At 41.7% G+C, this 287,293-nt stretch overlaps 8 protein-coding genes and 1 long non-coding RNA gene across 22 annotated transcripts in view; 4 read left to right on the top strand and 5 right to left on the bottom strand.

Annotated features, from left to right (window-relative positions):
• SOS2 (SOS Ras/Rho guanine nucleotide exchange factor 2) overlaps nucleotides 1–37,125 on the bottom strand; it is a 39,042-nt gene extending 1,917 nt beyond the window's left edge. Inside the window, exons 1-23 of the mRNA XM_072116026.1 lie at nucleotides 36,770–37,125; nucleotides 22,323–22,448; nucleotides 20,918–21,049; nucleotides 20,299–20,463; nucleotides 19,411–19,617; nucleotides 14,636–14,779; nucleotides 13,553–13,663; nucleotides 12,936–13,034; nucleotides 11,844–11,971; nucleotides 10,241–10,896; nucleotides 10,075–10,156; nucleotides 9,841–9,963; nucleotides 9,005–9,108; nucleotides 8,683–8,905; nucleotides 8,072–8,191; nucleotides 6,590–6,752; nucleotides 6,384–6,501; nucleotides 5,779–5,951; nucleotides 5,373–5,489; nucleotides 4,276–4,537; nucleotides 3,663–3,704; nucleotides 2,126–2,235; nucleotides 1–1,607 (exon numbers count right to left, since the gene is read on the bottom strand). The exon at nucleotides 1–1,607 is cut by the window's left edge and continues 1,917 nt beyond it. Of these exons, the coding sequence (XP_071972127.1) occupies nucleotides 1,098–1,607; nucleotides 2,126–2,235; nucleotides 3,663–3,704; nucleotides 4,276–4,537; nucleotides 5,373–5,489; nucleotides 5,779–5,951; nucleotides 6,384–6,501; nucleotides 6,590–6,752; nucleotides 8,072–8,191; nucleotides 8,683–8,905; nucleotides 9,005–9,108; nucleotides 9,841–9,963; nucleotides 10,075–10,156; nucleotides 10,241–10,896; nucleotides 11,844–11,971; nucleotides 12,936–13,034; nucleotides 13,553–13,663; nucleotides 14,636–14,779; nucleotides 19,411–19,617; nucleotides 20,299–20,463; nucleotides 20,918–21,049; nucleotides 22,323–22,448; nucleotides 36,770–36,856 (4,002 nt within the window). The 5' untranslated portion in view covers nucleotides 36,857–37,125 and the 3' untranslated portion in view covers nucleotides 1–1,097. The remainder of the gene's footprint in view (nucleotides 1,608–2,125; nucleotides 2,236–3,662; nucleotides 3,705–4,275; nucleotides 4,538–5,372; nucleotides 5,490–5,778; nucleotides 5,952–6,383; nucleotides 6,502–6,589; nucleotides 6,753–8,071; nucleotides 8,192–8,682; nucleotides 8,906–9,004; nucleotides 9,109–9,840; nucleotides 9,964–10,074; nucleotides 10,157–10,240; nucleotides 10,897–11,843; nucleotides 11,972–12,935; nucleotides 13,035–13,552; nucleotides 13,664–14,635; nucleotides 14,780–19,410; nucleotides 19,618–20,298; nucleotides 20,464–20,917; nucleotides 21,050–22,322; nucleotides 22,449–36,769) is intronic.
• Nucleotides 4,382–10,462, top strand: LOC140069847 (uncharacterized). Of its 2 annotated transcripts, none has more exons than XR_011848863.1 (4): nucleotides 4,382–4,519; nucleotides 6,244–6,401; nucleotides 8,159–8,220; nucleotides 10,326–10,462. It is a non-coding gene; the product is annotated as an uncharacterized lncRNA (long non-coding RNA). The 2 variants fall into 2 exon arrangements; XR_011848864.1 differs by lacking the exon at nucleotides 10,326–10,462 and adding an exon at nucleotides 8,656–9,492.
• A 23,432-nt stretch (nucleotides 37,126–60,557) lies between the features above and the next one.
• On the bottom strand, nucleotides 60,558–73,170 carry L2HGDH (L-2-hydroxyglutarate dehydrogenase). Of its 2 annotated transcripts, none has more exons than XM_072116021.1 (10): nucleotides 72,989–73,170; nucleotides 68,611–68,726; nucleotides 68,233–68,384; nucleotides 68,018–68,149; nucleotides 66,689–66,851; nucleotides 66,004–66,038; nucleotides 64,825–64,992; nucleotides 64,520–64,677; nucleotides 64,064–64,195; nucleotides 60,558–63,463 (listed from the first exon to the last, which is right to left on the bottom strand). In XM_072116021.1, the coding sequence occupies exons 1-10, from the start codon at nucleotides 73,072–73,074 to the stop codon at nucleotides 63,268–63,270; spliced, it is 1,338 nt and encodes a 445-aa protein (XP_071972122.1). In that variant the 5' UTR covers nucleotides 73,075–73,170; the 3' UTR covers nucleotides 60,558–63,267. The 2 variants fall into 2 exon arrangements, with proteins under 2 accessions (XP_071972122.1, XP_071972124.1); XM_072116023.1 differs by having other exon boundaries at nucleotides 73,003–73,080.
• Nucleotides 73,171–73,216: 46 nt separating this feature from the next.
• On the top strand, nucleotides 73,217–84,949 carry DMAC2L (distal membrane arm assembly component 2 like). 2 transcript variants are annotated; one of them, XM_072116025.1, is made up of 6 exons: nucleotides 74,865–75,000; nucleotides 75,100–75,344; nucleotides 76,006–76,122; nucleotides 80,298–80,506; nucleotides 82,035–82,206; nucleotides 83,193–84,949. In XM_072116025.1, exons 3-6 carry the CDS (start codon nucleotides 76,016–76,018, stop codon nucleotides 83,305–83,307), a joined length of 603 nt encoding a protein of 200 aa, XP_071972126.1. In that variant the 5' UTR covers nucleotides 74,865–75,000; nucleotides 75,100–75,344; nucleotides 76,006–76,015; the 3' UTR covers nucleotides 83,308–84,949. The 2 variants fall into 2 exon arrangements, with proteins under 2 accessions (XP_071972125.1, XP_071972126.1); XM_072116024.1 differs by lacking the exons at nucleotides 74,865–75,000; nucleotides 75,100–75,344 and adding an exon at nucleotides 73,217–73,360.
• A 1,481-nt stretch (nucleotides 84,950–86,430) lies between these two features.
• Nucleotides 86,431–127,741, bottom strand: CDKL1 (cyclin dependent kinase like 1). Of its 2 annotated transcripts, none has more exons than XM_072116019.1 (10): nucleotides 127,615–127,741; nucleotides 111,477–111,769; nucleotides 106,622–106,743; nucleotides 95,618–95,690; nucleotides 94,408–94,498; nucleotides 94,091–94,291; nucleotides 93,919–94,001; nucleotides 91,436–91,492; nucleotides 89,963–90,118; nucleotides 86,431–89,006 (listed from the first exon to the last, which is right to left on the bottom strand). In XM_072116019.1, exons 2-10 carry the CDS (start codon nucleotides 111,642–111,644, stop codon nucleotides 88,902–88,904), a joined length of 1,056 nt encoding a protein of 351 aa, XP_071972120.1. In that variant the 5' UTR covers nucleotides 111,645–111,769; nucleotides 127,615–127,741; the 3' UTR covers nucleotides 86,431–88,901. The 2 variants fall into 2 exon arrangements, with proteins under 2 accessions (XP_071972120.1, XP_071972121.1); XM_072116020.1 differs by lacking the exon at nucleotides 127,615–127,741 and adding an exon at nucleotides 123,899–123,918.
• Nucleotides 127,742–138,415: 10,674 nt separating this feature from the next.
• Nucleotides 138,416–203,322, bottom strand: MAP4K5 (mitogen-activated protein kinase kinase kinase kinase 5). The gene is made up of 32 exons (XM_072116018.1): nucleotides 202,909–203,322; nucleotides 181,212–181,269; nucleotides 167,883–167,973; nucleotides 166,126–166,190; nucleotides 165,152–165,207; nucleotides 163,497–163,544; nucleotides 163,371–163,413; nucleotides 163,212–163,284; nucleotides 163,001–163,132; nucleotides 162,616–162,678; nucleotides 161,670–161,751; nucleotides 160,997–161,113; nucleotides 160,777–160,849; nucleotides 159,956–160,011; nucleotides 155,383–155,423; nucleotides 155,142–155,184; nucleotides 154,539–154,749; nucleotides 152,453–152,544; nucleotides 152,201–152,242; nucleotides 151,755–151,839; nucleotides 151,559–151,638; nucleotides 151,408–151,468; nucleotides 147,504–147,506; nucleotides 146,758–146,872; nucleotides 146,502–146,560; nucleotides 144,383–144,486; nucleotides 143,532–143,709; nucleotides 143,231–143,302; nucleotides 143,054–143,146; nucleotides 142,899–142,969; nucleotides 142,264–142,319; nucleotides 138,416–141,537 (listed from the first exon to the last, which is right to left on the bottom strand). Exons 1-32 carry the CDS (start codon nucleotides 203,017–203,019, stop codon nucleotides 141,450–141,452), a joined length of 2,562 nt encoding a protein of 853 aa, XP_071972119.1. The 5' UTR covers nucleotides 203,020–203,322; the 3' UTR covers nucleotides 138,416–141,449.
• Nucleotides 203,323–206,499: 3,177 nt separating this feature from the next.
• Nucleotides 206,500–238,586, top strand: ATL1 (atlastin GTPase 1). 7 transcript variants are annotated; one of them, XM_072116010.1, is made up of 16 exons: nucleotides 206,500–206,624; nucleotides 212,810–212,882; nucleotides 213,471–213,641; nucleotides 219,505–219,752; nucleotides 220,166–220,300; nucleotides 223,688–223,792; nucleotides 226,093–226,143; nucleotides 226,281–226,337; nucleotides 229,321–229,413; nucleotides 230,866–231,004; nucleotides 233,234–233,361; nucleotides 234,576–234,632; nucleotides 235,493–235,564; nucleotides 235,642–236,073; nucleotides 237,031–237,045; nucleotides 237,893–238,586. In XM_072116010.1, the coding sequence occupies exons 3-16, from the start codon at nucleotides 213,608–213,610 to the stop codon at nucleotides 237,998–238,000; spliced, it is 1,674 nt and encodes a 557-aa protein (XP_071972111.1). In that variant the 5' UTR covers nucleotides 206,500–206,624; nucleotides 212,810–212,882; nucleotides 213,471–213,607; the 3' UTR covers nucleotides 238,001–238,586. The 7 variants fall into 7 exon arrangements, with proteins under 7 accessions (XP_071972111.1, XP_071972112.1, XP_071972113.1 ...); XM_072116011.1 differs by having other exon boundaries at nucleotides 206,500–206,651; XM_072116012.1 differs by lacking the exon at nucleotides 212,810–212,882.
• Nucleotides 238,587–241,773: 3,187 nt separating this feature from the next.
• Nucleotides 241,774–250,409, bottom strand: SAV1 (salvador family WW domain containing protein 1). The gene is made up of 5 exons (XM_072116009.1): nucleotides 250,049–250,409; nucleotides 247,918–248,364; nucleotides 246,601–246,871; nucleotides 246,241–246,396; nucleotides 241,774–243,403 (listed from the first exon to the last, which is right to left on the bottom strand). The coding sequence occupies exons 1-5, from the start codon at nucleotides 250,140–250,142 to the stop codon at nucleotides 243,202–243,204; spliced, it is 1,170 nt and encodes a 389-aa protein (XP_071972110.1). The 5' UTR covers nucleotides 250,143–250,409; the 3' UTR covers nucleotides 241,774–243,201.
• Nucleotides 250,410–256,456: 6,047 nt separating this feature from the next.
• On the top strand, nucleotides 256,457–286,477 carry NEMF (nuclear export mediator factor). Of its 4 annotated transcripts, none has more exons than XM_072116007.1 (33): nucleotides 256,457–256,551; nucleotides 260,516–260,584; nucleotides 261,806–261,908; nucleotides 263,603–263,728; nucleotides 264,706–264,854; nucleotides 265,530–265,597; nucleotides 265,675–265,761; nucleotides 267,576–267,649; nucleotides 267,858–267,928; nucleotides 268,162–268,237; nucleotides 268,642–268,704; nucleotides 268,797–268,874; nucleotides 270,409–270,617; nucleotides 272,177–272,359; nucleotides 272,447–272,510; nucleotides 272,583–272,671; nucleotides 272,833–272,936; nucleotides 276,393–276,455; nucleotides 276,886–276,998; nucleotides 277,086–277,143; nucleotides 277,668–277,726; nucleotides 278,219–278,336; nucleotides 278,760–279,039; nucleotides 279,156–279,201; nucleotides 279,283–279,329; nucleotides 280,235–280,373; nucleotides 280,488–280,565; nucleotides 280,642–280,839; nucleotides 281,071–281,103; nucleotides 281,269–281,375; nucleotides 283,316–283,359; nucleotides 283,692–283,771; nucleotides 285,029–286,477. In XM_072116007.1, the coding sequence occupies exons 1-33, from the start codon at nucleotides 256,493–256,495 to the stop codon at nucleotides 285,104–285,106; spliced, it is 3,213 nt and encodes a 1,070-aa protein (XP_071972108.1). In that variant the 5' UTR covers nucleotides 256,457–256,492; the 3' UTR covers nucleotides 285,107–286,477. The 4 variants fall into 4 exon arrangements, 3 of the variants coding, with proteins under 3 accessions (XP_071972108.1, XP_071972109.1, XP_071972107.1); XM_072116008.1 differs by lacking the exon at nucleotides 256,457–256,551 and adding an exon at nucleotides 260,183–260,426 and having other exon boundaries at nucleotides 278,763–279,039; XM_072116006.1 differs by lacking the exon at nucleotides 256,457–256,551 and adding an exon at nucleotides 260,185–260,426.
• Nucleotides 286,478–287,293: the final 816 nt, after the last annotated feature.

The following is a 287,293-nucleotide window of genomic DNA, read 5'->3' as shown; positions in this document are numbered from 1 at the left end:
AGTTCAAAAGCCTCTATCTTACATTTATAGCACCTAGAAATATAACTTTAGCGTCATATTAAAAGATAAGGATCTCATCTTTTAGATCACATCATGTTTATAGCTTTGTCTACAGAACTGGAGATACAGGCAGTCATAATTGACTAACTTTGGGGGGAGATTTTAATTGCCAAATGGGTGATATTTCACATAAAAGAGAGAATTCTAGAAAGGACATTTCATACCCTACCCGAGGGGGCTGGTAGGGGGATAAAACCTGGTGACACATCAAGTAGCTATAAAACATGTACTTCTGCAGCCCGGAGCTTGGTGTTGCTCATGTAAGAGAATATTCCAATTTGCTGATAGAGAGATTGAAGTGGTAGTTAAACTATATTTATATCAGAATACTGGAATATCCCTTTAAAATGTCAACTTCATCCCTGCTCCACCTTAATGACAAAAAAAATTTGTTCCCATACAAAATGCTGTATGCATACAAGAAACTACCTGTCAAAAAACAAAACTGAAAGACAGCATGGAATCTGCATGTACAATGTAGACAAACAGGACAAGCAGGGTGGGAGGCATCACAGGAACCTTGTAGAGGCTTCACTGATATAATGTCCCATTAACAATTCGGAAAGAAAAAGGCCACTTAGTGCATTTGATAAACATGACATCATATACCTCCAAATAATACCCTTGGGCTAAATGTATACACCTGGAGGGCAACTGGGTTGGTTTGTTAAGATGGTGAAATAAAATAATAATAAAAAAAAAAGTTGCATTACAAAATGTGTAATGGGGGTAGAGAGAAGGACAGCACTGTGCCCCTGAAACAAGGCAAGGTCGCGTGGCATTCCCCTGAGACACGCTGTTTTAGTGTTTGAAGGCCGTAGTATGGAGATTCTTCCTGCACTTGCCGTTTTGATCAGTAGCACTTTAGTGTAAGAGCGTTGTTGTTAACCCTTGTGTAGCATAGAAGGAGTTAACCATGGAATTACAGTGCCTTATCAAAATAAATTACAAAAAAAAAAAAATAGAGAAAAGAAAGAAAGCTAGTTAAAGTACATTGCTGATCCCTATCCAGTGTCAAGGACTTCTGTCTGCTGTAGTCATTGCGGCGTTTCTGCATTTTCCAATAAGGTCAGTCTGTGCAAAGGTGGATGGGAAAATTCCCTTTTGTAAGTCTTTGGTGGCAGTTTTGGTAGCAGAGGGCTGGAATTCTGCCTCGGAGGAACTGGTGGAGCCGCACATTGAGAAAGATTGTTGTGACTGGTGCTGAGCCCGCAGCAGCGACGCAGTACTCTTGGAGATGGGGTGCTTGGAGGAGTGTTAGGAGAATTTGGAACAGTGCTAGCCTCACGGAACCAGTCTTGTTCTCGATGGAGGCGTCCTAGTGGGGGAGGCTGAAGATTTAGGGGGCAGTTTATAAAATGTTCAGGAGGCCGTTGTGGCACAGGAGGTGGAGTGTCAGGAAGAGGATCTCTTGGAGGAGGAGGAGGTGGACTGTGAAGAGGTCCGTCAAACGGTCCGGTATAAGCAGGGACTCTGGGTTGGATCTTTGGAGGTGGAGGCAGTCTGGGTGGCACAGCAGGTGGGTCCTCATCTGATCTGGAATTTCCCTTATGACACAAAGAAGTAAAGTCAGTATAAAGAGGGCATATATGAAAAAACAGCATAAACATGTACTCATGTATTGTGTTTGAATACAATGTATTCTTTCCTGGTTTAAAAGAGTTGAACCAACTTTACAAAGGATATGGTGATATGAAGTGGATTGGTAAGGGTCCAACTGCTGGGACTCTCAGCAATACAAATCAAGTGGGGTCCAAATCTTATTATAAGGTGTCACTGCAGGTCAAGCATGCAACCAGTCGCTCCATTCAATATAATAGGAGTGTCAGAAATTACAAAGCACAACGCTTAGCAATCTCTGGCACTCACATAGACAGTGGATGGGAGTGCTGTGCACAACTATTTTCCGACACTCCCGTTAGTGAATGGGATTACCGTTCTTCAGATTGTGAAGGGTCGCGTTCTTATTATCTTTGGGGTTCCCAGCAATCGGACCCTCACTGGTAAGCTTATTTCCATATGTGGTATACTGTTCTATCACCACATGGCAGATGAGTAAACATACCAAGAGGCTACAGGCATCCGGGTCAACTTTCTTACGTGGAGGCAATGGAGGTGGAAGAAGAGGTTCTTCACTTAACCTGTGCAGACTTTGACAAGAACTGAAGAAGGACTCTGTAAAAAAAGGAAAAGTATAAACCATAAAGTATACAGTATATACTTGAGTATAAGCAGACCCATGTATTAGCCAAGGTACCCAGTTTTGCCACCAATAACTGGAAAAACCTATTGACTCGAGTATAAGCCGAGGGTGGGAAATGCATTGGTCACAGCCCCCTTTAGCTATATAGCCTGCCAGCCCCTTTAGCTATATAGCCTGCCAGCCCCTTTAGCTATATAGCCTGCCAGCCCCTTTAGCTATATAGCCTGCCAGCCCCTTTAGCTATATAGCCTGCCAGCCCCTTTAGCTATATAGCCTGCCAGCCCCTTTAGCTATATAGCCTGCCAGCCCCTTTAGCTATATAGCCTGCCAGCCCCTTTAGCTATATAGCCTGCCAGCCCCTTTAGCTATATAGCCTGCCAGCCCCTTTAGCTATATAGCCTGCCAGCCCCTTTAGCTATATAGCCTGCCAGCCCCTTTAGCTATATAGCCTGCCAGCCCCTTTAGCTATATAGCCTGCCAGCCCCTTTAGCTATATAGCCTGCCAGCCCCTTTAGCTATATAGCCTGCCAGCCCCTTTAGCTATATAGCCTGCCAGCCCCTTTAGCTATATAGCCTGCCAGCCCCTTTAGCTATATAGCCTGCCAGCCCCTTTAGCTATATAGCCTGCCAGCCCCTTTAGCTATATAGCCTGCCAGCTCCTTTAGCTATATAGCCTGCCAGCCCCTTTAGCTATATAGCCTGCCAGCCCCTTTAGCTATATAGCCTGCCAGCCCTCTGAGGCAGGGCCACAGAGCTGCCGCGGACCTGCGGCATGAAAATAAAGAGGAGCTGTCCGGGCCGTCGGAATGGCGAGTAGTAAGTTTATTATTTTTGTATACCCGAGTTTAAGCCGAGTGTTGAATTTTTAGCACAAAAGTTGTGCTAAAAAACTCGGCTTATACTCGGGCATATACGGCAAATATAAAGAATGTAAAAATTGCATTTGATAACGGCTTCTCTATGGTAAGTTGCTTATCACTGCATTTATCAGATGCAGACAAATATTCATCTTTATTTATATGCCATAGACTGTTCAGTGTTGTTGTTGGTATTCAGGTGGGGCAGCAAGGTCAAATGCACCCACTCTCTTGCCTGATTCTACAAGGGAAGCCAATCAGGCATTGAAGGCGACACAACTGGGCAGAAGAAAGTGGCACAAAGTTCCTGACCATACCAATGCTGCACCATAATGTGAATAAAAATAGAGAATAATATATATGTTTACTTTAGAGATTAGCTTCTAGGTCTTATATAAAGAAACTATATACACATTTTAAATTACAATCCTTTTGATATAGGCATTGTAGACACATATGCGTTTGGGGTGTTGCACCTGTAATGCAGAAGTATTTATTTTACTACTCTCTGACTAAAGGTTAGCTAATAATGATCTACTTACTGGAGCTTGGCAGAAATACAGGAGCAAAGATGCTGTTACTACCTGTTAAAGATAAAAATGCAAGAATACTTATTATAATGGAGAAATGCCTATAGTTTTACACAGACATTTAGTTTCTCAACAAACTTTAGATGATTCAAAAGTGAATATAAGAAACTCTCCTTTAGCTACAGCAAGAAAGACTAGAATTACACAGATATCACATTTCTGCTGTAGCTAAATAGTACGTTTCTAGAACGCCCAAAGGGCTTTATTCACAACAGTCAGTGCTACTCTATAATTGTATATATAATCCTGTTGGTTTATTCTGCCAGACCTGCTGCGTGTGTCAGTGGGATTTCCAGCCTGAATAGAGAACTGCTGAACCGAACACTCAGCATGTTAGTTCAGCAGTTTTATATTTGGGAGGGTAAATCCTGCAGACACAGGGAGCAAGAAACCTAAACAAGAAGATTTAGAAATGAGGAGACTCCGCTTTACTTTCTGTGTGCAGTGTAGGTGAGACATTATGGTAGATAATGTCTCTGCCCACCAGCACCCAATATCTGAAAAATGATATGGAGTCCTAAGTAACATTTGCAGAGCAGCAGAAGTCACAGTGCTACTGACTTACCATAAGAACTGTTAATGTCACCATCTATAAACACGCTGAGCTCAGATGAGGCAGAAACAGGAGGCGTAGATGGAGTGTTTGGTGAAATGGGAGGAGAAGTTGTAGATTCGTGCTCAGATTCAGTGATTCTGCTGAAGCTAATCTTATACGGCTCCCTTTCTAGCGGAGTAGGATGTCCACGGAGAGTGCCAGAAGACGAAAGGTGTCTCCCACTATTTGGTCTTATTCCAGGAGACTTCAATGGGTATGTTGTTTTTCGTGGCTGTAAGGGAAAGTAGTTGCATAGCTAAAATCCATAACTGATAAGATAATGTAATAGTGCAAAGCTTAAGGCTGGATTCACACATTTGGAGCCCAATGTGTGCTTGAACGGAATTCATGTATTAAATAGACTATTATATTTACTTTTACAAAGAGTTTTAAAACAGAATGCAAAAGCATTGTGCTAACCCGCCCTATGATGGCGATTGACTCAATACAGGGGTCGCTGCAGGGGGCAATAAAGTTAGTTCAGTTGCAAAATCATAGTAACCATTCGGCTGTTGCATTTCAGCAGGAAAATGTATACATTTACTGTACTAATTGCAGAACCTTTGGGGGTTTTGCTTAATCATACTGACTGGAAGGTTCTTTAAAAAGTAATCCATCATGATAAACCAAAGACACTTCCTTATAGAACCATGCACTGCGGTAATGGATATTTGTTATGCATGGCCCACTCCCAACTTAGAAAATTATGCAAATTAGCCAGAAAGGTTCTAAGTTGCCATTACCAGTGCCTCTCTGTACTGTAGCTACACAGGCTTACACTGCCATACTATCCCCTTTGGCACTACAAGTGCTTCTAACTGCGCAATGTAATGGCTTGTGAAGCTACAGAAAAGAGGGGCTCTGGTAACTCCCCCAAGAACCCTTTTGGCTAAAAGTTGATTTTAGAAAGGAGGCGGCCATGAATAACAAACCAGACACAGTGCCTGGATCTATGAGTAAGTGTTCCTGGTTTATCATGCTTGATTTTGATGGCAGATTGCCTTCCACATGCTCATATAACATAGCTATACCTGCTGCAGAACAGATAAGCTGTAAGCAATACTTACAAATCTGGGGGGCTGTTTGCAGCCTCGTGGCTCAATCTCTAGAGATTTATTAAACAAATGGTCCGTAAAATCTTTCTCTGAGGCGTTTCCCATAGGGTTTAGATTTTCAAAAAATCTCTGAAATTAGACAAAAATTAAAGAAATGTTCAAGACAATGAAATTTTAAATGCAAAAGGTCATAATTTTATCTTATATAGGGGTTGTCATTGATGGTCTATCAGCATGACAAACCACAAATATCTGTTCAGTGGGGTGGGGGAATCTTCTGATCTCAGATGCCCTGTGTTTGTGCCAGGTCAAGAGCCCGATCAGCGCAGTGGATGCGGATAGACCATTAATGTAAATTCCTGGATAACCCCCTTAAAGGGTTTCTGCACCAGTTAGACCATAAACTATATATTCATACCCGGATGTCTGCCTCAACCCGTAAACAATAAGGCTGGTTTTGGTACTGCTGAATCTCTCCTGTGATTTCAGCCACTTTCCGTCTTTTGCTGAAATTGATCAGTTCTTTGCCATGTCTCTTCAGGAAGTCTGGATTACCTTCTTCGGTTTTTAGTATATTTGTTAAATATATTCCTACATAAATAATTTAGAAGACAAAAGAAACGTGTTGTTACACAATCAGATACGCATGTTACTAAGGTATAATTATACAGATCTTCTGTATAACCCCCAACCCCTTCATGTTCATGTGTTGGCCAAACTTATCACTGCACTGCATATTGGGAATATTACAACTATGAATTGTGCTGTCCTCATCATTAGGTTGTCTTCCAAACTAATTTACTGCATCAGCCTTTGCAGACACACATCCTATTAACACAGGGGATTATATGTTACATTTGTCAGTATATTCATTCATTCCCAGGTGAAACAACAAAGGAAAAAACTCTCCACTATAACCTGGAATAAAAGATCTTAAAATGAGATGGAAAAAGCAACAAGTCTGCAGTTAGGAAATCAACACTGCATTCTACAATTAACAGGCGATATGTAGGAAAGGCATACCAAAAAAAGGCACACAAGGTGGGTTGATTGACTTCAGTTTTGCCAAATACTTTTTAAAGTGATCCTGACTAAGCTCCACGGCTTCATCTAGTATTTTCTTCTTCCTTTCCTGTAATGCCTGCAGATAAACAAATACAATTTTTTAACCATTTTCATAGTCACAAGCAACTCAATAACTTTCAGTTGATGTTAACTCCATAACTTACCTCAAAAGTGTGATCCAGGCGATATACAGGGACAGAGTTTACCGCACTTACAATCTCCAAAACGCCATTAAAATTGTTCAAATCTTGAAAAACCTGAAGAATTTCGATAATTCGACTAAAAACTGCCACCCGCTCCTCAAAATTTTCAGTCTCAACAAGACACCTAGTCATCAAGAAATGATGAAACAAAGACAGAAAATGTTAAAACATTGAGACTAAAGGCAAAGTTTATAAAATGTGTTTGTGCAACATGTCACACAGCCAAAAATCTGTGTTCAGCTCTCTGCATTTCTAGTAATGGCTGTTAATGTGCTCGCATTGCCACGGATGTGCTGCCTCAACAATGACACCGCAGCTGCCAGACATCCAAGCCTGCTGGACTTCTGACAATGTCACAGTGTGATGATCTCCACAAGCACTTTTATTACTCATGTAGCCAAATATGCATTGCAGAGACCACTTAAAGAGGACCTGTCACCCATAAAAAAGCCACTAGGAGCTGCTTACTAAAGTAAGCAGCTCCTAGCGCTATCTCCGATGTAGCAGTGTTACACTTCTAGCTTTTTTTTTTTTTTTTTTTTTTAGAACCCTCCGATAAAGCTAGAAGACGCTGCTGCCAAGTACAATAGGAGCTGCTCAAAGTGGTCTGGAGTATTCATGAGGGGGCGGGACTAGTAGGCGATGACTGCCGCATGAAGCTCGGCAGTCACCATCGGCCTATGGAGTGACCGGGGCGGTCCGGGGAAGAGGCAGCACCTCAGACCCCCTCTTGAATACATCGTACTACTATGAGGGAGTTCCGGCGTTTCCTTTGTACTTCGCAGCTGTGTCCTCTAGCTTTATCAGAGGGTTCCGATAACGCTAGCAGTGTAACGCTGCTGCATCTGATATTGTGCTAGGAGCTGCTTACTTAAGTAGTGCTTTTATGGGTGACAGGTCCTCTTTAAATACAGAAACCGCAAAGGTTTAGGGCGAGTGCCATCCGCACCAGTCACTGTCAACAGGGTTCAATCCCATTTCCCAAACATACACTATGAGCCTAAAGCAACCATGTGAATTTAGTCTTGAGACAAAACTAAAAGTCATTTACCTGCGATGTGCTGTTAAAGATGCACAACCATTTTGTGGTATGATTTCCTTTAATCAGAGATGAGCTGCACTTTACAGCAGCAGCCACTAAACAGGGAACAGAGCTGGACTAGACCACACTTTTAGGCTGAAAACTACTGATCAGTGGGAGAGTCAGACCCTCACCTATCTGATATTGATCATCATCAATATAATTTTACTGGAAAACCCCTTTGCCAGTCCACAGGTATCTGTCTAACTGTGTAAAGGGATTTGCCATGAAGACCCACAGAAAGCAACAATCCTAGGCACCGATGACTCCATTTATCCTGCAGGCACTGATTGCACATGTAACATAGATCTTGTAAAAAGTCAGATGAAAATAAAAAGAAAATGAAAATAAGCACAACCTACTTTTCAAACCAAAGTGTGAGGTTCGTAGTGTGACGAATCATCTTTAGCAAGTTTGGAGAATTAATTTCTTTGTCTTCCTTTGTCCAGACACTGCCTACAAGTTCTGACGGCTGCACAGCCCTGAAGAGGAGAAGTCACAGTTTAAGAAGGTATATGCAAAATGTATCAGCAATAACAATTGTCATAAAGTACAACTTATGATGACCATCACTGTGAGGAGAAGAAGGATGATCCCTCCATAGCAGACCAACCAGTGTCTAATGTATTTCTGTATATATTGGGATTATGTGAATATTGTTCATCCTGCAGATGTACGGAGATACTTGGATAACGGGATGTTACAACCTCCCGTGTTCCATAGTGTTAATGGGCCACCCCAATAGGAAACACCTGGCTGTCAATTTCAAAGGGTAATGCAAGTATGTAATAAAACAGGTATCAGGAGAATGGAGGGGTCCACATTACATAAACACTTTCATAGCTGGTACCTGGTACTGCAAAGATGATTCCAATTTATCTATCATTGTATTCAGCTGTGGGGGACTCACAAAAATATATATGTATTTCTGTTTCACCTCCTTCAGATACTGGAATACACTGACATTACTTACCTGTATAGATCAGACTCTATAAGAGTCAGCTGACGAGCGATCTCTATAGGATGCAAAGTCATCAGATCAAATGTCTCACACTGACCCGTACGGCTTATGTGCCACTCAATAGGAGGAGGGGGGCTTTCAAACGTGATGTTGTGGCTGACACCATTTGCCTGAGCTTGTTTCTTGCGTCTGATGATTTTGGCAATGGACTCAACCCATTTCTTCATTGATTTTCCTAAATGACAAAAAAAAATAAATAAATTAAAAAATGCCTGAATCTGAGGAGTATAGAAAGCTTCGTAGGTTAATCTCCATGTCTCCTGTGAGAAGTTACCTTTTACACTGGAAATAAAAGTTTCTAATCGCTCAAGTAGCTCTGTGTCTCTCTCAAAATCATAGAAATGATGTTCAACCCAGTGCCGAAATACATTTAATACCCTGCAAGAGACAATGTAGTCAGTACAGAGTGTATGGTAAAAGATAATAAGGAAGAATATATAATCAAGGTCTATTCTCCTTAGAAAGTTTTCTTCTGCAAGCTGGACAGTTCTACTGCACTAGCTGGGGCGCTCGTACACTCCTACAAGAAGCCTGACTAACTTCTTGTAAACATAAAAGTCTACTGCTATTGTAGCTCCCCCATTAAGTAATATGGTGAGATAGGGTGCTTGGTCCATAAGTTACACCAAGTTGAAAATACTGGGTCCTTCTCCCCATGTACCCAACTTCATGTCTCTCTTTGGAACCAAGATATGGACAGATGAATGTTTCTTGGACAGCATCTTTCAGGGGATGGGGAATTTCCGGCCCATCCTGTGCTCAGAGAACATTTTGAATTTATAATATAATATATATATATTCTACTTTCTGTATTACTGGAATTCATTTCTTGAAAATGTTATAAATAAAGGATATTTATCAGAGTTGTCAGAAGTAAAACTGCTCTAGTTGCCCCAGTTCTGTTCTCAGAGACTTGTGATAAATCTCCCGGCACTGTGCTCTGCTGTCGCAGGCTTTCAGCAGAGCAGCAGGGGCACACTCCATAACCAAAGAGGTACTGAGGTCCCATGTTCTGATGTAGAGCAAGGATACATGAGGTTTTTGATGACAATATCCATTTTCAAATCATTAGCCTCAAATATAAATGACCATGTTAAAAGTGAAACCCACCTGAGTTGCACCGGCTGAACATATTCTTTCCGAAATCTTTTGAGGTTGGCGCTGATTGGCTGTTCTCCTTTTTCTATCGCAATTCTGTCAGCTTCCGTGGGTTCTGGATCCGGTATTTCAAATCTATTGTAGAGTAGACATCCATTTTAATATACCTGACAGACCCCTCTTAGGGGTAAAGTGTTTTTACATTTGTATCATACATCTAAGAGAGTTACATTGATATTTACTTGCCTTTCAATGAGCAGACTAAGTAACTCCTGCGGCTTACAAAATGAGCGGTACGTGGTCAAAAAAGTGCGAACAAAGTTAGGATCTAGAAGAAAGAAGGAAATAAAACATTGAAAAAATGATCACAGAAATCTGTCAACCTGGTTTATGAAGATCAAAGGAAACGTACCTGCATACATGTGATATGTCAATCTCTCAATGAGTTTCACAACTGTCCCTCCCTTAATAATTGGAATTCCTCCTCTGCTTTGTAGATTGTCCTCAAAAACAATATTCTCATCCGAATTCTCCTCTACAAAGCGATAAACATCAGGACTAGGAAGGCGCAGGGGTTGCCCATTCTCTTCCTCAATGAGCACAGAGTCCAGCATCCGGTCCAGTGTGCTGCGGTACTGCAAGGAAATGAGAGCGGCCATCCAGTTGTTCTTCTCTTCAGCCGTCTTGGCTGCAAAAGCAACGCTGTTCTCGTCTTTAGAGAGTAACTCAAAGGCATGTTTACAATCGCAAGTGTCCTCCCGATCGATCACTTGCACCTTTCTCATGATAAATTTCTCCTTCAGGCGATACTCCGCCGTGTTGTATCCCGGGATCCGAGACTGCCCGTGATTCATTTTACAGCTGATCATAAGGCCATCAAAAAGGAAGATGTGGCGTTCGTGTTTGGCGCCCACCCTAGTCAGAGAGCCTTCCATAATAAATTCATTGCAACACTGCCCAATGTCTTTGCCTTCCCAACCATCAATATTTTTCTGGATTTCGTTCATTTTCTTAATAGCCAGGTGTTTGCTACGCATTTGACCGTTGTAGAGGCGCCAAATTGTTTCTCTGAAGATTGAAGAAATACAAAAGGTCAGCGATCTATACACATTTTTAATTATACATGACCAGATTTATCATAAGTTTTTGATGCCTTTTGTACCTCATTAAAAAATCTTAGCAAAAGCCAATGCGGCTTAAAAAGTGGAAAAGTAAAAACACAATATTCTGTCATTAAAGGACGTCTACCACCAGGATAAAGGATATTAAATCAAGCACACTGACATACTGGTGTGTGCCCCTCTAGCAAGATGTGCTCTTCTTTTAGCTTCTCAGGCCCTGGCTTTAAAAAAAAAAAAAAAAAAAAAAAAATTAAAAAAAAAATGTTTTGAAATTATGCAAAATGAACCTGAGTGGCTCCGGGCTCCATAGATGTTAATGGAACCTGGAGCCCCTCAGGCTCATTTGCATTATTTTTAAAGCCTTTTTCCTTAAAAAATAAAAAGGGAATTGGAAGCTTAAAAAAAAAAAAAAAAAAAAAAAAAAAAAAAGAGTGCTCTTGCCAGATCTTGCCAGAAGGGGCAGTAAAGGGGTCTGGCAGTAATTGTTCTTTAAAGTCAGTCACTGCTGGCACAAGGAAGACAGAAGTGTGTTTATTTTAGTCTGAAAGAAACATCCAGCTCAAGGATACTTGAATCTTGATTTTTAAAAACAAATGCATTCTACGCATTTCAGAAAGGCTTCCTTATTCATGACTGTTCATGAGCCATGAATAAGGAAGCATTTCCGAAACGCGTAGGCTGGTGTTCACATCCTTTATGTAACGAAGGAATTTTTTTTTTTTTTTTAAGAGATGACTGAATAAAATTCACAGTTTTATCAAGATTCAAGTATCCTTGTATTTGCTTGTTAACCGATGACGATCGTACTCAGATTTCCTTGGACTAAGTATGCTACGAGGGTAGGTAAGCCGATTTATTTTAGTCTCTGCCACAAAGCTTTTGCATTTTTCTTACCCTGGCCTGCGTCGAGGCGAGTGTTTATTGTATATACGTTCCATACTACAGCGCAGGTTGAGTAGAGCGGTGATGGCTTGTTTCAGGCATTCTCTGTCCTCTTGGTCTTCACTACGTTCTTGTAACAGCTATGTTGGGAGAAATGACAGAATTTTAGTGAAACATTAAGAAATCAAAATAATCACAATAACCATTAAAAATATAAACATTTGGGAGAATTTATTCCGCCACAATGCGACAGACTTAATAAAGGCAGAACCTTCAAGGTAGATTTTAGCTATACCCTGTGCCAGTATTCCAGGTCCATGGTGTCCCCAACCAGGTCTACACCCTATGCCCCACCTTGCCAGGAATTGCCACTTTCCTATTGTGTAGTAATTTTTTTTTCTTTTTATTGTGAGCCAACTTTTTAAGTGCTCCATCCTGTCAAATAGCTAGTAGCTATGGGCCGAAATCTGCCGGAATGGCTGTTCGGCCCCAATACTGCAAATGTCTGGGTCACACAGCCGGAACCCAAACTAAAGCATCTGGTCTGTTCATCTCTAATCCTGATTTTTCCATGACATTTTGATCAATTTGCGTGCATAATGGAAATTAATATCCTCATACACGATACCCAGTAGGAAAACCTTTGGGCACATAACCCAGGGAAAGGCAAAGTGTAGGCTGAGCTCACTGTGTATGACCGCACCATGAGTGGGTGGCCACAAAATATTGAGCTGTTCCTATTTTTGCCTGATTTGTTAAAGGTTAGAAGCGTTCACCCACCCGTGTGCTTTGCCCAGGTTCTGGCACAGGTAAAGCACAAGGTTGTGTGGCCTTAAAATGTTCCACTTCTGAATTGTCAGCTTCAAATTTCTACTCTCAGAAGGGTGGTCCCAGGTTATCTGCTCCAGTTAAAGACCATGCCTCACTTGGGATGAAAATATTATTTAACCTTTCTACAGGGCGGATGCAGATGCCCTTGGCATAATTAATCCGACTGTAGATAGCGAGAAAGTAAGGGGGCTAGAGCAATGTTAGAGAACTTTTGGCATTATGCAAAGATCCATGATCATTTCATGTAGATGTATAAGAAATATTCCCACTTACCTCTAATAATTCAAAATAGTGCAAACAATGGTAAACAGGAACCAGCATCAGACGAGGGAGGACATATCTCACCGCTTCTTTAAAACCTTCTGAAATTGACTGCAAGGGAAATATTTACAAGATGTTTGAGAATGAAAAAAAAAATGGCTAATGACCAAATCTATTTCAAATCTCACAGAAATTATTGAATCTCAGGAAGGAGCCAAGTCAATGAAGCTCATGGACATTGATGGCCTAAACATAAGACGGATCATCAATGTCAAGTCAAGGTAATCAACAGAGAATGGAGTTGAAGGAACAGTAGTTCCAATCTCTATAGTGGCTGGGCTGGTAACTGCAAGCCAAGCTTCTATTCATGTGAATAACACAACTCACCCACTACAGATAACCTATTCATAGGGCAGCTGTTATCAATAAAAATAAGAGTGAAAACGCCTTACAAGGTTCTGAACAATTAAGGAATACTGATTGCTTTACTGCGACTAAAAAAAAAAAAAAAAAACACAAGTAACTTTATTAAGTAAAGTGACTGCAGGGATCAGTATACCTAAGGCATTGCTTGATTATGGGGATTTTTTTTAACTAACTGTAATGTGCAAACAGAAGAAATGGGTCACCTGAAAATGGAGAGCAACAGTCGGCTTAGACATGAGGTTGTTAAAATGTTCTTGGAACTGGGTAGCGAGGATATCCTGGGACAAGGTTTCATAAGGGTCAAATGCCTGCTCCTGAGGGAAGAAGCAGGGAAGATGGTCAGTGATTGGGATCAAACAGATTATTACACCATAGATTAAGAGAAATGCATTAAACAAAGAGGGCATAAGATACAATGCACTGGTGCAACCCACAACACGGGCACGTAGCCCAGTCACTTAACCTCAAAAGAATCTATAAAAGTCAATCTCCACTGTTCTCTTACCAGCGATCAGCAGTGACCAGTGGGGAAAACTAGGAACTGTTCTATATCCCTGCAGCGCCACCACAGGGAAAAGTAAGCATTACACAATGCCCACTAAAATCAATGAATAATATGTGTAAACTAAAGAAACAACTACAAAGTAACAGACAACTTTAGTAACTGCTGTGTGGTCTACAGATAGGGATCCTAAATAGGCAACTATGATCCCCAGTAGTGTATGAGAGGAAAAGTGTCCAGACATCAATTTAATCAATGGATAAGCTACTTTTGGGAGCTTTTCTTCAGTTAAGGACACAACTGTGGTCAGTCCGTGAATATTATAGAGTGTGTGCTGGATAGCCTGGACAGAGTGCTATAGACAAGACTGTGAGCATCAAAGTGATATATGATACAAGGAGTCCCTGCACAACTGTATACATGGATCACTGTTATTGCTCCTGTTTTGCGAGGAAGCAGGGGCTATATATCATTATGATGCTTGGAGTCCTATCCTCTGCGCTGTGGCCGGTCTGTAAAATCTGGTCAGCAATTCACAGACCAAACATGGTCATGTGCTTCTAGTCTTAGTCCTCAACTAAAGCAAAATGCTATAATTTGAGACATGTAAAATTGTACGGCATAAGAGGCACTGATCAGCACAGAGAAGAAATGACAAAAGCACAGGAATGAATATAGCGTAATTAAATAAATAACACATTCCACAGCGTTACACAAAGTTTGCCAAAGGAGATAAAATATGATAAAATCCGATAAATGATTGTGGACAGTATCTAGTCTTTACCTCAGCTAAATCTTCAAAGCAGCTTCCAACCAATGGATGTGGACTACTTTCATCTGTCATCTCCACTGTATCTTCTATGAGACCCAGAAGTTTCACTGTTAATTCATGAATGTCCAGAATGTTACTGAAGATGATATCTATGTCCTGAAAGAGACAGTCACTAAATCAGTTCCACAACTCTTAGTTCTCATAATTCTGCAAACTTAAAAGCTGCAATCTTCCAGCATTTATTTCTTGCTTAATAACATCTTCACAGTATTTGCACTGGTTAAAATCATAACGGGGTGTGTATCAATACATTTTTTGACAATTTCCAATGACAACTATCTCTGGACTATAATATAAAATCTAAATTAAGATCAGTACAGGATAAATAATGGAATGTATGTACAAAGTGACTCCATCAGCAGAATAGTGAGTGCAGCTTTGGTGTATAATACATGATATAACTCAGGATAAGTAATGTCATGTATGTACACAGTGACTCCACTGCCAGCAGAATAGTGAGTGCAGCTACAGTATAATACATGTATAATAGGAATATAAATAGATGATGCAACTAAGGATAAGTAGTGTAATAAGTAAAATTCTTCAAAGAAGTAGGGGAGGAGATTGCAAGAAGGACTTGTTAATGTGTGATGCATTAGCAGATTTTTATCCTAGGTACCCAACATTTGGGGGGAATTAAATCTCAAGAATGATTTTGCATAAATGTATTAAGAGACAGAATTGCATTACTATGCATTTGCAACATATACATCATATCTAAAGATGGATTACTAGCAACTTTTGTAAGCATTTTTGTGTTTATGATTAGCTTTTTGTGAAAAATTAATTGTTATGCAGGATGTGATGTAAGTGTCTTTTCAGGTGCAATGCTAAAGGCCATTTGTCTTTTAAATGCTGGCACTTGGCATTTAGAATCTAGCCATGAGTAAGGAATGTTTATTTCCAAAGCGCCTAGGCCGATTCTATGCCTATATCTTACCTTTTTTAATGCATCATGAGTTTTTAACAGATGTAAAATAAAGCCTTTCTACTATTTTAAATGGATGTGCCGTGGAATCCTTTCCGGAGCACTCGGAATACAAGTTCCTTCTAAGTAATGTATGTACACAGTGACGCCACCAGTAGAATAGTGAGTGGAGGTATGGAGTATAATACAGGATGTAATTCAGGATCACTACAGAATAAGTAATGTAATGTATGGACACGGTGACTCCACCAGTAAAGTATGAGATGCAACTCAGGATCGGAACAGGATACATAACGGAATCACAAAGTACAAAATTATATATGAAAACTGGAGAATATTTTTTGTCAGAAAGCCTATACCTAAAAACCTGCTGCTTTAGAGGGATACATGCAGTTCTCAGTACAAGGCTTTTTCTGAGCCTTGAAAAACGCTGATGTCATTCGGTGACATTGAATTCCACATCAAACAGTTTAAGCAAACACTTCACAGCTTATCCTACAGTCCCTTAGAGAAGACTTGAAGATATGAAGTGTTGTAAATGACTAGAAGAATAAACACTGGAGACAGCGAGTGTGATTTAGCCAGCAGCGCTCACTGATCATATGGCGACTATACTAAACTAGGAGCCGCCATATTATGTAATGAGCCTATTAAATGTTCCCAAGGACAACTCCACACCATTATCTTTCATTAAAAGTTATTTTGCGAAATTAAAACAATTAAATTACACCTTAATAGACTTTACTTGTAAGAGTGATTTGGGACACCAAACCACCCACGGATCCTTATGTACCGGTGGTTTCGTGTCCCAAATCGCCCTTTACCAACTCCCTCATTTAGCGCTATTTAAAAAAAAAAAAAAAAACTTTATATGTCACTATACAGTCCAGTATAAGGTGCATCAGACCCCTCTTGTGCTACATGCACCTGCACAGTTCTTAAATGAAGCCGAAGCAGTACACCCCGGCTTTACTGCGCAACTGTGCGGGGTACACTGAAACAAGGCATGTATAAATGTTTTTGTTTGTTTTTTTTTAATATATTTTAATAGTGCCCACATAGGGACTTGTTAAAGGGCGATTTAGGACACTAAACCAACAGCTAATAAGGACTTGTGGGTGGTTTAGTGTCCCAAATTGCACCGTCAGCTACTCTTTAAAGGGAAACTGACATCAGGATTTCACATTTTGACCCAACCACAGATTCCTTAGGCTTTTTAATAATAATTGTGTCCTGTGTCTTAAAGCGACACTGGTACAAAGGATCCTTGGACCACGGTAAATGCCCGGGTAAGCCGGGTGCTGGCGTCTAGCCTGTCCTGAACAGCACTTCTCCCTCTCTACTGCTGATCTAATACTGTAGCAGAGGAAGTTTTAGCAGACAGTGAGACGGGAAAGTGCTACGGCACAGTGTAACAGCAGCACAGAGGGGCTCTGTGGACAGCCCAGTAGCTTTTCAGGCTAATATTCATCATTTTAAACGTCGCCACAGATTACGACAATCTTGGTGCCTGGACCTAGGAGTAAGTGTTCCTGGCTCACACTTGATGTTAATGGTTTTAAAAAGCCGATGGGAACTTGTCATTAGTTCAAAATGTTAAATGCTAATGACCGGTTTGCTTTAACAACAATGCTAACTGTTTAACATCAACTCAACTTGACCCCAAGAGAGTCGAACAAGACCCCCCCCCCCATTTTGGTTAATAAAGGGGATATTCTAATGGGGTGGGGTGGGCTCCCATTGCCTTCTTTACAGGAATGTAGAAATCTATGCTCTAAAAGCTTTTGTTATTTAGGCCTATATATTTTTAAATTTGATACTTATACAGTATACACAGGTAGTTCTAGTGTACTGATGTATGACCCAACAACAAGGTCAGCCAGAGGCTCCTGGGCCCCCTGTCATACTAGGTATGGCTTCATATTTAGAAAGGTTGAACAAGGGAAATCAGAAGGTTCACAGAAAGCTGTGAATTGTTTGCAGTGTTGCTATCCTGCTACTGATTGTAGAATTGGCAAGACAAGTATGGTCCTCCGGATTAATTTTCACAAACGTGTTTCAAAGAAATATGAAGATATGAAAATCTGACAGAACTAGGATGACACTAGGACTACAAAAAGGGATGATCGCATAGCACTAGGATCAAAATTGTACTTTTTTCATTGCCCTAAACTGTAACACTCCTGGGCATCTGGCCTAAATCCACAACCAGTGTAGGGCTTGTGAGCAAAATCTACCAGCTGCTTTTTCTAGGGAAAAAAAGAAAAAAACTTGCAAGACCAAAAGCCCCAAGGGTCAAATTTAGTCCTAAAGTTGCTATAAAATTGTACCCTTCGAGCTCTAGTAACTGATACCTTTTTTTTAGATAAAAACAGCCAAAGCTAAAGAGAGTTGGGGGAGGGGGGTGGATCTCCTCAGGCTTAATCCACGGACCAGGTTGACATCTAAGGTCCTTTAGCCTCCTAACATTAGCAGACTGTACCCCATGCATGTAACTGATGACATTAAATCTCCTACTCCTCCCCATCCATTACCCCCAATCTCGCTCTAGAATTGGCTATATGAAAAATGGATTTATGGGGATCAAAAGGAAACAAATTTTAGCAAAAAAGGGGCGTCAGTTAGTTACTAGAGTTGCGTAGGAACCCATCACTGGATGTATTTCTGAAAAAATGTGGTGACAGGTTCCCTTTCAAGAGCATTAAAAATAAAAAAAATAAAAAAACACGCAAAAATATGCATGTCCAGTTCTTTATAATTGTCCCTAAAATAAGTTGGCAAAAAATGAAATTGCTTTGGATTTGTTTTATATGGCAGTCATGGATAGGACCATAAAGACCCATAGATGGTTTAGTTTCCCAAACCTCCCTGCAACTTTTACTGTATCTGGAGCATTCACATGTGCAAAGTAATCTGCATTCATGAGAGCTGATCTAGGTTTGCTTCCCCAGTCCTGGGGCGTCTAGTAGAGGCAGTGATAACACATCCTCCCCTTCACAACTATAAAGCACTTGGTGTACTCTATATAGGTTGAAGAAGAAAACTAATATTGTTATAAACGAGCAGAATATTTTATGTTCCCCTCTGAGTCCATGTCTGAACTTTAATTCCATCCCATACATTTACAATATGCAAGTTTTACTAAACGCTGTGCAATTCATCATTCTAAACCGCTTAACTTCACACAAATATTTCAGCTAAACACATTAAAGCAGAATAATTCACTTTACAGCTGACTCTGGATTTCCAAAACTGTGTATACAGCAACGCGGTAACCAAAGCATTAACACCATGGAGACCATTCCATACACAATGCTAGTTATACAATTGTATCTCGGCTGTCCGCAGCAGGTACACACAGCGCTTATCAGGGAATGGCCGTCTGCCACTTCTCTACACCAAGAAAAGAAGTGCATCTGTAAAGTTTTACAACTCTCCTACACATAGTACTGGGGAGTGGGGGGGATTATATAAGAGTCACAGACAGGACAGAAGTGCAAGCTCTGCACTTATCTACTGCATTGTAAAATGCATGTCACATCTCCAAAGTTTATAAAAGCAAAAGATCTAGCATTAAACAGTGAAATTCTGCTTGCTGAGGAAACCTTATAATACTCTTTTTCTGGGGAATCAGCTGCAGGAGTCTCAAAGTTACTTTGCAAACTTGATTGTCTATTGTGGATAGCAACTCATGGCTGGAGATGCAGAGAAATGCACAGGTAGCAAGTGCACTGTGACTCTTACTTATTAACCTTTTCACACACTCAAATTTTCAGCCCCTGGGAAATACAGGACTTACATTGGGTGTAAAGAGCTTTTTGTTATCCAAGAAAGCCTCACGGAAAACCTTAATAATCAGGTTTAGCTCCCGTAGATATTGTCTTTCTCCGGCTATTTCAGTCCTAACCAGCTCGTAATAGTTAAGTTCACCAGTTGAAGAAGGTTCCTCGTCACAGAGCGCCACTACACCAATGTCATCATCCTGATCAAACATGTCCATTAATACCTGGTGAAAGGGAGAAAAGGAGGTTTAGGCTTTATAATACAAACGTACTGTAGACAATCCCATTAATGCTGCTTTGCTGTAGGTAATCTGTACATTTCAGCCATATAAACTACGAAATTGGAAATATTTATCAATTGATATTATTAGCATATATAAATTGGCCTGCAGGATATATTTACAAAGTCAGGCACTTTACCCTAACTATTAGAGGGACATGTAACCAGAATACACTTTATAAGCTGGCCTTTACAGGCAGTCCCTGGGTTAAGTACAAGATAGGGACTGTAGGTTTGTAATTATGTCAAATTTGTGTGCAAGTCGGTTCTGGTATATTTTATAAATTTACAGCAACTGGAGACACTCAGCCTCCTGTGCAAGACTATGGTGATTTAATCTAACACTATTCCATTTGTATATGCCTCGAATATATAAAGATGAAATGAGTATCAATTTTTTCATAGTGGATTTTGCCATCATGTGGACACGTATTAAAGAGAAATCTGCACATTTCTGGGATATTTTAAATTTTATAAAAAACTTTCAAAAACCCACCAACAATTCATTTTCCTTCAAGTTTAATACCAAATGTATAAATCTGTCAGAAGTCTTAACATAAAAGTGGACAAAACACTCATATCAATGCATATAAAAGGCCAAGCCATTTATTTACTTGGATCTCACCTTATCAGCACACATAGACACTTTGATGTCCTGCTGAGAGATCTCATAGTGTCGGATGTTGAAAACATAGTTGCCTGCTAACTTTAAGATGTCAGCGGAGATGTATTCCAGGACGGCCACAATGTAGAGGGACACATGATAATCTACTTTGTAGCCAAGAACTTCCTGATATAAAAAAGGGAAGACAATCACTCTTCATGCTGTAATATTGATTGTAAAGCTGTCTTATCAATATAATAAAATGCGTATGGCATAATAAAAGACTGCAAAATATTTGATTTGGATTTGTCATATTTGTGGTTGTGTTTCTAGGAAAGCTGGGTGACCTATTTACATATTGTAAGTTGTACCAATATAACCACCACCCAAATAAATCAGGGGCCATCACATTTCAATTTCAATAGAGAGGGATGGTACCACATTCATATTGAAATAAAGAATTGTAATATATCCTGAGCTTGGATAGAGTATATGGTATGTTACCACAAAGTGCCAATATTTATTTATTAAGTCTGGAAAAGCTAGTCTGGAGTGACTGCCCCTGGGAGCTATAACAAGCTTTCCAAGAATCCAATATCTCTAACAAACAAAACAAATCTAAGACAAAAGAAAACCTTACCTTCAGTGAGGGGTGTATTTTATCTACAGGAAGAAGCAGGGGATTCCTTCGCTTCCGCTTTTCTATGGCAGATTGAGCATCGGCAATGGCCCACTTGTCTATGGGATGAGGAAAGGTCTTCTGCACTCGCTCCTACAAAAGATTGCATTTGGGAAAGTGTGAGGAAAGGGACAATGCAATGAACCAACAAGTTGTATCTTGTACGTCTTCTGTGTAATACATATTATTAATGTATTAATTGTACAATTATTACACAGTCTCATTTTAGGTACAAAACTTTTATACGGCACCAATAGAAATGCCTTTAAAAAGTAGCGGCACCCTCCTGCTACAGTCTTTAACCCATCTCCCCATTGAATCAGATGCGGTTTTAGAAAGTGTAGATACTCCATGATAACATCTTAGTGCAAGGAAGAAGGGACTGTGAGGTCCACTGCATGATCTCTCACTAGGTTTTACAGTCCTCCATCCCCGTGCCCAAAAATCTAGGCAAGATAGGTGGACCCTGTGCCATTCTCATGTTGCAGCAAAATGCTAATATACATATACGGAATTTATGCATTCAGGTCACAGATTTGATCAAGAGCTTTATGTCATAGGTTTAGATTTTATGAGTTAATTGGCTCCATTTGAACTCCCTGGCATATTTATTACAGTTTTAGTTTTGACCACTTTCTGAATATTGTCACATTTGCCATGCACCAGACAGACCAGGCAGGCAGAGAGTTTACAGCATAGACCATCAATACGCGCCCCTTTACACTTTTGTGCAGCTTCATATGGGTGGTAGGTGCTATGCCAATCTGACTGGTTGACTAATGCAACACTAAAAAAAAAAAACACAAACTATTCCTAGAAAAGAAATGAAAAGTTATCTATGAATAATAACTAAGAGGAAGCACTTGCCAACGTTCAAACACAAGTCTTTGCTAGCATTCACTAAACTGTGCCAGTCTGATGTATATATATTGGCAGACGCTGCCACCTTACTCCACAAATGTGATTTATACAATGACACCAATTCTCTTGAACTCCATTTAAAGGGATTGTAAAGTTATAAGACCGGTATGAATAGAACAATAATGGCAGAACCATTACTAACCACAGTACAACAAATGATCGCTTAAAGCCCAGAGACTTTCCAAACCAGTCAAGACTTTTAAATGGACCATCTGTGTTTAGAAAGTAAGGATACATTTTTTTCCTAAAAATATTTCCACCTATTGCGGCAGGTTATGTCCTTTATTTTGGCATATCTTCATTAAAGTTAATAGGATAAACTGCAATTGTAGACATTGCCATGAAAAAGTGTCACCAATTCTGGCCTAAATAGCAAATCATTTGTTTGAATGTTATCCATTCCCTGTGGTCACAGTATAAGAATCATATGCGCCTTCTTCTTTACCTCCACATCCTGGACAGTCCTGGGCTGAGCAATGCATAATTTACTAAGAAGCTGAAGGATGAGCTCCTCTATGTAATACAACGAGTCTTCTTTTGCCGAGAGGGTGGGGTGCACTTGTTGCTGGACCTGAGGGGAGAAAATAAATGAATTGTTAGTGCATTCAGGCTTGTATCACTGAGCAAACAACAATACATCTACAATAACTGGATTTCATTATTAGGTTTCCCACCAAAATCTTATCATCAGGACCCTAAAAACTCTTGTGTTTGATGATGAATAATATGGCTTGCTTAATGTTCTGTATGGCAGAAATACCTGGTTAGGTGGCGATACATTCCCTTCTCCGGGGCATCTAGAAAACCAGCAGGACAGTGGGAAGCCACATTAGGAATCCCATATAATCACTGTTCTTTACCAATTTGTAGTTGGAGCTCATAAGCCTTTCAATAGCCCGGAGTACACCTCTATCTGTAACCACAGGAAATTACGCTGCATTTACTCGACGCCTGAGGCTTTGATAATGCTAAAAAAAGGAAATATCCATGAAGGGAGGACTTGATTAACAGGCAAAACCAGTATCTGGGTACAGGGCTGCCAGAACAGGGTGTGTGCACCACACAATGTCAAATCTTACCCATTCAACCAAGACAAAAAAATCCTCTACATTCTTGTACTATAAGGTGAGAATCACTGACTGTAGGACAAGATAAGGAAAGCGCTGGGATTCAGGTGACACCGGCAGGTGATATCATCTAACTTTTCAAGGCTCCTGAACTGCAGCCTCATAGGAATGCCTAAGCCCTTTCAGTAACTCCTGGCATGTAATTATTAAGTATCCATTACACTACTACGTCTCCCATTATTATTAACCTCCCACTACAGTTTTTGTCAAACACTTTCAGAACAGAAAATGCCATAACTTTGGAAAGAAAAGGATGCGTAGCACAAAGCAGGCATCGTTCGGTTTGTTTTCAAAGAGGGAATGACATCTAATAATTTGGTAAAGTCCCTATAGCTTTACAGTTACGCTTACAGTTTACGCTTTACAGTTTACATCCAGCACCGACCACAGGTGTTACCGGTGGGTGATTGCTGCAATATGTAGCAAACACCTACCTTGTATGGAGAGTGCTCAGCCCGTGAGCCCTGTCCATACACCTGCACCCGGCATGTGACGTAGTAGTAAATCACATGTCAGTAAGGGGTTAAAGGAAATCAACCACATGGATTTAGTGGTCTTTACACAAGCATATTAAGCATTGAATGGATTTCGTTTTTGTTCTAAAAATGCAAAATGTGTTTCCATTGAAATACATGAAATCAGTAAAGAGCACCCAATGTTTTGCATGTACACCATGCTCATTTGCATATTTTTAAAAGGTGCTCACCACCAAGAAATAAGCCATTAACAGCTAAATGAAGAATAGATCCCGTTTCAGGTGCACACACCAGCATGTAAGTATACTTGGATTCAAACCACTAAATGCATGTGCTTGATTTCCTTTAAAGGGGTTTAAAGGAAACCTAACACTGCTCGCATGATGAAATCATGCGAGCAAATCACCCGGTAGGCTACTTAATGCTGATGCCGGCACATAGTTTTGTTAGGCTCGGCGAACTTTAGTTTAGCTAAAAAAAACTATTTTCTTACATATTTAAATGAGCCCTCCGGTGACGTCACCAAGCTCTCGGCACCTATCGCCGGCCGGCTGTGCGAGACTTCGTGTCTGTGCATGCGCGATAGGTGCCGAGAGCTTGGCGACGTCACGGCTCTCGGCACCTGAAGGAGGAATAATTAAACATCGGAAGCCACCGCCAGCCCGAAGATGGCGCAGGGTAGCACCGGAGGGCTCATTTAAATATGTAAGAAAATAGTTTTTTTAGCTAAACTAAAGTTCGCCGAGCCTAACAAAACTATGTGCCGGCATCAGCATTAAGTAGCCTACTGGGTGGTCTGCAGTGGCAGGTTTCCTTTAATAGGAATAAAAGAATGAATCCATTAAATCCAAATGTCAATCATATTAACATCTCTAAAATTGACTGTTACAACCCACCCAAATAAAAAAGGTAATAATCCAGAACAATACCCCTGATCTGTTTGGTGTAATAAATAGATTTAAAATCTCCAGACCCGAGAACCTCTCTTCCCACATCACAGCAGATGGGACCTGGTCCTGGATAGCGCTTGTTCCAATTCTGCGAGAGACAAGAATAGTCTGTAACCTGAGCTCCATTTAATGACTGCAGCTCATTTTCCAAGCACTTTGGGGGTATTAATGGATTCTTGTTTGCCTTAGAGAGAACAGCTCTCTCTGATGTCTGGATTGCTGCACATGCAGCTCGGCAAACGTTTGCAGGGTTCATATATTTGTCGAGCTGAAGTCTAGTATTAAAATCTAATCGCCGCACACGGCTTTTATAGAGATCAGACACATACTGTATACTAGGCAAGTTTTCCACGATGCAAAAAAAGTAAACTATGCCTCCAGTGCGGCCTTAAATATATTCACCATTTGCCTTTCAAGAAGCCTGGTGACGTGATGTGGGATAATGGCCAAACCAGAAAATCTTTTCCTAGAGCAGTGATGGCGAACCTTTTAGAGACCGTGTGCCCAAAGTATAACCAAACCCACTTTAAATGCAAAGCACCGATATGGCAATTTAAACAGTAACTGTTGCTACCCGTTTCATCAGGCTTTTAATTGCATCTGTGTCCTGGGGACACCAATGCAGTATAAAGAAAGAGGAGACATTCAGATTATCATTGTAGCTTCCTTCCCTGAACAGGAAGAATTGCGGGGCCCAGAGCAGGAGCCCCAATAATAACGCAGCCTTGTTTCCATCTCCTTGCTCCTCCTGTAGTCCCAGGAAGCTGAGGATGTGTAGCTTTAAAATAGCACATCCTATGTGGCCATGGACTGCAGGAGGAGGTTTCCAGAGTCCTGTCTGAAAACTCTGTGCTGGGGTGATGCCTGGGTGCCCACAGAGAGTACTCCCAGTGCCACCTCCGGCACCTGTGCCATAGGTTCGCCACCACTGTCCTAGAGGAATAGACTCCAAACTAAGGTCCTTTACTTAAAATTTCTTCCAAAAGTGTGCATATAAAATCCACAAGGACAGCAGTCATCACTGCGCAACCCTGGGTTCTCGCTTCTACGGCTTCTTCTTCGGCATCCAGGCAAGGTGTTTATTTATGATATTTTAAGGTTGGATGATTTTTTTGGATCATCTGGGAAGATGCAGCACTAGAAATATTTATAGTTGGTCCCAACTATGGTCATTGCATATCATAGGCACAGTGTAGGGAATTGGTTTGGCCAGGTCAGAGTCCATAGACCTAGGTCAGGACGGGATACATTTACTACATGGAGACTGCTGAAAGGCTTTTTCCTACTAAACAATTAAGGCCCTATTTCAGCAATTTTGCAGACTAAAGCCCGATGTGGTGAAAAATCGTAGAGGTATAACACTTTTGATTGAGGGCTTATTTTTTGCGGGACATGCTGTAATTTACACCAGTACAATCTCTTTTTTTTACATTTTTTGTGAAACAAAATAAGTAAAAATCAAATATTTTTGCCTTTTGTTTATGGCGTTTGTTTATAGCAGATTCAATAAAGATAAAGTTTTATAGTATGGTCAATACAGATGGCACAAAACCATATATGTAGGGATGCTGTCGATTTTCTCTTTTTTCCATTATATGTAATGAGGGCAATTTTTATTTATTATTTTATTGATTTTTATTTAAAAAAAAAAAAAAAAAAAGGAACTTTTTCCCTTTAACTGTCCTACTATGGGACATGAACAAGCAATCATCAGATTGCTTGTTTATTATAATTTGCATAGGCTGACAGAGACTGCAAGATCCTGTGCAACACATGAGACCCCCACAGCTCAAGAGGGGGATCCGACTGGGTCCAAGGTAACTGTCGGACCCCCTTGTTGCTCTGCAAGATGAATGGAAAAGACGGCTGGGCATGTTTGTTCTGCTCTATTCATCTCTATGGAGCTGATGGAGGTTGCTGAGCACAGCGTCCCAGCAGTGGTACACTGCTGGGATCAGCTCAGTGGCAGCTATATGCATCTCTGAGCGGGAAGGTGCAGATTGTGAAGGAATTAAAATTCAGCAGTTAAACACATTAAATCAGGGGTGTTACTTTACCCGCATAAGCTTAGCAACAGCTATACGAGTCTCAGAGTGTGAAGAAAGATCGCGGGAAGGGGTTAAAGAACCCCTAATTGAGCGCCACAGTACAGAATCTCCCTGCACTCACTCATTTTCTCTTGTTATTGGTGGAGCAGCGATCAAGTGCTGTATCGAATTGCAAGGAATTCAAATATTGAATCGTTTTTCCTTTTTAAAAAGATGAAAAGGTATCGAAATTTTAATGCATCGTGCATCTCTAGCTGCATGAGTGTAGAGAGGAGACTGACACGGGCACACACAGGTTGCTGTAGAATTTTTTAATTTCTTTTTTATTTTAAAGGTTGATACAGTGTCTTGCGAAAATATACGCCCTCTTGAACTTTTCTACCTGAAAATTTTTTTTTTTTTTGGTGAAAAATCGACAAGTGGGACACAATTGTGAAGCGTTTAACGAAATTTTTGGATATTTTAAACTTTTGTAAAAAAAATTATAAACTGAAAAGTGGGGCGTGCAATATTATTCGGCCCCTTAAGTTAATTCTATGAAGCGGCACCTATTGCTGCGTTTACAGCTGCAAGTCACTTGGGGTATGCCCATTCTTCCTTGTAAAACAGCTGGAGCTCAGTGAGGTTGGATGGAGAGCGTTAGTGAACAGCAGTTTTCTGCTCTTTCCACAGATTCTCGATTGGATTCAGGTCTGGACTGTGACTTGGCCGTTCTAACTCCTGAATACGTTTCTTTTTGAACCTTCCATTGTAGATTTTGCTTTATATTTGGGATCAGTCTCCCTGTTCCTGTTGAAAAAAAGTCCAAACCATGATGCTGCCACCACCATGTGTGGGGATGGTGTGTTCAGAGTACAGGCAGTCCCCGGGTTACATACAAGATAGGGTCTGTAGGTTTGTTCTTAAGTTGAATTTGTATGTAAGTCGGAACTGTATATTTTATCATTGTAATCCCAGCCAGAACTTTTTTGGTCTCTGTGACAATTGGATTTTTAAAATGTTGGGTTTTCATTAGAACCAGGATTAGCAATAAAGCTTCATTACAGACACCTGTGATAACTGTTATAGCTGATTATTGTAGTCTAGGACTGAAGTACAATAAATTACCAATATCCAGAGGTCCATTTATAACTAGGGGTCGTATGGAAGTCGAGTGTTCTTAAGTAGGGGACCGCCTGTAATGAGCTGTTTTGCTCATCATATCATTTGGCATTGAGGCCAAAAAGTTTGAGTTTGGTTTCACCTGACCAGAGCACCTTCTTCCACATTTTTGGTCTCCTAGGTGGTTTTTAGCAAACTTTAAACAAGACTTTTTTTGGATATCTTTGAGAAATGGCATTCTTCTTGCCACTCTTCCATATAGGCCAGACTTGTGCAGTGTACGACTGATTGTTGTCCTATGGACAGACTCCCACCTCAGCTGTAGATCACAACATTATCACGGACCTGCCTGGTGTGTTCCTTGGTCTTCATGATGCAGAACCCTGAGACCATCACACAGCAGGGGTATTTATATGGAGACTTGATAACACACAGGTGGATTATATTTATCATCAACAGTCATTTAGGACAACACTGGATCATTCTGAGATCCTCACTGAACTTCTGGAGTGAGTTTGCTGCACTGAAAGAAAAGGGGCCGAATATTGCACGCCCCACTTTCCAGTTTAAAATTTTTTACAAAAGTTCCAACCAATAAATATTGTTCCATTTCACATTTGTGTCCCACTAGTTGTTTCTTCACCAAAAAAATTTGGTGAGGACTTGGTGAGGCTGTGTCGCTTTATATGGTTATATTTTGAACACTGTTACTTATCACAGCGATTATGAAATAGTTGTACTTCATTTGAGTTGTAAATTTTGGCTGATAAGTTAAAAGAAATAATGATACATTTTTCGAAAATTTTTCCATTTTCGAAATTCAAAATCATTGTGCTTTCAGGCAGATAGATTTACCACCTAAATAACTTGCCGAATAACATTTCCCATATGTCTACTTTACATTTTCATACTTTTTGAAATGTCTGGATAATTTATTCTGATGTCATGTGGCTTACAAATGGAACATTGGTTTTCCACATTTCAGAACTGACTATTTTGGGGATAACTACAGTTTTGAATGAAATTTTAAATTTTTAACATTTAAAAAACCTCTACATAATCAACCCAATTTTTAAATCTGCGCCCCTCAAACTATCAGAAATAGCTTTTAGGAAGATTGTTAACCCCTTGAGATAAATCAAAATGGAGGTGAAATTTAGAATTTTGTCCGTTATACGTTCATTTAGCCCTACAACTTACACATTTCCAAAAGATAAAAAGAGAAAATTCACCTTACAATTTGTTATGTAATTTCTCCCAAGTACAGAGACCCCCCACATGTGGCAGTGACTTGTGTTATGGGGGCACAGCGAGGCACAGAAGGGAAGGAGCGCCCTGCAGCTGACAGCTGACAGGATTTTAGTTTCCGTTATTGGGGCCATGTGATGGCACTTTTTTTGCGGGATGAAATAATTTTTCCAGTGTTACTATTTTGGGGTTGGTATCACCTATTGTTGAAAATTAATAAACTTTTTTTTGAGGGCAGGAGTAGAAAAGCTTCAATTCTATACTGGATTGTTTCCTCTTTTTTTTTTTTTTGGTGTTCACTGTATAGCCTAATAATCCTGTTATCTTTATTCTATGGGTCGATACGATTATGAGGATACCAGACATGAATATTTTTTCTTACATTTTACTAAATTTGCCTAATAAAACCCTAATGTGGGAAAAATCGATTCCAAGTAGCATAACATTGTTACTTTTTTGGCTACAGAGCTGGTTGATGGCTTGTTTTTTGCGGTACATGTTGTACTTTGCAACAGTATAATTCTGGAGTACATATGTTTTTTTTATCACTTTTATTGTATTTTTTTTTAGCCTTATATGTCTCTTTATATGTTTTGGGGCTTATGGGCATTTTAAGTGATTTATTAATTTATTTTTTATTGAAAAACATTTTTTTTTACTACTTCCACCATGGGACATGAACAAGCAATCATCTGATTGCTTGTTCATGATAATACCCTGCAATACTGATGTAGAGACAAGTTGGAATTATTAACAAAAATACGGCATTTCACAGATATAACAGTGAATTAGAAAATGTGTTATTTTGTTATCCTGAGTATATTTAAGAATCTTATCTTCATGGGAATACCCCTTTAAGAAGACAGTTTCTCAAATTTCAATAAAATAGTGTAATTCTAAAATTCCTTCTAGAAAAGTTGTAGATTTACATTTGATGTACGAGCGAGGCTACAACCCCATACTATATACAGCAAAATTCTAGACACCTGTGAATTATGGGTGAAAGCGCCTTCCGACATCCAATAAAATTTCAGGCAGATTTATTTGGCAGCATAACTGAATTTCATATTAGGTCAAAGAGTTCTTGTGATGGCTTCATCTTTATACGATAATTATGAATAGTACAACTTTAAACTCTGAGGACATAGCCGTGAAGAGAACAGAGAGAGAAGCTTGTTCTCCTAGGAAGGATTTCACACTCCTCATCACCACAAAAGTCAGAAATTCTTGGAAGTGAAGGACATTTCATGGAAAGGAACTCCAAGCTGCGCAACATGAAAACGCATTTCATTCGACATACAAAAAACATTAAAAGGCTCATTCTCCTCTGGACAATCTCCACCTATAACAAGGGTCCCTGGACAAACTGCTGTAGCTCCAAGGTTGCTGGTAGTAGTTCTTCCTTTCAGCGCTCCCCACTGGGGAAATTAAGCATTACACAGCGCACAATCAAATCAATGGGGCAGATTTACTTACCCGGTCCATTCGCGATCCAGCGGCGCATTCTCTGCGCTGGATTCGGGTCCGGCCGGGATTTATTAAGGCAGTTCCTCCGACGCCAACCAGGTGGCGCCGCTGCGCTGAAAAGCATCGGAACGCGCTCAAGTTCACCGGCCTATTCCTAGTGAAGGTAAGTGCAAGCTCCGCGACACATTTTTTGTTTTAAATGCGGCGGTTTTTCCGAATCCGTCGGGTTTACGTTCGGCCATGCCCCCGATTTCCTTTGCATGCACGCTAGCGCCAATGCGCCACAATCCGATCGCGCGCGCCAAAATCCCGGGGCAATTCAGGGGAAATCGGCGCAAATCAGAACTATTTGGGTAACACGTCGGGAAACGCGAATCGGGCCCTTATTAAATGACCCCCATTGAGTTGTCTTTGTGTGAAATAGAACAGGGTGGGTCCTCCAAAGACAGAAAATCTTTGTAAACGCATCCTAAACATTTTCTGGAAAGATGCTCACTTAAAGGCAGAGAATGACTGAAAAGACATTTCATACCCTACCTGAGATTGCTAAGAGTTTAATGGGGTAAAATCTGGTTATAAGTTCCCTTTAAACAGTCATCTGATTGCCCCACTGGCAAAAAGCACATTCCCATAAAATGCTCAAATTAGATTTTGCTATTTTTTTTCTCTAAGTTTCATGTGAATCAATCACTTGAATTTCATAGATGACTAAAGCTATATTTAGAGCAGGGACAAATGACTGCAATAAAACTGCGTAATACAGCTGCAAGGCATAAAAGTATAAATAACTGCGACTGCTTTCCTGTTTCTACCTGATAACCGTAGGCAGAAGTGGTCAGAACAAGGGCAGAGACATCCATGTCTACACAATTTATTGCCCAAATCAGGTCACCATAAACCACAGCCAATCTATGTCCCTGCACCTTCATTTTTTGGGCTTTTTTTCTAGTGATGTGTATATTATTACTGGGTCTAGAAGTAACAGACCTTAGATCTGCAGGTCTATGGTGGTCTCTCCCCCAACACAGAACATCTGACCTATAGTAACAAACCTCCATCCAAAAATGTATAGTGAATGGTACAGGAAGCCTTTCATTCCAATTGGTTTGTACAATGAGATTATAGGAGGCAGATGATGAAATATAATATTCGCACATGTCGCATATTTTGTGTTTATGTATTTAGTGTTGTTGTCTTCTAAAGGGATCAGATTTTACCCCATAAAACTACCAGACCCTCAAATCTCCAGCATCCAAAAAAAAAAAAAAAATCCTCCAAACCCTTTTAAAAAGAGGAATAGTTTAGTCATATGTTACCTGAGATGAGTCTAGTTTAGAAACTGCAGAGGGAGTTTCATCTCAGACGTCCAATCACTTCTATAGCAATTAAAAAACACACTTTGGTGTTATTTTAAAGCTAAGAATCACATCTTACAGATTGCATCAGCTCTTTGAGCTACAAAACCAGAGATACAAGCATTTTAAAAAAAGGCAGAATATGATTTATCACCAGTTAACATTTCTAACTACATATTTAACTGCAATTATCTCAGTTTCTGTAGTGCACAAAGCCACAAGCCGGATTCATATTAAGAAGGTAGTATGTTTCTAGGCACTACAGAACTGAAGATAGATACATGTGAAGTGACTCTCCCCCTGAAGCCGCCAAACTTGACACATCTCTGGCAAAATATAACTCTTCTCTGCTCATTTTTACATGACTTTGAAGGAAAATATTTATTGGTAAACGGGGAAATCTCACATAAAATAGGGAATTCTAGAAAAGAGATTTCATACCTGAACTGACGGGGCTAGTATTTTAATGGTGTAAAAACATGCTTTTAATGAGAATTTGCAAGTTTTTAATGTGAATGTTTAATTTGGCTGCAGTGCAATAATTTCCCTTTGGGATTATTAAATATTTGATCTTTATCTAAACTTTAAAGGAGTTGTACAATTATCTGATCATTGGCAGGACTACTATTGGTACTCCCACAAGTATGAGAACAGATCACCACCAATCACAAGATGGGGGTCCATTCTCATTAACTGAATGAAGCCGCAGGTCAAGATGCACCTTGCCACTCCATTCAATACTATGGGAGCGTCAGAAATTGGGGAGGTTGTAAATTCACCAATAAACTATGGATCGAGCAATACAGTGCCCTAGGGAATCTGCCACTGGAACTACTGGTACTTGGGTAAGTGGTTTCCAGATGGTAGATTTCCTGTAATGATCCATCTTTAATACATTGGTGTTGGACAACCCCTTTAAAATTTAGAGAAAAAAAATGTGTGTCCTAAAGGCGCCACAGACATAAATTTTTCAACAGTAATGGTCCATAGATATCTGGTTGTAGTCACATATTATCATATATTCAGGAAAATATCCAGAAATCTGATCTCCAAGTCTTTACATTATTTGGGTGCTGATATCAGAAGCTTCCAGCCTCGGCCCGGTCATGAACTTGGAGCACTTGGAGGACATCCATATTTCAAGATAAACTCAGACAGAGACCTGGTGTCCTACAATAGTTCTTCAGAAAGTCAGAGAAAAAAAGGAATTTATGACATGTAGGTGAAATGTTCCCTTTCCCATAAAAGTCTCATCATATGGACCCTAAGCGTCATAGCACATCTCTGCAAAACAACCGGATCGGGAAGTCTCACAATTCAAAGGCGGCTTTGTCCTCAAGCCCCCCAAAGGTCACACAACCCGGATAATGAGAACTTATATACTTAGGGATATTGCTGCCCTCCGAATATCACCAGGAAAGGACCCCTATCTTACATGCCTATTAATAACTAGAGACATGTAACCTGCTTAAACTTGTGCTCTATAGCATCTTGAATTTCCCTTAAAGGGGTTTCTTGACACATACTTTAATAGGAGTTAAGTCGCTTCTTGTTCTCATGTAGTCCAGTGTCAAGTCCATATACAGAAATGATAACCGGGGACATCTTCGACCAACAAAGTGGGAAAACCTGCAAGCTGTCGGTAAATCGTCCAAGCATAAAAATGAGGTGATGGAAAGATGATGATCTGCACATCTATGAATAAAGTTCAGGCCAGTCACAATATGGGGAATTCCAGCTGAAAAATTCTACAAATAAAAATTAATGGAATAATGTAAAACAAAGGAATTTTTTTTGCAGCAGCAGCTCACATCTGGCACTTGGCCACCAAAAAATACCAAGGTCATGAGGTGTAAACAAGAAAGCGAAACATGTCTCCCAACTAGTCTATATCCCACAAAAATAGGGAAGAGAAGAAAGTCATCCATTACTTTGTAATGAACCCAAATAGCATAAGAGTCACACCATTCATGAATCAGGAGGCCCAGGATGAACAATGCTATAGCACTACTTTAAATAAAGGAACAAGATACCTTCTCTCTGATCATGAGCATCATTAAAGGGGTTGTCCAACAATTGAAAAACATGGCTGCTTTCTTCCATAACAGGCACCACGGCTGACTATGGTTTGTGATGGTATTGCACTTTAACTACCGCATATAGAAATGAATGCAGTTACCGGCAATATCATGCCCTAGCCATGGTTAGAGTGGAGCTGTGTTTCATCCCAGGGCAGCCACTTTAAAGACTATAATAGGGGGGTGCCTAGTTTCTATGCCAAATAGCCAAAGGCTTAGTGCATGCTGGGTCATGTAGTCCATCTAGTGATCAGCAGAAGTGAATTCTGATACGGTGAACTTGTGCAGCAGATTATAGAAGACTGAACCAGTAATTTTATGGTTTCTATAAATGGACGCCAGCCTTGAAAGCAGCAGACAGAGAATCACTACCATAAATGAACATGCAGGATCCTTGTAAATAACCAGCATCAACAAACCAGCGCTCCTCCACCTGCCAAGAGTCCCGCAGCTCCTCCTGGAGACGTCTCAAGGTTGACTGCCAGAATATACAAATCTGCGGGTGACTGATCAATACATCATCCATCCAGGTCACCTCCGCAAAGGTCTATAACAAAGCTATAGGTTATCGAAACATCATAAACCACCAGTCACACTATAGAAAATGGCAGCATAGGAGCAAAAAAGGGAAGTTTTATGGAAACCTACACTAAGTAACACCAGATTCTAACTGCATTAACACAAGGAAAAATTTTATTTTACATACCTTTAAAGATTGAAGCATCACAAAGACTGACATGGAAAGGGGATTATAAGGAGTGACGGGCACACAGACAGCTCAATTCAATGGAGGGACCTGGGAAACCCAGCTCTGGTTGCTAAATGTGCCAGCAACTTGTCCCTCATCTTTCAGACACACAGGGGGAGATGTATTGCCGGCATATGATAGCGCCACGCCATCACCTCCTCCACCCCTGCGTCCGGCCATATACATCAAGAGGCTTAAGCCCTTTGATTTATGTATGTGGCGGGTTGTGGCGTGGCCACTAGGAAAAAAACTACACCAGGTCCGACCTGGCATAGCTTTGTGTGAAAGAACGTTTCGTGCCCACACCCTCCACCAGCTGCCGTGCCCTCTCCATGCCCACATGGCGTAGTAGCAGTGATACATCTCCCCCACAATCCCAATTCTGTGTATCACGCTTGTATTCACGCTTCCTCTTGAACGATATAGGGATGAGAGGTTTTCCAGCTATGTTGATTAGAGTGAATTCAACTTAAAGTGGTTGTCTGGAGGTTGCAAAATATCAGTGTTTTCTTCCAATAACAGCTCCTGTCCTCACCATGCGTAGTGCACAGTACTGCAACTAAGCACCATTCATTTCTGTACAGCTGTGCTGCAATACCATCAGCAACCATGGTGAGGTGTGGTGCTGCTTTTTTGTAAGAAATAAGCCTTGTTCATCCCCCAGACAACCCCTTTAAATGTGAACTGATCCACAAATTCCCAGGGGATCAGCTGGGCTTTGGACCCTTCTCATACAGAAACTCACGATCTATTCAATTAAAGGAAATCTATTATCACAATCAAGCATGAGAAACCAGGGACACTTACTAATAGATTCAGGCGCAGGGACTGTGGTCTTCTTCTTATATTTTGTTTATTTTAATGATTCTCTCATAAAAACAAACAGAAAATAGTATGACATGATAGTAATGCATAATATTTTGACCATTATATTCCATTGACTGTGGTAATCTTCTTATATTTGTTCAGCATGGCCTCCTTCCTTCTGAAATCAACTTTTAAAATTATGCTAATGAGACAGAAGGACTCCTGGGGGTGTTACCAGTGTCCCACCTTTCGGCAGATTTGAAGGTTGTTACCCTGTGCAAATTAATCTGCTGCGTTGAGATAACATCAGGCAGAAGGAATGGTGAAGTGCTGAGGGAGCAGGGGGAGGGTGAGATGTGCTCCCACACAGTGTGACAGTCTGTGAAGCTACAGCACATATGGCTGTAAGGGAAAGTTGATTTGAGAAGGAAGGGGACCATAGATAACAAATATAAAAAGATTACCACAATCACGGTGCCTGGATCTCTGGTTAAGTGTCCCTGGTTTATCATAATGGTAGATTTCCTTTAAGGGTATTCCTACCACCAAAAATTTCAGAAGGTTCGATGGTCACAAAACCCTGTACACCCAATCACGGGACATCACATGTGACAAAGGAAGTGGAATCCTGGAAAACCCCTTTAAGAATTAGTGTCCAATAATAGATTATATGATAACTTGTCACCAGTGACATGAAATATGAGCCATCCCTCAGTATGGATACGGATGCGCACAATGAACATTTCACCAGCAGGGCCAAGATGCCAACCTCACACCCCAGAACGTTCCACAGGACCACCAGGAATTGGTACAAACAGCGCATTACTAGAATGTGACTCCTCAAGCAGAGGCAGAAGAAAAATGATTCAAGGTCTGCAGAGCGACCTCATGTCTATACCAGGTACAAGTGATAGAGAGGAGCCCCTACCAGTCACATACATGAGTTTATTTCCACAAGACCATCCTGTCCGTAACCATTATAATAAGAACATGCTAGCAGTCAGTGAATGAAAACCTCCGATGTGGAAAGCCTGCACGGATTGGAGCTCTCCTTGTCAAAACCAGAGCAACCAAATGTTTCCATTCAATGACAGCAAGTGCATATAATAAAAGGATGTTTCCGCTCAATTCCTTATATAAAAAGCTGGGACTTGTAGTTCACCTGCAGACTTCTCACACCTTGAAAGTGCTCTCATGTCCATAATGACAGGGCCCGCTGGGATGTGTAGTCCTCCAGTACATCTCACCAACCCATGAATGACAAGATTGTGGAAGTAGTAGAACCACAAGTCTCAGTGTGTCCTGTCACTATTTGGGCCCACAGGTGGCAAGGCATGCTGGTACTTGTGGTCCTGTAGCTCTCTACACACTACAAGCATGTGAGCGCAGCATTGCATGTGTAGAACTACATTTCCCAGCATGCCCCGTCCTTCCATACATGGTGGGACGTGTAGTTCCCATGTGTCATGGATCCCCCTTCCTCTCACCTTCCTCAGGGCAGGCACGAAGAGCCCCCGCCACTTGAGGCCGTTCTCCTCGCTGAAGAAGTCGTAGGTCTGCGGGGAGGGCTGCATGGTCGCCGCCTCATGGGACTCCCCTCAGCCTGTAGCCAGCACAGACCGCGCTCAGTCAGGTCTGGGGTCCCGGCCTGCCCCCATCATGCTGGGCCTCAGGATGCCGCGGCCGCTGCTGCTTGTTGTTGTGATGGGATCCGGCTTCCTCTGGGAGTCTCAGCCCCTGCCGCCCTCCCCCTGGCCCGCAGAGACTGCACGGCGCATGCGCCGGACGGGAGGGAGGAGGCCGGGGCGGAGGGAGCAGAGAGCACGGAGACCGGCCCTGGGCGTAAGAGAGGGGCGGAGCTGGGAGAGGACACCCCGGGGCTGCGGGAGGAGTTACCAGGACTAAGTGTCATGTATGGGCTCCTGCCTATACATACTTTATATAAAACGCTTAGTATGTATGGGCTCCTACCTTCTGGCAGTAGCACGTCCATATATTGTGGTAATGTCAATAGGGAGCGTTTATTCATCACAATCTGCCAAAGGTTTTCACTATTTACTATTACATATACACAAAAAGTGTTTTACACCTTTTTGAGTCAACAGAAATGATAACTATATAGAGGCGGTCCCCGACTTAAGGACACCCAACTTACAGACCACCCTTAGTTACAGACAGACCCTTCTGCCCAATGTGACCTCCGGTGAAGCTCTCTGGATGCTATTACTTTAGTCCCAGACTGCAATCATCAGTTGTACAGTGTCTGTATTGAGGTTTTATTGATAATCCTTGTTCCCATAAAAAAAATTGTCTTGAGCATTAAATATAAAATATGCCTGTTCTGATTATATTCAAATTCAATCGTCACCAGGGACCTCATTTTCACTAGAGACAGTTTGCAGAAGCCCATCATAGCTGCAGTGCAAATATGTTTCTCTGCTTTCTCTAGGCATTTGTGTTACAATATTATTGTGTGTTATAAATCACCTTGCACCCTGACGGAATCCTCTGTGTAGTCGCAGGGGTTGGGCTTTGGTTTGTATCGATTTAAAAGAAAAACAAAAACACATGACTTGTTTGTGCTGCAGACTGCTCAGCTCTCAGCACCCACCTTTGTGCTCCTGTACAGCTCCTCCCTCTCCCACTGATGTCAACTCACCAGGCTTTGAGCTCTGTGAATGAGCAGGAGGGAGGAGCTGTACAGGAGCACAAAGGTGGGGGCCAAGAGCAGAGGAGCCTGCAGCACAGACAAGTAACATGTTGTTTTTTAAAATGCATCCAAACCAAAGCCCAACCCCTAGGACTACACAGAGGATTCTGTCAGGGTGCAAGGTAAGTTATAACACACAATTATATTGTAATGCAAATGCGTAGGAAAGGCAAAAATACATATTTGCTAACTTTTTGTGGTATAGGGTGTACATGAATGTCTTTTAACATGTACATCTTCATCCAGTTCCCTTCATGTAAAATCCATCACTCTCCTACAACATACAGTCCTATGAAAAATCGGCACTCTCCACTATTAAAGGGATTGTCTGGCAGTTGAAAAACATGGCTTCTTTCTTGCAAACAGCACTGCACCTGGCCATGGTTTGGGCTGTTAGTTTAGCTCAGCTGTATAGATATTAATGGAGCTGAGCTACAATACCATGGATTATCATGGTCAAGTGTGGTGCTGGTAATTGAAGGCAGCAGCCATGTTTTTCAAATCATAGACAACCCCTTTAACCCACAAACATCCAATGCAAAAAGAAGACAAAATCTCCTCTGACTTCACCCTCCCCACGTCAAAGTACAGTCTTCTGTAAAAGGCATCACTCCGGAGTCCATTCAAAATACACTCCTCAAAGATATTTATTACTATTACAAACATACATTATATGGAAAAACACCTTTCCACTGCAGATATTTAACTTGTTACTTATTTCTGTGGATCTCCTTTGACTGGCAGCGTCAAATTCGCAGCTTAAAGGACATCTACCATCAGGATGAACGACTGTATGCAAATGAACCTGAGAGGTAATTTGCATACAGTTCATCATCCTGGTGGAAGAAGCCCTTTAACTCCTTAAGGATGCAGCCTGTTTGTAGGTTAATGTTTGGTCCTTTTTTTTAGAAATTTGACGGGTTTAACTTTTCAACGCTTTAAGATATCTCTGTGATTTTGAGAGTGTTTTCTCGTGAGACTTTGTAGTTTATGTTAGTAGTATCATTTTGGTGATCCATTCCTTTTTTGGGGGAAAAAATTCTAACATTTTGGAACAATTTGAAACAAATTACAATTTTAAAATTTTCAAATGTTATACTTTTTAGACAAAAAGTCACACAACAAATTTTTTTTGGTAGAAACCTTTTGCCATTGGTCTTTTATTTACATTATTTGTTTTATGTTTTCATTTTTTTTTTACGGATTTGCGAAGGTTTGAAGTCTTAGAAGCAAATTCTCAGATATTTTTGAAATTTGAAAAATGCAACATTTTTGGTGACCAATTCAGTTTGGAAGTGCCCTATAAAGGCTTATGTACTATATACCCCCACAAGTAACATCTCAACCTATTCAAATCAGCATTTGAGAAGTCTATTAACCCTTTAAATATTTTTCCGGAAGCAAATAAAAATGGATTGGAAATTTTAAATTTTCCATTTTTGATTAAGATTTTTCTCATTTAACCCTGAAATGGACACATTCAGAAGGAAGCTGTGGCAAATATGCATCCCAAAATTTTTGCCCTGCTTCTTCCGAGTACGGCAATACCAGACATGTGGATGTCAATTGCTGATTCATCGCACAGCGATGTCCAGAATTGAGTTGGTTCTATATAGTTTTTGGAAGCCCAATTTGGCTTCAAATGTTTTGTGGTGCCACAGTGTACTTGAAGTGCCCCTGAAGAAACAGTACAGTAAAAAAGAAAACAAAGACGTCACCATTTGAGAAACTAGATCCCTCAAAGAATTAATCTGGGGTTGTGGTGAGAATTTTAACCCCCAACATGCAGGTCAAAATTGAATGCAAACTAAATGGTGCATAGTAAAAATTGTGTCTTTATTGCAAAAATGTCATTTTAGTGCCTAATATATTGTGCCCAACCCATGGCAATTTACACAAACACCCCAAAAATCATTCTGCGGGTTGTCCCAGAGTATGGAAATATCACACATGTGCCAATAATTGACAGGCTGGGAAGGGAAGGAATGCCACAGAGGCACTAGTCCAAAAAGGCATCAGCCCACAGAGGCACTAGCCCAAAGAGGCATCAGCCCACAAAGACACTAGCCCACAGAGGCACATGCCACAGAGGCACTAGCCCATAGAGGCTTCAGCCCACAGAGGCACTAGCCCATAGAGGCATCAGCCCACAGAGGCACTGGCCTACAGAGGCATCAGCCTTCAGAGACATCAGCCCAAAGAGGCACTAGCCCACAGAGGCATCAGCCCACAGAGACACTAGCCCAAAGCGGCATCAGCCCACAGAGACACTAACCCAAAGAGACATCAGCCCACAGAGGCACTAGCCCAAAGAGGCATCAGCCTACAGAGGCATCAGCCTTCAGATACATCAGCCCAAAGAGGCACTAGCCCACAGAGGCACAGGTCCAAAAAGGCACCAGCCCACATAGGCATCAGCCTGTAGAGGCATCAGCCCACAGAGGCACTAGCCCAAAGAGGCATCAGCTTACAGAGGCACTAGCCCACAGAGGCAGTAGCTTACAGAGCAATAGTCCACAGAGGCATTAGCCCACAAAGGCACAGGCCAACAGAGGCACTAGCCCACAGAAGCATCAGCCCACAGAGGCACTAGCCTACAGAGGCATCGGCCCTCAGAGGCATTAACCCAAAGAGGCACAGGCCCAAAAAGAAACAAGCCCAGAGAGGTGACACCCTAAAATGGCAAAGCCATTTAAGTATGAGTTGTTGTTTTTTTTTTAAATTGAGTTTTCTGAAAATTATATATATAAGGCATCATTGCATACAAGTTTTTTTTACATGAGCGTACATATGTCATTACAACACTAATCATGAACATGCAATACAGTTAAACGCTGCATGGTTGGGATAGGGAGGGGGTGGGCAGGGTTGGGATATTGGTAGGAAAAGTCCTTCAAGTTCTTCTTGGCACATCTTTACTTTAGTCTGTAGGAAGCTGGGGAGTAGGTTTGAGTTTGGGGTAGGGTGGAGGAAGGGTAGGTATGAAGTATAAGAGTTCTAATAATTGTATTGGTTGTGCTTTTATTCTAGTTTAAAGTATTTGTATGCATTATAAAGATTATATTGGTTGTGCTTTTATTTTAGTTTAGTGTATTTTTTGTGTACTGTAATATCTTTAATAACTGTTGAGCCTTATAGATAATGAAGCATTTCTCCGTGGTATGGCCTAGCTGTCGAAGTAGTGGGACACAAGGTGTCAAAGCCTCCTTTTATAACAGAATCCTTTTATAACAGCCTGAGAGCACAGAAAGTATCTGACACAGACCAAGGGTAGAGGTGAGAGGTTCAGAGAATGATCCCGTGTCTCATCCAAGGAGTAAGAAAGACCTCTAGAAGCAGGGATCTGGAGACCGGGTGAGTGTATATCCCAAGATGACACCCGCAACAGTTACAGCAGCTGGGCTTCAACAAGTCCGAGGATGGACACAGCTGCTAATCTGGGAAATTTTGGAAGAGGAGTCCCTGGACAACTCACAGGGAAGAAGATTTTTCTAAACCACATCAGATTGTGGATTCTTCTGGGGCACTGGAGGAATAGAGCCCTGGGTAGAGTGTTCCTGCAATCACTAACCTTGCCGGTCTAATGTAGTTTTGCTTTGCCAGCTTAAGTAAGTATTGACGTGCAGAGTCTAACAAGCCCCTGGCATTCACCACAGCCTGCTGCGAGGCAGAATAGATTTGGTTGCCAGAGACTTAAAGATCACATACTTTCCACCAAAAGGAATTTCAACATGCGCCCTGCACTCTGGCCACCAGAATGCCAGAGAAATAAGTGAAATGCCAGAGAAATAAGTAATCATAAAAGTGACCCCCTTTTTAGTGGTAGACCTCAAATACCTCAAATTCGCCTTTTTTTAAAAACAGGACCTTTTTTAGAAGCTTAAAGAGCATGACATTACCCCCTCTTCACCCAAGAGTGCTCCTCTGCTCCTTTCAGTTGACAAGAAGGTAGAAAGGTAGACTTTTTGATGTTTAGAATTTCATCTACTTTGTAGTTTTTTTGGTGTTTGGTTTGGGAGGCATGGCAGATGAGAAGAACTTATTGAGGACCACTGCTTCAGGATGTAATTTTTGTGGGAAGTGTCCAGATAGATGTGTTCTCCCATAGGTCAGTTGTTGAGAGGGCACAGCAAAAGATGCTGCCAGTTCAAGGAATAGAGGGTTTTTTCGAAAAGACATACTGTATTTCTCATTTGCAGAAGAACCAATTTTCCCTTAGACAGACCCTGGCGACCATGACTGCAATACTTGGGAAGTTCAAAATGTCATCTAGAGAAATGACCACAATAGAGTAGAGTACATCCTGAAAGATTGCATTTTTAAAACTGTAGACAACTACAGGTGCATTACTGAGACCGAATAACATAACAAAGTACTGGTAATGTGGCAATGTTAAATCTGTAGATTTAATTATAATTAACTTGTAAATGCAGTTTATTTCAAAGACTGGCACCACAGATTCTATCAAAAAGTTCAGAAATCAGGAGTAACGGGCACTTAATCATTATTGCAATTTAATTAATCTCGCTATAGTCTATGAGGCAGTGGTGGTGAACCTATGGCACGGGTGCCAGAGGGGACACTCAGAGCCATTTCTGTGGGTACTCACGACAGAGTTCACCAAATAGGCCCAAATCTTCCTGCAGTCCCAGGCAACTTAAGCAACACTTCATTGGTGTTTGGAACTCCGGGAAAAGTGAGAAGGTGTTGACAGACCCGCATTGTCTGTGAAGCTCATCCTGCTGGACCCACCACTCTTTCTCTACAGAGAGACCCTGGAGAGAAGCTATAATGAGAGTCTGATTTGCCCTCCTTCTTTCAACTGTATTGGTGGCCTCAGGGGCCTATATGATTTAAAGATGTGGAAGAATAGGTAGCAATAAGTTACTGCTTAAAATGCCATGTTGGCACTTCACAGTAAATAAGTGGATTTTGGTTGTAGTTTAGGCACTCTGTCTCCAAAAGGTTTGCCATCACTGCTATAAGGGATTGGAGACCCCCATCCATCTTTTCCCCAAAGAAGAATCCTGCACCTGCTTGGGAGTAAGACACATGAAACCCCATCGAAGATTGTCCTTAATTGCCCTTAATGTCCTTAATGTACTCCAACATGGCAGAGTTTTTCCCCGGCTAGTTTTCACAATTCCCGGGACCCTGGTGACATTTTTTCCCATTATGGCCCATGCTAGAGCCTGACTCCTCAGCAGGAAAATAATAAAAGTCACCTTAGCCTTAACTGAATCAAAATTTCCCAGAAGTAGCTCAAATTGAATGGTGAATGGTCACAGTTCGTGAGGGACGAACCATCTGAGAGTCACTTTGGTAAGAGTCTGTGGACCCTCTGGGCCACCGTGGGGGTTGGTATGAGACCCTTGGTGGCAGCCATGGTAACAAATGCAGGAAACAGTCACAACCTGAGATGACAGCAGGAACGCAGAGGAACACTGGTAATGCTGGTACGGAGTGAAGACACCCTGGAAAGCACAGTAGAAGAACAGGATGGCAGGAGGTCACCACTGTGCTGGAACCCTGTACGGCACAGCAGGAGCACAGTCGTACGGGAACGGACCACAGGATACGGACCACCGGACACGGACCACAGGACACAGACCACAGGATATGGACCACCGGACACGGACCACCGGAGGCGTCTGGAAATGCTCCCGTGACAAATGGAACACTGGTTCTGGAACCCATGACAGTTCTGAGATTCACTGCTCTACTTCAATGGGAGTGGAACTTGTAGTTGGTGGGTAGTGACCACCATACTTATGATGGTGAGGGAACTTGTACCACTGGGGGAAATTGAAGTACAATTTGGTTCAACACCTGCTTATCCACTCGTTCCACCATTTGCTGCAGGAGGTCAGAAGTCAGTGGCACACAGTCAGTAGCAGATTTGCAGTGAGGTTCATTGCCAACGTCAGGGTTACTAGCAAGTTTGCAGAGTTAAGGTTACAATAGCTGAGGTCTAAGACAGTCTCTGGGGTCAAGACAGAAGAAAGCAGGAATGCTGGAGTACATGGAAAAAACCTAATACTCTGGCACCAGTGGATTTTTCCCGAAAGTGGAATATAAGAGTACATGATGTAAACTCAGTGGAAAGTTCCAGAAATTGCCAGCATTGTCATGAACTGGCTACCAGAAGGTGTATAACCCGCTTTCTTGCCACCAGAGGGAGTTACAATGTGCCCCCACCATTGTGATCAATAGAGGGATCAGTGCAGAATTGTGACACAGATGTACAGTTGGAGGAGAGGATGCGAGAGGAGGACACACGGCTAGAGGCAGAGGACATTGAGCCTACTCTTGCTGATGTATTTCAGAACACTCAATCCTTGAATTGCCCACTTGGCAGGCCAGGGAAGATGATCTTGAGAATCAACTGAAAATACAGTATTTTAGTATTTGTGCCACAAAAATTAGAGGGACAACGTTCTTTTGAAAGGTGGCTGCTAGACACGTTCAGCAGAGATCGCTTGACAACGCTGTTTGCTGTGGAGGAGAATCATAGGGTGCCTATCCAACCTGGTGCACCAGGCCACCCACCACATCCAATACTAATACAATTCTTGCCATATAAAGATCGAGATATGATCCTGTTACAGGCCCAGGAAAGGCAAGATGTTACTACAAATGGAGTGAGTATTGGAAACACATTCTTGTGAAGAAGTCTCCTGACTCAGTATTTCAATAATACTCTGCCTAGAGCAGTGATGGCTAACCTATGGCACTGGTGCCAGAGGTGGCACTCAGAGCCCTTTCTGTGGGCACTCAGGCCATCACCAGAGATGACTCCAGGTATCTTCCTGCAGTCCCAGACAGCCCAGGACTTGCTGTGCACAGAGGTATTTTAAAGTGACAGCTGTACCTGGGACTATTTTCTGCATTATTGGTGTCCTCAGGTGCTGATATCAATGAAATCTGTGACAGAGAAGGGAGTATAAATCACAAATTAAATTTCTGTATTGGCACTTTGCGATAAATAAGCGGGTCTTTGTTGTAGTTTGGTCACTCGGTCTCTAAAAGGTTTGCCATCACTGGCCTAGAGTATTAGCAGTATGCCTTCACCTTTGTGTCGCCCAAGGGTGCGGTACCCCGGCAGGTAGGCAGGCATAAGATTGGTTCTGGACTCTTTAGTTTAGCTTAGATTCTTTTTTTATTTTGGGGTAGTTAGTGTAGGGACTCGCAAGCTGATGAGGACCCGTGACGTGGGTTGCGAGCTTACACTTTTTAGGGTCTAATTTCATTTTACAAAATTTCATTTTATCCTGAAAAGTAAACTAATACCTCATTGAAGATTGATCACTGTGAAGAAATGCTGCAAGCCAAGTGGAATCAAGCTTCATCCTTCCTTGCCCTTTTATTTTATCTATGTGTCATATATTTTGTCATTAGTAAACTTTTTTTTTAATTAGCCTTTTTTTTTTCTTTTATACATTTTCCTTTTTTTAACTCACTGTGCACAACCTTATAACCCAGCGTCAGCATGGGTTTATGAGAGATCGCTCCTGTCAGACTAACAGTGGAGTATCTCACTGTGCACAACCTTATAACCCAGCGTCAGCATGGGTTTATGAGAGATCGCTCCTGTCAGACTAATCTGATTGGTTTCTACGAGGAGGTAAGTTCAAGACTGGATCTGGGGGACGCTGTGGATGTTGTATATCTGGACTTTTCAAAGGCATTTGACACCGTGCCACATAAAAGGTTGGTATATAAAATGAGACTGCTGGGAATAGGAGAAAATCTGTGTATTTGGGTAAGTAATTGGCTTAGTGATAGAAAACAGAGGGTGGTCATTAATGGCACATTCTCAGATTGGGTTGATGTTACCAGTGGAGTGCCACAGGGGTCAGTATTGGGGCCACTTCTTTTTAATATTTTTATTAATGACCTTGTAGTGGGTTTACACAGTCAAGTTTCAATATTTGCAGATGATACTAAGCTGTGTAAAGTAATAAATACTGAGGTCGATAGTTTAGCATTACAGAGGGATTTGTGGAAGCTTGAGGGATGGGCAGAGAAATGGTTGATGAGGTTTAATGTAGATAAATGTAAAGTTATGCACTTGGGCCATGGAAACAAAAAGTATAATTATGTTCTAAACGGTCAATTACTTAGTAAAACTGAAGCTGAAAAGGACTTGGGGGTATTGGTGGATGGTAAACTTAATTTTAGTGACCAGAGCCAGGCGGCTGCTGCTAAAGCAAATAAAATAATGGGATGTATCAAGAGAGGAATAGATTCTCATGATAAAGACATAGTTTTGCCCTTATACAAATCCCTGGTCAGACCACACATGGAATATTGTGCACAGTTTTGGGCACCAGTGTATAAAAAGGATATAGTAGAGCTGGAACGGGTGCAGAGGAGAGCAACCAGGATTATTAGGGGAATGGGGGAACTAGAATACACTGACAGATTAAAAAATTTGGGATTATTCAGTTTAGAAAAAAGACGACTGAGGGGAGACCTCATTACAATGTACAAATACCTGAACGGACAGTACAAGGATCTCTCCAAAGATCTTTTTATACCTAGGCCTGTGACCAGGACAAGGGGGCATCCTCTACGCTCAGAGGAGAGGCGATTTTACCATCAACATAGACAAAGGTTCTTTACTGTAAGAGCAGTGAGACTATGGAACTCTCTGCCGCAGGAGGTTGTTATGGCGGACTCTATGTACATGTTCAAGAGAGGCCTGGATGACTTTCTGGAGAGAAAAAATATCACGGGTTATGGGGATAAAAGATTTATTTAATTCTTAAAGGTTGGACTTGATGGACTTGCGTCTCCTTCCAGCCTTATATACTATGATACTATGATACTATGAACTCCTTAATGACCTGGGCCTTTTTCATTTTTGCTGTTCTGTTTGACATTTTCACAAAGGAAACTTGATTCTCAGGCACCTCCCATAGAGCTGATGTAATTTTATAATGATAATGCATTATTTATATAGCACAAGTGTATTCCACAGCACTGTACAGATTGTAAAGGTTGCCCCTTGATTGTCAGGGAACAGATTAGGATTGAGCACACTAGCCCTATAAATCTTTAAACCTGATGGCCTTGTGAACAGGATGTCAGTAGCTATCAGCTATGAGGGACAAAGGAACCGGGCAGAGGAACATCAGTAGCTGAGGAGGGTGCTGACCATCCCCAAACTACCCAATTCATAGGTAAGACAGTTGGGTAACACGGCTAGGGAAGTGCTGCTGTTACAGGTATTAAGGACACAATGGGGGTCATTTACTAAGGGCCCGATTCGCTTTTTCCCGACGTGTTACCCGAATATTTCCGATTTGCGCCAATTTCCCCTGAATTGCCCTGAAATTTTGGCGCACGCGATCGGATTGTGGCGCATCGGTGCTGGCATGCATGCGACGGAAATCGGGGGGCGTGGCTGAACGAAAACCTGACGGATTCGGAAAAACTGCCGCATTTAAAACAAAAATCTGTCGCGGAGCTTGCACTCACCTTCACTCAGCCCGAGCCGGTGAACTCCAGCGCGTTCCGATGCTTTTCAGCGCAGCAGCGCCACCTGGTGGACGGCGGAGGAACTACCTTAATAAATCCCGGCCGGACCCGAATCCAGCGCAGAGAACGCGCCGCTGGATCGCGAATGGACCGGGTAAGTAAATCTGCCCCAATGGGGCTCATTTACTTACCCGGTCCAGTCGCGATCCCGCGGTGCGTTGTCCGTTGTGGATTCGGGTTCTGCCGGGATTCACTAAGGTTGTGCGTCCAATATCCAGTAGGTGTCGCTGTTGCGTTGAGGTCCGCCGGAGTTCACCTGCTTCTTCTCTGTGCATGTAAGTGTTGGATCTTGCGACACATTTAGTTTTTTAAATTATGCTTTTTTCCGAATCCGTCGGTTCCCCCGATTTCTGTTGCGTGAAAGCTGGCGCGATTGCCACAAAATCCAATCGTGTGCGCCAAAATACCAGCAAAATTCGGCGCAAAACGGAAACATTCAGGAAACCCGACGAAAGTACGGCCACGGAGCCCTTTAGTAAATGAGCCCCAATGAGGGTCCCTTTGACCAATGGAGCACTCTGTAGGAGTGTTACTACTTTGAGGATACAATCACTATTGGAGACACTATGGAGAAGAAGGAAAAAGGATGTTGGTTGATGATGAAGAGTGGGTAACTATGTTTACAATTTACTTTACCACTGCAATACTATCATTGCATTACTTTGGTTTGTGATAAATGCAGCAGTCAACATTCACAATGTTACTTGTGCCACTGGTGTCAATTTTGGTATGTTTCTATAGGTGAAATTTATTGTGCACTAGCATATGATGGAAGCATCATCCCTCCTGATGCATCTAAAGGGTGACTGTGCTGGGTGCCAAAACTACAGCAGCTACTAGCTGGGAAAATCGATCAAGGTGAACATTCACGTAGTGCACCGCAAGAAAGCCCCACGCTGCCGCACTCTTATGCTGGCTAAGCCCCATTCACCCCCACTTGGTGTGGAGATGGCTTGAAGAGGAAGACAATTGCAATTACAGGCGGCCCCCTACTTAAGGACATCAGACTTACAGACAACCCCTAGTTACAGATGGACCCCACTGCCCACTGTGACCTCTGGTGAAGCTCTCTAGATACTTTATTTTAGTCCCAGGCTGCAATGATCAGCAGTAAGGTGCCTTTAATGAAGTTTTATTGATAATCCTTGTTCCCATTACAGCACAAAATTTTGAAAATCCAATTGTACATGTACAAAAAGAAAATTTGTCAATGATAAAATATACCAGTTCTGACTTACATACAAATTCAATTTAAGAACAAACCTAAAGAACCTCTCTTGTACGTAACCCTATTTATTTATTTTTTGTATTACTTTGTCCTATAAGGGGACTCTTACATGAGATTGATTGATCTATTGTACAACTTATGTAGTTCTGTGCATTATACTATAGTGACAGGTATCTATTAGGCTTCCAGGCTGGCCTGATAGAAAGTTAACACAAGTAGCCCTGGTGTCCTTCATGTTTGATTGAGGTGACTAAGGGCTTAAATAGCAGGATGTGATACCCTCCAATCTTCAAGTAGTTGACATACTGTAGTCAACACACTGCCCTATGACTCTACAGAAGTTCACAGGACACAGAACGGCATAACAAGAGCAGCTGTCAGTGAATCATGTGACCTGTGGCTTCTCCTGGACGAAGGGGGAAATTAGGATATTGTTCTTACCCGTGTTCTTATATGTTGGCAGCTCTATAATTTCTCCCATTGTGTAGATCTCTACTCTAGATTACAAATATACCTAGGAGATACCATAGCTATGTTTAAGCATTTTGATTTTTGGAACTAATTTTTGCAGCAGAAAGGACTATATTGGATTGGATAAGTACCTAGTCCCTTGGAGTCTTTTTTCACATTGTTTTGGGTATAATCATATGTTTCCTGCTATCACTGCAGCCTCAACAGGATGTCCTCAACATATCAAGCAGCCACTTATGTCGTCACTTAGAAGGACTCCTCATACATGGCACCCAATGTATGTCTATCAATGTGCCATGTGTATAAATAAGTAATATATCCATGTCTGTCAATCTGTATACCTTCTGGCAATAAGGAGTATCTGAGCCCCTCAAACTGGAGGGTGCAATTTGATGGTGTAAGTGCAGATGTCTACTAGTTTGAGGACCAGTAATGATGTTGTTCTCCAGGTCCTGGGAGAAATGTAATTCAAATTGGTGAAGGCGCCCAGGTGGCGGTGAAGACACAAACAGGAATGGGTATGGAAGCTCACCCAAATCTTGTGTAGTCCCTCGCTACCTCTGTTGCTCAATTTAGCCTGAAGCTCAGCACATATAGAAGAAGTAAGAGGTTCCTCCGGCACTCATGGAGATGCAATGAATATACATAATAAACATTTTATTCAGTCCATTAAAACTCATGCTAACAACCCCCCCCCCCCCCCAATCAAACCAACCCACCTAAAATAAAGACACCCGATACACACCAACTAGTCGGTCTATGGTCTGTAAGTTGAAAATGTTCAACAGGGGATGTGATTTGTATGGCCGGCATCCCCTTTCCTTCGATCCAGCATCATCTTCCCTCCCCACTCTCTGACATCACAGGGGTAAAAGCTTCAGTGTTTATCTATATGCCCCCTGGACTGGGTATTCCATGGGCTTGATTGTTTTGTTCCTCTCTGAGGAACGGGGAATTCTGCTGTCTGCTAATGTTATGTTGAGGTTGCGTCTGGCTTCTCTATTAGGAGGGATCAGGGGGATGTGGAGGCAGCCAGTTGGTTGCCTCACAGCATCACACACCTAGCGAGGATGTTTTACTCAAGACTTCACTTAGTGGCAGGCACATACCACCAGTATCAGTGTAGGCATGGCAGGTTAGAAGTGTCTGCCAAAAACTATTCGGAAATACAGTGTACAGGCGGTCCCCTACTTAAGGACAACTGACTTACAGACGACCCCTAGCTACAGACTGACCTCTCTGCCCACTGTGACCTCTGGTGAAGCTCTTTGGATGTTACTATAATCTCAGACTGCAATGATCAGCTGTAAGGCATCTGTAATGAAGCTTTACTGATAATCCTTGGTCTAATTACAGCACAAAATTTTGAAACTACAATTGTCAGTGGGGGAAACTACAATTTTTTTTTGTCTGGAACTACAATTATAAAACATACAGTTTGGACTTGCATACAAATTCAACTAAAGAACAAAATCTATGAAACCCATCTTGTATATAACCTGGGGACTGTATGTCTGTAAAAAATCATAGGGACAATATCACTTTTACTGACACTATTAAAATTATAGATTTGCTAGTTAGTCAGGTATTCCCATAAAGACAAGTTTCTAAAATAAACTCAGGATAATAAAATAACACATTCTCTAATTCAATGTTTAAAAAACAAAACAAAAACATTTCACAGATATAATTCCAACCTGTCTCTATCAGTCCTGGTGTACACAATTTCAGCTGCCTCTGGTTTCCGACCTTGTGTGTTCCATGTTTAGGGTCGGTAGACATCTTGTCTGAGCTCTTCTCTGCTCACTGCTGCGGCCCCTCCCCTATGCGGACAAGCTCACACACACACACACTGACTTCCTGCAGGCCAGAGGTAGTGCTACCATTTTTCCTGAAGGGTAATAATACTCCTTTTACCATATTTGAGGAGCATTTTTAGCTGACGAGGAGTATTACATTTTTTGTAATACAACATAAATAAAATTTAACATTTTTGTAATTCAACATAAAATAAAGTGTAAATAATGTTAAAAGATAAATATTTATGCAAGAAAATAATCACAGCCAGTTTTTTCTACATCCCCAATTCCTGTCCAGACTATGCCCATTGCCCCATACCCTACCCTTCCAGACTATGGCCATCTTCCCATACCCCACCCATCCAGTCTATGGCTGTCACCCCAGTCCCTTCCCTGACTGAACTGTGATGAGTGAACCCAAAGTCTGTCTTCTGGTTTGGCTGCACAACCCAGAAATAACAATGGATCGGCTATTCAGCCGCCATTCACTCATCTTTAGCCCCCAATTTGAAATGTTTTATTTTAATTATTTGTTTTATTTACTTTTGGGAGTGAGGGGATTTTTCAAAACTTTTAATTGAAATTTTTTATTTGTATAAATGTGTCCCCTATAGAGATGAGCGAGCACTAAAATGCTCGGGTACTCGTTATTCGAGACGAACTTTTCCCGATGCTCGAGTGCTCGTCTCGAATAACGAGCCCCATTGAAGTCAATGGGAGACTCGAGCATTTTTCAAGGGGACCAAGGCTCTGCACAGGGAAGCTTGGCCAAACACCTGGGAACCTCAGAAAAGAATGGAAACACCACGGAAATGGACAGGAAACAGCAGGGGCAGCATGCATGGATGCCTCTGAGGCTGCTTAATCGCACCATTATGCCAAAATTATGGGCAACAGCATGGCCATGACAGAGTGACAGAATGAAGCTAGATAGCATCTAAAACATCCAATAATTGACCCTGACACTATAGGGGACGGCATGCAGAGGCAGCGGCAGCAGCGGCAGGCTAGAGAGTGGCATGGCGACATACCCTAAATGGACTCAGGCTTCAAACCAATGGGTGGCAGAGAGGAACCAAAGGAGGTGAGCAAGAAGCGCTCAAATAATATCGGTACATGATAAAAGTTTGCCAGTATATTTTGTGGATTACACAGCAGGGTGGCGACAAAGTTAACATGGAAGCCATGAAAACAACCCAAAATTCTGCCTGACACAGCTCGTTTGATAAGGGGACCATGTATGGAGGCAGTGAACTAGTAGTAGATTAAAGGTGCTGCAGTTAAAACTATGTTAGTTGGATCTTGGCATGGAGCTGGCGCTCCGCTGCCAGGCGAGCTTTCGCCAATCCAAGCCCCTGTCTCTAGGCTACTCCCCAAACAGCACTTCTAAGAACCTTTTGTATAAGATCAAGTGTAGTAGCGTTCTTATAAGTTTAGGATATGGCGGGTGAGGGGAATGTAAACAGATGCGCAAGAAGCGCTGAAATAATATCGGTAAATGATAAAAGTTTGCCAGTATTTTTTGTGGATTACACAGCAGGGTGGCGACAAAGTTAACAAGTTTGTTGTGGAAGCCATGAAAACAACCCAAAATTCTGCCTGACACAGCTCGTTTGATAAGGGGACCATGTATGCTTACAGTTCATGCCAGTCGCTGCACTGGCTGCCAGTCTCCTTTCGAATACAGTTTAAAATAATAACCCTCATCCATAAAGCTCTGTATAATGCTGCACCCCCCTACCTCTCCTCTCTTATCTCAGTCTATCGCCCAACCCGTGCTCTTAGATCCGCCAGTGATCTTAGATTAACCTCTACCCTAGTGCGGACCTCCCACTCGCGTCTCCAAGACTTCTCTAGAGCTGCACCAATTCTATGGAATGCTCTGCCCTGGACTATCAGACTAATACCTAACCTCCAAAGTTTCAAACGTGCTCTTAAAACCCATTTCTTTAGGCAAGCCTATAACACTCATTAACTGCATGAAGTTTTAACTCTTCTACTAACCCGTCCTGTGTCGTCCTCCCATCTGTTATCCAGCAACCAACAGGCACCAGACTTCTCTACAGTCCCATTCACCCTGGACCTGGTATATAAGATGACGGCTGAGTGGTTCAAGCGACAGCAATTCCATTTATTATATTTTGTTCTATTCCCTAAGAAGAATGGCTTGACCATTAAATATTCTTTTACCTCGTGTTACCCCATCATCTTCATAAACCGTAAGCTCTGGCGAGCAGGGACCTCACCCCTGTTGTTCCATACAAATGTTGTGCTCTGTTACATTACATTTGTATTTGTTTCCTATGATTTGTAAAGCGCTACGGAATATGATGGCGCTATATAAATAAAGATTATTATTATTATTATGGAGGCAGTGAACTAATAGTAGATTAAAGGTGCTGCAGTTAAAACTATGTTAGTTGGATCTTGGGATGGAGCTGGCGCTCCGCAGCCAGGCGAGCTTTCGCCAATCCAAGCCCCTATCTCTAGGCTACTCCCCAAACAGCACTTCTAAGAACCTTTTGTATAAGATCAAGTGTAGTAGCGTTCTTATAAGTTTGGGATATGGCGGGTGAGGGGAATGTAAACAGATGCGCAAGAAGCGCTGAAATAATATTGGTAAATGATAAAAGTTTATTAGTATATTTTGTGGATAACACAGCTGGGTGGCGACAAAGTTAACAACTTTGATGTGGAATCCATGAAAACAACCCAAATTTCTGCCTGACACACCTCGTTTGATAAAGGGACGATGTATGGAGGCAGCTATATGGACGACTTTTGGAGGTAGCAATGGAGACGTGTGGAGGCTGCTATGGAGACAATTTAATTTGGATAGTGCCTGTATGTGGCAGTCCCAAAAAATTTTCAAACCAGAGGAGCAGGTAGGTGGCCCTCCAGAAAAATTGAATAGATTGAGTGCCTGTATGTGGCAGTCCCAAAAAGTTTTCAAACCAGAGGAGCAGGTAGGTGGCCCTCCAGAAAAATAGAATAGATTGAGTGCCTGTATGTGGCAGTCCCAAAAAGTTTTCAAACCAGAGGAGCAGGTAGGTGGCCCTCCAGAAAAATGGAATCGATTGAGTGCCTGTATGTGGCAGTCCCAAAAAGTTTTCAAACCAGAGGAGCAGGTAGGTGGCCCTCCAGAAAAATTGAATAGATTGAGTGCCTGTATGTGGCAGTCCCAAAAAGTTTTCAAACCAGAGGAGCAGGTAGGTGGCCCTCCAGAAAAATTGAATAGATTGAGTGCCTGTATGTGGCACTCCCAAAAATTGTTTAAAGCAGAGGACCGGGTCGGTGGCCCTCCAGAAAAATTAAATGCATAAAGTACTATAGCTAGAGCCAGTGGGCCCTGTCAAAAAATAGCCAGTTTCCTCTGCTTTACTGTACAAAGAGGAGGAGAAGGAGGAGTGGATCAATTATTCAGGTTGAGCTTCCTTCACCTGGTGGAGATTGGAAATTATGAGAAATCCAGGCTTTATTCATCTTAATAAGCGTCAGCCTGTCAGCGCTGTCAGTCGACAGGCGTGTACGCTTATCGGTGATGATGCCACCAGCTGCACTGAAAACCCGCTTGGACAAGACGCTAGCGGCAGGGCAGGCAAGAACCTCCAAGGCGTACAGCGCCAGTTCGTGCCACATGTCCAGCTTTGAAACCCAGTAGTTGTAGGGAGCTGTGTGATCATTTAGGACGATGGTATGGTCAGCTACGTACTCCCTCACCATCTTTCTGTAAAGATCAGCCCTACTCTGCCGAGACTGGGGACAGGTGACAGTGTCTTGCTGGGGTGACATAAAGCTGGCAAAAGCCTTGTAAAGCGTACCCTTGCCAGTGCTGGACAAGCTGCCTGCTCGCCTACTCTCCCTCGCTACTTGTCCCGCAGAACTACGCACTCTGCCGCTAGCGCTGTCAGAAGGGAAATACTGTTTCAGCTTGTGCACCAGGGCCTGCTGGTATTCATGCATTCTCACACTCCTTTCCTCTGCAGGGATGAGAGTGGAAAGATTTTGCTTGTACCGTGGGTCCAGGAGAGTGAACACCCAGTAATCGGTGCTGGAATAAATTCTTTGAACGCGAGGGTCACGGGATAGGCAGCCTAGCATGAAATCTGCCATATGCGCCAGAGTACCAACGCGTAAGAATTCACTCCCCTCACTGGCCTGACTGTCCATTTCCTCCTCCTCCAACTCCTCTTCTTCTGCCCATACACGCTGAACAGTGAAGGACTCAACAATGGTCCCCTCTTGTGTCTCGCCAACATTCTCCTCCTCTTCCTCCTCATCCTCCTCCACCTCCACCTCCTCCGATATGCGCTGAGAAACAGACCTAAGGGTGCTTTGGCTATCAACAAGGGAATCTTCTTCCCCCGTCTCTTGTGACGAGCGCAAAGCTTCCGACTTCATGCTGATCAGAGAGTTTTTCAACAGGCCAAGCAGCGGGATGGTGAGGCTGATGATGGCGGCATCGCCACTGACCATCTGTGTTGACTCCTCAAAGTTACTCAGCACCTGACAGATATCAGACATCCACGTCCACTCCTCATTGTAGACTTGAGGAAGCTGACTGACCTGACTACCAGTTCTGGTGGAAGTTGACATCTGGCAGTCTACAATCGCTCGGCGCTGCTGGTAAACTCTGGATAACATGGTCAGTGTTGAATTCCACCTCGTGGGCACGTCGCACAACAGTCGGTGAGCGGGCAGTTGGAGGCGGCGCTGCGCTGCCCTGAGAGTGGCAGCATCTGTGCTGGACTTCCTGAAATGCGCACAGATGCGGCGCACCTTCGTGAGCAAATCTGACAGATTGGGGTATGTCTTGAGGAACGCTAAACTATCAGATTTAACACATGGGCCAGGCATGGCACATGTGTCAGTCTGCCGAGTTGCAGAGCCGCCACCAGGTTACGGCCGTTGTCACACACAACCATGCCTGGCTTCAGGTTCAGCGGTGCCAGCCACAGATCAGTCTGCGCCGTGATGCCCTGTAATAGCTCTTGGGCGGTGTGCCTTTTATCGCCTAGGCTCAGCAGTTTGAGCACCGCCTGCTGTCGCTTAGCGACGGCACTGCTGCTGTGCCTAGAGCTACCGACTGATGGCGCCGTGCCCACGGATGGTAGTTCGGAGGAGGAGGTGGAGGAGGGGTGGGAGGAGGAGGAGGCATAGTAGGCCTGAAACACCTGGACCGAGGTAGGCCCCGCAATCCTCAGCGTCGGCAGTATATGACCAGCCCCAGGGTCAGACTCGGTCCCAGCCTCCACCAAGTTAACCCAATGTGCCGTCAGCGATATATAGTGGCCCTGCCCGGCAGCACTCGTCCACGTGTCCGTGGTCAGGTGGACCTTGTCAGAAACGGCGTTGGTCAGGGCATGGGTGATGTTGTCTGACACGTGCTGGTGCAGGGCTGGGACGGCACACCGGGAAAAGTAGTGGCGGCTGGGGACCGAATACCGAGGGGCGGCCGCCGCCATGAGGTTGCGAAAGGCCTCGGTCTCTACTAGCCTATAGGGCAGCATCTCCAGGCTAAGCAATCTGGAGATGTGGACATTAAGGGCTTGGGCAGGCGGGTGGGTTGCACTATATTTGCGTTTCCGCTCCAGCGTCTGGGGTATGGAGAGCTGAACGCTGGTGGATGCTGTGGAGGCGACGATGGGGTTTTTGTGGCAGGGTCCTGGGCAGGGGGCTGACTATCAGCTGACACAGGGGAAGGAGCAGTGGTGTGCACGGCCGGAGGTGAACGGGCTTGTTGCCACTGAGTGGGGTGTTTAGCATTCATATGCCTGCGCATACTGGTGGTAGTTAAGCTAGTAGTGGTGGAACCCCTGCTGATCCTGGTTTGGCAAATGTTGCACACCACAGTCCGTCGGTCATCCGGTGTTTCCTTAAAGAACCTCCAGACTTCTGAAAATCTAGCCCTCGCCGCAAGAGCCCTCGCCACGGGAGCTTCACTAGTTGACACATTTGGGGCTGATGCACCAGCTCTGGCCCTGCCTCTCCGTCTGGCCCCACCACTGCCTCTTCCAACCTGTTCTGGTCGAGGACTCTCCTCCGTCTCAGAAGCACTGTGTTCACCCGGCCTATCAACCCAGCTTGGGTCTGTCACCTCATCATCCTCCGATCCCTCAGTCTGCTCCCCCCTCGGACTTCCTGCCCTGACAACAACTTCCCCACTGTCTGACAACCGTGTCTCCTCATCGTCGGACACCTCTTTACACACTTCCACTACGTCAAGAAGGTCATCATCACCCACAGACTGTGACTGGTGGAAAACCTGGGCATCGGAAAATTGCTCAGCAGCAACCGGACAAGTGGTTTGTGACTGTGGGAAGGGTCCAGAAAACAGTTCCTCAGAGTATGCCGGTTCAAATGCCAAATTTTCCTGGGAGGGGGCAGACTGGGGGGGAGGAGGCTGAGGTGCAGGAGCTGGAGGAGTGGCGATTTCGGTGACATGGGTGGACTGCGTGGAAGACTGACTGGTGGACAAATTGCTCGAAGCATTGTCGGCAATCCACGACATCACCTGTTCGCACTGTTCTGGCCTCAACAGTGCTCTACCACGAGTCCCAGTAACTTCAGACATGAACCTAGGGAGTGTAGCTCTGCGGCGTTCCCCTGCTCCCTCATAAGCAGGTGGTGTCTCACCCCGGCCAGGACCACGGCCTCTGACCCCTGCAGTAGTTGGACGGCCACGTCCCCGCCCTCGTCCTCTACCCCTAGCCCTCGGGTTAAACATTTTAAAAATGAGAGTTAAAACTTTAATTTTTTTTTAACTTTTTTTTTGTGTTTTTTGTTTTTTTTTGTGTTTTTGAGTTTTTAAAACCAAACGATGCTATCCTATTGCTATAGCTATTTTCTAGCCAAGTATGAAAGCACACTACTATGCCAGATGAGATGACGCAGAGTTATGAAACAAAATAAACGTAAAATAAAAAAGGAAAAATGGCAGACTGTGCCTAATTGAAATCCAACCCCTACTAAATTTTCCCACTTCGGTCTTTGCAATGGATATGTGCGTCACTAAGCGCAAAACACAGCGGTCGCAAGTCTCACTACAAATTGCTCACAATTTGCTAGTAGATGCACTGCAGCAAGTACAGCCACCAGCAGATCAACCAGAAATTGTCAGGTTCGCTAGGGAGATTGCTGGGACTTCCGGTTCTTCTGGTGGTACCAGAAGCGTTCTCCGAACCCCGGCGCGTATCCGCGCAAACTCCACCTCTCGTCCTGGGCAGCGGCTGCTAAGATCTCGCGCTGTCTAGGAGTGGCTGGGACTTTGAACCTCTGCTTGGTGCCTGGTTGTTCTGCACCATGAGGGGTTAATTCCCAGATGCTGTCCAGCTCCTATCAGGTTCTGGAGGTGGAGTTCTGGCTGCATAAATTGCAGCTTCACTGGTCACCTGTGCCAGTGTTTGAAATCTCTTTCTCCACTTGCTTGCTGCACTAGGTTGTATTGCTCTGTATCTGTATTGTTGTTACCTCGGCTAGTTTTTGACATTGACTATTTGCTTACTGACTTTGCTATTGACGTACCCTCCCGTTGTGACTCCGGCTAGTTTACTATTCTTTTGTGTTTTATGTTTGTCAGTCTGTTTGTGATTCCCTTCCCACACTTAAACCAGTGTATTCTGAGTCTTCAAGTAGTCGCCCCACGGTTTAGCGTGGGGGGGCTATAGGAAGGGACAGAGGCTGGGGCAAGCTCAGGGCACACTATCCCCTGTCTTTTGTGTACCCAATCCTAACAGAAATCAAATATATATAACGCTACTGTAGGCGTAAGTAAGCCGTTTAGATTCTCCTACGGCTATTTTCTAGCCAAGTATGAAAGCACACTACTATGCCAGATGAGATGACGCAGAGTTATGAAACAAAATAAACGTAAAATAAAAAAGGAAAAATGGCAGACTGTGCCTAATTGAAATCCAACCCCTACTAAATTTTCCCACTTCGGTCTTTGCAATGGATATGTGCGTCACTAAGCGCAAAACACACCGGTCGCAAGTCTCACTACAAATTGCTCACAATTGGCTAGTAGATGCACTGCAGCAAGTACAGCCACCAGCAGATCAACCAGAAATCAAATACATATAACGCTACTGTAGGCGTAAGTAAGCTGTTTGGATTCTCCTATGGCTATTTTCTAGCCAAGTATGAAAGCACACTACTATGCCAGATGAGATGACACTGAGTTATTAAAAAAATAAACGTAAAATAAAAAGTAAATGGCAGACTGTGCCTAATTGAAATCAAACCCCTAATAAATTTTCCCACTTTGGTGTTTGAGGTGGATATGTGTGTCACTAAGAGCTAAACACAATGGTAGCAAGTCCCCCTGCAAATTCCTCACAATATGGTACTAGCTGCAAATAAAAAAAAAAAAAAAGTAGAACGTTATTGTAGCCCTAAGAAGGGCTGTTGGGTTCTTGGAGAATCACTCCTGCCTAACAGTAAGCTAATAGAACACCCTAACGCTTTCCCTGACCAGCAGCAGCTCTCTCCCTAGCGGCATCCAGACACAGAATGATCCGAGCAGCGCGGGCAGCGGCTAGTCTATCCCAGGGTCACCTGATCTGGCCAGCCAACCACTGCTATCGACGTGTAAGGGTACCACGTCATGCTGGGTGGAGTGCAGAGTCTCCTGGCTTGTGATTGGCTCTGTTTCTGGCCGCCAAAAAGCAAAACGGCGGGAGCTGCCATTTTCTCGAGCGGGCGAAGTATTCGTCCGAGCAACGAGCAGTTTCGAGTACGCTAATGCTCGACCGAGCATCAAGCTCGGACGAGCATGTTCGCTCATCTCTAGTCCCCTACTATTATATACAGATCACAGTGATCTTATGGCAACATCCCATAGGATCACTGATATCAGGGATATGTATATACAGATCACTGTACAGGAACGGGCTGTCACACAGACAGCTTGATCCTGCCAATGGCTCTGTGTGCAGAAGTACACACTGCTTGAGGGACGAGTAGTGCTCGCTCCCCGCCAAATTGCGCTACTGACCTTGCGCTACTGCACCAAATAGACTGCAACTAGTGGGCAGTCAGAGGGAGAGTGGAGAATAGTCCGGAGCAGATTTATCCACATCTGACTATTTTTGAAGATAATAGATGCTTGAACAGGTGTTATTGTGATCTCTGCTGTAGGCAAACAACAGAAGCAGCGAGAGGAGAGCTATAAGCTATAGCTAGATATGTTCTTTACCCGGGGAGGAAGGCACAACAGATCTGATAGTGTGAGAGGAGATGTAGCAGAGCTGACTATCATTGTGTGTAATATGCATCTCATGGATCTCAAATCTGATCTGTCTCATCACTTTCTATGTGTCAGATACAACTACAACGTTCAGAAGGTAAATGAAAGTGTATATAATCCTGGTACCCTGATAATCGAAGCACATTGTCAGCACTCAGCATCTCACAGTACTGGAGGAATCATGAAGTGTCTGCTTAGAGAGTCCCTGCCTACACTGGGATTTTACACTGACCATTACTAAGTGATAGGAGCTAAAACAATTGAGTAAAATTGTAAAGCAAGGGGGTTAAAAATGATCTTTATTGTGTAAACGTCAACAGGGGATTGACATTTGAGAATTTTCTCTAGTGGGCAAACCTCTATATTGGATCTGCAAAAAACAGCCAGCACACTGATGACATTTGTGCAGTCTTTTTTTCTCAGATGATGTTGAGGGACACTCTCGTCTGAATGAGACCTCAGAGGACTTCATATGCTGCCGTTACCCCACCCATTTGTATAAGTACAAAGTGTAATACACAGTGATCATTTGTACCACAAAGTTGTAGTGTTGTACACAAAAAGCAAAGTAATACTATTAAAAAACACACAAAACTTGCTGAAGCAGTCAAACTGAGGTTCACTCACATCTCATGATACCTTGTGCGTTCTGATTCAGTAATTTAGGAGAAAATCCACTGAACACTGCCTAGTGTATATACAGGATCTAGGTGATCACATCACATGGAGAAGTTTGGAGCATTTACTAGTCGAAACCAGCAGTAAAACAGTTAATGTGTATAGTCAGTGCTGTATGAGCACTTAGGGTTAATAGTTTCCCTGCATTGTGCAGAAAGTGGCGGGACGGTGCATAGACAGAATGGGGGAGATTTATCAGAAGAAGTGTTAGAGGTAAAATTGTTCTAGTTGCGCTTTACTATAGTCATATCGTACCTGGTTAGGCCCAGTTCACATTTATGTTGGGGCTTTCTATTATACTCTCCATACTAAGAGAGCGAATGGAAATGGTAAACGGAAGCGGAGAGAGGGGGGGGGGGGGGGGGGAGTAGCGGTATGCTGTGCTCTACTTTCCACTATTAATAATGGAAAGTAGAAAGGAACCTGTGGAACAAAGTGTGAACTAAGCCCTAGCTGTGTGAAATTTATAACAAACCATAGGGGAATTTCATTTTCTTTTACAATGTTTCCCGAAGAGGAGAGCTCCCAATAGGCTATGTACGGTAGTTGGAAATAGATAGATATACAAAAGGTTACAGCTATCGGAAGTAAACATCCAATTAGAAAACAGGTTAATAGCAACAATAAATCTGACACAGCCCAACATATGAGATCGAGCCTGCTTCTTAAAGGAAACCTACCATTTCAAAATGGTCATTTTGACCTAAACATACCTTTACCTTGGGGTATGTAATCTGATGATGGAGGTGGTCTTGTTAAGGCAGATAAATCCGCAGTTTCGGGGAAAAAAACGAAACAATTTTTCCACTAATCAAATATCCCCATTCGGCGCATGTGTGCCCATGACACATGGCGCTCAGTCACGATCATAAGAATGCGAGCTCTCGGAAAGCACTGGAGCATGCGCATGGCCGCAATACAAAGCGGGGAATTAAGATACAGTGCGCATGCGCCAGTGCTTTCCAAGAGCTCGGTGACGTTACCGGCTCTCGGGAGCAAGCGACGGAGGGAGGGTTTCGCACACGCAAAGCGCGGGCATTATTATGATTGTGACCAAGCGCCGAGAATCCTGTGCCAGGGGTCATTTGATTAGTGTGAAAATGACTTTTTTTTGCAGAAACTGCAGATTTATCTGCCCTAACAAGACCAGCATCAGCTTACATACCCAAAGGTAAAGGTACGTTTAGGTCAAAATGACCATTTTGAAACGGTAGGTTTCCTTAAGGGCTTATTCATGCATTCAATGGGTTGGCCACTTTACTTCATGTGTTGTTAAGTTCTGCTCCGCTTTCATGATATGTAAAGTGAAGCCTCCTGTCTTTTACCTCATCAGCCAGACCTTCCTGTTCATAAAATGGCCACATATGAAGGGTCATGTGATCTCTAACAGTCCATGAACAATCTGCCAGGACCTTCACGGCCATAAGGTCATGGCAAGGCAATTGTTAGAGATCACATGACCCTCACCAGACATTTTATGGACATGAATGTCTGGCTGATGAGGTAAAAGGAAAGAATAACCTTCCCCACACATAAAAAACATGAGGTAAAGTGTTCAACCCCTTTAATTTGCTTTCGTAGAATGCCAAATGTGATTTTCACAGATGGATAGTAAGCCATGTTATTTTCTAACAAATCCATGGACTGCGGAAAACATTTTAAAGCGTGTCCTATTTTTTTCATGTTTGCAGATCATAGAAAATAGAAGTCTATAGGACAGCCAGAAAAACCCACCTCTGTTGTGCATTTAATTTTTTTCACTGATGATGCTGAGGAACCAAGTGTTTTGCTTTTTAACTAATGTGAAAACACAATTTTTTTTGAGGATGTAAAAAAAAAAAAAAAAAGATGCATTTTTAATAGACAAGACACACTTGTGTGAATAAGCCCTAAGAGATGAATATCACTAGAAGGTGCGTGGTAGCTCCTTATCTTTCCTGACCCTATTAAAACAAGGTGTAAGCTAAGATAAGCCATTTACTGTAGGGTAAATTGGGAATAAAATGCCACCAGACCCAACAATTGTTAATCTATGTTGTCCATCACCCATCTTGTCTATAAGCTACATAATACACAATGATTTCAGATGTAATTGTTCAGGAATAACACAGGCCTCTCTTGCTTGCGTTTTTCCCAAAGAGAACTCGATAGTAATGTTACTGCAGTTTAGTGAAACTTATACAGGTTTTAGGTACCATCTGGATTCCTGGTATCTGGCCCACATGTTTTCTTGCCACAATCCTGTGCATATAAAAGTTTTTTTGTTGACTCCTAAACAGTAGGCACATTCAGTAGCCTATGATCAGCATTCAAAGACTAAACCGTTCTTCCACTTCAGAGGCAATCATTTCCGCTATTGCAAGTGATGAGGTAGCAGCTGGGGATGGAGCGTTCCTTACATGCAGAACACGACTTGCAAGATCTCCAGAACCTCCATCAAAAACAAAATCGTCTACTAGGTTGCCATCTCTATCCAGGGCTTGTGCTCGGACTCCAGAAGGACCCCTAAATAAGAAAGGGTTACAAACTGTAAGCGGAGACTGAAAAAAAAATAAAATAAATAAATAATGATGACCCAACCTTAGATGTTAGGGGGAAAACCCATGGCCTCCTGGTAATGAGGCGATTTAATAAGTGCTGTAGCTTGTGTGTAGTTTTAACGTAATAACTTTCTATTCTTGCCTTCTTCTTTGGAACTACAGCTTGTAAAGTTGGATCATAGTCAAATATGTCAGAACCCCCCTTACTAGTGAGGTCTACTAAAATTATACCCCCTTTGGTTACACCTACCAAAAGTTATTGGCAAAACTTCAATTGACACTTCTGTTTTCCCTACAGTGCCACCTAGTGTTATTTAGAGTAATGACAGCACACAACCATAAAATAAAGAAGCACTCCATATGGCTGCTATGGGGCCCTGTTAGGAGACCGCGGCTAGCTCCATAACCCAAGGTTTTGCAAATAATGCTTTTGTTTGCGTAGCAGTGCAATTCTGAATCTGTGAACTACATCCAATACACACAATCACAGTCATTTTTTTAATTATTTTTTTTTTATTTTTACAGGAGTCAGATTTCCCAGTATATCAAGAAATATGTATCTCACCTGAGAATATCGTTAATAGACAGCTCTGGAATAAACTTCTGCAATTCCTTCAGCTGCGCTCGTAGAAACAACGCTCGATACATCTCCCCCATGCCATACACTAGATTCTTTGAAACCAATTTACGAAGCCCGCTGAAATATATTTACAAAAAACTCGACTTGACTATCACTGAAATTATTTATTAACACTTATACACCAGTTTTGATGTAGCAGCACTGATCTAATCGTAAATTCTTGTGCACTGCAAGAATGTGCCATTATAATAGCGACTACATCAAATCCATACCATGTAACAGGATGCGGCCACCAGTCAAATACATGTAGGAGCCAACATCTACCGCATGTCCAAACATAACATTTGCGTACAGACACTGTATTAACCATTTCTATAGGTAAATAGGTGATGCAATACACATAAATTGTATACACACAATAGAAAGAAATATGGATTCTACCTGTATGTGACGGCTTCACCAAAATCCCTGGCATTGAAATCACAAAGTCTGTAGCCTTCTCTTTTAAATGCTAACACAGCATTTGGGCCAAGCCACACATTCCCATCCATGCGTGGAGTAAAATGGACTCCAAGAAACGGAAACCTTGGATCTGGAACCTACAGCCCAAATTGGAGAAAGCTGTGAATATTCTACTAGCACCAAGTACTATAAAAACCTTGACGTGAAAATGAGGATCTGAAATCAGAAATCATCTTATTAACGATTTTATATGAATGGTGAAGTGGTGTAAAGATGATACCTACTGGGTAAATGTTCCCTTTAACCAGATAACACTTTTCTGGCTTCAGCACCAAGTAGTCTCCTCTGAAGGGAACAATGCGAGGTTCGGAGCTACATCCACTGATCTGGGACAAGCGGTCTGAGAAAAGACCAGCACAGGTCAGCACATACTTACAATAAATGTCTTCTCCCTGCAATAAGGAGACAGGATTATTAAGTGATCACTAAATCCTTTGTTACTTACATTTACTTATTCTTTAGCATTCTTTAATCTAGTCTTTCTATTGTATGGTGTTGACCATATGGGATAATGTTTTTAAGAAGATAAGGTTTTTAGATGAAGGGACATATCTGGTGCTTTAGTGTCACAAATCACCCTATAGGTCTGTGATCAAATAAAAAAAAAAACCCTGAAGTTTTGTTTAGTGTCCCAAATCGCCCTAATAGGTTCTCTTTAACATGGTATGATTGTACTTAGTTTTGTTTGTGAATTTTATACGAATACAGGTATTCATAGGAGTCTCCAAGATTTTAATTAGCAATACGAGGTATGAAGAACCTCCTGATACCTACATGCATTTCCATAAACTAAAATGCTCACATGTAGGTAGCACACAAAATAATAACACACATGGTAGATACTCTCTGCTTGAATAATGCTAAATGACAGCAGGTACAAATGACCACTATTCAGTACAACACTGTTGCTTACATGCTATTTTAACCGAATTATGGACATGTATGTGTTATTAACATGTTTGCCTGTTAACGCTGTGTGAGCAACAGTAATTTTACTATAGCTCGTTGTGCAATTTTAAATCTGTACCTGGGACCAGCAAGAATATCAGTTTGTGACCTTTTTAATCACACATACCCTACATTCACCACATGTTAAGACTGCGCTGGATAATGCGCTGACAGTTTTATTTAATGGTTGCAGTACTGGGATTAATATTATTATAAAAAAAAAAATCATAGTATGATTATATAGTATATTATATAGGAAAGTATAAGATTTTACATTGTAAAATAAATGTAACTTTCTTATAGGTGCAGTTTTAATGTGATTTGGTGTGTACATCTGGTAAGCCAGTGGCCTAGTAGACACTATTTATGCTTGGAAAACAAAGCTAAAGAAAAAACCTGACGGATTGTCTAGATTTCTACTGCAGAATTTAGCTATAACTAGACTGTCACATTACCTTTGAATTTCTGATTACAACTGGATATTTCAAGCCTAAAGAGAAAAAGAGGAAATATTTCCATATGTTAAAATGATACTTTATTCTTCAATATTTGCCTTATTCATAAGAGTCCAGTGGTATAGACCAGTAGTCCCGAATCTTTTCATAAAAAGGGACCAGATGCACGGCAATTCAATTCAGTGGTGCGCCCCCAAGTGGTCCCATTATTTCCCATACCCTTTATATAACACCAACTCACATAATGCTATCCTTTACTCTAGCAGGCCCCCGAATAATGCCCCCTTTCATGAAGCCCACCTTATAATTCCTTCTCTCCTGCATCCTTCTCCTTATAATGCCTACTTTTCTGTGGTTTGTCTTTATAAGAAAGGGGGCTGCCGAAAAGAGGGGTGATTATAACCCCCCCTTTTCTCTAAACTTGAAAAGAATGAAAAAAGGGCCAGGTCTTTAAAGGGTTAACTGATGGGATGATAAAATATTAATTGACCGAGATCAACTACTGGGTCCTTTTTCACCTTTTTAAATAGTGTCAAGGGAAGCCTTTCCTCTATGCCAGCGCTGACTGATAAGCAATATACTATAGTGTACCAAGCTCATACATTGTATTGCATTGAATAGAAATGACCGGCAAGATAAGTTACATTTCCCCTACACCAGCCTCGGACACTATTGAATAACTTACATTGCTCTGATCCTGCTGGGCTTTCATTCACCATATTTATATCTGATACTTCAAAACCTGTTAGGACACTTCCTCCAGCATCACGGAAATCATCACTGTAGGACTGAGCTACCTGTCTGTAATTTACAATCCCTGTGTGCGGAGAGTCCAGTGCCATCACCCCCTGCAAAAAAAAAAAAATCACACAAATGTTACTCCAGTTTACAAAACGTCAGTCACTTTATGAAGTTTGGGAAGCAAACATGTGAAATCAAGAGAAAAATAAGCACTACTTGCATTAGATAGGAAGGGTCACTCTTTTAAACCAGACTCCGCATAAGATAGGAACCTTATATACCGTAAAACTGAATATTATTACTCAAGACGAGCAGACCAGACTTCCCATTTGGCTGTGCAACTTGAAAATATTGCTGAGCTGGTGGCTGAACAGCCAATCCAGCAAACCGACACCCCAAGCTAATTATTACCCGTATATACTCGAGTATAAGCCGACCCGAGTATAAGCCGAGATCCCTAATTTTACCAACGAAAACTGGGAAAACCTATTGACTCGAGTATAAGCCGAGGGTGTAGTATACAGCCAACCAGCCCCCTTGCAGCATACAGCATTGCCCCCCTTGCAGCATACAGCATTGCCCCCCTTGCAGCATACAGCATTGCCCCCCTTGCAGCATACAGCATTGCCCCCCTTGCAGCATACAGCATTGCCCCCCTTGCAGCATACAGCATTGCCCCCCTTGCAGCATACAGCATTGCCCCCCTTGCAGCATACAGCATTGCCCCCCTTGCAGCATACAGCATTGCCCCCTTGCAGTATACAGCATTGCCCCCTTGCAGTATACAGCATTGCCCCCAGTAGTATACAGCCTGCCCCCAGTAGTATACAGCCGCCCCTATTAGTATACAGATAAAGAAATAAACTTAATACTCACACTCCGTTGTCCCCGATGTTCGTCGCGGCTCCCGGCGGCTTCTTCACTCTTCTCTGGCCGGGAGATCACGCCGGCCGTCGCACACTGTGATGCAGCGCTGTCGCCGCTGATGACGTCATCCGCGGCGACAGCGTCGCATCACACTGTGCGACGGCCGGCTGATCGCATGGACGCGACTCTGCCGGATAGAGAAGACAGAAGAGAAGACACGGGGAGCCGTGACGAACATCGGGGACACCGGAGGGTGAGTATTTTTTTTTTTTTTAATCATTGACTCGTGTATAAGCCGAGGCGAGGTTTTTCAGCACATTTTTTTGTGCTGAAAAACTCGGCTTATACACGCGTATATACGGTACTTTTCCTAGATCCAAGGGCAATACACGATCCCCCTCTTTACCTTACAGTAGGGCTCCTTTTCCCTTATTTCTTTGGCATTTATAATTCTGAGCTCTGGTACATTGTTCTGGAGCCCTCTCTCATACAAGGCTTGCAGTCTTGGTACCTCATGGTGATGTACAGCTACTATCAGCTGCAAAAAAAAACAAAACACAATGTCAATACAGACACAAGGATCTAGTATACCAAAGTGTCCACTGAAGCATAACCATCTACCTTGCCACACTTCTTGTAAGGAATTCTTTTGCTATCACAGTATTCATAGAGAAGAGAGGACCCCCGAACACATAGCCTGGCCTTCAGAGATCCCGGAGTGTAATATATTCCGCTGTGAATCACACCGCTGTTATGGCCACTTTGATGAGTAGCTGTGATAAAACACACAATCTTACAAGCCAAGTTGAGAAGTCCAAACGGTTGTTGACTTGCGAGTTGATAAGTCATGTTAGAGTCTTGTCTGGTATTGCAGCTCAGCATGTAGATGAGATGCAATACCAGACACAGCCCGTGGACAGGTTCGACACTGATATTGCTTCTAATCCTGGGCTATTACTTAAACCTGATCATATTTTTTCCCCATGTATATTTACTTACATATCTCATTTTCTTTTTCCAGAATGGCAAATCTGAGGTTTGGATGTTTCAGGATAAGCTGCCGGGCAGATGCAAGACCTACAAGTCCTGCTCCAACAATGACAACATCATAGGTGCTGCAAGAAGAAATTTTTTACATTTTTTTTTTAAAAAAACTACAGTTTAATATCACCTTACATACTGTGTATAGGAAACTGAGATGTAGGGGAGATGTGTGAAGACCTGGGAGTGATTTTTGTATCCCTGATAAAATCTTTTAATAAGAAGTCGTGTTATTATAATTCTCTGGAGCCTCTGTGGTTATTTACTAATGATCAATTCAGGGCCCAACAACACAATATCTCAGGTTCCTACAAAGTGTCTCACATTGGTCTAAAGCCAGCTGCATATGAGCAAGTTAGAACTGGCAAACTCACTCCATTTGTGTGCAGGCTTTACTAAGCCCACCCCAGCTTCACTGAATTGAATGAATGTGCCAATTGAGAAGTTCTGGGTTAGAGCCAGTAAATCCTGAATATCCAAGGTGAGAGTTTGTCAGAACCGGCTTTAGTGTGATCTTTTTTTGAAAGGTGGTGCAATCACTGTTTGACCCTAGGGAGTGTTCTGTACAAGGTAACACAACCCAATTCATATGTAGTAAATGTACCTTCTTTAAAAACTACAATTCTAGGAATTAAAATTCATGCCCTATTCTGAGGGCAGGTTTATGTTCATTCCATAAAAAAAAAGCTACAGATTCAGTACTGTATACCAAGCAAAGGATGGACTCTTCATTTATCTTCAAATGGCTTAGTGTTTGAGCAAATAATCTTTTAAAATGATGCAAATGAACTTCAGGGGCTCTTTTCTATGTCACAGGAGCCCCCATTTGAACCCGTTTTTAGGCCGGTTTTAAGCAGTCTGTTAAAAAACGGATGCGTTTTTAAACCACATGAGTTTTTGGAAACGCATGCGTTGTTTTGCCCGTTTTAATTAAGATAATTGGAAAAAAACGGTCAAAAAGGCCACGTATGTCACCACCCTGAGGCCAGCGGCAAACACATCTGGTTTTGACCGGTTTTCCCAATTATCTTAATTAAAACCGGTCAAAAAGATGCATGTGTTTTTTTACTTTTTTCAATTAAGATAATTGGGAAAACCGGTCAAAAACTGATGCATTTTTCAAAAGGGGCTTCAGCGATAGGTGCTCCAAAGGCTCATTTGCATAATTTTAAAAGGCTATTTTCTCAAAAATAGTCAGTGACAATATAAAGGAAGAATGGATCCTGTTTCAGGGGAAACACACCAGTGCGTTAGGGTGCATTCACATGTAGCGATGAATTAATGCGTTTCAAACGCACAGGATCAGATAAAGAGAGATTTGTTTGATGAACTCTTCTCGGACCGCCTGCTGACTTTAGACATCAGCGGACGCATGTCTGGAGTCTGCAGCGACGTCTTTAGACCCGGAACAGGACCCGGTGGTCTCCAGGTGTTAAGAGACCCTAGGGAGATGCAGTTCATTACTGCTTCTCCGCTCCTTACAGCATTACACTGAAGGAGCATGATGCACAGAGGGGCAGAGGTGGCGTTTTGAACCCGTTTTTGGGCCGTTTTTAAGCAGTCCGTTAAAAACCGCATGCATTTTTGAATGGTTTTACCAATCACCTTAATTCAAACTGGTCAAAAACGGATGTGTTTTCTAAAAAAGCTCCGCTTAAAAACGGCCCAAAAACAGGTTCAAAACGCCACGTGTGCCGCCGGCCTTATAGATGCCTCAGTTACAAAGGAAAACTTGTAAAGTAAAATTAGACAATAAAAAAAAAGTCAAGGGGGACACATGGGGGACATATAAAGTAAAAATAACACGTACACAAAAATTATTCATAAAAGTACAATGACATTTCCCTATATAATTTAAAAAAAAAAAATCCCACGCTACACTACAAAAATCACCGCCATCGTCGCCCCGTTTGCCAGAGACTTTACATATTGGGGCTTATTTACTAAGGGGGGACCTGAGCGAGGAAGCGACACATGCAGGATATCGGGTGCACGATCTTCTTCGTGTACAATCCACTTTCGGGATCTCCTCTGGACCGGGTAAGTAAATGTGCCCCCTTATATATATCAAAATAGGGAATTCAGAGAATTTCAGTTAATTTTAAAAAAATGTACTATAAATTACAAAAAGAAAAAAAAAAAAAAAAAACTTTTTCCACTTTTAACCCCGAGAGTTATGGCCCTTAAACCGCCACTTCCGAATATTCGCCAAAAATCCCTGGTCATTAGAGATTTTCAGGACGCGTCACTAAGGGGCTAAATGGCTGTTAACAATTGCATTTACAAAACGAAACATCGTGTTAATAGTTGCGTCAGTGAACTTGGTGTACAATACTGCTTCCACGTGGTAAATTTCTTTTAAAGATTCGGCCCAGTTAGGTTTATTTTAAGTGTTAATATGTGAAGAGAAAAATCTACATTCCAAACAATGTTTTCCAATCTATTTTGTAAGGTGAACAGTAATTTGATTTATCAATGTCTAACTACTTCAACTTAATCATCTTCTAAGGGTCAAAATCCAAGGTTTCCTAATCAACATCTTGGTAAAGTTAGGTCTTCACTGAGCATGAGAATGCAGGCCCTATCTTCTCCATGCCAATAGAGCTGTGATGGTGCATGAGTAGTGTCACTACATTCACTGCATATGGGGGACTGAAACACACACGGCTATATCCTTCAGCCAAAGCACCACTAAGAAGTGCTCTCACTACTGGAGCAGATTTCTAGACAAAGAAGTTACAAATAATGTTATTGTACAGTAATTTCCAGTAGACTCCCAGAAAAAAAGGACACCCCTAACTCTTTGTATCCTTAAAAAAAAAAAAAAAAAATCAACATCATACATAATAATGCAGTGTCACTTGTGTGTCCCTTACGGTGGTGACACACATGGTGTTTTGAACCTGTTTTTAGGTCATTTTTAAGCAGCCGGTTAAAAAATGCATGCGTTTTTGACAGTTTTTCCCAATTATCTTAAGATAATTGCAAAACAGACAAAAACAGTCAAAAATCGGGTGCGGTTTTTAACGGTTTGCACCCTGACGTGAAATGCAACGCTAGTGTGGAAGGGGCCTTACAGAGGGAGAGGAGACCTTCTCTGCTCCTTGTAACAGCCTGTGAATCCACAGCAACTTAGGGGGTCCGTAAACACCCAACACTCATTGGAATAATTATAAAAGATGTTTTTAGAAGGAAGGAGGCCATGGATAACAAATTAATTGGTGTCACTCCACAAATTCTGGTACAGCTTGAATTATTCCTGCTATACCAAACAGTCGTAAGCAAAGTCAGTATTTTTATCTTTCTATTGTAGGTTGGCCAGAAGCGGACTGTTAAGCTGGGTTCACATCACCTTTTTTGTATACGCTAAGCGTATACGCGTATAAGTAATGAAAGAAGCCCATGTATACGCTTAGCATATACATTGACAGATGGAAATAGTTGTTGCCTTGGTCTGTCCACTACACCTCCTGTATGCCAAAAAGAGCAGCATGGAAAAACAAAGCACAAAAATGTTGTGTGAACCCAGCCTACCCCATCTGGGGGCAGAATCTAATTAGAATAGTTTTCATTAAGCTAATTGGGCTGAAATGCCAGATGGGTGGACCTGTCTCCTCCCATCTGACAGTAGAGATCCGAAAAGAATGATAATTATACGTAAACAATGGAGGCTGCAGAGAAGGTCCTCTTTAAGGGGAGGTTGTTCTTCGGTCTGTTTTAAAGGGTGCACTTACACGTAGGGTTGTGGGTATGCGTTAAGATGTATGCATCCTTCGCGTTACTAGGCGTTTGCCTGCTTTGAAAGTATTTTCTTTCATAGCTAGCTTTTAAAGTGTTAACACCGCTGCCTTTCAATGCCGCCAAGCGCATTGTCACATGAAAAACGTATGCATTCTGATGCACGCGTCTAATGCCCAAAACGTCACATGTGAACCCATCCAAAGGATAGCCTGCTCCAGGGTCTTTTAATATATATTCCTTATTTATTAATGGGGACTGTAATCTGTAGTGATATTGGGGTGTATTTAAAGGGTCAGTTGCACTATTGGGACGTGCTCGGACTGTGATAGATCATGCTATAGTTTTAGTTGCCTTTTATAATTTTCCTAATGTCACTCCTCAAACATTTCCAGTTATGTAGTGACAATATGGGCAGCGATAATGGATGGTCTGTGCAGCTTATAGTAAATGAGAATACAGTGGAGAAGGCAGCAGACACTGCGGATCAGCTGTCATGTGCAGCATCACTATATGGCTGCGGTGTATATCGCCTCCCTGTAGTTCTATATTCCTGTGTGTAGCTGCGACAGCAGTACAGAGCAAGACGCAGCGTTACCTGTGACCGCGCACCCCATGTGAACACAGCCTGGAGCTCCCCAGCTGTACAGCCCTGGTGACCCTCACACTGCACAGCCCGGCCATTCCCCCTCCGTATCTCCGGAGCCAGTGAGTGCTCGCTGGAAGTACCGGGGCTCTTGTCAGCCAATCACAGGTCACAGGAGCTTCACAGCCAATGGGAATTGTTCATTCTTAGCCAATCACAGGATTCTTAAGAAATAAACACAGGCTACACGTTCTCTGCCAATAGGAAGAGGACTAGGAACTTTCCGGCCAATAGAATAAGACCAGGAAGACAACAAATGGCTATAGGGAAGGTTATAGAGCAGTGGGCGTGGCTTATTGCTGAGCACGTGACGTACCGCTGGAGGTGAGGTTGTCATTGTGACTGTGCTGGGGTCTGGTGATGGCCATCTGTGTTATCTTGTCTATGGTATACTGATTCTCTAGGCAGGGTGTTAGACTCTATGGTAGCCATAGTCCGCTATCCTTCCAATGTGGATTCGACTACACTAATGCACGTGGGAGGAGCTTCATAAAAAAAGCGACCTCGAAAATGAACCAATCATAAAGCTGTTCTAATTCCAAAAGCAGTTCTTGAAAAATAGAGCTGGATTCTGATTAGTTGCTTGCACTCATCAAGCTCCTGCCCAGGGCTGCGCTGTACCATCCACGTGTGTAGCCACGTGCAGTGATTACAACTTGTAGTGACACTTCCTTACCCCCTGGAGGTTATTTGTGTGACATTTTCTCCTCTCCCACAGGGACGGATCTTATAATACATGTGGCTGATTATTGTCATGTCCAATGTATCTATAATAGTGTCATCTACAGTCATTCTCTACATCCCTTCTGTGCACATCCTGACTGTCACCATTAGGGAGAGTAGTAGAATCTGGACAGCAATGAGCAATCATGAAGTAGAAGCCGCTCCACCACTGATTCCTGTTAGGGCGCATTCACACGTTGCGTTGTGTCGTGTGTTGCGTTTTTGACGCATTCCACTGGCTTCAGCCTTGATCACATGCTAAGGTTACATTGCGTTTCCACTGCATCTGCTAAAAATCAATGTAACCTTGGCATGTAATCAAGGCTGAAGCCAGTGGAATGCGTCAGAAACGCGACACAACGCATTGTGTGAATGCGCCCTAAGGGTGATGGCACACGTTCAGTTTTTCAGATGCAGTTTTTGAAGCCTAAAGCAGGTGTGGATCATAATGGCTGAGGGCGCGTTCACACGTTGCGCTTTCGTCGCGTTCATAACGCGACGCTAGCGCACAGGGGGCGGAGTTTGGGGCGATCGCATATGCGTTTCCAGAGAAACGCATGCGATCGGGTTATCAATTGCATGCGTTTCCCGGGAAACGCATATGCGATCGGCCCGAGCCCCGCCCCCTGTGCGCTAGCGTCGCGTTATGAACGCGACGAAAGCGCAACGTGTGAACGCGCCCTGAGACAAATAATTGGAAGGTTCTGCTCCTCCTCCTCCTTTTACTCCATTCCTGGTTTGGGCATCAAAAACTGCATCTGAAAAACCGGATGTGTGACATCACCCTTAGGAATTAGTTGTGGACAAGGTGCAGACGCTGTGTGTGTATGTGCATGTACCTATAGATTCACAGCATGTATATGTCACGTATATTGGGGCACATTTACTAAGGGCTTTGCGCCGCACTTTTGGGGGACTATTCACGTTCTTATAGGCTAGAACGGCTTGCACAGGTATTTAAGAAGTGTCTGCGCTGGGATTGTGGCGCACGCGACCCCTTTATGGCGCAGCTGTGCTGGCTTCCGTTTGACACAATTTAGGGACTGATTCGGACTGGGCGCCGTATTTAACATGCAAATTATGTCGCACGCCCTGTGTTAAAGGTGCACCACAAAAAAGATGGACTCTGTTGGACCAGTGCGGGGAAGCGATTCATTCATGATTTCTGGCGCACAATCTTAAGAGTCGTCGCACCCAGCGTTATACATGGAAAGAGAACTTTTAGTGAAGTTTCCGACTTTGTAAGTAAACGTGCCCCATTTTCTGTGGAGCGTTTCCTCATCAAAGATCTGCTAGGTGTTTTGTTTTGTTTTTTTATGCAGATCTGTATCTTCCATTAGGGCAGTGGTGGTGAACCTGTGGCATGGGTGCCAGTGGTAACACTCAGAGCCCACCCAGTCTGTCACACCTCAGCACAGAGTTTGCCAGACAGGAATCAGGGCATCCACCCGCAGTCCAAAGCAGCCAAGGATGAGGCCAGCACACACGGACCTGTCTCTGCCGGCACATACACTATGATGTCAACAAGCAGCTGACATCATAGTCTGTGTGCGCTGCCGGCTGGCGGGAACCAGGAAAAGGAAAGGTGAGTACATAGTTTAAATTTTTTATAAGCCGAATGTTGGTTTTTCAAAAACCACAAAAAATGTACTGAAAACGTGTCTTATACTTGAGGATTTCTTTATATCAACTACTTTTGCATTATTAGTAGTATAAATCTGCATAATGTTTCCATCTTATGCTTTGTTGGCCATTAGATGGCGCTGTAGTTTCATATATCTATAGCTGTAAATTGTGTTTCGATTATACTAATGGTTTAGAGTAGGGGCACTATCTTAGAATATTCACATATGAGAAGATACCGCATATCATCTAGGATTCGGCTAGGGTTATCAGTATATTCAGGCTTGAGTGATGCTCTTACTTTAAAGCTTATACAGTCTAAAAGCGTTCCTTTATTTCATGCCTTTAAAATACAGGTATTTTTTATTGTATTTTAAAGGCATGAAATAAAGGAACGCTTTTAGACCGTCTGGATGTTGAGTGCCTATTCTTTTTCTCTTTCTCTTACAACATGTGTTTGGATTAGTGTGTATGCAACGCTTAGGAAGTGGCAATTGCTTATTTAGAGGGTTTTTAGCTATATAAAAAATATTTTATATAAAATATGGCATAACAAAACCAATCCCTGAGGTGTCTGGTCAGCTCTTAAGATTCCTTATCATATGTTGTTTTGTCCATTCCAGGATATTCACTATGATGTTCACTCAGTTGGTTCGTCCATCTCTCAATATTAAAAGACGTCTTCCTTCTTCCCTTGGCTGCAGATACTTCTGGGGGTGGCTGAATGCTGTATTTAACAGGTAAGCCAAATGATCACTGTCTTACATTATACCATAATAAAATAAGATTTGTAGAATCTAAATGGCAGATTTAGTCACAAGATATTTACATTTCTTATTACTATAAGCCAGTGGTGGCAAACCTATGGCTTTGTATACTTGTAGTCTGCTCTGTGAGCACACAGTCCTCCGCCTCAGCACAAGTTCACCAGGCAGGAGGCTACCCGCAGTCCCAGGCAGACATAGATGGAATATTATTGGAGCTTCTCCTCTGGGCCCTGTGATTCCTCTTGTTCAGGGGTGAAGAGCAGTAATAAGTTACCAATAAGTTAGTCTCAATGGCCATGCTTGCACTTTGCAATGAATAAGTTGGTTTTGGGTTTCAGTTTATGCACTCAGTCTTTAAAAGGTTCTCCATCACTACTATAATGATCTACTATAAGTGATCTAAATGCAAAACTTCTGTAGTGCCTCATGGTGGTGCTCATGTTCTCTCTATTATCAGAGGTCCCTCACATTTGGCTCTCCTTTAACAATAGTCTTGAAGACATATTCGTTAGTGACAAGTATGTCATTTTGTCATTAATGTAACCAATCCAACAAATATGAAGCTTATTCTCTCACTCTGTTGTATATTTCATGAAAATGATGGGTTGGCTTATGTATACTGCTCACCTTACCCACAAAAGCACTTAGTGTGAACCTAAAACAGAAAACGTATAAATCTTTTTATCGACAATTCTGTAGATAAATAAGAACAAGTAGTCACATGGCATGAATTGCAGCAAAACACAAGAGGTAAGAAATACACATACTTAGCTTATTCTGATAAATTGTGGAAATCCACTTTTCTCCCTTTGAGGCGGCAGTGGAATTTAGCTAGAATATGGAAAGTTGGGTGCACACATCTATTGTCAGCAGGCAGGTGTAGACTCATTGGATAAACCACAAATGCTTTATAAGGCTACAGCCATTTAAGTCATTGGCCCATTGTTGTGTTTCTCTGATTGTCCTCGTAGTGTGAAAGCAAGCCACACAAGTCCAGAATAAAGGAAACAGTACTTCCTGGATGAACACTAGACAAAACTGCCAAAAAAATAGGAATACAGACCATCTCACATGTTTTGGTGTTTTCGGTCAAACTGCAGATATTGGGGGGAAAGGAGGGTCAGCAATTTTGGACTTTAAAAAGGTTGGCCACTAATAAAAAGTTTACCAGGGTAAGTACAAGACCCTAATAGGGTCATTACATATCATACTTACCCTGACAAACACCTGCTGGCAGATGGAATGGGTCGTGTAGTCATTACTGTCTGCACTTCCCATCTATGCTGGTCCTTGGTACCCCTCCGCACAACCACCGACACAGAAGGACACAGATTCCCACAACAATAATGTCATGTGCCACACTCTCTTGCCACATTACGTAGTGTATCAGATTATTCTCTTAAAGGAGTTGTACAGTATTATAAGGTGTCTTTTATATATGGCTGGGGGGGGCTCTAAAAAAATAAAAAAAGAACTTATACTTACCTGGCTTCTATGTGTGTTCAATGTGCGGCAAAGTGCGCCTACAGCCTCTGTTTAAATTCAGAGGCGGCAGTGATGCAGTGCTCCTACTACCGCACAGAGACTCATACAGACTCCCTGTATAACCCCTTTAAGTTGCTGATAAGGCTGTTTATTGTTTGTTTTGCATAATGTATTGCAGTCCTATCACAACATTTCTGTAATGTGAAGAGCTAGGATATTCTTAAAAGATTTTATTGATTAGAAGCAGGGAGCTCTCCCTTACTGAAGACCTTTGTCTGATCCCTGTGAAGCATGGAGGCAGATGGCAGCTTGTCATCACTGTAATAACACAAGACCTAGATGATTTGTGTGATAAACCCTCAGTAACCACACTCCATTCCATTGCTGTCTTCCATACATGATATGAAACACACAGCAAGATACAATACAATTATTGTGGCTCAGACATAGGTCACGCCTGCTATCTTTTATCTGGAGTCACTCAGCTCTAGAGACAGCTGTACCTGGTCTGTTTCTTCAGAGCAATAAGACACCGGGGGCCTCTTATCTGGAGAGCACAGGTAATCAAATCTGAGTCTTATTCAGACTTTGTCTATAATCACTAAACTTAATCCGGGATACAGAGCAACAGCAGATAAACACAGTTACAGCTGAGAGCACACTGGGTAATTAGAAATATAGAAGATTAAAAATCTGATATCCATGGGTGTGGATCCCAAGAGCTCGCAACACCTATTCCTTAAGGGCAGGTCACGGGATATCTAGCAGCCAGCAGCTGTCCATACACCTAGCAAATGTCTGAAATGCTTATTTGACTGACTGGTATTCCATCAAACCCCCCATGTACTTGTACATTGGACACAGGTAACCATGCATGCATCCTCAAACGGCATAAGCTACTACCAGGCTCCACGGAAACATTTGGGATGGTAAAATTCAGCAAAATACTTGGCTATCTTCCTTAGACACCCTGGACCTAAACTGTATTAAGGGAATATATGATGCAAGCCACAGTCCCCCGGTCACGGCAGAAACATCAAGAGACTTCCAGATGCATTGGCAGGCGAAACTAGGCCACGGCAGGCCTGGCCACATGTGCACCACCAACTTGGATCCAGCTGGCATCCTCACTGACGGCATCAGTGGGCGTTCACTGGTTGCTATGACACCCGGGACCCTAATGGAGGGATCCATGGCTGTTATGGCAGGATGTGTAAAGTAGCCTTCCGTCAGCAGGCTCTTTTACAGATCCACTGAATTTACAACATACTGCTGTACTGTACACTCCTCATCCTTAAAAGTAAAATGTAATCAGTGTACATAACTGTCATAGATACAAATAGATATAGATACAGTTTTGTTCATCTGTAGTATTGCAGTATATTGTATAAGTAAAAAAATTTTTTAAAAATACAGGTAAAAATAAAGTGCAAAACACCCCGCTTTCTTTAGAACACAAATAAAAATAAACAAACATGAACATATTAGGTATTGCCACATCCCAAATTGGTGAACCTTGTAATGGAATATAGTGCCCAAATGTCTGAATCAGCACTTTTTCACCATTTATGAATTTGATTAAAAAGTCAGTCCCACAAAAAGACACCTTACACAGGTCCATACACAGAAGTATAAAAAAGTTATTGAAATCAGAATAGGGTGAAGCAGAAAAAAATGTTTTGGTACAAAAGGATTAATTTTTTTCAAATGTAGTAAAACCTTATAAAACCTATGTACGGTAAATGGGGCATCTCTATGATTGTAGCGACCCAAAGAATAAAGGAGAGATGTTACTTGGAGCGCACAATGAAAGCCCTAAAAACCAAACCCACAAATGAAGCAAACACGTTTCTATGCCAATTTCACCGCATTTGGAAAAAATGTTTCAGCTTTCCAGTGCATGGCAAGGAATATAACATATTGCAACTAGGAAGTACAATGTGTTATGCAGAAAAGAAGCCCTTATACAGCTCCGTACATGGGAGAATCAGCAAAAAATAGTCACACTTTTTGTTCAGAGACCGTTTGTTTAATATTTGGGGGCTATGTGGGTCACCCCCAGGTAGGTACTAGCAAAGTTAAGTAATTACTATCCTGTACCATTCAATCTATGTGTATTATACTGATTATATATATAAAAAAGGAACAATTAAGGAATATGTTATATGCAGTAGTAAAGAAAATGCCCCTCCAAGGTGTACATAGCCTTTAGATTTAGTGGTCATGCTCACTTTGCATAAACAGGGTTTTTTTTTAGCAATAAAAAGGTTACACCTTATTCCCATGTAAATCCCCAAATCTATCCATAGGCTGTGTCTGTTCCAGTTTACCTTCATAAATTGGAGCTTAGCGGCAGTGCCATAGTGCTGCTATTCGGGAATAACAGCGCTTTTCCAGTTTGCTGCAGCATCATCAGTGCAGGGAAACTGCAGACTGAATAGCTGAAAGGATTTGCCATATGTCTGTAGCAAACTTACAGCAGGAAGATATTCAGTATATATGGGTTATCAGTCCTTGGAGCTGTGCAAAGATGCTGAAAATGATGAGAAATTGGAAAACAAGGTTTCAGAGCTATCAGGTTTATGGTATGTGGCAATCCATAATCCATGAAATTGCAATTCCTTTAGGTTAAATCTTTAATTCCTACTTTTGCTCCCCAACAGAGTTGATTATGAACGTATAAAGGAAGTTGGACCGGACCGCGCTGCTTCGGAATGGCTTCTGCGTTGTGGCGCTAAAGTACGGTATAAGGGGTTTGAGAAGTGGCAGCACGATTATAATGGACTTCCTACTGGTCCCCTTGGAAAATATAAAATTCAGGGCATAGATGCCACCGAGTCCTGCATCATGTACAGAGGGTTTGACTATTTGGGTAAGGAAATATTATTTTCAAATAATTATATAAATTGTAGGTTTTACAATACATTGTCATTTGTCAAATGTCTGCCATCTCAGTCCGAATCGGCTGACTGTCTTATGCAAGATTGCTCAACCCTTTTTTGGTCTGAGACCTACATTGTTATACTGTTCAACTTTAAGGGGGCCGCACAACTAGCACAATTACCACAAAATACCTCTGAAGCATGAAATATCACCCCAGAAGCACCAACTACCCTACAAGAAATAATGGATGCCATACCAGGACCCCAAAGCAAACTATCAATAGTAACAGATGCTTCAAGCCATAATAATTCTACTGCAGACCCCAGACAAAACAATAAATAATGATGCAAACACCAGAACAGACAATACAGGCAGTCCCCAGGTTACATACAAGATAGGGTCTGTAGGTTTGTTCTTAAGTTGAATTTGTATGTAAGTCGGAACTGTATATTTTATCATTGTAATCCCAGACAGAACTTTTTTGGTCTCTGTGACAACTGGATTTTAAAAATGTTGGGTTGTCATAAGAATCAGGATTAACAATAAAGCTTCATTACAGAGTCCTGTGATAACTGTTACAGCTGTTTATTGTATCCTAGAACTAAAGTACAATAAATTACCAATATTCAGAGGTCCGTTTGTAACTAGGGGTCGTATGTAAGTCGAGTGTTCTTAAGTAGGGGACCGCCTGTAATATTGTTGATCTTTAACCTGGAAATTGACCTTGGGTTTTTTAATAAAAATGTAGTGAATTATTATAAAATAAGAGACCCCAAAGCAAACATGTATATATAAAGCACCCCCCATAAGCCCCTAATAAAAAATACTGACCTCTCCTTGTTTGTGTTGTAAGAGGTAACACCATACAAGGAGAGTGGATACAGAGAGTGGATAGGACCTGCCGGATGTACTCGCCCTAATCAGGGCTCCTACACCAATGAGTGCAGCCATCACTGATGGATGTGATTATTGGTTAGTAATAGAAATGAAGCAGTGGGTAGCTGATTGTGCCCTATTGATCTAATGGGTATGGTGATGTGCCCCATTTTACTAATTGGGGATAGGAAATGATGAATTTCACCAGTCTGTAAGCCACCAGTAAAGGTATCTGGAAGCTGTCTGACAGCCATTCTTTCCAAATCCCCCAAACACATGCACACTTGTTTTAGATGACCATAACTGAGGTCTCTATAGGAACAAACGAATAAGCATTTGCCAGAATCTTGGCAGCAGCTAATCTACTATGATAACAAAGGATCTGAGTCGTTACATTTTTATATAGCGCCTACAGATTACACAGCGCTGCACAGAGCTTTCCAAATCAGTCCCTGTCCCCAATGGGGATCACAATCTAATCACCCTACCAGTATGCTTTGGAGTGTGGAAGGAAACCTATATGGAGAGAGTTTGCAAACCACTGTACAGAAAGTTGGCTTGTCCTATAATAATTGGGAGGTTTGGCTGATTTGGGGATATTCTGTAAAGTTTGGTGTCATCCTGGGAATTGTTCCTTTCAGATGGTCTGGAGCATCTTGAGGAGGTGAAACTCTGCAAGTGTATGTACATCGAGGACGCATGTCTAGAGAGGATAAGTAAGATCGAGAACCTACAGAAGAGCCTGCAGAGACTGGAGATCATCACCTGTGGAAATGTGAGCGACAAAGGTGTCATATCGCTCAACTCCTTGAGGTAGGTCACTGACTGTCTGCAGGATTTGTTATTTGTTTTTTTGCGCCGCATTGAAATGGGGTTTTTGGCGCACGCGCTCGGATTTTGTCGCAATCGCGACGACTTGCATGCGAAACAAATCGGGGGGGGCGTGATCGACGGAAAACCCGACTGATTCGGACTAAGCGCAGGATTTACAATTCAAATTGTGTCGCAGGACAATGCACTTACATACACTGGGAAGAAGAAGGTGAACTCCGGCGGACCTGAGCGGGGAAGCGACACATGCAGGAAAATGGACGCACGATCTTGAAGAATCGCGCCGGACTTCATCCTCGTCAGAGAACACACCTCAGGGATCACGACAGGACCGGGTAAGTAAATCTGCCCGGTAGGGTCCATGAAGTTGCCACTGAGTCATCCTCTTTGCAGTAGTTAATGGTGTTTTAGAGGAAACATCCATCCATTTTATTCACTTCTATGGAACTAATGGGATAAAAGTGTGCACTGTTATGTTCATATAGGGGGCTTTACTGTGTATCGTAGTTGTTGGACCCATGGTCCTGTGATAATGATTGCTGTTTGCTGAGAAAACCCCTTTGATAAAGTAGTTGCCGTTTAAAGAAAATCTACTGTCAAAATCCATCATGATAAATTAGGGGCATGCTTGATTTTGAGGGTAGATTTCCTTTAAATTCGACCCACTTACATTGTACTTGCTGGTATGTCTTCTCATAGCCTGGTGATGTTACTTTCACTGCCAATGTACCAGACAAATGGGGGGAATCTATGAAGTCCTGCACACTACAAATCCTTCACCAAAACATTGTAATATAATGGAAAAACCTCTCATGATAAATCTGCCCCCAAATCATATAATGCCATTTAGTCTTTATTAAACCCAGGCCTTGTAATTATGTAAGCACCAATGACTTCACAACAGATTATTTATAATCCATTGTATTATTTCTATACCTAATTCATTGTATTGTCTCCCTGATTCCCAGGAACTTGCAGTATTTATTTCTGAGTGATCTACCAGCCATCAAACAGAGAGCTGTCACCATCGATCTCCTTCAGAAATCCAACCCTTCCCTGCAAATTGAATTGGATCTGGATTGAGTTATGTGGACTTGCTTGCCTTTTCCATTGCCAACAAATTCGAGTTTTGTTCTGGAAACATTGTTGTCAAGGGATCACATGGAAAGCTCCATGAATATATTCATATTTGCAAAAGCTTATGGGGAGAGGAAGCTGCACTTATTGTTCTTTTTATTCAATATCTTATTCAATATAGGGGATGGTTGTAGACATGTAGCACATAAGTCATAATGCCCCATCATATACTTTGTCAGCCATAACTTTAGGTTTCCCTTGTGACCCCAGAGCAGTTCTTGTACATCATCATGGTCTCCTGAAACCTTCTGGAGGTGCCCAGAATTGATCTTTTTTTTCCAGTAGCTTCACTGAGGGATCACATCAGATGGGATATCCTTGGCTCCACAACCATTAGTAAGCCCAGCACTAAGCCAGGGCACTGTTTGCCATTCAGAGGCTCCCATTTATTATAATATGTCCTGCGTTAGTATATGCATTTTGTATATGCTCAGCGGGAAAGCTCTAGGCGTATATATACGGTGCATATACATTAACATGTACTGGCAGAAGGGGGAGGAGGAGGAGACACAGAGCAACTTATCCTCATGATGGAGGGACACAACATGAAGTGAATCCAGCCTTAAATTTGCACTATTTTTACAATTAACTTTAACAAACAATAACAATCCTATTGCTAAATCTCTGTACTCTAATAAATGTATCACAGTCCTTGTCAGATGCCAGTGTCACACAATAATCAATGTTATTGACTTTACCTTTGGTGGTTTTAATGTTATGATGGGTGTTTATAAGTAACCTATCGAAAGGATTTCACATATCATGTTAAAGGAAACCTACCATTTCATTTGATGCATTATAAAGAAAACATACCTTGAGAATGCTGTAGCTACACTGAAACAGAAACATATCTTGTTTAAGCCCTGAGCTGAGTGGTTTTGCTAAAAAAATAATTGTAAAATTATGATAATGAAGCGCTCTTGCTTCTGTGTCTGGTCTCGGTGCTTTTCCTTTTTTGTATTAGTTATGCACTGCTCTAGAGGATAATGTAATCACTGTTCTCCCTGCCAGGCAGAATAATGGATTGCTGCACCATCCCCCAGCTGCTTTGCATGAGTAAACCAGCTTAGGTTAATTAGTCCTGTCTTGGCTGTTCAGAAGCTCTGTATGTAATGTGGATCCAACTTTCCCAAGGTCCTGAATATTATAATTGTTTTTTTCAGCAAAACCACTCGGCACAGGGATTAAACAAAATATGTTTCTGTATCAGTATAGCTACAGCATTTTTTAATTAACCCATAGTGACATTTATGGCAACCCAATATGCAGGGAACTGCATTCTTGTGGTCATTGGAGGTCCAAGTGTAAAGTCCCCAGGTTAAGCTTTTTTTAAAGGGAACCTGTCAGTATATTTTACCCCATTAAACTACTAGCATCCTCAGGTAGGGTATGGGATGTCCTCTAGAACTGGCCCATTTATTTCATCTCTCACCCCCTTACCTATATTTAACAAAAAGAAATCTCCTCCAAAGTTATGTTAAACAAACCAAGGAGAGTCATGTTTTGCCTGGAATGAGTCAAGTTTTGAGACTACTGGTTGAGTGTCAACACAGATGCCCCTATCTTTGTTTCTTTGATTACTTAGAAACATTGTTTTGGTGCTATATTAGAAAGGAAAAAAAGCTTGTTTAACTCTTTATCTGTGTCCCTAACTACCTGTATCTCCAATAACTAGATAGCTGGTACTATATATCAAGATAATTAGACCTAGAAACATAGGGGTGTCTGAAGTGAGACTCCCCTTGCAACCTCCAAATTCGACTTATCTCAGGTAAAACATGACTCTTCTCTGATCATTTGAACATAAATTAGAAGATTTTTTTTTTATAGGAAATTCTACATAAAATTTTTAAAAAGGACCTACTTGATGGGGCTAGTAGTTTAATCCGGTGACCGGATCCATTTAATCAGCAGGATATTCCCTCTATACTGTGCATTCTGCTTGTATTTTACTAGAAGAACAAGCCGTTGTCTGTATGTATTTTCATAACTTTGATGCTCGGGAGATCTTATTTGTACCTAATTACAGATCCCAAGTGTCTTATTGTTGTTGGCTTACCATTGTCTGGGGTGCTTTCCTCATAGGAGACAGTCTTCTGATGCTTTTCTAACATAAATCCATGCAGAATTAGAGTAACTTCTTAGGCTTTAAAGGGAACCTACCACCCCGATTCTACCTATAAAGGTAGAAGGGGTGGTAGGTGGATGAATGGGACGTGAGGATAGCCCTTTTTGGGCTAATCCTCACGTCCCGGCTATCTTTTTATAAAGTTTATTGCGGGCATATGCAAATTTATTTATGCGGCTACTGGGGCGTGGAGTAGCCGGACATGAGGCTACTAGTCGCGGCTACTCCACGCCCCAGTAGCCACATTACTCCGCCTACCATTTAATCTTCGGCGCGCAGCTCCTCGTAGCTGCGTGCCCTCGTCCGAGTCCCCCGGCATCTGCGGCCTACTGCGCATGCGCAGTAGCTCCGGCCCCGGAGCCGCGGCTGCGCAGCCAAAGGCCGGGGTTCTGCGCATGCGCAGAACGCAGGGGACTCAGACGAGGGCGCGCAGCTATGAAGAGCTGCGCGCTGAAGATTAAATGGTAGGCGGAGTAATGTGGCTACTGGGGCGTGGAGTAGCCGCGACTAGTAGCCTCATGTCCGGCTACTCCACGCCCCAGTAGCCGCATAAATAAATTTGCATATGCCCGCAATAAACTTTATATAAAGATAGCCGGGATGTGAGGATTAGCCCAAAAAGGGCTATCCTCACGTCCCATTCATCCACCTACCACCCCTTCTACCTTTATAGGTAGAATCGGGGTGGTAGGTTCCCTTTAAGGACCCCTGTGTGACCCAGGAAGGTGTCTTTCATGTTCCCACAGACCAGAAAATTTCTCATGTTGAACGTTTCCTTATTGTTCCCCAGTAATAGAGGATGTCCCATTACATGTAACCCTGCAGTCGGCTTATGGAAGAAACCGCCAGCAATGTGCAAACACCCAGATAGAGAGACACAAGATGTCCTGTTACGTTTCATGTCAAATGTTGGTTGAAAGAATAAATTGAAATTTTCAGCGTTTATGGATCAAGTACAGTTTATTAACACAACCATCAATACAGTAATGAGTAAAAATATATTTGGTTTGTGTATACAATTTATTACATTTAAGTATATATCACTGCTGTCCCTAATGTATGGACCTGTCGTTGTTATCCTGGTCATTAACATAAACGCTGGAGGTTTTTTTTTTTTTCGTTACTATACAAAGTCAATGGTAATATTATCACAGACATATGTGATTCCAGAAGTGGTTTAATGGATGATCAAAAATCTTCTCTGGATAACGTAATGGCCATAAAATGGCGGATTAAACCACCTTGTCAGACACTGGCAACCTTCATTAGGTTATCTGCCCGGGGAAGCTGACCATCACAAATTCCCGATTAACCCAGTAGTTACAATCTTTGATGGAAGGTGAAGAGGTTGGTAGCATGAAGCCTCTGGCACCATCTCCACTACTGGAGCGCTGTACAAGCATCACTGACTGTCCTGTGTATATAGGAAGGATACCCCATAAATGTATTCAGCACTGACAATACTACGCTCTGTCATGGAGACTTACACTATCATGCATGGAAGTTTATCCTTCCACTTGTTATCTGTAAACACACTGGTCAGACTGCACATCTGATACCAGGAAGTTTTTCTCTAATAGTGACTGCACAAATAGGTGCAATGTGCTATTCAGCAGGGACTCTTAATAAAGAAATCTGTATGTAGGTTTACCAATTTAACATGGTTTTCAATGAAATATTTACTTAACCTGTCCAAGCAGCATCCCAGACACCCCTGACCTATCATCTCTCCTGACACGTTTGTTTTTTAAAAAAATTATCTTTTTAGCATCACAAAAAGAAAAAAAAGATACAGATGAGACAACAGAACCTCAACTGCCCCGGCCCAATTCCACATTGTGAAATATCCTTACTGGACAGCTTTTTCTTCAAGCACGTTACAGTAAAGGGACAAACTAAATTTGCTGTTCTTCTTTTATATCACCTTTAAAGAGATATCAAGGCCAAAAACTCCGTGTCCCTGTTTTTGAGGTCTCTGAACAGCTGATTGTTGTGGGATTCCACCAAGAGACAACTATTGATGGGCCACCCCAAGGATAGGCCATCAATAGTGAGCATCACCGAATCCCTATAACAATTTTAAATAAAGTGCCTAATGTGTGCTACTTCTGTCTTAAAGGTGCTTTTCCATTTGTCCTATGGCATTTATTTAATTATACAAGTGTTTCTATATAGACAATGCAATTTCTTTTAGCAACAGGGTGCTGGATGGTACGAAAATTTTAAAGATTGGAGCAAGGAACACAGAGAGAGATTTTGCACGTCTAGCAGGGTTGTGCTAATGCATCTCGTATAGGTTTGGTTCATGACTTTGAATGGATTGGGGGGTTCATTATCCCTTCTTCACCAGTTCCCTGCTGTAGACTATGGCAAATAATGCCTCCAGATCAGACCTGGTCTCCAGTTCCAAACTGGTGGAGTTTGTGTCATGTTTACCAAGGGCCGACTTCCTCTTAGTAGTTACAGGCACCGGAGCTCCAGCAGGGAGAACTTTAAGAATGATGTTCAATACACCAGTCTTAATTAATTTACCCAAATTAATCAGTGACAAGAAAAATAAGAGATAAAGAACAACTTAAAAAGGCTCCAGGTTCGGGGAATGCATATAATGCCATTTTACTTTTCAGCAGCTGATGTGAATGGCCTCATATTTGCAGACATCAGCGGTTAAAATCTCCTGTTTTCTTCTCTCCAACATATTGAACAAAAGTCTTTGTTGACAGAGTAAATAAAAGCCAGATGAACAGTGTATTCTATGTAGACCTATAAAAGTGCAGCATGCCCCACATTGTGGACATGGGGTTTTACGTAACACTCGCATCACTACAATATATGGCTGCTCTGCAGTAAATTGGAGCAGCCGCCAGAACACCCTCTAGGGGGGACATGTTACGGAACTGTACTTTAAATGTAGAAAGATTATTATATATCATTGCAGATTAAGGCATCAGGACGTCTGCTCAGCTGCCTCATGAAACTTCAGGTGACTGGTGCCCTTTCAGAGTGCATAGAGGTCGCTGGGCAATGCTTTGGGGGTAGATAGAAAGGTTAGGTTGGCTATATTAAATCTGACCCAACTCCAGTTCAGGGAAGGTTGTTCATTGTTTATGGGCTGTTTACTGCTGTGACTAAAGAAATAGCTGCCAAGTTGTTGATTTGGTGTATGAGTAACATGGAATAGAGCTGTATAACGTCTATGCCCTGCAGTACGGTGAGATACATGCCCTCTGCTTCAGCGCATATTCTGCCAATGTGCGGTTTATTGGCATTTATATGACCGGATCCTATAAATAACTTTCAAAGGCCATGCCTGCTGTTTACCGGAATATGTGCCGCATCTCGTTTTCCCCCTGAAATTCCTGATGTTTTGTTCCAGGAATAATAAATATTTAACTAGTCTCTTTCTTGTGATTTATATGTTAGGGAAACGGTAGTTGAATTTTCTGGTATTGTAATATTTTTTGCTCTCCAGCGCTGGTAAGAGATTGCTGTTGGTTAGTTGCGGCAGGTGCTGGAGCTGTGAAGAAAGAAAGTGCTAGTTATCTACAAGACATACTGTGCAAAAGAGAACACACTGAATATCAGTTTTTAAAGGGGATTGCACATGAAAGAAAGTTCTCACATTTTTACACAATAAAGATAATTTTTAACCCCTTACAATAAGAGTGTGGGCGGGGACAATCTAAGCAGACACTTCATGATTCCGTTGTGCTATGAGATGCTGTGTGTGGACAATGTGCTTAGATTATCAGGGTACAGGGTTTAGCTACACTTTCATTTAGCTTCTGAACAGTCTACTAGTATCTGACACATAGAAAAAGCGAGATGAGGCAGATCAGAGTCATGAGATGGATATAAGACACAATAACACACTCAGCTCTGCTGCCTCACCTAATCAATAAAACATAGTCAGCACTGCTATGCTCCCCTGCCCTTGGATCCAGAGCTTATCTTGTTTGTAGAGCAGCTGCCTATGTGTCCTCTCCACGCTGCTAGATATGCGGCTGAACCAGAATGTGCCCCTGTCTGTGGTGCAGGATTTTGAGGTGCACTTTATATTTTCCTCTGTAGACATAAAATGGATGGTAGCTATCTATCCCTGTCTGCTCTGATTTAATGGAAATCTATCAAAATTATGATATACCAGTGACACTTAGTTATAGACCGAGGCACTGTGATTGTGGTAATCATCTTCTATTTGGTATACAAGGTTTCTTTTCTTCTGAACTTTTAGAAACATTATGCCAATGAGCCAGAAGGGCTCTGGGGGTTGTTAGCAGAGCCCCAACGGAATGCAGATTCACAGGCTGCTGCAGGAGTTCTACTTCTCTCCCGCTATGTGAGATATAGTAGGCAGAGAGGAGGGAATCTGTCCCCATTGTTACTTCTATTTTTCTTTTACATTTATTTATGCAATGGGCTGCTATGAAAGAACTTACAATCTAATGAGATACATACAAAGTAAATACATACCCCTGGGAAGTACTTCCGGTGAAGTCTGGTCTGTTTTCTGCTGACTCTCTCTGGATCTCTTGCAGCATCTGCCTCCTCTCGTATGCTGTCAAAATAGGGGTGTGCTAGAAGCTGCTGACATGTGAGCCTCTCGAATGGGTCCATGTGCAGGCAGCCCTGTGTGTGCAGAAGTGTTGCGTTTGTGGGTTATGTGTGCTTTCAACGATGTTCCTAAATACAGTAATTATATAACCACAGTCTACCAACTATTTAGAGCCCTGTCACACAGTGTTTCACATAGTTTTCATAGTGGGATTGAACATAGGGCAGGGACATGAATTTTAGTTAGCCCCGTTCAGATGCATGGAACAGTTGCAGCAACAAATCTTCAGTGTGAACATAACCTCTCTGTTAAAATAAATGCTAAAAGTACCAATACCATATTTTTCAGACTATTAACAAATGTCTTGCTAAAAACTCATGTAAGAGTCCTAAGCCAGGAGGATCCAGCAGTTCCAGACCCTCTTGACCGCTGTCCAGGAGATAGACATAAGTACAATATTACCTAAAGCAGTGACGGCAAACCTTTTAGACACTGAGTGCCCAAACTACAACCAAAACCCACATATTTTACGCAAAGTGCCAAAACCACAATTTAATCAGTACCTTATTACTCCCTGCTCTGTCACAGGTTTAAATTGTATAGGCACCTGAGGACACTAATACAGTAGAAAGAAGGAGAAGAAGTTTGGATCATCATTGTAGCTTCCTTCTAGGGTCCTGGGCTGCCTGGGACTGCAAGAATCCTTGAGTCCTGTCTAGCAAACTCTGCCCTGGGGTGATGGCATGGGTGCCCATATAGAGGGCTCTGAGTGCCACCTCTGGCACCCGTGCCTTAGGTACGCCACCATTGACCTAAAGTATGAAGGAGGCTCCAAGTTGTACTTGTTGGGTGTGTTGTTATTAAAAAATAAAAATATCTGATTTAAAAAAAAAAAAAAAGTATGGAGGAGGTTAAGGAGCTTAGAGCGGTGCAAGAAGCATGAGACTGATCATGTTGCTGGTAATGGTCAGGAGTGAGCCAGGGGTTGGAAGAAGATTTCCTCATACCACCGCTGTGACAATGTGTGTGAGTGTGTTTGTGTGTGTCATAGCTGTGAAAAACCCTGCAGAGAACACAGGTTAATATTTTGCTCCTCCATCTAAGGCTACCTAAACACAAAAGGTGTGCAATTGTTGGCCGCAAATAATAGGCTTCAAAGTAGAGTCACACGTCTGTGTTTTGTCAACTTGTGAGGTCTGCCCATGCACAGATGACAACAGAAAAAATACGTGGAAATATGGGCCGTGAGAAGGAGTGGGACATAGCTAAGTTGCTTAAACATTAACATTAGATGTAGGAAGTACTGGGATTTTAGTTTTGGGACTTTCTGTGTTTAGCATTCTTTTAATATAATGCTGTAATATAAAATGTAATTCAAATTGCTCCTTTACCTTCATAAGCCCTAAAGCCTGAGATGAGATATTGGGAAATCTCTGTTCCAGCGGCTCCTGCAAAAAAATATCCGATATTCATAAGTTTAGAGCATCATCCAGTACAGGCAGAGTATATAGTAAGTTGTACACTGTTGGTAGGGCTGATGGATTGACAAAGTAAAGACCTAGTACAGAAATTCACAGGCATCCAAGTGAGAGCAAAAGGGAGAGGTCTGCTGTAGTAATTACAGAATAGAATAACTACTGTGGTGAATCTTGTCTTGGAACTGGTCATGTATAATTAGCACTGACTGAATAGATATTTGCCCTTTTAATTGGATGGCAATTATTCCTAGATTTCAATTGTAAATGCTTTTTGCTTTTTTGAAGTTTAAGAACTTTCTCAGAATAAGCAAAATGTAATTTTATAGGTGACATGTCAGTGTTTTTGCAGTGTTTAAATTGCATGCATCCAGCAAACAGCAAAAAAAAACTACAGAGTATGATTCACATTAGAATCTGCACTTGCAAAGCAGCAGGTTTGATCTTTTCCATGTTACAATGCATCTCAATCATTACTTAAAATGTTGCAATGCGACCTTTTGATCTTTAGTGTCATGTGACCAAATTTTCTGTGTAGCCCTAGATAAAAACAATGGTGTAAATTGTTCTATTCTATTATGTTTTTTTTTTATGTTATTTTCTCCGATATGGGTTTCTATTGGATATCCCCAATTCGATCAAAGAAAGTTTGGCGCGGTCCGTTCCGTTAGTATTTTTTATCATATATAAAAACCAGAATATAATAAAAACATAAAAATGAAAAGCAAAACGCGTTTCAAACCCGTAACGGGTTATTCGTCAGTTTCATTACATGGTGTATTGGTAGCTCATATATAAAGCAATGGTGTTTGGTGGGTTGATGACCCGGTAACCAGGTGACCTAGCAGTATTAACAATAGATTGCCGAACAATTAATGAGGAACTCCTCTAAAACAATCTAAAAACCACTAAAATTAACATTTGTTCTGAATGTCATGGACATAAAATGCTGAACTATAGGTGAAAGAACCTTTATAGTGTATTGCTGTACTTAAATTGTATTGATAGAGTGAATACCTTGCTACATGATTACCCACTAGTGACTATGCGGTCTGGATCCATAAAAAAACTACTAAAATGTCTTCCCTCTGTGAGAACTACAAGTACGGAGGCTCATAGGGACCAAAATTTCTCCTACGGAGGCTTTGGGAGACCAAACTAGTTCCATGGTTTTCACTTCAGAGTTTACTGGATAAGGTAAGTGGACTACTTGATATTGAATGCGCTGCAAAGAGCCTATATACTTGTGTATGTCAGTTCTTGTGTTATAAACTCCAGGGTAAAGCAGTTTAATAGAATGGGACAAAAAGTGTGTGTTTGGAATTTCAAACTAAAATCGTTTCTGTGACCTCATTTAGTCCATCGGGTTTTAAGGTTTTTAATCTGTAGGTCCAGTATATTTCCCTTCTTTTTAAAACTTCGAATCTACTGGATACGTCTTCAGTTATGTGGTCTATTGGTATGATATTAAACTTTCCTTCATTTTTATGTTTTATCTCCATGTGTCTCGACAGGCTGTGTTTTTTTATTTCAATGACTGATGTTAAAACGATGTTGGTTTAGCCTGCAATGTAGGGGATGAGTTGTTCTGCCAACATATTGTATTCCGCACTGGCATTCAATGAGGTATACGACAAAGCTTGTCTGGCAATTCATGTTCATATTAATACTGAATATTTCTCCCGTTGATTTTGAGTGGAACATGTCTGAATCATGTCTGATAGTTTTGCAGCATAGGCATCTTTTTTTGTTACATCTTGAGAATTTTGTGTTGCTCATTATGGTCTCTGTATGATTAGTTTTCCTATGCTGTTTAGGAAGCTAGCCGTTGTTTTAAAGTTTTGGCCCTTCTGTAAGTAAACTGTGGATTTTTTGAAATATCTTTTTCTAAATAAGGGTCATTCAAAAGAATATGCCAATGTTTTCTAATTATGGTTTCTATCTCTTTATGGTTGGTGGTATATGTTGTGATGTATTACTGTTATCCTTTTTTACTTTTTCCTTTACAGATTGTAGGCACTCCTATTGACTTTTTTGGCTTGCTTTTTGTTTAGCGTTGGTGACAATTTCTTTTGGATATTTTTTCTCCAGGCGTCTGTCCTCAATTATTTTTGCTTGTTTCACATATGTGTCCATATATGTGTCAGAGAAACTCACTGTTCCCACACCGGACGGGTAAACCCACCGGAACCCCAAGAGGCTGCAGACCGCTCCAATTTTAACAATACCTGCTATATGTGTTGTGCCATTTTGCGCAACTCAACAAGGTGAGTGTACACCTATACAAATTATTGATATCCAGCTATCCTGAGTTAACCTACACATCCAGTGCCCTTTTTTCTTGTCTCCTGTCCCCATTTTATTTTTTATGTTATTTTGCTTTTATTAGGCTTTCTTACCATATTTTCAGGATCTGGTATGCTGACCCCACTGAAGAATTGATTTGTGCTAAAAACCTGTTGATGTCGGGGGATCAAATCACCTATATGGATGAAAATAGAAGTGATGTGTGTTACTACAACATTATCTTGTAGCTGGTCTGGGCCCTTTCCCTGAGAGCATGTCACTTACCTAAACTTTTCCTAATGAGGTATAACTGATCGACATCAGACTTGCCAGGCCAAAGTGGAATTCCAGATAGAAGCTCAGCAAAGACACAACCTATGGCCCAGACATCCACAGGAGGCCCATACTGTGTGTCTCCTACCAGAAGCTCAGGGGCACGGTACCATCTAGTAGCCACATAGTCTGTGTAGTAGTCAGAGGGCCCAGCTGTTTATAGATAGATAGTATATAGGTAGGATTCATGCATATGAAACTACATTATAATGCTTGCTAAAAATTGTAATGAAAATTAAATGCAGATCAACTAGAATATGTGAACTTACTTAATATTCTTGCAAATCCAAAATCACAGAGCTTGATGACTGAGTGCTTGGTAATGAGGATATTCTCTGGCTTGACATCACGATGAATACACTGGGTGACAGAAGAATTATCAATTTAATGTCAATCTTATAGTTTTAATTCAATTAAAACCTCCATAATGTTTTATTTTTTAATCACCCATCCTCAGGATAGATCATCCATATTATAATGGTGAGGGTCTGACACTTTAACAAGGTTAAGTTCTATGAATTGCAATGACACAATATAGAGCAATATATGATATATGCGCTGCACGTCCCGGTAGTTACATCCTCACTATATAATGTTATACATTACTGGCATCCAAGGGGTTAACCAAGAACAAGACCAATTAGCTAAAAACGTGATGCTACCAATTTGAATGATCAGACAGGGAGGCCGGGTGTCACTGGAGAGATTAGTGCAAGATGAGACACAAAAGTGCAGTGTAATCTAGCTAGAAATGCTAATTGCTTCTATATTTGGCCATGTAATGGTTTCGGGAGGGAGATGCTGAGGAGATCACAGGGAGATACAAGCAACCGGGCCTGTGGGTGTGTAAAGTGCAGGACAACCATGACATTATACCTGCCCTGGAGGGGCTGTGAAAGCCTGGCTGGAGAACAGGATTAGAAGGGAAGATAATAGAGGTTAATTACTTAAAACATGAAAGACAATGCCGCCAATGTTCCAGCTCTCAAATGAAAAGTACAGGTGCAACCCAGTAAGCTACACGTCAACATAGTCCCCTGTATTAGGAGTCTTCTCAGATATACTGCCACATAAATTGTAAGGGTTCTGCTCCCTCGTTGACAAACAGTGGTAAAAGCTTTTCTAACAAATGCTTGTTATTGTTAAGAGGACAGCTATGAGGAGTAAGGTTACCGGGAGAGTGACTGAGCATGTGTGTCCACCAGCTTTATTAGGTGGACATGAACACTGCTATACAATTTACAGCAGGTCTTGCCATGCTATGTGAGAAAATTTCCTAACTAGGTACATTTTTACCACCAAACATGGTTCACCTGTTATTCTGCCTTACAGCAATTATCATATATAATGGTTGTACAACTCTGTTTTATAGTCATATTAATGTGGTCTAAGACCAGCGGCACACGACCATGGTCGTTATGGGACCATGGTCGTGTGCCGCTGGCCTTACACATAGGAAATATAAATTTTTATGCTCACATTGTGCTTGTGGCAGAAATTGACTGCGTGTAATGTCTGCCAGGTGATGCTTTTCACAAGATGCTCAGGAACCCTGCAACAACAAAAAAAGTTACAAAAGTTTATTCATACATGAGAAAGTGGTAACTCTATGGACCAGAAAAAAAATTATCTTTTTTTCTTTTGATCCTACAGAAACTGAACAGTAGCACAACAATATAGAAAAACACAGAACAATCTTTATTATCATATATAGAATTTGGGGGACAAGGCATGACTATGGTAGCATTACATTCCACCACACAAGGCAATGTTGCCTTGGTTGCAAATTAACACATTCAAACCTGTTAAGTTCTAAAGGAGGTAAACGTATAGATGAACATATACAAGGAATATTGGCCACCAAACAATCTAATGAGTATGTTCCAACTCCCTCAGGGGAAAGAAGAGGAAAGTTTTAATTTAAAGGGGTTGTCCAAGAGTTTATAAAAAGTTATACGTGGTCTGGAGAGGGAGACTGTAAAAATATGCTTACCTCCTCCAGCACTCCCGTTATCCCGTGCAGCCGCTTGATTACAGAGGCAGGCTTGCTCGGCTCCGACAACTTCTGTCCACCTTGCAGGCCCACCTGATACTCATTGAAACTAATGCTGTATCAGGCATGAAGACAGGGGGCAGATGGGTGTGCCAGGCGGGCAGCAGTTGTCAGAGCAGAGTGCCCGCCTCTGTAAATAAGCTGGGGCAGGCACCGACGGCCAGCGGCGCAGGACAACAGGAGAGGCAGAGGAGGTAAGTATAAGTTTGTTTTGTTTTTTTTACAGCCCTCTTAATCCCCCTATAAATTTTTATAAACGCTTTAAGATTTACAACTCCTTTTAACATTGCACTCAATAAAAAATAAGTCACATAAACACATAGCAATAGATAGCAAAACATGTTGTGGATGCCATGTAAGCAGTACATCAACAGCATATCCGAGAAATAATAGTATAACCACAGATCAAAGGGTTTTCTATCTACAGACAGTTGCAAAAGTATTCATTCCCCTTGAACTTTCACAAATTTTTTTTAACTTAACAGCCACAAACCTACATATTTTCATGATATTTTATGTGCAAAAAAAATTGAAAGTGACCTGCATGTGTATCTAGTCCCCTGTACTCTGATATCCCTATAAAGGATTTGGTGCATCAAACTGCCTTTATAAGACACCTAATTGGTGAATAGAGAACGCCTGTCATCTCTTCTTTGTATCACTATAGCTGTTTTGTTAAGGCCTCAGAGATTCACTAGAGAACATTCGTGAACAAACAGCATTATGAAAAACAAAAATATAGCAGACAGCTCAGGAATAAAATTGTGGCAAAGTGTATTACATGGATATGTCTGTATAAAATAGCCCAAGCTCTGGACATCTCACAGACCACGGTTTAATCCATCATCCATAAAGGACATCTCCCACCAGGATGAAGGATTGTAAAATAAGCACACTGACATGCTGATGTGTGCCCCCTCTGGCAGGATTCCATCTTTGTTTCCAGCTTCATGTGCCCTTGTTTTTAAGAAAAAAAAGGCTTTCAAGCTATGCAAATGAGTCTGAGGGGCTCCAGGCTCCATTAACACCTATAGAGCCCAGAGCCCCTCAGGCTCATTTGCATCAGTTTAAATGTTTAAAAAAAAACAGGGCATAAAAGAATCTAAAAGAAGAGCAGATGCATTGAGAGGGGCAAGCACCAGTATGTAAGTGTGCTTGGCTTACAATCCACCATGATGGTGGTAGATGTCATTTAACTGGCATCAGTTTGCCATGACTGCTACCCTACCAGGACATGGCTGTCCACCTAAATTGACAAAGAAAAGCAGCCAAGAGCCTAAGGGTCCTGGAGGAGCTGGAGAGATTCAGAGCTCTGGTGGGAGAATATGTCCACAGGACAATTATAAGTCATGTACTCCCAAAAGCTGATGTTATATGGAGGAGTGGCAAGAAGGCAGACATTTTTTAAAACAAGCCATGAGTGGTCTTGTTTGGTTTGCAAAAAGCCAGGGAAGAAAGCAACGTATGGAAGAAAGTGTTCTGTTAGATGGCCAAAATATAGATGTTTTTGGTCTAAATGCCGAACTATGGGTCACATTTACTAAGGGTCCGTTGGACGCATCTCCGTAGGGTTTCCCTAATATTTCCGATTTGCCATGAATTGCACAGGGGCTTTTGGCGCACGCGATCGGATTTGGGCGCATCGGGTCCTGCTTTCATGCGACAGAAATGGGGGGGAGTGCCGTTGGACAACCCAACTGATTCGGACAAACCACAGAATTTAAAATTCAAATTGTGTCGCACTCACATACACCGGGAAGAAGAAGGTGAACTCCAGCAGACCTCAGCGGGGAAGCGTCACACTGAAGAAATCGGGCGCACACTGTAAGTGAATCGTGGCAGCTCCGAATCCTTTCGGACATTCCGGATCAGGGGCGTCAACAGGACGGGTAAGTAAATGTGCCCCTATGTGTTGAGGAAGGACCAGGGGCGGATTAAGACTGCTATGGGCCCAGGGCTATATGAATTTTATAGCGCCTACAATTCTGGATTCATAAACATAAACCATCAAAACTACAATGCAATGGTTTACATAAAAGCATATTCATGTGTTAAAATGTCCAAAGCCCTGAATTAGACTGAAATTCTGTGGCTTGATTTGATAATTGCAGTTCACAAACAAACATTCTCCAACCAGAGCTATGCTGAAAAGAAGAATGGGAATAGATGTGCTGCGGGTGAAGACATACAGCAACAGACCTGAAGTGGTTATTGAACATGGTCCTACAGAGTATTGGCTCAGGGGACTGAATACATATGCACATCTACCAAACTTTTCAGTTTTTTGTTTCATTTTTTAAAAAATGTACAAAAGTAAATATATTTGTTTATACAACCCTATATATATACTTGATACTTTTTGTTGCTCAATCATATCAAATATCATTAAAACACATTTAAGTTTATAGCTGTAATGTTTCAAAACTAGGAAAAGTTCAAGGGGTATAAATACTTTTACAACTAACTGTATATGAGATTTGGTTACAAGCCCCAAAATAAAAATTCATCATGAAGACAAAAGAATATTTAATAGACTATTAAATGATATATTGGACCCCAACAGCGGGGAGATACAATAGCCATTCTGGTACAGACTGTATTAACCCATTCCTGACCCTCAACCACTTGATGAATTGTGCTGCCACAGAAACAGAGAAAAGGATGCGCTGAAATGAATTCCTTTCCCATCATAAAACTGAGGATCTACACACAGGATGTGTTGTAAAGCGGCTGTCAATTCAGGCCTGTCACATAAAGGCTCGGCCACACTGGGCTCTTTTCAGTATTGCTAATACCAAAGGCCCCCAGTACAGGTTTAACCACTCATATCCTGGGTGCAAACACTGAGGGGAAGAAAAGACAGTCTTGTGAAGTTGTGCTTTCTTATAAACATCTTGAATGCAGCCATTACTTACCACTTTAGCTACCAAAAGCCTCTCACAACAAGAAAATATCCAGACCAAATGCAGAGGCCACAATGTGTGCTGCGGACTGAATGCGTCCCTCATCCCCAATGGACCCTGGTATATACTACTCACTACTCTCTATATTTGTAAATTACATATTTTTATGGCTCACTTGACCCTGTGTTATAGCAATGCATAAAATGGAAAAGGTCATCAATATAATTGAAATAGGAATATCACCCTCCAGTAACTTTAATAGGACCCAAAGCTTAGGGAATAAAAATACTTCCATATTAGAGAACTAATTTAGAAGCATCTCCCATAGTGTCAAATCTTTTGTGGTACCAATACAGCTGTAGGGCTCCTGGGAGTGTTACCTGAGCCCCTCCCTGCTGCAGCTTCCCAGGCTGCTACACTGTCTCAGCCTCCCCTCTGCCCCCTTTAACAATTCCCCCCTCCCTCTGCCTGCCGTAATATCACTGCAACAGAGGAAGTTTTAGCACACAGTGGGAGAGGGAAGTGCTCTAGCACAGTGAACACCCCCCGAGCCCTTCTGGCTTATTAGCATATTTTTTCCAAGTTGATTGTAGGAAGGAAGGATGCATAAATAACAAATATAGGAAGATGACCACGGTCACGGTGCCTGGATCTACAGGAAAGTGTCCCTGGTTTATCATGCTTGATTATGGTGCATGGAAGGGAAACTACAAGGACAAGGGCTACCGGATCTTATGCCCTACCAAACTATCACATTTTTAGATGTTGATCAGTAGAATAAAAATAGTGGGAAAATGTTTTGTCTCTTTTGATCCTTCATAAAAAATTTTAAAATACACAATATCAAGTTAAAAATATGTTCTTAATTCTTAATAATATTCTTAGTAATTTTATAAATAAAAAAAATAACTATAGAAAATACATATGACACATATTTGTAATCCATACAAAGAAAAAAAATATATAACATTATGCATCGTGAACAACAAACCACAAAATGCCGTTTTCCATCACATAGACACCCTATACAAAAAAATGGAAATAATGTTGGAATTAATAAATATGTTCTGGCACTGTAACCTCGATTTCAACATATCGTCCGACGGCCCACCCCCCTGATTTCTGTTGCATGAAAGCCAGCGCAGCTGCGCTACAATCCAATCGTGTGCATCACAATCCATATGTAAACATTTCTACTATTGGATGTTATTAAAAAAATGTTCCCGTGTGAAGATAAATTCGCATAAATGTAGCAATGTTGTCCCTTAGAAACGAGACGGCTTCCTTGGATACGACCACCTCACATTTTGGCAGTAGTGGCCAGACATGCGCTATTGAGCCCTGCCGGACCACCAGGATTCAGCAATCATCTGCACAGGACGGCTGTGGGACCTGCAGTAACTCCCAGACATTTTATATACAAAAGCCTTTTGTTTCTTTGTGTAATCATTCGAGCAGAGGTGGCCGTATCCAGGGGCACAGTCTCCTTTCTAAGGGACAATATGACTACATTTATGAGAAATTATCTTCACACATGAACATTTTTAATAACATCTAATTGAAGAAATGTTTATATATGGCAGATTAATGAAACTGAATGTGAACGCCCCTTTAAAGTTGACTCAACCTCTGTCCTGTGTCCTTGTGTGTACCACATTGAGCATGGAGAAAAGAAAGAAGACCAAAGAACTGTCTGAGGACTTGAGAATCTAAATTGTGAGGAAACATGAGCAATCTCAAGGCTACATGTCCATCCCCAAAGAACTGAATGTTCCTGTGTCTACTGTGCGCGGTGTCATCAAGAAGTGTAAAGCCCATGGCACTGTGGCACCTCCCTAGATGTGGACGGAAAAGAAAAATTGACGAGAGATTTCAACGCAAGATTGTGCGGATGGTGGATAAAGAACCTTGACTAACATCCAAACAAGTTCAAGCTACCCTGCAGTCCGAGGGTACAACAGTGTCAACCCGTACTATCAGTCGGCCTCTGAATGAAAAGGGACTGTGCGGTAGGATACCCAGGAAGACCCCATTTCTTACACAGAAACATAAAAAAGCCAGGCTGGAGTTTACCAAAACTTACCTAAGCCTAAAATGTTTTGGGAGAATGTTCTCCAGCAAAATGAGACAAAAGTAGAGCTTTTTGCGAAAAGGCATCAACATAGAGTTTACAGGGAAAAAAAGAGGGCTTCAAAGAAAAGAACACGATCCCTACAGTCAAACATGGCGGAGGTTCCCTGATGTTTTGGGGTTGCTTTGCTGCCTCTGGCACTGGACTGCTTGACTGTGCATGGCATTATGAAGTCTGAAGAATACCAACAAATTTTGCAGCATAATGTAGGGCCCAGTGTGAGAAAGCTGGGTGTCCCTCAGAGGTCATAGGTCTTCCAGCAGGACAATGACCCAAAACACAGTACAAAAAGCACTAGAAAATGGTTTGAGAGAAAGCGCTGGAGACTTGTATAGTGGCAGCAATGAGTCCAGACCTGAACCCCATAGAACACCTGTGGAGAGATCTCACAATGGCAGTTTGGAGAAGGCACCTTCACATCTCAGGGACCTGGAGCAGTTTGCCAAAAAAGAATGTTCTAAAATTCCAGTAGAGCAATGTAAGAAACTCATTGATGGTTACCCGAAGCGGTTGTTTGCAGTTATTTTCTCTAAAGGTTGTGCTACCATGTATTAGGCTGAGGGTGCTAATACTTTTGTCTCGCCCATTTTTGGAGTTTTGTGTAAAATGATCAATGATTTGACTTTTTTTTTAAATTCTCTTTTGTGTTTTTTCATTGCAAGCAAAATAAATGAAGATATTAATACCAAAGAATTTGTGTTGCAATCCTTTTCTGGAAGAAAACGAGTATTAATTGACAGAATTGCAGGGGTGCCAATACTTTTGGCCATCACTGTAAAAATGAGAAAAAAAAATGCTGCGTCTTTGACAGGTTTTCTGGAGGTCTTGCTGCAAATGGTCATAACTATTTTGATGGAACAAGAGGGGAAGGGGTTCAAGATATTATGCAGGTGGTTTTAAGTTATGGCTGCTCAGTGTATAGGCAGGGCATCACCAAGACATTTTCTCAGACCCTTATAAGAGAACAGCAAGGCTCAGATCTCCAGTATGCACAGCAGAGCTGCCATATGGAGAGATCAATAATGGTAGACATGCTTCATGAATATGCACAAAGAGGGGGGCAAGTGTTGCAATTGTTTGGTGTGACCCGAGCAACAATGCTTCAGCAGTATATTTCCCTACTTATCAAACTTTTGTTTGTTTTGGCGACTGTTTCCTCACATATAAGATTAGCGCAGCTTGCTTAGCAAAGTAACAAGCACTTAACCTGCACTTAGGTGTGCGGTGTCTACTTACTACAAAGGCTTTCTGGCTTTCTGCTTTTTATAAGCAGTCTGCAAGCCTTACATGTGAGGGAGGCAGATAATCTTATAAGAATAGCATCAGATGACGTTAAACTGGTACTTGTAAAACAGAGCATGTCTTATGGGAAAACATATAATTAATGTGCTGGAAGTCGTTGTTTGCATTGTATCTACTGTAGGTAGATGCTCCTCATTGAACTCGATGTTACAATCATCTTTGCACATGCAAAGCGGATGTCCCATTTGGGTTCCTATGACATTGATGTTGAAGTATGGAGGACCTGCAGCGACTTACTGTTTCAATCATGAATTCACATTACGTACACATGTCATGCAATAAGATCAGAGGTGACACCAGTTTAGGTCGTTGAGCTCACAGCGAGGTCACAGCTTCTCCTGTTCCTTCGTGCATGGAGGAGGTATCGGTCCTACTGCAGGGTAATCTCCCATACCTCCCAAACATCCTAGATCCAACTGGACAGATTTCAGGTTCTGTCCCACTGTCCCGCCCGGCAGAAGGCATGTCCCAGAACATTGACTCTGTCAGCTCTCTGCTTTATCTCTGTGCTTTTGCTACTTCTGTGCGTAGCAGAGGCCGGCAGGCACAATGTGATACTATTTTCCTGACTGAGGTACACACTACACACAGCAGAAGGAGAGAGGATGAGAGATGCTGCAAGGTAACGAGAAGAGGCGAGTATCTGTGTTTATTATTTTTTAAAATTAAGCAGCAACAAGGAAAAAAGACAGTGATGGGGATATATGGGGAGCAGCAGAAGGATATAATATCAGGGGGAGCAGCTGGGGAAAGATAATATAAGGGGAAGCTATTTAGTGGGGGGTACAATAAGAGGAGGGACCGCATCTTTTTGGCTGCTTGGGAGGTGTTTTGTTTTAAATGGCTTATCTCCTGCAACTTCTGTGGTTTGTAGACACCGCCTCACCTACCTCTAGGGATGAGATCAATAATAAAGTGACCAAAACATCAGCCAAAAAGGATGGGAATAGAGAAATGGTCTGTGGTCACCCCCTTCAGAACTGCTCTTTATAGCAAAAGGAGAAATTGAATCACAATCATTGCTGATTCATAACTGGACAGGCTGTTCACAGTGAATGACTTGGAGTTACATTGTGTTGTTTAAGTATTCCTTTTATTTTTTTTAGCAGTGTATACGCAGGGCGGTTCAATAAGTACCCGTGTGTGACAACAGATGACGTTCCTGAGCAAAGTTGGTGTTATCATCGTGTGCTGCCCTCTATCAAACGACGGCATCACAAATTGCAGACTGATTGATAGGTTAGTTTGGATTTGGCAGCCATTTGAGACATGTTTCGTGATTTTCGCTAAGATGGAAAAAGAGCAGTTTTTTGGTTTTTAGATGGGAAAAATGCGAGGAGAAAAAAGCAAAGTTGGATGCTGTTTATGGGGACACTTCACCATCTATGACCACAGTTAGATATTGGTTCAACGTGGGCGAGCATTCGTTTTTGATGAGGAGCGAGACCAGGACGCCCAGCAGACGTGATCACCGAGGAAATCATTCAAAAAGTTGCTGATCGTCGAACGAAAGTGCGCGAAGTAGTAGAGGCCGTAGGTGTGTCGACCTGAACGGCAATTAATATTTTACATGATAAGTTGGTGATGAGAAAATTGTCAGCCCGATGGGTGCTGCGGTTGCTCACGGTGGACCACAAGCAGATGCGGCTGTTAACTTCGAAGCATTGTTTGGAGCAATTTAAGCGAGATCCGAAGGAGCTTTTGCGTCGAGTTGTCACTGTTGATGAAACCTGGATTCATCATTACACACCAGAAACTAAACAACAACCAAAACAATCGATTTTTTCCGGTGAATCTGCTCCAAAGAAGGCGAAGAAAAAATATATATATATATATTCTTTGTATTAGCAGTTAAATGACCATCCTAAGTTTGATGTACCCAAAAACATTTTTAAAAAAGCCCTCAATCTCATACAGTGATCAAAAAAAAAAGTTACGGGCCATAGAATTTTAAATAATTTCTCAGTGTAAAAATGTGATACAAACGTGTTATTGTACAAAAGATAACAAATAATAATAACTATACACATCTGGTATCATTCTGTGTAGCATAATGCTAAAATGGTATTTTAAAATCCTCCCGATGTACAATCCTTACAACAGATTAGAAAAATGAGATGGGAATCTAGCCCAAGTGCTATTTTCCCTCAAATTGTGTCGCAAGATCAGTACTTACATGCACCAGGAAGAAGAAGGTGAAATCCGGCGGACCTCAGTAGGGGAAGCGACACATGCAGGAAACTGGACGCACGATCTTAGAGAATCGCGGCAGCTCCGAATCCTCGTCGGACATTCCGGATCGGCGCCGTCAACGGGACGGGTAAGTAAATGTGCCCAAAATTTCCCATCTGTACATAGAGATTTATATGCCTGAAGTTGAATATTAGCAGATGGTCCCTAAGTACAAGGAGGCAGAGCAGGTAGTTGAAGGGACACAGAGCTGTCAGTCAGAATATTGGGGCGTGGCTCATTGCCAGCCTGAGAAAGAGAAGAGTCAGAGTCAGGAGACAAGAGTCAGAAAAGCTAATTTGCATATCAGAAAAACGTCTGTGATTAAGGTACAGTGCCCCACTGGCAGCTAATTTTAGGTGATATGGGGAGGACTTGTAAGTAGAAAAGGGCAAATTTATTGGCTTCGAAAAAAAATGACGTCATCGGGGAGCGGCGATCCGTCGCCATGACAGCCTCGGGTGACCCCCATACAGTGAGGAACACTACCTCCATACAGTGAAGAATACAGCCATAAAGTGAGGAACACTACCCCCGTACAGTGAGGAACACTACCCCCGCACAGTGAGGAACACTACCCCCGCACAGTGAGGAACACTACCCCCATACAGTGAGGAACAGTACCGCCATGTTCCTTTCTTCTTTTTAGAGTTCTCTGCCCCATGTAACGCGTTGTGCTAGCGGCCATTTTGCTAATAAAGGGGAAAAATAAATTAATTTTAAAAATCGAAATTCGTTCCCACGTTTCACCGTAAACTTCAGGTTTGTGACGAATCAAAGTTTTCCTGAAATTATAAACGAATTAAGAGTTAGAAACGATTCGCCCATCTCTACTTGTAACCCTTTATCAGCAGGCATTGTTAGTAAGGGGGTACAAAATCTGGTGACAGATATTCCTCCTTAAAAGAGGAAACAAACAAAGATTTCCTGTACAGTTTGTGCTGTAATCCTGGTACAAGCAGCTAGTGAACAAAGTAGATTAAGTGTCCCTCCCCATCTCCTTATCATAGCCATCAATTCCCTTGTACTGTAAGTCAACACTGCGATGAGCGGCTGTTTACATGAGGCCTCAATGAATCAGGCTAATGTGAGCCCTTCATCCAATACATGACCTGCTCAGGAGATTTATCAAATATTACCATAGCACCAAGTCACTGTGCCCGACTCTGGCCAATAAATTAAAATGAAGTATCGTTTGCACAATGCTAAAAGCAAACAGAACAGTGAGCAGTGACTGCCGGACTACTGATACATTTTTACATAACCAGGGGAGTGTCACTGGGTGTCGGGTAGGAATCCAAGCTCTGTAAGACAACCACATTACACTGGCTTCTCTATGTAGAGGTTTTTATTATTTCACAGTTTCCTATGAGCACAACCTAGACCTTTAAGGAAGCCATAATAATAACAGTCACCGTCCTAGTAAGGAGCACACATTAATACATACAGAAAAAGAAGATGCTGTCTAGAATCCAAGAGGATGAGCAAACTTTATTGGGGGTTTTACCAAATTACCAAGATCAGTGAGAATACTATTGGCGGTGGTCTCATTCTGACCCCTATTCACTGATGAAGTGAGTACCAACGGTAGCTGAGCGCTGTGCTCAGCAATTTCCAACACTCCCATACATGTTTGTCCTGCCGCTGCACCCAAAAATGTGAGCAGGAGATGTGTAGTGTATGACTAATGAACATCTAAAAGTGTTTCAATGTTTGTCTAAGGTGTGAGTATTGTGCATGTGACACATACCGGTAGTAGTGTGCTAATGATATGTATGTGGCATAACATATATGTGTGATTGGCTTTGTTTCCATAGAATAGAGAACCTATTTGACAGTGGCTGATTTGGTCACTTTTCACTTACCCTCGTGGATGTCTATCCAGTTCATGCAGAACGGTGTGGTCACAATATTCAAAGACTAAATGTAACTTCCTCTTCCGTCTAAAAACCTCCAGGAGATTCACAAGGTTGGGGTGTTTTAATTGCTGGAAAAGTAAAAGAAAAAACAACTGTTCAGCTGGGACCCACAAGATAAGAGGAAAACTATGGAAGTCATCAGGCTCCTGAAGCAAAAAGAGAAAGAAAAAAAGACTTTGGGCTAATATAATGTTGTATTAAAGGGATCTGTGGATGAGATTAGTTAAAGGAAATCTACAATTAAAATTGGGAATGATAAACCACTTACTCATAGATTCTGGTGCAGTGACTGTGACAATCTTCTTAAATTTGTTATCCATGGCCTCCGTAAAACCATACTTTAAAATGTTGCTAATGGAGGGCTCCTGGGAGTGTTACCAGTACCCCTCTTTGCTGTAGCTTCACAGGCTGTTACAGTGTGGAGGAGCACTTCCCCCTCCCACTGTCTGCGGTAACTGTGCCACTGTAAGATTACATCAGGCAGAGGGAGGGGAAGTGCTTAAGGAACAGAGGGGGACAGGGAGACAGTGTAACACTTTGTACAGCTGCAACGGGGAGGGGCTCTTGTAACACCTTGAGGAGCCCTACAGGCTTATTAGCATAGTTATAAGAGTAGATTTTTAAAGGAAGGGGGTCGTGAATAACAAAAATAAGAAGCTTACCCCAGGAACAGTATCTGGATCTACAAGTGAGTGCCCCGGTTTATCAAGCTTGATTCTGATGGTAGATTTCCTTTAACATCTAATCCACACTGCTGCTACTATAATAGACTGCGTTTTGCTTACCACAAATTTCATAGTATCATAGTTTATACGGTTGAAAAAAGACACTTGTCCATCAAGTTCAACCAAGGAAGGGAAGGGATTCAAGGGAGCTTAGATGGAAAAACCACAAGGAATCTGCCTTTGAACATCTTTCTGAAATCATGTCTCTGACTAATTCCCATTTTCATGGGTGAGCAAGGACACGCAACTTTTTAGTAAAGCTCTACAGCTTCCTTGTTTGCTCTTGTATAAAATTGTTACGTGAAATGTCAGAGAGGACGTTATCATGAGATACTATGCTTGGAGAGGTTTACGTGTCCCATGTCCCAGAGACAATGTCAAAGCATTAGTTAATACCTCTAAGATCAAAACACAAACATGGCTATTGAAACCTTGGCTCTGCTGGTTGCTCACAGGACACACACAAATAGGATTCCTATCCTTCTCTTGCACACAGCACCCGGCAGGTATTGTTGGTTACAACTCAGCGTTCACTAAATATTTGCTTTTAGGCCGGTCTGTATAGGGAGGATCAGAGCAGCTTAACTACACAAACACGTTGCCAGATAGTGACTGGCATTCCAATGATCAATAAACAGAGGTTGTTACTATTTACTAAGAGCAGGAAAACACTCCCCAAGCAGGTCTCCACATGTTATACTGATAACACGGCACCGGGCATTTCGGCCCAACGCTCTCTGGAGTGGGATGAAGAAAGAAATCTCGTGAAAAAAATTTATGGGCACTACCAAAGCCTTTAAATTCCAATAGATGGGACGTCCTACAGTGACAGTTTCATAGTCTAAATGACCTTGTTATTGTCTAACAAGGATTGAGAGGCTAATGGACATAATATGAGAGTTTGCCAAAAATCTTGAAGGTAATAGATGAATTTTCCCATATATATATATATATATATATATATATAAAATCTAGGCATATGGACTTCTCTGTGTTCATTGTATTTGTTTTTTGTATCTGTTTTAATATGGAAATACAAGATGGTAAGTTGATGGACAGATATTGTAAGAATGTAAGTGAAGAAATGGATGGCCTGGGGGTGGGTTTCTGTTGGGCAGAGATGAGCCCATGAGCAACCATTTTAATAAGCACATAGGACTCTTCTTTCTTAGACAGCCGCTTTAGAGGACAACCGCTTTAGAGACCTACCTTATAAGGTATATTGGCAGGCTAGTACATTAGAAAAATGGAGGTAAAGCTTAGGTTAGAAGTGCTGCAGGGGGCTCCAGTAATGCGCCACAAAGCATTATCAAAAATTGGTCAAATACTCCGGCTGCCTCCTCCCTACTGATATCATTCCATCCCCCAAACCTTCCTTCCCCTACCCCCCCTCTTCTTTCTTTACTCCTCAGGTGCCCTGAGTTATTTATAAGACTATGTAACTTAATGTTATGATCTGTTATATTCTTGTTCCATGCCTTCAATACAAATGATTGGCTTTAATCCCATAATGCCTTACAAGGCGCTACGCTGTTATTACTTATCTGTCATGCCATCAATGTTGTATCTTTATCTGAGACTTAATAAAGTTTTTCATGAATGGGGGAAAAAAAAATCTTATCAAGCAGCTTCTAGATCATGTTTCTTTCATGTCCTGGTGTAGTGACATCACCAAGAAAATCAACTTTGAAGTGAGGTGTAAATTGCTTTGATGAAGTCAAGGAGGCGGAGAGTTTAACACTGAAGTCAAGCTCTCCCTGCTCCAGAACGCCCGCTTCACTGAAATTGATGGGCGTATGTCCAAGGATATTGTTGACCTGGTCTCCTGAAGTCCGGCACATGATCAATCGCAGGGGAGGAGATGTTCAGAGGCAGGGAGAGTTTGACTTCAGTGTTAAATTCTCCACCTCCCTGACTTTATACAACCCGCTAACACCTGACTTCAAAGTTGAATTTCTTGATGATGTGACCAAGCTGGGCCATAAAAGAAACATGATTGAGAAGCTTATCAGCTGATTGACAACACACTGATAATAGTTTATTAGGTTCCCTTTAATTAACATAAAGTGAAAAGTAATTTTTAAAATGAATGTGACGGCTATTATCCATAGCATAGATATGCTGGTATTAAGCATTTCACCTCTACAAAGCACTGGTGGTGCTCCATTAATGTAGCATTCCTATGATGTTTTAGAGCATTTACCATGATACAATTGCACCCAGAGTACTTGGCAGTAAATAATTAGATATTCTAGCTCCAGCGCTAAGAAGCAACAGCCCTGGCCAGATAATATCCAGGTCATTACAGTACTATAAATGAAAATCATGACGGTAAACTGCAGTAAAGAATGGCAGTGTTCATATTTCTTCACTGCCAGGTTAGATGTACACGGCAGTGATAATTGGCCATCTGTTTTTTTAAATGACTGCTGTACTAAATGCTACAAAGGACTGGTTGTAGCCAAAAAGATGTGTGTCCATTGAGTGCAGGTACTTGGGACCTATGAAATACAGGTCGAGTTAAAGTCAATGCAATACTTGTTAATGGATCCGTGCCCACGGCTGTCCTTTTAATGGATCATGAGTCCATTCAAGTAAAATATAGAGAATGTCCTAGTCTGAGCAGTTTTTCACGGATCATTCATAGACTATTGTTCATTAGGATATGTGAAAAACAGATGCCAAAGGGATGCTCGTGGGCTCATTTGTGAGGACATATCCCTAAATTCTATTCCTTTCACTTACTCCTATATATTCATTATAACACAACCAACATCATCCCTTCTATATGTATCAGCGATCGTAACAAAGCCGCTAACACAATCCCTCAGTAAATCCCTAATGTGTTCATTAATGTTCCAGATAAGTATATTTGCCCAGCTGAGAAGCAAATATCTTATAGTCAGATCGGGAAAGACCCTGGAGGAATAGAGGGGACTTCTTCATGATCTAGTATAACAAACAGCCCAACGAATGATGGAATATCAGAAGTTGGTTGTGCCTGTATCTTTAAAGCAGTGATCCTCAGCCTTTTTATAACCACTGAATGTTTGTATGGCCCTTTTTTTTCCATGGACCAGTGGGGGTCGTGCTCCCCCCCCCTATGGTCCCTAAAAAAATGCCTTATCCAGTAATTATCCCAAACCTAACCCCAACCTTTATTATGCCCTTTCCCACGGCCCCACCTCGTATAATGCCTTGTTTCATGCAGCCGCTCCCCTTTATAATGCCCCCTTACAATGGCCCCTATCATTCAGCTGCCCCCAATTACCGTCCACTTTCCTGCCAACCCAATTAAAGTGCCCTCTTTTCTCAAGCCCATCCTCATACTGCTGCTTTTTGCAAACCCCCTAATAATACCCCCTTTTCTGTTGCCCCCTCCTTAACTTACCTCTTTATCTGTGCTCCCTCCTTATAAGGACAGGCCCCAGAAAATAATTAATTAAAAGGAGCGGGCTACAGAAAATGGGTATAACAACAGCCCCTTTTCTAGAGCCTACCACTTACACTGGTCCCCTATCCGTAGCGATATCTGCAAACCCCCCTTCCCCATTTACGCCACCTTCTCCAACACTTTTTGTGAATAAAGACAAAAACAACCATATACTCACCTTTCCTCACTCCCACAAAGCTGCAGCAGTCTCCTTCTCTTCGTTGTGGCTGAGGAGAAGAGAAAAGGACCGCTGCTACTTTGTGGGTGCAGGCAAATGTATGTATATGATAATATGTTCTTTGGCTGGGGACCAGGACCGGTCATGGGCTGCTGCCTTGTGTTTGTGGACTAGTGCTTTAAAGTATCCGAGCCTTGCAGAAATCCATGTGCCTCCTGTACACACAATTCACATGTATGAAATAAATGTTTCCCAAATAGACTGACTCAATGTCAATATCTCATAGTATCTATTCATCAAAATCAATATAACAATCTCTAGGTGAATTCAGAAGATCTGACTAGTGGGTGTACAACATGCACTAAACCACAGACTCATGAACAAATGTGAATTTTCTTTAGATAATTAGAGAAAAGCAATTGTATCATTTATCCCATTTTGTATGTATTACCACTTTCTTTATACCTTCAACATGCGGATCTCCCTTAAGGCAATTTTCTTAATCACTGGATCATCTTCTGATTCTAAGAACTTCTTTATGGCCACGATCTGCCCTGTGTCTCTATTTCGGCACTTGAAAACAACTCCATAGGAGCCTTCTCCTATTTTACCAATCTTCTCGTACTTTTCCATGAAGCTGGACTAGCTCGACCCCTAAGTGAAATCCTGTGCGGCTTAGATGTGGGCATAAGAGGCGAGTCCACAAAGGCAGAAAATTTGTACAACAATCCGTGGCTGTGTCGTCCCTTGGGCAGCACCTGGAAACACAACAAAGAATCCAGTTGGAGAATAATTTATTGTAAATAGCCAATGCACAAATAGATGGAGCATGATATAAGAGGATAATTTATGTCTCTCCATTCACTGCTAGCTATTGTTTAACTGAATAGCCAAAGTGGTGGAGAAAGAAGACCAAAGGAGAGCAAAACTATACAGGGCTGCAAGGAAAGAATTCAATTCATTTATTCATTTTGACATATTTTTTCCTACATCTTTCAATTAAATATTACACTGGTAGATTTATTGTACACGACCGCAGACGGTTTGGCAGCCATTAACCGGTCACATCCGATTGTTTATTAAAGACTTTCAAGGTGCAGCAGTGACAGAGTGTACATCACTGCTACCACTAAAAAGATACTGCCTAAACTGCAACCAAAGCCCGGGGTAAAAGTACTGGGGGCTTCTTCTGTTATTGGATCTCATTTAATAGTGCTGCCAGTTTACCAGTTTACCTAGGTGCATCACTCTCAGCACTTTAGTATCAGTAGGCTGCTGAAGGATTTTTCTGTATAGCCGATGGGTCCCAAAGTAACGATAACAGTGCAGTCCATAGCTCATACAAAGTGCTTTATCACTAATTACAAGCGTGAAACACAATGAAATGTTTGATCTTACTGGTTTCCTTTTCTTTCTTGGGGCAGCATAGAGAAAATATTGTCAATTTTTTGAAGTTTATGCACTTTCAGTAAGGGAGGACTTTCAGTCAAGCATAGTAGCTGGTCTGAATATGAGACAAAAATACTAAATTGTATAGTTTGTAATTCAGCTCACTTTCTGTGTTGCTTTGTGTTCATTTACATCTTAACCCCTTAAGGACACAGGTTTTTTCACTCATTTCTTGCTGTCCACCTTCAAAAATCCTTAATTTTTTCATTTTTCCGTCTAAAGAGCCGTGTGAGGGCTTATTTTGTGCGTCACAAATTTTACTTCTCCATCACATTATTTATTATTCCATGCCATGTATTGGGAAGCTGGAAAAAAAATTCCAAATGTGGAAAAGTTGGGAAAAAAAATGCTTGTGGGCTCAGTTTAAATAACACCTCTACTTTATTCTTTGGTTCGATACGATCGCAGTGATACCAAATTTATACAGGTTTTATTGTGTTTTAATACATTTTCAAAAATTAAATGAATGTGTACAAAAAAGAAAAAAAAATTTGCCATCTTCTAACGCTAAACCTTTTCATACTATGGTGCACGGAGCTGTGTGAAGTGTCATTGTTTTGCAAAATGAGCCAACGTTTTCATTGCTACCATTTTGAGGACTGTGCAACATTTTGGTCACCTATTTATTCCTTTTTCTAGGAAAAGTAAAATAGTGTAAAAGTCACGTTTCGGACATTTGGGCGCCATTTTCCGTAATGGGAGTCACAGCTGGCAATAACCGTTTTTATATTTTGATAGATCTTGTCATAAATTTTGGGACAAGGTGATACCTATTGTGTCTGTGACTTTTACTGTTTATTATTTTTTATGTCAGTTCTAGGGAAAGGGGGGGGGTTATTTGAACTTTTAGGTTTTTAACATTTAATTATTTTTAAAACTTTTTTGAAACTTCTCTTTTTTTTTTAGTTTTTTAGACCCTCTAGGGTACATTAACCCTGGGGACTTTTTGATTGCTTTCTATTACATATTTTTGGTAGGTAGGAAGCACTAAAATTGCAATAAGTTTTTTATTTTTAATTTTTTTTAAATCCCTGACAATACGAGTATAATAATTTAATAGATGCTTGGCCAAGGTCGCTGCAGACGTGACAATACCTATTTTGTGTTTGGGGGGGATATTTTATTTATAAATAAATAGAGAGTAATGGTTGTTTTTTTTTTTGTATTGTCCTTAGATGTTGGTCATACAGTGGATGAATGGGGCACATCACTAGTCTACAGAAACAAAGGTAAGTGAGGACCACAACAGGATCAAGCTATGAATTAGCAAGGAGCTTAAAGGGAAACGGTCATCAGGTTTTCAGCAATTTAGCCATTTGTTAAGGAGGTCGCACTGGTTTCGGACGCCATCTTGACTACTGTCCGCCATCTTAGATAAAGAGGCCACCTTGGGGGGGGGGGTATGCTTCCCTTTTAGAAGCTATAGAGTTAAATGTTTTAATTCAGCTATTTTTCTCATTTAAACTGTTGTTTGCCTTTTCACAATATCCTTGGCATTTCTTAGCGTCCTTCGGGCCTCTGTATTCTTGTTATTTATTTTGGTTATGAAGAAGCTTCTAGGAGCCATTGTGTAGATAAGCATGGCTGTAAACAAGGTCTCTGAGAACTGAGCACAATTAATTCACTTTTTTCCCAGAATATGCTGATGTCCAATAGCTTTGCAGTATACTATTCACACCCCTTTGATGACTCTTCTGTCTGATATATATTATGCATTTTGATTATTAAAGGAGAGAAGATCCTGACTAAGAGATTGACATGTCTTGGTCTCTATGTTCAATGAAGGGTTAATTAGGACTCACCTTACAAAAGTCAAGAGGGCTGTTGGGGCCCTGCATAAAAATCCCTAACAATATTTGGCATCCCTGGGTGGGCTTAGGAGTAAACAACAACAACACCGAGACAGCCTCCGTGAAGTGTCCCCGCCGGCTTGGTGAACAGAACTGACCAGAGAGCTCTCAGGGTAAGATATTAATTTTTATTGTCTACCTTGATATGTCACTTCTGGTTCACTGGTTGGACGGACCGGGTAAGACTGTCTCTGTGTTATGTATTTGCCACTGTTGTTCACTGTAACCTAAGCTCATAGTTTTTGGCAAAGAACCACTTTGTAAGGTGATGGACAGAGACTGGACAGACTGGACAGTGACGGATGGTCAGACAGTCTGTGGTGTTATCTGGTTGGAGCTGTGGGACAGGGAAGAGTAACCCTTAGATGTCCGTAGTGCTAAAGTGGTAGATATTCTGTTGTGATTGTCATAGTGTCAATGATACAGTTTTGTCATTGAGGGTTGCCCACAGACTTTCTTTGGGAGTCTGAGCGGTCTCGTATGACTAAGAACTAGTCGAGTCTGAAGGAGAGCGACCTGCAGGGTCAGTCTGAGGGCAGTGACTTAGTTTAGCGTCAGTCCAGTCAGGCAGTGACTTAGTCTAGGGTCCTTTGTGGAAGACTCAGGTGTCTAGTTTCTTTGGGGTCAGTAAATCGAGGTGTCGGCATCCGTTGTGAGACCCTCTTGAGTCTGTGGGGACAGGTTCCTTTGACAGTATTGTGATTATGGACACTTGTGATGAGTAGTGAATTGGAATAGAGCCAAGTGCATTGCAGGCAAGAAGAAAGATTGTGTCCCACAATGAGGGGAAAGATGCACAGAGATAGAAGGTTGTTGAGTTCAGTAGGACTGATGGAAAAGTGTAAGTTGACATGATCGGACATAAGGGCTGGTAGTTTTGTGTTTGAAGTGAGAAGTAGTATTGAAGGATTTAGGATGTGTCAGATGATCTGATGATTGTACAAGTGAGAAAACTTGATCAGATTTGCAAAACAGACACTTATAGCCTCTGACTTTGACGGACGGACTAGGACAGAGTGACTGGGATTCTTCTGCGTGCCCAATGAAGAAAGAGACAGGCAATAAGGGACATTTCAAAGTTTTTGATGTGGAAAGAATTTGAGGAAAAAGAGATTTAATTATATTTTCCTTGGAGTGAAAAATGGCCCCTGTAATCCAGACTCCACCCCTGTATCTGGTGGTTAAAGAAGATGACACGCCCTACCATTCTTCAGTGGCGGCCATCTTAAGTCAGTTTATTTTTCAGTGGCGTCCATTTTAAGTTATATTCCCTTCAAGTCGATGAAAGTTGATTGCTGTTGGCAGCCGTAAAAGCTGTTGTGGGGCTTTGTAGGATAACAGCTGACCATGCTTGGGGTGCCTGCTAGGGGTCTTGGGAGTGAGGGATGGAGGTTGTTTGAGTATTATTCAAATTTATGGATCCCGACAATTAGAGAAAAATTACTATAAAAAGTGTTAAAATGTCTCCGGTACCTGCTTTCTGGCATTTAAGGGGTTAACAGAAGGGTGGGGGCTGTTGGAGCTGCGTTTTGTTTTGTAAAGGACTGACATGTAAGTTTAAGGCTTTGCCTGAATGCTGTGTCTTTCTTATCTACGAGAGAGACAATAGTGACCTTGATGTTCACGGAAAACTGAATTTCTCCATATTGAGTTGCTTGGAATCTGTGTTCTGTTATCTCGTGGTTTACAGGCTAGTGAGAACATTTACATTTGGGAGGGGTAGATCGCTGCGTTTAGACTTCTCCCTGACAATCTAAAAAAGACTTGAAGGAATTTATTTGATTGTGGAACAGGGATACAGTATGATGTGATGTCCTCCTGTGTACCCCATGAACAGACTAAGCAAGAACGAGCCCCCAACTATATTACAGAGCCTAGGACTGACTTTTGTTCCTTTTTGATTAAAAACCATCTTAAGTGTACCTGGATTTTATTGAGACGTTGGAGTCTGGCCAGAACTTTATAGGAAGCACAGAACACTGGACTGGAGATGTGGTGGAGGGACTCTGACACATTGACGTTCAGAGGGAATAGAGGATGTTTCACAGACCACGCCAAAGTGAGACTGACAACATCTCCGGAAGTCTCAACCGACCAACCCAAGTGGGCGTTGCGGGGAGGAGACATTACTGTAGTGAGTGGCGGAGACGGCCCCACAGGGCAAGACAAGGGGGGTGGTTACGGACATGGATGTCAGCGAGAACAGCCCCCCCACACAGAGTTATCGCCTTTCATTGTAGAACTCTCCCCTGCTAGTCCGATGATGATTTTAGCCCATTCCCGGTCAAGAGAAGACTCAGAAAGAACAGCCGGATACATGTAGCATGGTCCATGACCTCCAAGCTGCCAGTGAGTGTACTGAAGCCCAGTGGTCCCTAGCCCAAACTGGCAGCAGTCCCTGAGAGTGACATATTATTCACTGTTATTGATTTGGCAAATGTCCTCCTCTCTGTGCCCCTACATGAGGATTGCCAGTACCTATTTGCCTTTACCAGTTCAGTATTCCAGTATACCTGATGTAGATTCCCACAAGGGGGGGTAAAACTCACCCAGCCAATACCCCACGGCCCTACAGGGAGTAGACTGGCAGACTAGCCCCTTACTGGATGTTCTCCTTTTCAGTATGCGGAGGACCTACTGTTTTTGTTTGCCAGGATGCATTTATTGACCTTATGTGCTTTCTGTTCCAGAGGATTGCAAAGTTTCCGGAGACAAACTCCGGTACTGCCAGGAGAAGGTGGTCTTCCTAGGCCACTGCTTCTCAGCCACAGGCAAGATACCTGGCAGAGGAAAGAAAGCTGGCAGTCCAGAATATACCCCTTCCCTGAGGCCCTAAGCCTCTTCACATGTTTCTAGGACTGGCCAGCTCCTGCAGGCCTGGGATAAGGTCTGCTGCCTCCAGCCCAATGCTGCCCCTTTCTGACTGCATTGCCTCTTCCCCATTTGCCCTTAGTCAGGAGGCAGTTGATGCATTCCATAGCCTTAAGCTGGCAAATCCTGTCTGCCCTGGCCCTGGGCACATGCCACTGAACCAGACCTTTTATTTTATTTTGCACTGAGTATGTAGGCCACAGGTGTCTTAGCCCAGGAATGTGGTGGCCTCCCCAGTGGCCCACTATTAGGCCCGGTTAGACTCAGTCGTGTGGGGAGCCCCTCATGTGTTAGTAGCTGCAGCCAGCAATCTGCTCAGCAAGGCCAGTGAGCTGATCCCAGATCCTAGATCACTCAGTTACAGTGCAAACCCCACATACCTTGCACAGTGTCCTCACCCAGGTACAGCCCAAGCATCTGAGCAAAGGCCAGACAGCTCAGACTCCAGTGTGCACTCCAGATGCCCCAGGATACACTGATAAGGTGCACAGCTCTGAATCCTTCATTCTATCACCAGTCTTCCAGGATTCAGAGAGGGGGGGAGAGAAGGGTAATTAACCCAGATGTTGAGTTTTTCTCATAGATGGCTCCAGGTCTGCAGGAGAAGACAGACGGTTCTATGCTGGATATACAGTGGTCAGTGGCGCACATGAGGTAGTACAAGCAGAACCACTCCCTCCACACAGGTCAGCGCAGGAGGTGAAGTGACGGCACTCAGGGAAGTGCTACAGCTGGTGGAAGGTAAAAGGGCGAACATCTATACTCAAGGTATAGTCCTGGGGTCTAAACACGACTATGAACCCATATGGAAGGCTAGAGATTTCCTCACCTCTGCAGGGACCCCCGTTAAGCATGGCACGCTGGTTAAAGAGCTCATGGATGCTCTCTTACTTCCACAAGAGGTGAGGATAATAAAAGTAAAAGCACACACAATCTGGTAACTCCACAAGCCAAGGGCAAGTATGTGGTTGACGGGATGGCGAAGGCAGCTGCACAGATGGAGCCCAGAGACTGTCCTGAAGTCTCAGCGGTGAGTTCTGAGCTAAAAGTTTGATCCACAGGTGTTCCAGTCCCTGGTGGCCCGAGAGTCATCAGAAGTGAAGGGAGTGTGGAGGAAAGCTGGAGCCCAGATGCCGATGGGACCTGGATGCTGGGAGAGAGGGTGTGCCTGCCCGGAGCCCTGCACCCGACAGTAAGTCAAGTAGCCTACAGACACATACACACATCCAAAATGGCCATGCTAGTGCACACAAACCACCAGTGGTTTTCCCCCGGGCATTACTACCCCTGTCACTAGAGTAGTGAAAGCCTATATAGTCTGTGCCCGCCACAGCCCGGGTAAGGTGGTAAAGACCCCACAGAAGGTGACACCCAAGCTGCTGTATCCCTTCCAGAGACTGCAGATGGATTTTATCCAGCTACCAAAAAGTGGTGCGTAGGAATACGTGCTTGTGTGCATTGATCTCTTTCCAGGGTGGCCAGAAGCTTCTCCCATGACCAAGGCTACTGCCAGAGCCGCAGCCAAGAAGTTGGTGAGTGAGATTTTTCTGCAGGTTTGGACTTCCAGAGACCAAAGAGTCCGGTCGCAGAACCCACTTCACTGGACAGGTAAAGACTGAAACCTTGTCCCTCCTGGGTGTAGAACAGGCCCTGAACACCCCTTGCCCTCCCCAAGTTAGTGGTGGGATTGAAAAACTAAACAGCACTCTTAAGTTAGAGATCCAGGAGGCCATGGAAGTAACAGGGAAACCATGGAGCGAGTGCTTTCCTGCTGCCCACCATTCAGTTAGGACCACACCCAACAGAAAGATGGGATTGTCCCCCTTTGAGGTACTTTTTTTTTGGCTGTGCACCCAGACTAAGCCCCTACTTCCCACCGACCCTAGAGATGATGGCAGGAAACCAGGTGGAACATGCCACACAGTTGAGCCAGGCCTTGAAAAAGGTCGGCAAAAGTGTTTCTGATTCCTTTTTCAGATGCAGACAGAGACCTCAGGACGCATAACCTGAAGCCTGGAGACTACGGGTGGTAAAGAGACACCCCAAAGAGAGAGTCTGGAGCCTCGCTACGATGGTCCTTTCCAAGTCCTGCTGACCAGTGCCACGTCTGTGAAGCTAGAGGGAAGTCAGCACGCTTCCACACTTTCTATTGCAAACTTACTTCTTGCTAGCTGGTCTCTTCTGACTGACTGTATGCTCAGGGACACCCCAACCATGACTATCACTGTATCTATAGGGGTGACCAGGATGCCCCCAGGGTAGGAGACTTTACCTACGGTTGGTGCAACAAGACAATGACCTTCTTTAACATTGACAGCACAGGTAACCCTGTATTAGCAGTGTCTGATGTGTACAGTATTTGTGGGGATAGGAGAGTCAGGTCAGGCCTAGAGGCTGGGAAGGTGAGTGTACGGTGATAAAACTTGTGCATTCCTTCCTCGTGATCCCCAGGGATAAGGTTGATCAGACACATAAGAAAAGGTAGAGAATCCCAAAGGATTCTGGAGGTCGGAGAGAAGCACCTAGATGACAACGTTTATACGGATACAGTGGGAGCACCAAGGGGGGTCCCAGAAGAGTACAAGGCCCACAATCAGATATGGGCAGGTCTAGAGTCCATTATTCCCCAGAGAGCTATGAGCAAAGATGTTGGTTGGGTAACAGTTTTTTTATTGTAATCCACAGAGATTTGGGAATATATTCGAGATGCTTCCCAGAACCGCATGGCTTTGGACATGATCCTTGCTGAGAAGGGAGGAGTCTGTAAGATGGTGGGAGTGGCTTGTCGCATATACATCCCAGATGACATCGCCCCCTATGGATCCATTACCCATGCTCGTGAAAAGATTGAAGGACTGTCCAGGGAACTCAAGAGAAACTCTGGGGTGGACACTTTGTCCTTCACTTTGTGGTTGGGGGATTGGAAGGGTTTCCTGTAAGTGGGGGTGATGTTGGGGATTGTGATTTTGCTCTTGTCACTTATTGCGTGTCGTGTGGTCCCCCTCATCAAGTCCACCATGTCCCAGATGGCCGTCCACGACAGGAGAAGTGCCCGGAGCGGAGGATGATGCTGCCTGTTTACAAACCTATGGACTATGGGGACTCAGTGATGTGATTTGAGTGTGCGGGCCTATAACCCCTGAGTGACTGGCCTCTGGGGGATCTGGTGAAGAGTTAACAAGTCCAGCAGGTACGGGCTTAGCCTACCTGTGGGTACCTGGAGCTTGAGGAGGTCGCTCAGGACGGAATTACAGGCCAGCAAAGCTCAAAAGGGGGGAATTGTTAAGGAGGTCGCACTGGTTTCGGACGCCATCTTGACTACTGTCCGCCATCTTAGATAAAGAGGCCACCTTGGGGGGGGGGGGGGTATGCTTCCCTTTTAGAAGCTATAGAGTTAAATGTTTTAATTCAGCTATTTTTCTCATTTAAACTGTTGTTTGCCTTTTCACAATATCCTTGGCATTTCTTAGCGTCCTCCGGGCCTCTGTATTCTTGTTATTTATTTTGGTTATGAAGAAGCTTCTAGGAGCCATTGTGTAGATAAGCATGGCTGTAAACAAGGTCTCTGAGAACTGAGCACAATTAATTCACTTTTTTCCCAGAATATGCTGATGTCCAATAGCTTTGCAGTATACTATTCACACCCCTTTGATGACTCTTCTGTCTGATATATATTATGCATTTTGATTATTAAAGGAGAGAAGATCCTGACTAAGAGATTGACATGTCTTGGTCTTTGTGTTCAATCATGAAAGGGTTAATTAGGACTCACCTTACAAAAGTCAAGAGGGCTGTTGGGGCCCTGCATAAAAATCCCTAACACCATTGATCCCCAATCTTTCCACAAAATAATCCCTCGTGCCATTCAACATAAAAAGATTTAAAAATATACCTGGCTTCTTGCCAGGAAAGACCCCGAATCATGTGAGCGTCTTCATGTGGCCTCTGTGACTCCATTGCTCACTGTGCATGTCAGAAACAAGGAGGTAACCGCGTTCTGGTGATTAGCTTTTCCTGTATGAGACAATCAAGGACTTCAACTTGCACATGTGAATTTTGGTCTCAGTGGCTTTTAGGGCAGATCCATAGAAGTTTCATTTGAATAATGTGCTCAGTGTTTCAGTTGCATTTATTAACCCAAACACAGGAAAGTTGAACTGAACTGACAGACTGATGACGTGTATAATAAAAGCCCCACCCTGGAGGCTCTGGCATCTTTATGTATATAGTGGCCGGCTGCAGGGGCGTACAATTGCACTCCAGGCCCTGCCAGTAGTGTACAAGCCCTGAGAAATCTCCCCCATTGTGTGCAACTGCCCTAAGGATAGATGCATGCAACACAATCAAACCCGTTCTCAGCCATAAAAAACTGGCGTTTTCTTCAGTTTTTCCGGGTCGATTTGCATCAGCCTGGAATCCATTTTTGATAGATCCATGTACCATTCATTCAAATGTATTATGTTTTATCTTACATAGGGAACAAATAAAACTATTGGATGTGGCGTTTCCCCTGTCATTATTTAGTAGGAATTCCTTGAGACTCCCTGATAAATAATTCATAAATTTATTTCTTGCACGTACTAAAGCTTATTTACGCAGTAATATCATGTGGAATCCACTAGGCTTTGGGGAACCAGTAAATACTAAATGGATTGTCACAAAAGTCAATTCTTCCAACATGTACAAATCACAAATGAAAGAAAGTTTTAGGCATCTTCTCAATAAAAGGCAAAACATGGAAAGACAAATACAGGCAGTCCCCGGGCTACATACAAGATAGGGTCCGGAGGTTTGTTCTTAAGTTGAATTTGTATGCAAGTCGAAACTGTATATTTTATAATTGAAGTTCTAGACAAATTTATTTCTTTTGTCCCAGTGACAATTGGAGATTCAAAATTTTTGCTGTAATTGGACCAAGGATTATCAATAAAGCTTCATTACAGACATCTTATAGCTGATCATTGCAGTCTGGGACTATAGTAAAGCACCCAGAGAGCTTCACCAGAGGTCACAGTGGGCAGAGGGGTCCGTATGTAACTATGGGTTGTCTGTAAGTCGGGTGTCCTTAAGTAGGGGACCGCCTGTAATAGAAAAAAAAAATTGCCTGCACCAAAAATTTTCTGTTGGAAAAAAAAAAACATAATATGTGCAGCCAAAGGTACACTAAGATATCTAATATTACTATAAATTATGGCTGCATTTTATGCTTTAGGGTGCGTGGGAAAATTGCTAAAGGCGTCACAATACTCACATAATGTGGCTTTACCATCCCCACTACCTGTGCATTTATACCGGCATAATAGCACAAGAAAAAGACAACACTGATGTGTGCACTACAAATGACAGCACTGTCATGTATGCAGCATTATTACAGGGAATCATTCAGGACACAGGCTTGCCATGTCTGGCTCAGGATTTCATGGTTACTTTCTCTGGGGCAGACCTCAGCATATAAAGTCGGATCTCTTTTCGCCGAGTTATTGGCTCATTGTCAAAGTGTGAAGTTGAGGTGTAATTTAATGCTTCTGAACAAACAGAGGCCTTGAGGCTCATGCAAACTGCAGACCATCAGGCTCCAGCACTGACATTAGATGCTCCATCTCTGGTGAACCGATACGCCCCGACTTTGTACACTACGCTTCTAGTTTCCTCTCTCACTTTCTTTTCTTTTTAGTTTACTTTTATAATCTCTGTTTGCAACACAACGTAACCATTAGTCGCAGGAGATGGGAATCATACAACAGACATACGCTCTATCAAGACAAAGATTTCATGGGGATATACATTATCAATGTGTCCCCCTTGTGTATATGGTTATTAATTTTTTTTACATTTTGTTTTTCTGTTATCTAGTGATATTATACTACTATATCACTAGACAAAGACTAGCGGAACTCCAAAATAGAAAAAATATGGACACTTATAAATAAACAGGATATTATTTATATGATATTCTATGATAAGGTAGTTCCTATGGACTTTTTTTTGCGGACTTGTGTTACCCGTACCATAATGTTTTTATATGCATGCCAAAATCACATTCACTTAATTGGCTCAATGTTTATTATGGTCATTTGTCTGAATGGCCATATAGCCACTGCACTGTGCCAGAACCATGCAGGCGTGTGTCCTATCTTTTGCCAGATTTACGGTGTGGCTGCTCGGTGTCCTATCGAGTGGGCAGGACTGAGGTGCACTCACCCACCTCCCTCCTACACTCAAGCATATGCTACGTAGGTAAGGCACAGGTGAGGACATGGCCGTGTGCACACGTACTGTGATGTCCATCCACATCATAAATGGACTAAGAAGTGAAAAAGTGGAAAGTCACTAAAAATTATTGTAATATTTACCAAATAGATTATTTACAAACAAAATGTTATGATATCACATGCATTTCATGTCTGTGATCTGTCCCTCAGATGTGACATACGTGTCCGAGAAAATAAACCGTCAGATTTTGTATAGTAACCACATGAGGATTAGTGTGTAGAATGTGCATAACTGTAATATGAGTGAATATTCCATTACTACATTGTTATAGATATGAATACATGGTGTGATGGCAGCTAAGCGCAAAGCAAAGAGTCACCATGAAGCTGAGTGAATAGCGGCAGCAAGTGACCGTCATTATTTTGCTGCCTGTGAAAGCTATGCCTATGCTCTGTACACCGATGAGTGTATGGGTGATTAAATGTGCAATTTAAAAGCCCTTACCCCCAAGGCAATGGATTTGGCTCTCCGGCCAGGACACTTGTCAGACATCAGATGCATACTGACTGCACCTGCCAAGCAACCAGATCTTATTCAACTATCCTGACTCTCTCACTAGCTCCTGTCAACACGACCATATTATATCGCCTCCAGAGGGAGGGAGCGTAGAATGAACAGTGAGAACTGGGCATTTCACTGGCTCAGGAATTTTAGGAAATAAGAAGAAAGTGAAGATTTTCAGGAAAAAAGATGAAAGGGAACTTGTCATCAATTTTTACCTCATTAAAGGGCATCTACCACCAGGATGAAGGACTGTAGGGGCTAAGGGGCTCCAGAGTCCTTAGATGTTAATGGAGCCTGGAGCCCCACAAGGTCATTTGCATACAGTCTTTCATCCTGGTGGTAGATGTCCCATGTATGGTATGAATTATCCAAATGGGGGAGATTTGGGAATTTTAGAAAGGAAATGAAGGAGGTGAGTAGTGCAAACAGTAATAAAACATCTACAGAAAAATTATACCAATTGCAGAACTATAACAAAATCTTGGTATCTTTCTCACAACTGCATTGTGTTCAAAGAAAATAAATTATTCCAAAAAAAAAAAAATTTTTAGTAAGCATGCATTCACACCCTATGCAAACGCATAGGCGCGGGGTTTGGCCCAATCGCAATGTCACAGTGACTGACAAACATTTCATGCACATAGTTTTTCAAGGATCCGTGTGGAGGCTGTTGAAGACTCATTTCTGCCAGTGTTTGTGGCTCAAGTCTTCCAACGGAAGTCCATGCAAATGTGAAAAATATGGGCACCACGGCGCTGCCATGCCCGTGTGGGCTGCATTTGTAGATTTACTGGGTAACACGATAATGTGTCATGTCCTGGGACAAACTAGTGGAATCATTTACCAGCTTCCCATTTTTTATTGAACCACAAAACAATTGGCATACAGATGAGACCAGACCAGTTTTGCAGAAATACTGCGCAGCCACCGATTTCACGCTGATGACATATCCGGACCACAAATCTGTTATTTGTGCCACAAGTTCATCTGAAGGAGGCCTAAGGCTTTGATCACACACGGAGGGCACTGTGTACCATGATTGTATAGATGGCAGGTAAGTAACATTTCACAGAGGAGATCAAAGTTGTTACTTGTGTTATGGCAAGGTAACTTTCCAAAGTAAAAGTCTCCTCTCTGAATATCTTCATAGATAACTGGGCAGTCAATGAACATCTGCTGCAACAAAACAGACTGGGTTGTCTGTTAAGGACGTCTTCCTCCATTCTACGTATTGACAGGAATTTTTACCAATCATTTTACCAAAGAGTAATGTATTGTCGTCCGCCAAGCCCAAAAACAACTGATATTAAAATAATAAAAGACAGGAAAAATGGAAAGTATCCTTTACAAGGTGAGATTTGACATTGCTGTGTACATTATGCCAGTGGTTCCCAACCTATAGCAGTCGAGCAGTTTACAGACTACAGGCAGTGAATTATGGTTTTTCAACAGCTCAAATGCACACATTGTATACCACTGCTCTATATTCCAAATATAATAGTATGATAAAAATTACTGATCATATTATTTGCTGTAACAAATCTAAATAAATATATTAAAAAATGTTTACAAAATAAAAAATAATAAAACAATGACAACAAAAACTCCCCATCCATGATACCAGTGTGGGAAATAGCAAGGTGACCCACCAGTATGTCTTGGAGTGCTTAAAATATCTGCTGCCAATTCGTAAAAATGTTTCACTCAGGTCATGCAAGACACAACAACCGCCCTATGGGTCAATGTCAATTTTTAACAGATTTCTATTCATTACTAACTACTACTGCGGAAATTCTGCCTATGTCAGTAAAGTTACTTGATGAAACCTGCCAGGAACCAATCTGCTGCATATGCACAAGAGAAAACTGCAAAATGTGTACATGGGCACCTACAGACATGTAAACAGTCCATGTGCCACTGTATGCTAGCTCTGGGAGTAAGTCAAATCTAGAAAAGATGATGAAATGATATCTAAATAATATCGTATGGGTGTGGAACCATATTATGGACCTGTGAAGCACAAATCCATAATATGTACAGATGATAATAAACACATTTGGAGTGTCGTGTATTATCAATCTACAATGACAACTCTATAACTGCTGTAACCAATAAGACAAATAGATAGATAATTAGATGATTAGATAGTTGTCATAGAGATATATACGGTAGTTTTCAAATAGATGATATGTAGATGATAGATATGAGATAGATAGATAGATAGATAGATAGATAGATAGATAGATAGATAGATAGATAGATAGATAGATAGATAGTTGAATAGAAAAGACAGACAAAGATTAAATATGTAGATATATAGATGATAGATAGATAAATAGATGGATATATATGACATAGAAATATAGATTAAATATGTAGATATATAAATGACAGATATATGAGAGAGAGAGTTAAGATACATAGATAGATAGATAGATAGATAGACAAGACATAGAAATATAGATGAAATATGTAGATATATAGATGATACATAAGAGAGATAAATGGATGGATATATATGACATAGAAATATAGATTAAATATGTAGATATATAAATGACAGATATATGAGAGAGAGAGTTAAGATACATAGATAGATAGATAGATAGATAGATAGATAGATAGATAGATAGACAAGACATAGAAATATAGATGAAATATGTAGATATATAGATGATACATAAGAGAGATAAATGGATGGATATATAGGACATAGAAATATAGATTAAATATATAGATATATAAATGACAGATATATAAGAGAGACATAGTTAAAATACATAGATAGATACATAGATAGATACATAGATAGATAGATAGATAGATAGATAGATAGATAGATAGATAGATAGACAGATACATAGACAGATAGATAGATACATAGATAGATACATAGATAGATACATAGATAGATACATAGATAGATACATAGATAGATACATAGATAGATACATAGATAGATAGAAGAAGTGAAATCCAAGTCAGCACAATCTTATGGACTCCTAATAAGGAGGGGTGCAGCGCCCCCAAGGGGTCTGGCTTGATCCTCTTGTAGCTAAATAAAGTAAAAAGCGGGCAGCACTCCATGGTTCAAAATTTCAAAATAAAAGGTGAACTTTATTGAACAAGTGGCGACGTTTCGGTGTGTAACACCTTCATCAAGCCTGATGAAGGTGTTACACACCGAAACGTCGCCACTTGTTCAATAAAGTTCACCTTTTATTTTGAAATTTTGAACCATGGAGTGCTGCCCGCTTTTTACTTTACATAGATAGATAGATAGATAGATAGATAGATAGATAGATAGATAGAGTTGTCAGCTACATGATAGATTATTTTCTCCTCATAATCTACTACACTATAAGTGTAAAATAATATGGACTGCTAGATAAGTGACTGATGAATAATCTGGTTATTGCTGGAGCACATCGTCTATGTCCTTACACTATGATGTGTAGATATGACAATAATCCTATGATGTATATACTGACTACACAGTGTGGTGACACGAGGCTACTGCTCTCCGTGTATACAGAGGACACACCACTACGTGCTCTGTGCATTACAAGCACAACCTGCAGTGTAACTAATACTCGCGGCTGCTGTGGCCGCAGAGCCCGCAGTACAGGTAGGTTATGACAATGAGGGCCACTTACCTGCACACAGGGCGGCAGTACACACGGCGATACCTCAGGGACCTTTCTACTAAAGTGACCGCTTACTGACAGCAGCCGCGCTCCGTATGGCCGTTTCCATAGCAACATAAGCACCGCCCTCTGCTGATCCAGCCAATCAGCGGTCGCTGTCTCTCTCCCGCCACAGGGGAAACATTCTTTAGTGTCCAGCTGCTGGTGCTGCCTCCAGCTACAACCTGCTGAGGAGAAGAAACCTCACAGGCTGCTGCACACTACAGGGATTGGTCCAAATTCATGGTATTTTATTATTATTTGGTATCATGGTATTATTTATTATATTTTAAAATAAAAATATACTGTTCTAAAAAATACTGTTAAAATAAAAAAATGAATTTTTTTTTATTCCCTTCAGTCTGCCAACATCTATTGGTCAACATTGTATTCTAGACCTCAATGAGATTTCCATCATTAGATGACATCACCTTGGCCAGAGCTTACTTAGGTCTTAGACTTAGACCATAAGAATTTAACCATTTTTCATCAGTGGCAAAAAGAACCTCCACGAGGTTTGAAAACATTTATTCAAAAATATTAGAACCTTTCACCTTTTTTTGACTCATAAATAAAACTATTAGTAGAGACCATTAGTATACAGCACCCCAGGCTTCATTAATGAAGTATATAAAGCCCCCCAGGCTCCATTAATTAATATACACCCCCCATGCTCCATTCATTAATATATACTCCCCCAAGCTCCGTTCATTAATATATACCCCTGGGCTCCATTAAGTAATAGACACCCTGAGGGCTCCATTAATTAACATATATACCCCCTGAACTCCATTAATTAATATACCACCCCAGGCTCCATTCAGTAATATATACCCCCTTGAGGCTTCATTCATTAATATATACCCCCTTCCCAGCCTCTTATATTATCTTATATTAAATATACATTAGTGGCCAGAAAAAAAATAAACGCTAGCTTACCTCAAGGGCTGCATGCGATTTCTTCCTCATCTCTTCTGGGGCTCGCCGCTCTTCTGCTACATCTTCAGAACAGTGTCTTCTGTGCAGCAGTAGTCAGTAGATGTGAAGTCATCACGTCGTCGGCCAGCGTCCTGCACAGTGATAGACGCTCTGCTCCAGAAATACATGGGTGACGCCAATGTAATTATGTTCTGTGACGATCCGGTTGCGGTGCCGCCCCCTGTCAGCCGCGCCGGCAGTGTGAGTGGGGCCCAGCTCTCAATTACATCGGCAACAAGCATGCCGATGTAACTGAGTATGCTTATATTGCCAGTGTGTGTAGTGGGCCCCAGGCCATGGGAACCTGTCAGCACATTTGCACATATACAGCCAGTGACAGGTTCCTATAGAGCTCTATTCACTGACTCACCCCCATCTTTTAGCTAAAAATTGTTTCGCTTACATCCATATGAACAACCTTTTATCTTATATCACCTGGCATCAGCGGGGGAGTGTCCTGCTTGGCAGGCCCCTCCCATCTAATCCTACCCATGCCTTTTGCCTCCTTACTGGTCACAGTTCATGTCATGTCACTTCATCTCAGGTCCTTTAGCCTCTTAATAAAAGCAAACTGTCATCTGACCACATGAAGTCACAGCAGCCTCCATGGTCTTCTCCTCCTTTCCATCCTCCAGGAGGTCCCTAACTACAAGGAGGCAGAGCAGGGATTTGGAGAGACACAGAGCTGTCAGAATAATGGGGCGTGGTTCACTACCAGCCTGAGAGGAGATGAGTCACAAACACTAGACATGAGTCAGGGAAGCTAATTTGCATATCAGAAAACCATCTGTAATTAAGGTACAGTGCCCCACTGGAAGCTAATTTTAGGTGATATGAATAGGACTTGTAACCCTTTATCAGCAGGCATTGTTAATTTGTGGGTCAAAATCATTGTGACTATTTATGAATAAAACCTGAAGTTGATTTCAAGTAACCCGTTTAGGAACAGAAAGAGGGAGATATACTGAGAAAAATGCACCAGAATCCTGGACAACTTAGTGACAAAAAAGCTTCTGTACTTCACCATGTATAGACACTACATGGTGAGATAACTTCACCACTTGTGTACAAAAAGGAACTTGGACTACTAGTAAATTGCAAGGCCTTGCGCCAAAATATAGAACGCAATTTTTACGAACCGCCCCCCCGCTTAGGATAAGCAGAGGTCCCATCGCATAACAAAATTATGGTGTAACCTTGATTGTCGCGAATTCCTCAGGGGTATCATACCCCTGAGGAGATACCCCTGAGGAAGTGGCTTGCACAACCAGGGTCTGAATTAGTTGCCTGCCTTTTTTATTATCCACTTGCTCCTTGGTATTCATGTATTTATATGCTTAGCATATGTGGTCAGGTCCCTTAGAACTTGCGTAGGTTACACCTTTTATAGGTATTTCATCTGATCTGTTATCATGTGTTATGTTTGTTTCCTGACTGAATTGTTATAGCTCTCTTGAGCCTGGCTAAAAGGTGATATTTTTGTTGCATACTAGGGACAAGTAAATATTATACAATAAGTTATACAAGTTATACAATATAATTCGAGGGTTAAAGTTACAAAACGTGGAAAATTGTATTTTTTATGTAATACATTGTACTTAATGTAATTAAGTGTTAATTTATAAATTAACTTAAAATGACCATTATAAATTAATTCCCTAGTGTGTGAAGGTCATTTAAATATACAATTGAAATTAAAATCAGAGACACAATTAACCAACATCACAAGGTCATTGTGTAGTCCTATGTGAATATATCCTAACGTGAGTAAAATAGCAGTATTTTCAGCTTATCTCATAAATTGTATATACAGTATTCTAAAGCACTGAATAAAAATGTTGATGAATTAAATAACACTGATCAAAATTAGGGAACACTTTTGGGCTGCTTTAACACATTGCATTTGCATTTAGAAACGCAATGCAAGTGGGTGAGGCTCGGCCCAATCACATATGCATTTCCATTGAAACACATGTGATCGGTAAGTAGCACCATGCGTTTTAATGGAAAAATAGATTTTTTTATTAAAAAAAAAATCACGGCTTTCACATCTGTAAACGAATTATAACAGAAGAAAACTGTAGAATGCATGCCCATGGAAAACTTTGAAAGGAGGTTGTCTTAGGCAAACATTTTTTTTTACAAAACTGCACATGTGCCACATAAAAGAGAAGAAAAATCCAAGCAATGTATGCCTATATGTGTGCAAGATACATAAGTGTTTCCATTCACAGAAGAGTTTAACTTTATTTGTCCAGGGGGAGTTACTAATTAAAAACAAAAAAGTTTTGCATAGCCTAATGATTAACCAATGTCTCCGTGACCTGAATACAAACCTCATACTTATTGATGAAATGGTTGTAAAAGATTAGAAAAACATTGTGCTTATACATAAACAATGACAAACCTGTCCACATGTGCATAGTATTTCAGGTTAGCCTTGTTCCTTTGTATTGAGATGCAATGCAATACATGCATCATAGATATGGCACTATTTCTGTAAGAAAACATGTAAAATGCTAATAGCCAAGGGGCACAAATGGCATAACCTCTGGCGGTTAGCCGCAGCAGTATGGATTTACTTTGACAGCATAATGGATGGGATTTATATAAATCTCAACCCATTTCTATACAAAATAAGGGCAGCACAAAATAGTTTAGAATCGTCAGCTGGTTTTTCGTAGCAAAAGAATATACAGAATATAGTCCAGTATGTCTCTGTCTTTAAAGAGGACCTGTCACCCCAAATTAATACCCCTATCCAAACATACCTACTGAATCTACTCCCCGGCCCCTTTCTAATGCTGCCCATTTCAAAGTCCTGGCATTAATCAAACTTCAGTAATTGGCACCATAGCATATGACACCTAACATACTTTATGTCCGATCGACGGACAAGCAGTCCAGCTTATTCATTAGGGGGCCGTCCAGGCACTCCTCTTCTCCACAGGCCGCCACTCCCCCGGGCTCCAATTCTATTCATTTGCACTAGATGCCGGCGATTGTGGCATCCGTGCACAAGAGCTGCTGGCGTCATGCTCCCGGCATCTACTACGCGCGCGCAGCGGGAGAATTGGAGCCCGGGGGAGTGGTGGCCTGTGGAGAAGAGGAGTGCCTGGACGGCCCCCTAATGAATAAGCTGGACTGCTTGTCCGTCGATCGGACATAAAGTATGTTAGGTGTCATGTGCTATAGCGCCAACTACTGAAGTTTGATTAATGCCAGGACTTTGAAATGGGCAGCATTAGAAAGGGGCCGGGGAGTAGATTCAGTAGGTATGTTTGGATAGGGGTACTAATTTGGGGTGACAGGTCCTCTTTAAGGTACATTCACACACGGTATGCCTGCCGTGTGGGCATACCGCCGTGTGCTGGAGAGGAGGAGGAGGTGACCCCTCCTCCCTCAATAGAAAACAGCGGCACACGGCCGCACACTCAGAGCATGCTCTATCTTTTTGCGGTGTGCGCCCCGGATCCCTACCGTGCTGCTATTGCCGTCTATGGAGACATACATGCGGCCGCATGTACGCCCCCGTAGACGGCCATGTGAATAAGCCCTAAAGTGGTTTTCTCATCTATAATATTTATCACATATTCACATAATATGCCATAAATAGATGATAGATATAGGCAGGGGCAGGTTAAGACTGCCATGGACCCAGGGCTGTATAAATATTATAGCCCCTACAAGTCCAGAATTTACTACATATGGTACTGCAGAATGTGTCCTTTCTGCCTTCTTGCAATCTGCGTTTTCAGGACCTTTGAAGGACCTTCAAAGATCCTTGAAGGGCTAATGTGTACATGAATATTAAGAGCAGGAACAGATGTAGGAGGATATCATGGGTGAAGGCCTTTCTCAGTCTAAAATTAGGTGGGTGGTTTGGGTGGCCATGGGTACCCTAGAAGGCTTTAGCCCTGGACTACTTCCCAAACAGACTATATTATAATCCACTACTAGATATAGGTCCTACCTATCCTCTCCCGTACCTATCCTATGATTAACAGCCACTAACCATTCAACAACCTTTAAGAGCTGGAAATAGCACACACTATATGCTTGGAACTTCCATGTGCGGAACAGTCTCCATTCAGCCCGGAATCCATTCCAAAAATGTAGAACCTCATTCATATATTTATGACTTATCTTGTGGGTATGTCAAAATAGTCTAAAAGGGGGGGGGGGGGTCATGCTGTACTGCTTTTCCAGCTAACTGCAGGGGATGACAGCAGAGGAATCTGCAGTTCACGTGATGCAAAAACAAACCAATTTCTAAAGGATTTTTTCCTCACTGTTTTTAACTGTCTATGTATCCTGTTGACAATAGGAAAGCTGGGTGACAACCAGTATGACATTTATGTGATAAACAATACATAATTAAGATTATTTTGTCTATATCGGTAATGATCCCCATATTATTCTCAGCTTTCACTGACATGTAAAGCAATTGTTAGCAATAAAGCATCCATGGATTCCTGCAACTAATTGCATTAGATTTTAATTTTAGCATTGAGGGAGCCAACACATGACAGCTTGCATTGTATTCATTTACGAAAACTCAAGCCTGGGACGTTAAAGGCTTGTATGGGCCATAGAGACTTTTGGTTGCAATATTTGATTGTGCTTTTAATTGTTCTCCTCTTATGAGCATATACCAGTAATTGCTTGGAAAATTTGCCATTAATTAGAACACAGCCACCTCTAGTTGTTCACAGATTGTGGTGAGGAAATTACTCCAATTATCAATACGACTTTGTCTCCTGGAGCCTTACTAATAAGGACACGAGTCCCTGAAGTCTTGATTTATACATTCAGGAAGCAATGAATGATGTTTGTGAGCAGCGTGTCCCTATGGTGACTGAAAAGGACCCAAACCGCAATGAAATGAGATCACTACCTGCAATATACACGTAGCGATTTCAGTTATACAGATTGGGTAAATCTTGGTCCAACATCATCTTATGAAGCACTTGTGACAGCGTGGACTACTAAACATTACTTCATATAAATGTTCATCCAATATGCAACTAAAGCATTTATTGTTGATTTTGTCAACTAGAAACCACCCACATGCTAATTGGATATACTGAAGGACATATGTAAGACAACGTTGCAATGCTAGTTGTTCTGGTAGCCCAGCTAAAACAGTCTAGCATTTGCTCCCCTATTGCATCAAAAAGCCTTAGGGTACGGTCACACATACCGCTGGTTGGTGCAATGCTGGCGCAGGGGGCTGTGCCTCTGCCCAATCTCATTAGCATTTACAGTGAAACGCATGCGATTGCTTACTGATAGCATGCATTTCACTGCGAAGACAAGTGCGTTAGGGCAGGGCCGGTTTTAGACCCTGTGGGACCCTGGGCTAAACCTAAAGCCCCTAAGGCCCCAAAAATAAAACTATTTTATGAACAGTCACATTCAATCAGAGGCTCCCAATAGTCCTGCACAATAATAACACTTTGTTGTTTACAAGCAGTGGTATGGTGAGGCAATGTGTAATATGGGACTGTAGTAAAATCTTATAGGAGATTGATAGGTAGATTGATAATAGAAGATAAATATGAAAGACCATATAGATTTATAGATGTATAAATATTAAGTAATTATATATAGATAGCTAAAAAAGCGAGATAAAAGATTGATCAATAGATGGATAGATAATATACAGGAGATAGATAGGTAGATAGAAGATATATAGGTAAATAGACAAATATATAGATAGGAAATAGACAAATTATAGGAGATAGATGACAGATATATATATATATATATGATAAGCATCTCCATCTGGGCATTCAACCAGGAGATATTAAATGAGCACTACATCCTTTGCCCACAAAAGTTCCCTTTAGTACAAGGGGCCCTGGGAAATTGGCAGTTTGCCGTCTCCTACTGCCGGCCTTCACCCTCACCATACCCTCAGGCACTGAAAGTCCTTTACTAAAACAAAACACATAATATTTTGGAGATATGGCTGTTTTTTCTCTTCCTGCCCCTAGTGTTTTTCACTGATGCCTTACTGAACCATTCTTTTCCATGTGCCTTTCCACATTTCAGGTTTTTTCCCCACAGTCTCTAGAATTCTTTCCACGGACCACTAAGCAGGAAAAAAATAGAAATGTGAAAAGGCACATAGAAAAGAATGATGTGAGGCTCAGCTGTTATACACTACAGATGGAGGTGGAAGAACATAGCTCCGTGTGTTATATGTAACCCATCAGGCCATGCTACAGGCACAGGTCTAATTTATTCCTACGAGAGCTGCATTTGCAGTGTGGCTGGGCAGCCTCCACACCACAGATGGAACATCTACAATGGGTTGGCTACACTTATGCATTTGATTGGCATGGGTGCTTGGTGTTGCACCCGCACTGTCCAAATAGTAACTAGAAATTCAATATATCACTAGGAGTGGAAGACCCTAGAAACCCTCTTTAACCCCTTAATGACTACTGTGTAAAGTTTTTATGGTGACCATTAAGGGTACTTCTTTTGATGCAACGCTTTTCTATGTGCCAGGGTGTGTTATCATAGCCAAGCCCCAACACTAACACCCAGGATTGGAAAAGCTCTTATCCTGGGTGTTTAACCACTTAGACACCGCAGTCGAACATGGACCATGGTGTTTAAGCGGTGCAGAGGGAGCTAGTTCCTTCCGTCACCAATCAGCACCCCACAGAAACATCAGGGTGCTGATGGTATTATACTCCAGCTCGGCTCAGTCCACGCTGGCCTGGCCTAGTAGATGCCTGTCAGGGACATAAAATGCGCTCCATAATACAATCTACCGTCAGTGTCCACTTATGGGACAAAGTAATTTAAAAAGATGTAAACACAATAAATAAAATAAACTTTTATTAAAAAAAAAAAAAGAAATAATAGTCTAAATAAAAATGTAAAAAAAACCATACCAACACACAAAAAAAATAAAAAATGTACAAATCACACACATTTTGTACTTCCCAATCCATACCACTGTTATAGATATGACAAAATTTTCTAGTTGCAGTTATTCAAGAAACAGTGTTTAATATTCTGAAGCCATGCAGGATGGTGTCTGCGCGGTATGACTACAGGAGCTTGCACTGCAAAATCACATTTTCAGGGAAATAATTTTAAAAAATCCAAAAATCAGTAAATTAATAATCAGGAACTTTATAAATGTGTATGGTTTGTATGGTTTTAATTATTTATTAAATTATTATCCAATTATATTAATTATGGTGTCAGTTATTTTCAGTTGTTATCTACATGGCTTACACTTTACAATCACTACAATGTAATAATATCTCCAATATGCATTAAATTGCAAATGCATGGAAAGCATGCCTCCTACTGGCTGGAAAAAAAAAACAAGCTGTAAAAACAACTAATAAAAGGCAGCTCCTAATAAGGGTTAGAGATTCATTTTAGGATAAGGTCGAGTTCACAGCTTCTGCAAATGCTGTGTTCAGGGGTTTAATTAAGAGAGGCAAGGCAGACATCTAAATGGGGACCACTACCAGGGGCACACTGCCCATGAGGAGATTTTTGCCTCAGGTGGCACTCCCTGTTGTATGACGTGGGCAGCATTTTGTGTGCTAATAATGAGCAAAGGTCAGTGTCACAATAACAAATAAAGGGAGCACTTAAACAACACCAAGTAAATCGAGCTTCTGTGAAATCAAACTGTCCACTTAGACAACAGTGGTTCTGCAAGTGGAGACCACAGGCCACTTCTCAGTACCTATGACCTCTACTTTCTGGCTGATGTGTTGGTAAATTTTGGATGATGGTGGTGCTTTCACACTCGTAGTAGCAGATGGACTTTTCAACCCACACAAGTGGCTAAGGTAGTGCAGCTCATCCATAATTGCCCATCAACGGAGCTGTGGCAAGAAGGTTTGCGGAGTCTGCCAGAGCACTACAAATTCACCTCCAGCAGCCAAAAATATGCATGTGTCTGGGGGTTGTGCTCACAGCCCAACACCGTGCAGGATGCTTGGTATTTGCCTGAGAACACCAGGATTGGCCACTGGCCCTGACCCCTTGTGCTCTTCACAGATGAAAGCAGGTTCATACTGAGAACGTGACAGACGTGAAAGAGTCTGGAGCGCCGTGGAGAGCTATCTGCTGTCTGCAACAATCGGGTGGCATTTCTTTGGAGGGCTGCATTGCCCTTCCATGTGCTTGCCAGAGGTAGCCTGACTGCCATTAGGTACCAAGATGAGATCCTCAGACCCCTTGTGAGACCATATGTCGGTGCTGTTGGCCCTGGGTTCCTCCTAATGCAGCAGTGTACAGCATTGAAGCTATGGACTGGTTGCTAGATGAGCACATCTGGGACATCATATCTTATTCCATCCACCAACGTAACCACAGACTATCCAGGAGTTGGCGGATGCTTTAGTCCAGGTCTGGAAGGAGATCCCTCAGGAGACCATCCACAATCTCATCAAAAGCATGCCGAGGCGTTGAAGGGAGGTCATACAGGCACATGGAGGCTACACACAATACTGAGCCTCCTTTTATCTTGTTTTACCGACATTACATCAAAGTGGACCATCCTGTAGTGTGTTTTTCCACTTACAATTTTGTGGGTGACTCCAAATTCAGGCCTCCATTGGTTAATAAATTTGTACATTCAACTTTGTACAGAACAAAGTATTCAATGAGAATGTTTCATTCAGATCTAAATGTTATTTGAGTGTTCCCTTTATTTTTTTGAGTAGTGTACATTTCCACACCTACACAGATCGGTTCCAGTAGCTACTGACCACATTAGAGAAGTAGACAGGAATTAGAGAGATACCTAGTCCGGTCAATCTTCTGGCCCCTCCCCCTTGTATGACATTTCTTATCTGAGGTGCCAACTGAGTACTGTGGAAGATGTGCACTGTTGTATACATATAATGGTGCACATCGTCCATTCTTCAGTGTGTCAAATTGGAGGCCGGGGCCCCCTGACACTGCATTCTCTATATCCACTATTTGGCTGCTACCATTGTCGTTACAGCCCTGGCTATGTTAATGGAATGTAAACATAACAAAAACATAACCGAAGGAAGCTAGGAATTGGTAGCTCATATTCATCACAACATATTTACAAAGAATATATACACCTGTTAGTGATGAATTTACACAGATTTAAGAGCAGAAAATCTGCATGATAAATGACTCATCAAAAATACACACTGCAGATTTTTTTCTGGATGAAAATAAGATTGGAAAATTTTCTATGGTGGATTCTCAGCAGGCTTCTGCTCTCTTAATGAGAGGAAAAATTCTCCTCAGTATCCACAAAGATTTTTAGCAGATTTTCAGGCAGAAAAGGACAGAAGACCTTTGTGATCAGTGTCTTGTCACATGACCCATTAGCACATTCATCTGAGCCAATAAGGGATATTCTAGCTTGACAACAAACCTCTAAATCATCTTTCAGATACAGAGTGACATTTATTTTAGGGTTTTCTGCCTTTTTTGTGGTGTTCCCACCACCTTTCCTCATTCACGACCCATTGATTAGTGGTCGGTGCAAAAAATTTTTTTTCGCATCCTCCATGGTTTTTATAGTGTGTTAACTCTAATATCTGTCCTTTCCTTTATTTTGGGTGCAGAAAAGTGGGGAAGAGTAGACCAAAATAAAAATAGTCTAGCTGAATAGAAACTGGTACTTGGGACAGAAACATTAAATATGTACCTCATTACCAACAGCTAGTCAGAAACCAAGCCAGTGGAGGTAAGGACACTTTAATTAAATGTCTCCCACTCTCTGTTATATCAAAGCCAAGTCAAGAATAAATTGACACCAAACAAAATATTAGCATGGTTTATTTCAGTTTTTTCCATTTAAGAAAATCCCAATACACATATACATGACAAACAATCCTTGGCAAAAAGAGAACATTGGAGAGATTACAGATGAAGGAAGCCTTTGGTTATTTCTTGCTTTAAAAAAACAAACAAAAGCAATATAAATCCAATTTCTTACAAAGTAACAGTCACTGGGAAACCAGGCGATGTTATGAGAAACAGAAAGAAATACAAATGGCTCCTTTGGTAAAAGCACTTTGTGCAATTGTTGTATGCGTCTCAATAACATAATGCTGACAAAGTGTTGAAAGCACAAGATGCTTCCCGGGCACGTAGGGTACATTGCCAGAAAAGGGAACAAGGAACACTTTGGCCTGTTGTATTAATTCTACAGTTATTCCCTATATAAAGTGGATGCATAGATCAGAAAGCCCAATTATAAATAGAATTAGCACATAAAAACAAGGTCTACCAAGAGCCTCATCTAGAAGTTGTAATATATAACCTACATTTTATTAAGGATTTTAGCGGAAATTTCCAGATTACTGTTCTATACTAGAGCTGCTAGAAACATAGCTGTAACCTTACATATAGGAATTGTGACACCTACATAATTGCTCTGGTCAGGTCATGTAACACAGTCCCCGCTTTTGTCTCAGCTGTACATATCAAAATCCTGCTTGGTATAATAATAAGGCACTAGCATTAAAACTGAATACACATTAAAAGTTCCCCTATACAACTGTTAAAAATACAAATCTGCTACAAACAAATCCTACAAATGCAGAAATATTATCCCCTCAAGCACAGAAGATGATTAATAAATAAGAATAAAATGGTCTAATTTACAGAAGGCAAAAAGATTTGGCTCTAAATTCCCTACATAGGCGAGACATAATCTGTAGTGTCACTTTTTACATATCAGGCAAATAGCACATCTGTCAGAATAACACTTATGGAGGGGTCGGAATAAAAGGGATTGGCCACTTTTCAATAAATCTCTTCCAATAGACACATCTAGGCATGTATATGTACCTGCACCTTTGCCTCCTTTGAGAGATTCAGCCTCTCCCTGTTCTCACCATGCTGTCTGCTGTATATACAACTTCCTTTCTTAATGCTCCAGCCTGTCCCTTATGGCGCCTCCCACTGGGTCTCTCTTCAGGCTGCATTCACACAGTGCATTTTGAAACACAAAACAAAGGCTTTCCTCATGATCATATGCTGACAGAGATATGAATTGGGGAGGGGAGGGAGCAAGATAAGTCAAAATCTCCTGCTGCATTCCCACCTATTCATCAGTGCTCACACATGTAGACTAAGAGAGTCTGCAGACAGCACAAAAGTAAGTAGCAGGAATGCTGAAGCCCTGGATAAAAAGTCAGGCAGCGCTCACACGGTGGATGTTTTGAGAAGCAATCCAAAGGCTCCAACTGTGAGGTAATGAAATGTTACCTCAACATGTGATCAGAAGGGAAGCTTTTGGATTGCGTCTCAAAATGCATTGTGTGAACGCGGCTTCAGGGTTTAATATTAAGGCAGTAAAGGCTTAAGAGCAACTTATGTAAAAGGGTGACCAACTCCTGTAAATTAACATGAAGGCCCAATAACCACCAATAAAAATCCAACTTGCATTTGGCAAGCCGAAAGGTGGCATCTGATTCGCATCAGTTCATCCATCTGTATATTTACTCCTGTAGTGCCTTATCATGACAGAGTGCTATAGCTAGCCAAAGGGCCTTAGGAAACGGTTAGTGACGGGTGTCTGGACAATGCAATTGTAACAGCATGAAATCAGTTTCTGATTACTAGCAACAGGAAGTTTTAGTTTTGCAACAGTTTGACAGCTGCAAGTTACAAGGAACTACTTTAAGTAATTGAATAATTCCAGGAGAAAACTGGGTTTAATCCCAGCACATATAAACTTGCCTTCAAAAATATTAACAGGACATTATCAATATCAACCATGTGGTTCTTTCTCTAGACTACATAAGAGGCGAAAAAGATCATTTTACAAAATGAACAAGTGTCCTCATGGGAGATTTTAATTGTTTGGTGGAGGTGTTCCACCAAGCCCTCTGCACAACTCAGGAAGCTGGGATACCCGGGCCTATGTCATACTGCAGTTCTGGCCCATTCACCTTAATGGAACAGAGTACTGTACTTGGCACTTTTGGATGGACAGCCCGCACAGTTCTACTGTAACAATGGCAGAGGTTACAATGTTCTGGAGTGGCAGTGGTCCGACAAAAATAAAAAAATATTTTCCCCCCAGAAAGCCCCTTTAAGTGTTGTTTACAATGCTGTGTAATATAGCATTGGTTGCTTAGTCTATTTAAAAAACTACTTGGTAAAAAATTAGCTTATAAGGATTTGTCACAAATGACATGGAGTGATTAAGCACAACAGGTTTTAGTTAAGGACCCTACATGTCAGTGTATTGCTGCTCTCAGAACCAAAATTATATTCCTATCAGTGTACAAAGAAGGGAAACGTATCATGGGACTGTCTCGATTCACGGGCTGGATAACCCGACTACATCTCATGAAAATATTGGAGTCCTATATGTAAATAAGATAGCCTCATGCCAATGTTTACCAACTGAAAGGTTTACTTATGTAAAGTAAGTGGCACTGCTTTGAAAGCTACAGATTACGCCCAATATTAAAAATTATACCTGATTTCAGCACATCTTCAGGCAATGGAAAAAAAAAGCACACATCAAAGTACTCCTTCATCTTTTCTGAAGGAGACATTGATCCTTAGTCTCCCTTTCCCCCTTCCACGGATCGTAAAGAGGCCATATGTCACAGCTTTTTATTAAGCAACCAAATAAAAACTAACACCACATAGTGGTGAAAGGAAATCTAGCTGCTTCCAGCAGCACACAGAAAAAAATGTTAAAAACAAGAATCCTACCAAATAATACAGATATGATCAAGAAATACAAATTGCAATACACTTGTAAAAGTCCCAAATAGGAGAAGTTTATGATGGAATTAAAATTCCTATGTCATTTGTGTCATGCACAGTGCCTAGTAACTGTTCTCATGTCCAGCCAAGGTGTACAGGTTGCTGTGAGCTGTAGGATTCAATGTCGGTCTGCTTTCCAGGACAACCACCCTGCAAACAGAAGGAGACATTGTAACTGCATGTGTGCACATTGGTCATTGTAATAAATGAGATCTGAAATTATGTGAAAAACATACACTGGAAAATAGACCAGAGTAAAGAAGGGGGAGAACCATCGTAGGAGCTAGGATACCAACTCTATTACCTTGATTTTTTTTAAAATTGTTTAACTATTTCTGCAAAATAGTCTTCCAATAAATTATCCACTTAAAATGTGAACCCCCTATTTTCTCCATCTATGAAAGAAATGGGTTATCTTTTTGCTCTTTCTTAGGACTTAAAAAAAAATGAAATATGAAAAAAATAAAAACTCCTCCTCACTTCTATATGAAAAACCTTGTGGCAAAGTTTTCACCTAAAATGAAACCATACACAGCAGCTACTGCACAAGTGAGGGAAGCCATCATAAGGAATCATGCAAAAAGTAATTCTGCAGAGAAGAAATAACATGCAAGCTCCACAGTACAAACACAAAAACTTGCTCTGTGCACTTTCAGGACTTAAGGACAGACCCCAGATTCACTGAACTGGACTGATATGCTGAATTCAGTGATTCTAGATTTTTTTGTGACTAATGCAGTTCAGGCAAGCTTCAACATTGTTATACAACTGGACTTTATTTTAGTAACTGCTTCTGTCTAAAGTTCTCTTTTGGAAACCACGTTTTTATACTGTCTAAATTGTAATGACGAAATTTGACATTACTGCAATATTTACCTGTCTGATCCTAACAGGCGGAAGACTCTGGATTCATCAGATATCTCTTGTGTTACCTAAACAAAATAAAAACAAAACTAAATTAGATAACATACAGTATATACTCAGGAATAAGCAAACCCAAGTTTAAGCCAAGGCCCCTAGCTTTACCACAAAAAAATTGGGAAACCGTATTGACTCAAATACAAGCCTAAATTGGAAAATGCAGCCGCTCCTCATCCATATAATGTCCAGTACTCTCCCCTCATCCATAAAATGTCCAGTACTCTCCCCTCATCAATACAATGTCCAGTATGATGGTGGTGCCATTTATGTAAATAAGAGGGGTTGCAAGGGTAATATCAACTATAATTCCATCTGCAGACGTAGTGGAATGATGCAGATTTACCATGGAGTCGTTTCCCAGCCATTCCACAAGCATCATAAACTAGATGAAATCAGCTCAATTATTTTTATTCAGTGATTTTGCAGGAGTTTGCAACCTTTATTTCTGTGACAAAAATCCCAGTTTGGTGATTGAACCTCCATTATTTTTGACCATCATTGGTGCTGTAGACTACGCTATTAAAATTAATTTTAATAGGCAAAAAAAAAATAAAACACACACTTGATTTGTTCAAACGAAATGTCCTCACCTCATTGGATTTAAAGTTTTTTCCCTGCATGCCATGTTTCCAAAAAGCTAACACACTATCCTGTAGGCAGACTAGAAAAAAAAGACAATATTTGAAATTATTATAAAATTATTTTATTTTGCAACAACCTCACGTGTTCCTTGTTTGACACTCACCTACAGACTCAATCTGAAAGTTGAAGCTCAGTTCCGAGGCCAGCTTTTTACTGGATTTAAGTTTTCCCTGAAGGTTAACTATTTTCACAAAATCTGAAAAACACAGTTGTCAGTGAATGTAGCGAGGTAAAACTTGTAAAATTACCTGTTATTTCAGACATTCGTTTAAAGACTTACGATCAAGACAGACCAGGACAGTATCCCTCTCCAGCTGTGTCACATGTATGGCATCAATCTGGAGACCTTCTGCTAACCAAAATAAATTAGAGGTTATTTATCAAAAATGGCCTGTTTCAGAGATAACAAATCATCTTTACTGACACAGTAAAAGGAGATACAAAAGACAACAGTTAGTAGCTTGTGCTGCTGCAAAAACTGCTCAATACGCAGGATGCAGGATACACATAGCCATGAACACCAGAACAATAGAGAACACACATGAATGCATAACAAATTAAGCTGCGGATCAATAGGCTACCTGTGCCAATCTGTGTAAACCAGGAGGAAGCGGAGCTCAGGTTGATGGTCTCAAACTGTACAATCTGATTGGGTTCTGCTCCTTTGCTGACGGCCACACACACCATAGGGTACTCCTGCTCCGGTATTACCAACATTTCAAAGACATTCAATGGATTTGGAAGGGGGAAATCAAAGTGCTGAAACACAAAAAGGTGAAGACACTGCATTTAATATACATCCTTAATAGAGATAGAATTATGGGTATGAGGTACAGAGGCCTACTGGGCATTACATATTACAGAATATCCCATTAACATACGTGGGAGAACCATAGTATGAAATAATTTATATAAAATATCTCATATTGGCGTTTTTTGACTTCTAGCTATATGATACATTTTGCAAGACTGAGGGTTAAAGGGTTATTCTGAGGAGCTTGGAATTGGTAATAAGTGATTGATGGAGGTCTAACCGCTACCAATTAGCAAAACAAAGGGCCACCAGCAAAAGAGGCATCACATTTTTTATTAAATATTCACTACAGTACCAGACACAGGACATAGATATTGGTGTGTCAACCACCGATAGCAATATAGGTTGTAAGAACGTACAAGCAAATCAGGAGTAAACCTGCCTGGTGTCATAATTATTTGTTAAATATTTAGGTCTACATGTACCATGGAGCTCATCATGGTAATAGTATGCATTTAGCCATTTAAAATATAGGGCACCATGGAATTAATGGAGCTTCATAAATGTATAATAATGATCTCATTATTATTTATAATAATAATAACAATAATGATAATAGCTATGTTGGTAAATATCTTGGCCCAACAGATTAGCTGGAAGTAATGCTTTTATACTAACCCTTATCAGCATGAACTTCTGCATGGGTTCATACCACTGTAACAGCACTATGCCAGATGGCAGTGCTCCGCATAGATACTTGTGCCCTGTATATGGGTTTCTTACTGTAAAGTAAAAAAAAGTAAAATATTATTGTTTGACCAGATATTTTCATTCTTTTGCACAAATAATGATATTGAAACAAATTTTAGAGAACAAAACTATTTTCTGGTTATAGGTTATTAATATTTTTTTATTATATAAGGAGGAGCTCTACAATTTTCTAATATATTTTGTGTCAGATTGAAGGATTGGAAGGTGGGGACAAACATAATCCCATCTGTTTAGGATTGACAACAATAGGCAATAACTGCACTGCTCTACTCCCTCAGCTTGTGTCTACCTTACCACATAGATTGTGAGCCCTCAAGGGCAGGGTCCTCCTTCTACTTGTTTTCTGGTCACTGTACAGGCAGTCCCCGGGTTACGTACAAGGTAGGGTCTGTAGGTTTGTTCTTAAGTTGAATTTGTATGTAAGTCGGAACTGTATTTTTTATAATTGTAACCCCAACCAAATTTTTTTTGGTCTCTGTGACAATCAGATTTTAAAAATGTGGGATTGTCATAAGAACCAGGAGTAACAATAAAGCTTCATTACAGAGACCTGTGATAACTGTTACAGCTGATTATTATAGCCTAGGGCTAAAGTACAGTAAATTACCAATTACCAGAGGTCCATTTGTAACTAGGGGTCGTCTGTAAGTCAGGTGTTCTTAAGAAAAGAACCTATGCAAATAAAAATATAGAAACTACAGGCGGTCCCCTACTTAAGGTAATGTATGCGAATGACTTACTGATTATACAGCACCATGGAATTAATGGTACTCCATAAATATAATAATAATTTCCATAAAATGTCAACTGAATCAATTTGTTGCTGGAGGTCTGTATGCGAAAAATTCCATAATGCTTCCTCCTAAATGTATTCAGGAGCAACACACTTTAATGGGAAAAACCAATGAGGCCACATGAATTCACAAATTATATGTGTTCCTGTGGATGTACCGTATATACTCGAGTATAAGCAGAGTTTTTCAGCACAAAATATGTGCTGAAACACCCTACCCCCCCCCAAAAAAAAATGAATTCAAAACTCCCCTTTCCAGCACCCGAGGGGCTTCTGTTTGATCCATCCATCAACAGCAGGTCCGTGCAACATCATAGGCTCTGACGTCAGCCGCAGCTGGCACACACTCTGATGTCAGCGGCGACTGACGTCAGAGCTGTGAGCTGCACGGACCTAACACTGACGGACGGATGGAACAGGAGACCTGCGTGGGGCGCCGGAAAGGTGAGTATTAATTTGCTTTTTTTTTTTAATGAACTGGGGCTTGCTGTATAACGGGGTAGGGGGCTGGCTATATAATTGGTTAGAGGGTTGGCTATGTACTGGGTGAGTGCTGGCTGTTTATATACTGGGGTGCAGGGGCTGCTGGCTATATACTGGGACAGTCTATATAATGAGGCAGGGGTTGGCTGGCTGGCTATATACTTGGGGGAGACTGTGACCAATGCATTTTGTACCCTACTCAATAGGTTTTCCCATTTTTTTGTGGTAAAATTAGGGGCCTAGGCTTATATTCAGGTTGCTTATACTCAAGTATATACTGTAAGCCGTTTTTCTCAATTGGGAACTATGCACTGCTTCAATTGTCCTGTGGTGGCGCAGTACATATATTGTTTGCAGGATTCCTTATTAATTACAGCAGATCATTGCAAGGTCCAAAATTGGGGCACCCAGTAATGGGCCAATTGTTAAAGCACTTTGGTTGACATTTGGTGAATAAGATATAAAGCAGCGTCATAATTTATCAAGCACTGAAAGAGAATATATTAAATGATATAATCGGACAGGTGCAGGCAGCGACACTGTTTCCATGAAATATCATCATTCCCACTTCATGTTGACATTTAGAATTAATTGCTTAGCAGTTTGATGCCCTTTAACGGTATTTAAGAAAAAAAAAACAGCAATGAGTGGCAATGTATTTTCTTGCCCTTTAATGCAGCCATATAAAGTTGATACATTTGAGAATCTCTCAGCAATTCTAATGTTCTTTCAGTTATTGGACATACTCACCAATACAGCACTTGTGGCAGCCTTTTGTATCAGGGATCTTTGTAGTGAGGGCAAACTTCCTGGGAAGGGAAATGGCAGAATTTTAGGCTCTACTTAAACATTTTAAGGAATTGGTCCTCTAGATTAACTTTGGTAATGAAAAAAAAAGGAATAAGAGCGGAAAGAAGGAGAAAAGGAGGAAACACATGAGAATGGTTAGAAAAAAAAAGTAATAAAAAACAATACACAGATGTTTAGCATAAGGATTTCAATATACCTGGGTAATATTCTATCTGGAAAGCGATGTGTTTGGATATGGCCAGCAAGTCCAGGCTTCTTGGCTTGCTCAAAGAGACCAATTAGATTGTGTGAATAAAGCTGCAATGTTTTACCTAAAAGAGCAAAATGAAAAAACATAGATCAGACCTTAAGACAGCAGCTCAAAGGCTTATCCCACGCAATGACAGACTTTACTGATCAGCTTGCTATGAAAAGTAAAATATAAAAGCGGATGGAACTTTATACAAGCTCTTATGCCTCTTCTCCCCCACCTCATCGTCTGTAAGGTCTTGTGATCAGGGCCCTCACCCCTATTGTTTCACATGACTATTATTACTCTGTAATGTTTAATTTTATTTCTATATGCTCCTCACAATCTGTAAAGCGCTACAGAACTTGATGGCGCTATATAATTAAAGATTATTATTAGTACAATGATTTTCTATTATTGCTGTTAAAACTGCTATTATAAGTGTGTGCTGGGGTATTGTGGATGAATATGCAGATTAAGCCTCCATAATATTAAGAAAACTAATTTTCACTGGAATCATAGAAGGGAGATTTGTATAGAAACTGAAGCTAGCCACAATTATCAAACAGTCCTCAATAACATCAAGTTCTCCAATAAAAAGCCTGTTCTAGTATTTGGGCCATTTTGACCTCCAAATATACTGGCTATCAGCTACCATTGGCAGACAGAGTTCCCATAAAGGACATGAATATAATTTCTTAGCACAAACTTACCTTCTGCAATATGGCCCAATGGGTGTAGGATTTCACAGAAAGAAAAATAGAGAGACAAAAATCAAATTATATTCTAAAATTATGTGTAAACACTAAAAATACAACATAATTTCTTCTCTTAACCCTAACCCAAAAAAGGCTGAATGGGGCAGATGTACGGAAAGTGTCTTAACCCCTACCCGCCGATGCACTTTTTAATTTTTTAGTTTTAATTTTTTGCTCCTCTCCTTTAACCCCTTCCTGCTGATGCCTTTTTCAATTTTACGTTTCTATTTCTCTTGCCACATTCAAAAATCTATAATTTTTTTCCATGTGAAGGGCTGTGGGTGGACTTGTTTTGTGCGTAAAACAAATTGAACTTTCCAGTGATGGTATTCAATATTCCAAGCCGTGTACTGCAAAGCAGGAAACAATCTCCAAGTGCAGGGAAATTGGTGAAAAAAAAACACATTTGTGGCATTTTCTTGTGGGCTTTCTACGGCTTTCACAGTGCACCTCAAATGACATATCTACTTTATTCTTTAGGTCGGTATGATCACATGGATACCGGTGGGTATTTGCTACATTATGCAGCAAACACCCACTTTGTATGGAGAGGACTCAACTCATGAACTCATGAGTTAAAAATCCATAATTTGTTATTTTTGTTGACAGAGCTATATGAGATACCAAATTTATGTAGGTTGCATTTGTTTTTAATAGATTAAAAAAATGTGAACATATACGAATTTTGTAAAATATAAGTTCTGTAGATTTGTACTTAAGTTGAATTTGTATGCAAGTCCAGACAAAGTATTTATTTATGTCCCTATCACCCTTGCACGTAGAAACACAATTCTAGAGTCATATTAAACAGGAGAGACTCCTCTTTAATATGATATAGGGATTAAGCACGGATGCTGAAGTGAAACTGAGATATCATTCTTAAAGAGGACCTTTCACCCCATTTATCGGCACTAGGAACTGCTTACTAAAGTAAGCAGCTCCTAGTGCTTGAACAAACGCTGCAGTGTTCGAGTGATAGCGTTACCGGAAACCTCCGGTAATGCTATCTAACACTGCGGCGGGGTATAGTGTAATTGTCGGACAGCTCGCAAAGCGCGCGGCAGTCAATGCCGGCCTATGGAGCGAGCGGGGCGGTCCGGGGTAGAGGCAGCGCCTCGGACCGCCCCCTCATGAATACATCAGACAGCTTTGCGAGCTGTCCAATGATTATACTATACCCCGCCGCCGTGTTTGATAGCGTTACCGGAAGTTTCCGGTAACGCTATCACTCTAACACTGCGGTGTTTGATCAAGCACTAGGAGCTGCTTACTTTAGTAAGTAGCTCCTAGTGCCGATAAATGGGGTGACAGGTCCTCTTTAAGCTTACAATCAATAATAGAAAGCTGTACATAAAAATTATTTAAAGGGTTTATCCAAGTTTACTAATAATTTAAGGAGCGGGCTGGAGCAGGCTATTTTCAAATAATAAATACCTACCTCCTCCGGCGCTGCTGATGTCCCGCACCGCGGCCGGAAGCTTCCATCCGACACCATCTCCCAGCTCTTACAATGCTGAAAGATAGGGACGGAAGGGAGGAGCCGGTCACATTGCCGGCCGGAAGCTCCCTGTGCACGGCTTCTGTGCCCCTGTAAACAAACGGCGCAGGACATCAGCGGCACCGGAGGAGAGGTAAGTACACGTTTATTATTTTTAAAATAGCCCGCCCCTAAATTATTAGTAAACTCTGATAACCTCTTTAAGCTGGAGAGCCATATGGCAGTTGTGAAGGAGTTAAACATAGTTTTTAATGTTTTGAGGGAAAGATTCTCTTTAAGTACGCGCTCATAATTTGCACCACACCAGATTGATAAACCTTCCAGTCTAAAATGTGCAGCTAGACTACATAGACTAGACAGATAATTCTAAATCTGCCACATCTTTGCACAGTCTAAACTTACTTTACACCACCTATTTGTGTACAGAAAATTGTATTCACAAAGCAAACACTCTTCACAATTCCCTTTCTGCTAACCCACACCACACTACATGTCCTCTTGTCAGATCTGCACCCAGCAAATAAGTATTAATTTGGTGAAAAATTATAACAGAATTATGAAGTATTTTCTTTGAGTGAATTGTCTTAGCCTTCTGATGTCCAGGTCTTAGGTTTATATGGTAAGCCTATATTCAGAAAAACCATGGAAGGCCAGATAATGTGGGAATAATGCAGATGCTTTGCTGTGCTTGCAGTTGAATCAAAAAGTAGATCTCACTATGCTTCCCCCTCTGAAGTCAACATGTCAAAGAAATGAAAAAAAAAAAAAAAAAAATACATGTAATTTAAATTTTAACTAGAATTGATCTCCAGGTGATGCACCAAATTTTCTTTCCATATTTAAAAAGAATTCTACTGTAAAAATCGCTTAAGAAGTTTTAAGATCCAAGTACTTGAATGTTAGCCCTGGGATCTTGGTGGGGAGAGGGGTTATTACACAGACGGTGGCAGCTGCAGGGTGTCCAAAGACAATACAGTACAATAAACTCTGCCCATCACACAGACGGGTCATCTTCACATTGGCAAGTAAAGAAGAGAAGACTTTTAACAGTGAAGCAGCGGAGCCAAAGCACACTGTTCTCAAGTCATTTATTAGCTTCTCCTGTCTTCATTGTAGTGTGTAAATGTCACATCCTGCATTTGAATGAGTGTGCTGGAGCTCTGCCATCGGACATCCAACGTGTCCTTTGTTCCTGGCATATAAAAAGTTCCCCCCTCCCCCCTGCAGAGACAATATATCCCCGACTTTGCCAGCCTGATGTAAACCTTGTCTGAGTTGAGATGATTTTATCTATCATTCATTAGAATAATGAAAAAGTACTAAAACAAAACTGTATTCTATCACCATTTTCCAGGCTAGACTAATGCCCCCCATAAACTGCTGATAAAAATCAGACATATAGCTCAATTATCAGAGGGTTCAGCTGAGACTATCTTATGTGTACACCCCAACCGCCCAATTCTTCTATTCTTTGGAGATAAACCTCTGCAAGGGGTTTCTGCCAGTAATTTTCTTCCATTCACTTCACATGTATTTTCATCCTAGTCAACTCTGCATGTGTATGATTCTGCTGGGAGGTGTCATCATAAATCTGATGTGCATGGTATAACCAAGTTTAAGAAGATGAAATCCAGAAGAGTGTCTGCCTCCAAGATGACCACTATATCACATGTTTAGATCTGAAAAACTTATACAGACATTGAATAACCAAGTCTGTGATCGTAATAAACTGGAGTTACACATAACACACTGTATAAATGTGATAACTTCTCTGAAATGTCCCACGGGACTAAAGGTAAGCTGGTTGAGTTCAACTACTTGAACCCCCGTGATCAAATGTGTCCTATATAAATGGTGCAGTGGATCGCCTACAAGAGCAACACTCCTATTACTTTTATGGGATTGATGGAGACATTAACATCGGGAGTGATCACATCACACCAGTGATAAGGACCCTAAGGGTGTGTTCACATGTGGCGTTTGCGCTGTGTTTACAAACACAATGCAGATGCCTGGGGTGGGGTTCTGACCAATTGCATCCAGTGAAATGCATGTGATCTATAACCAGAAAGTAGTGTTTTGCATGCACACAGTGCAAAACGCCAGATGCTTGCTACTTATCACATGTGTTTTAATGGAAACGTAGATGTGATCAAGACGATCCCCACCCCCAGGCATTTGCATTACGTTTGTAAATGCAATGCAGTTGCCACGTATAGAGGCGCCCTTATATGTGTTCCTTTGTTTTTTCCCCCACTGAAGTAGATATATATACATATTCACTGGAGCTAATAAAATACAATGATAATTAAGCACAAAGTGGAATGGATCATGGTGAAATGCAAGAACTGCAGGACATACCTGACAATGACATGAGGGTGTTATTGATGACATACAGCCATGTACACTTCCGTGGAAACAGCTACAAATAAAAACATAGTAAAACATTTGTTAAGAGGTGGTTGGGGGATAAAATTTGATACACCTGAATATATGCACATGTATATTCCACCTGTTCCATTGTTGCTTCATGTAATTCATTTAGATTCAATGTGTAGATCCCATCCTCAGTGCCAAAAATGAGATACTGATCTAATGGGAAGAAATGACTGAAATTATTGCACTGTAGATGGAATTAGGCAAACTCTCTACTACATGGCAATGCTGGAGACAGCGAGTGGGAATTATAAAATCTTCGGTGATAATACCTTTAGTATCTGGGTGTATCCAGGATGTAGCACAATTTATCTTTAAAGGACAACCATCAAACACTTTAGAGAAACAGGCTCCCATCTACAGAAAAAAGAAGTGTGACATACAATGTCAGGATAAATCAAACAAAAATGTACAAAAGCAGGTAAAAATAACTGCGGGGGTGTTTGGTCTATCAATTATCTACCCAATTTTAAAACAGCTGAACTAAATGGAGTTCAGTCCCCTTCTATATTTTTACACTCTACTAATGGGTGGTGTATAATGCTAACAGCAGATCACAGGGGTTCTGGCATCAGGAGTTATTTGTTCATTGCTCGAACACAGGTGCCATTGCAAAGAGTAAGGAGCTATGAAACAATCATGGAGAGAAGACCACAGGTCTCATCCACACATAGATGTAATATCAGGCTTTATAGAATACTAATACTGTACTCCTTACCAGCACTTTGGGAGTGGGCGGTAAACCATTTATTGTTGGTTTCTAGAATAAAAATAAAAAGTAATTAGAATTGTAGACCCAAGAAATAGTTAATAGGGAAAACTCTATACAAGTGAACTTTGTTCAACTGACAAAAATGTAACAAAAATGTAATGCTGACAGTATCAAACTTTAAGACACATAAACTTGAGTGTGAACTTTTAGGCTGGACATAAAGCAAGTAGAAAGTGGTGGTGAAGCTCAAAAACGTACTGGGAAATCCTTCTTATCTTTCTTGTGTTGAGGTGGAGGTTTTGGGCTTTCTCCTGTTGGGCTTCCGAGTCTCATAGGGGTGTCTCCATTCCCTACAAATAGAAAGGTTGTAGGATTAGGATGCTAAATATATACATCAAATTAAAGGGGGTCTTCCAGTTTCAAAACCTCTGTGGATTTTCGGCTTTATGCACACTGGCAGATCGCCTGCATTATTTTGTTCTCATTTATACTGAAATAGTCAGTTTAGTTTAAAAGATTTGCATACTGGGATTTTTTTTGCCGTGTTGGCAAAATTTCTTCAAATTTATTCCAGAGACCATTGTCTGTTCATTAGAAAACAAAATCCTTACGATCGCTTAAGTTGTTATCTGCAGCATGAAACTAGTGTCTGTTAAAGAGCAGACAGTTTACAGGCTGTAAGTTAAAACAACAGATGTGCCCAAACAGCATATATACTGTAAAAATTTTGGCCAACAATATTCCAGCTTTAATTTTCCATAAATCTAATTGGCTAATTGAACTTTATTATGTTTCCCCCAAGCATAGATCCAAAGAAGCTGTGGATAAACATTTGAAATCTGATAGTTCTAATGATTGAAACTGGAAAATCCCTTTAAGCTGTAATAGAAATATATAAAAAAAAGCCACGTGATATTTGGTATCCACATGACAATGGAGTATAGCAATATAACATGCAAAAGACTGTGCATACCAGAGGGCGAAAAGAAATGCAGTAGGGAAAATTGCCAAATATCAGCCAAACCCTTTAATTACATTTTAGTAAAATACATCTGGAAGCTGTTGTGATGCAGTAAAGGCCACAAAGCAGTCAGCAAGGAGATGTGTGGAGGAAAACCTATTCTGGAATGGCTGAAGTTAGGACGCACAGGACTGAAATGTGTTTCATTGCAGATACGTGAAAATGTACACTTTTATATGAAGCTTATAATGGATGGCAGGGTGACAATGTGAATGAATATTAGATGGAGGACAAACTCAAACACTTCCACGCAAGAACCTGCACTTACAATACTATGGAAAATGCCTTATTACATCATTAAACACGTTATGGCTTCCTTCATAACCACTTTGTTGTCATGAATTAAGACAATAAAGATCACATTTTACACAGGATAATTTTTCTGGTTCTATGGATGTTTACGAGGTGAACATGTGTTTCTGGTGATCTGGTTCAAGCCTGACTAAACGTACAGATACAAAAAAAAAGCACCTGATCTGGAAGTGGGCCATGATCCTGTAGCATTTCCCATGCGAATGGACCCATTTATGGCGATACAGGCGCTTTCCTACTTAAAGACACCTGACTTACAGACGACCCCTAGTTAAAGACGGACCCATCTGCCCACTGTGACCTCTGGTGAAGCTATATTATAATCCTAGACTGCAATGATCAGCTGTAAGATGTCTGTAATGAAGCTTTATTGATCATCTGTGGTCCGATTACAGAAAAAAAAATTTGAAATTCCAATTGTCTCTGGGGCAAAAAAAAAAACCTGTCTGGAACTACAATTATAATATATACAGTTCCGACTTACATACAAATTCAACTTAAGAACAAACCTATGGAAACTATCTTGTACTTAATCCGGGGACTGCCTGTATAATTCAACACAAGGTTGTGCCCGATTGATCCTCAGTTCTATATACCTGGTGCACGTTTGTGTGAATAAGGATACAGAGGGTTGATATAGCTTCACCCAATATGTACATATAGCAATTGCCTAATATATTACAATGTGTGAGGAGTCACTAATACTGCTTACCACCAGAAGTTGTAAGATCTTTAAATTCCTTCTCCCCCTTTCCTCTCTACAAATATATTTATCTTTTATCTATCTGAACACACAGGACAAAATAACGGTAGATTTGTGTTATGTGTAAGGACATCTACGGGAAGTGTGATGCTATGGAGATGAGGGTGAGGCAAGTTATGGAAGCAATGTAGTTATACTTATTATTGGTTGTGCTCTTTTATAGCCAGCCATATAATGATGTGGTAGCCCTTTTTTGCAGGGTTGCAGAGGAGTTTCCATCCTCCCTGCCTCTGCTTTGTGTTATTTACCCAACTCATAGATTTTACAGCGGTACAATCCAGGGGAGCTGATGCTGCTAGTGAGGACATTATTATGAGGGGGAGCTGTGTGGCGACCACAACCTGGGGAGCTCTGCCTCCGGTAGAATGGGGAGGCTCGGTTATCTGGCTGATGTTTCACAGTGTTGGATCTCTCATCTTCAGCCATACTTTCATCTGGGCAGCTGTTCATTCTCGTTGGCTGTAAGAATGAAAGACACAATTAGTACATCTCAGGCTACATTAGACCTGTCCCTGTATATCTCATATCTCATACATTAGACCTGTACCTGTCCCACAACCTTTCAGAACCCAAACTGTTATACAATTACAACTTCTAGCGTTTTAAGAGTAGGTAGAAAAGTTTGCATGCTAAGACTGGTGGCTTGGCTGATCTGGACTGTCTAAGATTGTTGACCCATTGTCTGCAGACTTATATAAAAAAGTCTTGTCGAAGTCGGTCCCCACACATATCAGACATTTATCTGGAAAAAACCTATGTTTGGAATTCCTTTAAAAAACAATAGTAATGCTTTTACCAAGTTCCTGAAATTATAGTACTGTAATAGAAAAAAACCCTCCTTAATACTGTACCTTGGGAGGCAACGGCGGCGGAACAGCTCGTTTCATGGTGGAACTGGAACAAAAGCGTAACAGATTATGTGTCATGGAATGATTGAGTACAGCAAATACATTTAGTCTACGATCAGCAAAGACTTATGGATAAAAAAAAGGCATAAAAAGAGGGAGGAACACACAAGTAAAGAGAGACATGAGATAAGAAACACTTAAGCAAGTGAGAAGTAAACTGCTGGTCATTAAATAAAAATCTTACTCATGGTTTGCTCCATTTGAAAAAGGATTCCAGTTGATGCCCTAAAAAATAAATACATGATATTATTATAGTGCACCCGCAATATAAGTTAACATATTTCATCACCACAGCTGTATGAAGGCTTATTTTTTGCAAGTGGAGATGACTATTTTAATGGAGGAATTTTGTCCAAAGAATGGGGGGACGGGGACGGACGAATTAATTAATTATGGTATTTAATTACCGTAAATACTTGAGTAATTTTATCCACAAAAAAAATGGGAAAACCTATTGACTCGAGTACAAGACTAGGGTGGGAAATGCATTGATCACAGCCTCGCCCCAGTATATAGCTATTCAGCCCCCTGCCAACAGTAGTATATAGCCAGCCAGCCTGCCAACAGTAGTATATAGCCAGCCAGCCTGCCAACAGTAGTATATAGCCAGCCAGCCTGCCAACAGTAGTATATAGCCAGCCAGCCTGCCAACAGTAGTATATAGCCAGCCAGCCTGCCAACAGTAGTATATAGCCAGCCAGCCTGCCAACAGTAGTATATAGCCAGCCAGCCTGCCAACAGTAGTATATAGCCAGCCAGCCTGCCAACAGTAGTATATAGCCAGCCAGCCTGCCAACAGTAGTATATAGCCAGCCAGCCTGCCAACAGTAGTATATAGCCAGCCAGCCTGCCAACAGTAGTATGTAGCCAGCCAGCCTGCCAACAGTAGTATGTAGCCAGCCAGCCTGCCAACAGTAGTATATAGCCAGCCAGCCTGCCAACAGTAGTATATAGCCAGCCAGCCTGCCAACAGTAGTATATAGCCAGCCAGCCTGCCAACAGTAGTATATAGCCAGCCAGCCTGCCAACAGTAGTATATAGCCAGCCAGCCTGCCAACAGTAGTATATAGCCACCAAGCCTGCCAACAGTAGTATATAGCCACCAAGCCTGCCAACAGTAGTATATAGCCACCAAGCCTGCCAACAGTAGTATATAGCCACCAAGCCTGCCAACAGTAGTATATAGACAGCCAGCCTGCCAACAGTAGTATATAGACAGCCAGCCTGCCAACAGTAGTATATAGACAGCCAGCCTGCCAACAGTAGTATATAGACAGCCAGCCTGCCCCCAGTTTATACTCAGCCCCAGTATTGCCAACACATAAAAAAAAAAGAATAGAAGACCTATTTGAAAAGTGAGTAATGAATTTTTTTTTTTTTTACTTGTGTAAAAGCCAAGTTTGGGTTTTTCAGCACAAAAACGTGGCTTAAACTCAAGTAAATATGGTATTCCATAGTGTGACTTCCATGTCAGTACATTATATAAATATATTTGGTTTCTTTTACTTTGCATGAAGAAAACACTTCACAAAAATAGTAAAAAGTTTTCATGCCATGTAAAGCTCTATTTAAATATTTTCACCTATACAACGATCTTTGGGCTTGCTAATTGGCTGAAAATATTTAATTTTTATTACCAACAATGTAAATCTCCTAACAGGCTCCCATAGTTTTAACAGTGAGTATGAAGTCTGGCCGGAGAAAATTTCCCCTCTGGTGCAATCCTGGGGTGAATCCTACACTGCCAATTCATCCCAATTGCATTTTGGAACAATAATTTGTACATGAAAAGGCAGGGTAGTGGAGGAAAGCAGTTAAGCAAAAGAACAGAAAACACCAGCTCACCCTCGAGGTATACTTCAGATTAGCAATCCTCCTGGTGCACGCACCACCGTGTAAGCCCTCCACGGAACAACAAGTGTAACATCCAGGAACAAATCCAGCACTTTCACGGGAGATGCAGATAAAATCAATGATTCTTTATTTTCAAGGTTTTAAAATCCATGGTACAGCAAAGTGGGAACGGTACACATCAGACCATGATGTGTACCGTTCCCACTTTGCTGTACCATGGATTTTAAAAGCTTGAAAGTAAAGAATCATTGATTTTATCTGCATCTCCCGTGAAAGTGCTGGATTTGTTCCTGGATGTTACACTTGAAAGCAGTTAAGCAACCACATTGATAAATACCAGTAGATATATTTGTAGTTAACGTATATACTCGAGTATAAGCCGAGTTTATCAGCACAAAATTTGTGCAGAAAAAACCTAACTCGACTTATACTCAAGTCTATAAAAAAAATTAACAGTGTACTCACATTTCCACAGGGGGGCAGGCAGGCTACATACCATAGGGGGGGGGGGGGGGGGGGTAGGCAGGCTACATACCATAGGGGGGGGGGGGCAGGCAGGCTACATACCATAGGGGGGGGGGGCAGGCAGGCTACATACCATAGGGGGGGGGGGCAGGCAGGCTACATACCATAGGGGGGGGCAGGCAGGCTACATACCATAGGGGGGGGGGGGCAGGCAGGCTACATACCATAGGGGGGGGGGCAGGCAGGCTACATACCATAGGGGGGGGGGCAGGCAGGCTACATACCATAGGGGGGGGGCAGGCAGGCTATATACCATAGGGAGGGGCAGGAAGGCTATATACCATAGGGAGGGGCAGGCAGGCTATATACCATAGGGAGGGGCAGGCAGGCTATATACCATAGGGAGGGGCAGGCAGGCTATATACCATAGGGAGGGGCAGGCAGGCTATATACCATAGGGAGGGGCAGGCAGGCTATATACCATAGGGAGGGGCAGGCAGGCTATATACCATAGGGAGGGGCAGGCAGGCTGTATACCATAGGGAGGGGCAGGCAGGCTATATACCATAGGGAGGGGCAGGCAGGCTATATACCATAGGGAGGGGCAGGCAGGCTATATACCATAGGGAGGGGCAGGCAGGCTATATACCACGGGGCTAGTAGGCTATATACTACAGGGGCTGGCAAGCTATATACTAAAGGGGCTGGCAGGCTATATACTGGTGGGGCTGGCTATACACTACAGGGGGCTGGCTATATACTGCAGGGGCTGGCAGGCTATATACTGGGGGGAGTGTGACCAATGCATTTCCCATCCTTGGCTTATACTCGAGTCAATATGTTTTCACTGATTTTTGTATTAGAATTAGGTTCATCGGCTTATACTCATGTCGGCTTATACTCGAGTATTTACAGATATTTAAAATAAATAAATAGAAAAAATTATGTAAAAAAATTCCAAAAGCGGCCAGCAGATGTCACTAGTGTACCACACAATGATGTGCAGCATTTGGCAATAATTTACACACACAGAAAAATACAAATAAAAAGACATGTATATAATTTCCAGATTAAAAATCAAAAATGAAAATGCTATAATTTTACATATTATATATACTATTTAAAGGGGTTGGCCCATGTTTTTTGCAATGTGTGGAGAAATTACCTAAGATAACTTGCCAATATACGTCTCAAAAAAGTTCTGCTCTGCTTTCCTCAAATGTAAAGTGAAGCCCCTTCCTCAGAAACGTCTTGCCTCCTCAGCTGCCATAAAATGGCAAGAGACGGAGAGTCATGTGATCTCTAACTGTCCATGACCGATCTATCCAGTTCCACTACCAGCAGTCCAATATAAGTGCTGACGAATAATGCTTGTAACACTGGGTTTCCTCCAGCAGGACATTAAAGAAATCGACCATCAAAATCAAACATGATAAACACGGGACATTTACTCGTAGATACAAGCACTGTAACTGTGGCAATCTTCTTATAATTGTTAAACATGACCTCCTAAAATCAACTTTCAAAATTTGCTAATGAGCCTGATGGGCTACCCAAGCCCTAACTGGATCTGACTTTTACACTCTCTCACCCTTCCCCTGCACTGAGCAGGAAGTACTGTTCTCCCTGCACAAGTTCTAAAGGGGGAAGGGTAAGAGACAGTGTAACAGCCTGAAAAGCCAAAACCAAGGGGATAAGGTAGCCCCTCATTAAACTCATTATTAAAATTTTAAAGTTTATTTTAGAAGGAAGGCATGTATAACAAATATAAGAAGATTACCACAGTCACGAGTAAGTGTCCCTGGTTTATCATGTTTTATTTTGATGGTAGTGATCTTTAAGGTCCTGAAAGGTAGATTAATCATGCGCAATTAGAGATCACATGACTCTCCATTTGCGGAACGGCAGGTGATGAGGTAAAAGACATTTCTGAACCTGGAGGCTTCACTTTATATTTTAAGAAAGTGGAGCAGAACATTTAATATATGCATATAGGTAAAATTATCCTATATCATGCCCCCCCCCCACCACCCCCAATTATAAAAAAAGGGAGGTAAAGCAGACAACCCCTTTAAAGGGTTCGTTAATACAGAAGATTTTGGCACAGATTTTAAGTCTGTAAAATCTGTGCCAAAATACTTCTCCCAATTAGAGACTGTTGTGTCTTTCTGCGTTTTTAGCAATAATGCCTACAAATCTGAGCAGGATCCAAAACTGATGAGACTCAGTATACAAGGTAAGGAGGGGGAAGGTAAAAATTCTTACTCGATAGACTGGAATTTGACCTGGTATTTAACACAGAGTTTCCAACAGAAAATCTGGGTCAAATACCACCGCCTAAAGTTTTATTGAATGCCTTTGTCAAGCTTATTTTCAATAAAAATCATTGAAAACAAATACCACTGCCTAAATATACATCATATATTCTAAAAACTCACCACTTCATTGGCTTCTGTCTCTTTCCTGAGTGGGGGCTCAAACTGAAGCTTGTCAACTGGAAGAGAGAAGACGTGGGTCAATGTGATGCATTCTATATTCACAGTTACCTTCTGCTCAAGTCTACTGCATTCTCCACATGAAATCATTGATACAGAACATATCGATCAAACTCAACACCAAAATCTTTATCCACAATAAGTAGAGGAGGTTTGATCATTTCATGATGGCTAAAGCCATACTCCCTAAAAATATGTTCTGCTAGGTTGAAAAGTTTCAGCCTTTGTAAATCCAAATTTAGAATTTAGGATTTAGAAAATTTGAACAATCATTTATGATTAAATTTAGGCTCCTGTGTTCCTGGTGATATGGAAGATACCATGTAAGAATTATTAGCCATACTGCGGCTGTTCATTATATCTATATCTCATAGTCATGGGCAAGATAAAACATATACCATAGGTAGATACAGAAATTACTAGCCTGGGGTTTGTAATGTTCAGTTCTTCTGCAATTATTGCTTTAACACCAATTTATTAACATAAAGAGGAAACAGTTTCTCAGATTCAGTTCACCTTGCATTACAGTTACTTCAGACCAAAATTAAAGGGGTATTCCAATGAGACATTGATGACATATCCAGAGGATATGCCATTGATGTAAGGTCCGACCTGGCGTAGTTTTGCATAAAAAACTGTGAACAAAACCCTTTAGCTTTTGTTAAATTTTGTTAAAAACTACAACGTGGAAGGAGATGCTGGGGATTATATATTTGCATTAGCTGCTACGCTATACCTTGGCTTCAATACAAATAAAAACTCACAATTGAGCTCAGACGCTGTTCTCTCTGCTCTCTTGTTTGTAGACTTGATGGTGTGACGCACTGCAGATATATGCTGAAAGATATCACAATGCAAGGCATGCGTCATCTGGCTTCACACACATACAATGGACAAAATCGGAATAGAGACAGTTTGGAAAACTACTGTAAACTAGTGAGATTTTAACATTTCTAAGTACAAGAGTACACAACGGTTACTCACCTCAAGATCATCATCATCAGGCTCCAAATAATGGTGGTGGTGGTCTGGATTGTTAACCTTATCCAAGAGTTCTAATGCTAATAGTCTTGAAAGACCTCCTTGTGCTACGAAAGCATGCTGAAATGTAAGAAAATATCATTTAGCTAATGGGTATTAATAGTGATACCACTATACTGTCAATAAACATGCATGTTATTAATACTGTGTCACACAATATGGCTGAAATAAACAATTCTCATTAGTTGTCGTTGATAAGTATCTGCATATCTCCAGCAAAAACCAACCTTATAATGGGCCTCTGAAACACCAGCCAAATACTTTGTGTTTTTTTATGTCCACCAATCCCTTCAAATAGTCTGTTCTGGTTTGTTTGATAAAACATTTTTGAACCCTGTGAAATTGCTGCTACAAGATATATGTAGCTTTACAAATCTGCCTTGTCATTGAAGAAGAAGTCCGCACTCTCTGTCCACTTATAATTGCTAGAAATAAGTTGCTCCTTCAGCATCAATTGAGAATCTTGTGAGTAAGGCCGCATTCACACAAATGTATGGGGAATGTATATATGGCCGCATATACTCCCCCCATAGTCATATACCAGTCGTAAACGTACATATATAGTAACAAGTGAAACATTTTTAAGCTGTCGATGTGATCAAAATCTAGTACTCACAGTCAGCAGTCTCTCTGCAGTTGGCCGCTTCTTTGGGTTCTTAGTAAGAGACACTTTAACAAAGTTATGAAACACTGGGGTCCTGCAAAATAACAGAAACAAGGAGTCATTTACCAAATCTAATCTATCAGATAGAATAGATCACCTGTATTCAGTGGAACCCCTTGACATATTCTCAGAGCTCTGGGTTCAAGTATTCTCGGCCTAAAATGTAAGTCTTATTACACTTGATAAAGGGGGACTTCACCTGAAATGCGTTTTGACATTAAGACTTCATTTACCAATAAAACCTTATAATTTCCTCATTCATGTGCACTTCCTCTACCTGTAACGCCATTCTAATAGACCATCAGATTTACTACCACAAGGATCCTGTCCAGTGACAATTGGCTACAGATGATCTTTCCTATCTGAAGGCAGCACCATATAGTAGCATATCCAGGCGATGAATAGTGTTGAGCAGTTGCACAACCCAAAACGGTGAGCATTATTTCACCTTGTTCTCACGATTGCTTTCCAAACGTTATTACACTATTTGCACTTTCTCCTTGTTTTTTTCTTCTGCCATTCTTTACCTCATATACTACATGGCAGAAATCTATGAGGATGCAACCAGGTTAATAGAGTCTACTCTTACATATAGAGCTCCATAGACCAACTAACTGTAATCTGTTACCAGGGACTTCCATAAGAACACTTAAGACCATGACGCACCTCACATACATGTATTTAGTACATGTGGTAGTGGATGAGAATCTTCATTGTATCCACATCTGTTAATATCCTATCATTACAAAAACATGTGGACTACGGTTTCTTTAGTTTGCATCATTATAAAGCGTTTATTATTGCATTTTAAGCAGCTCTGAACCCAGCGGGCATCAGCTACAAGAAAATCCATTGAACCACTTTATTATGTGTGGTTGGAGGGACGTGTTGCACTTACCATTTCAGCTTCTCTTTTAACTTTGGAGGCTGGAAGTTGCTTTTAGACATTAGGAACAAAGCCCTAAATGATGAAATAAAACATGGAAATATAGATTTAAAACATGATAAAAACTTAAACAATGTAAGTATGCAAGGTATAGATCAAGGGGTTCCACTGCTCAGCCATTCACACTAGGACAATCTTAGCAGGAAAGCTGCAGTCCACCAGAGGATACCCCTTTGCCTTAGTATCCACTAATAAAAGGTTTTGTATAACTTTCAGCTTTCCTAATAAGATTGCCCTAGTGGGTCTGGCATAGAAGTGCAACCGCTTGACACATTCCTTATATTCACACAATGGACAATCAAAGGAATGAACCATGGATTACAATGTAACAACAAACCTCATTGGATGCAGATCAAACAATGGCGGCTGCAGCTCTGCCAGTTCTATGGAGGTTATGCCGACAGCCCAGATATCACACAGCTGGTTGTAACCTCCATTTTTTTCCACTGCTGCCACTTCGGGAGCCATCCTAAAATAAAGCAGATATGGTCATATTATGGTAACATGCAAAAATCCTCAGAAAAAAACATTAAATAACATTTTATTACCAGTATGGAGTTCCGATAAAGGATTTTCTTTTGGCGATTGTTGCTGTTATCTTTGCTGCCACCCCAAAATCCGCTACAATAGAAACAGGGAGTAAAATACAATGAAGACAAAGACATATCAGCCATATTTATAACATGAGAGGTGAAATAAGATGGTACCTAGTTTAACATCTCCATTGTCTGTGAGAAGTATGTTGGCACCCTGCGGGAAACATACACCATTGTTATCATTGAAGAATGGGTAAGATTATAGGAATCCAATCAGAATGAATTCATTATTCTTACCTTTATATCTCTGTGCATTTTACCTTTGCTGTGCAAGTATGCCAGGCCCTGAAAAAAAAAAGTTAAAAACAGAGGATGAGGCTTACAATGTTAGTAGATGATGTGTAATGCCAGCAACAATCCTGGAATATAAATGCATGTGCTATTAACACCACATACAAAAGGCATGGCTCTACAGATCTCCAGGACTGCTTCCAAACACTGTGTGCAGATTTGCATAAACAAAATTGCGGGAATAATCTATTGATACATCTTCACCGTTCATTTTCTTTAGTTTTGATAAATGGCACAAATGTCAGATTTTCAGGGACATTGGAGTAGATTGAAAATGTGATTAAAACAAAAACAACCAAAGAGTAAAACAGTCGAATTCATGTAGATACGTTCAGTAGTATGCTTATGTATGGCAAATAACAATGTATGCATCTACTGAAGCAGGATAACAGATGGTCAGTTGTGTGTGTATTAGGAAAGACCTAAAAATTACGATTACATTAATATCAGTGAGCCCACTATAATACATGGGATAGTGCACTAACCCTTAAAACAATAGCAAACATCCCCAGTATTAGTGGCAATGTGCAATGATATAATGTGACCCAATTTAAAGAGAACATGCTTTTATTTTGATTCATTAAAACCACTTTTTTATTTTCTGACACTGGATAGCAAATCATTTAGTAATCTATCATGCAGAAATGGTCTAGAGCAGGGACTGTGAACCTATGGCAGGGGTGCCACTCACTGCTCTCTGTGGGCACCTTACCCCTCGCCTCAGCACAGTTCACAAGAAAAGACTCAAAGACAAGACTTGTCCTGCACTTTCAGGGAACTTTAAGAAAATCTACCATTTGCTTTTATGCATTATGAACCAAAAGAAGTTGTGGACAGGGACTATTTATATTTGGAGGTCCTCCTGCTGACCCCATGATTCTTCCTGTACAGAGCGACTCTGGAGAGAAGATACAATGATAGTCCAAATTTGCACTTTTCTTTTTCATGTCAACTTTGTTGTCTTCAAGGACGCTATGATGAAAGTTGAACAAGAAGCAATAAGTTACTGCTTAAAATCCAGTTTTAGCACTTCATGAAAAATAAGTGGGATTTGGATTGTAGTTTGGGCACTCGGTACTTAAAAAGGTTCACCATCACTGGCCTACAGTTTTCTAGGCATTCTCTGTGCAGATTATTTCCCGATTATAGTGAATCTATGTAATACTTGTGTCTGCTTTACAGATGTTATCTTCTATTGTAATCTTGTCTGTTGTGCCTGTGCTGTAAATGAGGCGACTACTGTATAGAAAACCCAGAAATAGTCCAATTATTAACTTGTGGCCAAATTGAAAATTGCTGAATACTGTGCGTTTCATGACGTCTACCTAGTGATATGGAAACATTTTTAAACCTTGGTTATAAGTAGGATATTTTCATGTGACACATTATCTTTAATAAAACAAATGTAGGATGCATTTGTCTTCCCCCTTTATTATCAAACTGTTCAATTTCTGAATGCAGCCATGAGTCCCTGCTAGGATGCCACCCAAACTCATTGGCAAGAACGGTGCTTCCATAAAATCATTTAGGAATGAATCCCCATGTGACGGCGAATAGGGGTGACGGCGTTATAGGGGTCTTGTATTAAAACCTGTAAATACCTGTAAGGTTTCACGACACATGTAAGCTATTTGGTTTTCGGAGAGTGGTCCAGTGACTAAGACAAAAGGGAACAGACAGATGAATCAATGTTCATAAATAAATTGAAATATTGACAATAAGATCAATAATAATTAAAACTAAAAGCCTTCAATTCCTAATAATTATTTTGCCATCTTCCTGCTTTCCCTACTAACTAGCCCAGCTCCCACTGCTCATACTCTTATTCTGCACGTAATCAAAGTTGTTTAATGAGTTTTCTCGGGAGGAGACATCTTTTAATCTAATAGAACCAACCTCTACTATATCACTCATATGGACATCAATGGAATAGGCACCCCTTGCTCTAAGCTATAATAGAGATTAGCTCTGAACAAGTGGCTCCTATTCAGCAGAAAGCACCTATGCAATTCTACATACTGCAAGAAAAATATTTGGCGAGTTAAATTAGAACAAATAAAGGAAATCTACCATCAAAATCCATCATGATAAAACAGCGACAGTTACTCATAGATCCATGCACCGTGACTGTGGTAATTTTCTTATATTTGTTATCCATGGTCTCTTTCCTTCTTACCCAGGTCTAATTAGGTTAATGATCCAGAAGAGCTCTGGGGGGGAATTACCATAGCCTGCCCTTGCTATAGCTTCAGAAGCTGTTACACTATGCAGAAGTGCCAAGAAAGCAGGGGGAGGGGAGACAGTGTTATGGTCTGTGAAGCTACAGCATGGATGGGCTCTGGTAATGCCCCAGGGGTCTTTTGGCTCATTAGCATAATGTTAAAAGTTGATTGTTGGAGGAAGGAGGCCATGGAAATCAAAGATAAGAAGATGACCACAGTTATGGTGCCTGGATCTATGACTAAGTGTCCCTGGTTTATCATGCTTGATTTTGATGAGAGATTTCCTGTTACTCTCTAGTTACAGAGATTACATGATGGATATAGTATCTATATGTTATACGATAGTGCCTTACCATGATATATGTCCTGGAGAGATCCTCCACCACAATACTCCATACAGATCCATAGCTTTTCCCGACTAGAATATACATAGAAAGGGAAGGTATATTAATACACAATAGAAGTGTCTAGCTGAAGAATGATGAACTATAAAAAATGTTTGGGCTGAAAGTTGTGTGATCATAAATTTTTCATACAGGAGGAAGAAGTAGATTTAGTTTGTACACAGGGAGTCTACAAACTCCCAAATCACCACACAAATATAAACAATACTGTGTATGGCCCTTCATGTGCGATCCAGACCCGGCCTTCCTACTTCCTGGTGATCAATCATTTTATTGGAAATTCCGTTTTTATCTTTAAGCAAAAAACCTTTTTCCTTTTTGCTGCAGCACATGTTCACTTTTACTTGTGGGGCAATTTTGGAACTGGTTGACTCCATTAATAAGTAGCTTGGCATAAACCTGTAAACTGTGCCCAATTTCTTTTATGACAAATACATATGGAGGATTTTGGCTCAGATTATCCTTCTAAAAAATGTTCCAAAATCAATCCAATATTAGCAATAATGGGACGTTGATAGTTCCCTATATTCTGTTAAAAAAAGATATGACATGAGAGTGAAAATCAGTGTCAAAAAACACTGCTGCACAGATTTTCCCATCACATTTGATCATAATTTTTCAGAATATGAACTTAAATGACATCTACCATCAGGATAGCCGATGGTAAATGTTTATACTCTCCTCCTCATCCAGAGGTGCAGTAAGCTTATTTGTTTCGTATGTCTAGGGCACATTCACACTAACCTGTGCCCACCGTACCGTAGCACCGCGGGCGCATGGGAGAGAAGGAGGGGGTGAGCGCTGCTCGCCCCCGCCCCTCTCTGTAGAGATATATGGGGAAAGATAGGACATGTCCAGTCTTTTCCCCGGGTATGGAAAGGTGCCGCATGCGTGCGTATATACGCCCCCCAACGGCCATGTGAATGTGGCCTAATTGGCACCTCAGATCACTAATTATGCATGACCCTCGACAAAGTTGGCTACGCCCACACAGCGGTCAGGGAGCGGGTGACATTACCAGCTCTCCCTCGACAGTTCTCGATCTATGCGCGATCATAGCAGAGTGTTATTATCATGCTATTATCATGGTAGATGTATTTTAAGGCAGCATATTAGAAAAACTAAAATCTCATTACAGTCCTAGTCAGAAAAGAAAACATCCGTGGACACTATATTCTGCCCTGCAGACCTAATGAAGTAGAGCCCATCACCTTGTGTCATGCTATGCACCAGGTATAACTCAGTCTAGAATGGCGTATTTCTTCAAAGGGGTTTTCCAACAAACAGAAGTTAGGCCCTATACACAGGTTAGGGCCTAACTTGCCGATCAGTGGAGGGTCTCAGAGAGGGACCCCCACAGAACACGTAAACGAGGGGTCCGATGGGGTCCCACGTATGCTCCATCACAATACTGGAGCAGGCGGCCGCACATGACCATTCTTCATTAATCTCTATGGAGCTGATGGGAGATCAGTGAGCGTGGCGCTCAGCAATTTCCGTCAGCTCTATAGAGATTAATGGGGCAGAACGGTCACGCGCAGCCATCTGCTTCATGATTTGTGGGGGTCTCATCACTAAGACCCCCACTGATAAGCAAGTTAGGCCCTAACCCCTTTAATAATAGGAACTAAATCAGACAACTCGGTAAGTGACATTAATGACGAGTAAAAACTCCTGTATTTGGATTATCAGAAATATAACTGTACCAGAGATAGCTGCCAAAGTAGGCCACAATATTCGTGTGTTTACATTCCTTCACCATGAAGATTTCTTGTTGTATTAGAGAGAAGTCATCGCCTGCAAATACAAAGAAATCGGACATTAGTTGGAAATAAAGCTGAAAGTCTTTGACAAACAAAAAATATATAGCTATGGATGCACTCACGGTCATATGAGGGGGATAAACATTTTCTGTAGTTCAATTAAGAAATTTAAGTTAAACAGAATATAACCATGAACCGCGGAAAGTTCCTGTAAGAATATATATATTTGCATGGGCTGGTTGTCAAGTATTAGCGGGATATAGAACTCAACAGGATACACACTAATGCAAGTTGCAAACATATACAGTATATTCTTAAAGGGGTTGTTACAGATTAGCAATTTCTTCTTATGTGGCCCCCGGATATGAAAATAACAAACCGCATATACTCAACTTGCTCCGGCGAAGCCCCTCACCGGCGCTCTGTATACAGAGGCTCTGCTGTGAATCTGCATGGACGTTGGGGCTCATTTACTAAGGGTCGTGCTACTCACTTTCGTCTGGCTTTGCACTTTTATTTAAAGAGGTGTCTGTGCTGTGATTGGGTCGCAGCTGCGCTGCTTCCATGTGACACAAATTGGGGGGCGTACCGTCAGACGATCCGACTGATTCGGACTGAGTGCAGGATTTAACTTTGAAATTGTGTCACAAGACAATGCGTTTACATGCACCAGAAAGAAGATGGTAAACTCAGTCCGACCTGAGTGAGAAAGCAACACATGTAAGATATCAGGTAAGTAAACGTACCTCAAGTGTGTGTACCCACTACACCGTACAGGCCATGGCTCAAAGATGTATTTGGCATGTGGCTATCTGTGTATATTTACTGTACAGAGACTGGGAGTGATGAGCAGCACAACGCTGCAGTGAAGAATAAGTGGTTTATTAATTTCATTCTCTGACAGATGATCAGTGGTGGTGTTGGGTGTTAGTCCACAACCGCCCACTGCAGCTTACAGGCCAGAGGTAAACATGTAGTAGGCACGTAGCCATCATTGTATATATGCAGAGACTGGGAGTGATGAGCAGCACCATGCTACAGTGAACAAGTGGTGTGTTATTTTAATACCCCCATAGTTAAGAAATAGGTAATCCTGGACAACCCCTTTGACACAGTGCTTTCTTCTCCCATTGGATATGTTTTCAGTATCAGATTAGTTGTGGTCCAACAAACAACACAACCATGGATCAGCTGTCAGAGAATGAAAGAGAAAGCAGACAGCTCCATTCTCTGTGTAATGGGTTAATAAGTACTGTATCTCAGCTCCCAACCTAATAAATAAGCTCTGATCGGCAGTAACCTGGTCTGACCACTACACAAGGAACAGAGTTTAGTGCTTCCCCTTTTATTCTCTGTTTATTACCTGCGCTGTGGGAGGGGGTGGATACACTTTGCCAATCTGATATTTCTTTTATGGATCTGTTACACATAAAGTTCAGGCAAGTGTATATTAACATTGCATTGTTTCATGCGACTTTCATGTGTAAAGCTTTTACTAAGTGCCAAATACACTACGCATCAGAATGTAAGAAATACTTCTGATAAGTAGTGATTTTCAAATCCTGTATGTTTTTTTTACACTAACAATTAAAAGGGGTAGTCCACTTTCCCCAAATAAATGTTATTGTTTGTCTAATGAAAACATACATGATTATACAATATACTTTCTATATCAATTCCTCATGAGTTGTTAGATCTCTGCATGATGCCGTTCTATAAAAAGCTTCATTGTTTACTTCCTGTGGATAAAAACTTGTATGAACTGTATGTACACTATAATTTATTGGTTTTTTAACTCCTTTATTAGGAACCACTGTTAATGTACAGTAAGCACTTAATACAACAGGACTACACTAAAAGCCTTAAAAATGTACTCCATATAAAGACATAGTATATAGTACTATATACAGACCATGGAGCGCAGTGGTGCTGGTTCACACAACTGTGAAAGGCAAATATGTACAGTAATTTCCAATAATCGAGTCCTAAAACGTGCAAAGATGTGCAGATAAACTTTGTGCAGCATTTGTCACATGCCTCTTGTCCTGGATGTTGTCATAGATGAAGTATGTGAGTCATAGACCAAGGCGCTGTATATTGCTATTAGCAAAACTAAAAAGTTTAAAGAAGGGGGGGGAAAGCATCATTGGCACCAAACCACAAACATCTTATATATCTTTGGTTTTAGAAGAAAACAATGAGCAAATGCTTATTGTGGCTCTTCTTAAAATAATCTAAAAAATATGTAACATTTTCCAGCAGAAATAGATGCACAAAAATATGTGTTTGATGGTCCAAACAAAATGGCATTTCTACAGACAACGGGGGAGATCTATCAGAAGTCTCTTACAGCAGAACCAATCAGAGCTCAGCTTTTATTTTCCCACAGTTGCCTATAAAATTAAAGCTGAACAGTTTTACCTCAAAAACTCCCCCAATATTTGGTTTCTCGAGCATGTCTGTCAGGGAACTGTCACCTAATATATCTAGAAAAAAAAAAAAAAAAGTTCCCCAGCTACAAGCCAAAACTGAAACTGTATGGACACATTAGAGACCACAGCATGTAAATGGTCATTATAAGAAATTTTCTCTAAATAAGCCACAAGTGTTCACTGGAAAGTATGCAGTAGAATGCAGGATTCACATTCACTTCTACTAGAACCGACATACATTTTCATGAAGTCATCAAGTAATGCGAGATGAGAAGCACTATAAAATCCTCTACCCTAACAATCTTAAAACGGATTAAGAATGCTACAGGTCACCTAGGGCTGTGGAGTCAGTAAGCCAAACCTCCGACTCCCATGTACATGGGGCATATTTGAGTGATCAATTTACAGTAATAATAAGGCTTTTTATGAACATTGTAATACGAATACCAACTTATTTAGGTACAACAGAAAAAAAATATATTTATTGGAATACAATTTTTAAAGTTATAGTTCCAAGGTTGTAATAATACAAAACACTGGAAAAAAAAGGTTTCAACAAAAATGCACTGAATAATATTTGTTTAGTGAATCTATGAATTGGTTATTAAAAACAATATCATCGGCTTTTTTTTTTTTTTCTTTCTTAAACCCCCACATACTGATCCATTTTAGATGTGAAGTTTCTATGAAGGGTAATAATATGGAAATAGAAGCTAGACAGAAACCGAGTCTTATGTGGCCTCTACCTTTTTCCTCTCCCTCCGTGAGAATAATGGTCTGCTTATTGGACCAACATGTTGCCTACCTGCTATACATGTTCTGCTTTTTGCTGTAAAGGTCTTACTGAAATTTATTAAGGTTGTAATGTTCACTTTCTATGACCACATTGACTTTGTTGTATTATTTGTAACCTCTGTGAAACTTTAAACTATTCAATAAAATGTAAGTTGAAAAAAACAAACAAAAACAATATCACCTCCATCAGATCCTCCTTCAAGTCTGACCTAATTATTCTAAGGCTAGAGAACAGCTTCTCAACACTGACTTGGGTTGGTCGCAATGCAGTATCCACACAGACAACATCTATAACAATCTCCAGATACAGAGGAATCGCCTCATGAACAATCAGTTTTACTGAACGCTTGAACTTTCATTATCAGGATTTTCTCATATCATAATGCTGCACAGTCTAGCAGCGCTTCTATACCTATAGTACTTCTTCATGTGTGTTTCTATATTTCTGAATATGAGATGTTAGAAAACAGTTTTCCTCTCTTCCATCCATCAGAGCAGCTAACATCTACAAACGTGAATGTGGCGAAGAGGCAAACTAAAACATAAAGCAGTATACAGAGAGTACATATACTGGACAATAATGCCTTAATCCAGTTTTCCTGATCACTCTAGTAGTTCTAAGATAAGTTTCCCTCTGATCTGTAGGGAAGGAACTTAACTTCTGAGCATGAGCAAAAAGTGCAACCACGTTTATCTCAACTAAATACCTACATCCTTAGATCAGGGATAAAACAGATATGTATAGGACATACCATACTTTCTCCAAATTCTGATGAAAAAAAAATATTCAGCACATACTGCAATGAACTAATGATAGCAACTTATTGCTATTGGTCCAGAGCCATGAGGTTACCACAATGCGACTAGACAGGTGTGCAGATACATTGACCTCTGTAGTCACTTTCTCTTTTGTCAGATTCTAGGTTCTGCAGAAACTTCCTGTACATTCAATATTCAGGTGTGTGTGTCACATTCTCAGAAAACAAGACCAAACTGCACTACATAGACTAAAAGCATAAACTTTAATAGCAAATTTTCTTTTATTTCAGAAATAAAAAGTGCAGCTGATAGTAAACATTGTAATGTACTTCATTACGAAAAGAACTGTAACCCTGGGGAAAAGAGGAGTTTGGGGTGACCGTGTTTTCTTTTGTTGCTGTGTACAGACAATCCACTACTTAAGGACACATGACTTACAGACGACCCCTAGTTAAAGATGGACCCCTCTGCCCAATGTAAACTTTGGCTGCTTAACTTTAGTTCCAGACTCCAATGTTTAGCTGTAAGGTGTCTATAATGAAGCCTTATTGATAATCCTTGGTCCCATTACAGCAAAAAATTTGTAGACTCCCATTGTCACTGGGGTAAAAAAAATAAAAATAAAAGATTTTGCCTGGATCTACAATTATAAAATATAAAGTTTAGACTTGCATACAAATTAAACCCAACTACAAACCCAAGGAACCTATCTTATATGTAACCCTGGAACTGCCTGTACTACACTATGGAAAGAAGTTTCTCTGTGCTTTTTTTCTGGTTCTTCTTTCTCATGTATTGCATTTTGAAACGCAATGCAAATGGAATGGGAAAGGGCTTGTGCCACCTGCATCTGTCTTTCCACTGAAACGCATTTGTTCAGTAACTAGCACCATGTGTTTTGCATCATTTGCAGGTTACATGTTTAAGCCACGTTCAGGTTGGGGTGCGTTTCATAATGCAATCAAAGTAGAACGTGTAACCACAACCTCAGGCAGATAAGAACGGTGGGCAAGGATGAACCCTTTCCAACCCTTTCACTTGGCGATTCATCTCTGTAAGTAGATAAAACTACCCAGGGCCTGTGAGTCAGATGTCAGTGTAGTACAGGGACTGAAAGTAAATGTATAGAAACTGGTAAAAGCAAGAAGGCTGGATGGGGAAAAAGAAGGGCAAAAAAACAATTTGCTATAACACAGTAGATTACAGAGTATACTATTGTCATCTGCCCTATTCCTTTATAAAGTTTAGTTATGTTTTAAACTCTACTTCAGTTAACCTGTATCTGCCTGACTAAAGAAGAGTATGCAATCATTTATTCTGAACGTTTATGGCCGCTGCAGTATATTATGTAAGGCCGCAACATGACTATCAAGTCTCTGGCTAAAAATACATTTACTCTTGGAGCGGGTGCCTTCACACTGCTGTCAGCATGTGCATACAAGTAGCATGCCTCTAGGATGCTTTCATAGCAAGCAAAAAAAAACTACCTGTCAAGACTATTCCTTTGCAATGCGGCTCTACGAGGAAGACAAGTCAGGACGTGTAAAGGAGTCATTTGTTTACACAGTCCTATCGTCTGACAGTGGTGAGAGCGGGTCCAACGCCCAAGTGCACTTGTATTGTCTGGGGAGGAGATGCTTCACCTGCTATTCCAGGACAACACCAGGGAGCGGCATCATCTGATGGGAACACAGAGCTACCGCACTCTATGCAGAGCAATGCCACCATGGCCGACATGTCAACCTACATTACAGGAGTCAAGGGAAATTTCCAGCCACAACCAGATGACTTGTGTCACTTTCTGGTTTTAAGGAGCAGGATTGCAGAAAATTCATAGAATGGAAGTCATTCTAAGGAAGTGAAGAGAACAATGAATCAGCAGGGAGGCCTTTGAAGACCGAGCTGAGCAAGAAGGGCAAAGGGTCTACAGAGACACACACTGGCTACATGAAGCCGGATACTGTCAGTTTTGACTTAAAGGGGGAAAAAAAAAAATTAAAAAAAAAAAAAAAAAAATCAGTGTTGGTAGCGGATACTGACAGTGACGTTTCCCAAATTGATTAGCACAGAAATTAAATATCTGTTAAAGGTTGCAGCTAATTAGTTTCTACAACACAAAAAATGTTGCCATTAGGTGGTGCAGAGGAGTCATAAGATGTGTCAATGGTGGTCTTTACGATCCCAATAATACTACCAATAAGAATAATAATGATCATAATAATAAGTTACATACCCCGTTTCCTCTAAAATAAGACACCCAAAATAAGACTTCGTACAATTTTGTTCAAGCTTAGAAATATAAGGCCTCCCCTGAAAATAAGACCTAGCAGCAGAGGTATGGGGGCTGTTTGAAGAGGGCTAACTAGCTGAGCCTTCTTCACGCAGAGCTGGGATTTGCTGCATATTGCAGCAAACACCCGCCGCTAATAACCACTATTGGTGGTATCAAGGATTGCTGTATTAGCCCTTCCAATTTTAAAGACGGCGACGCAATTTTTGTTCCAATTATGACTCCCTAGAACGTCATCAGGCAGCAGCGATCGGCTGTCATGACAGCCTCAGGTCTTCGTCAGACCAGAGGCTGCATGGCATATGCAGTTTTGTTACAGAAGCTCATTGCAATGAATACTTTGTAAAAATGCCATGTACTGCACTACAATAGTAGGAACGATCAGACCGTCTAGGGTTAATGAACCCCAGAGGGTCTAAAAAAAATAGCAAAAGAAAAAAAAAAAAAAAAGTTTTAAAAAATAATAAAATATTAAAAATGCAAAATCACCCCCTTTCCCCAGAACGGATATAAAACGTAATAAACAGTAAAACTCACAAACATGTTAGATATCTTCACATCTCAAAATACCTGATCTATCAAAATATAAAAAACGGTTATTCCTAGCGGTGAACCCCAAAATAGTGCCCAAATGTCTGAAACGTGACTTTTACACCATTTTGCATTAAACACTTTTTAATGTTTATAGCTGAAGCAGCTTCAGCATGGTGTTCCGAAACTGCATCAGCTATAAACATTAAAAAGTGTTTAAACCGCGATACAGAGGTTTAGGACACTAACGAAAGTAAGCTCCGGCACCAGCTCACCCTGAGCTGGTGCTCGGTATTTACATCTTACACCTACCATTTAATGTGGTAGGTTTCCTTTAAGGGATTAAATAAAAAAATGTTGCTTTTTGTTAATAAATTCCAGCATCCTTAAATGAAACATAGGTTGTTGTTCACGGAAATAGAGCCACAAGAAATTCTTGATGGAATTCAGATGGTTATGATGATGTAGAACTACAGTATATCAATAAATGTTGATTTATTTGTTCAACAATAAAATGTAAATTGTTTATGGAAAAATAAGACATCCCCTAAAAATAAAAAACTAAGGCTACATTCACACTAACGTATGGGGGACGTATATACGGCCGACGTATACACGGCCGATATACATCCCCCATACACTTCTATGGGCGCACGGCACCCTACGGGAGCGGTACGGTGCAGCACACGTGTGGCACCGTACCGTTCCGTACCCGGGAAAAAGATAGGACCTGTCCTATCTTTTCCCGTAATACGGCGCCATGCGCCATAGGTTGCTATGCAGAGGGGCGGGGGTGAGCTGCGCTCACCTCCTCCTCCTCCTCTCCCCGTTCACTGCCGTTGCCCGCTACGGTACGGTATGGGCGGGCAACGGCAGTGTGAATATAGCCTTAGTCCCTCTATATGACCAAATTTTAATATAGGACACAGTCTTATTTTCGGGGAAACACGGTAGTTAAAATAGGTGAAAAAAGACATATGTCCATGAAGTTGAACCAAGGAAGGAAAGGGGATTGGATGAAGAAGGAATTTAAAGGGAACCTGTCACCAGGGACCTCATTTTCACTAAATGGTTGCAGAAGCTTATTACACCTGCAGTGCAAATATGCCTTTCAGATTTCTCTAAGCATTTGCATTACAATATAATTGTGTGTTATAACTTAACTTCCACCTTGACACCTCTGTGTAGTCCCAGGGGTTGGGCTTTGGATGTATTAAAAAAAAAAAAAACAATATGTGCCCTGTATGTGCTGCAGACTACTCAGCTCTTAGCCACCATCTTTGTGCTGTATTGTGCAGCAAACACCCAACACTGACACCTGTAATGGTGCCGGCACCGGTCGTTGGTGTCAACTAGGTCCTTTTACCCCTAAAATTTGCCATATGTATGAAATCACAGCATGCCTCTATGGGGGATGGGGAGAACTAGAAGTTCATGGATCAAACACATATTTGGGTTAGAAATATGTGATGACATCCCCCTGGTCACATGGCATGAAGTGCTGAATAGGGAGGAGAATCTGCATGAAGTAGTAGATGGGAAGGACCAACCGGCCGTCTGATGCCAGATAACAAAGTTTATATTATTGGGATATGAGGGAAACAATTTTTTAGCAAAAAGAGGGTTGCATTTAGTTAACAGGGCTCTATAGGAGCCCTTCACTAGCTTTATATGTGAAGATGTGTTGACAGGTTCCCTTTAAATTCTAGCTACAAAGAGCATTTGGCCAACAATTGCAATCATTACTCCTCTGTTGTGCACAATTCTGCCAACAAACACGTGAAATGGTTGCTTTTGGTTGAAATGGTAACATACCCATATTTACCAGCAGAAATGTGGAGGTATACTCTAAAAATTGTAGTACTTAATAGTATTTCTATTGCAGTTCTAACAGAAAGCTGTTATTTTCTCTACTACATCCAATCTTAGGGATGAAAGGGGTAGAAAACTGCAGCAGGAATATGAGAAAATGTGTAATACATTGGGATAAGCATTGAATGGTTATAAAGAATTCCAAGCCTCTGGGCTACAGAGAATCACTGTGGATGTGCCAGTACGGAGGTAGATGAGGTCACCAAATCATGTACCCTGGTTACATGAAACCACAGTGACCTCACAGTGATACCAGTTTACTTACTGTCCACAAATGACACATCCGCAGCAAAGGGAGCCTCCCTATATAAAGTTACACACAAGTCCCAGCGAACAAAAGCTGCTTGCATTAGTGACACAAGGGGTTTGTACACAGCGCATGACTTTCTACATGTCAGCTCAGAAGACACGTAGGGGGTGGAGGCTGCCTGGCACTGTATCTAGAAGACATACAATGGCTTGAAACAATATGATGGAAGGAAATAAGACACTATTATTATAATTTTGTATTGTAAAAAAGTATTTAAAAAAAAAAAAAAGACACTATTATTACCTATCAGTTTACAAGGTCTGATCACCCACAAAACCACTTCCAGCAACATCAACAAATTCATAACTATTCACTTCTCATTAACAATGCTATACGCACAACAGGTAAGTTACATCCTGACCAATACAAGTCTTCTCATCTACAATGGGTTTCTGGTTTCTGTGAAAGACTACTCTAGGAATCCATAAAGTCAAAAAGATTGGTTCAAACTATATCAGTATGTGTAGGTGCAGCAAGGTGGCTTAGTGGTTAGCATTACAGCCTTGCAGTGCTTGGGACCTGGGTTTGTATGTTCTCTTTGTGTTTAAGTGGGTTTTCTCAGGGTCCTCCGGTTTCCTCCCACACTCAAAAACATACTGGTAGGTTGATTACATTATGAGCCCCACTGGGGACAGGGACTGACTTATCAAGCTCCATGCAGCGCTGCGTAATCTGTGTGCGCTATATAAATAAAAGAATTATTATTATTATGTCACTTGCTTGAGTAGTCCAATTCTCTAAGAGACGGGGCCATCCTTTGTGATGATGTCTGACATACAAGCAACATATATATAGCTGGGTGAATTCCAGGCTGGAATCATTTAGGCAAGTGACTATACTTCCAGATAAGTACTTGCAAATCTTTTGACTAAATATGGACCCTAGTGCTATGCCCTATCTATGCAACATGAGTATCCAAGAGACACTGTAATGATGCTTACCGTATTTTTCGGACTATAAGGCGCACAAGAAAACCCTTTGATTCTCTCAGAAATCAAAGGTGCGCCTTATATATGAACCGCATTTACAGACAATAGCTGCCTTGAGCTGTGCACAGGTCTGCCACCTGCTGGTCATTCATCCTTATAATCAGGTGCGCCTTATATATGAACCTAGACATTTGAGCAGGCATTTATTGAAGGTGCGCCTTATAATCCGGTGCGCCTTTTCTCAACTCATTAAACATTTAGACATCTTATGTGGGTTTTCTGCCTCCTCTTTGTTGTTAGGAAGTTCATCTCTGACACCACAAGTAAATTATCCCTTCTGCATATGTAAAATATATGTAAAATCATTGCCATGTATAGAAAGGTTCAGATGGTAATTACAAGGATGGTTTCTGTGCCTCGTTTCCCCTATTTCGATTAGCTTGTCTCTTCCTAATCTTTTTCTTAATCTTGGTCCCATAGCTCTAAAATAAATACGTAAGCCAGATCCTTGCCCTTACTTCTTCTTAGTTCTAGCATACCATTAACAGTCCAAACATTTTTCTATTACTTTTCTACTTCTGACTAAGTAGTAAGGACAAGGTTATAGTGGGGATGGTCACGGCCCTGAAGTCAAACATTTAGCAAAAGAAAGTATAATTACAATTGGAAGGAATAGGGACAGACATTTATGCGTCTGTTTTTTTCCTCTCATATGATGGTGGCGCCTGTTTTTTTGTGGGGAAACCATCATCTTTTTATTTTGTCTGTGTTGGTAAAGCAGCCAAAGTAGGTTAATTTTTATCTTAAAGATAAATTCTGATTATAAAAGAAAGTAATACACTGAAAAACAAATTCTTTGAACATAGAAATATCACGGTTTTCAGTTCTTGGTTTTTTTTTGGGGGGGGGGGGGCACATTTCTTTTCTCATCCTGTTGTGTTGTAAAACCACTGACACCAAAGGTTCACACCTGTTATCTAGTCATGTGGGAAAACCAAAAAACATCAGCTAACCAACTGAAAAGAAAAATGAAAGTTCGTTCTTGAGAGAATTTTACCCCAAATTCACTTAATTTTCCTTAAAAGGGAACCTGTTACCACCTCATTTTCACTAAAGGCAGGCTATAAAAGCCCATTACAGCTGCATTGCAAATCTATCTTTCTGCTTTCTCTTAGTATTACAATATAATGCAAGATCAGGAGGGAGGAGCTGTACAGGAGCACAAAGCTGGGGGCGAAGAGCTGAGCAGTCTGCATTTTGCTTTGTGAAATGCAAACCAAAGCCCTTATTATTATTATTATTAACCCCTAGGATCACACAGATGATTTTGTCAGGGTGCAAGGTATGTTATAACTCACAATTATATTGTAATGCAAATGCTTAGAGAAAGCAGAAAGACATATTTGCACTGCAGGTGTGATGGGTTTCTGTAAACTGTCTTTAGTGAAAATGAGGTCCCTGGTGATAGGTTCCCTTTAATCTATGCAGATAACCATAAGTATGGTCATAAAACCTCAACAACAGCCGTGGATTTAAATATATAGTATTAAATTTATAGTGAACAAAAATATATATAGCTAACAAACATGCTGCTGTTGCATAGGACTAGAAAACTATCGAGCAGAGGTGCACAACCTGAGGGCCACACCATACAACTTCAAGTAGCGCAGTAATAAACTACCATTAAAAAAAAAAAGCACACATTTCCACAGTACACCTTCCCATAAAACATGAGAAAATACTGCAGTCAGACTGCCACTGCTATCATTATTATTATAGACCACAGAAGAGGTAACTAAATTTAAAAGTGACCTCAATAGAGCCTATAAATAATCCAGACTTTAGAGCAGATAATAAACAAAAAACGGACCCGAGACCAAACAATTAATATTACAGTAAATGTAGACTCCCAAATCAGACAAGAATGTTGACCCCCAGGCCAGACAATTAATATTGCAGAAATCTTTATCTGCAGAGTACCCCAATAGCAAGAACATGGTGTACATAGATCTCAGCTCTTGAAGTGGCTGTGATAAGACATGCAGCTTCTACAAAGAAGAGAAAGATTCGCAACTGGTGGGCACGGTGGTTTAAGATTTTTCTAAATTACAGCTGTTGGTCACCTACAATATGAAGGGGAATATAGTTTGAATTACAAGAGAATGCCTACATGGGGTGTGCGGTACTGCAGCTCAGCATATTCACTTTACTGACACCAAATTGTAATAACAGACAACCTTTAGACAGGTGTGGTGGCACTGTTGCTGGAGAGTGGCAATGTTTCTTCTAATCTCAACATACTGTGGTATTCTCCCTTTGGAGGTATTCTCCTCCATGGAGAAAAAAAAAAAAACCAAACAAACAAAAAACAAACTATAAAAATACAAAACATGGATCACTGATGCGTTGCCATTGGGACAATATCATATTACATTTAAATATGAACAAAATTATTGTTTAGCAAAATACAAACAATAAGCCATACAAAGTGCAGCTGGAAACAATGTAAGACTTCATTATTTCAATACACATTGCATCAGGGTGCCGTTTTGTATGTTTACCATGCGTTTGAACCTGTTTATCTTCATTTCTAGAAGTGTAGGCAGCTGTGAAACGGATTAAAAACAGCCAAACATACAAAAAACGTATGCGTTTTCAGTCCAATTAAAAACGGTCCACAAAACGGTCCAAGAACAACCTGTGTGGCAGCATCTTCAGCTATAGAGAGATTTGCCTAATTAAACAGCTGTTAACATTTGCGTTGACAAAACATAACCATTAACACAATGTTAACACATATGTTAAAGTTACTGTAACACGTACAGTTAACAAAGTTAACATTTGTGTTGTGTAAATAAAAGTGTTAACAGCTGTAATTAGGCAGATCTCTCTTCAGCTGTTGCAATGCATTTTTAAAAGCATGCGTTAGATGTAACATGTGACTGCACCCTTAGGCTTTATTCACATGACCGTATTAGGGACCATGATCTAGCCGCACAATCTACGGACAGATCACAGCCCCCATAGAGGTCACCAGGTTGCGGTGAGCACACCATGTCTCACTACACTGAGACCAAGCCGCAAATTATGCGACATGTCCTATATTTTTCTGGATTTGATTACGAGGCCGCACAACTTTCAATGGAGGGGAGTGAAGAGCGCCCACTCCCCCATCCTTCTCCACCCAGCCATGTGCTACACTTGGGATCCATGACCATGTGAATGAGGCCTAAAACGTTAAGTAACATAACATAAAATGCATGTGCATTGAACCAGAGGACACACTCCTAACACCTAGCAGCAAAATGTATAAAAACCAAACCACTTCCTGTAGAGGGTCCATGAGCTACTCACCAGGCTCCAGCTTAATAATCTTCACTGCAGCCAACTCTCCAGTCTGTAAATTTCTGGCCTAAGAGCAAACACAAGTGACACATTAATATTTCCATGTCTTTCAAAGGGATCGCAAGCTTTGCTACAAATTCCATGTAGATGCCCAACATTTATGAGCCCTGTCCTATTAGAAGATGCTTTGGGTACTTATTTATTTAAAATATAAGGAGTCCATATGAATACAAGAAACTTTTTATAACATTATGTATTATGGGAGAGTTGACGCTCAATGTGTCTGTGAGACTACATATATCATAGATGCGAATTCACACATAGAGGCTAAAAGTCTTTGGGAGGCATCTGGCAGGGTTTGCGTTGTTGCACCACATGGAATAGTGCATGTTTTCATATAGTTGTATCCTAAAAAACCTTCATCTTCTGTCAGTGTGAGCATGGGAGAGAAAGCAGATTAATTCACACTGCTAAAAGCAGAACGAAGGGCGGGGGGATAAAAGAAGGACAGGGGGAAAAAAAGGACAACATTTTTATTTTATGCAAGAAGTTTAAAATGGTATGGTGCCGATGTTCTGCAGGGAAGCATGGTATACTTGCATCATATAAAAACATTTCCGGCTCAGTGATTGCGCCATGAAGTCACGAATAGATTGCAGTATTGTGTTTTAGCCCTGAATAGGGTCTTCTAGGAATCCAAGGTTTGGGGATGGTATAAGCAGCAACTCTAGAACAGGTAGCAACTAATTAAGAGAGATTTCACAGAACCCTACAGGGCCTGGAAGAGGTGTCGGCAAAAAAAAAATAGTTTCCCTGCTCCAGACCCCACTATCTTGAAAAACCTCTTTTGACCTTTGACTTGTTTGATAATTGCAACAATTTATGTTTACACTTTTAAAACAATAAAAGGCTTGTTTTGTTTTTTTTTAGATCACAATTTGATCTTCTGATGTCTCCTTACTATTCAGCAGTTTATCTCAAGTGACCAGGGCGATGTCATCCAAGGTCCCTTACCATTTGCAACATATACCCCATGTATGTATCTGATCACATGAAATCAGATCATGCCTTTATGAACCTTTACTCCTCTCCATCCTCCAGGGAGGCTACCATAATTTCATATGATCAGATACATACATAAGGGTACATTTTGCAAATGTCATCTAAGGTCCTAAACCTCTTTTAACATTACCCTGGTCAACTGACATGAATTTAACAGAAGGCACCGTCTAAAAAAAATGTACACAATATTTCTAATAGGTAAATAGAGCTTTATATGTCCGAAGTTGAATACTGGCAGACGGTACCCAAATACACGGAGACAGGGAAGTTATTTAAAGAGACACAGAGCTGTCAAAATAAGAGGATAGGGCAGTGATGGTGAACCTTTTAGACACCGAGTGCCCAAACTACAACCAAAACCCACATATTTTTCGCAAAGTGCCAATGCGACAATTTAAGCAGTAACTTATTACTCGCTGCTCAGTCACAGGTTTAAATTGTATAGGCACCTGAGGACACCAATACAGTAGAAAGAAGGAGAAGAAGTTTGGATTATCTTTGTAGCTTCCTTCTAGGGTCCTGGGCTGCCTGGGACTGCAAGAGTCCTTGAGTCCTGTCTGGCAAACTGTACCCTGGGGTGATGGCAAGGGTGCCCATATAGAGGGCTTTGAGTGCCACCTCTGGCACCCGTGCCATAGGTTCGCCACCACTGGGATAGGGGGTTCACTGGCAACCCAGTGGAGGAGAAGAGTCAAACTCAGGAGATAAGAGTCAAGAAGGCTTATTTGCATATCAGAAAATGGCCATAGTTAAGGTACAGTGTCTCACTGGCAGCTAATTTTAGGTAATATGGGGAGGACCAATAATCCTTTACCAGCACGTATTGTTCGTTTGGGGGGCCAAAATTCTGATGACAGGTCTTCTTTAAGGCCTTGGTTAGGACATGACTATCATGACTTTGTGGCGATGTCAACTGAGAAAAGGGAGATGGACTTTATTCACACATACGTATGCAGCAGGGGTTTCGGAGAGAAAGAGGAATGTGTGAGTGAATGAGTGCTGTTTACCCCTCCACTCTCCATTAGAAACGGCGCCGCACAGCCTTAAACATGCTCTATCCTTTCCCGGTGTGTGTGACGCAGGATGTAAGTAATACTTCACGTGTCAGCTGCGGGTGATTGGGAGAGGGCTCACGGGCTGAGCTCTCTCCATAGCCGGTGAGTGTATGCAGCATATTGCCGCTGGCAAATATTGCATTACATTGGTAAGATCTCTGTCAATCAACATGGGTCCAGTTTTACCTCTTATGAGTTACCAACACGGTTCGACGGACTGGGCTGCCTTTAAAGTAGCTTTGAGGAAAAGGTTTTTGTGATCATACCCTAGAAAATCTATTTTATATTTCCCAGAACCCCCAGCGCAGCATGCAGAGCCTTATAAGGAAACCTACAGCTTAAATTTACCTCAACAAAGTGGCTTTAGGTGCTTTTTAGAGGTCAAATTATTTTTTATTAGGGATAGGAGGTGGCTTGTTCATTATAAAAATTACTTTCATATTTATGTAAATTTTGTCAAGGTCCTCTGGAGGGCATGATGCCAAAGCTCAGAGGGTCTCTGTTAAAGCTCTTCAGTCAATGTGTCATAATAAACAAGCTCAAAGCTCCAGCCCATGATCCAGGATTTTTAATAGTCAGTCAACAAAATTAGCTGTAAAGGTGGTCTCACACAAGCAATTTTTGATGAGGTTTAGTTAACATTTTTGAAACAGTGAGCTTAAAAGAAAAAAAAAAAAAAAAAAAAAAAAGAGCATAGTTTGTACTTATTCCTTTTACACACCTGTTTTTTCTGCAAAGCCTGGTAATAATCAGCATATGTAAAAGAACCCCAAGCATCAATGGAAAGCTAAAATCCTTGGTATCAGAATTTAAAAACGCAAACACACACACAGTAAAAAGTAAAAATCATAAAGATTTATTGTAAATTTAGAGCAAAGTTAGTGTGGAGCAATTCTGATACAGATCAGGTGGACAGAAAACTAAGAAATACTTTTTATTATTAGTTTTCCAAGCTGAAGAATTGCCCCCAAAAATGTGCATAGTAAAATTCATCAGTGCACAGATGCAAGTTGCTGTAAGCAAAGGTGGGGGGAGTAGTCACTGAAACTTCAGCCGGTTCTTGAAATGTCCCAGAGGCCTAACAGTGTAATGTGCCAGAAGACTCTGGTATTTGGCCTCCAGTGGAATCCCAGCTGCTTATGGATTAGGGGTAAGGAATGAATCCTACAGAGATCTTACCAATGTAATGCAATATTTCTGGCAAAGCCCATATCAGACTACAGGCAGCAGCAGGTCATACAGAGCCTTGCACTTAGCACACATTTTTGTGACCAGTGGTTGGGGTTTCTTACAGCAGACCCATCTAAAAATGACAAGTCAGCCCTGTCACAAGCTCCATCTGTAGTATGAAGATACAATCCAGGAAAGATGGAACCATCGTTGTAAAGAGAAAGCAGTGACATAACATCACAAAGAGATCATCTACTAGTATTCATGCAAAGAAGAGATCTAGCCAACATATGCAACGTGTCTCTATGCAAGTACCACCCTGTGTCCCCATCAGAGGGTTATGGGAGACGACTGCTTCTTTGTCAACAAGACAGGGAGCCATGTGTTTCCTTGAGCAGTCAGGACAGTGGTAGACAAATGGGACCCTGTCACTGTACAGCTACTGCATTTTCCACACACAGACCTCGCTCTGTACACGAGTGCACAAAGAATCTGCATTTCATTATCATCATGTGAGATTCCTAAGGTCTAACAGTTTACAGATGTGCAAGTCAACGAAAAACACACTGGACTTCTATAGACAACTAATAGCAGAATATACTAAAAGATGTCGCTCAACTCTGCTACGCTGCTCCTGGAAGATAAGCGGTTCAGCTGCATTCTAGCATAGCCATTGCTTCTCGGATACTGCCATGTAAGAGTCTTGGAGACTGTGTGACATAAAGCTTACAGGACATCCACCATCAGTAAACTGTCCTAATAAGTGTCTGAGGACTTCTTTTATTATAACTCTACATGCCACGAGCGCAGAAATATAGAGTTATAAAATTACTGTATATTTAGATTACCCTCCATGAGCCTCGTATTTTAATTTACAGACTCCCCCTGTAGCGCTAGGGACCACTAGCGCTACTGGGTGGAGTGCATAAAATAAAATAGGAGGCTCGCTGAGGTGCTTGGTTATCGTAGCTTGAGCACCCCAGGGTTATTTGCATATCTTTTATAACTCTGTTTCCCCGAACGTGGCATATACAGTTATAAGAAAAGAAGCGGAATGTCTTTTTAGGACACATCCACCATTAGTAAATTGTCATTTAAAGGAAATCTACCATCAAAATCCATCATGCTAGATCCAGGCACTGAGACTGCGGTAATCTTTTTATATTAGTTATCTTTTATAATTATGCTAATAAACTTAAAGGGCTCTGGGGGTTTTACCAGATCCCTGCCATGCTGCAGCTTCACCGTCAGTAATACTATGCAGAAGCACTCCCCCCCTCCCGATGAGCGAGATTACAGCAAGCAGCATGAATGGGAATTCCTGAGAGAGCAGGGGTGGGGGAGCAGAAGTTTGTGAAGCCAAAGAACAGAGCTGATCTAGAAACACACCCCCAGAGCCCTTCTGACTCATTAGCATAATTTTAAAAGTTGGCCATGGATAACAAATATAAGAAGATTATCACAATGCTTGGATCTATAATTAAGTGTCCTTGGTTAATCATGCTTGATTTTGATGGCAGATTTCCACTGAAGTGTACTTTCCATGTATAAAATGTATATATAGTATATTTATTGTGTAAGGGAGGTCACATAGATTAACACGACTGCTCATCTCTACATTTTGCTTGCAAAACTCCTTTGGCGGCTAGTTAGTGAGTGACTACTCACTGCTCTTGTCTCATCTGTTACACAGCTGTCAGATAGGGCACATGAGATGTGAGCCTTTCTTAGCTACCTCCAAGTATAGAGGAATGTAAAATAAAATGTCTAGAAAAAACTCTAACACATTAATGGGATTTGCCCATGAAAGAAAGTAATCAAATTTTAATCCCCTCGTGATGTTTACTCAATAAACATTTTTAACCCCTTACTTCACAATTTTACTCAGTTTTATTGCTGTTTTAGCTCCTATAACTCAGTGATGGTCAGTGTAAGATTCCAGAGTGTGGGCGGGGACTCTCTAAGCAGACACTTCATGATTCCTCTGTGCTTAGATTATCAGGGACTGGGGTTTATCTAGCTTCTGAACATTCTACTGGTATCTGACACAGAAAAAGAGAGATGAGGCAGATCAGAGATGAGAGATGATGAGATCCATTTGATAGATATAAAACACATTGACACTCTCAGTTCTGCTAACTCACCTATAACACACACGCAGTCAGCACTGCTATATGCCTCCCTCAGATAAAGACCTTATCTGTCTGTAGCTTGGCAAGTCTCCGCACACTGCTGCTTGCTGGCAAGAAGTGCCTGAGCTGGTCTTGTAATTCAGGGTGGAAGGGCAGGAGGCAAAGAGCACTGCAGTGTGCAGATATTAGATGCTATTCATGAGAAGCATCCGACCATAGTCAGAAGATTTATGGTCGTCTTAAGGGGCAATCAAAGTTGTAAACACCAGGACTGATAGAGACAGGTTGGAATTAGATCTGTGAAATGCTGTCTTTTTGTTAATAACAGTGAATTAGTTATTTTAACAGTTATTTTGTTATCCTGAGTATACCTAAAGGCATCTACCACCAGGGTGTATGCCGGAGGGGCTCCAGGCTCCATTAACACCTATACAGCCTGGAGTCTCTCAGACTCATTTACATACAGTCCTTCATCCTGGTGGTAGATGCGCTTTAAGAATCTTGTCTTTGTGGAAAGACAAGATTCTTATTCTGTCATATTGAAATAAAAATTTTCTTTAAAGCAGCAGTAAGTACCACCAAAATTAACCAAAAAAAGGAAATACTCGAACCTTCCACTGCCAGCTACCTATTTCAATGTCAATTTAAAATGTGGAATTGAAAAATAAAAAGTAGAGCTTACAGTAGAAAAAAACATTTATTGAGTTTTGGGATGTAATGTCAACTGGAGCATGTAACTGGACCGATACCAGTAAGTTTTTATTTTCACCCAACTTTAAACATATCTGATTCAATCGTCACTTCAGAAATGGCATTTAATTTTTCATACCATTTTAATATTCAACCTGCTGAGCGTCTGATACAACACACTTGGAAGTACATTAAACTAATAATTTTTTGCTACTGTCATCAAATGTTTCATACTTATGAAGTAGTAGTAAAAACCTGAGGGGAAAAAAAAGTATCAGGAACGATGAGGCAATTATTGTTTAGATGGGAGTGTTGGAGCGTGTGGGGTATATTTCTTTCAGACTTCCCTTAATCCATGACTAATCATAAAGAGAACAGCTTACTGTGAGTGCACGCTCTGTAAAACGTGCCAAATTTCTGAAAACCGTTGAAAACTCCAGGGTCCCAAAACACAATCAGTCAACACAATACTGCACCTAGGCATCCCTCCAGCGAGAGAATGACCAGCAATCTGAATCCAAAGAAACCCATCATAAAACTTCTATTATAGAAACTTTATGAGCTTTTACATCAAAGAACAAAAATCTGTAGCAGTCTAGTCACAAACAGGATAAAAAAAAAAAAAAAAAAAACAAGCATGATAAACCAAATACACTTAAATCAGAGATCCAGGCACCATGACTGTGGTAATCTTCTTATATGTATTATCCATGGCCTCCTTCCTTCTAAAATCAACTTTTAAAATGATGCTAATGAGCCTGAATAGCCTCTGTGCTCTGGCTTTACAGGCTGTTATATTGTCTCCACCCTCCCCATGTAGCCCCTCAGTATTTCCGCTCCTCTCTTCCTGATTTTAGCACAAAATGGGAGGGGAATTTAACAGCCTGTGAATCTGCAACATGGAGGGGCTCGGGTAACATCCCCAAGAGCCCTTTTATGATCATTAGCATAATTTTAAAACTTGATTGTAGAAGGAGGGAGACCATAGATAAAAAAATATATACATAAAAACATTACCACAGTCACTGTGCCTGGATCTATAGGTAAGTCTCCCTAGTTTATCATGCTTCATTTAGATGGTAGAACTTTTCTGTTCGGGTAGTGTTACTCTCGTGCCTTTAGCACAATAAGATAACTCTGCTGATGAGACGACTCTTCTGATTTTCTCTAATTAGAGACTGACCTATAAAGATTAGATAACTCTTGTCCCCTGATGAGGTGACTGCCACAACCTCTCCTCTAATGGTATTGAGGTGACTGTGCAGACCATGTTTTGATGATAGATTTCCTTAACAATGGTTTCACACAGTTCTTTCACATCAGTGATTTTTCACTCAACCAATTTTGATATTATGGTCACATACAGATTGGTTTTCTCTGCCTGACATCAATGATTTTTCACTGATGTCTAACTGAACCATTCTTTTCAATGGGCTTTTTCAAACTTCGTTTTTGTTCACTGATCAGTTGTTGTCAGTGAAAACAAAAAGAACGGGTTCTAAACTGACCACTGATCAGTGAAAAATGTCATTGAAAAGAATGGTTCAGTAAGACATCAGCCAAATACATAAGCCAAAAGAAGTTCAGTGAAACCACCCTTAATGTTGAAACTTAATATACCGTGACACTTTAAAGGTAATCTGTCACCAGGGACCTCTTTTTAAAACTAAAGACAGAAGCCCATTTACAGCTGTATTTCAAATATGCCAGTTTTTTCTAAGCGTGTGAATGACAGTATAAATGTGTGTTATAACTTATCTTGCACCCTGACAGAATCCTCTGTGTAGTTTCAGGAGTTGGGTTTTGGTTTGGATGCTTTTAAAAAAATGTGACTTGTGCTGCACACTCCTCAGCCCCCACCTTTGTGCTACTGTACAGCTCCTCCCTCCTCCACAGAGCTCACAGCCTGGTGACGAGACATCACTGGGAGGGGCTGCACAGGAGCACAAAGGTGGGGGCTGACAGCTGAGGAGTCTGCAGCACAGACAAGTCACATGATTTTTTAAATGTATCCAAACCAAAGCCTAACCCCTGGAACTACAAAGAGGATTCTGCCAGAGTGCAATGTAAGTTATAACACACGATTATATTGTAATGCAAATGCTTAGAGAAAGCAGAAAAGCATAATGTAGCTGTAAAGGGCTTTTGCAACCTGCCTTTAGTGAAAATAAGGTCCCTTGTGACAGGTTCCCTTTAAGTACCTAAAACAATACTTATGTTTAATGCTTCACCCCTCCTTACAAAGAAGAGCAGAATTGCTTTCTGAGCCCACGTCCCCAACACTGTGGTAGGTCTGTGAAATCTAGCCTGTGCGGCCTGGTGTTTTAGCCAATAGCATTGCTGTAAAAATCCATGGGAAGAAACTGACACTTAACTAAAACAGCATCTTACATTGAAAATACCAAAAATCCAAATGAAACAAAAAAATGTTTCTGTATACCCGCATGGCATGGTTTCGTTGAAAACTCATAAAGAACCTGTCAAAAAGACAACCCCTTCTGAAATGAGAATTGACGTTCCTTTAGTTCTGACATTCATAGACTGCCGTGAATCTCCCTTGGGGGATTATGACATCACTTCATGCTTGGGTGAGGAATCTGATGCAAACCACCCAGATACCAATTAAGTTGTCTGTGCAAATAACATTCACATGTTGTAGTTACGGGATTTTATTTTTTAAAGCTTTGTCTACTGAAAAAGTGGAATATAAAAAAAAACTAACTAAAATTATCCAGATGGCTTTGGGATGTGGGGGGGGGGGGGGGGCAGTAGGCTACAATAAACAGCTATAAACAGTTATTAAAGGTGTCTGGAATTAAGCTTCCGTGTTAATCCTGGTTCTGAGGAAAATCCAATTGTTACAGAGACCAAAAGAATTTTGTCTGGGGTTACAATTATACAGTATGCAGTTCTGACTTACATACAAATTCAACTTAAAAACAAACCTCCGGAACCTATTTCTACTGCCTGTACTACTGAGGCTATAACTTACAATGTGTATTTCAAGCCATAAAATGTCTGTTTCAGGTGGGCAACTAGGACCTCAGGCTGTAGGGGACCCATGGCCAACCATTCATATCATAAACAACTTTTGCATTATGTTTTCACTCCCCACCTTCCAAAGTCATATCTTTTTATTGTTCTCCATCTACAGAGCAATACAAGTGCTTCTTTTCTGCAGGACAGATTGTACTTCCAAGTTGCACAATTTACCATTCTGTGCAATGTACAGGACAGCTAAATAATTCCAAATGTAGTAGAGTTGACAGAAAAAAAATAAAATTATAAGTTAAAAAAATAAAGTTGCGCTATTTCATAAGGGGCTTTGCTTTCATGGCTTTCACTCTGCGGTCCAAAAGAGACATCTTTTTTGTGTTCGTTTGATCACGCATATAACCAAAAAAAAAAAAAAAAAAAACACACAAAAAAACCAAACAAACACTCTTTAAATCATCTTATTCTAATTTTTATGTTGGACGTGCTGATAAATTCATTGATACGATTTTGATGGTTGCCACAACTTTTTCTTCCCTGCTGAAATCTTTCTTTTTATGTTTAGAGAGACTGAACATTTTGGGACATGGAGATACATACATAACATTTTTATTATTTTAATTTGTTTATGTAGGTGTTCCAGTGAAAAGGGGGGAAAAAGATTTTTAATGAAAAAAAAAAAATTACATTTTGAAACTTTTTATGATGTACAAAACAACAGATACATTTATGGAGAGAGCTCAGCTAGTGAACACATGATAACTCCTGTAATGCAGAATCCAGTCTATATTCTCATAAAAACTGTATATAAAACACATCTAGGGCAGAATAGTAGAAAGTCATATTCCTTCTTTGATGGACAAAGCAGAAACACACTCAAATTTCTGGTAAACAAGAATTGGCTGCCGGTGAACTATATGCAAAATGCAGCCGCCCTGTGGGGATCCAAAGCTGCTGTATGACATTTCATGTTCCAAGCTCATGACTCATGCGCTGCACTAGTCTTATCCTGAAACTTATAAATGGACATCAGACATAAGAAATATATGGTTCTGGTGTAGCCAACTGGTACACAAGTAACTGGTCCATTCAAAGGTGAATGATAAAATGAGTAATTCCAGCATTCATGGCCTCACATTAGCAATAATGGCACACTACCAAATGGCTTAGCCTGTCCAAGTGACTTCCACTGCCTTTATTAGAAAAAGTGAGAAAAATGCACAAACTTTGTATAATGCTTTTTGAAAAGGACTGTAAAATTACTTAATAAAAAGATAAAAAGGGATAATATGACCACTGTTTGGCTGGTACCAAATCGCTTGTTTGGTCAACAGCTATTCTCCCCGAAATCACCCACCAAAAAGTCTCCAAATTGATCCAAAGGGAGCACTAAAAAGGTATAGTTTTCTTTCTCTCACCCTAGAAATTCTCAGAAGAGCATACCTGGATTGTAAGAATTAGCATAATAACCACCTTAAAATGGTTGTCCAAAACCTTTTTTAATAAGGCTTCGAGGGCAGAGCCCAGTGGTGAAGTCACGTCGACAGCCGCGCTCCTGCTCCAGCCTGCAACTACTGCTGTAGAAGGTGTGCAGTTGTTGACACCTCTGTAAACAAACTAAGGACTTCTGCACACAAACATGATTGTCCTATAGCCGCAAAACACTCTTTAGGCTGTTTTTGTGTACTGTGTGTCAACAGTATTTCCCCAGTGTCTCCACCGTGTGGCCGTAAAGTAGGCCCGTGTGTATTCCAAGGGTTAGCCGTATTTTTCACAGCCCCATAGACTTCTATAGGAGGTTGGAGCCAAAAACACGACTAAGAGTAGTAGTGGAGTAGGAGTTTTTTCTCAGGGGCACTAAGCTGAAAAATCATCCACTATACATACAGGTAGCAGCAAAACAGACCCTAAAACCTCAGTCATATTACCTGAGGAAACAAAATGTTCTTATGCATGAGGCATCGATGGGGGCACCAGAAGGAGGGCAGGGGGAGGTCATCAGAGCCGTGTTGATTTTATTTTTTTTATGCCCGGTTTGAATGTCCATTAAAAAACTTGCTATACAGTATATACAAGTCTATTATTCCTGGACACTAAGTAATTTCATTCCTATTTCTGGCCAAAGAATGAATGCTTAAACTCAAAGCTTACCCTGTGGAAAAATCAGACCGATCACATGCACAGTTTTATACACAAGACCTTGTGGATCACTTTGTCCAAGATGAAACACATCAAGCGTACAATTATTTCACCAAACATTTTGAAAACACTTCCAGGAAGAAATTCCAGTAATATTTTGGAAACAGGTGTCTGCACCAGGAAATGCGGCCAGTGACATCTTACACTGAGCTGACCATAATGAACACGTTCACAGAAAACCAAAATAAGGGGAAAACTAAAAAGCTCTGCATCACAAGTGTTGGGAAATGAAGGAATTTCACCTACATCAAAATTATGTTTATATATAAACTATGGATCCGCAGCTATCCCCAGATCCACACATTATGAATACCAATGACTATGACCACTGCAGCAAATCTACCAGTAAGTGACACATCAAGTGATTTATCAAACTAGAACATTAGAATTGATGTGCTATACCTGAAGTACATCACTCAGAGACACATATGAGGAAGCTGATTAAAAGACACTCCTCCACAGTTCTACTACTTTATCAGACAAATTAATACTACTTACCACCTATATGGCAATGCCTTGCTACAACTACATTTTACCCTGCCAGTGCCTATATGGCAATAGTTCATTACAACTACGTGCCAATATAGGAATGCCTTGTTACAAGTAACTTCATTGCTTGGTACAACTACCCTATCTCTACAGACAAGGCACCGTACCAGTCTTTGTACAAGTTAGGATGATGCCGCACGTGACGTTTTTAGTCTGTTTTTAAGCATGCGTATTCAGTCCGTTAAAAAACGCATGCAGTTTTTTTAAAACGCATCAGTTTTTGTCCGATTTTCCCAATAATCTTAAGATATTTTGCGGAAAACAGTCAAAAACGGATGCGTTTTTAAAAACCGTATGTTTTCAAACCACCTTCATTTTTTAACGGACTGAAACCAACCACATGCTTAAAAACGGAATCAAAACGCTAACGTATGGCATCACCCTAACTGCTGACTCATTTCAATACCATCATGCAGAGCAACTCACTACAGAATATGGAAAGGACCTTCAGGGGGGCTAGATGTGCCCAACAGGTTCCTTTTAACCTGAAAATTACAAGATAGAAATACCTTATATACTCGAGTATAAGCCTAGTTTTTCAGCACAAAATTTGTGCTCAAAAACCCTAACTCTGCTTATACTCGAGTCAACTAAAAAAATAAAGACAAAACTCACCTTTCTGACGTCACCCGTAGGTCCTCTTCTGTCTGAGACAGTCTGAGACAGAAGAGGACCTGTGGGGGACGTCGGAAAGATGAGTACAGCGTTATTTTTTTTCCTACTACAGAGGCTGGGCAGGCTGTATGCTACAGGGCCTGGCAGACTATATACTGGGAGGCTGTAACCAATGCTTTTCCCACCCTCGGCTTATACTTGAGTCAATAGGTTTTCCCAGTTTTTTGTGTTGAAATTAGGGGTCTCGGCTTATACTCGGGTCGGCTTATACTCGAGTATATACGGTATGTTATGACTTAGCGAAGGGAACATGAGAGCAATGATTATTGACAATGCTGGGGAGAGTTCTGCAGGTATAATAATTTTAGAAAATATATTCTCTCTCCTCAAAATGTAAATTGATCTAGAAGCGCTTGTACAAATCCACATGAGGAAATTGTAACAATCACTTTAACGTGTTAAACATTAACAGTATTCTTTTAGTCCAGCATGCCATATGCACAGAGCCGAAGCCAATATAAACAGTGGGACTACATACACAGACAGAACAATTATAATTTATATAAGAACAAATAGAACAAACCACACAAGGAACACTGCTGCACACATTATAGAAATATATAAGGGGGGGTTGCCCCAAAATGGTTCTGTCCAGTCATGGCATTTACCTCACAGGACCTCCTGTACGGAATTTGAGGTATCCAACACCATGACATTATCAGCAGATCCTTCAATAGAACATCTTTAAACTATGAATTACAGTGGCAAAAACGCCAGTACAGGAGTAACTGTTTCATTTAAAGAGGACCTGTCACCCTGGAAAACCCACCCACCACATGTGCCCGCCCCCCATAATCCTCCCCCAGCCCCTTTCTCCCTAGCCATTTTTTTTTTAAATTTATGTGCAGTAAATTGATCTAAACCGATCTGACCTCTTACCAAATAAGAGGTCCCCTGCCAGCGGAGAAGCCGGCAGCTTCGCATCGCTTACGGCTGTCCACACTGACAGCGGCTGCGGCCTCAGCCTGGCTAACTCCTATTGCCGGCCACGCTGTCAGCGGCTGTGGCCACGCCTGGCTTATTTACAGCGTTGTGGCTTCTCCTACAAGTCCCCGCTGGCAGGGGCGTGCTGAAGGTGTGTCAGCCGCCCCCCTTATGAATACCACCGACTGCCAGCACACCAGATACAGGATTCGACCTCTTATTTAGTAAGAGGTCGAATCGGTTTAAATAAATTTACTGCACATAAATTTAAAAAAAAAATGGCTAGGGAAAAAGGAGGATTATGGGGGGCACATTTGGTGGGTGGGTTTTCCGGATTGACAGGTCCTCTTTAAGGAGATCCAAAATAACACTCTACATAGACATTACCAAGGTAGCAAATATATTGTTGAGATAAAGAAAACAAACGCTTGGCTGAAAACCTGGCTTTATAATGGAAAGCCAAGTAGGTCAGAAGAAATTATGTCTTGCCAAAGAGATAAGACAGCACAAATCTTTGGCACTTCGGTCTATGAGCAGGTCGTGCCCATCACTGTATTCCCATAGTAGAGGCCTTGCTAAAAGTATGAAAGTGAGAAAAGGGACTACAGTCAATCATTTTCAAGATCCTCCACAGACCCTATTATGCAGCTGTCAGATTATATCACCCCTTTGTTTCAGGGGATGTGACATCCTTCACAAATTACATACAAAACCTCATGTAGTTCAGTATTTTAATAGGGTTTGGTATCTCTGGATGTTCTCTTATCCCCCCACCCATGTATTCCACTACTTCTCTTTTTAGCCGGATCGTAGCAGTAGTAAAATGTTTCATTGTATCCCTTTGAAATGTTTGACAGGAAATAATGGCTCCTTACATTATAAATATAACTGGAATGGTATGGTTTAGCACAAATATGCTGTTACCAATGGTATTTAATTTCCATAACAAAGATGCCCTCCGCAAGGCTGTGCTTCTCCAGCCTCTTTTTCCCGGAAGAAGCGCTGTACTGAGTGAAACAGTCGTTGCTCCTGCACGTGAGTATGTGTTTTCTCATGAAATAAAGAAAAGAGGAGGTTTGGAAGATCATCGAGTGCCGTCTATTTTTTAGGTTTAATCAAGAATTTTATTAGAAGCAAAATAACATTAAACATACATAGTAATAGAATTAAAGCAGGTCTCTCTAGCACTTGTAGGTCACCTAGGATATCTTATGCACTCAGATCTGCAATGCCGCAAATATCATAGTGTTGAGACTAGAGAGAGAACCACACACAGAGGGGAAAGGAGAAAAACAAAAAGGGAAGGGATTTGGGGAACACACATGTATTTAGGGAGCAAACAGTTCCTGCAATCCTTGGGAGCTATGGAAGGTTTCCCAAAGAATCCAAGCGGTAGCAGACTTACCCTAGTCTGCAGAGTCCCTGGCCACCATCTCCTGCGAATGGAACAAAGTTCCTGGATCCACTCGACCACTGTAGGAGGGGGGGCTCTTACAGTGCCTCGGAATCACAGTGTGTGCTCCTGCCATAAAAAATGGCGGAGTAAGCCATTTTTAATTGGGGAGATGGAGCCTGGTCTGAAAACCCAGCCCTGCCTCCTAATTGTGATGTCATTCTTTGCCTGGAGATCTAGGAGGCAGGGCTGGGCCACATGCATGGAGTGGGCGGAGCAGCCTGACTGCAGGAGACAGGGTTTCCTGAGGGGGGTGGGGTTATTATAAGAAATAGAACCCAATTCCATCTCACCCATACCGTAATGTTAATTACGAGTAGTGCCTGGGCAGAGATAAAGTATATTAAAATGTCTGGAAATATAAGGATTCACCTTCAATTTAACAAAACCCCTTGTGACAGAAGCCAGCTGTGGTAAACCTGGCAGAGGAACGTGAACAAGTTATAGGGAGGGTGGCTGGGCACGGCTCCTTTTCCCCTGTGTAATTATCAAACCAAACTTGTTTGACAACGCCAAAAATAATAAGTGGGATCGAGGTGCCAAGAAACTTGTCAGCCGTAGAGCTCTTTTCCAGGGCTTCTTCACATCTGCTTTATACATTTTCTCTTTTTTATTTTTGTTTAAGGAAAAACTAGGTACTCACTGCAGGAAAGTATTTGTTATTGGCCAGTGGATCTTCCTCTTGTAGACCAGTGCAGAAAAAAAGCACGAATGAGGAGACACAGATGATTTAATTGTCAGAGAAAAAACATGGTGCTAAGATGTATAGTAGCAAAAGAGCGTCTGCACCAGCTCAACCCCACTTTTATAGCTACATGCCTACTGTCACATACATTCAAGATGCTGCTTCAGAGTATTAACTGTATATCAATTAGATTTCAGTAGTTAATCTATGTTCTCTTATGTTTCTTCTCTCACTGCGTCACACTACAGCGATATCCTATGTTACTAAAACAGGGAGCTACATTACTAAAACAGGGACCTAAGGCACTGTTCATTTAAGGGTAATGAACAGGACTTTAGTGAGGGCTGACACGGGTGGAGCAGCAGAATAGAGAGAGAACCAAGGGATTAGATCGCTGAATTACTAATGTGGGAAAGTTGGTTGCAACAATGGAGGATGTGGAAATAATTGCCATTAGTGACGGTCAACTACCAAAAAAACCCAGATAATTGATTAATAGATTATAAGACTTTACACAATATAATGGCTTAGAAGTGATAATTTGTCAAAAAGTATTTATTTAATACATAGGATTGGAAATCAGTTATGTATAAAAGAAAATAAACTCTTAAACACTAGTGCAGTCTCATGGACCATTATTTGCATCCCTTGTGTCATCGGTGGGTGAGCACCACGCATCATGCACTGATGACAATTGAAAAAGATCACCCACAGAAATCAATGTGGATCTGTACTAGCTGATGAAACAATGGCTAACGAATGTACCAAATTCACTTTCATGTGCACGAGTATTTAAAGAGAGAGGAAGAAAGAAGGTGTTCTTTATCGAGAAGGCCTAATAATGCAGGAACCTTTGCCTACAAGCCATCCATTTAGTCAAATGTCATGTAAAAGTAACCTACTGAAGATTTCTCTGCTGTTCCATGGTGAAATAGAGAGATCCAAATTTTCCAGTAGGTTGTGCCCTACTGAAATGCTACACATTGGGGTACATTTACTTATCTGTCCGAGGAGTTCACAGAAAGTGCAGTGTCCGTGTATAATGCACTGTGCCGCGATTCAGGTCCGCTGGAGTTCACCTTCTTCTTCCTGGTGCATGTAAGTGCATTGTCTTGCGACACAAATTGAAAGTTAAATCCCGTGCTCTGGCCCTGGTTTCTGCCGCATAAAAGCCAGTGCAGCTGCGTCAAAACCCAATCACATGCGACACACTCCCAGTGCAGAAACCTGTTAAATACCTGTCACAGCCGCAAAAATCAACAGACTTAAGTCTAAAGTACGATTCGTGACCCTTAGTAAATAAGCCCCAGTGACTTCTTCTAGTATAAAGTATTATTTATTACATTTACTGTAAATAGTTTTAGCAAGTAGCTACAAGACAAAGTATTTTCAGATCAAACATTGCTTTCATATAATTCTCTTTTACTATGCGCTGCAGATGATGAAAACCTCTCAAGCAGCCAGTGGTGCAGAGAGGAAATGAGCAGGAACCGGGATTCTTTAAGAAATGATTCGTTGGGGAAGAAAAAAAACTTCCTTTGAGAACTACAATAGATTCTGACAAAACCAGGTTTTCACACTTTTCTTAAACAATTTTCAATATTTCTACACAGGGTCCCAACATTTTCATACATGTTCTACAGTCATGGCCAAAAGTTTTGAGAATGATACAAATTTTAATTTTTACAAAGTCTACTGCATCAGGTTTTATAATGGCAATTTGCATATACTCCAGATTGTTATTAAGAGTGATCAGATTAACAGCAGTCAATATTTGCCAAGAAAATGAACTTTTTCCCCCAAGACACATTTCAACTTCATTGCAGGCCTGCCTTAGGGTGATGCCACACATGTCATTTTGAACCCGTTTTTGGTCCGTTTTTAAGCAGTCCGTTCAAAAACACATGCGTTAAAAACCGCATCCGTTTTTTGACTAGTTTTAATTAAGATAATTGGTAAATCCTGTCAAAAACTGATGCATTTTCAAAAAATGCATGCGTTTTTCAAATGACTGCTTAAAAACGGACCAAAAACGGATCAACACGCCATGTGTGGCATCACCCTTAAAAGGAGCAGCTAACATCGTTTCAGTGATTGCTCCATTATGAGGACAGGACTGGAGATCAATCTGTCATGATTAAGTAAGAATCACACCACTGGATACTTTAAAAGGAGGCTGGTGCTTGGCATCATTGCTTCTCTTCTGTTAACCATGGTTATCTCTAAAGAAACACGTGCAGTCATCATTGCACTGCACAAAACTGGCCTAACAGGGAAGATTATCGCAGCTAGAAAGATTGCACCTCAGTCAACAATCTTATCGCATTATCAAGGAATTCAAGGAGAGAGGTTTCATTGTTGCCAAAAAGGCTCCAGGACGCCCAAGAAGGACCAGCAAGTGCCAGGACCGTCTCTTAAAAGTGTTTCAGCTTTGGGATCGGGCTATCAGCAGTGCAGAGCTTGCTCATAGACTAAACAACCAGCTGTAAGAAGCGTTTGACCAGTACATGTTTATAGCCACTGTATAACTATTATTCACTAACCAAGTGCCTCAAGTTATGCGACCCGCAAACAGGACTTAATCTTCTTGGCCCTCTACCACACGAGTCGGATAGTAACCCAGGACAAGAAGTGTCATACCACACATGCCACCTCACACCTTAAAGGATCTTAAAATCTACCACTGGGGTAGACACGATTTCAACCAAATACCCCTTACTTGCGGGCCTGCTGTTCGGACTCTGGAACATATCTTGAATAGCACTAAAATGCCTTTACTCTGCAGAAATATCAAGTTTTAAAATATGCTAATTAGCGTCAGGCGTTCCTGTGGACGTCACATACGCGGTGTCACAAGTAGGTGTATTTGGTTGAAGACTACCCCAGTGGTAGATTTCCTTTAATGTTGGTGCTGGCAGAAGTAGAATTGGACTGAACTGACCTGTTAGCAGTCACTAGACTGCACTACCTTCTCCACCTCAATGCATGTACAGCAGCACTGGGAGAATATTCCTGCTGGAATTGAGGAAGTATTGGGGGGGGGAGGGGTAGCATACAATCAGTACTATGGGTGAATGGGAGCACCGGAGAAAGAAGAGAGTTGTACTGTGCAACTTTCAGAGCTCCAATAGTACTGAATGGCGCTTAAGGACGCATGATTGACTTGCCCCTCATTCAATCTGTTAGGAGGAAGGGTCCGGTTCTTGTGATTGTTGGGGTAATAATAATTAGATTGATATCCCCTATCCTATGAATTGGAACACTTCATGCTACTGTGCACAGATTACCTTACCATGTAGCCCAAGGCAACAACAAATCACCCAATCCTAGCATGATGCTCGTCAATAATGAAAATAACGCTTGGGGCATTTATCTTTCACGTAACACTGGACCATACACCTTGTGCCAATCTGTCTCAATATGGAGTTCTCGGGTTTGTACTTGTAGGATCACTACCTGTACAACCCAATTATTCCTGAAGTGTGCAACCGAACCACTGAAAACCATACACTTCTGTGATGTCCCTAAAACCCCTTAACAATGGCTCATATTAGACAGCAAATGAAATCGTACAGCATGGCAAATTGTAAATTAGGAGCTCACTGAGAATAATAAATCACTGAAAATACACCTTACACAAACCAGCCACAAAGCCCATGATAATGCCCATCTATTGCCAGAAGTGTCTTCCATCAGCATGCTGGCATCAAAATTGTAGCATGGAGTAATGGATGAAAATAAAGCAGACAGTCGGATACCCAGGGGCGAGATAGCACCAGGATTCTGACAAGTAAACAGCATCAGTGCAATGTTCCAGACAATGTTCTGCTGACTTCTTTTAGCACTGCAAACAGTATTCAGGAATGGGTTGGGGAACATGGTGAAGAATACAAATTTATGAATTTTCCTGTAAATCTGAATATCTTACAACTAGTTTATAGCTGTTTTCTCTAGGAGGAAGTACTATCAGTGATTGATCTCTTGTGTGCTGTACACACCTGGTTTTGGCTCACAATAAACGTTAAAACAAAAATGAATGTAATGACGGCTATGTGAACTAGTCTTCAAATGGATTCTTTTCTCACAAAACTATATATCAATCTGCTTAGCACCTCCTGCTCTACAACACACTGGCCCATATTTAAGAAAAACAGTGCAAACTGCATTATGGTTTGCCTATGGCGTGAATAGGTGTGCAGGGTGAATCTTCAACTTTTTTTTGATGCTCTGTACTAGAACGACCCTTTATGCACAGAAATTTGTGTTGGACATATGAAATATATGTGAAAGCATTTTACACATTCTTTCTGGTGCAAAGTGAGATAGAAAACTGGAGCACACATTTTAATATGCTTTCTTATGGTGACAGGTTTCTAAAAACTTTTCTACACCACACAAAAGTTTTACCTCTTTAGGCCTCCCAGCAGAATTACCCTCTGTCCACGTTGTATTGCTCTGCTGACACATAACCATGCGGGGTTGTAGAGGATGTGCTTATCATAAGATAATGTGGAGGATTATGGGAACAGTAATATTAGGTTATAGTTAATTATAACGTGACATCTTTGAAACCGCCATGACAATACGCTCTAAAACCAGACTGATGTTGGAGCCAGCAGTTAAATACAATAAAGCAACATGAATACCTTCAAAAAGTTACCATTAGTTGGGTTATAGATTTAACTGGAGTGTCAGAAGGCCTGTCGGGGCGAATCAACATGACATCACTGGTGGCCCCTGAGGCTACTTACTAGCTTTAACGAGTCCTGTGACCGCCAACACTGTGCTCAGATACAATGATGAAAATAGAACAGGGCAAGTATACTTTAATAAAACTGGATAACTAGAACATACTTTTAACTTGGGCATATATGAAAGGTGCATCAACCAAACATGCAAATTTCAATGGGCCCAGTACAATATTTACATCTAATGGTATTTTAACATATATTTTAAACTACTGCAAAAAAAAAAAAAAAAAAAAAAAATCGACTCTCAACAGGACCTGAAAACTGCAGATTACTAAGGCCTGCTAGGAGTTGTGGCTCTTCAGCTGTTGGAAAGCTACCTGTTAGTCACTTGCATATCTATCATGCCAGCAGTGTGATGTAATATGCAGGACCGATATTGGCTACAGCTACCAAACATGGCCAACTAATCTCAAACTTTTGTGCATGGCTTGGGATGATGGTCAGACCATGACTAAATCGCAAAGGCGAAACACATAGGTCCATTTATTCCTTGAGCCTTGTCTATATACTGCTGTACGTTGTTTAATGACCTCAATAAAGAAGCCATGTGAGGGACTCAAAGTTCTAGAGACCACATCTATTGCTGTTGGGATGACCCTGCTGCAGTTTTTCTTTATCCTCAACGTTACATTTCAATTCCTATAATGAATGTTACATGTAAGCAGTAAATATGAGAGGTGTGCAGTGTACATAATTTCTCCCAGACACGTCAAACAAGTTTTTTACTCTCCAGGCGCTCTGGAGATGTGCGGGTGTATGAGGCCTGTGCATTCCAACTCAGCAGCAAATTCATGGGTAATGAAGAGAACCTCTGCATTGGAGGGATGGGGGCTGCTACATCTCAACAATATCCTTTCATTAGGTGAATTATCGATGCAGAAGAGAGCAGAAGAGCTGCAGGGCATCCTACCAGTCAATAGACTATAGGGCCGCCTGCAACTTGTATGGGCTACAGCAGATGTACAGCCACCAGGGATCACTTCTGCTATCCAAAAAAGTCATTCAGCTCATTGAGGTTTAATAAGGAAATGTTCATAAAAACATATGTTCATAAACATTTGTATCACAATGAAACATATTTTGAGGGGCCCCCACAATATAATAAATGTAATAAGGGGATCCACAGGGCCCAGGATGCAACTGCCCAGTATCATCCCTGTCACCATCGGGATAGGGGCCCCTAGATTCTACTCATCATAAGGGGGCCCCCACTATACTAGATAATGTAGCCTTGTCTATTATGTTGTTGAGAAACTACAACCCTCAGCATCTGTCCTCAGGCTCTGTTGGGAGTTGTAGTGCACAGAAGTTGCACACGTAGGTATAAGTGATGTGGCCGTTGCTATACGTCTATATATGGTTCGTACCTTGTACACGTCCCCATAGGTGCCGCTGCCGACCCTCTGGATGAGCTCGAAGTCCTGCTGGGGGTTCTTGCGGAGGATGTCGGCACTGGGCCGGCTCAGGGAGGACTCCATGCTCCGGAGCTGTACGCTGCAGGCAGTTATGGAGGGAGGCCGGCGCCTCAGAGCTCCGGGGCTGTGCTGTGGAGGCTGGGGGAGGCCGGGCACGGTGCCATGTCCTGGGGAGAGGACAGACAATAAAGCGGAATAAAGGAGCCTCAGCGCCCGGTGTACAGACACGGAGCTGCGGCTTGTACCGCCCGGACACAGGGGAGGAGGAGAGACGCAAGAGCACGCCTACACCCGGGGCCTAACCCACCGCCGCTGCCTCACCCACACCACGGTGTATCCTGACACCACAGCCGGGAGAGGCGCCTTCTCCACAACCCCAGCAATGCCCTACATAAAGACTAGCTCCAGTTCTCTGAAACAGCATAAGACTAGGGCCCCATTCACATGACAGTATTCTGGTCAGTATTTTTTTTTTTACCAAGGTGAAGAAATAGGTGTCCAGCACTTCCAGGTTTCTGTTTTCAACTTAAAATTACTGAAGGTACTGACCAGAATAGTTACATACAGATAATCCAAAATATGTAACCCAAGAAATGTCCAGGATAGGTCACAGGGGGTAATTATACTTACCTCTCTCTGAGGCACCCCAGTTTAGCACTGGCCGCTGTATATTTGGGCCCAGTGGTGATGTCGCAGTGACATTGTCCCCACAATCAGTCAGTGTGACATCGCCATTGCATCTGTGTGTACAGAGGCCAGTGGTGACTGGCGGTGAGACCCCAGAGAGAGGTAAGTATATTGGTTACCTTTATACCCCCTGAACCTGTGTAAAACCAAAAAACTTATTGGCTTTTTTGGCAGCCATTCAGGGTAGATCTTTTGATGCCGCAGGTTTCTATGATGCATGAGGAGAATTAATATGCAGGAGTAAAACAGAGAATATCTGTTTACATTACCCCCATTCCCCCCCACCCAAAAAAAAAAAAAACTCCACAACATATAAGGGCCCATTCAAACATACTCTCAACCCCACCTTAGCCCACATGAAGTGAGAGCTGTGGTCCTTCTGGAAATGGCAGCATCACAGGTCACTAGGGTGGTAGGTCCATTTAGATGAATTGTGGTTTGGCCAGGGACCATGTGTTAGTCTCTGTTTACATCTGCATTGGTTACTTTCATGCTTCTGCTACATCAGAACAATGGTATTGCTCAGTGGACAACACAAAACATATTGCTTGTGCCTGTGCAGCTCGGCTTCGGAGCAAGGCCTGCTGTTCTGCGCATGCACAGATGGCAGGTTCTTCGGACGAGGGCACGGAGCTACGAGTAGCTGTGAGCCAAAGATTGTGGGTAGGAAGAGTAAAGAGGCTACTGGTGCGTGGAGTAGCCGCGCCGTGCAGCCTCAGCTGTGACTACTCCATGCCACAGTAGCCGCATAACAACATTTACATATAGAGATAATAAAAGTTAGCGAAACAATGCGGGGTCATGAGGATTAGCTATCCTGACGTCCTATTGATCCACCTACCACTCGATCTACCTTTATAGGTAGATTCGTGGTGGTAGGTTCCCTTTAAGTATATTTTCCTAGACAATAGTAGGTAGATTTTTACATGTTAACAAACTATAGCTTCATGTACATGTGCATTAATTACATTTTTTATGACATATATGTAACTAATCACAACAATGGATGGGAGGATGCACATGTGTATTTTGTGGCCACAAACAGGGGAATGTGCGCTGTTCACTCTGCTGGCGTCCATAGGAAATGACTGCCCACAAACATGGACAAAATGATGCACATGTACCCCGCCATGAAGGTGACAATACAAAGCAATAAGGTTGTGAGTAGAGATGAGAGGACCCATAGTTTTAGTTTGGAATTACCATCAGTAACATCCCACTTCATGCCCTCTCTACACCAAGTGGGCATAGCGTGACGTGAAGAGAAACACGGCTGGCAGCAGAGTGGGCAGGTCAGGATGTTCCGGCCCCACACCTGCACATTCGCTGGAGGTTCACGCCACATCTTGACCACCTGAAATATGACCAAGATGAGCCAATGAAAACTAAAGAATAGCATCTATGGGGGCAACACCCCCTCTAAGATGGAAAAAGATCCTGTAGTTCAACAATAAAGTAGAGAATCTAACTTGGAGAACAAATGTGTCTGTGTGTTTCTTTCCATATATATCTGATTTTCAACAGTTGATTAACACTAATACGTGTACAGGTTTTAGTGTTCAATCCAAAACATGCTCCCCTGTTCTTGTGATTTGTAGGGATCCTACCAATAAGGCCCCTCGATCAGCAAGTTCTCCCCTATCATGTGGACAGGTGTAAATACATTGTGACTGGACATCCTGTGGAAAGTAGTTGATGGTTCAACTTTAGGAAACGATTATAGTGTACCCATGAGGTGCTTGAGATGTTGCTGTGAGGGCGCATTCACACGATGTGGTGCGTTTCCACTGGCTTCAGCCTTGATTACATGCAAAGGTTACATTGCGTTTTAGCAGATGCAGTGGAAACGCAATGTAACCTTAGCATGTAATCAAGGCTGAAGCCAGTGGAATGCGTCAAAAACGCAACGCGTGAATGCGCCCTCACGGTGCAGTAAAAACAGCCAATTCCCTCAGTTTTTCATCAATTTAAAACCAATATGATTTTTGGTACTGAACCATGGCCCCAACATTGGTTCTCACACCTCCCTGCCTTGGGATTAAAGGAGTCAGGATGTATTGCGTCATATTTTTTCATGCATTTTTGACATATTCCAAGGGCTTCAGCCTTGATCACATGCGAAGCTTATATTGCTGCAGACTGCAGGTATGAACTTGCCCCTAGATGACCAGAAATCATACACAACTATGTACATAGCAGGGGAAAGCCCTTTATGTTTACTAGTCAGAAACCCATTTGTGTAACATCCATCACCTTCCCGCTGCTCTTGGCATGTATAGCCCCTATACGTTGCATGGTACAGGGTACTCAGATATTTTGGATGTCCTGCTCATCGCTAGCTGTGCCATGAGGAGACACATACATGACTGCAGTGAATAGCTCACCACACATCACATAGATGGACCTTTGCTACCCTGTGCGATGTCATTTCTGAGTGTAACCCCATTAACTACTACAGCTCACACTGCGGACTGGGATGTACATTTCTACCGCTTTACATCTGTCTGCCTCATTTCTAGCTCCAAATACTGCAGAACGTCCCACTACAGTCCACGCTGGCTTTACACCCCTCCTCCCCTGTGCACTATCCACTGGCCATGACGTCATGACAGGAAGTGCTATATTATCAAATCATTAGCAGTTGCCGACTAAGCGTAGAAAGTCACGAGCGTGGGTGACGTCACCACGCACATGGTAATAGGTTTCGATGACTACCCCACTCACGTGACACGTTTCCCAACCCTCTGCGCATCACGAGCTGTGTTTTTGTTTTATTTATCATAGCAATAAAGCTGCGAGAAAAAAATAAAAAACAGTGTCAGCCAAGGAGACACCCACCGTTACCCTACGAGCGGTTGTGTTTGTTAACTGCCGTTTGATGCGCATGGTAAAAGTGCGCTGCGCTCACTGTACAGGATCTAGTCCTTATACGTGATATTACTTTAGTTTATTGTGACCGCAGGTGTTCAGCGGATTCTCTGGTAAACCGGGTGTTCTCTGCAGATGATGTGTGTACAGCAATGTGGTAATATCGCCGCCTTGTGGACAAAATGTGGTATTACAACACTGCCTTCTATACAACCGGAGGGGCGCTGCTATCGGGCCATCCTGGAAAACGTATTTGCATAATTTCCTCTTACACAACATAGAGGAGGAGATAGATGGCTGGCCAACCTGGAATGGTTTATTGTCTAGTGATTGATGGCTATGCCAACAGAGCTCTACATAGTCCATAGCTGTTACATCAGTCACAATCACCAGCTGTACCTCCAAACGTTCATAGCAGAGAGAGAGGGAGGAAACCTGCTGTGTGTGCCACAGGAATGGATGTGCCCTAAGCTGCGCCTTTTACTCTGTTTTAACTGCACCCCACAGTATAATTGTACCCTCCCAGCAGCTTCCTCTCATATGCCCTCCAAGCAGTTCCACCTCTTACTTTGCCCCCCCAGCAACTCCCCCTTTTATTTTGCCCTCCTCCCCCAGCAGCTCCGCGTCTTATTTTGCCCCCCTCCCCGAGCAGCTCCACCTCTTATTGATGCCCCCTGTAGCCTTTGGCCCTCATTTGCATAAACACAAAAGTAGGGAGATAACTAGGAGAGACCGGGCCTGTAGCAAACTTCTGAATAGGCCCCTCAGAAAATATACATATTTGTATCCTCACACATTCATATACTTACGTGCACACATTTATGCACTGATATATACATTTATACACTTACACACATCTGTGCCAGTAGCTGTAGACCACATGAAGGAAGTAGAGGACAGGAATTAGAGATTAGGGAACCCTCTGTGTCCCCCAACATTTCTTAGCTGTCTATTCATGCTGTGTACTGAGGAAGATGCGCACTGTTACATACAGTATATATATATATCGTACATACTTGAGTATAAGCTGAGGCCCCTAATTTTACCATCAAAAACTGGGAAAACCTATTGACTCAAGTATAAGCCGAGGGTGGGAAATGCATTGCTCACAGCCCCTCGCCCCCAGTAGTATATAGCCAGCCTGCCCCCTGTAGTATACAGCCAGCCCCTAGTAGTATATAGCGAGCCCACCGAGCACTTAAAAAAATAAACTTATATACTCACCCTCCGGTGGCCCCGATGCTCAGCACGGCTCCCCGATGTAGGTGCAGCTCCTCTTCTGTCTTCCCCCGGCTCCTCTTCTGTCTTTGGTCCTCTGTAACACCCGGCAAAGACGCGGCCAGGCGCTCTGCTAGCAGAGCTATGATGCGGCCGCATAGTCATAGTATGCACCGGCCGGCAGATAACATGGCCGCATCTATGCCAGCTGTTACAGAAGAAGAAGAAAGAAGAGGAGCCACGGGGAAGACAGAAGAGGAGCCGCGCTGAGCATCAGGCCAGTTTCCCAGGGATTGCATAATCTTCTCCACGGTCCTGATAGGACCTGGCTGTAGCACACTGAGCATGCGCAGCATCTGTATTACACTGAGTTAGGTGTTCAAGCCAACCTGTAAAAAAAATGTTTTAAACGCTTAATAAATTATTTTTCATTAAAATAATTATTTAAATAAAGTGCTAGACCCCCTAAACACCAACATTCCCTATGCACATTTAATAAAGTACAAAATCACAAAAAAGCCCTGCATATTTGATATCACTGTGTCTGCAACAATCTGTACAATAAATCTGTAACATTATTGGACCCGCTTGGTGAATGCCATAAAAACCAGACTCGCAAAAATGTAAATGTGTCATAAAATCCCTTTACAAAAATGTTCTGAAAAGTGATCAAAAAAAGTTATGTGCTTCAAAATGGTACCATTGAAAAAGACAACTCAACACTTAAAAAATAAGCCCTAAACCAACTCTGTCAACCAAAAAATATTAAAGTTATGTCTCCGAAAAGACAGTATTTTATCCACTGAGAATTTGTAAATTTTTTTTAAAAACTCCTGTAAAACAATTAACGGGTTAACAAACTTCATAAAAGTTGTCTTACATATGTTGAGGGTTTCTATAATGGGGTAATTTATGGGGTTTTACTATTATTTAGGACTCTCAAAGTGACTTAAAATCTGAGCAGGTCCCTCAAAAGCAGGATTTTGTGGTTTTTATGAAAATGTGAAAAATCACATCTAAAGTTCAAAGCCCCATAACATCCTAGAAAAATGAGAGGATGCTTAAAAATAAACATGTCAACATAAAGCAGACATTCTGTAAATGTTAGTAATCAAGTTTTTTTGCTGTTATGACTGTTAAGTAGAACATTTTCGTACATTTTTTCGTACATTTTTCATAAATAAACGCAAAGCATACCCCATACAACTAACATGAAGTACAAAGTGTCATGAGAAAAAAATTTCAAAATTGCCTGGATATGTTAAAGCGTTCCAAAGTTATAACCACTTATAATGACACAGGGCAGATTTGAGAAAATGGGCCGTGTCAGGAAGGTGAAAAGCGGCTTTGGCGTTAAGGGGTTAAAAATAAGAAAATCATCTTTCATTGCATATGACTTTGGGGGAGTTTTATTATAAAAGAGGAAATTCTTTAAAGTATATGTCATACCCTACCTGAGGGGCATAATAGTTTAGTGGGGTGAAAGCTGGTGACATGTTCCTGTTAAAACGAGGCAGTGAAAATATATCCTCGTCATTGAATACATCACTGCAGCACCATAGAAATTAATTATTATTAATTAGTAGCATGTGGATGCTACTAATATTTACTACCTAAGGACTACCCCATATTTACTAATATCTCCACACATATAGTTGTCCTTAGCTACATCACTATAGCTTTAAGTAAGGCTACATTCACACGATGTATGCCCGCCGTACCGTAGTACGGTGGGCATACATCGGCGCTGCGGAGAGGAGCAGGGGATGAGCGCTGCTCACCCCTGCCCCTCTCCATAGGAAGATACAGCGCCGTGCGCTGGACATGGACATGTCCTATCTTTTCCAGGGCTACGGAGCGGTACGGTGCCGCACGTGAGCCCATACAAGTGTATGGGGGACGTATATCGGCCGTATAAACGTCCCCCATCAGTGGCGTAACTAGAGTCCACTGGGCCCCGGGACAAAATTCCTAATGCCCCCCCCCCCAATTTTACCTAAAAAAAAACCCTCAAAACCCTTTCTGCTAACCAATATTTCAGTGATTACATATTCTGCCCCCACAATTAATTATTTAATATTCTCCCCCCCCACAATGAATTATTTAATATTCCCCCCCACAATGAATAATTACATATTCTGCCCCCCCACAATGAATTATTACATATTCTGTCCCCCCCCCCACAATGAATTATTTAATATTCTCTCCCCCCACAATGAATTATTTAATACCCCCCCACACAATGAATTATATTATATCGAAAATGATATCGGTGAATGGAGCCACAACCCTTTAACTTTTTTTATCTAGCGGTCTTCCACAAATATAATCATGTGTTGTGATTTCTTTTGATAGATATTAATTGTTAGTATTTTACTGGGATTTTTTTTTGACTGTAGGAGTTCCAGTTAGAGCAGGGTTAAAAACCCATAGGCCGGTGGCACACAAGGCGTTTTGAACCCGTTTTTGGGCCGTTTTTAAGCAGTCCGTTAAAAAACGTATGTGTTTTCGAAAAATGCATCAGTTTTTGACCCCTTTTACCAATTATTTTAATTAAAATGGATCAAAAAGGGATGCATTTTCAAAAACCGCATACGGTTTTCAGAAGGACTGCTTAAAATGGCCCAAAAACGGGTTTTTGGTCCGTTTTTTAGCACGCGTCGTCAGTCCATTTAAAAACGCATGCGTTTTCCATGCGTTTGGCTGCTTGTTTATCTATGAGGATAATTGGGAAAAACTGTAAAAAGCCGATGCGTTTTAGAAATGCATGCCTTTTTTAACGGACTGCAAAAGCATGCTTAAAAACAAACCAAAAACACCATGGTTGGTATCACCCTTAAAAAATGTGCCCCATTGCGTTTTGTTTGCATTAATGCATGCGGTTTCAAACACATCACAACAGCTGAGAAGAGGAGATTTGCCAACTTACATTGCTGTCAATATTGCGTTTACAAAACGTATGCGTTAAAGGGGTTGTCTGAGACTTATTAAAAAAACAAAAGGTGGCTGGGAGAGGGCTGCTTAAAAAAATAAAGATGTACTTACCTACTGCTGCCCTCTGCGGCTGAATCCAGCGCTGCTTCTATGATTGCTTATACGGCACACGGACCAGAGTGATAGCAGGGGGGACAACCGTAGGGCGCCGGGAGGTAAGTACATCTTATTTTTTTAAGCAGCCCCTCCCAGCCACCTTTTGTTTTTTTAATAAGTCTCAGACAACCCCTTTAACGCATACGTTTTGTAAACGCAATATTGACAGCAATGTAAGTTGGCAAATCTCCTATTCTCAGCTGTTGTGATGTGTTTGAAACCGCATGCATTAATGCAAACAAAACGCAATGGGGCACATTTTTTAAGGGTGATACCAACCATGGTGTTTTTGGTTCGTTTTTAAGCATGCTTTTGCAGTCCGTTAAAAAGGGCATGCGTTTCTAAAACGCATCGGCTTTTTACAGTTTTAACGCATTTACTTACCTGTCCTGACACGTTCCCCAAAAATACGTCGGAAACCTGCCGAAAGTGCGTCCGGGGCCCTTAGTAAATAAGCCCCATTGTTGAGAGCAAATATCCTCTTCCCAGCTGGAAAGTGTGAATGCAGCCCAACATCTGAACACAGTCTCGGGGCACTGTCCCACGTTGCATTTTGGCTGCCGGTGTTTTGCGTTACTTTAATGCAAAACACCGGCGGCTCGTTCCCAATCGCAGGCGTTTCTATAGAAACGCCAATGCGATCGGGCCACGGCCCGCCCCGGTGGGTGCGGTTTGGTCTGCGTTAGCAAACGCAGACTAACCGCAATGTGGGACAGCGCTCTCAAAGTCATAAATACTGCGGCTATAAGAAAATGGCACAACTGCATTTTCTTTCCAGGTTCCTGGTACGTGGGTTTTGGAAGATAGTGAGTGAAAAACAGAAAGGGCCAGTTTGTTACGGGTTAAGGCTACATGCACACTGCCATTGCCCGCCCGTACCGTACCGTAGCAGGCAACGGCAGTGCACGGGGAGAGGAGGAGGAGGTGAGCGCAAGTCACCCCCGCTCCTCTCCATAGGAAGATATGGCGCACTGCGCTGTATTACGGGAAAAGATAGGACATGTCCTATCTTTTTCCCGGGTACGGAACGGTGCCACACATGTGCTGCACCGTACCGCTCCCGTAGGGCGCCATGCGCCCATTGCCGTCTATGGGGGACGTATATCGGCCGTATATACGTCCCCTATACGGTAGTGTGAATGTAGCCTAAGGCTGGTTATAAATGAGTAAGTTTGTTCCTACAAATTGGTTGCAGAATTTATCAGCCTAAGGGTGGTGACACACATGGCGTTCTCAGGCCGTTTTTAGTTTTTCAGGTTTTTTTTAGTTTTCACATCTTAAAAATGTGTTTAAAAAAAAACGCATGCGATTTTGACAGGTTTGACCAATTATCTTAATTCAAACTTGTCAAAAATGCATGCGTTTTCAAAAAACGCATGTGTTTTTTAGCACATTCATTTTTTATGATCTGAAAACTAAAAACGGGCCAAAAACGGCCTAAAAACACCATGTGTGTCACCACCCTTAGGGCGCTTCACACGTTGCGTTTTAGCCTGTGTTTTCATTGCGTTTGAAATGCATTAACACAGTTGAGTAGAGGTGATTTGCCTAGTTACATTACTGTTAACAGTTCCGTTTATAAAACACGTGTTAACAACACGTTAACATATGTGCTTTGTTAACACATGCGTTAACATTGCGTTTACAGACGTAAACGGTAATGTAATTAGGCAAATCACCTCTCATCAGCTGTTGTAATGCTTTTCAAATGCAATGCAAACGCGACCAAAACGCAATGTGTGAACGAGCCCTTGTATTTTAACCTTTTTTTACTGCTTAATTTGTCCCAGAATGTGACATGATCATTTGATCACTTGTTCATTGTAATATTCTGTAATACTAATGTATTGCATAGTCTGACATTAGTACTGTTAGATCGTGCATTCACCTCAGGGCTGCCATAGCAACGATCAGCACCTCCATCCACGGAGGGTGCCGCTCGTCCCGACAATGCACAGACACGTGGTCACTTTAACCATGGCGTCTATAGGGTTAAACAGGCGGGATTGCGATAGTCAGCTTCTGAGCCAGGGCAATCACCAATCACATAACTCTACGTCAAGGTGCAGGAACTACCCTACACATTTTTAATACAACTTTAATATATTTGTTAACAATGTGTTAACACATGCATTTTGTAAATGCAATGTTGACAGCAATGTAATTGGGCAACCTACTCTTCACAGCTGCTCTTATGCGTTAGAAAACTCATGCGGTAACAGAACCTGTGAATGCAGTCTGAGGCTGGTAAAAAACAATCCTATCTCCTTGTCGAGAACCCATGCACTAAATATAATAAAATATATGAAAGACAAACTCTATCTCTACCATGTTTGAGTTTTTGCTAAAGAAAGGTGCAACACCCATGAAGTGATATGTGGTGTTTTGCAGCTAATTTACTAGGGTTAAGACTAGAGGTGATATAAGCAGCGTGGCAGGCGTGGCTCTTTTCACATCTCTGACATGTAATTCTTACCTCCAAAAGTAAAAGACATTTTAGATCACCCAAACATGACATAGTGGTAATCTGCTTTGCTAATACACTGTCCCGGTGTATATGTGGCTGTAATACATGTACATGTTAATAGTCCATTACAGAAGCTTGAACTACATTGTTAGTGTGTGATGTCTTCTCTTGCTGTGTATTATAGCAGGGAGCTCTCCTGCCCACGTGACCGGTCCTCCTCCTCCTTCTCCTTCTCTCAGCATCCTCTCATCCTGCAGAAGCAGCTGAGGCTCCATCACCAGACGCCTCACACCCTCCAGCTTCCTACTGCCTCACCCTGCCATGGCCCGAAACCGCAAAGAAAGAAACAGCTGGGGTAAGTATAGCCATTATATCCCATGTAGCCTTTCTGTAGAGGGTAAGCGGTGCATGGGGAATCAGGTACATAGCAGACTGTTTCCTGGGTGTGTTCCATTGTATGTGGCCGTGCATTATACATTATGCTGCTTTACTGATGTGATACCGGGATTTTTGAGGAGGAGAAGGAGGGGTTAATGTCTTAAAGAGGCTCAGAAGGGGATAAAAATCGTAACAACCTTTAATGCATCAGCTGTAGGGGTATGATGTACACAAAAATCTGACAAGTACATCCTCATTTAGGCAATTTTATGCTGCAAGAGGTTCTGCAGCAGTCAATAACTAATAAGCAGAATATAAGCAATGTAGCCTGTTATCATTACTGCTGCATCCGGCCATGCCTCAAGCTCCTACCAATTGCTGAACAGATATTCATGCCATCCTTCGCCATAAGCACCAAGCATAGTCATAATGGCAGCCTCCAATGATAACTAGTTCTCGCAGCTGTGTCCTGATTACATCTTGTTTCGGAGAGAGGTGGACGGAAACTACTATGTCTCATATTGCACCTTTCACAGACTATGTCACTCAGCTTGCCAAAGTCCTGAAAGTCAAGTCTTCTAGATGAGACAAAGATAAATCATCCACTATCATAGGACTACACAACTAGACAGATTTGAAGGAACACTTGACAATCCTTATTGTAGGAAGTAATGTGTCAGATACTCAGCTTTCCCAGATTTTACCAATAAAATAAACAGAATTCATTCAGGGGTTATTTAATTTTCATTGTGATTGCTGGCTTTTACCATAAGTAGCACTTACTTTTATTTCAGGGCTCATTGTGTACAGACATTATCCTCCACTGTCTACATAGTTTACTGACACCTGTGAGCGGAAAATCCATTAGTCTTTGGATTTGCCGTAAATGACATATAGGGTGGGTCTCCAGCACTGCAGACATTCAGTTTCTGTGTATAATAACACCATCCACTACTATAGTACCCAACGGCATGCATTACTGTAATAATACAGTATATATTAATTTGTCAGCAACCACCAGGCCTCAGCAGGCTCTATATGTCTACAATATCCACTGTCCTGGATATTATAAAACAATGCAGCATATCATTATGTGAAAGCCACTGGCTGCACTTCATGTGGATAAGATTTTGTATATTTCACTAAATTGAGACTCAGCTCCATATTTGTATAATGCCCTCAGTCCTGGATATTATAAAATAATGTAGTGTTTATAATTATCATGTGAGGGATGCTGACTGCATTTGTGGATTTGGTTTTGTTTGTTGTGTGTCGAAAATATCTTCATCCAACATATGGATGCCATAGATGCCATATATCTGAGCTACAAAACTCTGAGCCTTCAAAGTGTCTGTGGCTAGAAATTTATGGAAACATGAAAACTATAGACGATCACATTCAGGTCACATCCGTGTGCCATCCATATTTGCAGACTAGTTTCTAGATCATGTAGTTCTCAAGGGGTTGCGATATAATTTGCCAGCCTTCCGTTTTTTTGTGGAGTTACAAAAATGGATGAAAAAGATGACTATTTCGTTGTGGGCATAAGGCACAGACATGACATATAGATTGCAAAATGGAAAACTGATTCATTGTTGGACTGAGAAAAGCCAAACATTTGTGTGCGCTTTGCCTAACAATGTGTGCACCTAACAATTGCACAGAAATTAAAGTATTTTATCTTGGGAACGTCTCAATAGTGCAGCCTCAGGCTCTGATGGCCAAAAACATCAAGCCATGAAAGTTGGCTTTTGGCCCATACTTCTGCCAGTAATCAGCATTATTTTTATCTGAGCTCCATCCACTTCCTGGCCTTCTGTGAACTCATATTGAGATATGCCATACTGTTTAATTAGCAAATGAGCACATCCACTTAGCTATTAGGGCCCCATAAAAGTTAAATATTGCAGGGTTGGACGCTGTCATCCTTTGTTGCATGAAGATAGATTTTACCATCCTTCTGAGAATTAAAAGGCTCTAGTGGAATTTAAACCTCACACACATGTCAAATAAGGTACAATAGTACCATAAAGAGTCCTAATGGTTACATATTATGGACCTGTCCCAATATCTGCTTACACAAGACACATTAATCTCCTTTATTAACATGTCTTCTAGGGAAAAATAATCACTGAGGTTTTTCATTTGGTTGGTCACAATGTTTTTTTCTTTTTAGAAAATAGTTACAGGGAGTCTACCAGCAGTGACCATACAAAGCTGCAAACAGTATAAGGTAGCAGCCCTGGAGGTCTGAGCAGTTATACCTTTGTGTGTAAGTAAAAGCAGTAGAAGTGTAAAAAAAAAACATTTATATTCCAGGATTGTAGCTGGATTTGGAGAACCGTGGGAAGCCTTTCACTTACTAAGAGCAGAGGAGGGGGGGTGCTCTTTTCAGTCCATCTACAATATAAATTTTTTACATTTCTGCTGCTAACAAGAACATACACAAAAGTTACACACATCTCCAGGACCAAAACCTTACACCATTGGTGGCGATCCTTTGGCAGTGATGCCAGAGGTGGTGCTCATAGCCCGCTCTGTGGGCATCCAGGACATCGCCCCAGCACATTTTGCCAGACAATGAATACTCCTGCAGTCTGAGGAAGCCAAGGACGTGCTATTTTAAAGTGGCTGTCTGGGACTACCGGAGGAGGGAGAAGATGTGGACAGAGCTCCTGCTCTGGACCCCTGAGAAATCTGCACGGTAGCTACAATGATAATCTGAAAATTTTCCAGCTTCTTTCTACTGTATTGGTGTCCTCAAGACACTGATACGATTGAAAGCTGTGACAGGACAGAGCAGTTAAAGATAAGTGGCTGCTTAAATTACCATGCACTTTGCAATAAATAAGTGGGTTTTGTTTGTAGTACTTTGGGCACTTGGTTTCAAAAAGGTTCACCATCACTGCCTCCTGAAAACCTGGGTAGCAATCAATATGTCTGTAGTGAAACCCCTTGTCAACCAGCATTAGGCCACTTTGACTAGACAGTTTTATTGTTAGTATTTTGCACAAGTATCTGTAAACCAGGTGTAGATTTTGCAGAGAAAAAGTATGATGAAAAGATCTGTGTTTAGAATTTATTACAGATTATCACTTCCAAACACTGTAGCAAAATACTGCTGTGTTTAAATGTCCCTACTCATATATTAAAGGGAACCCAATAACCCAGTAGCAGTATGTTACCAAGCAGCTGAACACCTTCCAGATCATTTTTCTTTCTTGGCCCAGTGTGTTGGCATCATCCAGAAAATCAACTTTGAAGTGAGATGTAAATTGGTTTTATTAAGTCAAGGAGGTGGAGATTTTATAGCTGAAGTCAAGTTCTCTCTTTTTCAGAAAGCCTTCACTGTAGTTGATGATCCTACATCCAGAGACATCACTAACCAGATCTCCTGAAGTCCCACAATGTCAATTACAGTGGAGGAGGCGTTTAGAGCTCCTCTCCTTGACTTCAGCGTTAAACTCTCCTCCTCCATGACTTTATACAACCAATTTTAATCTCACTTCAAAATTGATTTTCTAGTTGATGCCACCACACTGGGCCATGTAAGAAACAAAAACTAGAAGGTGTTATGCTGCCTCACAATCTATTAGTAGTGGTTTATTAGATCAATTGTTCATGACAGGTTCCCTTAAAGTTGGGTATTTTCCTAGTGATTTGGTGACTCTTGCTATACACAATTAAAAAGTTGTTTTATTTTGTATTTGTTTCTGAATCAGCTAGGTGACATCTAATACAGATCTCACTCAGCTTTCCTAAGGTTAGGGTTCATAATTTGTCTAGTAAAAGTGGACCTGGTAACACTCTTTTGCTGATATTCTGCGACAATGTAGGAACTATTAATCTTTGTTATGTTGTCCTTCTGTTATTCCTCCTGGAAAGAAAGGTATTATTGACCTTACTCCTTGTCAAAGTCATGTGTCTTCTATCAGTGTGCTGTTGACAGCATTAATGGAGTAGTGTTAGGCTTCACGCACACATCTGTAGTATTCAGTCTTTGGCTGATTCATCCATTGAAGCGAAGGGGTCCATGTAAACAACAGGGCACACACTTGTTGATTCTCAACATAGATGAAAATCAGCTAAGGTCTTGTGTTGCCACCTTTGGGCCTCATCCACTCGACCATGTGCGGAAGCCATGATCTGGCCGCACAAATTGCAGCCATGATATGCTTGTGTGGATGAGGCCCACCAGTGAGGTCTATTACACCTGATAACTCTCACGCCACCATGACTGAGTCGGACGGCTGTGCCTCAAAAGATAGAGGAAGTCTTATACCTGCCCGTATTGTGATGCTGCCTCCAGGCTACCTATGGAGATGGTTGAGCGCTCCTCCTTATCTAGTGGGCCGCAAACTCCTCCCCATAGACACACTCTCTGAGCTTCAGAACTGCACAACTATCATTTTTGGGGAAATATGTGCCAAAATAAGCAACAAAGTCGGTGTGATTTGTTGATATACAAATATTGGAGGTATGAAATTGTTGTGTCATGAAGAATGCAGACCTGTCCTCCTAGTGACCATTATAGTGTAAATGGTCTATCCTATGCAGTGATGTGTCCTCGGCCTCCATTACTGTGAAACCTGGCAGAGGATGAGGATATTTAAAGAGGACATTACCATTATTTTCTGTTGCTGCAGTATTTGCCATTTTAGGTTGTGCCAAGCGATCCTCTAGTGACCTGTCCATTACATCTTGGCAGATCCCCAGCTCCCTGCCAGCAGGTTGTAGACCTGTGTTTTTATCTCCTGGGGCTCCTTGAGTGCAGAGGGTCTTGTTACATTAAGCCACAGCCTTCTTTGCATAGCAATACATTTTTATTTTTATCCTTCTTTTGCCAATCTAAATAAATGTTCAATATTTAATATTTTAACAAAGTCCTTTTATTTTGCCCTGTCAGGGAGTTGACATGCAGTTCCATCATCTTTTATGTGAAGTGTTTTATTGAGATTTATAGGGCATTTCTGAGTTATGACCAATTTTCTATCTACAGAAATGAATGAATTTTATGCAGAAGAATGACATTTATTATTGGTGATGCACTACATGCTGTTTGCCTCACTAGCCTGCAGAATGCACCCAATTCATGAAGACCGGAGCAGGATTATTTGGTGCACTCACCAAAATAAATGTAGCATCCAGTGCAAATACGCAGTGGAACGCCCCTCTAGGTGCACGGTATGTTGTTGCAGCGCGCACAGTGTACTGGTGAAAACACTTTATAACTACATGTGCAATATTTACGTGCAACCTATGCCTCAATTCCGGTGCAGATTGGATGATAAATTTGAGAGCTATTGTACAGCATGTAAGTTTATAGACGCTATTATATAAAGAGACCACTAGGTGGCAACACTAAAACTGATTCTTCTGAAGGTATGAATAGCGTAAAGTCTTATAGAACAGGAAAGCATAATGACTTATTTATGTTGTTTATACATGTTTATAATAATTCTCATTTTGTGTTATAATGTTTGTTTTTATACAAAAAATATTACATTATCAAGAAAAAAACATGGCCCGTACAGGGATCGAACCCGCGACCTTGGCGTTATTAGCACCACGCTCTAACCAACTGAGCTAACCGGCCAGTGATAGGGGCTGTCCAAAATATTTACATTGATCAATTCGCTCAAACAATTTACTTTTTCAACACCGTCTATCACTGATCCTACAGTATTGATGTATGTCCAATACTGACTGAATAATTGATGCAGATTTTCCCTGTACATTTGCACCCTGAAATCTATAGGGAAAATCGGAAAAAACATGCTCAGAACTACCAGTAATACCTCTAAGTATGATTTGATTCTTTTGTATCCTTTTTACCGTAGGTGGATTTTCAGACCGAAATTACGACTGGAGTTCTGAAGAGGAAGACTATGAGAAAAAAGCTCAACCGGTGCAGGTTCTGGTGGTTAAAGACGACCATTCCTTCGAGCTAGATGAAGGGGCCTTAAACCGAATTTTGCTTTCTGAAGCTGTGAGGGATAAGGAGGTTGTGGCCGTATCTGTGGCAGGAGCATTCAGAAAAGGAAAGTCCTTCCTAATGGACTTCATGCTGCGATACATGTACAAAACGGTATTTATTGTGTTTATTTGTACCCTCACATTTGAACTGTTATAGTTTTATAACTTATTATGTGGAGATAAGCTTCCTTAGGCAAAAATTCCAACCAGAAAACGAACCAGACACAGTATTAAGCTGCAATTTTGCTTCGGGGGAGGGGGTTGCAAAGATTGGATACCGCACCCTCAGTCAATAATAAAAACATCTTGGATTCCTATAAATTCTGCATAAATAAATTGCAGCTGGCTGTAAACTATTTGGCTCCCTATAGCTCGCAGCAATGAGCATATAAATGTGCTTTCTGCCCAAAAACTATTTACTGGTGGACATGTACCATACATTCACCTAAAAAGTTGCAAATCAGAGACAAAGAAAAAAACAGACATGTATCTCAAAGCAAATTTTGTGCCCCACTTTCTTTGTAGGAGCCCGTGGATTGGCTTGGAGACTATAATGCACCACTATCTGGTTTTTCATGGAGAGGGGGATCCGAACGAGAGACTACAGGAATCCAGATATGGAGTGAAATATTTTTGGTGGACAAACCTGATGGAAAAAAGGTACAATAGGACTGTAAATATGTTACACACTGTATAATATGTTGTTTACAATGAAATTCAAGGGAAAAAAAGCGTAAAGGAAACCTACCATTTGATTTGAAGCAGTATGAAGCAAACATACCTTGAGAAAGCTGTAGCTACACTGATGCAGGATCATATCTTGGTTAATCCTTGTGCTGAGTGGTTTTGCTGAAAAAACTATTATACCATTCACCAGTCTTACACATTACACGGGAGCTTGGAATTAAAATGGCAGCTAAATAAAGCATGACTAGTCAAGCACTAATCAACCTAAGCTGGATCACTCACACAGCAGCTGGGGGATGGTGCAGCAATTGATTATTCTGTCTGGCAGGAAGGGAACTGCAGGAGATGATGATGCAATCAGAGAGAAACTCTCCTGCTATGAGAAGTGGCAAAGCAAGCGCCAGAGCAGATATAGAAGCCACTGAGCTTCATTATCATAATGTTATATCTGTTTAATCAGCAAAACCACAGGGATTAACCAAAATATGTTCCTGCATCAGTGTAGCTACAGCAGTCTCAAGGTATGTTTGCTTCATAATGCATCAAATCAAGGTAGGCTTCCTTTAATCTGTAGCAATGTAACTGGGCAACCATTATTTATCAAAAAAACAAATGTACAATAACCAAAAAATTGTTGTTAATAATGGATGTGCAGGTCCCCAAAAACATCACAGTATATGTTTGCCTTCCCCAAATACTGACATAGGCTACATTCAGACAAACGTATGGGGGACGTATAAACGGCTGATATACGTCCCCCATAGAAGGCTATGGGCGCACGACGCCCAACGGGAGAGGTGCAGTGCCGCACCCCGTAGAAAGATAAGACATGTCCTATATTTTGATGGAATACGGCGCCGTGGGCCATATATTCCTATGGAGAGGGGTGGGGGTGAGCGGTGCTCTACCCCCCCTCCTCTCCCCCGGCACTGCCGCGTGCCTTCCGTACCACGGTACGGCGGGCAACAGCCGTCTGAATGTAGCCTAAAGTTTATTTACACATCAGTTTTTTTCTCATTATGCTATTGGTTATTTTCGAGGACAGCATACTGACCCTTCCTAAGCAGTCCGTTTTGTGTTGTTATTGTATCTACATCTTTTTTTCACATTCATTTGGCATCCACTGATCTGTATTTTTTATTCCACGTCTGCTAAGAAAATTGATGATTGATAAGCACATGAAAATGTGCCCCATTGACTTTTATTGAAGTCTGTGAAAATGTGAAAAAAATGTAGGATACGCTCCAAATATTTTTCTACGGACTGTTGAACCATTAAAAATAATTAAAATATGAATAAACACATTTACTTCCCGACTTGCGTTGTCCGATAAGGATGAAGTCTGCCACGATTCAACAAGATAATGCGCCCGAGATCCTGCATGTGTCGCTTCCCCACTGAGGTCCGCTGGAGTTCACCTTCTTCTTTCCGGTGTATGTGAGTGCATTGTCTTGCGACACAATTTGAATTTTAAATCCCGTGCTTAGTCCGAATCAGTCGGGTTGTCCGGCCATGGCCACGGCCCCTGATTTGTGTCGCATGACAGTCGGCGCGATTGCGACAAAATCCGATCATGTGTGTCAAAAACCCCTGTTAAATGGGGTCGGGAATGCGGCCCGCGGACCCTTAGTAAATGTGCACCATAGACTAAAAAGTGTCAGCAGGCTGTCCTTACAAATCATGGATTGCATATGGAGAAAGAAAGTGATGTGTGTGTTAGAGATTTTTATCCAGGCCTCCAACAAGCCTTCGACTATTGTAAGGTGATCGCCAATGTATAGGTCTTGGTTCCCAGCGCTGGGAAAATGACGCAGACTCCTTGTCATAAGCTGCGCTCAAATCACACTTTATTTCAAGTGGGCAGTTGTGTATATCGAAAAAGCTTTGCGGAGGGTGTGAAAACCCCTTTAAGACCTTGATATCTTTAGGTATCTCTTGATATCTGTAATATATGATATCTCTTACATGTGATAGTGATCATGTGGAGCACAGAATGCGTGCCCAAGTGTTCACCTGCTGGAGGACAGCCACCATTCAGCATTGAAACTCCTCAGATATCATATGATCTATAATATAAATTGGCTGAACTAACAGCCCACAGACCACTTGTTACCTTTAGACGTAGGCCCACATTGGGAACTGAGCTAGTCCAGAGTAGATACTCTGTCCCGAGACAAAATTGGCTCAGTAAGGGTGCTCCTAAGGGAAACTTTAAATGTGGGCACTGTAATTTTTGCAGGTGTAATATGCAGGCTAAATCTCTGAACCTAGGAGGTGTGACGGTTGACGTGAAGAGTTTCATTACCTGTAGAACGACGTTTGTAGTATACGTCCTCTTCTGTCCTTGCAATAAATTTTACATTGGTAAAACAATCAGAAACATGTTCATAAGAGTTAGAGAACACCTCAATTCTATTGGGACCGGGAATGGCTGTCCGAGGTTGATCGAGCATATGAGGCTTTATCACCCCAATGAACCGAACTCACTTCGCTTTGCTGGCATAGAGAGGGTGGATAATAATCCAAGAGGCGGGGATTGCCAAAAAGCCTTATTACGCTGTGAAGCCAAATGGATCCTTAGATGTAATGCCATGGGTACTTTAGGACTGAATGATCGGAACGATTTGAGCGTCTTCCTGTAATTTTTTACGGTTTACGCGGATACATAATTTGCCCCCTCGCATACACCTAATGCAGCCATCACGGTCTCACTTATATTGTACTACTGTCCGTGCATTGCATTCCCCCATTTGCTTTTGTTTTTAACATATTGTCAGTTTAATCACATATTGTAATGATTACGCACCTGTATGTCTTGTTGCTGTGTATCCATGACAACCTTCCGGGGCCGGCGCTTAAAACACGCATGCCCCGGAAGGATGACGTCAGAGGCTAGAGGAAGCGTTGTTCAGCGCGAAACGGCCCGTCGCCTTGCCGCACGTCGGCGTCCTGTATCACCTGTGTTGTTTTCAATAAACACTGAAGCTTCTTTGGTGAGTGCCGCAATTTTCTTCTATATATCTGCTCAAGATTACTTCACTGCCTTGCTGAGCACCACCTGTGGCTTCGCATCACTGCTATAGATGCCAAACGCAACTCCAGCAGCACCGTGGTCCAAGCGTGTCACGAGGTATATAGGGGTAGTGCCAGAGCCACTCTCTTCTCTATTGTATGACGATATAATATAGTTAGTGCTGAAAGTGATTTGAATGCAGGAAAGCATTTCCATGTTCACGTTTTAAAATTCTTTACTAGTTTTGCCATCACATAATAGTGCCATATGTATTATATGCCTCACTCATCATATGGTATAAAATATCAGTCCAACCAATGTAAACTTTTATTTTCTTTATCTTTCAGGTTGCGGTGTTGCTGATGGACACACAGGGGACATTTGACAGTCAATCCACTTTGAGAGACTCAGCAACAGTCTTTGCTCTGAGTACAATGATCAGCTCAATTCAGGTGTGAATTACTGTCTGCTTACAGTATATATAAAGCTATCAACCAATGACATGTTGTAGATGGTTAAGAGAATTAAGTTCACTACCACAAAAATCAAGCATGATGAACAGGGACACTTACTCATCGATCCAGGCACTGTGACTGTGATAATCTTCTTATATTTGTTATCCATGGTCTCCATCTTTCTAAAATAAACTTTTACAATTATGCTAAAGAATCGCCAGTGCCGCACTGTGCTGCAGCTTAACGGGCCGTTACACATTCTTATCCTCCCCCTCTGCTTACCCCTCCCTCTGTCTGCTGTTATCTCACACAGGAGGAAGTGCTCTTGCACAGTGTAACAGCCTGTGAATCTGCAGCAAATAGGGGCTCTGATTACTTATTAGAAAAAATATAAAAATTGATTTTAGAAGGAAAGAGGGCATGGGTAACAAATATAAGAAGATTACCGTAGCCATGGTGCATGGATCTATTGGTAAGTTTCCCTGGTTTATCATGCAGGATTTTAATGACAGATTTTCTTTAAAGGACATCTATCACCAGATCAAGGATTGTAAACCAAGCACACTGATATACTGGTGTGTGCCCCCTCTGGAAGGCTCTGCTCTTCTTATGCCTTAGTTTTTAAGTAAAAAATACTTTTAAAATTATTCAAATGAGCCCGAGAGTCTCCAGGCTCCACCGCAGTTAATAGGGCCTGGAGCTCCTTAGGCTCATTTGCATAATTGTTAAAGCCCCTTTTTCCTAAAAACAAGGGCATAAGAAGCTAAAAGAACAGCAGATCCTGCCAGAGGGGTCGCACACCAGTATGTCTGTATGTTTGGTTTACAATCTTTGGTCTGGTGATAGATGTCCTTTAAACTCAGTTCACACCAGCGTTAATGCATATTTTTTCTGTTGTAATTAATAATGTTAATAAAGTATATTGTAATTTTAAATAATGTATGTAATCCATATGTTTTTTCAGTAGTAAGTAATGTATTGTATTGTATTTCTTTCTAGAACACTCTTATCAGTCCTTTTTTTTTAATAGCAGGCATTTTTTTTTTAAATTGTAACTCAAAAAAATACATTTAAAACCCATGGAAAATTTTGCACATTTAAATCCAGCCTACATTTCCCTGCACATGAATATTGTGTTTGTTTGTGTACTATTGGTTGATTCAACAAATAGCACACTGACAAATTCATTTTTATAGGCTCATACACACACTGCATGGCCCTTGCCATGAGACACAAAACTCAGAGAAGCTCCTATTCCTTCCCATTTCAGGCCTTTCTGGAACCAGAAGTTCCATGATATCAGGAAACCAACTCAATCTAATGACTGCCCACCTTGGACCAGGGGACAAACAGGAAGTGATGTCCCCTGGACAATGGAAGTGACTTCCTGTGTTCAAAAAGTGACCTGGGAGATGGAAATTTGTGTTTCATTGTTCTCTTTCATAACGAAAGAGAACAATGCTAGGCATTAGCACTAGTGTGAACAAAGCTTTAGAATACCGTCACACAAACGTTTTCTTTCATAAGCTGCAAAAAATGGATCTGCATCAAACACTAATGAGCCCAATACAGACTGTCCGAGCCACATAAGCAAGCAGGACTAGGACCTGCTCTGAGTTTTGCGTCCCAGGCAGTCAACGCATGCACTGGGTAGAGACAACTGTCATCATGTGCATGAATGAATTGAATGAATGCATAAGACATAGAAAAAAACAAAGTGTACATGTAACTTTAGGTTGTATTTTCATGTGCTGTACATTTTGTATAAGTTCCATTGCAAAATGTATTTACATAACGGTGCAGATTTAGCAAAAGTGTCTAAAAGTAAGACTTACGCTGCACCAGATTTTTTATCGTGTCTGATGCTGAATGACAAATCTGCCATTGTTTAAGTCTAACTTTGCGCCAAAAAGTTATGGCAAAAAACTTTGACAAAATTCTAACACATTTACACAATATTTGGCACACAGTTTTCTATGCAGCTATGCACCTTATTCTAAAGTTATAACAGTGTCTAAAAATGCAAATAATGACACAATTTTGTTATTAAAAGATGAATATATCTGCTCCACTGTGTATATTAATAGAGCTTGATTTCTTATTTGGATGGGTGTACTAACTGTTTTTGTATGGGTATCATACAGCCAAATGCATTTCAATAGGCAATACGTCCATCCAGGGCTACAGCGTGGGCGAGTATACATTAGTATGAAAGAGGCCTAAGGAAGAGGTAAAAAAAATCTCTTCTAAATAATTATTCTAATCATCCTTTTTTACCTTATTCTTTTGTATTAAAGGTTTACAACTTGTCACAAAATGTTCAAGAAGATGATCTGCAACATTTACAGGTAATGCACTTATTTGTGCAAATCAGATGGGAATGTGATCAATTATAGATGGCAAAACAATTGCACTAATAATGCAGTGGGTCTGTTCTGCATGTATGTATGTATTTAATAATATGATTTATATTTCCTATGACTAGCTTTTCACTGAATATGGCAGACTGGCCATGGAGGAAACATTCCTTAAACCATTCCAGGTCAGTAGATTATTTACACGATTGCTATATTTTGATTACAATGAGAGGTTTCTGTTTTATTTTTTCACGACTTGTACAGTGCTGCAGAATATGATGGCGCTATATAAATTAATAGTATTATTATTATTATTCTTCATAAGGTAGTAGTTCTGATGTGTTAGTAATAGAGCACATTTCTGTTTCAACTCTATTTGTTACCAGGAGGTGTCACTATTCTATTTGTGGATGTACCGCTGGATACTCAGTAATTGAGCTTCACTCTATTAATAGTGCACAGGCAAAATACATGTAAATTAATGTAGGTAATCCTAAGAAATGCTTTAAAGCAAGAACTTAGCTAACTTATCTTGCAATGCAGAGCTTGAAGGCTGTGGGTGACTCATAGGCAGACTGGACACAAAAATGTCATTTTTTGCTGGTTTTGGCAGCAATTGTTTCTGCAGCGGAAGGTGACAATGGACTCTTAACTGCAGCCATGACCTGTGTCCCAGCCTTTATGTGGGTTTTAGCACCTGCAAGGGTTTGTAATAGTGTACAGTGTATGCTATACAGATAAGACATTCCAGTAATACTTCTCCTGGCTCATAACTCTGCTGACTCAGTTGTGTTATTGGGTGGGTTCTGGATCCAGAAGTCTGTCACTATCACAGAGGGTTTACAGCTGTGGTCCAGTGTGCCAAACACAACAACTGCCTAAGTTCGAGGCCCCCTCCACTGGATGCTGACTCTCTTCTGCATTGATTTGTATCTTGAAGCAATGGAAGTAAAAGAGGCTGAAAGATATTTCAGACACATTCTTCCTATACTTCATCATACCCAGATTAGCTCATTCCTCTTAACAGTGAAACACCCATCAGCATATTCATTGCTCCTAATCACTTTTTATGTCTATATTCCGTGGCTCTGTGGATTATACAAACCATATTAATCAGATATCATAGATAGAAGTGGAATAAAATCTGTGACATAAAAGGGCATTTATGGTCGAAAGCTATTTTTTTCTGGTTCGTGGTCCAGTTAAGACTATTGATATGAGCCTACTTAAGGGATTTTATAATGTTCCCTGTAAACAATAGAATGGTGGCATTCACAACTGATGAATTGTTGCTTGTGTTATGGTGATTGTTATTTTGAGCACAATGACATAAAAGCGCCCACAGAGAAACCACATGAGCATCTTTGTCTCAACCTTTGAAGCAATTTTTCTTTTATTTCAGAAATAAGCAAGTGATAATAGTAAATTTTGTAATATACTTCATTGAGGAAAACAGCTTCTCTGTACCATTTTTGTACTGTTCTTTCTCCTTTAGTGAGCAGTGTGTACACAGCATAGAGATATGGAAAGGAGGCTAAACATTAACTGTTTCCATACCTAAAGAATTTTTCACTTGATAATTCAGCTGTTTTGGGTGATTGGATGATAAAAGGAGTACATGTAAAATACTTAAGCTACTAAAGATAATGTCTGAGTCATTAGACTCTTTATCAGGTTCTTTTATCTGTCAACTGTTAGTAGATACAGGATAGAAAGAAGATCTACACAAAGAAAAAAAAAAAAAAAGGAAAGAAAATATTAGGAAAAGGGCATGGGGAAAAGAAGGCCACAAGAACAGATTCCTCTAATAATGTATATCACAAAGTTTACAATAATTAGCTGCACTATTGATTTAGAATACTTCCTTAAAAGTTTGGTTGCTCTTTAAAAAATTTTTTTTCAAATATATATTTATATATATATATATATATATATATACAAACTAGTACAGTATCACAGTATAGCTCTGACTGTTTATGTTCTACATACATTGACGTGCTTGTCACATATTATTCTTGGCATAGTGGAGAATTAGCCGGAAGGAAATGTCACAAACATGTTTTATTTATGAAGAATAGGATTAGGATGTCTTAGGGATGGCCAGTGTCATGTCTTGTCGCACATGTTTCCAATCACAAGTTATTTTGGAGATCTTCCCAGAAGAGCTCTCTGGGTGGGTCAAGCTAGGATCATCCAGAGAATGTCTGCACAGTTATAATATGCGCGAGCTGCTCCTTTCTGATAAATCTGCTCCTTCCAGTTATTTGTCACTGACATTGTTTCCCGGAATGCAAATAATTGCTTGTACTGCTGCATAATCTATCCTGAAACTTTTAAGATCTGAGACTTTTGGTGTATAGATGGAGAATGATACTTAAAGTACATCTCCCATCAGTTTGACTGATGGTAGATGTCCAGCATTAGATGCCCGTTTCTTTATACAACAGTTTTAGTGTATAAAGAAACTGAATATTAACTCAGAAGAACTTGTGGACCTCAGACTGAGCTGAAGGTTCACCTTCCAAAAAGACACTGACCCTAAGCATGCAGCTAAAATAACAAAGGAGTGGCTTCAGAACAACTCTGTGACAGTTCTTGACTGCCCAGCCATTGCTCTGACCTAAACCCAATTGAACAGCTCTGGAGAGACTTGAAAATGGCTTCCGCCAGCAGTCACCAGCGGTCATCATACCTGGAAGGATCTGCGAGGAGAATGGCAGAGGATCCCCAAATCCAGGTTTGAAAAACTTGTTGCATCATTGCCAAGAAGACTCAGGGCTGTACTAGATCAAAAGCTGCTTCTACTCAATACTGAGCAAAGGGACTGAATACTTATGTGAAATTTCAGTTTTTCTTGTTTAATAAAAACTAGCAAAAAAAATAAAGATTAGCAAAACTATCTATATTTCAGTTTTTTTCTGTCAATGTGGGGTGCAGAGTGTGCATTAATGAATGAAAAACTTTTTTGATCTTACCAATTGGCTGCAATGAAACAGAGTGAAAAATGTAAAGGGGTCTGAGTACTTTCCGTACCCTCTGTAACAACACTAACTGTCCCACAGAAATAAAATGTTCTTCTTGCCTATTGTAAACAGATTTTAGCAAAAACAGATATGTGATAAAAACTTTTATAATGCATCACTCATGCATCACTTTTTATAATTACAGTCTTTGATTTTCCTGGTCCGTGATTGGAGCTTTCCCTATGAATTCCCATATGGGGCTGATGGTGGATCAAAGTTTTTAGAAAAACGGCTGAAGGTAAGTGATGTGAACATTAAAATGATTGACATCCCAGAGGATTCAGATCACTGGCTGCCAGCTACTTCTGTTGGGGCTTGTAACCAGGTTTAAATGAGTGAAAAAGAAACTTGTATGTGTCATACTCAAGTTGTCAGATGATTATGTCAAGTCAACAGGATCCTACTTTAAAGAAAATCTACCATCAAAAACCATCATGATAAACCAGGGACACTTACTTATAGATCCAGGTACTTTGACTGTGGTAATCTTCTTATATTTGTTATCCATGGCCTCCTTCTTACTAAAATAAACTTTACAGATTATGCTAATGAGCCTGAAAGGCTACCCTAGCCTCTCTGTCATCTGGCTGTTACACTGTCTCATCTTCCCCATGCTCCCTTAGCACATCAGTGAGCAGAAAGTGCTTATTGGAACTGGATCTGTGAGTTCTTGCCTTATCTGCTTTATCATGCTTGGTTTAGATAGTAGACACATTTATTTTAAGGGCACATTGTGAGTTACTTCTCCTAATGTGTACTAAACAAACACATCCGCATTCAAGTAACGTCCAATGCGCTTCAATTGCGTTTCAAAGCTCAATTCAAGCACATTGGAGCACATTTGCGCCAGTTTTCTGACGCAGTTTGCATATTCTAGTGCAAACTGCTTGCACAGGAATTTAAGAAGTGTCTGCACCACAAATGTGTCACACTTTTGTGTCGCAGCTGCACTAGGCATCATACAACACAAATTAGGGGGCGTTCCGGTGCTCAGTCAGATCGTGCTCCAGATTTAACATGCAAGTCCGACAGAAGTGTGTTGCACGCCCCAAAAAGTGGTGCACTCTGTCATGAATCTGGCATACCCTGCATTATACACAGGCAAGCCACACTTAGTGTAGTTTGAACTATTCTTAGTTAATGTGCTCCATTATGTGAACTTGGCCTAATATCCAACTTATTTTTAATCTCTTATTATATATTGACTTGACATACATACATAAAGTATTGTGACTTTATAATGTGAGGCCTCAATCCTATATCCTATATCAGTTATGGCGAACCTTTTAGAGACCGAGTGCCCAAACTACAACAAAGACCCGCTTATTTATCGCAAAGTGCCAACACAAAAATTCTATTTGTGATTTATACTCCCTGCTCACACAGTTTCACAGTTTTCATTGATACCAGCACCCTGAGGACACCAATATAGCAGAAAATAGTCCCAGGTAGAGCTGTCACTTTAATATAGCTCTGTGCACAGCAAGTCCTGGGCTGTCTGGGACTGCAGGAAGATACCTGGAGTCATCTCTGGTGATGGCCTGAGTGCCCACAGAAAGGGCTCTGAGTGCCACCTCCGGCACCAGTGCCATAGGTTCGCCATCACTGTCCTATATCCTCAATCCTATATCTGTATATGAGTGACTATAAATAACATGAATTGAACACTTTCCGTTTTGGATTATTTCAGGTATCTGAAAACCAACATGAAGAATTGCAGAATGTGAGAAAACATATCCACTCCTGCTTCACCAACATCTCATGCTTTCTCTTGCCACATCCAGGTCTTACTGTGGCTACAAATCCAAAATTTGATGGAAAACTTAAAGGTGGGTCACACATACTGCACATGTGCTTTTCCTTCTTTTTGTTCTCAATTAGATGAGCCATTGCCAGAGCATAATGGCAGTGTCTTTCTCTCCTTCCCTGTTCAGTAGATTAGATAAATGTTTATTGACCCCCAAAGGGAAATTCTTTTTGCCTCAGTAATAAACAACAGAAAAGGACATGATAATATATGATAAAAAGACATGATAAAACAGCACATACATAAAAAAAAATCAAAGCAATTCCTAGCTGTCATTTAAGGATGAACCTAATTCCCTATTATAAAGTGCTATCGCAAACTGAATAAAGGACCTACGATAACGCTCCATACAAATTTTTTTTTTTTAAGGTGTCTTCCACTAAGCAGACTTTTCCTCTCAGGTCTCAGACAGTGGGTGAGCTGGGTTATTGATAAAGCCCTTGAATTTCGTCAATACCATTGTTTCCGTCACACTTGAATAACTTCCAAGCTTACTGCTGGCTACACCACCGGCCCCCTCTAATAACCTTACCCAATTTATTATTGTCAGTAGAACACAATCCAGTGGCAAAACAAAGCGAACAATAAAACATAGCATAACATAACAAAACATAGCATAGCATAATACACATGAACTGTTTGCCTGAACCAAGTCTGCATATGTACACAGTTTCGGACTAGGGGGCCTAGGGCCAGGAATAAGTTCGGTAGCCCACCTACTGCAATATTGAAATATTACATTTTTAGGCTGCGATCTTACAATGCATTTGCATTGATGAATTTTAAAACGCAATGCAAACACATTGGGGCACATTAACTTACCCAGTCCCGCAGAGTTCACAAAAGTGCATTGTCCGACGACACTTTGGCGCGATTTACTAAGATCGTGCGCCCGATATCCTGCATGTGTCGCTTTCCCACTCAGGTCTGACGAAGTTCACCTTCTTCTTCGTGGTGCATGTAAGTGCATTGTCTTGCAACACAATTTGAATCTTAAATCCCCCGCTCAGTCCGAATCAGTCGGATCGTCTGATGGCACGCCTCCCCCGATTTCTGACGTATGGAAGCCAGCGCAGCTGCGCCACAATTCGCGTACAACAAATGCCCAGCACAGACACCTATTAAATACCTGTCAAAGCTGCGCAAAACCCGAAAACCATGAACAGTCCACCGAAAGTGCGATCCACAACCCTTAGTAAATAAGCCCCATTATGTGTACACAGCCTAAGGCCATGTTCACAAGATACAGTCGAATTGTGTTTTAAAACGCATTTCAAATGCATCTGCAGTAACTCCTCCCTGATCGCAGATGTGTTTAGACAATTGTGTTTGGTAAGGTGTTTTGCTATGTTGCAAAAACTCATGTTGCTATTTATCGCATGCCAAGTACATGCTTCTGTTGCTTCATTCTCTTCATTCTCTGTCCCAAATGATAGGCCCACACCATCCTAAAACAAAATGGCATCACACGATTTCAATTCTTCCTTAATATTAAAGAGAAGGTATTCCTTTTTGGTTACTAATGCAACTTATGTAGACCATTAATTGCCCCCTTATAGTTATAATTTCCTTTTTTTTTACTTTAAGGCAGCTTTCACATTGCCATGTGTTCGCCCAGCTGAGCACACGGCAGCGAGTGTCCGGCCATACATACAGGGAAAGATATAGCATGTTCCATCTTTTTACCATGCACAGTAGGGTACAGTGCCACACATGTGCTGGGGCACCATAGCTGCCTTTGAGTACGTATATGTATGCGGATATATGTCATCCTAACGGCAGTGTGCAAGGGGCCTCCAGTTTTATGGCTGTGGATTGATGCTATGTAAATAATGCCCAGTTCAAAAACATACTGCTAGGTTGATTAGATTGTGAGCCCCATTGGGGACAGGGACTGATTTGGGAAGCTCTGTGTAGCGCTGCGTAATCTGTGTGCGCGATATAAATAAAGGAATTATTATTCACATTACTGCTGTTATTTCCAGTATAGAAGAGCATAACGGAAAGAAAATAGGGAAGGTAAATAGAAGGTCTTGCTTTGACCACAGGTTACATACTAACATGTATGAAAGGCTCAATACTGTCATGTTGCCATTCATCACACAATCATAAATAGCACAGCAGCCCTTATAATTTTTTTTGTTAAGATAAACACAATGGTTTGCTAGAAGAGGCATAACAGTGATGTGAATTGCACAATATTCTTTTACAACCAGGATGGGTAGATAAAAGGTTGTGTTTGTAATTACAGAGATTGATGAAGAGTTTATCAGGCACTTGAAAGTGTTTATACCATGGCTCTTGAGCCCCGAAAACTTGGATGTCAAAGAAATCAATGGCAATAAAATAACCTGTCGTGGTCTGGTGGAATATTTCAAGGTATTTTTATTTTTTTATTTGGCAGCAGAGGTCCTTGAGTAGGGAAAGTAATGTGACATTATATGGCACTGTACAATGAACTGCCATATGGAATATGCTATAATTTCCTGCATAAAAATTTTATTTACTTGTGTTATTATTTTACCATCTGTTAAATAAATATTTTTAAATAGAGCTTAAAGGACATCTACCACCAGGATGAAGGATTATAAACCAAGCACTGACATCCTGGTGTGTGCCCCCTCTGGCAGGATCTGCTCTTTGTTTATCTTCTTAAGACCTTGGTTTAAAAAAAAAAAAATGACCCTCAGGCTCATTTGCATAATTGTTAAAACTTTTATTTCTTAAAAACATAAGAAGCTTCGAGAAGAGCAGATCCTGCCAGAGGGGGAACACACCAGCATGTCAATGTGCTTGGTTTACACAAAATTCTCCCCGTCTCCTTTTAATCTGAGTTCTCACTTTCATGTAGGTGTAGGAGCAGGGTCAGCTCCAGGTTAGGTAGGCCCCTGGGTGACAGAGCCTCAGTAGGCCCCTTTGCAGTGAACTCAAAATTCTGAAACTAAAACAGTCCCCTGTTCCCTAAAATATTCCCTTGTTTATCATATCAAACAGTCCCTCTCATGGATATTTTATATACAGCCCCCTCATCCCGTATGGATTCATTAGATACAGCCCCTCTCACCTGCATGAATTCATTATGTACAGCCTTATGTGGCCCCCCTAGCAGCTCTGGGCCCTGGCACTTGCCCTGTTATGTTCAGTGCTGGCCCTGGCCCTGTGTAGGAGTATAGGTGGGTTTGGTGCTGCAAAGTGGGAAAACATATCTGGGCCAAGGAGAAAAGAAAAAGTGTTATCAGAGAGTGGTAGTGGATCTGACTCTAAACTAAAAGGTATTAGTTTGGGGCACAGTAGGATGTGCTGTTACAAAATAGGTGGTACTGAAAGGGGCATTGGGACATAAGGAAGATGGAGGGTTTGTGTTCAATAAATTGTGACTTGAAGATTTCTTCTTGGTGGTCTGGGCCCAGGTAGAGAAATAATAGGAAAGTTATATTACATGTATCTGTTATATACGCACTTGTCTCTGCGTTCACCATTTTTCGGTGACTGCATTATAAAGAGCTTTACTATAATGCAATGCCACTGGCTGGTGGTGGAATGTGGTATGTTACGTCTTACCCAATGTCATGATAATATTTATTTCCTAACAGGCCTATATCAAGATATATCAAGGAGAAGAGCTCCCACACCCAAAGTCAATGTTACAAGTAAGTCTATTAAATAGTGGAAGGATAAATAATAGGCACATCTGTATCAGGTTATGTGTGTAAATGTGTCAACAAGAAGCAACCTTTAAGCTGTCTCCATTTAAACAATTTAACTAAGATGTTTAACTATAGAAACATAATGTCAAGGTTTGTGCTGATCTCTAATACAGGAAAATTGTGTAACAGTTATTCACAAGGATTTCCTTGAAAACAAGGTTATCTTGGCCTTTTCCAAAGGTGACATTGCAGGCACTAGTGACGATGCAGTGCTTGCAGTGGAAGCAGAGTTTCATTTATGGAAATCCAATATAACTGACGCTGGCTATATGTATTACATTCAGTAATTATCCATTGACAATGTCATCTATAGGTGGACTATCAAAAGTTTTATTTTTGTCTAGTTAAACGACTATATAGCACCCATGTGAAGAATTTTCAGATAATAAACCAATGGTCCAGGGGCGTAACTAGGAGAGGCAGACAACTGAGTGTATGTAGTATATAACCTGCCAGCCCCCTGTAGTACATAGCCTGCCAGCCCCTGTGGTATACAGCCAGCCAGCCCCATGTAGTATATAGCCTGTCAACCCCATGTAGTATATAGCCTGTCACCCTCCTGTAGTATATAGCCTCTCAGCCCCCTGTAGTATATAGCCTGCCAGCCCCCTGTAGTATATAGCCTGTCACCCTCCTGCAGTATATAGCCTCTCATCCCCCTGTAGTATATAGCCTCTCAGCCCCCTGTAGTATAAAGCCTCTCAGCCCCCTGTAAAATATAGCCTGCTCGAGTATATACGGTAAGCTGAATGTGTTATTTTTAGCATTTATTCTGACCAGGATTCTTTTGTACATTTCATTAGGCTACCGCAGAGGCAAACAATCTGGCAGCCGTGGCTACAGCAAAAGATTTATACAATAAGAAAATGGAAGAGGTAAGAGTAGAGATTTGACAAGGTGACATTTATATTGGATTTTGTCATCATATTTACTAATCCTTTGCTTTACACAGGTGTGTGGGGGAGACAGACCCTTTTTGGCACCTACTGACCTCCAACATAAGCACCAGGAGCTAAAGGAAGATTCTGTGAAGCTTTTCCGGGGTGTAAAGAAAATGGGGGGCGAAGAGTTTAGCCGGCGATACCTCCTGCAGCTTGAGAATGAGATTGATGAGCTTTATGTCCAGTATATCAAGCACAATGATAGCAAGAATATATTCCATGCCGCCCGCACCCCTGCCACACTGTTCGTGGTTATCTTCATCACTTATGTGTTGGCTGCAGTCACTGGTTTCATAGGCCTGGACATTATCGCAAGTCTATGTAATATGATTATGGGACTCACGCTCATTACCTTGTGTACATGGGCATATATCAGATACTCAGGAGAGTACCGAGAGCTGGGCGCAGTAATAGATCAAGTGGCTGCAGCACTATGGGATCAGGTATTATTCACTTATTACATGTTACACTAAATCACTGTAATATGCAGAAAGCAAGTCATAGAAATGTGTAGCAGGTCTTAGTGAAGAAGGGCTGAAAGTTCTTTACTGTATTACATCTTGAAGGGCAAACCTGCCTTGTTGTGCATTTCATAGTATGCGCTCATGCAGACAAACGTGAAACGGAAACGTGCTAGCGTTTTTTCAGCACAGATTCTACAGCCTCTGTGCATAAGTGGTCTGCCAGCATCAGCTACAATAGTAGAGATGGTTCTTTTCCTTGGCCGATATTGTGGCTTGGGCAAACTTTTTCCATCGTCATTGGTGCGTGAGCGCACGCACACGCTGATGGCAGTCATGTCACAAACAACTACACTCGTTGTGTGCAGGAAGCCCAAGGGCTCTTTCACATTGGCGTTGTTTTTCACGTCAATGGTTCAGAGATTTCCACGGAAGCCTCACAAACCCATTGATTTCTATGGGTGTTTTCACATTGGCTTGAATTTTCACTGATCCGTTGTCCGTGGAAAAAAAGTGACGTGTCCTGTTTTTGTCACGGATGTGGATGGCGGAAGGCAATAGAAGTCTATTGGTTTGCAAAAAAATGGATGAAACATTAGTTTTTTTTCACTGATGAGACTGAAAAACCAGAATGTTAAACCTTCAGGTTTTTTTTGCGGACACGGAGACAAAACGGAAGAGAAATGGAGACAAAATGCAACGGATGCGCAACTGAAGCTGAGCGCCAACGCCAATGTGAAAGAGCCCTAAAGGTGTTATATATATATATAAGAAAAAAAGAAAGATGGAAAACAGAACAGATGACATTGACGACATATAGATTATTATGAATGATGCCCATAGGGTACATAGGGCATGCTGATCCCTACAGAAAACTTTTACCAAATGTTTACAAATTATTAACATGATTTTTCTTCTTTTCAATCGCTGCTGAAAAAGGGAAGCACCAATGAGGTAGGTTTATTAGTAACTATGTGTACACATTTTGGGGCACCTTGATCATAGGCCGGTTCCCCTATGCGGTGCTCTGCTGGGCTCTCCTAGGCCTGTTCTGACCTAGTGTAGAATTGCACCATAGGCACAGGCTATAAGCAGTTTGCAGGAACTCATTTGGAACAAATTCTAGCTGTGAAAAATGTGGTCCTTTAAAGGAAACCTGTCAGGAGAAAATGACCTATTAAACTACTACCGGTGTGTTGTCAAGCAGCTGAACGCCTTCAATATTATGTTTCTTTCATGACACATTGTGGTGGCATCATGAAGAAAATCTACTTTGAAGTGAGATGTAAACTGGTCGTATAAAGTCAAGGAGGCGGAGATTTTAACACTGAAGTCAAGTTCTCTCTACCTCAGAAAGCCCCCTTCACTGTTATTAATGGTCCTGCATCCAGAAACCTCACTAACCAGATCTCCATAAGTTCGATGAATAATTTCAATCACAGAGAAGGAAGCGTTCAGAGTTCCCAACCTTGAATTCAGTGTTAAACTCTCCTCATCCTTGACTTTATACAACCAATTTACATCTCACTTCAAAGTTGATTTTCCGGATGATGTCCCCACACTGGACCATGAAAGAAACAAAAACTACAATGGATTACGCTGCTTGACAATATTCTAGTAGTGGATTATTAGGCTAATTGCCGATGACAGGTTCCCTTTAAGTTTTGCAATGACATCACCTATCTTGTTGGGAGTCATATTTTATGATATAGATAATTGGAATATTGCAAATGTTTGTTAAACAGGCAAAATGATGGCTTGGTTGCATTTTATTCACAGCTGTAATATCTTGACTTTGCAGGCCCTCTATAAACTTTACAGCGCTGCAGCTACCCACAGACACTTATATCACCAAGCCTTTCCTGCTCAACAACCTGAAGCTGCTGAAGACCATGAGAAGAACATGTAGAGGTCTAGCAAACACTAAGAAAGCATTAAAGAGTCTCATATAAAAGCTGCATGAACTTGTGCACCAACTGGTAACCATTACTGGTAATGCTGTCATGACTACACCTTTAAGAGATGACGTTCTACCAATACAGTTGTTGTGAAGCATCAGGGCTGACACTTTTTAACTACTGGACCCTGGATATGGCATTTTTTGATGGTACAACTAGAATACTATAGAATTGTTGGGGCACATAACCAAACCTACACTGGCTTTTGCTCAATTATTTTTAAAATGTGTATGTAATTTTATCATTTACCCCAAGATAACTTGCTTATATGGTCACTCACATTCGTTATTTTACATTTATACACATAGGTTTCCTATAGCGTTAATGACTGTCCAGTTGCAGCTTATGTTACCTTACGAGAGCATAACACCGATGTCACCCTGCATTGGCAGGTGCTCTATATTGCTGCAAGCACTGACGCTTCCTGTACACTTGTATTTATTATTATATTGTATATTTTGTTGTTATGGTACATACTGGTTATGAAAAAGATGTTATAAGAAGTTTTATAAACGTTCATTAAAGGCGATACAGAGACGTATGTTGTGCTGTGTTATACCTAATATGGGCCTTCTGTTGTCCTTTAACCCCTTAAAGAGGACCTGTCACCCCCGAAAAATACCCCCACCAAATATGTTCCCCCTAATCCTGTCCCCAGCCCCTTTATATTTATTCAATTATTATTAAAATTTGTGTGTGCAAACATAATTTTAATGGATCTGACCTCTTACCAAATAAGAGGTCGGATCGTCGTATAGGCCCCCGGGCAGTCGGCCGTATTTATGAGGGGGCCGGCCGACACACCCCCTACACACCCCTGTCTGTCAGGGACCTGTAAGAATCGCTGCCGGCTCTATGTGATGCGGCTGCTCCACACTTATTCACAGCACTGGTTGAATGTTTAGCCGGCACTGTGAATAAGCCCCACTGGGGCTGCTGTCAGCGCGCCACATCGCATAGAGCCGACAGTGATTGCGCCAGCGATTCTTACAGGTCCCTGACTGACAGGGGTGTGGAGGGGGTGTGTCAGCCGGCCCCCTCATGAATACGGCCGACTGCTAGGGGACCTGTAAGAGGTCGGATCGATTTAAACTAAGTTTGCACACACAAATTTTAATAAAAATTGAATAAATATAAAAGGGGCTGGGGACGAGATTAGGGGGAACATATTTGGTGGGGGTATCAGGTCCTCTTTAAGGACGCAGCCGTTTTTCGATCCCCACATTCAAAAATCGCTAACTTTTTTTTTTTTTCGTGTACAGAGCTGTGCGAGGGCTTATTCTGTGTAAAAAATTTTACTTCTCCATACTTTGGTGTACGGAGCTGTGTGAGGTGACATTTTTTTGCAAGCTGACTTTTTCATTGTTACCATTTTGAGGACTGTGCAACCTTTTGATCACTTTTTATTACATTTTTTTATGTGATATAAATTGGTGTAAAAGTCTAGTTTTGGACATTTGGGCGCTATTTTCTGTTATGAGGTTCACCGCCGGAAATAAACTGTTTTATATTTTGATAGATCAGGCATTTTGGGATGCGGCAATAACATGTTTGTTATTTTAACTGTTTTTTTGTTTTGTTTTATATCAGTTCTAGGGGAAAAGGTTGGATTTTTAATATTTTTTAAAACTGTTTTGTATATTTTTTTTTTAAACTGTTTCTTAGACACTGTAGGGTACTTTAACTTACCATATACTGCAATATATGGCATTTTTTACATAAGATTTATTACAATGAGCCACTAGCTCATTGTAACGAATCTTGAGAAACCATGCAGCCTTGGGTCTGACGAAGACTCGAGGCTGTCATGGCAACCGATTGCTGCTCCCCGATGACATCAGGGGGAGAGGCGGCCTCCACAAAGATGGTGGCAATCAAGGGATCAGTGCTAGCACTGACCGTGAGTGTTAGCGATGGGTGTTTGCAGCAAACCCCATGTCTGTATGAAGAAGGCTCACCCCAGGCATTACCAGAATCCCTTAGTGATGTAGCTTCACAGGCTGTTACATGGTCACTCAGCACTTCCCCCTCCCTCATGTGATTTCACCCATGTGAAGACTCTAGTGTCTTCTATGGCAACAGCGGTGCTTATATATTGACCAAGGTGACTTTGTTAATATTACCATTAAAGGGAACCTTTCACCACATTTTCACAAATACAGCTAGTGACAGTTAATAGGGCTCCATGGGAACCGGACACCCTTCTTTCAGCTAAAATATTGTTACCCTTACATCACCATAAATCAACTTAACTTACCTGTCATCAGATGGGTCTGTCCTGCTGGGCCAGCCCCTCCTATATAGTCTTACCCATACCCCTTCTCAGCATGTCATGTGACAGGGTGATTTCATCTAAGGTCCTGTAACTTTGCAATGTCTACCTCATGTACGTATCTGATAACTTGACATCACAGCAGCCTCCATGAAGGAAGAGGAGGAGTAGAGGTCCATGGAGGCATGCTGTGATTTAATGTGATCAGATACATACATGGGGTAGATGTTGCAAACATAACATGACCTTATACAACATCAACCTGGTCACTGTGCCCAGTGATGTAACAGTGCATGTTTTCAAAATAATTTTTTTTTGTGGTAGGCTTTCCACACAGAATAATGCATTTCACACTTGCCAAATTGCTTAGCCAAGCCTAACAATCCCTTTATTGGATTGTCACTTTTGATATACCCACTAGTATTTCTGTACAAGCAGAGTAGTATAAAGATCATTATGTAAAAATATGTGGGGGGTGGCTGCCTGTTTAGTGTGGTTAGTCATAACAAGGCTGACTACACACCTCTATTCAAATACATTATAGGGAGTCCAGAATCTCCATGCACCCAACAAGCAGGCAGCACAGTGCATATAATCTGGCAACATAGTTTTATGATGAGTCAATTCACACGTAGCATTTTAATTACAGACCATCTCCTTAAAAGGCACGCAGAAAACCAAATTGCTTCTTATCTGTATTTACCGTTGGATGTAATGTATTGATCCCAGTTATCAACCATTCCAGACAGGAGAATGCTTGACTTTGTTTTCATGAGTTGACCAAAAGGAAATCTGTGCCAATCCTGCTGCAATAATTCCGGCTTTTTTTTTATATATATATATATATACTTTATTTGTGTGCTTGTCTGATTTTAGAAGAACCAAAGATACAACTACTTTAAAGAGAACCTGTCACCAGAGACCTCAATGTCGCTAAAGATTACAGAAGATTTAAAGGTTACAGAAGCCCACTACAACTGCATTGCAAATATGCCTGCCTTCTCTAAGCATTTGCATTACAATATAATTGTGTGTTTTAACCTACCTGGCTTCCTGAAAAAATCCTATGTTTAGTCCCAGGGGTTGGCTTTGGTTTGGATGCATTTCAAAATAAACAACACGTAATTTGTGTTTGCTTCCCCCACCTTTGTGCTCCTGTACAGCTCCCCAAAGGTGGGGGCTAAGAGCTGAGGAGTGAGCAACACAGACAAGTCACATGTTATTTTTTTAAATACATCCAAACCAAAGTCAACCTCTGGGACTAAACAGAGGATTTTGTCAGGAAGCCAGGTAAGTAAAAACACACAACTTCATTGTAATGCAAATGCATAGAAAAGGCAGAAAGGCATATTTACAATGCTGGTGTAGTGGGCTTATGCAACCTGTCTTTAGTGAAAATGAGGTCCCTGGTGACAGGTTCCCTTTTAACAAAAAAAGAATACCACAAATGTATAAATTGACACGTTTTCAGTGATATTTAATATTCACAGAATTTTAGAAAAAGACAGACAGTATACAGCCAAATGGAAATTGTAACGGATACATAAGGGTTAAAAATAAAATTGTGCTTTCTTAAATATAAAACCCACCTGCATAGTAAGTAGTGTAAGTCAGTATGCTACAGTATATTCAGCTGATGTTTATAATAAATATACATTCTCTACACATAGGTGTGGACCGAACAGGGAACACGCAGAATTTATGCAATGAGCGGAGAGAGGTGCCTATATATTGACACTTTTTTTTTCCAGTTAAATGAGGTTTTTTTATATGAAACAAAAATTTTTTTTTAAAGAAACCACTCAAAACAACAAGACCTGATAGGATTTCTGTTCAGCTTCTCTTGATGTTTTACTCCAACAGTACCTAGATTTAGGGCGGTCATCCACCTTAAATAGCAGTCAATGCAAACCATGCTTGGTTTACACCTCCATCTCCTGACACACCCCAAACACTTCTGGTTGTGGCATAGCTGCAGGCCTTATTATCTCTCCTACATCTGCTATAAGCAGTCCCTGGAAACCCCCAGACATAAGATGGTTTGGCAGAGATCTAATTTGTATGGTAGAAGTCAAACTTTTAATATATCAGTTATCTGGTTTCTACCCCTGCACCTGTCACAGGACTAGTAGGGGAAGCAGCTAGAAGACTGTGTAACAGCATATCCTGGACATGTCCAATGTGCACAAGCTCCTACTGAAATGATGAGGACTTCAAAGGAATAGGGAGGCCCTCAACATGTTCCACTAAATTAAGAAGCCGCTCCATAAACCCAAACATTTTTTTTACATTGTCAGTTATAAAACCACAACATTTCTAGTATATAATCTTGATATTTTTTCCCCCTGTACCTTGCTTTTGTAAGAAGCTACTATATGCACCATTTATGACTCAACTACAAACTCTCCATCTCCTCCTCCAACTGCAAGGAAGTAGACAGTGGAAGATGCCCTGGAAATATGGCACCTCTGCCTGACAATCCACATTAAAAATGCAATACCCCCGTGTTATGGCAGCTACCTGTGGGTGCATTCTAGTGACCAATGAGGTCGCCACAAAAACACAGCTATTTAGTTGATTCAGTACATGTAGATCTAGAACTAGAGGCTTTACAGACTTGATTCATCTGCTCCCTCTATAATAGGAAGGACACTCTAGAAAAATTCACCATGAAATCAGACATCCCACATGAGAACGGGGGGGACGGGGACATTACTGTGTGGGTTATTATACTTTTAGACAAAACTTTAGATTGCATGAGTTTCCCTTTATGGATAAGGAAGGAGGCGTTTCCTGCAGGCATTGGTTTGTCCAAATGAACCGACAAGGCACTGAGTAAAAAGTGAATATTTCCAGTCCTGAGGGAAGGCGGGGGGTTTCTCAGAAGTTCTTGTTGTTGTGCTGAGCGTACCACTGCTGCCTCTGTTTGCGTGTCTCCACCTCACCGATAAGCGTCTGTCTATAGGCTTCATACAGTTTAACTATCCTTTCCAGTTCTTTCATGAACAGTAATTTGAGCATGCCCTGGTACGTGTCCAAATCTGCCAGCTGGAACAGTTCCCACTTCAAGATGTGGTCATATCTGTGAGTAGGAAGAAAAATATGTGAATATCAGAACTGCATAATTCATGGAGGCCTGGAAGCAGGAGAGTCAAGTGAAACTAAGTCATTTCTGATTTTCTGAACCAAGCAGATGTCTCGGTGGTTAGAAGCTTAACCAAAATATTTAGATGACACAAGCTGCTTTGTGTAACCTGGTCATCTGACACCTGCACTATGACCCTAACCAGAACATCCCCCTTGCAGGTAAAATACCCAATAACCGAAGTGAGATCCTCTCCCTAATATTAGCCACAATATTCCAACGGTGTTGAGGAATAATGTGACAAGTGATAGTCACAGATAGAGGCTGTACGGATCCTCTTAAATTTCCTTTTGCTTCTTAAACTATAGTTTGATTATGTTACCTGACAATCAGAGACACCAGGGCTGTACATGACTATCTGAACTGAGCCTCAGTAAGGTCAGTATCCATGACTAAAGAGGCTAACCATCAGCTATAGTAAGGCCTCTAAGAAAAGAAAGCTACATTTGTAAACATTTCTTCTTCTGCTATGCCGAGATACACTGGTCTTACACTTTAAAGGACATCTACCACCAGGATAAAGGACTGTATGCAAATGAATGGCTACAGGCTCAATATGTGTTAAAGGCTCATTTGCATACAGTCTTTCAACCTGGTGGTAGATGTTCTTTTAACTGTGAATAATATTCCTTCTGACCCCTATACTGGTTTGTCTGAGCTTTCATATCTTCTAAATAGCAGAAGGAGAGGATACCGCTGGTAGATCTTTGATCCTTGGGGGGTTGTTTATATTTCAAGAAAACATATAGATGAGGAGTGCTGAAATCGAGCATGAACAACTTGCATTTCCTCCACATCTGTCACTAGAACATCTCCATACACATTAGGTGGTCTACTGGTCCCAACATTAGTCTATGACATGGCACTCTTACTTGTTGGATCTAATCCAAATTGAGAAAGGGTACAGTGCAGCCCTTGGTACTCACAACACCACACTGTTTGCAAAACTACAATAAAACATCAGATATGGATACAGTCTTAATGGAGAATATTCCCGAAAACATTTGTCCAGAATAACAGGAAGTTAATTTACTGAAAGCAACTATAAATGTCATCGGTGATGGGATATTTGTTAAGTAAAAGCTCACAATAAAAGCCTGTACACAAACCAGCTCTGTGCACCAGAAACATGCCCGGGGCAATTCCTTCTGTAAACGTGTCCTAAGACTTCCTTACAATGCAGCCAACTACCCCTAGGCACAGATACACCCTTCATTACTTTTCCAGTAATTGGGAAAAACAAAGGTGGGGAGGGGGAAGGGGTTTGTTTAGGAGAACACAGTGCCAGGTTCCCTATACAAGACAGCAGTAGGAATCCACATGAGACTCATCTAGTGCACTGCTGAACCTCAACCTACAACTTAGCATCTTTTATGAGCATTTAACTTAGTGGCCATTAAGTCTCTGCTGTATCCTATAGATGCTACACACAGTATGTACTGCTAGTATCGCCCTGTGACCCTTCACACAAGGGATTTCCTGTTAACAGGTTTGATGTGATATTCTAATTACAGCCAAGACCCACTCAAACATGGGGTAACCCAACTGAGCCAGTACATATATACCCTATAAATAAGGTCTGCATCACAAGGACGTGTTAATTATAGACGTAACTGCTTGGCCCTGGGGATGGGAGCGTCTAGAGAATAAGCCCTGATCTTCAGCTGGATGTAAAGTCACTCAAACTATACAAACACTTGTGGAGACTACAGGAGACTATTTGGTGACAATTCTCCTCTCTAATCTAAATCCTTCAACTTTGCTTATGTTTTCCTATAACACACGCAATATAGAATATTACTATATTACAGTGGGTCCAACACAAGCCGCTCTAAAACATAGCAACAAAGAAAACTGGGAAACACATCTCTAGAAGAAAAACCTGAACAAAACAGCCGACAATACAGTCACATTCCAAAGTCAGCAAAACAAGAAAGGTCAAGTGGACGGATTCTTCATTACTAGGAGCTGAAACATCTCTTCAACAATATTATCAGAGGTATTCCAGTCATGTTTTGGTAGGAGGAGCAGTACAGGACCCTGGGAGCGTCTGTCTCTGTATGAACTATGTGAAATAAAGCAGGACAGGCCATTGCTAAACTGCCAGCAAGTATATCCACACTTACAGGGCAACTTTATAAGGGTTTTCAGTCACTTCTGTGGGAGTTGTGCCTCCAATACCATGGTACAGCCTCTACAAAGTGGATGAAAGTAAAGTATATTGGCCTTTTCTGTAGATCAGTAAGAATATGTCTGCACAGCCTCCCCTATCTGCATAAAAGGAAGACCAGAGTCCTCCTACCATTGGTAGTATCGTGACCCACCATTCCAGGCAGCTTTACCAGGATAAGTACTATATAGGTTATCCTAATATTTTGTAATATTGACCAACCCCTTAAAATATTTACAAAATTTTGACTTCTGGGGAATATAATTTTTTTTCCCTCTAAAAAGCAATGTGATTACAGGCGGTCCCCTACTTAAGAACACCTGACTGATGACCCCTAGTTACAAGCAGACCCCTGGATTTTGGTAATTTACTGTCCTTTAGCCCTGGACTACATTAAACACATATAATAGTTATCAAAAGGTGTCTGCAAGTAACCTTTATTGTTAATCCTGGTTCTTATGACAATACAACATTTTTAAGCAATAACAGATGTGATTCATACAAGATAAAATATAAGTCTAACAGATGATCCTGAAATCACATACTGCAGATATTTTATGGCTTAGTTCACCATGACCTCATGCAGAACATAAATCAAACTTACTTCACAGGGGCCCTGGCATAGACTTGAAGCCAATCTGGGATCTCGGCTGTATGGTAAGGATTGGCAGGCACTAGGAGCGGCTGGCTTCTTTCCACTTGCTGTGGCTGATAAGTTACAGGAGGGGGGAGGGGTGGGGGCTGATCGTAACGGGGAACGCTGCAGGACAAATAAGCAAAGATATAAGAGGGCTAACAATAGAGACCGTCCCCATTATTGTTTTCCTATAAAATGAACAAATTTACAAGTCACATTGTAATACATCAATGTATTTCTAATTGTATTGGTGCAGTACTTCACTGAAGCCGCTGGCTACTAATGTGCCAATATGCATTCGGAGATAAATTGAAATCAATCTCTTACCTGGGTGCACATGGATGCTTGTACTGAGCCCGTTTATTAATATGATCCACATAATAAACCCCAAATTCTGGTGACTCCACTCGCTCCCAGCCAGGGGGCAGACCTTCTCTTTCCAGTGGGTGACTCCAATGTGTAGTGTTAGTATTGTGGTCTATGTAGTACTTTCTGCCACGTATCGTCCAGTCCACTGACCACCCGGCTGGAAGGGGCATGTCCTCTGAGCTGTGATTTGTTAAGTTTCCTAATGAGGTTGCAGCTATTCTTCCAATGCCTGGCCAAGAGGATAAAATATCAATATTAGTCTCTTCATGAAGTAGTAAGTTGCTTGTGCCATTTTAGTCCTAAACACTTACAAGAATGAAGTACACAGGGAAAAGTCTGGCGTGAGAAGTTCGTTCAAGTTTATAGCATCTGTGTCATATACCCCCCTCCCAGAGGAATCTGATTTGTCTCATACTGAGGAGGATGAGCACACTGCTGTTGATTTTGGAGCACAGACAGAGGTTACTTTACAGAAAAGTAAAAATTCTGTAGCTATCACCAACATGACTTGCCTTGTGCTAATACACTTCAGACACAGTGTTCTTTTATCATAGATTTTCTTAAGCCTAACATAAAAGCAGCTAAGCAATGATGTTAGAAAAATAGTTTTCTCTCGGACAACTCCTTTAGGGCTACAAGAGACGACCTGAATCACAGCAACTGTAGCGCCAGAATGCAACAAACAACCACAGCGCCAGGGAAGTGCAGCGGCCAAAATACACAGACGACTAAAGAGACAGGAGCTGCAGAAGCCAGAATTTACAGACCAACTACAGTGCTAGGTACAGGACTTCATGCATCATAGTTTTGTATAATGCAACGAGTCCCTACTTCCCTACTGAACTGTAGTTATGACTCACAGACTGACCACAGTCATCTGTTTTAGCCTTTAAGCAGACAAGCGTCTGGCAGACTCCTCTTGTGATGGCTCCCTGAAAACAAAGCAACCGTGCAATGAAATCTGACTGCTAGATCATTCCCATGGTGGACAAGATATTTGTAAGGTAATTCTAACACCAGGATGAAGGATTGTAAACCAAACACACTTACATGCTGGTGCGTGCCCGCTTTGGCAGGATCCACTGTTCTTTAGGCTTCTTATGCCTTTGTTTTAAGAAAAAAATGTTTTAAGAATTATGGAAATGAGCCTCAGGTTCATTTGTTTAATTTTGATATCCTACCATATGCTGTCAGAGGGGGCACATAAGAGCATGTTAGTGTGCTTGGTTTTCAATCCTTCATCCTGGTGGTAGATTTCCGTTAAAGTCTACTAACCTGCAGGGTGTCGGCCTGGTCCGTGCAGAATCCTTTGAACATGATCACCCCCGTGTTCGTAGTATCTATAGTCTTCATGTGCACGGTCCCCAAGCTGTTTCCTCCTTTGTCCATCATAGTGTTGATCAGAGCAGAAGTACCTGGAGTTTGCATCACCATTCTCCAGAACAGAATTGCCTTCTGTTAAGAAGGACTGAGAAGAGGAACCATATTCCCTTGAAACATCAGCCAGTCCTCTAACTAAATAGGATGGAGCGGAAAGTCTATTACTCTCCCGGCGCATAACCTCATGGGGTGGTCTTTGAACCTGAGTCCGCAAAAAACTTTGGTTTCTAGAAACAATCCCATCCCCGGTTGCATTATACTGAGAAGGAGCAGGTTCTGGTGGGCAGATATCAGTCCGTCTTGGTATGGTTGGCCCATGGCGGATGAAAGAGGGCATCAAATCTGCAAGGAAGGAAAATGGGATATTGAACAGGTTATAGACAGGCATAAAGAACCTATTGTTACTACTTCCATTAGCTTCCCTATGTGCTGTTGACTTCATGAAGCCGATAAACAAGTAGATTGATGGCTATTGCTGATGAACTAAGCTGGTGGTCAGGTCTATGGCTGTGTGGGCACATAGCACCGGTCAAGAAAAGACAGACTTCTAAGACTTCTGGCACACAAACCTCATCCTGAGAAGTCCAATTTACCAAAAAGAGGATCTCATGACTGAGACCCAACCTTATTTATAATTATACCTGGGGATGGAGGTCTTGTGTTTTGCAAATATGTTTAAAAAGAGAAGTGTTATATAAAATATATACCAGCCAAATCCTCAACAATACCATTGTAACACTGAATAGGTCTTTCTCATGCTTCAAGACCATTCTGACCCACTGAGGCATGGACTCCATAAGATCTTGTGTGTCCTGTAAGTGATGCACATGGCTATTGGTATCTGGTGCCAACATGCCCATTGTAGGGACTTTCACTAGTGACAATCTGACCTGTATGCAAGTACACAGACCACCCACTGCAAGCTGGAATACACTGTCTATCTCTCTATTAGAATCTCTCTATTATAGCTGCATTCAGATTTTTAAGCAGTCCTTGTTACAGTAGCTCTTACGTGGCTCACATCTGCCTCGGACTTCAAATGCCTATTTAGTAGGTACTAACCCTTACTTACCAGGTACATCATACCACTCCTGCAGTTTTTAGAGCTGCTCTGACCCCTCTCTGTATTGTTTTGCTGATCTTTCAATTGGTTCTGCTACATCATTTATCCAGAGTAGATAAATGTATGGTCACAGGGATTCCCCCTCGCTGCCTATTCTTGTAAACTCATTGGGGCACATTTACTAAGGGCTTTGCGCCAGTTTTCTGCTGGTCTTTGCATGTTTTTTCTAGTGCAAACTGCTTGCACAGGAATTTAAGAAGTGTCTGCACTACATATTCTTATTTGTGTCACGGCTGCACTATTTTTCAAGCAACACAAACTAAGGTCCTTGCACCAGTTTTATGGTGTCCTCTGCACAGACTGCACTGATTTTAGTAAATGTGCCCCGCAGTCTCCAGATCAGTGGGACCCTCGCACATTTATTTCCTTTCCCATGAATAGGGACAAAACCCAATTGCTTGCAGTGTAACATATCCAGTACATGTAGCATCAATGTCATGTAGGACACAATATCCTGACACAGGTCACATCTTACATCTAGGACAGATTTTCAGCATTTGCTATGAAGCATTAGAGACTTAGCGCAGATACCTGGACACCACAAGGTCAGTGCTGTCTAATACAATACGGGACTACAGATTTGTTTTAATACATATACTGTCCTGGTTTCTGGCAGAGCATGGAGCTGGTAAGGCAGGACTAGCCCCCCGGTCCCCTCCAGGACTAGGACTAGGACTTAACGCGCCCCCCCCCCCCCCCCGGTCCCCTCCAGGACTAGCAACCCCCCTCCCGCGGTCCCCTGCAGGACTAGCACCCCGCCCCCGCCCCCGATCCCCTCCAGGACTAGCACCCCATCCCCCCCGATCCGCTCCAGGACTGGCCCCAGGGCCCATATCAGTGTGGACCGCCACCCAGTCCTCCGCCCGAGCCTCCTGACAAGTTAGCAGCTTCCCGGCCACTTACTCCGCAGCAGGGGAGACGTCTCCTTCTTCACGTACTTCCCCTGCACCTCGGAAGGCTTAGAAACTTCTTTCTTGGTTTTCTTCCTGGATAACATCCCCTCCCCGGGCTCCGCTATGCGGCGCGTCCCCTCATAGTGTCCGCTGTACGGCAGGCGAGTGTCATGTCCCCCCGGACCTGCACCCCTGGGCGCCCTCTACTGGCTGCAACAGGGACCTCCACAGAATCCCCTCAGCGCGCGCTCGCAGAGACCCGGACGTGGCGGGAGGGGCGATCTCACATCACATGACCACAGCGAGTGTACGTCACCACGTCTGGCCAAAAGTTTTACACTCCTCCCCCTGCCACCTACAGGGATCGGCGTCCTCAGAGTCCCACAAGCCCCACGTCACTGCAACCTCAATGCACAGCCCCAGCACTGGGAGTTGTCCCTAGGGGGCGCTAGATGCACATTTCCCGTATAGTATATATGTAGTGCTAGTACCACACACACAGGGGCGCTAATTATCAAGAGGTTTTAGCGTTTGAAAAAAAATGAGCCTGAGGGCGCTGTCCCACGTTGTGTTCGCAAACGCAGACGCATTCAAAACCGCGCCCACCGGGGCGGTCCGCGGTCCGATCGCATCGGCGTTTCTATGGAAACGCTGCGATCGGGAACGCAAAACACCGGCGGCTCGTACCCGATCGCAGGCGTTTCCATAGAAACGCCGATGCGATCGGACCGCGGACCGCCCCGGTGGGCGCGGTTTTGAATGCGTCTGCGTTTGCGAACGCAACGTGGGACAGCGCCCTCAGGGCGCTGTCCCACATTGCGTTTTGGCTGCGTTTGCAAACGCAGACCCAACCGCAGCCACCGGGGCGGCCCGCGGCCCGATCACATCAGCGTTTCTATGGAAAGTAATGCAAAACACTGGCGGCTCGTTCCATAGAAACAAACACCGATTGGGTGCGGTTGGGTCTGCATTTGCAAACGCAGCCAAAACGCAATGTGGGACAGCGCCCTTATACAGCTTCCAATAGAGCAGTGATGGTGAACCTTTTAGAGACCGAGTGCCCAAGTGCCAACGCGGCATTTTAAGCAGTAACTTATTACTAAGTTTTCTTCCACATGTTTCAATTGTATCGGCCACCTAAGGCCACCAATACAGTTGAAAGAAAGAGGGTCTCATTGTAGAGGTTGTCCAGCAAGAGGACCTCCAAAGATAATGCAGCTCTGTCAACACCTTCTCACTTTCCCCACAGTTCCAAACAGCCAATAAAGTGTCACTTTAAAATAGCGCTGAGAGCAGCATCTCATAAGTTGCCTGGGACTGCAGGAAGATTTGGTGGATTTGGTCCTGTTTGGTGAACTCTGTCCTGTGGTGAGTGCCCACAGAAAGGGCTCTGAGTGCTACCTCTGGCACCTGTGCCATAGGTTCGACACCACTGCCATAGAGCCTTATATGCCTAAGGGCACCTATTTTTAACTAACTTGATCGATAGTCACAAGTGGAGAAAATGAACTCTGATTCTCTACCTGGTAACCAGGAAGAGAATCCAGCAAGTTGGACTAGGCGTATACTCACCCAAGTGAAGCAGCCGCCTCCTCAGCACGTCATCACTTCCTCCTCTTTCCACGGCTGTCAAGTGCAGTGAGAGTTCGAGCAGTCCGCGGCCGTCGCCGCCTCACTGCGCATGCGTGACCTTCTGCATGCGCTACTAAGCGGCTCCAAGCGCTACCCCATTTTTAGCAGTGATAAACTCCTCGCTTTATCGGAACCCTCCAATAAAGCTGAAATACTGCCGCGTTCTACAATAGGAATGCTGGACCGCACTCAAAGCGGTCCGGTGTATTTATGAGTATGAGATGTGGCTACCCCTGGCTGGCCTGGTCTCTGTGCTCTGCAGCTGAACTCCCCCCTCATACTGTAAATATTCACGTATAAATTTAGGAATTTAGGTATATGGGGCCCTGATCCAAAGTTTGCACCAGGGCCCAGTAGAGTCTTGTTACGCCACTCACGAGTTTCACCCTCCCCCTGCACTTCGTGTATTCTCAGCAGTGAGCACATATTGGGAGGGAGGAAGTGCCTCTTAACACTACCATCCTGTGTAGATACAAAAGGAGTGAGGAGCATAACCCTTTTAGCTAATTTGCATAATTTTTAACGTTTATTTTAGAACAAAGAAGGCCATGAATAACAAATATAACAGTTGCCAAATGTGGCTGCAATGGAGCTTAATTGTTAATCCTGGTTGTTATGACAACCCATCATTTTTAAAATCCAATTGTTACAGAGACCAAAAAAAATTTGACTGGAGCTACAATTATAAAGAATACAGTTCCGACTTACATACAAATTCAACATAAGAACAAACCTACAGAACCCATCTTATACATAACTGCCTGTATTTACTTTGGGAGATTTATCATAGATGTTTGCTTGACATGAGGTAGCATCCTGCTGCAGGAAGTGCAGTAATGTTTTATCACAAGTCTAGGCATATGTTTAGCATGTACATCAGAGCTATCCTGAAATTAAACCTGCACATCTCCTAAATACGAAGTGTGAACCCAGCCAGGGGCCAAAGCCAAAGCAGCCGCTATGGGGCCCACAATGTCAGGGGGCTGCAACATCCGACCTGACACACTAAAGAGTGGAGGATGTGCATCATTATATCCATATTATGCTGCACTTTGTACATCATAATGTGTATATAACATATATGTGATGTATATATGCTGCATCTGTGATGTGTATATGCTGTATGTGTATACGGTGTATGGCATCTGCATATACTGTATGTGTGTATATATGCTGTGTGTGTGTATATGCTCTATATGAGCATATATGAGCTGTAGCTCCATGTATGGCTGTGTACTGCGGCTGTAGCTCCATGTATGGCTGTGTACTGTGGCTGTAGCTCCATGTATGGCTGTGTACTGTGGCTGTAGTTCCATGTATGGCTGTGTACTGCGGCTGTCGCTCCATTTATGGCTGTGTACTGCAGCTGTAGTTCCATGTATGGCTGTGTACTGCGGCTGTCGCTCCATTTATGGCTGTGTACTGCAGCTGTAGCTCCATATATGGGTGTGTACTGAGTCTGTAGCTCCATGTATGGCTGTGTACTGTGGCTGTAGCTCTGTGTACTGCTGCTGTAGCTCCATGTATGGCTGTGTACTGCTCCTGTAGCTCCATGTGTGGCTGTGTACTGCGGCTGTAGCTCCATGTATGGCTGTGTACTGTGGCTGTAGCTCCATGTATGGCTGCATACTATGGCTGTAGCTCCATGTAAGGCTGTGTATTGTGGCTGTAGCTCCATGTATGGCTGTGTACTGCGGCTGTAGCTCCATGTATGGCTGTGAACTGCGGCTATAGCTCCATGTATGGCTGTGTACTGCGGCTGTAGCTCCATGTATGGCTGTGAACTGCAGCTATAGCTCCATGTATGGCTGTGTACTGCGGCTGTAGCTCCACGTATGGCTGTATACTGTGGCTGTAGCTCCATGTATGGCTGTATACTGCAGCTGTAGCTCCATATATGGCTGTGTACTGTGGCTGTAGCTCCATGTATGCCTGTGTACTGTGACGGTAGCTCCTTGTATGGCTGTGTACTGCGGCTGTCGCTCCATATTTGGCTGTGTACTGCGGCTGTAGCTCTATGTATAGCTATGTACTGCGGCTGTAGCTCCATGTATGGCTGTGTACTTCTCCTGTAGCTCCATGTATGGCTGTGTACTGTGGCTGTAGCTCCATGTACGCCTGTGTACTGTGACGGTAGCTCCTTGTATGGCTGTGTACTGCGGCTGTTGCTCCATATTTGGCTGTGTACTGCGGCTGTAGCTCCATGTATGGCTGTGTACTGCGGCTGTAGCTTTTTAAGTAAAAGTTTTATTTTCTCCTCATTGGTCACAGCACAGGAGAAATGCTGCAGCATTGTGAGTTTAGGGGTAATACTTAGTCCCTCCAGTAGCCAGCATATAGAAAGGTCCTCACCCCCACCCCACTATAGAGACAGGGCTTCCCTCCACCTCAGTATAGACACAGGGCCTCCCCCACCCCAGGATAGAAATAGGGCCTCCCCCCAACCCCACAATAGAAATAGGGCCTCCCCCCAACCCCACAATAGAAATAGGGCCTCCCCCCAACCCCAGGATAGAAATAGGGTCTCCCCCCCCCCCACCCCAGTATAGAAATAGGGCCTCCCCTCACCCCAGTATAGACAGACACACACACATACACACACACACATAGAGGGTCTTACCATGTGCAGCAGCCGTGGGAAAGCGCCTTCTCAATGAGACACAGGCCGCACTGAGTGCCAGCGCGGATGTGGTGACGTCATCGCCGGAACACAGGATGTCGGGAAACACCAGACCAGCAGCAGGCATCGGGCGCCGGGACGCCAGGGCCGCGCAGGCATCGGAGGTATCAGAGCACAGGGACCCAGCAGGCGTCAGGGCCCACCGGTGGATTCTCCAGTACTCCAGTAGGCCAGTCCGACGCTGCCACTCCTAGTTACGCCATTGAACCCAGCCTTAGTACTTTCAGACTACACACTTACAACAAACACAGGTCTGCATGCTTTTTTAATTTTTGTTGGTACTTTGAGTAGCAGCCAGGGGGAATAAAAAATAATGTGTAACAAATTCCTTAATTAACTTCTGAAGCTTGTGTTATACATGAGCAGCAGTTGTTACAAGAGTTTGACAGTCCCATCATATGAAAGGTTCCACACTTGTAGAAGAAGAGAGAGACATTAAGTGTTGTCTTATTTATCATTATAGAGATCTCCAGGAATTCTAGTTTTGTGGTCTATTTTGTTTTAATTGCTTATGGTAAGTGTTGCTTCTAGTACAGTTGTGCTGTTGCTACTAAAGATGTGAAAGAGAGAAAGTGACAGTTACTCTCACTAGGTGTCGCTATATACCAGTGGTGGCGAACCTATGGCACTCAGAGACCTCTCTGGGGGCACACAGGCTGTCTCAGAGTTTGCCAGACATGGCATCTTCCTGCAGTCTCTGGCAGTCCAAGTAGTGCCCTGCTATTTTAAAGTGACCATCCTGTGCTGCTTGGTCCTGTACGAGGAGTGAGAAGACGTGGACAGGGTCGGATTTGAGCTCAAAGATTCTGGTAGCAATAAGTTTGTTACTGCCTAAATTGCCGTGTTGCCACTTTGGGAAAAGCTAGTGTGTTTTGGGTCTCATTTTGGGCACTTGATCTCTAAATGGTTCGCCATCACTGCTATATACTGTAGCTGTCGTAGCACACTGGAACACTCTTCAGCCGAAGTGACAATCTCCAACACTAGGTGTCGCTGGTGCTGAGGTCTCTAGCACACTGGAGCAGTCAGCAGTAGCAGTGCACATCTCTAGCACTAGGTGTCGCTGGTGCTGAGGTCTCTAGCACATTGGAGCAGTCAGCAGTAGCAGTGCACATCTCTAGCACTAGGTGTCGCTGGTGCTGAGGTCTCTAGCACATTGGAGCAGTCAGCAGTAGCAGTGCACATCTCCAACACTAGGTGTCGCTGTTGCTCTGGTGACGTCACACACATCGCAGCCTCTAGTCTATGGGAGCCGCCTGAGCAGTCGCCGGGCGCGGTGGCGTGTGCCTGTAATCCCAGCTACTTGGGAGGCTGAGGCAGTCGGATCACTTGAGTCCAGGAGTTCTGGTCTACCCTGTGCTATGTCGATCGGGTGTCCGCACTAAGTTCGGTATCAATATGGTGACTCCGGGGGAGCTCGGAACCACCAGGTTGTCTAAGGAGGGGTGAACCGGCCCAGGTCGGAAACGGAGCAGGTCAAAACCCCCATGCCGATCAGTAGTGGGACCGCGCCTGTGAATAGCCAGTGTAGAGCAGCCTGGGCAATACAGCGGCACACTGACTTTTTAGCCAATACAAATGCATACAATTTATTACTTCATTTATCTCATCAGAATAATTAGTGGCCGCTTGTATCTGTATTATTAATAATAATTATATAAATGTATTCAGTCTGCGTCTCTATAATGATTGGATGCATCTCCTCGGTCACTTACTGTACACACTGACATTTTATCCCTGACTTCACTGGAATATTCTCAATCTTCTGCTTATAACTGTTTTATAATAAAATCACATTATTATTATTATTATTAACCAGTGCAGCTCCTGCCTCTTTATAATTATATATAAGAATTTATCAGTCTCAGAAATGATAACATTGATTCTATTTTACAATGTGGATGATTATTTTCATGTAAAAGAAAATGTTATGGATGTGACATCGGGCAGCGCGACCGCCTCCTGCTGGTGACAACTGAAAACACTTGTGCAGTTTACATGCGGTTCTACATTGTGCCAGAAGAGGTCGCTAAACCCTTTCAGAAATGCTGTCCAGAACTGAGCCTGCCGGGCACCCGTTCTTATGTGCGCATGTGAGGCAGAGTCCCGGCTGTGGGGAAAGTGACTGTAGCTGAGGAGAACATGAAGAGTAGATATAATACCATAGACATCCGGGCTGTCATCTCAGAGCTCAGTGACAGGTGACTGGGGCAGTGCCGGCAGGACATAATAATGCATAGTAATGGAGGCAGCATTACTATAATAATCACTGTCAATGGGGGATTAAGCATCCAAAAGAACATGTGCCCTGATGTTAGGACTTAAAGAGGACCTGTAACTCTAAAAAACGGCATTAGGAGCTGCTAGTGCTAAAATGAACGCAGCAGTGTTACAATGATAGCGTTATCAGAAACCTCCAATAGCGCTAACTAACACCGCTGCGCTGTACACAACAAACGCCGGACCACTCCCAAAGCCAGCGGAGATCACCCCCCTATTAATTAAATGTATACAGCATGGCCCTCTTGAAAAAAAACTCTCAACACTCACCTTCAGCTTGTGCTCCCGACCCCGCAGCTCCATATTCTTCTCTTCTGGCACACACGGTGCATACACTGTGACATCACGCAGCCGCGACACCGCTGCGTCATAGTGTGTGCGCCCAGGCCGGAAGGAGAAGACAGAGCTGTGGGGCCGGGAAGAAGAATCCAAAGGTGAGTATTGAGGGGATTTTTTACCTATTATCACAGACGCTTGTTTTCAGCTTAATGATCAGACTCGATTTTTCGAATCTGAGTCACGATATGTATCACGATAATTGGTTATAACTTCGCAACGCTTTAACATATCCAGGTGATTTTGAGATAGTTTTCTCGAGACACATTGTACTTCATGCGTTTCATTCTGGAAAAAAATGAAAATTTGGCAAATGTTTGGAAAAATTCTTCTTCTTGGAAAAAGCCTTCCCCCTGTAATATATAGCCAGCCTGCCCCCTGTAGTATACAGCCAGCCCAGCCTGCCCCCAGTAATATACAGCCAGCCCAGCCTGCCCCCAGTAGTATACAGCCAGGCCAGCCTGCCCCCAGTAATAAACAGCCAGGCCAGCCTGCCCCCAGTAGTATACAGCCAGCCCACCCTGCCCCCTATAGTATACAGCCAGCCCAGCCTGCCCCCAGTTATATACAGCCAGCCCAGCCTGCCCCCCCCCCCAGTAGTATACAGCCAGCCCAGCCTTCCCCCTGTAGTATACAGCCAGCCCAGCCTGCCCCCTGTAGTATACAGCCAGCCCAGCCTGCCCCCTGTAGTATACAGCCAGCCCCCTTCCCCCTGTAGTATACAGCCAGCCCAGCCTGCCCCCAGTAGTATACAGCCAGCCCAGCCTGCCCCCAGTAGTATACAGCCATCCCAGCCTGCCTCCAGTAGTATACACCCAGCCCAGCATAAAAAAAACTCCAAACTTATATACTCACCCTCCGGTGGCCCGATGTGCAGTGCAGCTCCCCCAATGTCAGTGCGGCTCCTCTTCTGACTTCCGCGCCTGTCTTCTTCTGTATCAGGCTGCGGGGCGCGGCCATGTTTTGACAATTTGTATCGTCTCGTGTATAAGTCGAGGTGAGGATTTTCAGCACATTTTTTGGCTTATACACGAGTATATACAGTATGTACTTTTTTGTGTTTTATATACTTTATTTGGATTTTAGATGTAATTGCGATGATTAGGGGACTTTTTATTTTATTTATATAAAATGATTTTCATATTTTTTTTTTTTAACTTTTCTACTCTTGGTCTTGAACAAGCATTCATCAGATCACTTGTTCAAGACCTTACAATGCAATACACTTCTATTGTAGTGTACAATGTAAAGGTAAATTCACATGAACGTGTGCCCGTCCGTACCGTAGCACGGCGGGCACACGTCGGTGCCCAGGAGAAGGATGCTGCTCACCCCGCCTCTCTCCATGGAGAAATATGGCGCATGGTGCCGTATTCCAGGGAAAGATAGGACATGTCCTATATTTTCCCTGGGTATGGAACGGTACAGTGCCTACGCCCATTGCCGGCCTATGGGGGACTATATACGACGTAATAACGTTGGGTGTATATGCGTGTGAATGAAGCCTACGTAACATGCTGCTTACGGCCAGGTCCTACCAGGAGGCGGAACCTGGTGTGAAGAGGAGCCCGGCAGCCTCAGGGGCACACGCCTGACCGGGGGGGATGTCTGATCCATGGGGGACACACTTACACACCACAGTCATGTTTGACCGTGGTGTGTAAGGGGTTAAACAACCGGGATCAGAGTTTTCCCAATCCTGGGTGTTACTAGCGGGTCTGGGTTGTGATGTCACAACCCTACACCGGCACCAGCGAGACCCAATGTCCCACAATATTCTTCTGATGCGCCACTGTAGAAAGGCAGCACGTCAGAAGTACCCTTAATGACCACTGTAGAAAGCTGATAGGGTGGTCATTAAGGGGTTAAAGACTGATGGCGGATCTTCATATAGAGCCCAGGTATGGGCGGGCATGAGCCCCTCAGACACCAAAGGCCAAACTCGCCCATACCTCCTGTATGAAGTCCTGTCATTGATTTCTGTGACCCCTTGTTTTCCAGCTGTAGTTATCATTTCCCTCCCTGAGTGTCGCTGGTGTGCTAGGCATCTGTATACCAGTGGCTGCAGAAGTGAAACAAGAGTGAAAGTTACAATTATTCTCACTAGTTGTCGCTGGTGCTGAGGCCTCTAGCACACTGGAGCAGTCAGCAGTAGCAGTGCACATCTCCAGCACTAGGTGTCGCTGGTGCTGAGGCCTCTAGCACACTGGAGCAGTCAGCAGTAGCAGTGCACATCTCCAGCACTAGGTGTCGCTGGTGCTGAGGTCTCTAGCACACTGGAGCAGTCAGCAGTAGCAGTGCACATCTCTAGCACTAGGTGTCGCTGGTGCTGAGGTCTCTAGCACACTGGAGCAGTCAGCAGTAGCAGTGCACATCTCTAGCACTAGGTGTCGCTGGTGCTGAGGTCTCTAGCACATTGGAGCAGTCAGCAGTAGCAGTGCACATCTCCAGCACTAGGTGTCACTGTTGCTCCGGTGACGTCACACACATCGCAGCCTCTAGTTTATGGGAGCCGCCTGTGCAGTCGCCGGGCGCGGTGGCGTGTGCCTGTAATCCCAGCTACCTGGGAGGCTGAGGCAGTCGGATCACTTGAGTCCAGGAGTTCTGGTCTACCCTGTGCTATGTCGATCGGGTGTCCGCACTAAGTTCGGTATCAATATGGTGACACCGGGGGAGCTCGGAACCACCAGGTTGTCTAAGGAGGGGTGAACCGGCCCAGGTCGGAAACGGAGCAGGTCAAAACCCCCATGCCGATCAGTAGTGGGACCGCGCCTGTGAATAGCCAGTGTAGAGCAGCCTGGGCAATACAGCGGCACACTGACTTTTTAGCCAATACAAATGCATACAATTTATTACTTCATTTATCTCATCAGAATAATTAGTGGCCGCTTGTATCTGTATTATTAATAATAATTATATAAATGTATTCAGTCTGCGTCTCTATAATGATTGGATGCATCTCCGCGGTCACTTACTGTACACACTGACATTTTATCCCTGACTTCACTGGAATATTCTCAATCTTCTGCTTATAACTGTTTTATAATAAAATCACATTATTATTATTATTAACCAGTGCAGCTCCTGCCTCTTTATAATTATATATAATAATTTATCAGTCTCAGAAATGATAACATTGATTCTATTTTACAATGTGGATGATTATTTTCATGTAAAAGAAAATGTTATGGATGTGACATCGGGCAGCGCGACCGCCTCCTGCTGGTGACAACTGAAAACACTTGTGCAGTTTACATGCGGTTCTACATTGTGCCAGAAGAGGTCGCTAAACCCTTTCAGAAACGCTGTCCAGAACTGAGCCTGCCGGGCACCCGTTCTTATGTGCGCATGTGAGGCAGAGAGTCCCGGCTGTGGGGAAAGTGACTGAAGCTGAGGAGAACATGAAGAGTAGATATAATACTATAGACATCCGGGCTGTCATCTCAGAGCTCAGTGACAGGTGACTGGGGCAGTGCCGGCAGGACATAATAATGCATAGTAATGGAGGCAGCATTACTATAATAATCACTGTGGCTTCTTGTTTTGCAGCCTGCTGGGCATGAGAGTGAACAATGTGTATGATGTGGACACCAAGACCTACCTCATCCGCCTGCAGAAGTAAGTGGTCGGCATTAATGCACTGCTATACAATGTGTTGCCATATGTCTGTGTAGATAAACATGAATAAAGTTTATCCAAAGAAGTGCAGATACTCACATGGTGGCAGACATATGGGTGATGTGTACGGGCATTAGATGTGGAGACACTTCCATTAGAAGGTGTCAGAGTTGCAGTTGTCTGGGCAGTGGGAGCGATGGAAGTGAAAGGAAACCTTGGCCAAAGGAAGAAATTGGGATAAAATACATCCCGTACCATCGCCTGTTATTCCGGCAGCACCACTGTGGTCTTCCCTGTCTGTTTACTTGGCATGTTCTCTTACACTACATGTAAACGCTAAGGTGCGTTACATTGGCCAGTGATGGTTAAACCCTTTAAGGAAATCTACCGTCAAAATCAGGCATGATTACCAAGGGACACCTACTTGGAGATCCAGGCACTGTTACTGTGGTAATCTTCTTTTCTTTGTTATCCATGGTCCCCCACCTTCTAAAGTCAACTTTGAAAATAATGCTAATGAGCCAAAGGGCTCTGAGGGGGCATTACCAGAGCCCCTCCGTGCTCTAGCTTACACTGTGTCATTTAGATTCCTTCTGTTGTGGGGGAAATCACAGGGGAGCATGGGGGACGGGTAGACAGTGTAACAGCCTGTGAAGCTACAGAGGGGCTCTGGTAATGGTAAAGGTGATTTTAGAAGGAAGTAGGCCAGGGATAACAAATATAAGGCGATTACCACAGTCACGGTGCTTGAGTATGAGTAAGTGTCCCTGGTTTATGATGTTTGGTTGTGATGTAGATTTTATTTAATAGGAGAGGGGATAAGAAGATGCTATCCAAACCTCCTTCTGTGAGAACAAAGGAGTGGGCATGTTAGAATCCAACATGCTCAGTCAGTTTATTCCCCTGACGTTGCCTGTTGAGGGAATCCAGACACTTGTGCACACTTTAGATCCCCTGATCTCACTGAATTTTAGAGGGCACAGTGACATGTATGGGTAGCATGCATTGCTGTATACATAGCACCCTAATAAGTGACTGCCCGGAGCTGTACTTGATGGCTGGCCTCATCAGGAGGGTCGGGGGTTCCCTTACCTACAGACAGTTAAGGCATTTCCAATGGTTATGTCAGACAAGGCAAGAAATCTCCTTCACGCTACAGAATGGTAATAAGATAAAATATTCTTCATGTGAAACTCCCCTTCCTTTACTTCTTTCCTCCAGGCCGGACTCCAAAGCCATTCTCCTTGTGGAGTCTGGGATCAGGATCCACACCACAGAATTTGAGTGGCCCAAAAACATGATGCCATCTGGGTTTGCTATGAAGGTTTGAACAAATCAGCTTCTTTCCTACTTTATTGTTTCTATCTCCCGTCTTCAGTATCTTGCATCCACTTTATCAATCTCCTGTCACTTTCGCACTACAGCTTGGTTCCTTGTGTGATAACTGGTACACTAAATGCTGCACCTATACCTGGGATGCTTATTTTATACTAATCCCATAAGTGCAAGGAGAATGGGAACTAGCTTTCAAAGGGTTTCCAGGTTTTCCATCCATAGAACAGGTGATCATCAGGGGGTCAGACTCTTGGTACCTTCACTGTATAAAGGAAATCTACCATCAAAATCCATCATGATAAAACAGGGACACTTACCCATAGATCCAGGCACCATGACTGTGGTAATACTCATATTATTATCCATGGCCTCCTTCTTTCTAAAATCAAGGATTAAAATAATGAGTCTGAAGGGCTCCTGAGGGTGTTCCCAGAGCCACCCCTTTCTGCAGTTTCACAGGCTATTACAGTGTCTCTCCCTCCCCTGCTTCCTCAGCACCTCCCCCTCCTTGGAAGTAAACAGTGAATCTTCCTATAGAATGACATCATGAAGGGATATAGTAAACCAGGAGCAAATAATGCAGAAAGTATATTGGGAAAATTGTTTAACTTCTCATTAGACAAAAAATTATCAATTATTGGGCAACACCTGTGATATATTTACATGTCAGCAGATTGCCTGCTCCAGGTCCTTTCCCCTATATGCAGGCCCAGCGCCAGGCTTACCCAGGCAAGTGCCGGGGCCCAAGGGTGTTAATGTGGCCCATTTTTTGCCCCGGATCAATTGTACCAGTGTTGCTTTAAGACACTAGTATAAATGATCACCTTCCGGCTCCTCTTGTTATCAGTCCCTATTCTCCGCTTGTCTGGAGCACAACATAGGGGCACAATGTACAACTTGCCTTTCCTTGCTCCCCTGAAGTGGGGCGCTCCACTGTATGCTACAGCTCTGAAGCCGGCACGCATGATCATGTCATCATGTGTGCTGGTTTCAGGGCTGGCGAGTACAGTGGGCTCATGCTGAAGAAAGTAGGTGGCTGCTTTGGGGGAGCAAGGAAGAGTAAGTTTTCTTTTTCTCCTAGAGTGGCCAAGCAGAAGGAGTGGGACACCATGGCTACCTGGGGGGGGACAGTGTGGCTACTGCGAGGGAGGGACAGTGGGGTTACGGGGGGAGGGACAGAGTGGCTACTTGTGGGAGGTGGTGTGGAGCCGGGATGTGAGTTTTCTGATAAGGGGCCCATTAAGGGTGATTGCACACGTTAGCATTTTGATTCCACTTTGTAACGGAATCAAAACTCACTCGGAAGGCCCGCAGCCGATCGCATATGCGTTTCTATGCAAACGCATGCAATTGGCAATCAGCGCCCGGTGTCTTGCGTTGGGTAAATGCGAGATATTGGGCGCTGATTGCAGCTCGCATGCGTTTGCATACAAAGGCATATGCGATTAGCCTCAGGTCGCCCCAGTGCTTTTTGATACCGTTACAAAACGGAATCAAAATGCCAACATGTGACATCACCCTAAAACTTTGTCGCCCAGGAGCCTATTTAAACCTGGAGCCAGCTTGCCTATATGTAATATCCAGTCTCTTCGCACATCCAATTTACTGTTTTTCGCTGTTTCCCTCATCCTATTTGTCATTCTTTCCATTTGACAACTTTTAATGGACTTTGTGTCTTTACAGTGCAGAAAACATCTACGATCCAGGAGACTGGTCAGCATCAAACAGCTTGGAGTGGACAGGATTGTGGACTTCCAGTTTGGTTCAGACGATGCTGCTTATCATCTTATTGTGGAGCTGTATGACAGGGTAAGATGAATGAAATATATTAGGCTCAAAAGGAAGTCATGAGGGCTGCTTGTCCTGTAACTGCTGGGAACCTATTTTTGAGGAAATCCCATAGAGATCATTTTTGCAAACAACCTGTCCCCTTGCCTTGCTGCCTATAGGGGTATTCTCATATTGGCAAATTACTGTTAATTTTTGCATGATAAAAATTTGTCCAGTTTTCTAATATACTTTCTGTATCAATTCCTCACAGTTTTTAGAGCTCTGCTTGCTTTCATTCTATAGGAGCTTCATTCGCTTCATATAGCTTCATTATTTACTTCTAGTAGACAGAAATCTGACCATGGTCACACAGGTGCACGGCTCGTTAGTATCGTAGAGAGTAATCAGAGCTGTGTGTTATAACGAGCCGTGCTCCTGTGTGACCATGGTCAGATTTCTGACCACTGAGGCCGCGGTCACACGTACCGCCAAGCGTCCGTTCATAACGTGACGCTAGCGCACAGGAGGAGGTCCTCGGCCCGAACGCACATGCGTTTCCAAAGAAACGCATGCGATCGGCTTAACAATCGCATGCGTTTCCCTGGAAACGCATGTGCGTTCGGGCCGAGGTCCTCCCCCTGTGCGCTAGCATCGCGTTATGACGGACGCTTAGCAGTACGTGTGACGGCGGCCTAAAAGTAAATAATGAAGCTTCCTATAGAATGACAGCAAGCAGAGATCTAGAAAACCGTGAGCAATTGATACAGAAAGTATATTGGAAAATGGTACAACTTTTCAATATACAAACCATAACATTTATTTGCTGAAATGAGAATACCCCTTTCATGCTGCGGCTGGTAAAATCACTGCATGATATAAAACAGATACAGATTAATGGAACTTGGCCTGTAATATAAATAGGAGGTCATAGGCAAAAGTAACAATGTTTGAGTAGTAAAAGCTAAATCTTTTTATCATCCAAATCTTGGACAATCCCTTTAATTTGGTTTTGCCAGGGGAACATCGTCCTCACAGACCATGAGTATCTCATCCTGAACATCCTAAGGTTCCGCACAGATGAGGCTGATGATGTAAAATTTGCAGTTCGAGAACATTACCCTGTGGATAACGCCAAAGCCCGAGAACCGCTGCTCACAATAGAAAGGTGAGGTTTCACAGGTCATGTTAACTTTTCGATTGCTACAGCGTGTAATTTTTAGTTTATATATCTAGAATATTTTAGTACTAGTTTGTAATTCTTTAAAGAGTACATAAACATCGTCGCGCGCATGCTGGCACCGATGCGCCACAATCCGATCGCGTGCGCCAAAATCCCGGGGCAAATCGGGAATAGTCGGGAAACACGTCGGGAAAACGCGAATCGGGCCCTTAGTAAATGACCCCCAGTATGTTTCTGTTCTGAGATTTCTCCTTTCATATACAATATGTTTTATGTTTGTGTCGTCCATCATGAAAGAGTATTCTCACTTTAGAAATTGATGAAAGGTTTGTTACCATTTCAAAAGAAGCAATATGAATTTCTCAGCGTTCTACTTTAGGGTGGTGTCACACGTTAGCATTTTGATTCCGTCTCGTAACGGAATCAAAGCACGGGGCGGTCACATATGCGTTTCTATGCAAATGCATGTGATCAACAATCAGCACCTGGTATCTTGTATTGTGTAAATGCAGGACACCGGGCGCTGAATGCCGATCGCACGCGTTTGCATAGAAACACATAAGAGATCGGCCGCGGGCCGCCCAAGTGCACTTTGATTCCGTTACGAAACTATTAACTAACTTTAACTATGTATTGCCTTGATTCTCAATTTTTGATTAGACTGAAAGAAATTTTAGAAAACGCTCAAAAAGGAGATCAGCTGAAGAGGGTCCTTAATCCCCATCTACGTAAGTATCTTTACAGACCCTAGTAATGGATTGACATGGAAATATTCAGTGTGTAACTTTCCCTTGTTTTTGCACAGCATATGGTGCTACCCTCATAGAGCATTGTCTGCTTGAATCTGGGTTGTCCAGCAATGTCAAGGTTGACCAACTGACAGGGGACTCAGGTGACTAATTCTAGATATTTAATTGATTTGACCTTTTATGTTTTGATGTAGTTATAATATTAACCACAGTGGAAAATGGAATCCTTTCTCTCAAAGTGCAGGTGCATCTCTCAAACATGGCCGCTAGATCTACTCCTCTAGGTAAACAAACAGCAAGGAATTGGCACTGCAGAACATATCGACCATTTATTTACCAATGGTACAGGCTTGCCAAGTTTACACCTCCATTCAGCCGATACTTCGTTCACACTCAGTGTATGAATGTGAAACCCAATTCAAAGGCTGTGGATAGAAGCTTGGCTTGGTATTTCCACTGAAACTCTTGTGATCAGGAACATGCACCATGTGTTTTGCATGTTAACAATGCATGGAGGTGGTTCCTAATCTCAAGTGTTTCACTGGAAACGCATCTACAATCGTGCCAAGCCCCTCCCCTGCATGCCTTTGAATAGTATTTCTTAATGCAATTTATGTGCTGCGTTTGAACAGAGCCTCAGGGTGGTGACACACATGGCGTTTTTTATCTGTTTTTAGTTTTTAGTTAGTACGTTTTCAGATCGTAAAAACCGCGTGCATTTTTGACAGGTTTGACCAATTATCTTAATTCAAGCTTGTCAAAAACGCGTGCGGTTTCAAAAAACTAAAAACTGCCTAAAATGCTATGTGTGTCACCACCCCTAGGGGATTGGAGTCTGCTTAAAGGACACCTGTCATCAGGTTTCTGTCACCATTTCTGTTACCTCTACCTGTTGGAGCAACTCGCATGGATTCCATCCCAGCCTTTATCTAGTCAATTCATACATTTAATCATTATAACATCATCTTTTACTTATTATGTAAATGAGGGGGAGCCATTACACCATTATACCTCACACCATTATACAGACTGTCAGTCATGTGTATAGAAGTATCTCATACACACAGAGACTGCAGGGGGCGCCAACACTAGGAAGCACATGGAGGAGACATTTCACCATCATGCCTCACATCATTATACGGGCTGTCAGTCAAGCACTTGGGGTGTGGCTGTACCTCCCACTCATGAATAAGCTGGACAGCTTGAATATGCTAATGACTCATTGGACATTTCACAGGTCATTTGCATACAGCTTTAGGACATCATTGCTGAAGTTTACAGGCATGTAGAGGGACAATGAAGGGATAGAGGCAATGCTTTCTAATGGCAGTTCATTAAAAAATATTTAGTTTCGGGGGTTAATTTGCCTGATGGGTTCTCTTTAACACGGGTCTAATCTTAGCCGTGGTTGATTTATTCATGAGTGAATAAATTGCAAATGGTTATTTTCTGGAGTGCTCCTTCCTTGCTGTTGGTTTACCTTGCTGTTTTGACCTTTATGACCTATACACCTACTGAATTAGGAGCCCCTCGGTCTTTTGTGACATGTGGGGCATTTCTACTTTGGCAATAATACCATACATTGCACTGTACTGAGATGTTGAGATGCCTCCCATGCCAGTTAAAGGAAATCTACCACCAGGTCCAATATTGTAAGGCAAGCACACTGACCTGCTGTTGTGTGCCCCCTATGGTAGGATCTGCTCTTATTTTAGCTTCTCATGTACTTTTTCTTTTTTTTTACAAAAAAAAGACTTTAAAAAAATTATACAAATGAGCCTGAGGGACAATGGGCTTCATAGCTGTTAATGGAGGCCAGAGCCTCATAGGCTCATGTATCCTGCCAGGTGGACAGATATAAAGGTAGTGCAAGTGATTGTTTGCACTGTGGACATTATGCATGTTGTGGTTGTGTCTTTTCAGTATTGATTGTGTTAACCTTTTTATTTATTTCCAGATCTGGAAATGGTCCACGCAGCTTTAAAAAAGGCTGAAGAGTACATGGACAATACATTGCATTTTAAGGGAAAGGTAACATATTTTTGTTAAATATTTTGTTAAATCTTCAACACTCTTAGGATCCAACATATTGTGCATGTGGCTATTTCTGTTATATCATAGTTATACTTGTAATGCAGCAGATGGGAGTTGTTGTTCTATTACCAAGCCACATGGGACTGTGGTGATACACTAGCTATGCATCTTGTTAAACATGTTAGTGTCTATTTATGTCTCACAGGGCTACATTATCCAAAAGAGAGAGAAGAAACCAAGCCTGGAGCCAGATAAAGCCTCTGAAGATATTTTGACGTGAGCATAGCCCGAGCATCTACATAAGTAGAAGTACTTGGTCCAAAAGTGTGGCGCTTTATGGGTTGCGATACTAGAGTTCCTAGAATGCTCTGGGGGTTACATACTCTCAGAACTTTCTGGGAAATATAGACCTAAAGATAATGTTGAAAAATACACTCTTGGGGAGGTGGTAAACGCAAGAAAACCATCAGTGCTCAAATCCTTTTTTTTTTCTGTTTTTTTTTTTTTAGATATGAAGAATTTCACCCGTTTCTCTTCACACAGTATGTAAACTGCCCATATGTGGAATTTGACACTTTTGATAAGGTGAGTTGACATGGTGTATTTGTAGTTGAACTTTTCTACTAGTAGCTACTAGATGAAGAACGGAGGGGGTTAATATCTATTCTTTTATGTCAAGAAGTGGGTACCACTATTACTTACTAGTATTTTGATGCATATTCTTTGCCATAGATAAATCATTTTGTTCATGGGTGCGGCCAGCATAGAGTACGATGCTGCTTCTGTTCTCTATTCTGAGGCATAACCTAGGTTGACGTCATCGCCTTTCAGTTTGATGCAAACGCTCAGTCCAGAGCTGCTGCAGGGGATGTGGATGTTGAAGAGGCATTTTCCGCTTTTTACTGTATTGCATGTTACAATTACATACAGTATACCTCATTTACACACAAATCTGACTCAAAAAATAAAACATGTTTTTCTATTTTAAGGCTGTTGATGAATTCTACTCCAAGCTGGAAGGCCAGAAGATAGACCTGAAAGCCCTGCATCAGGTGCATGTCATTTTACATGTCCAACATGCTGTGTAACATTGTAGAACATTTTCAAATCTGCCGCTTAAGCTTTGGTTTCTGGTCTCCAACAGGAAAAACAAGCACTGAAGAAATTGGAAAATGTCCGTAAAGACCATGAACAGAGGCTGGAATCTCTGCATCTTGCTCAGGTATGTGTGCCTTTATGATGGTGCCATGTTAGGGCTAAAATAGATGACAACGCTTAGTCTGTGAAGCTCAGAGCAATTATTGTGTCAGGGATACGACGCCAAGCATCATTGTTATATAATGCAAGGAGCCGCTGCATAACCTCCAAAATCATTGCTGTTCTGTGGGGAAGAAGGAACTCCTTGCTGCTAGGTTTCAAAACTGATCTCCAGAGGTTGTCGGGAGGCTTTTTTTTTCCATGGTTCAGTAGGATAGGGATCGTTTCCTTTAGCCCTTCTAGGTTTGACCGTCAATATCTCCTCTTCCTTTCTCTCCTCAGTAAAGAGTGTGTTCTCTGCTTTCATTTGATCCAATAAACCTCTGAGACTAAAAAGGAAGACCCTCCACTGCTCTAAGGGTGCAGGGGGATTGACGCACCCTAATGTCACACAGTACTATGCCTCACACCTGAGTACAATTACTGACAAGACACAGACTCAAAAGCCTGGGTTACTTTTTCAACATCCCCTTACTAAGTCATCCCTAGGTAGGGGGTAAGTTAGCCACTCCCCCCTCTATTTATGCCACCCTGTTAACTTTTAAGAACTGCAGGTCCAGGGCCACTCTGTCCCCTGCAGGATCCCCTGTTACACCGATTTTGGTCTATCCAGTCTTCCCTCTCAGGGGTGATTTTGTCGTTCTTCAGGCAGTGGATAGAGGCTGTGCACTTTAGAGCCTGTTACTTTGTGATGGGTGAGAGACGGCGCAGGCGAGAGAAATTAGTTGCTCCATGTGACCACCCTCCTGGCATTTTCAAAGGGCACTAATATCCAAAGGGCCCCGTCAGGATAACAAAGCTTGCGTTTTATTGCACCACCAAGAACACTCCCTTGGCACGTATAGGAATTGATGTGTCACCTTCTTAATGCATCTAAGGCTTGCATCCTGGCGTTCCACTGAGCCCCCTTAACTGCATTAATGTTTGGGACAGGTCAACGAACTACACCGGATGGAGAGTCTCCTGAACACAGATCCAAAGGGAGCTGCACGTTCCCAGAAGACTTTCTTCCACTGGTCCTCCTTTATTGCCCCTTTTCGCTTTCTGGAATTGACAAGTACTGTACCTGTGCAAATAGCTGAGGGCTAGGATCTCATAGATCCAGGTGCCAGGAGGAAGGATGTGTGGTTTCCTTTTCCCCCATCCCCTATCTTTAATCCCCATGCCTCCAAATTCTTTCTCCCCTTGTTCTTTGATGGCCTTTACCTTAATTCTAATCTACTGTGATAACCAGGCTGATTTGTATACTTGCACAAGTTAAGTGTTGTTATATGTATGTTTGTTGAAAAACTTTTGAAGAAACTTTGATATATAAGAAGAAATTCCTTGCATCATATGTTACTATAATACTTGTAGTCCTGTTCCCGGCACAGTTCCCTGTCTGGCCACCTCATGGTCCAGCAACCTCACGGTTCAGGATATACGACCCAAGCACGATCATGTATTTTAAGCCTTCGGAAAATTGCTTGATATCTTAACATTATCTTATGAATTTGCAGGAGGTTGATAAAGTCAGAGGAGAGCTTATTGAAATGAACCTGGATATTGTGGATCGTGCACTGCAAGTTGTACGCAGTGCCTTAGCCAATCAGATTGACTGGACGGAGATCGGGGTCATTGTGAAGGAGGCACAGGCTCAAGGAGACCCAGTTGCCCTCGCCATTAAGGAGCTCAAATTACAGACAAATCACATCACTATGCTACTGAAGTAAGGAGAACTTTGCTTTATATCTTTTTCTGATACAATTCTACTTTTGCTTTGTGACACTTGAGATAACACGGGTCAGAGAACTGGTTAACCTTATTCTTGGGTTATTTTAGTTTCTGTTTACAGAGGGGCATCCCAGAGCTAAGGGAATAAGCCACCTGTAATCATTATCAAAATAAGTGAAAAAGTTTAAATTGTTCAGCAGATGCTATGACATTAGCAGGTTATCAAGGACATGGGCTGGAAAGGCTTCTGGTGGAGGATTTATTGCATGAAAAGTTTTTTATCAAATTTAAAGGGGTTTTCCCATGAAGCAAAGTTAGGCCCTATTGCTTGGATAGTGCCTAACTTGCTGATCAGTGGGGGTCTCGGTGCTGAGACCCCCGCTAATAGCAAGAACTAGGGGTTCCGCTGCACTTGGAGATCTCCGTCAACTCCATAGAGATTAATGGAGCAGAACAGTCATGCACGGCCATCTGCTACATTAGTCAGACACATCCCTCATTCTCATGATCGGCGGGGGTCTCAGCACTGAGACCATCACTGATCAGCAAGTTAGGCCCTATCCCAGGGATAGGGCCTAACTTTGCATTGTGGGAAACCTCCTTTAATGTCAGTAACAGTACGCATGTAACAGCCGCATGTAACATGAGCTCCGCTGCAATGCAGTCTTTACCCGTTAGTCCTGCCGAATGACAGCCGCCACCATTTCAGGCCCTAAGATCAAAGGAGCACCTGCTATTAGAGAAATGGGATAAGCAAAATTAAAGCCTCCGGGACGTTGGCAAAGCTGTAGCGGTTCGCCTGGCATGGTAACCAAAATGGCTCCGGCCCTTCTCCAACATGCCACGCAGCAGCCTCGCCCTCAGCGCCTGCCTCCGCTGCCACCACAGAGGACTCGGAGCCTTCGCTGAAAGAGTTATCTGCCCGGCTCTTAGCTGCCATCCAGACCTCCAGTACCTCATTAACAGCTAAGATAGATATAGATGAAATAAGGGTCACAACCTTGACATGATTTGCAAGGTAAAGGTAACTCCTTTATGTAAGACAGGACATTGCTAGCCCTACTATGAAAACAGTAGATTTGTATTGTGCTTATAACGCTGTATTCAGACAACTGCCTTACAGGATGTTGAGATACATGATCTTGTACTTTCTCTGTTCAAATAAACAAGTTTAAAAAAAACATCAAGGGACGCTGATGCTCTTAGTTAAGAACCTCCTATAGCTAGCTGCTAGGAAGCTGTGATGGCTTCACCTTCAACCATGAGAACCACATTCTTATGTTAATGAGGCCTCAGCAGGTTTTGCACAGGTATGTTATGTCTGTAGGCAAAGCTTGCACAGTGGCAGTGGTCTAACAATCCAATGCTTTTTGAAGAGAACCTGTCAGAGCAATTTGGGGAAACTAAACAAACTGCAGGTCAATTTGATAATGCTTTGGCCCTCCAGCCCAGTGTAGGTTTTGCCTTAACTTTGTGTTTGGCTAAGAAAGTCAATGAATAACAACTTAAACCCTCAGATGATGGACAGGATCATGTTTATTTGTTTGTATTCAGAAACCCCTACACAATCTCTGAAGAAGAAGAGGATGAGGAGGAAGAAGAGAAACCTGAAATTCATGAACCAAAAGGAAAGAAGAAAAAAGGCAAAAATAAACAGCAACCAAAGAAAACGCAGAAGAACAAACCGATGCTGGTGGATGTAGACCTCAGCTTGACTGCTTATGCCAATGCCAAAAAGTAAGTGCTAAACATCTTGCAGAAAAGCTCTTTGCCCATTGAAGCCAAATTTATGTTGGAGTGTTAACTGGAATCTATAACTTTCAGGTATTATGATCACAAACGACATGCGGCCAAGAAAACTCAGAAAACTGTTGAAGCAGCGGAAAAGGTAAAGTCGAGACCCAGATATTTAACACATTTTCATAATAGAATGGATTAATAACATGTTTTTTTGCCCTAGGCCTTCAAGTCTGCAGAAAAGAAAACCAAACAAACCCTGAAAGAGGTGCAGACAGTCAGCACTATTCAGAAAGCCAGAAAGGTGTACTGGTAAGATCACTTACATAGGGTTAGAGTGTTCATAGTCCGGCCTACCCAACCTCAGGCCAAACAGTTTTATCAGAACCACCTTGTGGCTTGTATTAAAGAATCCCTCATGGCTTATTTAGATTTATACTGGTGATTCTTGTATATTCTTTGTTTTTTATAAGGTTTGAGAAGTTTCTGTGGTTTATAAGTTCTGAAAATTACCTTGTCATAGCTGGAAGAGATCAGCAACAGAATGAAATGATTGTGAAGAGATACCTACGGCCAGGTCAGCAACTTCCTAAATTGTGCAAAATTTATGTAGAGACTGAATTGGGGAAGTTGCAGAGACAGCAGAACTGGGTTATAATTGTCGCTGTTGGAGAAATTTACCCTCGGCAGGACTTGCTTATGCTGGAGGTTCCTTTAAAGGGGTTTTCCCACGAAGACAAGTTAGGCCCTATCCACAGGATAGGGCTTAACTTGCTGATCAGTGGGGGTCTCGGTCCTGAGACCCCCGCAGATCGTGAAAACGAGGGGTCTGCACACCACTCGCCACTCCTCAGACTAATGGAGCAGACGGCTGGACATGACCGTTCTGCTCCATTAATCTACATCGAGCTGGTGGAGATATTTTGGAGTGAAGAGGGGTCGGACGGACCCTCGTTTTCTCGATCTGCGGTGGTCTCAGCACTGAGACCCCCACTGATCAGCAAGTTGGGCCCTAACCCCTGGATAGGGCCTAACTTATCTTTTGTGGGAAAACCCCTTTAACCACTTAGAATTCTAGAAATATTGTGAATTATTATCATAAGCAAAGTTTACTTTTTTCTGCATGAAATGCATACATATGAAGGCAGGGTTTTTAAAATTTTATTTGCAAGTGTCAAACTAACAGGGATGCTGTGTGTTGTGCAAACATTTCCACAGTCAAATAGTTTAATCTAATTTAGTCTACTAAAAGAGGCTTAGTAAAATACCTAGAAAACTAAAAACAAAATGGAATTCGCTGGTTATATGTATATATGTACATACATATTAGGTAACTGTTGTAATTGAATTGTTTGCATAGCCAGTAGGACTCCATAGTGGGAGTGCCCTAGGGTTACTTATTTAGTTATTGTTTCTTTCATGGCCCAGTGTGCTGACTTCATCCAGAAAATCAACTTTGAAGTGAGATCTAAATTGCTTGTATAAAGTCAAGGAGGAGGAGAGTTAAACACTGAAGTCAAGGTGGGGAGCTCTCAACGCTTCCTCCTCTGTTGATTTGACATCATGCTTCTAACTTCAGGAGATCTGGTTGGTAATGTCTCTGAATGCAGGACCATCATTTACAGTTAAAGGGGCTTTCAGAGGAAGAGAGAGCTTGACTTTATACAACCAATTTACATCTCACTTCAAAGTATATTTTCTCAATGATTCCCCAATGATCTGGAAGGTATTCGGCTGCATGACAACATACTGGTAGTAGTTTATTGGGTCAATTTCTGCTGACCAGTTTCCTTTTAAGGGATCAGTTTGATGATCACCTGCCTTGAAGATGGTATCATAGAAAGCATTGTTCTGGACATGGCATTGATTCGCAAAGTGCTTTAAGGCAGTGATTTTCAACCTTTTTTGAGCCGCGGCACACTTTTTATACTTAGAAAATCCTGGGGCACACCACCAACCAAAATAGCACAAAATGACACTAAAACAGTCATAAAAGGCCTCCCTTTACTAATAAAAAGGCCCTAGCTGCCTCCCTTTACTAATAAAAAGGCCCTAGCTGCCTCCCTTTACTAATAAAAAGCCCCTGGCTGCCTCCCTTTACTAATAAAAAGCCCCTGGCTGCCTCCCTTTACTAATAAAAAGCCCCTGGCTGCCTCCCTTTACTAATAAAAAGCCCCTGGCTGCCTCCCTTTACTAATAAAAAGGCCCTAGCTGCCTCCCTTTACTAATAAAAAGGCCCTAGCTGCCTCCCTTTACTAATAAAAAGGCCCTAGCTGCCTCCCTTTACTAATAAAAAGGCCCTAGCTGCCTCCCTTTACTAATAAAAAGCCCCTGGCGGCCTCCCTTTACTAATAAAAAGCCCCTGGCGGCCTCCCTTTACTAATAAAAAGCCCCTGGCGGCCTCCCTTTACTAATAAAAAGCCCCTGGCGGCCTCCCTTTACTAATAAAAAGCCCCTAGCTGCCTCCCTTTACTAATAAAAAGGCCCTAGCTGCCTCCCTTTACTAATAAAAAGGCCCTAGCAGCCTCCCTTTACTAATAAAAAGGCCCTAGCTGCCTCCCTTTACTAATAAAAAGCCCCTGGTGGCCTCCCTTTACTAATAAAAAGGCCCTAGCAGCCTCCCTTTACTAATAAAAAGCCCCTGGCGGCCTCCCTTTACTAATAAAAAGCCCCTGGCGGCCTCCCTTTACTAATAAAAAGCCCCTGGCGGCCTCCCTTTACTAATAAAAAGCCCCTAGCTGCCTCCCTTTACTAATAAAAAGCCCCTGGCGGCCTCCCTTTACTAATAAAAAGCCCCTGGCGGCCTCCCTTTACTAATAAAAAGGCCCTGGCGGCCTCCCTTTACTAATAAAAAGGCCCTAGCGGCCTCCCTTTACTAATAAAAAGCCCCTGGCGGCCTCCCTTTACTAATAAAAAGCCCCTAGCTGCCTCCCTTTACTAATAAAAAGCCCCTGGCGGCCTCCCTTTACTAATCAAGAGCTCCTAGCAGCCTCCCTTTACTAATAAAAAGGCCCTAGCGGTCTCCCATTACAAAGTAAGAGCCCGTAGCGGCCTCCCTTTACAAATTAAGAGCCCGTAGCAGCCTCTCTTTACTAATTAATAGGCCCTAGAGGCCTCCATTTACTATTTAAAAGGCCCTAGAGCCCCCCTTTACTAATTAAAAGGCCCTAGAGCCCCCCTTTACTAATTAAAAGGCCCTAGAGCCCCCCCTTTACTAATTAAAAGGCCCTAGAGGCCCCCCTTTACTAATTAAAAGGCCCTAGAGGCCCCCCTTTACTAATTAAAAGGCCCTAGAGGCCCCCCTTTACTAATTAAAAGGCCCTAGAGGCCCCCCTTTACTAATTAAAAGGCCCTAGAGGCCCCCCTTTACTAATTAAAAGGCCCTAGAGGCCCCCCTTTACTAATTAAAAGGCCCTACAGGCCCCCCTTAACAAATAAAAAGCCCCAGCCTACCTTTACTAATAAAAAAAAAAAAACCCTTGCTACCTTCCTTATACAAATAATAACCTTATATACTTACCCTTGATGTCTTCTTCCGCGTACCGTCACTCCTAATGGCGATCCGCTCACCTTCTGTAGCTCCTGCACCGCGCGCCTCTGGTCACGTGACTTACGCGACCTGACGTCAGGTCGCGTCAGTCACGTGACATGGGCCGCGCGGTACAGGAGCTACAGAAGACAGGCAGATCGCCGACGCGGGACTTGGAGGTAAGTATGGGGCAGAAATACGGGGGCGCGGCAGCAGCTCGACACCGGGGCAGCCTAGTTCGGGCAACTTTCCCCCGCGGCACACTCAACCTTGTGTCGCGGCACACAGGTTGAAAATCACTGCTTTAAGGAACCAGGCACCTACAATTTAATGCACCTCCAGTAACACAATGCAAAAAAAATTAATGGTAGAGATGTCTTCATTCCTGTGACTATTAGAAGTTACAGAATTATTACAGATGCTGGAATTATGGTATTTAAACTGCATATTTTACATGACACTATAATAATTTATACCTGAAATGTTGTTTCTGTGTGTATGTAGGTGATGTATATGTACACGCTGACCTGCACGGTGCCACTAGCTGCGTGATAAAGAATCCCACAGGTAACAAACCACAAATATCATTGTTTTTATTGTATTAAAAACAATTCTATGATTCTTTAATTTATAGTATTTTAATGTTTCCTGAGCTTTAGTAATGCTAAAAGGGCATTACATAGCGGAGGGAGCTCTCTGCTTTCAGCTTTGTACACTATACAGTATTGGGTCTAAGAGTAGTCCACTTGGCTTATGTGATAAAGTATTGTTTTGTTATTGAGAATTGTGATACTACACAAAGTATTTGTATAAAATTTCATATTCTGATATCAAGACAACGGTGTTCCATAACAGAGCGAGAAAACAGAAGCTTCCAAAAACAAAAAATAATAATGGAAGAAAAGGATGCAGAAAAATCTGAACAATGCAATTATACTATAATCAAAACTGTATATGTATCTGCATCCCGCCTACTCACTAATGTATTTCATCTTAGGTGAGCCAGTGCCACCACGTACACTTACAGAAGCTGGCACTATGGCTGTGTGCTATAGTGCCGCATGGGACGCCCGAGTTATTACCAGTGCCTGGTGGGTCCATCATAATCAGGTATTGTACAGAAGTTCTGTTCTGTAATATAACTATGATCTATGGTAATGCTGGGAAGTGGCTGAGTATTCTTACTGCCCCTTTCAGGTGTCGAAGACTGCGCCAACAGGAGAGTACCTGACCACTGGCAGCTTTATGATCAGAGGTGAGGAGTTCATGTTATGCTCATGGGCTGGCCCAAAGGGGCTCCAGAAGATCCCTTGGTGGGACAGAGCTCTAAAACATAATAACTGGAAGCAAAGGTCGAACTAAGACTGAACTATGCAGAGGTGACTTGGCAGCAGTAGCTGGTAACCAGAGGCTTTTTGTTGTGGGTGATAAATATAAATTATTTAAATGCTTTTCTGAGAAGTTTGGAATTCAGATTCAGAAAAATCTGAATACTTGCTATGGATCTTATTTTTGGGGTCTGAGCTTCTTTTGGTTCACTTACACTCGGCTTGGGCCAGAAGTGTTGGTCATGCCCATTTGATGTATCGGAGCCTGCTAAGGCCACTGGTGAGCCACCAACATTTCAAGGCCCAACTGGGAATATCGGCCAACAAATGGGACCGCGCCGCACTCAAACAGGAATATATACAAATATATACCCCAGTGTGACACTGCATAAGGAAACGGTCATATAGGTTATGATATTAGCAGTACTTTGATACAACACTTGTCTTTTAGGAAAAAAGAATTTCCTTCCACCCTCTTACTTGATGATGGGATTTGGATTTCTATTTAAGGTTCGTATGTATATGGATCTTAATATGTTACCTAGTGATGTTTTATTGTGTTGCTACATATTTTTATGTGAGCAGTTCAGCACTTTTGGGTTAAACAGGCTCTCTCATCACCTCAAACATCAACTATTTGTATCCTTTAATAGGTTATAAGGTGGTAGTTATTCCTCTATCTACCTCTTTTAGCACCACATATCTTATATATCTGTGCAAGGGAACCTATTGGTCATCCTGCCCGGGTGGGACTGCTGGTGCTACTGGGGGAGTGCATAAATTAAAATAGGAGGCTTCCTGAGTCACTCGGGTGACATAGCCTGGGTGCCTCAGAGTAATTTGCATGACTCTATATTTATGCAATTGCGTCACATTGAGCTGTAATAAAATAACTTCTTATTAGGACACATCATCCTCAGTAAACTGATGGTAGACTTCCTTTAAATATTGATATGAAGATTTTTTTTTTTTTAATGCTGAGGACATGATCCTTTCTTTCAGGTGGATGAGCCTTGTGTCTGGAGACATAAAGGCGAGCGCAAAGTGAAGGTACAGGATGAGGATCTGGAAAGTGTAACTAGCAGTAATATAGAGCTAGCCACAGAAGAAAATGAACTGGGTAAGGCGGTCGGACAAAGTAAGGCTTCATGCACACAACCATATTTTTTTGTCTGCGAGCCATGGACACAAATTGTAATGGACATTGGCGGTGTGAGTGGAGCTCCCCTGCTAATGTCCAACTGGCCTCAAACAACGGCACACGACCACAACACACTGTTGTGCGCATGCGGCCTAAACTCCATTACAGAATCTGGATCTTATAGAGGAATTTATCATGTATTTTGTTCACTGCCATATATAATACATCAGACATGCACTTTCTGCTGCACAGAGGAGATATTACACTATGATTAATTCATACCAATTATTAGAAATTATGTTTTCTAAATTTATTTTTACAATACTTAGAAATTTAGCATCTTTTGACATTTTTTCTCATGGGTGTGGGGTGTAGAATCAATTTTATTTGTTTTCCTTCCAGAAGCTCCAGAAGAGGACACTGATGGTAGCAGTGAAGATGAAGAGGAGGACATGCCTCACAGCAAACATGAAGTTGAGTCTGATACTAAGGACAAAAATGCTGCACCCAGTCATGAGCACGTCTCTGAGGATGTACACTCAGATGAAGGAAGTGACGCTGGGAGCTCACATTCTACAGATAATACTGCTGAAGTAAAAGAGGAGGAGGAGGAGGAGGAGGAAAAGGAGGGAGTGTCTTACCCTGACACCACCATAGACTTGTCCCATCTTCAGACTAAGAGGTGGATTTTATAGGGGTTCTATTAATGCGTTGAAATTCTATTTTCATGTGTTCACTGATATGAGTTATAAATTGGGCAGCTTTTATCCCTGCTCTGACCATTTTTGTACTCTGTAGGACACTGAATAGAACAGCTATATTGCAGCCTGAACACTCAGTGGTGGTGAGATCTACTTATTCGTATATATTCAGTTACAATCTAAGGTTTTCTTCAGTAATTGTGACCCTCTCTCCCCTCTGTTAGAATGACAAGTCAGCTGGCCGAAAGCATTTATCAGCTAAGGAGAGAAGGTAAGGCGTTTCTGTGGTTAAAGCCTTTTATAACCAGCCCTGTGTTGGTGTGGGTGGGTCTGTCTTTTCAAGTTACTTAAAAGGGTTTGCCCATGAAAGAAACTTCTCAAATTTTAATTCCCTAGTGATGCTTACACAATAAAGACCCCCCCCCTTAATTTACTATTTTATTCAGGAGCAAAAACAGCAATGGTCAGTCATGGTCAGTGTAAAATTCCAGAGTGCTCTCTAAGCAGACACTTCATGATTCCTCTACGTAGTGCTGTGAGATGCTATGTGCTGACAATGTGCTTAGATTTTCAGGGTACAGTGTTTATCTGACACATAGAAAAAGAGAGAAGATAAAGATCAAAGTCATGAGATGGATGTAAGACACAATGAAACACTCACCCCTGCTATCTCACCTATAATGCACACCGTCAGCTTTCCTATGCCTCTCCCTCTCCTAGGATAAAGACCTTATTCTACCAGCTATAGACACATAAGTTTCTGCAGGCTGCTTGCCAACAGGAAGTGCCTGTGTCAGAGCTGGTGTTTTAATGCAGGGGGCAGAGGGAGGAGGCAGAGAGCACTGCAGTGTGCAGATAAGAGAAGCTATTCATGAGAAGAATCTGACCATAGTCAGAAGATTTATGGTTGTATCCAGAGACAAGCAAATTGCGTACACCAGAACTGTTAGAGACAGGTTGGACTTATATCTGTGAAATCCTGCATTTTTGTTAATAACAGTGAATTAAAGAATGTGTTAGTTTGTTCTCCTGAGTTTATTTAAGAATCCTGTCTTCGTGGGAATAGCCCTTTAAGTGAAATTTGACGTTTACAACTTTCATTAGATACATTAATACCAGTGGCCTCTAGTCCCTCCAGTGTACGCTAGAACTACAAGTTCATTGTCTTCTTTTCAGGGAAATAAAGAAGAAAAAAAAGCCAGATGATTTGGAAGAAACCAAGCCAGTCGAAACTGCGGAGAAAACGGAGGCCTCAGAACCCCTGAATACAGCACAGGGGGGCACAGGGCAGCAGCCGTTAAAAAGAGGACAAAAGGTATTTATGGCACCTTCAATCTGTTCTGTGCTTCCTATGTACAGTGAAACCTTGGATTATGAATAACCCAGTCTAAAAGTCCTATTCATATTTCTCCATTGCTTTTACCATCAGAGTAAAATGAAGAAGATGAAGGAAAAGTACAAGGACCAGGATGATGAAGATCGGGAACTCATTATGCAGTTGCTTGGGGTAAGGAGCTGCTTAGGTTACAACATTGTATGTTCCTCTTTCCTCTGATGGAAGTCCTAGCATCCCAGCTTTGTAGTCTGCAGGATCTACCAAGGAAGAAAAGGGGAAGAAAGGAAAGAAAGGAAAAACAAAGGAAGAACCTGCAAAGAAACAACCACAGAAGGGGAAAGGTGGCTCCAAAGGAAGTGGGAAGAAAGATGGGACCGGATCTACTGGAATCTTTATAACACAAGACTTACAAGATATGACCTTAGAAGAACCGCAGGATGACAAGGTGAGTGATAAGAAAGTGACTTACTGCCTTGTGTTCTGAGCTCCTCCTAAGAAATGTAGAGTACTTTATATATTCATTTACATTTTCCGGGATATTGTTACAATAAGAACCATTTCCTTTAGTAGATATGTGTTCTCATAAGGACCTAGAGTAATGTTGGCCACCCACACGTCTCTGTAGCACTGTGTCTTACAATGATAGCTAATATACTTTGTAATTCTGTATTTCCAGGATGATGGTGATCAAGATGCTCCCGGATCAGAGGTATTCTCCACACGGTATATTATCACTATTTAGAATCCAATAAAATTTGGGTTCAATTAGTGTTCAGTTCAATTCAATAACTGATAGCAAAAATAAAGGATGCAAAAAAAGATGCATTTTGACTTGATCATTGAGTGTACCTCACAACTTCTTGTATGCTTGTAGGAGGCGGAGAATCTATTGGATTCCCTGACTGGTCAGCCAGACTCAGAAGATATCCTGCTATTCTCTGTGCCAGTCTGTGCCCCGTACACTGCCATGACAAGTTATAAGTATGTTTAATGATGTAAATGTGATGCACACACCTTTAATTAACCTCATACTGACGGATCTTCACGTCACAACTAAGCTACAGGTGTGTATGGAAAGGGCTCATTGGTTGAGGCCTTTTCATACAAGTTGGGTGTTTGCTGACTATTGCAAACTAGCACCAATTGTAGCTAATTGTTAACTTTTTGGTTGCCGCCGGCAAAGCTCGAAAGTTGAGAGACGGCGTTTGGACACAGCCATCTTAGCTGAGGTTGTCGATCCATGTGACATCATCTGGGATCTATGAGCTGTCACCATAACAGCTTCAGGTCTTTATCAGACCCGAGGCTGTGACATTTCAGAAGATCTGTTACAGTGTAAAATTCCCATATACGGTATTATGACAGTATATAGTAGAATTAATCAGACAGCCTAGGGTTAACGTACCCTAGGGGTCTGGAAAATAGTAAAAAAAAATTTCAAGAAAAGGTCAAAGCTCAACCCCCCCTTTCCCTTGAACTGATATAAAAATAAACAGTAAAAATCATATACATGTTGGGTATCGCCACATCCCAAAATGTCCGATCTGTCAGAAATATCATATCGGTTATTCCTGGTATTGTATCCTGTAATGGAAAATGGTGCCAAAATGTCAGATACGGTACTTTTTCGCCATTTTTCCACATATAATATACATACATTCAAATAATAGCAAAGAAAACAACATATTGCCTCACAAAAAATGAAACCTCACACAGCTCCATACACTGAAGTAATTGGCGCCAGAACATTGCAAAACAAAGATCTTTTAAAAAAAATTTGTATAGAAGGTTTAATTTTATTTTATGTATTAACACAATAGAACCAATATAAATTTAGTATCCCTGCGATAGTACTGAAGTAATGAATAAAGGGGAAGTGTAATTTGGGGTGAACAGCCTACACGAAAATGGCGCAAATTAATTTTTTCACCAATTTCACTGCATTTGGAATTTTTTCCACATATAAAGGCCACATACAGCTCTCTGCAAGGAAAACTAAAAAAGACTTGTTTTTTCTATTGAAATTATATAGACAGGTTTACACAAGAGCTCCATAAAAAAGACACCTATACTAAATTGCACATACCCTTTAAAATCCTGAAATATTTCAGGATATTACGATATCTGTATACTTGGTCAATTTTCATTTTGAGCTAAATTTGGAACTATTTATACATACTAGACTAATAAACAAATGCCAGAGGAAAGAGGCTTTCCAGTATTGCATATGATCTAATCTCAACATATCTAAGTTTCATTCAACCTCTAACAAATTGGTCTTTTTTCATTTTTGCGTTTCCATGTTTCACTCCCCACCTTCAAAAATCTATAACTTTTTAGTCTGTTTTTGTGCCCCTAAAGCAGGGGACATCAAGGCAAATCTCCTGGTCACTACAAAATCACTGCAGCTGCAGATTTTAACATTTGCATCTCCTGTCCATTTTGAGCTGCAGGTTATATGTACAGCAACGGAGTCTGTAATCTGCCATGGCTTAACCCAATGTTGTGATTTTGCAGTTACTAACCTGTGATGATTCTACACCATATATCTCTAGCCTTAGAAAAAAATTCTAACCTTTTGACCTAATGACCTTTTATAATAATAAAACCACCCATCTGTCATCCTGTGTGACTTACATTATTGCCGACTCACTCACTGCAATGGGTGAATGTGATGGGTGAATAGGGTCTATACTGAGCTGCCATGAGGAGTTCAGTTCGGCTGTTCAGTGTTCACAGTGTTTTTTGCGGTAAAAGCTGCGTGTCTGACTGAACAAACTCTATTGTGCGAAACCGGTCTTACCCATGATCACACTATGAGATAACATTATAAGCCTATACAGATTTTGATCTAAAAGATGTGCGGGAAAGCAGATCTCTAGCATTATGTTCATTATCTGTTTTTTATTTTTGGATTTCAGGTATAAGGTTAAGTTAACCCCAGGAACACAAAAAAAAGGAAAAGGTAAAAATCTCAAATCTATTTCATACATACATTTTGTTTTCATTTGACAATGCAGTTAGTGGTGATGGCGGTCTAGTGACTTGCACCCATTCATTGGGTAATGACAAAAAGCTCCACACCAAAACTGTGCACTTTTATGAAAAACTACAAAAAGCACATGGTATTAGTGTTACTGCTAACATATTGCCTGTCCTACGTGTTGTGCAGCACTTTAGAATAAAAGGATCCCAAACAAATTATTTAAGTGTTTAAAATAATTGCTTTGTCCCCATGTGGAATCACGAAAATGTGTAGAATATAAGGGGTTTTAATTTTTTGTTTTCTTTCCACAGCTGCTAAAACAGCCCTGAACAGTTTTATGCATTCCAAAGAGACCAGCAGCCGAGAGAAAGACTTGCTGCGTAGTGTGAAGGTACATGTCTACAATGCAAAATGCCAGCTGCAGATCACTAGTGTCTTGTGACCACATGCAATATCCTAACACCAGTAACATGTATTACACTAAATCCACCAATGATCATTGACAGCCACCTCTCCTCTAGTTTTCATGTGCACTCACCGGTCACTCACTTGGGATGCTCTAGAAATCGAGTAGAGTTGGGAAAATTTTAAGGGAAAAGCCACATTTATATCCAATCTCCATAGAGATGAACAAGCCAGCACGGAGATGAGCGACCGGCTGCTCCGCTCATCTCGGGGAGCAAAGAGAGGTCCAACGGAAGTACCTCGGGCGACCTACAGACTAGCCCCTCCCCATACTCTGTGGTCGTCTTATCACTGAAACCCCCACGATCAGCAAGTAGGACCTTTCCTGTGGATAGTGCCCAACTTGGTCTGTGGGAAAAACTCCTTTAAAGGAAATATAAAAGCAAACTCAAGCATGACAAACCAGGGACACTTACTCATGCATCCAGGCACTGTGACTTTGCTAATATTGTATTTTGTTACCCATGACCTCTTTCCTTTTAAAATCACCTTTTAGATTTATGCTAAAGAGCCCTCCGTGGTGCACATTCACAGTCTGTTACCATGTGCAGGAAAGCTGCTGTCTGCCACTGTGTGCTGAAACTTTCTCTGCTGCCATAAGCTTACAAAAGGCTGAGGGATCAGAGTAGGAGACAGCGTAACAGCCTGTGTGAAGCTACTGCACAGAGGGGATCTGGTAACGTCCTTAAAGCCCGTCTTGCTCATTAGCATAATTTTTATGATGCCTCCATCTATGAGTAAGTGCCCTTGGTTTATCAGGCTTGAAATTTTTGGTAGCTTTCCTTTAACACAAAAATACTAAAATTACTAAAAAAAAAATTCTAATTTTGCCAAATCAAATAAGAATTTGGAAAAGTTAAAGAATTAATTAAATTGTTTTGCAAAGAAAGTAAAAAGTTTCTCCCCTGTACCACTCCTGTTCTGAAGAGAATGGTTTATCCACCAGAATGAAAATTCATGCATTGTAGAGGATTTTTACATGTTTATTAGATTTGGACATGTGATAAATATGGAAACTTTTGCACTTGGCTTTCCCACTTTTCCTGCCTTGAGCAAATACACAAACAGCCCTGTGTGTTACCCGACACCTACTGTATAGAAGTACATACCTTGTTATACAGTGCTTGTATATTATATTATATGACCCGCCTTATAATTTGCTCTTCTCTTTAACATTTTGAAGGACACTGATTTATCGAGGAACATGCCAGGAAAAGTGAAAGTGTCTGCACCGAACCTGCTAAGTGCCAAGAAGAAATAACCACTTCCTACAAACATTTCAGAAATGTAAACTATGGAGCACATTTTGGTGAGGTGGAAAGGTGGACCTTTTTGTAGCACAAAGATTCTTCATACCATGTGCATCTTCTCTGTAAATGTGTGTCTATCACATGAAACTGTGCCCATAGTCATACCCTGCTCCTAATAACCTACCAACCGTGATAAGTGGTTGAGGTGGGTGGCCTCACCTGCTCCCCAAAGACCTCTGAGCTAGAACCATTTTGAGCAAGGTATGATTATGTTACAGGGTTTTTCAATAAGATAAAATGACAGGGGAGGCAACTTTATTCCTTATTCAATCAATATGTCAAGTTCAGCCATACTATGGTAGTCCCATAGTACATGTATCTGATTGGAGCCGGGTTACATTCCAGTTTTCATGTACGATCAGCTCCACTCAGAAGCAAATTATTGAGATGTCAAGATTTCACATCTTTGTTCTATTGTATGGGTTAGCGACCCACATATATAGCCTGCAATCTAAACCGTGACACCAGAAATGTATTTTGGCTTCTTTGTACTCACTTTCAAAACATAAAATAAATGTATACTTCTGCTCCAGTACAGATGACCTCTGTCCCTACTGCACTGGGTGTTTCATTACATCACACGAAAGGCAAGAAGAGGCTGATAAACAAATCTGTGGCTTAGAGCTACAACACACAACTTGAATCTTGCGTTTTAGTCTGTGAATCCTGCGCTGCACTGGATGTATTTCAGGGACTGAACACTGTGCCAAGGACTCCATGCACCATAGTGATATATATGACTGCCTATGGAGCAGCAGTGTCGTACTGTCATCACGATCACAATACTACACCGTTCTCCAGAGATTCTGCTTGGAGTCCCAACCCGGCACAGTGTTCAGTCTAAAATCCACCCATCACACAGTATGGGATTAATGGACTGATCAGTCCTTAGCCGTATCCAAAGATTGGTTTAGCTGCAGGTTTTTTTCAGTGGTGTTTGAAGACACAGAAGTCGATCACATAGTAAATATTTATTTTGCTGCCCATCAGTGTATCAGTTTATCTTTCTGGAGAACTCCTTTAAATAGTCCCCAACTTAAAAAAAACAAAAAAATCTATTTACCTGGCTCTTTTCTGTAGTGCTACTCTTGTGTACATGTTGTGCTATGATTTATGCAGTCTTTGGAAAGATGAGGTGCACATTAAGTTTCTGGTATGGTCTCTCACACTGCCTACTTATTTTAAATGATAACCCTGCCCATGGGAAGGCTTTTATAATAAATGTAATTAAAAATGTAATATTTCTGTAGTTTTAATTTTGGAAACAGAAGCCTGATGAAAAGTAATTTGGTATGAAATAAAGAGAAACATATTTTATCTTGGCAGTGGTTATTTTGCTTGAAGTCTTACTGCACAAGTGACATATTAAAGGAAATACTACCATTTGATTTCATGTATTATGAACCAAACATACCTTGAGACTGCTGTAGCTACACTGATGCATAAACATATCTTGTTTAACCCCTAAGCTGAGTGTTTGTGTTGAAAAAACTATTATAAAATTATGATAATGAGGCTCTGTCCCTTCTGTGCTGTTGCTCCTCTCACATTACTTTTGCCCGCCAGGGACAACACAGTGATTATATCATTCTCTCGAGCAGTGCATACTTAATCAATTGTTGCACCATGCTGGGTATGAGTCATCCAGCTCGGGTTGATTAGTCCTGTCTGGACAGTTCAGGTAGCTCTGTGTAATGTGGCAGGCTGAATGCAACCAAGCTTTCCCAAGGTCCTAAATATTATAATTGTTTTTTTTCAGCAAAACCACTCAGCTCAGGTATTAAACAAGATATGTTTCTGCCATCAGTGTAGCTACAGCATTCTCAAGGTATGTTTGGTTTACAATGCATGAAATCATATGGTAAATTTCCTAAGTGGGGGTTTACATTGTAGAAGTCTGCAGTGATATACATGTCTGGGATTATTGACAAATCTATTCACCAAATAAAATCAAACTACTTTCCACTGCAGAGAAGTGACCCGTTACTTAAACCCCCTTAATGACCAGGCCCCTTTTCATTTTTGTGTTTCCATTTTTCACTCCTCACTTTTTGGTGAAAAAACGCATTACCGGCATTTACTTGTGGGCATGCTTTTTATGGCTTTCACTGCAATAGGCAGCAAAGACCCACCTTATA

The sequence above is a fragment of the Engystomops pustulosus genome, chromosome 7 (genome assembly GCF_040894005.1).
Source record: "Engystomops pustulosus chromosome 7, aEngPut4.maternal, whole genome shotgun sequence".
In the NCBI taxonomy this organism is placed as follows: Eukaryota; Metazoa; Chordata; class Amphibia; order Anura; family Leptodactylidae; genus Engystomops; species Engystomops pustulosus.
Note: the sequence above shows the minus strand (reverse complement) of the source record. Positions and strands in the feature narration are given on the sequence as shown.

Coding starts and splice junctions, on each gene's coding strand:
- L2HGDH (XM_072116021.1), bottom strand. CDS start 73,074: ATGGCCGGGCTGTGCAGTGTGAGGGTCACCAGGGCTGTACAGCTGGGG. Junction 64,993..66,003: donor TTGTAATCAGAAATTCAAAG/GTAATGTGACAG, acceptor TCCTTATTGCAG/GGAGAAGACATTTATTGTAA. Junction 63,464..64,063: donor TCTATTAACGATATTCTCAG/GTGAGATACATA, acceptor TTTCTTATTTAG/GGGTCCTTCTGGAGTCCGAG.
- DMAC2L (XM_072116024.1), top strand. CDS start 73,293: ATGGCTATAGGGAAGGTTATAGAGCAGTGGGCGTGGCTTATTGCTGAG. Junction 80,507..82,034: donor CAGAGGGTTTGACTATTTGG/GTAAGGAAATAT, acceptor TGTTCCTTTCAG/ATGGTCTGGAGCATCTTGAG. Junction 82,207..83,192: donor ATATCGCTCAACTCCTTGAG/GTAGGTCACTGA, acceptor CCTGATTCCCAG/GAACTTGCAGTATTTATTTC.
- CDKL1 (XM_072116019.1), bottom strand. CDS start 111,644: ATGGAAAAGTACGAGAAGATTGGTAAAATAGGAGAAGGCTCCTATGGA. Junction 95,691..106,621: donor CTGGATAGACATCCACGAGG/GTAAGTGAAAAG, acceptor TTGTTGTTGCAG/GGTTCCTGAGCATCTTGTGA. Junction 94,002..94,090: donor CCTCATTAGGAAAAGTTTAG/GTAAGTGACATG, acceptor TCATCCATATAG/GTGATTTGATCCCCCGACAT.
- MAP4K5 (XM_072116018.1), bottom strand. CDS start 203,019: ATGGAGTCCTCCCTGAGCCGGCCCAGTGCCGACATCCTCCGCAAGAAC. Junction 151,469..151,558: donor ATGAAGCAACAATGGAACAG/GTGGAATATACA, acceptor TTTTATTTGTAG/CTGTTTCCACGGAAGTGTAC. Junction 143,303..143,531: donor GTTTACACAGATTGGCACAG/GTAGCCTATTGA, acceptor TATTTTGGTTAG/CAGAAGGTCTCCAGATTGAT.
- ATL1 (XM_072116012.1), top strand. CDS start 213,608: ATGGCCCGAAACCGCAAAGAAAGAAACAGCTGGG. Junction 226,338..229,320: donor CATTCCTTAAACCATTCCAG/GTCAGTAGATTA, acceptor TTATAATTACAG/TCTTTGATTTTCCTGGTCCG. Junction 229,414..230,865: donor TTTTAGAAAAACGGCTGAAG/GTAAGTGATGTG, acceptor GGATTATTTCAG/GTATCTGAAAACCAACATGA.
- SAV1 (XM_072116009.1), bottom strand. CDS start 250,142: ATGTTATCCAGGAAGAAAACCAAGAAAGAAGTTTCTAAGCCTTCCGAG. Junction 246,872..247,917: donor ACCAGGCCGACACCCTGCAG/GTTAGTAGACTT, acceptor CCTCTTGGCCAG/GCATTGGAAGAATAGCTGCA. Junction 246,397..246,600: donor AAGCATCCATGTGCACCCAG/GTAAGAGATTGA, acceptor TTTGTCCTGCAG/CGTTCCCCGTTACGATCAGC.
- NEMF (XM_072116007.1), top strand. CDS start 256,493: ATGAAGAGTAGATATAATACCATAGACATCCGGGCTGTCATCTCAGAG. Junction 267,650..267,857: donor CATTGCATTTTAAGGGAAAG/GTAACATATTTT, acceptor TATGTCTCACAG/GGCTACATTATCCAAAAGAG. Junction 268,238..268,641: donor AATTTGACACTTTTGATAAG/GTGAGTTGACAT, acceptor TTCTATTTTAAG/GCTGTTGATGAATTCTACTC.